This window comes from Lynx canadensis, chromosome B3, assembly GCF_007474595.2.
Source record: "Lynx canadensis isolate LIC74 chromosome B3, mLynCan4.pri.v2, whole genome shotgun sequence".
In the NCBI taxonomy this organism is placed as follows: Eukaryota; Metazoa; Chordata; class Mammalia; order Carnivora; family Felidae; genus Lynx; species Lynx canadensis.
In genome coordinates, this window is record NC_044308.2 from 144,088,024 (window position 1) to 144,333,601 (window position 245,578).

General features: G+C 46.1%; 5 protein-coding genes, 4 long non-coding RNA genes and 4 other non-coding genes across 25 annotated transcripts in view; 9 read left to right on the forward strand and 4 right to left on the reverse strand.

Moving 5' to 3' along the window:
- LOC115516898 overlaps positions 1-114 on the reverse strand; it is a 761-nt gene extending 647 nt beyond the window's left edge. Inside the window, exon 1 of the long non-coding RNA XR_003969700.2 lies at positions 46-114. This is a non-coding gene — a long non-coding RNA (uncharacterized LOC115516898). The remainder of the gene's footprint in view (positions 1-45) is intronic.
- Positions 115-32,989: 32,875 nt separating this feature from the next.
- Positions 32,990-34,044, reverse strand: LOC115516899. Its single transcript, XR_003969701.1, has 2 exons — positions 33,740-34,044; positions 32,990-33,506 (listed from the first exon to the last, which is right to left on the reverse strand). It is a non-coding gene; the product is annotated as an uncharacterized LOC115516899 (long non-coding RNA).
- Positions 34,045-34,333: 289 nt separating this feature from the next.
- On the reverse strand, positions 34,334-51,052 carry LOC115516900. 4 transcript variants are annotated; one of them, XM_030320062.1, is made up of 13 exons: positions 50,730-51,043; positions 48,927-49,240; positions 46,237-46,798; positions 45,635-45,755; positions 43,641-43,733; positions 42,640-42,740; positions 40,820-40,912; positions 40,345-40,477; positions 38,714-38,827; positions 38,295-38,450; positions 37,737-37,861; positions 37,073-37,167; positions 34,334-35,001 (listed from the first exon to the last, which is right to left on the reverse strand). In XM_030320062.1, the coding sequence occupies exons 2-12, from the start codon at positions 49,153-49,155 to the stop codon at positions 37,092-37,094; spliced, it is 1,803 nt and encodes a 600-aa protein (XP_030175922.1). In that variant the 5' UTR covers positions 49,156-49,240; positions 50,730-51,043; the 3' UTR covers positions 34,334-35,001; positions 37,073-37,091. The 4 variants fall into 4 exon arrangements, 3 of the variants coding, with proteins under 3 accessions (XP_030175922.1, XP_030175923.1, XP_030175924.1); XR_003969702.1 differs by lacking the exon at positions 37,737-37,861 and having other exon boundaries at positions 50,730-51,049; XM_030320063.1 differs by lacking the exon at positions 43,641-43,733 and having other exon boundaries at positions 50,730-51,042.
- On the reverse strand, positions 50,069-50,175 carry LOC115517354. The gene has a single exon (XR_003969816.1). It is a non-coding gene; the product is annotated as a U6 spliceosomal RNA (small nuclear RNA).
- Positions 51,053-65,059: 14,007 nt separating the features above from the next.
- LOC115517284 (thioredoxin-like) lies at positions 65,060-65,545 on the forward strand. The gene has a single exon (XM_032593497.1). The coding sequence runs from the start codon at positions 65,089-65,091 to the stop codon at positions 65,389-65,391; it is 303 nt and encodes a 100-aa protein (XP_032449388.1). The 5' UTR covers positions 65,060-65,088; the 3' UTR covers positions 65,392-65,545.
- Positions 65,546-78,358: 12,813 nt separating this feature from the next.
- Positions 78,359-86,475, forward strand: EIF5 (eukaryotic translation initiation factor 5). 2 transcript variants are annotated; one of them, XM_030320065.1, is made up of 12 exons: positions 78,359-78,428; positions 78,563-78,773; positions 79,684-79,963; positions 80,068-80,149; positions 80,422-80,594; positions 80,905-81,016; positions 81,845-81,987; positions 82,239-82,397; positions 82,922-83,083; positions 83,367-83,531; positions 83,800-83,934; positions 84,279-86,475. In XM_030320065.1, the coding sequence occupies exons 3-12, from the start codon at positions 79,892-79,894 to the stop codon at positions 84,366-84,368; spliced, it is 1,293 nt and encodes a 430-aa protein (XP_030175925.1). In that variant the 5' UTR covers positions 78,359-78,428; positions 78,563-78,773; positions 79,684-79,891; the 3' UTR covers positions 84,369-86,475. The 2 variants fall into 2 exon arrangements, with proteins under 2 accessions (XP_030175925.1, XP_030175927.1); XM_030320067.1 differs by lacking the exon at positions 78,359-78,428 and having other exon boundaries at positions 78,547-78,773.
- On the forward strand, positions 81,354-81,477 carry LOC115517512. The gene has a single exon (XR_003969954.1). It is a non-coding gene; the product is annotated as a small nucleolar RNA SNORA28 (small nucleolar RNA).
- A 13,690-nt stretch (positions 86,476-100,165) lies between the features above and the next one.
- On the forward strand, positions 100,166-101,422 carry LOC115517285 (small vasohibin-binding protein-like). Its single transcript, XM_032593498.1, has one exon. The coding sequence runs from the start codon at positions 100,736-100,738 to the stop codon at positions 100,934-100,936; it is 201 nt and encodes a 66-aa protein (XP_032449389.1). The 5' UTR covers positions 100,166-100,735; the 3' UTR covers positions 100,937-101,422.
- Positions 101,423-117,585: 16,163 nt separating this feature from the next.
- TRNAE-CUC lies at positions 117,586-117,658 on the forward strand. Its single transcript has one exon. It is a non-coding gene; the product is annotated as a tRNA-Glu (tRNA).
- A 9,520-nt stretch (positions 117,659-127,178) lies between these two features.
- On the forward strand, positions 127,179-243,276 carry MARK3 (microtubule affinity regulating kinase 3). 9 transcript variants are annotated; one of them, XM_030320068.1, is made up of 18 exons: positions 127,180-127,405; positions 151,452-151,643; positions 168,365-168,418; positions 199,710-199,758; positions 202,685-202,750; positions 207,507-207,577; positions 212,906-212,962; positions 215,213-215,449; positions 215,612-215,731; positions 216,436-216,535; positions 216,852-216,964; positions 217,489-217,642; positions 222,444-222,661; positions 224,317-224,417; positions 233,224-233,481; positions 238,523-238,549; positions 239,841-239,885; positions 242,319-243,276. In XM_030320068.1, the coding sequence occupies exons 1-18, from the start codon at positions 127,355-127,357 to the stop codon at positions 242,662-242,664; spliced, it is 2,259 nt and encodes a 752-aa protein (XP_030175928.1). In that variant the 5' UTR covers positions 127,180-127,354; the 3' UTR covers positions 242,665-243,276. The 9 variants fall into 9 exon arrangements, with proteins under 9 accessions (XP_030175931.1, XP_030175928.1, XP_030175930.1 ...); XM_030320070.1 differs by having other exon boundaries at positions 217,537-217,642; XM_030320071.1 differs by lacking the exon at positions 168,365-168,418 and having other exon boundaries at positions 127,179-127,405.
- On the forward strand, positions 167,796-167,987 carry LOC115517528. Its single transcript, XR_003969969.1, has one exon. It is a non-coding gene; the product is annotated as a U2 spliceosomal RNA (small nuclear RNA).
- LOC115516905 lies at positions 181,444-185,023 on the forward strand. The gene is made up of 2 exons (XR_003969704.1): positions 181,444-182,231; positions 184,873-185,023. It is a non-coding gene; the product is annotated as an uncharacterized LOC115516905 (long non-coding RNA).
- On the forward strand, positions 235,973-237,587 carry LOC115516904. The gene is made up of 2 exons (XR_003969703.1): positions 235,973-236,543; positions 236,762-237,587. It is a non-coding gene; the product is annotated as an uncharacterized LOC115516904 (long non-coding RNA).
- Positions 243,277-245,578: the final 2,302 nt, after the last annotated feature.

The following is a 245,578-nucleotide window of genomic DNA, read 5'->3' on the forward strand; positions in this document are numbered from 1 at the left end:
CCCCCGAATGAGGCATTTTCAAATTGTTAGAATGGAGTCAGCTACCTTTTACGCCCTGGTCTCGTAGGCTGGGAGTCCACCGTTTTGGCCGCCGTCGTGGCTACGGAGCCCCGGCCTCCACTGCCCGCCACGCCCCCTGCCGTCTCTTCGGGGCTGTCCGTTGCCGCTGCTCGCGGGGCTGCTGGAGCCCAGGTGCTGGCACATGTGCAACCTGGAAAAGGGAGGGACTTTGCGGGCAGCCCTGGAACGACGAGGAAAGGGCACCAGCGGGCGCGCGTGCCCCTCGCTACCGCGCACCAGGGGACGATGCCGGGGTAGGACGCACACCGCTCCCTAGGGTACTCGGGCAGCAGTGGCAAGTCAAGGACGCTCTCTGGCATCAGATCTCCCCGCTCCCCCGTTTTCCCCTTCCAGGGTCCCCATTCCTCATCTCCGAGGTCACCTCCAAAAATAAACCATTGGCCCACAAGACCACGTCCCATGTCATAGCTTCTGCTTTTGGAGAGAACCCGAATTAAGAGAAGTGACCGGGGCGCCTGGGTGGCTCAGTCGGTAAAGCGTCCGACTCCGGCTCAGGTCATGATCTCGTGGTTCGTGAGTTCGAGCCCCGCGTCGGGCTCTGTGCTGACAGCTCAGAGCCTGGAGCCTGCTTCGGATTCTCTCTCTCTGTCCCTCCCCACTCATGCTCTGTCTCTGTCTTAAAAATAAGTAAAACATTAAAAAAAATTTTTTTTTTTAAAAGAGAAGTGACCCTAAGAAGCAGACCTTCTGAGTAAGATTCTAAGATAGATCACACACCCTCAGACCCCATTGGAAGGACGGTATGGCTGGTGGTGAGTGAGCTGGTGATGAGCCTTGGCCTGTGGCACAGGGACAGTGACTCAGGGGGGTGGATTAAGGTGTGGTGCAGGGGAGGTGGAGTGTGGTTCTGTGTGGCAGGGGTGGGATTAGCGTGCTTTCCTTAATGGCTTTAAAAGCCTGAACGAACACTAAGGACAGGCTCAAATTAGCCCACTATCGATTCAAGATACCCTCCGAAAATCAGCCGCCCCTGGCAATATCAGGGCCCCTCATCGCCTGCAGGCACAGGGCATTTTAGGATGAAAACCAGGTCCAGGATTCCCCGCAACTCATGATGTCGTTACTTCTCTCTTCAGTCATGTATTTAATCCCCAGTTCGACCAACAAGGGTGTTTTATGTTAATCAAAATAGCAAATTATCATACTGTCCATTTCTATCATATTGTCTGTTGGAGAGTCTCTTTCAAATTACTTGACCATACTTTAATTTTTTTAAATGTTTACTTATTTCTGAGAGAGACAGAGCACGAGCAGGGGAGGGGCAGAGGGCACGGGAGACACAGAATCCCAAGCAGGCTCCAGGCTCCGAGCTGTCAGCACAGAGCCGGACGTGGGGCTCGAACCCACGAACCGTGAGATCATGACCTGAGCCGAAATCAGGCAGTTAACCTACTGAGCCACCCAGGCACCCCCTACTTGACCATACTTCATAGTCTCTTGTTCCTTGCTCAAAATTTTAAGCTTCTTTTTTTTATTTCTTTAAACACATGAAACATAATTATCTCATCTGTCTGATAACACCAATGTCTGCAGTTTTCCAGACGTGGTTTTCTTGTCTGTGTTTCCAACGGCTCTCATTCACGGTGTTTTTTTCCCTGTGTGTTTTGTGACTTTTCAGCAGCAAGTTGTCTACGTTCCCTCAAAAGCTATCTGTGGGAAGCTGTTGAAGCCTGCCTTGAGCTTGCCTCCCTCCAGTGAATATTTGCAGTTATCCTTTTTAAAGATGCATTTTTTACTTTTGTTACTTTGCAGTCAGAGAATGTCTCATAAGCCTTCTCTATTTAGAAAGCGAGTTGTCTGTTGTGTTCCATATATAATTAATATCACAGGTCAAGGGTGCTCTGTGCACCGTTAATAGAAAAGCATGTTCTGTGACCACAAACACCAGTGTGAAAGATGTATCCCGTTGTCACTTAAACGTCATCTCTGAGCCTATGCTGCCGGGAGCAAATTCAAGCTCAGTCAGAACTGGGGCCCTGTCCCCTCCCCCCCACACGGCTACACCAAAATGACCGAGGTCAGTGGCACCCCGACACAGGGAAAGCGTAGCTATCTCCGCTTTCAGCCCAGGCCTCTGGGTCCCCCTCAAGTCCTAAGGCATCTGTTTGTGCCCGAGTACAAGGTGAGTGGAGTTTACTCAGGTGGACGACCCCAGGACTTTCTGCCCAGCCCCCAGGGTCCCCTCTGAATCAAGGAATGACAAGAACGCTGTGCAGGTGTAGAGCAGAAGCCCGAGAGAGACTGGCAGCAGCAGGGTCCGACCTGGAGGACCCTCTAGAACTAGGATGACCGCAAAGCCCTGTTGCCAAGGACCCCGCCGGTCGATGCTTGCGGCCGGGTGGATGGGTGCACACTTTCATTTTCAAAAGTGGCCAGTTTTGACTGGTGAGTTATGTGGTCCCTCTTAGGTCAGGAGAGCATGATGGAAAGCCAGGGAAGGTTTGAGAGAGGGAGTAAAATGTGAGTTACATTTTACAAAGTTCATTTGGGCTTTGGTCAAAGGCAAAGGGGTCTGGAGGGGGCCAGAGTAAAGGCAGGGGCGCGAGGTAATCGGTACTCCCGGCACAGAAGTCGGCGGGGGAGGGAGGAGGGGTGCAGGAGTCACTTGGGACCTTCAGTCTGAAGCTCCTTGGCAAGTTTCCCCTTCCCTGGGGTCCTCCTGGTCTGGGGAGGGGCCCCAGCTGCGCAGCCCAGCCAGGCCTGACCTAGAACGAGGCCAGCCTGGCTTCCGGCCACGGGGCTGGCTCTGAAATGGTGGAGAAATCCTGCATTTCCCGGGTAGACATGGAAGGGATCAGGTTACCTTCTAGTCCCGCGGACAGAAGGGGCTCTTCTGGGAAAGGGGGAGCAGAGGGCAGGGACTGTCGGAGAGGCCCCAGCTCGTCGTCAGGTGGGGAATGGGAGGGAGGCCGAGCAGGGCCTGGCAGCCTGGGGACCCGCCGTGAGCAAGGTCGGAGGGGGGGCGGGGGGAGGGGAAAGAGAGGTTTGGGACGTGGAGCTGGTGGGTAGGGCGGCGCCGGATCACCCCGGGCCGGAGGCGGGCCAGACAGTGGGGTAGGGAGCGGGGCGAGAGGCGCGCGGGGCCCGGACTCCCGGGACCCCCGTCTGGGCTGGGGGAGTTCTCCTCCGCCCGGTCGCAGCCGGCCTCCGCGCGCCCGCCCCCCGGGCCCCTTCCTCGCCTCCGCGTCCCGCCCCGGCCCCCGCCCCGCCCCTCCCCTCCTCCCCTCCCGCCCCTCCTCTCCCCTCCTTCCCTGCCCCCTCTCCCCGCCCCCGCCTCCGCGCGCCATTCCTCGCCGTCCTCCGGCCGTGCGCCCCGCCAGCCGCGTCTCGGCCATGGCAGGCCTGGGGCCGCGACCCGCCAAGGGCTACCGGGTGGTGCTGCTCGGGAGCGTGGCCGTGGGCAAGACGGCGCTGGCCACGCAGTTCGCCTGCGGCAGCTTCCCGGAGCAGTGCGAGCCGTCGGTGGAGGAGCTCTTCAGCAAGGTGATCGAGGTGAACGCGGCGCCCGCCCTGCTGGAGATCGTGGACACCGTGGGCGCCGAGCACCTGGTCACCCTCAAGGACCTGTACATCAAGAACAGCGACGGCTTCGTGGTGCTCTACAGCGTGTGCAGCGAGGCCTCGTTCGAGGCGGTGCGGCCGCTGCGGGAGCGCATGGGCCGGCTGCGGGGGCCCAAGGCCGTGCCGCTCGTGCTCGTGGGCACCAAGGCCGACCTGGACGCCGAGCGCCAGGTGCTGACGGCGCGGGGCCGCGCGCTGGCCCGCGAGTGGCGGTGCCCGTTCCTGGAGGTCACGGCCAAGAGCAAACTGATGGTGGACCAGGTGTTCACGCAGGTGGTGCGCGAGGTGGAGGCCCTGGCCCCGCCCGAGGAGCGGGCCCCGGCGCTCCCCACCCATGCCCAGGACACGTGGCCCTCGGAAAGATTCATTGGCTGACGCGCAAAGGTGACTTTTTAGTGTGTTCGGCGCGTTTCTGATTTCTGAAGCTCAGTCCTCCTTCCCTGCCTTTTTAAAGAAAGTTTTCGGGCCCAAGACAAGTGATGATGGCTTCTGTGTCGGAACTGAAACCAGCGCTTTGGACTGTTGGCCTGAAAACTTGGCCACTTTGTTTATCTCTTACAGGGCTCTAGGAAACCCAAAATCCGTATTGTTTTCCTGGATGGAGAGTCCCAGCCTTTTCTTCACACGGGATTTGTTACAGGATTCTCTTTTTTTTCCCCCTTTTGATAATTAATGCCTTCGAATGCACCAGACCTTTGAAATTGATTGAGGAACATGAACTAAAGACTTTAAGCCTTGGATTCTGTGAGGTTTTCATGTGTTTCCCTCTCATCCGCAGCCTTGCATTGCAGCAGTAATATTTTCCTCTCTGTGTATTTATTTCTAAATATAGTTATGACATACACAGCGTTGGTTTGAAAGGGATATTGTATACCCTGGGAGGGGAACACGTAACTGCTCACACACAGCTCAGCCTGCCTTCAGCTCTGTAATTGACATCTAGTCGATTTTGAATCTGTACACCGAGTGAAAATAAAGTGATTTTAAAAGGTGATAGTTTTAAATATCTGTCTCTCTAATACTGAAAGCGACAGTTTCTACAGTTTGCACGCACGGTCTCTGCTCCTAAGCTGTTTCCCAGGAAGCACGTTAGGAACCAGAGGGAAAATGGCCGCATCTGGTATGTGTTTCTTGTTGCCAGCGTAGGTGTATTTTTGTCTCTGCATGGTTTACAGTGACATGGGGACTCCAGGAGAAGCAAACCGTGTTTGAGTCTTCTTGTATAGTTTTCACATAACGAGGCAAGAAAAGTTTTCTTGCACCCGTTTAAAAACATTATGGTTTTGTAATTTGAAGAATTACATGAGTTGCGTGTGCTTTATTTTCATGTTAACACATTTTTCAAATTTAGGAACCTAGCCTTACCACTTAAACGTCCTTCTAAAAGAAAGTAACAAGAAAAACAAAATTAAATAAACAAGAATGCTCAAAACTATGCCAGGGATCTGAAAAAGTTCATTTTGTTACAGGGAAGTTATCTATACAGTGATGGTTATACAGGCTCTGGGAGCTTTATTTATATTATATGTGTTGGGTGAACAGAAGGATGGATTTTATTTTAACAGAAAAAGTGTAAGTATGTTAGAGCCTGTCAGTGCCTGACAGCCAGTTCACCAGGGGAACGGGCTAGGCTGGGTGACACCTGTCTTTTATCTCTTCCTCTGTCCCTGGGCCGTGGCGGAGGGCGGGGGAGGGAGGTGTTGGGCACTTGTGAAGCCTTGAAGTCCAACCTATTTACTCTCTTCTCTGACCCTCTGTGTTCTGGGGTCATTCCTCCTGGCTGAGTTACCCACATCCCCCTCCAGGACATTTCAAACACAGGGAGGAAGGGAGGGGGTCCTGCAGAGTGGTGAAGGGTGGGGGGATACCTTCCTAGTCTCAGGTGTCTTCGTCCAAAGCTGCCCCTTCCTCTGCCCGAACAGAGGCAAAAACCCAAGACTGTTACTGGAGTGGATGTTGGGCTGTGCAGAGAAAGCACGCGGGGCGTGAACAGTGTCCTGTCCCCAGCCGTGAAAGCAGGGCCCCCGAGGACTGCAAGCTGAGTGACCCTCTGGGTCTGCCTGCCCCTGCTTCCCACCAGCCCTGTCTTTCTGACTCACCACCTGCTTGCACTGAGGCCTCCTGGGAGGTCTTGTGGCCCTGGATCCCTGTGCCTCTGGAAGATACGTTCAATCCAGGAAAAAATTCACAAATAAGCCATTTCTTCGTTTAGATTCCTAGGACCTCCTCAGACCCTTCCACTCAGATCTACATTTTGGCTCAGAGCCCAGGGTGTTCCTTGCTGACCGGTGAACATGACAAATACTCAGGCCCACACGATCGGCTCCTAGGACCTCAGGAATACGTTTGAAGCTGTTCTCTGCGCACACAAGCGCGCACGCAAATACATGTAAAATTCAAGACCTACACACCCGATTTTCTTTCTCTTCCTCCATTTCACGTGTCTAACTTCCATATGTCACACACAGTTGCCTGGAGTCCCTCTGGAGTCAAGTGCAGCCTAACTAGAGTGAACTTGAAGCAGCAGATATGACTGCTTGTCAGGTCCGGGTGCCGTGGTCCATGGAGGCACTGCCTGGTGGGGGCGGGGCGGGGGGGAGTACCCGAAACGGGCAGCCTAACTCACCAGCCTGCAAATGGTGTTACCATCTCAGGTCATTCACAGCTGGGCCCTGGGCTGGGGGCCACGTGCGTGCGTGCTCAGCATAACTGGGGCACGTGAAACTGGTTTCCCAAGTGACTGTGACATTCCCATGCCCTCCGGCATGGCATCCGATGCCCGTAAATGCCCTGCAGCTCAGAGCACCTGCAGCCTCCCTTCTGGCCCGTGTGTTGTGGGTTCGTCTGTTTCGTTCAGATCGCTGGTGATGCTGAGAATTCTCTGGGAGGGTTTCAAATGACATTCGATTTCTTCTCCAGTGAAATGCCTGTTCTTTTCATCAGCTTTTACAATTGTGTAATCTGTCCATTTCTTCTTGGTTCTTGGAGGTTTTACTCTGTCTCTGGGGTGGGCAGCCTCTCAGATGCCTCCAATGACCCCACCTCCTGGTACGCATGCCCTGTGTGACTGCCTCCCCTTGAGGGGGGGCAGGACCTAGTGACTCTCTTCTGGGAATACAACAGGACAACAGTGATGGGAATGTCACTTCTGAGATTAAATTCCAAACCACTGACCTCTGCCCTGCTCGGCCTCCTTCAGAGCCCTTGTTCTGGAAAGGCGAGCTGCCGTGTTGGGACTAGCCTGGTGGAGACAGCCATGTGGCAAGGAACTACTGTCCCAACCGGCGGCTGTTGAGGACCTGAGACCTGCCCACAGCTCCTAAGTGAGCTTGGGAGGGGGGACCCTTTCCCAGATGAGCCCTGAGATGAGAGCAGCCCCCGCCAAGCCCTCCCCACAGCCCGTGAGGGAGTCTGAGCGGAGCCCCAGCTGAGCCGCAGAGGCTCCTGACCCACAGACACTGTGAGATGGTGAGTGTGTATTGTTTTACGCCAGTAAGTTTTAAAGTAATTTGTCATGCAGCTACGGACAACTACTACAGCTGTTTGGTGCCTGGACTAGGGTGCCGACGTATAAATATCTGAACCAGGCCGTGGGCAGAGCCAGGTGGGATTCTGAGGAGTGTTAGGTAAGCACTGAGGCATCCTGGACAGGCCTTTAGTGGAAAGCTGGGCTTTGAGGACGCTGCCAGTGAGGGCGCACAGGAAGTGAGGAACAGGGGTCTTGTGACATAATGGCAGAAGCGTGGCCACCTTGTCATCTGCGGTTGTGTGGGGAGCAGTGTACCCGCTGCAGTGCAGGAGCCAATGGGTAGATTTCCAGGCCGAGTGCAGAAGAAGCCGCCTGGCCTCTTCCTGTGCCTTATGGTTTCATCTGAGCAGAGAGACAGGCTGAAGGCACTTGGGAAACTAAAAGGAAGCGGTACCTGATAGTTGTCAAAATTCGCAGTTTCTCCAAAGGACAAAAGATGCTAAAATTAAGAAATGACTTCCCGGGGAACATCAAATCCAGGAGAACTGGTCTCAGATGAAACCAGGGGCGCCTGGATGGCTCAGTCGGTTAGGCGTCCAACTTCGGTTCAGGTCATGATCTCACGGTTCGTGGGTTCGAGCCCCACGTCGGGCTCTGTGCCGACAGCTTGGAGCCCGGAGCCTGCTTCAGATTCTGTGTCTCCCTCTCTCTCTGCCCCTCCCCCACTCACGCTCTGTCTCTGTCTCTCAAAAATAAACATTAAACAAATGTTTTAAATAAAAATGAAGCCAAAGGTGTGAGTACGTGAAGCCCTTTGTCAAGACCTCAGAAAGATCAAAGGTGACAACTCAGAGTACTGTTCAGTCACATGACGGGCCTGTTAGAAAGATGAAGATGTACCCCACAAATCCTCTCTCCCAAAGACAGGGCCTCTGGGAAACCTCAGCAGTGCCCCTTAGCCATCTCAGGAGGAGCCCAGCGTAGAGCAGGTTCATCTCAAAGAGCTTTGTGGGTGCGCCTTCTCGCTAACGGAGCGAGCCCAGTCCCCAAACAGATTTGTGCGCGTATCTTTTCTATTACAGAGTTAACCCCAAATCACAGGAGATCCACAAAGTTTTTGAGAAAAAGTTTATCAGTCCAAACACGACCTGTTTGGACTAAAAAAGGACAGAGCCATTCAAAATGAAAAGAGACTTTGGACACCCACACCCCCAGGCCGCACAATTTTACTGGAAGGAAGCAGGCTGAGAAAACTGGTTGCAAACATGTGCTTTCTTTAAAAAAGCGGGGGGGGGGGGGGGGTGGATGTTCAGAGGGCAGAATAAAGAGGTCAGAGGACAGAGCTCAAAGCAGTGGAGGATTATTTCTAGGACATAAGACCTAATCTGGGGCACCTGGTGGGGGGGCAGTCGGTTAAGCATTGGACTCTTGGTTTTCAGCTCAGGTCATGATCCTGTGGTTCTCGGGATCGGGCCCTGCATCGGGCTCTGCGCTGACGGCGTGGAGACTTCTTGGGATTCTCTTTCTCTGCCCCTCCCACACTCGGTATGCTCTCTTTTTCAAGATAAATGAATAAACTTAAAAAAAAAAAAGACCTAATCAAAGAATTTCTTGGCTGGGTTTCACAGTTGCTATGACCAGTGATTCCTTCGTGTTCCTCACTGGCCCCTGTCTGAGCAGGAGGGTCGGGAGAAGTTACCCCATGTCAAGTCTACCACTGTATGCTGTGGTGTGTGTGGCAGGGGTGAGCTAGCCAACCTGGATCTACAGACCAAGAGAAACTGTGTTTGAGGAATGGCCCTAGAGGAGCCTCGTCCTCACCTAGACTTGATTTCGATGGCATGACTGTGAAATTTAAGATGATCAAACATAGAAGATTATATTACTCCATTTTATAATATTAAACCAACCTTGCATTCCTGAGATAAACTCCAATTGGCCGTTATTTGATATAAATATTTATACATTTGATGAATTGACTTTGCTAAGATTTTATTCCGTATTTTTGCATCTTTGTTCATGAATGAGACTTGCCTATACATTTTTTTTTATACTGCCCTTGTTTGCTTTGGTAGCAATAGGCTAACACATACATACACACACACGCACGCACACACACAAACACACACACATCTAGTTGGGGAGTAGTCCTTCTTTTTATATTCTCTGGGAGGTTCTGTGTAAGATTGGAATTATCTGTTCTTTTGACATTTGGTAGATATTGCTTGAAAATGTATTATTTTGAAAAAAAAATATACAATGTCTTTAATGGTTATAGGTTTTAAACTTTCTTCTTAATTTAGTTTCTCAGTTTGTATTTCTTTAGGGACCTATATCCTGTCTTTTCAAATGAATCTACAGAAAATATTAATAACAAAGATGCCTGGGTGGCTCAGTCAGTTGAGCATCCGACTCTTCATTTCAGCTCAGGTCATGATCTCACTGTTCGTGGGATGGAGCCCCGCACCAGGCTCTGTGCTGACAGCATGGAGTCTGCTTGGGATTCTCTCTCTCCCTCCCTCCCTCTCTGCCCTTCCCCTGCTTGCACACATTCTCTCTAGAAAGAAATGAACTTTAAAAAACACTTTAAAAAATCGTTCATAACAACCTCTTAGACAGGATTGTTAATAACTGTAGCATCTCAGATTACTTTCTCTGCTTTTTCGTAATATTGGTTTTTTCTGCCCTTTCTCTACCTCTACCTCTGGCTCACTCCACCAGTCACGGAGGAAGAGCTTGATGGAGTCTCAGAAGCAGACTTGAGGAGTTTAGTGTGCAAGATGCTCACTAAAACATGTCTTTGGGAACAAGACCTATGGAAGGCAGGGGAACATGGCAGGAAGGCAGGAGAGGTTGAACGTCAGCGCAGCCCTGGCGAGGGCCTTAGCCAGCCTCCCGGGGATCTCTGGGCCTAGACCTGCCCTTCACCTGCTCTGAGTTGAGTAAAGACAGCCAAGTCTTTACACCCTCCCCTCAGATCAGTCATTGTCCATGGGAAGTCCTCAAGAAAGGGACTGCTCTCTATAGCTGAGACGGTCCCTAAAGGGGCCCACAGCTGAAGTCTTGTCAACTAACAGCCCTCCTGGCAGCTGAGGCAACAACCCTGTTGAAGGGGAATCTGGGCAGTACATCCACAGTCCATCATGGCAGCGGCAGAGTGGGTGAGTCACATCTTTATTTTCCTTGGTCTGCTTTCAGTCTAGCTAACTCATGCCACGTAACTGGCAAGGAAGAAAATATCCACGGCTGTTACGGTCATTGTAACTGGTCCTGAGGCCATAGTTGAGTTTTGAATTGTGATAAAATACACATAACACAAAATTTACCATCTTAGCCATTTTTAAGTGTATAGTTCAGCAGTGTTAGGTATATTCACATTATTGTCCAACCCACCCCCGGAAGTTTTTCATTTGTAAAACTGATACTCTATATGCATTAAACAATCACCTCCCCCAGCCTGGCACCTACCATTCTGCTTTCTGGTGCTCTGAATCTGACTCCTCTAGGGACCTCACAGAATTGGAATCAGACGATGTTCATCTTTTTTGTGACTGGCTTATTTTACTCAGCATAATGTCCTCAAGGTTCACCCATGTTGTGGCATGTGACAGAATTTTCCTTCTTTTCAAAGCTGAATATATTCTCCTGTGTGTATATACCACTGTGAGCTTATTCATTCACCTCTCAACGGACACCTGGACTGCTTTGACCTTCTGGCTACCATGAATAATACTGTTCTGGACATGGGTGTGCAAATATCTCTTTGAGACTCTTTGGATATACACCCAGAAGTGGAGTTGCTGGATCATATGCTAATTCTAGCTTTAATTTTTTGAGAATTACCATACAGTTTTCCACAGTGGCACATTTCCACCAACACCAACAGTGCACAAGTGTTCCAATTTTCCACATCCTCACACCACTTGTGATTTTCTGTTTCTTTTTTCATAATAACCATTCTAGTAGGATCATATCTCATTGTGGTTTTGACTTGTATTTCCCTAATGATGAGTGATGTTGAGCATCTTTTCACGTGCTCATTGGCTATTTGTATCTCTTCTTTGGAGAAATGTCTATTCAAACTCTTTGCCCGTTTTGAAATCAGGTGGGTTATTTTGTTGTTAAGTTTTAGGAGTTCTCTATATATTCTGGATATTAATGTCTAATCATTAATGTCTTATATGATTTGCAAATATTATTTTCCATTCTGTAGGTTGCCTTTTGATATTTATACTTTTTTTTTTTTTTAAAGAAAGAGTGAGAGCGGTAGAGGAAGAGAGAGAGAATCCCAAGCAGGCTCTACACCCAGTGTAAAGCCCAACATGGGGCTCGATTCCATGATTCCATGGAGATCACCACCCAAGCCGAAATCAAGAGTCAGATGTTCAACCAATCGAGCCACCCAGGGGCCCTGATATATATATACATTCGATATACAAATAGTGATATACAAAACATTTTTTGATAATGTCTTTTCATATGCATGCAAAATATTAACGCTTTCATGAAGTCCAGTTGTCCAGTTTTTCTTTCGTTGCCCTTGCCTTTGGCATTGCATCCAAATCATTGCCAAATCCAAAGTTGTAAAGGTTTTGGCCTATGAAAACACAGGTCTGGGTCCATTCTATTCCATGGTCTATGTTTGTCTTTATGCCACTACCACACTATTTTGGCTACCAAAGCCTTGTGATGGTTTTGAAATCAGGAAATGTGTCTTCCAGATCTGTTGTCCTTTTTCAACATTGGTTTGTCTTTTTGGGATCCCTTGAGATTCCATACATATTTTAGGATGGGTTTTTCTCTTTCCGCAGAAAATGCCATTGAGATTTTGATAGAAATTGCCTTCACTTTGTAGATTGCTTTGGGTGGTGTAGACACCTTTATAGCCTTCAATCTTCCAGTTCGTGACCATGGGACCTTCTTCCATTATCTCTGTGTCTTCTTTCAGCAATGTTTTGTAGTCTTCATTGTACAAGTCATCCACCCCCTTGCTGAGGTTTATTCCTAGTATTTTATTCTTTCTGATGCTATTGCAAATTGTGTTCTTAGTTTCCTTTTGGATAGTTGTCCATTGTTAGTGTATAGAAATGCAATCAATTTTTGTGTGTTGATTTTTGTATCCTGTAGCTTTCTGAACATATTATCTCTAACAGTTTTTTTTAATGAAATCTTTAAGGTTTTGTGCACTTAATATATCCATGTATATGTCTGTCATCTGAGAACAAAGATGATTTTATTTCTTCCTTTCCAATTAGTATGCCTTTTTTTTCTTGCCCAATTGCTCTGGCAAGAACTTCCAGTTATGAATAGAAGTGGCGAAAGCATGCATCGTTGCCTTCTTCCTGATCTTAGAGGAAAAACTTTCAGTCTCTCATCACTGAGTATGATGTTCCCTGTGGGCTGTTCCCATATCACTTCTATTGTATTTAGCTTCCTGTATTTCTGGTTGGTTGAGTGCTTTTATCATGGGAGGACATTGAATTTTGTCCAGTAATTATTTTTGCATCAAATGAGATGATCATGCAGGGTTTTTTTTTTTTCCCTTCATTCTGGTAACATGGTGTATTATACTGATGGCCTTTTTATGAGGAACTTCTCTTGCATCCAGGAATAAATCCCACTTGGTCACAGTTTACAAACCCTTTAAAGTGTTGTTGAATTCTGTTTGCTGGTATTTTGTTGAGGGCATAATCGATATTTCCCCCCAGTTTTATTGGGATATAACTGACATGGAACCTGGTGTAAGTGTAAATTGTACAATGTGATGGCTTGACACATGTGTATACTACAAAATGGTCAGGTTAGTTAACACATCCTTCACCTCACCTAATTACCATTTTTGCTGTTGTTGTGATGGGAGCATTTAAGACCTACTCTCTTAGGGACTTTCAGGCATGATTTTTCTAAATTTCTTCTTCCATTACCTATTCCCTGTTTTATTTCCCCTTAGCCGGGACCTTGGCTGGTTGGAGGTTTTCATCTAGTAGTAGGATCCAAACATGCCCAAAGGATCTGAATTCTCAGCAGTTTCCTGCCAGTTTTGGGTTGACATTGCTTTCTGATAACCTTTCACAACTGGAATGGAAGTACCAAGAGGTGCCTCCAAGAAACCACTTAGTTCCTGGGAATAGTAGCTAGAGGAGCCAGTTCCTTGACCACCCTTTGACTCGCAAACTCCCGTATTCTGGCTTTGGGAAAAACAGCACTCCATATAAGTAACCGTACTATGACTATAATTGAGATAACATCACAACCTGTGAGATGGAGTCCCATCTTTTCGGAGTGTGCTAAAAGGAGTCCTCAGGAGGTCATTCAACCTACCAGGTCACTGCTTCCGGATGAGTGCATCAAAGACCAGTGGGTTTCATGTGCCTAGCCCACTGCTTCACATTTTTTTTTTTTTTGCTGTAAAATTACTCTCTACAGCAAAGAAACGATCCGTGGGCTACAATAAAGGTCCACAAGGCATACTGGAAGTCTGTGGGGGGCAGTGCTTCCAGGGCGTTACAGGCAGTGAAAGCAGATCCACCTCCAGAAGAAATGTCTGTTCCAGTGCAAACTGCTGCTCCTTCCACGATGGAAGAGATCTAATGTAATCGATCCTCCACCCCAGTGACTGGCCGTCCCCCCAGGAAATATCAGGGGCTCACCATTAGTCTCTGCTCTTGGGGATTAAATTCTCAACTGGGATGGTGTCCATGTCAGACTCGGTGAGGCGAAGTCCATGGGTTGGACTTTGATGTCGAGCCCACGCCTGGCCCCCATCCCTGCCTCCTTGGCCACTCTGTACGTGGGCTCACTGAACAGGCACGTGGCTGGCTGGCTAAGGAGACTGGCTGCTGGGCACAGAATGGACTGTCCCGTCCAACCGATTCCTGAGAGCCTCGTCTGCGGTAGATGCCTTTTGACGGGTACTCACAACGTGGCAAAGTATCTGCACAGCTCATGCCTCCCCAGAGCGGTCCATCCTCTTATGCCTTTCCCAGACCACCTCATTTCCGGTCTTGCAGTGTGGTTTTCTCAAGGCTCTGGTGATCAAGCCAAGCCATTAATAACTGCCCATGAGTCAATATAGAGCCATACTATTTCTGTTTATCTTTCAGAACAGGCACCGTGCTTGAAGTAATGAGAGGCTTCTCCTTCCTCTCTGTCCTCTCGGGCCACCCCTAAGTGGGACTGTAGGGCTTGAGCCGTCCCTTCTGCGCCATTTGTAAACCAGGATCGAGGTTTTTCCTTCTCAGTCAATTAGTCATAGAGACCTCCCTGTGAGGTCATAGGTTTGGACTGTGGGTGAGGAGACAATGTAGCAGGAGTAGGTGGGAGACGCAGCCCATCAGCACATTTGACAGACTTTTCAGTTTTAGTGTTTTGTTCTTTTTTAATGTTTATTTATATACATTTATTTTGAGAGAGAGCATGCATGTGAGAGTGTGGGAGGGGCAGAGAGAGAGGGAGAGAGAGACTCCCAAGCAGGCTCTGCACTGTCACTGCAGAACCAACCCCATGCAGGACTCCATCCCACAAACCATGAGGTCGTGACTGGAGCGGAAACCACGAGTCGGACACTCAACCGACTGAGCCACCCAGACGCTCCCAGACTCTTAGACACATGGTGCACTGAAAGCAGTTTTACCAAATGTCTTGCTGTAAGAGCTCAGGGCTCCCCAGCCTCCCAGCCTCCATATATGCCTATTTTCTTGTTTTGAGAGAGAAAAGCAGCTCCTGACCCGGGGGGGGGGGGGGGGGGGTGGGGAGGGTGCCGGCCTGACCCTGGTGGCGAGACCACGGCGTTCTCCTGCTGAACACAAATGGTCTCAGAGGAACTGACGTCAGCCAGACAAGACCATTCTGTGACCGTGATGGATCAAAACCAACAAGAACAATCTGCGATCACGGCTGAATCCAGGCGGAAATATGAATGATTTCGAAACCACAAAGTGGCCAAACCCTCTCCGTCTCGTGGTTACTGTGGGTGACGGCTGCTTTTTCACCTGTTACAGCTGACCCTTCAACAGCGTGATGTTTAGTGGCGCTGACACCCCACGGTGCAGTTGAAAATCTGTACATGACTTCTGACTCCCCCAAACCCAGCAACTCAGCTGCTGCTAGCCTGCTGTTTACTGGAAGCCTTACTGATGACGTAAACAAGGCACATTCGGTATGTTGTATGCAGTATTGTATTCTTACAATAACAGAAGCCAGAGGAAAGAAAATGTTATTAAGAAAATCATAAGGAAGAGAAAATACATTGGTAGCGATGGGCTGCAGTTACTACAAATATCCACATATAGGGGCGCCTGAGTGGCTCGGTCGGTTAAGCATCAGACTTCAGCTCAAGGTCATGATCTCGCAGTTGAGGAGTTTGGGCCCCGAAACTGGCTCTGTGCTGACAGCTCAGAACCTGGAACCTGCTTCGGATTCTGTCTAACTCTCTCTCTCTCTCTCTCTCTCTCTCTCTCTGCCCCTCCCCTGCTCACAATTTGTCTCTCTTTCAAAAATACACAAGCATTGGGGCGCCTGGGTGACGCAGTCGGTTAAGCGTCCGACTTCAGCCAGGTCACGATCTCGCGGTCCGTGAGTTCGAGCCCCGCGTCGGGCTCTGGGCTGATGGCTCAGAGCCTGGAGCCCGTTTCCGATTCTGTGTCTCCCTCTCTCTCTGCCCCTCCCCCGTTCATGCTCTGTCTCTCTCTGTCCCAAAAATAAATAAACGTTGAAAAAAAAATTTTTTTTTAAAAATACACAAGCATTAAAAAAAGGAAAATATCCACGTATAAGCGGACCCTTAGAGTTCAAACCTATCTTTTTCAGCCTTCCTTCCTTCTAGATAAGATTTATTATGATATTCAGTCATGCAATGTCCTCCACTTCCCGACAGTGTTCATTCTAAAGCAAAGTCTGCTTTCTTGAACTTTACTAAAATTACCTCCTCCAAGCCTGAATCCAAGGGCTTTCTAGCACCTTCCCACTGAGACACCCCATGGGTCCCCATGGTATGTGCTCCCCTCACTTGCCCAACAACAGGTGCGTTCCTGTGGTCTTGAGCTAGTGGACCCTGACACCACCCATGCCTCGTACGTGACATTAAGGCCGCGTCATTTCCAGCAGCAAATCCTGTGACAGGCAGGGTACGGGTTCTGGGTAATCTAAGCAGGGGTTGGTTTAGCAGACGTAATCAGGTGCTTACAAAACTTCTGCAAGAGTTGGAGGAACGGGCTCTGAGCGGCTTGGGGGCGGGGAAGTGTTGGACCCCTGAACCTGGCCCTGGAGTCAGGAGTTTACAGAACAGCCTGAGTGACCATCCTGGGCTCTGGCCCCCAAAGAGAGCGGCTGCTGCTGCCGCCCCGGCATCTAGGTAGCTGGGAGGAGACACTGGATGGAACCTGCTTGAAAGTCTCCACGTCTTTGTGGCCTTCCCTTTGTGACCTTGTCTGTAGCAAAGAGTGAGCAGTGGGGACACGGCTGCCACCCCTTTCCCCCTTCCAATCTGCAGGGAGGGGGTGCACGGTGGGCAGAACCACACTGCCACCCAGGTCTGAGATGCAGGGGGCAGGGCACAGGCAGTTGTTAGCAGCTCCCTGAAGGTGGCCCTGAGTGGCTGCCTGCCCACTTCTGGAACTTTCTCTTTCCTTCTTTTTCTTCTCCTTCTAACAAAACACATTTTTTAACCTGACTCCACTGGGTCTGAACTTGTGACATGCTCTAGCTTGCTCCTCCCCTTGACCTTGGGAGGGGTGAAACCCTGGCTGCTTCCTTTCCCTTCGGGTTCCTCTCTAACTCTGACTCTTTCCAGCCCTGGGGAGCCTCCCCAGCCAGGGCCCACCAGGAGGTGGCTGTCTTGAGCGAGCCCAGTGGGGTGCAGGCCCCTCTTGGCCTCCCTGGGGGCCCACTGAATAAGTCTGTCCCCTGTCCTCCCCCACAACCCTGTGGGGTCCAAGTCTGAGGCTCCCACCGGGGTGCTAAGGCCCGAGACCAGCCATCAGCTGTGACAGACATTGGCTCCTGGGGCTACTGGAGCCAACCTGTGGGAGTCCGGGGCCCGGGGTGGGGCTGGGGTGAGCACTGTGGGGGCCACTAGTCAGGGGTGGCTTCAGGGGAAATGGGGCCAGATAGTCAGTCTGCAGGGAACAAAGGCCCCTGAGCTGTGTGAGGGCATCTTAAGGTGGGAAGGTATTGGGTGCTGAGGAAGCCCTCACGGTGTCCTCCTTCCAATATCCATCCTGTAGGGTGTGAGCCCCTGGGCCCCTGACCTGGGCCTCCCAGATGGGCTCTGATGCCTTCTCAGAACCTCAACCCAGGATGTCAAGGGCTTCTGGAAGGAGACCCCTGAGCCTGTCACACTAGCCCCTTGTGAAGTTCGTGTCAGCCATGGAGTTAGGCCTAGTCCCATCCGGGGAGGAGGGGGTGGGGAGGTGCAGCCCGCAGGCCAGGCCGGGAGAAATGGCTTCTTTGGAAATGGGATGCATTTTCCTGGATGTCGGTCTGCTGCTTGGAGAGGCCTGGATCTGGAACACAAGGCAGTCACAGACCCCCACGCAGGGCAGGGCCAGAGCCAGGAGGAGCCCAGGACACAGGTCCCCTCCTGCTGTCTGTGCTTTGGCAGGGGTGGGGACAGCTCTGGGACAGACTCACCAGGGAAGCAGGAAGGCAGGGAAGGAGTCTCCTCTACGCTACACCTAATGACAGTGAACTTCACTGCCTCCAGGGTGATTCGGAGGGAGGGTTGTCTCCCCACCCCCTTCTGACAGGGGAGGTCCCCATCAGGGTGTAAGGTGACACCACTGGTGGAGGGGAAGGAGCTGGGGGGGGGGTGGCGCACACAGCATGGGAGGAGGGAGGTGAGTCTTCCGGTTTCCAAGGCTTCCAACCCCTGGGAGGGATGGGACAGCGGCTCCCTGCTTTCAGCTGGGAGCTGAGGTTTTTGGTTTTGTTTTTCTGTTTTAGGAGGTGGAGGGTGACGCCATCAGCTTATTTAAATGCGATATAAAATATTAACAGAGTGGGGCGCCTGGGTGGCGCAGTCGGTTAAGCCTCCGACTTCAGCCAGGTCACGATCTCGCGGTCCGTGAGTTCGAGCCCCGCGTCGGGCTCTGGGCTGATGGCTCGGAGCCTGGAGCCTGTTTCCGATTCTGTGTCTCCCTCTCTCTCTGCCCCTCCCTCGTTCATGCTCTGTCTCTCTCTGTCCCAAAAATAAATAAAAACATTGAAAAAAAAAAATTTAAAAAAAAAAAATAAAAAAATAAAAAATATTAACAGAGTTTCCTTGACAAACTTGTTTAGCTGTTACAGACCAAAACACTGGTGTGGGGTTTGTTTTATTTGCAAGCTCGCACTTTCTACAGCCGGTACAGGAAGGACAAATCAACACAAACCAAAACTTTTTATTTTTTATTATTATTATTTTTTTTTTTTTACGTTTATTTTATTTTTGAGAGAGAGAGAGAGACAGAGCATGAGCCGGGGAGGGGCAGAGAGAGAAGGAGACACAGAATCTGAAGCAGGCTTCGGGCCCTGAGCTGTCAGCACAGAGCCTGATGGGGGGCTCAAACTCACAAACCGTGAGATCATGACCTGAGTCGAAGTCAGACGCTTAACTGACTGAGCGAGTCAGGCAGCCCAAGTGTCTGACTCTTGATTTTAGCTCAGGTCATGATCTCACAGTTTGTGGGTTTGAGTCCTGCATTGGGCTCTGCACGGACAGCGTGGGGCTGGTTGAAATTCTCTCTCTCTGCTCCTCAACTGCTTGCTCCCCCCACCCTCTCAAAATAAATAAATAACCTTAATAAAATAAAATTAAAATGGATGCATATGGGTTGAAGCAAACAATGGCAATTCATTCGCAATGGAAATAGTAACTGCCCTTATCCATGTCGGACAAGGTCGCTAGGACACCGATGTGGAAGGCTGAGAGAGGCAGCTGACACACGGACCTGCAGACAGACAGACAGACTCCCCACTGGGCCTGCGCTGCTCAGGCGTCCCTAGATCCTTCTCTGCTCCTCGGACCGACCCGGGGACCAGGGGAGCCTGTTTGGCTCTGCCACAACGAGCCCTGTTGGGCAGGATTCGCTCATCACCAAGGTCAGGGACAACTAGAACTGACCTGGATTTCGGTCTGTCCTGCTGGTCCACAGCTGCTGGCCACGCAGGGGGTGAGGCCGCTGGAGAAGTTCCCCCCCATGACAAGCTGCCCCACGGACATCAGGCACAGGACCACACCTGGACACTCCCCACACGTGTCCCCCATGGCCATCTCCCTGACTTCTGCCTCTATGACAAGAGGCCCAGAGAAGGGCTGTCCCTCCAGGGAGCCCCCTGGCACCAGGGGTGTTTCCTGTGGCATTTCTTCCTGATGCTGGGCTCTCCGTCCAGGGTCACTGCCTGGGAGCCGGGCATTGGTGACAAGGTCAGGTGGAGAAGCGGTCACCCTTGCTTCCTACTGGGAGCATCTCAAGGGGTCCAACACCCAGCGTCTGACCACGTGTGCGCTTCCGGAACCACGACTGGGGGAGAAGCAAAGAGGCGGCCGGATGGCCCCGGGGCTCGTCTTCTTACACCCGCTGGGCGAAACGTCTCATTCGGTTCGGTTCGTGGCCGCGGTGACCCCTCCGCCAGCTGCTCACCGAGGGGCAGGGGGCCTTCGCCCTGGAGCCCCTGGGCCCTGCTTCGAAAGGGGGGGAGCCTGCGAGGAGCGCCCCCTCGGGGCCAGACCGCCCACGGGGCACTCGGCCCTCCGGTCGCTCCCGGACGTGCAGGCTGGAGTGGGGAGGGGACCAGAGTCGCGGTCCCCTCCCCGCCCCCGGACACCGTGCTCCCCAGGCCGACCCCCCGCCTCCCGGCTCCTCCCGCGCCGCCACGCTTCCCGCGCCCCAGCCGCGCAGGGCCGAGGACCCCGGGACGGATCGGCCTCGCCAGGCCCGGGGACCCAGGGCGGGGCGCAGCCGGGGCGGAGGCGGCCCCGGGTCTCCGGATCGGCGCCCCCGTCGTCCGGCCCGGTGGCGCGTGTCCCCGCCCGGCCCCGGAAGGGTGGCGCCGCCACGTCCCCCGCGGGGCCCGCCCCCGTCCCGGCGCGGAGGCCGGAGGTGGCGCGGCCGGCGGGTCGCTGAGCGCGCCCCTGAGCCCCCGAGGCCCCGTGTCCCCATGTCCCGGGTCCCCCGTGTTCCCGCATCCCCGCTGGGGCGTCCCGGGACCGGCCTCGATGGCCTCGGGGCAGAGCACCGCCAGCCCAGAGGCTTCCTGATCCGGGACCGCGAGCAGGGCGCCGGCCCAGGTCCCCCCTGCGCTGTCGCAGCTGCCCAAGCTCGCCAGGACGGCTGCGCGCAGGACCTTCTCCAGAACCGGATCCTTACCTGTGTCCTGGCTTGTGTCGGTCACGCACGCTCAGCGTCCCCACTGCTCCCAAGGCCTTCACGGAAAGATTTCACGCAGAACACGTGGGGACCTGAAAGGACGGTGCCTGTGAAGCCTATGGAGGGGGTCCCTGGGGCCCCAACCTGACTTGTTACGGGAGGGCGGGGCTGAAGGACCACGATCACGTGTCCCCCACGTTCCCCCAGAAGGGGACACCACTGTTCCCTCACATGCGCGGTGCCATGGGCTTTGTCTGGAGGTTTGGGAATCTCAGATTGTAGGCACTTGGACCCAATAGTTGGGCCGCCGACCCCTTGAGTTGTGCCTGGAGCTCAACCTCCTTTACAGCGTAAATTCCGACCCGGAGACTTGACTTTCTGCGTTTGTACCCAGACGTTTGACCTGAGCCCAGCCCGGGCGAGGGGGTTGCATGGTATTTCCGCACAGGAAAATGGAGGGCAAACGGTTTTCATTTTCTGTTCCGAATATTTGTCCTTGTGGGAATTATTCCAGCGCGTCTCCCGTTTCCTCGAGACGCTGCCCTTGCCTCCTGGCTCTTTCCGGGGAAGCACATTCCCAGGGGACACAGAGTCAGGTGGGGGCAGTTTCTGCAACACGCCCTTTGACGAGGGTTGGCTTTGTCTTCTCCGGGGGAGCATTTCTCTGGAAGGAAACCCTTCGCCGCTGTGATGCCGCCCAGGCGTGGAAACCGAAGGAAACCATTAAAGAGCAGATCGGCCTACTGTCGGGTGGCGGGAGAGAATTTCGGGGAAAAACTTCCAATGCACTGAAAGTCTTGCTGACTTTGGGTTGGGGTTTTCTTGGGCCTGTTTTACCCGCGGAAAGCCCTTCTCCGCAGGTCACTGCTTACAGCGACTCGGGTGGCTGTCGCTCAAGGGCGGTCGTTGGAAAACGCTTCCGGTGCATAACCGAAACAACTCAACAGGGGAGAGTTGAACGTTCATCGCTACATCACTTTGTTAAAGGCACATGCGAGTAACGGTTATCAACGTGTGGCCGGTTCTGTCCTCATAGGACGGTCGCCCCCCTCCTAACGTGGAAACAAACTCGATCCCCACAGGTAAGCACATCAGGAACCTTGTTACTGACGCCCTAGGAGACCTCAGTTCCCAGCACAGGCAGGGGCTGGCCCTGGCCTTCAGGCCCTTCCCTCTCTCTTCACAGGACAGGGGACCAAGAGTCCCTCCCCCCCCCCCCCCCCCCCGATGAGCCCCGAACCTCCCATCTTCAGGGACCTCCCTGGACAGTGTCACCCGCACCCTGAGGCAGATCCCATCCCCCTTACTGGAGAGAAAGAAAGTCTTAATCACCTGTAGGGGCACAGGCTGAGCTGACCATAGGTGTCCTGGTGGGCAGTGGGGCCTCGGTGGGGAATCTCCTTCTGGAAGCCTCGGTCCGCCCCGACAGCAGAGCCCAGCCTGTGTCTGCGGTGGGCAGGGCACAGCACAGGGCTAGGTCCCCGGGCACAGACGACAAACAGTCCTGGCCCCATCCATGCCCGGGCCTCGGCCGAGGACACAGCTGGACTCTGAGCCGCAGGGGGGGCCTCGGGCAGCACCCCTCCATGCCCCAGTGTGCCATTGGGCAGGTAAAACATGGGTCCCTCCCTGCCTGCCGGATGTGGGGCCAGAGCACGGGTACTGGGGAGTCTGCGGTCCTGGGGCCACGGTCAGAAAGGGTCCCTGCCCAGGCACCCCCTCCAGCCTTGACCACCAGGTCCCGGTCCAGAATGGCTCAGGCCTAGGGACGCAGGCCCTGCAGGGTCCTCTGCCCTTCTCTGCAGCCATGGGGACTGGGGCCCCGGACACAGGACCAGGTCTCTCTGTCTCCACCTGCTGGGCTGATACTGCCTCCGCCTTGCCTCCCCGTCAGCCTGGAGATCTTGGGGCAAGTCTCCCGTGAGCCAGCTCTTTGTCCCCAGGTGAGCACAGCCCAGGCAGAGCTGGCTGGTGCTGGGAGAGCCTCCCTCCCTGGCCTCTGCCCAAACCCCACCCCACCCCCACCCAGGGCCCCTCAGGCAGTCCCCGGCTTCCCCCACCTTCCAAGGGAGGCCCTTCTGTCTGTGGCACACAAGTGAGGGGGTGTCTTCGAGACATGTCCCAGGAAATGCAGGGATTCCTTGGCCATTCCCGATCCACTCTGGTGCTGGAACCCGGCCGGCCTTGCTCAGGGTCAGGGCTGCCTGGGCAGTGCACTTGGAGCCTACCCCCACCAGCCTCCTGGGGCCGGGGGGGGGGGGGGGGGGGCCCAAAATTCAAGGGCAGATGAAGCGGGGAGCCTGCCAGGGAGCCTCAGACTGCGTCCCACATCTCTCGTGCCCCCTCCTGTGCCTGGGACCCCTGCACCCCTGCCTCCGCTCCGAACCCCTCCAGACCCCTTTCCTCTTGGGAGGTTTCCACCTGGGAATCATGACATATCACTCCCTTTGTCCTTTGATAAACTTTTGTCACCGGGACCTGAGGGAAGGCCCTTCTGTGTCCAACGCCCCTTCCCCTTTCTGCCCACGGCCCCTGCCAGGCACCACCCTCAGCCGCCCCACTCGGCCCAGCATCTGTCCCAGGAACCAACCCAGCCCCTGACACACCCCCTGGGGCCCTGGCCCCAGCCTCCCACAGGCCTGGGAGGGGCCCACTCTGTGGTCTTCAGGCCCTTGGCTCCTCGGTTTCCCAGACTCGGTTCAAGCCTCACGGAAGCCTCTACCCTCCCCTGCGCCTGAGCCCCTCCCCACGGCTGCTCACAGGGAAGTCAGAGACCAGCTCAAGTCCAGCGAAAAGGACAACGCAGCAGAGTGGGGTGTGAGGGGTGCGGGGAAAGCAGGGCCGAGGGGGTGCTGTGCGGTGAGCGCCTCGTGAAAAAGGGGAACCAGTCCGCCAGCGGACCTGACTTCAGGAGCGAGAAGTACAGCCCGGGTTCAGGGTCAGGAGAAGGGAGGAGGTACACACGGAAGATGGAAAAATAGGGGAAAACCGGGACGTGGAACCTACAGTTGGCTCCTTCAAAGAGCAGCACACTTGACAGACGCTTGACTAGATGCACTCAGAAAAACGGACTCAAATTAGAAAAGGAGGCATGAGAGTGGGGGCATCGGCACCGACCCCACAGAAACAAGGGGCCGTGGGAGGTCCGGGAGGAGCACGCGTAGGCCGACGAGGACGACCCTCGCGGGAAGGACAGAGGGCGCAGCCGGTGCAGGAAGCCGTCCTGAGAGGTTTTCTTAGAGTTTCCACCAGTGGGAGCAGTTACACCACCGATGGGACGCGAAGGAAGAGAGAGGTGACAGGATCCTGGCAACTGGAGCCGGCACTCGGTCCCAGCGAGGTGACGGCCTGGGAGCCGCGCAGGGTGTCTCTGGACCAGACGGAGCACGTGTGTTCCTGACGGCGAGGCTCCCGAGCCACAGCAAGGCTCTCGGAGCAGGCAAGTGTCACGTGGACTCGGGGCCACGTGGAGGACCTCAGCCCCACTCCCCTCCCCCAGATGGCAGGCCCTCAGGGCTGGGGTCTCTGTTCAGGAGGCCCCTGGGGGTCTCGTCTGCCCCACCCCCCTACCCCGGCTTGGCCCAGCCAGCACTGCACAGCGGGCCCCTGGCGTCCATGCAGCCTGGAAGGGTGTACTCCAGGCGGGGTTCGGAAGGTGCTGAGAGCTGGGGGGGGGGTGGGCCTGGTGCTGAGCCCCCGGGCGTCAGCACCACTGCCCACTGGGGTGTGCACTAGGGAAGTCTGGGGCGAAGAGCCCCATCCGCTGCCACACCCCTGCCTGCCCTGATGTGGCTTCTGCAGGGAAGGGTGGGGCCGCCGGGGCCGCAGCCTCAGAGCCCTGCACGCAGGAAGGAGCAGCACCCGACCGGGGAGGGACCCCGAATGGCCCAGCGAGAGGCACACGTGCTGAGCACCAGGAACAGGAGAGGCTGTGGGGGTGCTTGTTCAGGCGTAGAGAGGCCAGTGCGGGTGGGAGGGAGAGGCAAACCGAGGGCTTCCTGGAGGAGGTGGTGTCATCCCAGCCAGGCCCGAGGGGCCGAGGCAGCCAGAGTGGCAGGGACGCGTCCAAGAGGGAAGGAGCCACGGGCAGGTTCCGGGACCCGCAGAGCTGCTTTGCTCTGAAGAGAGGGGCCACGGGCTGGCCAGGACACCAGGCCACGTGGGTGGCAGTCAGGGAGAACCAGGAATGGACAGGCGAGAGGCGAGGCCTGGACTAGGGCAGGGCCCCAGAGGTGGTGGGGGAGAGGGGTTGGGAGGAGGGAGCAAACAGCCCGGAGGTGGTGGTGGCCAGCTGGGACAGTGACCAGCACCCAGGCCTCGGGAGCCACCTTCCCTCTGCAGGCCCAGGTCCCAGAGTCTGGCCAGGAGCCACCCCCACAGTATGTTTAGACCAAACTCCCAGCCCAACGGGGACTCCCCAGCAGGAGAGTGAGAAGGGGGACAGGCCAGGTCACTTCCCGAGTCTCCCAGGCCCAGCCTGCCTGGGTCCAGGCAAGTGGCTTCTGTGCCCCCGGATGCAGGCGGTGGGCCAACAGGGAGGGGGGAGGCCGTCCAGTGTTGGCATAGCAGGTGTTCCCTCTGAGCCCCCCAAACACCCAAGAAAAGCAGGTCCAGGGTGGTTGTGGTGGAGGTGGGGAACTGAGGTGGCAGCAATGTCCTAGGATGGGACGGACAGGACACCAGTGTCCCCATCTGGGCCTCAGTGTCCCCATCTTGGGTCAGGAAGGGCCAGGTGGTCCTTGGGTGGAGCCTGAGTGGACCTGCTGGGCGAGCTCTATCACCAACCCATTCTCCTCCCTATGTGAAGGGAGTCCTCCCCTGGGGTGGTCCACAACCTCCGGGACCCATGTCTGAATGCCTCGTGGGACCCCGTAGCTCATCCGCCATGGTGGCTGGACCCCAGTCCTGCCTCCATGAAAGCACCTGGGCCCTCAGCGGGGCACAGCCCTGGCCTCTCACTCCTCCTCACAGGCCAGGCCTGGGCAAAGGTGTTCAAAGGCTGGACCCCAGGATACTCCCCAGAAGATTCTAGGTGGAACCCTAGGTCTCCAAACTCTGGAGGGGTCACGGGCATCCCCACACCCTCCTGTCCCCAGCACCTGGCAGGAGATGCTAGATCAGGCCCCAAGGTCAGGTCTCAGTTGCCAGAGTCAGGGGTACCCCAGGGACTGAGCAAGTCACTGAGGTAGGGAAACCATACCACCTACCCCCAGGTCACCCCCACTATGCCTCACCACCACCCCACCAGTCAGAACCTACAACCCCTACCTCAGACTCGCCTGGAGGATCCAGAAGCCCTGGAAGGAGGGTCTGGGGCCTCCAGGGAGGCAGGAGAGGCTCAGGTGAGTGCTTGGAGTAGCCATCAGAGGCCAAGTACCCAAAGTTTTGGGAGGAAGGGACAGGCTGGGCCCTACAGGAAGGGAAGGCGAGGCTGGGGCTTCTGCAGGACGCAGGGGTGGGGGGCGGCTCGGCCCCACGCGCCCCTGGGACACAGGACCGAGGAGCGCTGCCTTCAGTGAACTACAGGCCGAGAGCCCTGGATGGTCCTGGCCCGGTGGGTGCTGCTTGTGTTTCTTCCTGGAGCAGTCAGGGTGGAGAGGGCTGGAGACCCTCCTCAGGGAGGGTGGAGGCCTCTTCAAGCTTGAGGGGAGTGTCGCAGAGTAAAACCCTACCCCGCAGAGAGGACATGGGACAGGTCATGGAGCAGGGGTGGGCGAGCCAGGGGCACCAGGGCACAGGCAGGTCAGCAAGGGGAGGCAGAGCCTGGCCCTGGTCTGACCCCACCACGGGGGATCCTGCAGCTACTCCTGGGAGAGGAGAGCCCACCCCGTGACTTCACATGAGGAAACTGAGGCTCAGAGAGGCGCAGGTGGTTGCTGAGGGTCACAGACACGAGGAAGGGGCAGGAGCCACAAAGGCATGGCAAGGAAGGGTGGGGAGACCTCATAGCTCAAAGGAGCCCCCCAAGAACCGCGCTGCCATTGCAGCTTGGAGCCCCCACCCTCAGAGCCCCCTGCCACCTGGGCCCGCCTAGTCACAGCCATCCTGTCCCCAGGACAGAGAGGTGCCCACAGCCAGCAGGGACCAGGTTGGGGGTGGGCGTAGGTGGGCAGGTGCTGGGCTGGGATTGCGGTCCACCAGGTGACTGGATTCACGGGACCCTCTTTAGAGTCCCCGTAGGGTGAGACACCTTACAGGACTGGTCTCTGGAGGGTGCGTCCAGGATAGAAGCATCGAGGGTCCCAGGCACGGAGCACAGAGTCTCAGGGCAGACATCGGGGTGAGGAGTCTTGAGGGGTGCCCCGGAGCAGAGCCCGGGAGGGGCGGGGAGCAGACAGGAGGAGGGTAGGGACAAGTGAGGACAGCAGCGACCACACAGAGGCTGCAGACAAGAGCCCCTGAGACCAGTGGACATCCTTGCCAAAGTGCCAGAGACCGAGAAGCAGGAGGAATCCCCAGATGGGAGGGCACGGCTCCCGCCCAGCCAGTGACCAGCCTGGCCGTGATGACAGGGGCAGGGCCCCCGCAGGCCCAAACCCCCGGCGAATGAACACAGCCCGTGTACAGGAACACACACCGTCCCAGACATTATAGCCGAACCCCAAAACACAGGGGTCAAGCAGGAGACGACCCAGTCCGAATGCCACCCGTTCAGGCTCAGGAAAGTAAGCGGAGAGAACCAGGCAGTTGTGGGTGTGACCCAGAAGGGACCGTTGGCACCTTGGACCCGGGGGAAGGGGAAGAGGAGGAGCACACACCGCCCGGGAACAGCCCCCAGGGGCCCCCCACTGCCCACAGGAGTAAAGCAGGACTCCTGGGCCCGGACCCCCCGAGACCTTCGTTGGAGGACCTGGAGCCCTCAACCACAGAGAGCCCCAATTCGTTGGCTCAGGCCAAAGCAGACAGAAGCTGTTCTTCCAGAGCTGCCCAGGCGATTGTAATGTGTGGCCAGCATGGGGGTCCGGAGGTCCGCGGGGTCCCAGCAGAAGGAAGGGCAAGCAGCGGTGGGGGGCGTGCCCCAGCACCAAGACCGGAAGCGCACCCCAGCAAGGGCACCTGCACGGTGACAGAAAGGACCGGCCCTGGAAAGTCGGCTCGACTCACCTGTTGAGCCGCTTGCAGAACACGGAGACACGAAGTTCACAGTAGGTTCTAGGTCAGACCCACCAGGCCCTCCCCAGCCCCCACAGCAAGTGGGGGGCATCTAAGATGTCAGAGAGCCTGCCCCCAGGCCAGTGGGTACTTTCCCTCCTAGCCAGGGGCACATCCTGCCCTTAGGTCAGCCGCCCAGCGCCAGGCCCTGCCCGGTAGGGAGTCAGCTCCTGAGCTCGCTCAGTACCCTGCTCTGCCCTCCGGCTGGGCCCGGTCCACGCGCCCGGGGTGGGGGGCCCAGGGACGGGAGAGAGCAGGGCCAGGCTCAGGGGACTTCCCACCTGAGCTGCATCGTGGCTTTTCTCCAGGACAAGGACGGAGACCCGTGGGACGCACGGGGAGAGTCAGAAATGGAGCTGGCGGAGGGCATCACACTTGGCGAGGGCTCCCCCAGCTCTCCGGGTGGGGATGCGGCCCCAGACGCCACGCTCTGGAAGCTGAAGCCCAGGCTTCTAGAAATGGAAGTGAAGACACCCCAGGAGGAGACTCCTGGGGCAGGCCAGAGCTGGGCCCACCGGGTCGGGGAGCCCTGAGCCCCCACACTGGGCTCCTTACCTCTCCCCCCCACCCCCGGGCCAGGATTGGGCCCCGACGGGGATGGGGCTCACCACCAGCGAGGGAGTGCAGCTGTGAGGCCCACGGAGGCCGGCCTTGGGGAGGTGGCTGGACTCGGACACCAGGGCCCTCTGTGTCAGGCCCGGTGCAAGGAGCAGGTGGCCCCCACCCACCTTCACAGGTGCCACAGGTACCATCCTGGGACAGGCCGGCAGCAGGTGCCTCCCTCCAGCCCCCTGCCAGCCTGACCAGGACCTCGGTGGCTTCGTGCCAGGGGCCCCGCTGACCAGCTGTCTGCCTGCAGCTGCCTCCCTCCCCTCTCCCAGACTCAGACTGGGTGAGGGGCTCTCTCTGACCTGCCCTCCAGCTCCTGCCCCTTCCTGCCTCTGTGGACCTTAAGGTCCTTCCAGGGAGGGCTCTGTCCTTGCCCTCCAAGTGTTCCGTGCTCTCCAGCGGGACCCATGTGGCGCCTCGTGTACAAGCCCCCGGTGATGCGGGCGCCCATGGCTCTGGGTCACAGCCTGAGCGTCGTTGAGGCTCCACACCCTCAGGGTGAGGCTTGTGACCCAGGCTCTGTCGTGCCAAATCCTTCTCTATCATGCAGTCCAGTAGAGATGTCTCAGATGAACCGCCGGAATCCCTCCTTCCTCTCGAGACAGCAGATCCTTAACCCCAGGCCTCCCTCGCTCCTATTCGTGTCTCTGCGTCCAGGTGTGTTTGAGAAATGAAGCGACATTCGTGAGCGACATGGTGTTCGGCATGGCGGCAGATCGTTCCCCCTCAGAAACCTCTTCCAGCTTTGGGCGTGACTGGAGCTTCGGGGCTTCCGGATTGCCTGGAGACCCTGTCGCCCCACCCACGTGCCCTCCCAGCCAGGGGACCGGCTCCGAGTCGGATGGGGAGTCCCCCTACGTTGTTTAACAAATTCTACATCTAGTGGTTTCCAATGAGTTTTTTGCTTTTTAGCAGTTTGAAATCACCATTTTGTGTCCCCCCGGTCCCCGAGCCTCCTGCTACTAATTACTTCCCTCACCAAGTTCCTGGCTGGAGTCACCCTGCTTTCCGTAGATGGTCACATGGGCCCCAGAAAGGTGGCTCTGATGGGTCCTTCACAGCTGCCCGTTGCCGTAACTCTGACGGGCCGTCCCTGATCTTTGTCTCCTAAATGCTGAGAGGACGCCCCACGTCTCTCTGTTCTTTTGCTCATTGGCTGTCCCAGGAAGAGACAAACCGGTGTCGTGAAAGAGAATTGCTAAGCGACAACTCGCAGTGTAGACCCAGGATGATGGCCACCTTGTTTGCCAGAGCTTTGCTCAGGAAGCCGTGCCGGGTAGGTTGTTAGGTGCTGAGGGGGCAGCTGACCCCAGGGAGGGAAAGCGGGGGCCGGGGGGGCGTTTAGAAAGAGAAGCCGGTGCCAGCCTGGCTTTGCTGTTATTTCCCCCGATGGCAGCCACGAGCACATCTCGTGAGTGCATCTCACCGTCAGGGCCTCACTCCCTCTCAGCTGTGCCATAGGTCACAAGATCAAAGCTGGATGGCGTGGCTGTGGTCTAGGCCCTGACAACATCCGGGGACAGCATCTGGGGATGGGGCAATTTCTACATGGAGCCGTTCCATAAAACTGTGTGAGTCAAATTTTGAAAGTGAAGTGTAACGTGGTTGAAGAAATATGTACGGACTGTAAGTGCACAGAGCGAGCACTTATGTGTCAGCCCCCCGAGAAGCCCACTGGGTAATCCCTCTCGGGTCCTCCCCGTGGGTAAGCTCCGTGATGTCCTCTAACACCAGAATGAGTGTCACCTGTCTCGGCCGTCATCCGCAGGGATGCGCACGTCCCAACACGGATTTTTCGTGTCTGGCATCTCTCAGAGTTCAGCTGGCGGGATTCCACAGGGGGCTGTGCACAGCTGTCGTCCATCCATTCCCTTTGCTGAACCATATGCCCTTGTTTGGGTCTAGCAGACTTCTTGTCCAATCTACTGATGATGGCCGTGAGGTTGAGGGTGCTGCTGGGGACGTCCCTGGCCCCGGCTTTGGTGAACAGGTGCACACATTCTGTTTCCCTGACTCGGCGTAGATGCACAGGGGCGGGGAAAACTCACCCTGGACTAAATGCTGCTTGGGTCCTTAACTTAAACGCAAGTCCCCAACTGATCTCACTGTTTCCAGGTAAGTTAACTGCCTCCCAGAACAACAATCAAGAAAATTTACAGAATATAAAAATAACCAGCACCAAAAAGATAAGCTTCCTGTCATCTGATTTCCCAGTATCAGGCATTCAACAAATAGGAAAAAAGAACCCATAAGGATAAGAGGAAGCAACGAGTTAAAACAGACCAATAATGACACAGATGAAAGAGGCGATAAGGACATGATCACAGAAACACAAATGGTCTAAACTCCCTGGTGAAATGGCAGAAATCGTCAGATTTGGTTAAAAAAACAACAACTCTATGCTATCTATAAGAAGCCCACTTTAAATATGAAGATAATATAGCGAAAGCAATAGGATGGAAAACGATACGCCATGTCAAACCAAAGGAAAGCCATATGGCTCTTAAAACATCAGATAAAATAGATGTCAGAAAAAGGACTATTATCAGAGATAAAAAGAGCAGAGGTCTATTAATCAAGAGAACATAACATAACAGATGAGGTTTATGCATCTGTAAGAGCTTCAACATACTTGAAGGAAAACTGAGCCACAAGGACAAATAGACAAATCCCCTCTCGCTCATTTCTACCTGGCTCTCAGCAGTCCCCACCTCACGCTGCCCTGGTGGTTTCAAGCTGCGTCCGCAGGCCCCTTCTGCAGTCAGCCAGCGGCTTGGCTTTCAACCGGGTGCCTCAACCCTTTGGCAAGGAAGCAGTTCCCAGCCCCCCAGCCCAGAGCAGGGACTGTATTTCCTGCTGGGCTCTATTCAATCCTGTTTATCAGCTGGGACGTAACAAGGCAGGGCCTCAACGGACCTAGAGACCCAGCGACGCCTTGCAAGTTACCAGCCTCAGGTGAAGGCTCCGTAGACTGTCGGGGACAGGGGTGGCCCCCTCGATTCTGCGGCAGGCTCACAGGAATCCGGGGTTGATGATTCTCAGGCCCATCCTTCCAAACATCTCCATCTGTGCCTACAGGTCATTCTGTTCCTGTCAGAGCCCCATCCTTGGTGTAAGAGACCTGTCGCATTTTCAGCTCTGCCACCCCTAAAATCAGATCCTAGGCTGACCTCCAGCATCCGTTCAAAGTATACCGGTGAGTGGGTTCCCACTCATTGGCAATTAGGGCTCATCCCATTGGGAACCCTGGGAAGTACCATGTGGAATGTTCCAGAGAAACTAGGCTGCTCGCCACCGGACTCTCCTTGCCTATTTGTTGAGGGAAGCCTTGGGAGTGACTGTAAAAGCCTGGGCACTTCCAGGGTGCCGTGGCCGTGGAGCAAGCACGTTCCGTGGCACCTGAGAAGGTCCTCAGGTGGTGAAGCAGAGACCGGCCAGCTGAGTCTCAAGCTGCCGCGATGCAGGGGTGATGCCCCCACAGCTCGGGGTGGACTCCGCTGGCCCGAGGGGAACGTCCGCGAAGGGGGTGAACACAGAGATGGCGCTGGAGGTCTTAACATCTTGGTGGCAGCATTACCTTAAACATTTCTTCCCTCTGGCCGCAGCGGACTGGGCGGAGAGCTCCGGGCCGTGTGTTCTGCCACGGAACCACGAGGAAGATGCGTTGTCTTGACGTCCACGTCGGGGCCCACATCGGGGCACCTGGGGTCTGGCACGGGGATGTCTGGGGGGTGGCTCTGAGAACTTGAACCCTGCCACTGGCAGATACGAGCCCCTGCCTCCGGCAGCAGTCTCAGAAGATCACACCCATTCTCTCCAACCCTCATGCCTTCAGACCAACAACCAGGGTCGGGACAAAGCGAGATCGTCGGTCTTGACTCGAGGGGACTAGCTTATCCGAGGAAGGAATTGCAGTGTCTGGCAAACGTGTGCCCGCAAGGACTGGGCAAAGTCAGGTAGGACTGGACCCGCGTGCTGGGACCAAGGGCTGGGGCAGAGCGTAAAGTGGGTATGGGGCCTCCGCTGACATAGGAGCATCCCCTTGTGACCGTGTGACCAGCGTCCTGGCAAGGGCACCTGAGACCGGTCCTAATGCATTTCTGGAGGCTGCATCAGGGTCCTGCTGTACATGAGGCAGACAGCTATGAACTTCCTCTGCAACACGCGGAAGGCTCAGGAAAGGGGAAATGTTAGGACAGGGTTTTCTTGTGACACCGGTGACTCTGCTCCCCAAGAGGTCCCAAAGGAGCCTCCCTAAGGCCACAAGGAATCCCCAGTGAGGGGGAGTCAGCATCTGCCCTATAGATATTTCCAAGCTTGTATTTATTTCTTCCGGCACGATTAGTCTGCGCTCCACAGTCCGTGCCTGATACACGGGGTGGCCGAGAGCCAGGTCTTTGCCAGCCCGCCCGCTGTCCACTGTTCCTGCTGGGTCTCGCTGATTTTTGCATGGAGTTCATTGTCCTCCCAAAACTCCTTGTAGGGGCCCCTGGGGGAGCTCAGTCGGTTAAGGGTTCGACTTGATTTCGGCTCAGGTCATGAACCTCTGGGTCGTGGGTTCTAGCCCCACATCAGGCTCTGCTCTGAGTGTGGAGCCTGCTTAAGATTCTCTCTCTCTCTCTCTCTCTCTCTCTCTCCCCCCCCCCATCTGCCCCTCCCCACCTCTGTCGGAGTACTTTGACACCCAGCCAGAATGAAGACACTGTTCTTAGGAGACGATCAGTGTTTGCTGCTACCCAGCACCGGTCTGGGCCGGTTTCAAATAACACGAATGGCTTCAACTTTTTATTCTGTTTTGTTCTTAGACTGCTTGCTTACGTAATGTGATTGGCACAGTGCCCAGCACCCTCTCCCCGTGGTCCAGCCCTGGGTCCAAAGGGGTGGAAAGTGTGGCTGGTCCGTTGGCTTTCCCCGGGGCTCTGCTTCCTAGACCAAGCATGTCAGGGCTTCCCGATCCTTCCCAGCCATGGTCCTGCCCTGCCCGCTCAGAAACAACCCCAGGGACACAGTCCTGGGCCCGAGTCAGAGAAAAGAGGGCTCTCCGGGTGGAGAGAGGAAGAGGAGGGACCGAGACCCACAGCGGTGGAAGATCAGGAAGGAGGCGGCCTGGCCGTTGTCTTCAGCAGGTGGCAGCGCTGGGCAGGAGGGCCGGAGGACAGAGAGGACCAGGGACGAACAAGCCAGTTCTTTCTTCAGACGCAAGGAACGTGAGGTCCTCCTCCTTTTGGACTCCAGGCCGAAAACTGTGCACAGTTTTGGACTCTGCACAACCACAAAATCCTGCTGGTCTAGAGACCAGGAGACAAAAGAAAGGAAGAAAGACTTCCCACCCCAGCTCATGAAGGGACAGCCCCCTTCCCCAGGCTCACCTTGACCTGCGGGACCTGAGCGGGGGGCTCTGGGAACTCAAAGGACTCGGGATGGGCCAGGGTTGGAAAAAAGGCAGTGGGAGGTGGCTATGTTCCTGATTGTTTGGGCCTCCCCACCAAGCTGAGGGTCCTCCCGGGGCAAGGACACTGACCTGAGCAGCGTCCCAGGGAGGGGCCAGGCTGTGGCCTGTGGACAAGGCCTGCTGGGGTCGAGGACGGGGATGATCAGGGCTACAGGCTGAATAAGTCCCAAGAAATAGAAATCACATAGGCAGCATTCTACGGTATCATGCAACGAAACCAGGTCTTAAAAATGAAAAGACCCTTCCACCGGGAAATTTTAATTGAAAACTCTTCAATATATCTAGAGACAAAAAGGAGATACAGACCCAGGGGCGCCTGGGTGGCTCAGTCGCTTAAGCATCCGACTCTTGGTTTCACCACAGATCACGATCTCAGGGTTCATGGGTTTGAGCCCCACATCGGGCTCCCTGCTGACAGCATGGAGCCTGCTTGGGATTCTCTCTCTCCCTCTCTCTCTCTCTCTCTGCCCCTCCCCTGCTTGTGCATGCTCTCTCTCTCTCAAAATAAATAAATAAAATTTAAAACAAGGAACTACAGACCCAAACTGCACATTTCTTTTACAATATATATAAAAATACTACCTATATGAGCCCAGGGGATCCGCTAAACACAGTGTTTAAATTCCTATGCAAGGTCGAGGTCACAGACCACAAACACAGATGTACAGGAGCTACTCTTTAATTTTCCAGAAAGGAGAATGAGGACAAGGAGGACAAAAAAAAGGAAAAAGAGAAATGACTGCTTCCAACTCTAGAGTTAACCAGAGGCCTGTCGGCTGTGATTTATTCACGTAGCCCGGAGGCAGCGGTACCTGAACGTCCACCCAAGACATTTCCTGCGACTGCTCTTCTGACACCAGGTGTGGGGGTCTCCACACCAGGCAAGTGTCCAGGTGTGCAGACACAAGTTAATTCTGATAATACATCAGACGGCAGCTGGGACTGCAGGAATCTTGAAGCTCTCCTCACTCAAACATCTGGGGTTCACGTCCATAGCCCTGGCTGGGTCCTCAGTAGAGTCGCTGGCTGGGACACCTGCACGTGGCCTCCCACAAGGCCTGGCCTACCTTATAGCTTGGTGGCTGGGTTCCAGGGTAAATGCCCCAGGCATTCCTTCTGATAGAAGAGTCCAGACTTCGGAAGGATTGGCTTCCTCCTGAATATCAGGCTGTCATTTATGAAGTGGCCACTGGGTGGGCACTGGGATCAGGGGCACCCAGATCCTTTGCCTTAGGTAGCTGCTGGAGTCACACAACTTCCACAGCCCGAGGTTCCCTGAAGCTACTGCTCACCTCCACCTCTGTTCAGGGCAGTCAGGGTTCTGCCAGACCCTGGGGGGACAAAGACAAATGTGGTTGGTCCTCTGCCATCAAGCCACTTGCCAATGAACAGACAAGACAGCTCTTGGCCACAGGAAGACTGTGATGTGCATCTTGGGAAAGAAAATGAGCAACAGACTTGGCGGCCTGAAAGAAGAATTTCGACAGATGGGAAGGACACTCCAGGTAGGTGGAACAGAACATACAAAGATGTAGAGACAATCTGACCAAATATCAACAATTCCATGTGAGTCAACCAACAGCAGGCACATGGGCAGGAGAAGAGCCCAGTGCAGCTAGATCAGTGGTTCTCAAAATATATTCAGTGGAATCCCAGGGACCTGAGATCCTTCAGGTGACCTGTGAGGTCAAAACTTTTCATATGCCCCTTTCGCTGAGTGGACATTTACACCAATGGCCCAAAAGCCATGGCGGATAAAGTTGCTAGAACCTTGGCCCACACCAAAGCAGTGGCACCAAATTCCACTAGTGTCCTTCACCACCATGTACCCACAGGAAAAAAAAAAAAATCCAGTTTCTCTTTAAAAAGTGCTGATAAAAGAGTAAAAATACTTACTCTTGTTAAATCTCAATTTGTGATTTACACAAAATTTGTGATGCATAAATTTTTAAGATCCCACATGCAGAAATACACAGTTCATACCTGGCCCTTGTATCGCACAGTGAAAGACAATGGCCGCCCTGAGGAAAAGCACTTGTGCAATTGACATTTGAGTTACAAGCTGAACTAGCTACTTGTTTCATGGAACACCACTTTTACTTGAAAGAATGACCCATGGACAGACTGTTCAGTTGTTGATGGCATGTTCTTGGAAATGAATGATGTGAGCTGGCCACTTCAAGGTAAACAACTGATGGTGTTTGTTGCCAATGATAAAATTTTGAGCTCTCGAGCAAAAATTGGGATTTTGGAAAACTTGTGTCTTCCACTGTGAGCCTGGGATTCCCAACAGCTATAGACTTTCCTGATGAAACTGATAGCTATGTGAACAAAGGTGCTTTATGGACAAGGTCTGATAAAACATGCTGACATCTAGATCCACATCACTGTGTGAACCTGTGTTTGCCAGGTGACAAACACTCTATGCTACAAAATCACATATGGGTAGAAGAGCCATTTCAAAGTGCAAAGTAGACCGAGGGGCTTTACTACAACAGGGCATGCAAATTTCATAAAATTCATCGAGCTGGTTTCAGAATGTACGTCCTAATCTTTAGTAAACGACCACCTGTCCAGGAAAGGTGTGATATCAAAGCAGACTGGCCATAATTTCCTAAAAGAGGCATTAAAATACCCTCTCTTTCCCCAATAGTAACTGGTCTATGAGAGGCTGGACCTTCCTTATACACTGCAGCCAAAACATGTCACAACACAGTGAACACGGCAGCCAATAAATGAGGATCTACCTGTCTCCTGGTAAGCCAGACAAAGATTTTGCAAAAATATAAAACAATGACACCCGTGTTGTTAAGTTTGTTGTTATTATTGCAGAAAATACTTAATTTCTCCATTTAAAAATCGCTATTTGCCATAATGTTAACATGTTACGGGTTTATTTTTTTTAATAAATTCATATACCTAAATTAGTGTTATTCGGTATGAATGTTAATTTATTTTCAAATCTATGTATTCACATATAAATAATATATTGTCATTTACTTTGTTTCTAGTGATTTAATAAGTACTGATTTTCCATTTTGGTGAATTACTATTTTAACCAATATTGTAGATGAATTACTAAATATTTATTGGCTTTAATTTCTAATATGGTAACTCTTAGATTTAACCACGTAAGCTACAGCACTGAAGTTCAGTGACTGTTCAGAGTAAAGGGGTCCTGAGATCAAGACGTTTGAGAACTGTGCTCGAGAGCACAAGGTGCGGGACCCAGGCTGGCCATGCCACATCTGCTACGGCAACTGGACCTTGATCCGGCTGTGCCCTTTGACCTGGTTCCCTCCACATCTCCAGAGCCACGGCCCTGGCCACCCTGCCCAGGGCTGGACCCTGCCCTCTCGCCTCCCCTGGAGGGATGCTCTGGAGACTTGCACCCTCAGTCACCTGGTGCAGAGCTGGGGGATCAGCGGCAGCAGCAGCAGGATCTTCCCTTGACCTCAACCTCCGAGTCCACAGAGCTGCGTGGCTGGTCCCGCACGCTAGGGAGCGAGGAGAGAGCTTCTGTGCACCTGTGGGCCTCTGGGTCTGTGCACCTGTGACCACGGGGTCCGCGTACCCAGGAGTGCCCACCAATGGAGTCTAGAGCGGTATCTTCCAGGGCGACTGGGACACTAGCACATTCCCCAAGTCTCCACCCGCCCTTCCCTCCGGGGACCCCTAGGCGACCTACCGGGGAGCCCTGGGAACTCTAGAACGGGTCAGGATGGGAGCACCCTGAGGGTGGCAGGGAGACCAGCCTCCCTTAAGACCCCAGGTGAGTGATGGTCCGGCACTGCCTGCCGTGTTTTGCTGGGGACTCTGGGCAAGTCCTGGCCCGGACCCTTGCTCTCAGGCCTCAGTTTCCCTCTCTGGGAATAGGGGTCAATGAGCTGTGAGACTCCAGCTTAGGGTTCTCAGTCTCTGGCAGCTACTGACCCTCCATACCCAGGGGCCCACGCTTTGGTGCGGCCTTGCCCCCACTGGGGCCCCTGGCAGCACCCCACCTCCGCAGGCTCACCCGTCCCCCTCTCTACCAACCCCCTCCCCAGCCCCTCATTCTCCTTCGTACCTCAGATAACCTGGGAATCTGTCCCTGAAGGAGGCCAGCCAATCATCCACGGTCTCCCTGCCCTTGTTCTCACTGAGCTGGAAGATCCCCAGGACGGGTCCCTCTGGGATGGCCAAGCCGGGACCCTGCCGGGAGCAGCTGGTACGTGAGCACGGGCCCTGTGTTCCCGGCTTCCGGTCTCTCCGGAGGACCCATTCCCCTTACCCACCTGCAGGCCCAGAGCCCAGGTCTACCCCTCAGGCCCCAGGGTGGGCGCTGCTGGTCAGAGCTGCCTGGTCCCGCCAAAGTTACCTCCTGAGCTCCCCACACCTGTCCTGGGAGGGCTTGCCTCCCCCCAGCTTGCGACATCCCAACCCTATCTCACAGTGTCGCCGTGGAAGCAGCTGGCCCCAGCCTTGTGTGTGGGATTCGAGGCCCAGTGCCAGCAGGTCTGAGTGTGGTTTGGGCGAGGACAGCACACCCGGCCCAGGCAAGGGGCCGGGAGAGACGAGAACCAGAAAGGGAGGACAAAGCGACCCCCTCCCAGCACCTGGCCTACCCGAGGGGTCCACGGCTCACCCCGTGCTTCCTGAAGATGTTGTCCAACTTCCAGATGTCCGTCTCCACCTGAATCCTCAGGCTCCCCCACTTCCTGGGCGCCAGCATCCTGAGGTGGGTGGCCAGGGCCTGGACATACTCCCCAAAGACCACCGTGTGCAAACTTTGCATGATGCTCTGCTCTCCACAAGACAAGATGGAGAGGCCCGAGTGAAAGCTGTCCCAGCACACGGTCTGGCTGGCCTTAGCGGTGCACCCTCGGGGATGGGGGGGGGGGGCGGGGAGGCGGATGCTACTCAAACTCCTCCAGCACGGGTCTGCGGAGGGCCTGTCCCCACCACCAGCCACATCGAACCCCTAACCGCCGGGTTCCAGGGGTGCCTGCTTCAGCTCCTCAGGGTGACCGCCAGCAAGTCAGTCCCCCCGAATCGGCCTCCTACCTCATACACGGGAGTGGAGTGCAGGCTGGGACAGCCCTCCAGGCCCTGCCACAGGGACTGCAGAGCATTGACCAGATCCCTCTCCTTCCTCCCGAAGTGGCCCCTCAGCAGATTCTGAGGACAGGAGGGTCGGATGTCACGGGGGCCCGCGGTGCCCAGGCCGGCCGTGCTCCCTCCCACCCTTGCCGGTCTCCTCCAGCCTCTGGGCCCCCGCCTCGCCCCACTGAGGGCACAGTCCTGGGCCAGAAGCTCACCCACTGTCTGTCCCAAAGCTCTGTCTACCCTCCTCCTGCCGATCTCTGAAAGCACCCCAGATTCAGACTGCAGCCCCTGACCCGAGCTCTTCCCTGGAGCCCTCCTGAGTCCCCCCGCGTCTCTCCCCTTTGTCCCCACAGGACTGGCCTGGCACCAGACCTCGATGATGCTTTCCCTCCAGATCAGACTCCCAAGACACGGGACTGGGGCCTGCTCAGTTCTCAGTGGACGCCACAGAGGATGGGCAGAGGGGCAAAGCCAGCCTCCTCGGTGTTACCAGGGTACCTGAGCAAGTCCCGTCCCCGCTACACCCCAGCCCTCCGGCGCCCCGTCTGCAGACGCAGCCTCATCGGCACCATCTGTAAAAGACGGTGCCAACGTCCAATCCATGAGGTCCGCCTGCCTGGAGCTCTGTGTGGAGAAAGACCCCGGGGCTCCAATCGGGCCAGAGCAGAACGGAATGCTGGGATTGAAGCCATGTCTGCCACAGCCCAGGGAGAGGCAAGGACAGGCTGCTGGTCACCCTGGGAGGACCAGACCTCCCCAGGGCTTGCCAGGTGCTCAACTCTGCAGAAAATCCAATGGCAGTTGTCTCAGGAGCCGGTCCCCAGGGGGAAAATGAACCACTGGCTAGAACTGCAGGAGTGGAGACCGACCACCAGTACCTCCCATCTTCCACCCAGGAGGCCCCCATGAGGACAGGGCCCTGAACCCCTAATCTGACTGGAAAATTCCCTCCTGTGGTTTCCACATCCTAGGAGGCCACCTCGCCCTCTCAGGGCTTCGGCTCCAGGGTCAGCCTCTGGGCATCCTCAGGGACCTCATCCTCTGGTGTGGCAGCCGCAGCTCAGGGGGAGACAAAGCCGGGCAGGCACAGCGGCTCTGGGACACAGTGAAGGGACTTCACCTGCCTGGGAATGCAGCCCGGTCAGAGCCGGGGTGGGGAGAGGGGAGCCAATGTCAGGCCTCAACTGGCCTGGCAGGAGAGCAATCACACAGGTGGAGAAAGGAAGAGGCAGGTCTGGCCAGAGGGGACAGAGGGAGGTACCCTCCATGAGGAGGGGGCCAGGCCTCATAAAGTGGCAGGGAGGCTAAGCTAAGCCCACTCATCGGACAGGACCCCTACCTCAGGTCAGACGGGAAGCTGGCCCTGCCCCTCTGCTGCAGACAGAGAAGGCAAGCTGGGGAAGGCGGGGGGGGGGGGGGTGGCTGGCCAGGAACATCTCTAGCCCATTCTGTCATCGCTGCCATGTCCCTCCCCAGCAAAGGCTCTGCTGGGCTGGGCAGAAGTCCAGGGAGACACGGGCAGGCGCCTTCTGCCTAGGTTTTCTAGGAGAAGAGACCCCACGCCAGTGCTGGGGCGGGGACGGCATCACCTGGCACAGGGCTCTGACTCTAAGCAGGAGGTGGTCCCGGCTGTGGCCCTCAATGGCGTGGATGGCACCCTGTACCGCGGTCACCAGGTCTGCAGGTGGAAAGCATGCCTGACTCAGCTCCTGCCACGTTTTCCTGTTGGGGTAACCAAAGGGGGTCCGTGGGGCCTGGCCCAGAGCCCTGCCACAGCCCCAAAGCTGCAGCACACCGGCCACACCCCTGCGCCTCTGTGCACCCTGGGACAGATGGGAGGCTGACGCTCCCTCATTTCTGCTGCCGTTGCTGTCTATCCCATCCCACTGTTTTTTCTCTCTGTACTTAGAGACTGTTGTATCCACGTGCCTTAAAATGCAAAAGGTACAGTGGAAAACTCCTCTCCCCACTTTTTTCACAAAGGACAGCAAATCCGGATCGTCCACTGCCTAGCCTGCCCGGGCCCACCGGCCCCGCCCACACCCGGGCCACGCCCCCACGCACCTGAGGATGCAGCAGTTTCCCAGCACGTGCACCTCGGGGAAGGCCCCCGCAGTGGCGTTCTGCTGCAGGAAGTGGACAGCCTTGTCCTGGTACCTGCGGGGTGAAGCGGGAGATGCAGCCCCTCCCACCGGCCGCAGGGCCCTCCCACCGGCCGCAGGCCCCGCCCACCGGCCGCAGGCCCCGCCCACCAGCCCCAGCCCCACGAGCCGGGTCCCTTCTCTGCTTTAACCGCCGCCTCCTTCACAGAACCACAAACGTGGGTGGCAGGGACCGAGATGTTGACAAGGCAGCCGGGGTTTACTTGGGCTGGCTCCGTGCCAGACCCGGCAGCCAGATGCTTCCTAAAGACATTTTCACCGAATGCCCTGGAGGACCGCTGGTGGCAGATGCTTGAGAACAGGATGGGGGTGGCTTTTCCCGTGGACTTGGAGCTGCGTCAGTGCTGTATCTGAGAAGCCCTCCCTCCCCGGCGGGTGAAGGGGAAGGCGGGCAGACGAGGCCGTGCCCTCCAAGCCCTGGGAGCGTCGGCTGAGGCCTGGGGGTGCTCTCAAGAAGGGGAGGCCGGCACCCCACGCCCGGGCTGGGCCACTGAAGCTGCTCCAAAGCAGAGAGTAGGGGGAGGCTCCGGGACAGCACACACCCCTGGCTCCCCAACAGCAGGACAGAAGGGGCGCCCTCACGAGTCTGAGTCCCTAGAACACAGATCAAACTGGCGGCCCAGGAACATTTTCTTAAACATTTAAAACCTGGCTGATTTCACCTAACAATCCCTATCCCTGGCCTCTCTTAAGTAACCTGCCTCACAGTCACCCTTTGTGGAGCCTGGCCCAGGTGAACACAGCCACTTCTGAAGTCTCCGGAGAAAGGGGCCTCGTGATGTGGTCTACACCGCGCTGTGCCCAAGGCATGCTTCTTAATCACAGGGGCCCAAGGACCCTGCAACACTGAGCCCAGCCCCAGCCCGTCGGGAAAGAGGCAGAGTCCCCACCCAAATCCTTAGCCTGGGACAGAGCTGGGTGTGTGGCTCGGGACTCTGACAGTGAAAAGCAGAGGAAATGGGGACACGGGCAGTCTTCCAGGTCCCTGGCCAAGGTTAGTAACCAAGATCATTTTTTATTAGTTATTTATTGGGGGGGAGGGGCAGAGAGAGAGAGAGAGAGGGAAGGAGAGAGAGAGAATCCCAAGCAGGCTCCAGGCTCAGTGCGGAGCCCAACGTGGGGCTCGATCCCACGAAATATGAGATCATGACCTGAGCCAAGATCAAGAGTGAGACGCTCAACCGACTGAGCCACCCAGGTGCCCCAAGATAATATTTTGATGAAACATTTTAAGAAATCAAAACCGATCCAAAACATCCAGAATGAGCAAAACATGAAGTTTTAGATAAAGACAGAATTCGACTTTGCATGCTCGTGACCGCCCTGCTGGGCTCCCCCTTCCTCCCAGTCCTGCTGTCCAGTACGGGAGCCCCAGCCCCAGGTGGTGTTTAAAGGTCAATTAACTAAAATTAAGTAAAAGTTAACTGCAGTCCCTCCATGGAACTAGCTTGACAGCCACGGGAGGCGGGAGACACCGTGTCAGAAGGTGCCACCATGGGACGTCTCCGCAGTCACACAGGGGCTGCCTCCAGAGCCAGGCGGGAGGTGGAGCAGGCCAGACTGGGGGCACCCAAAGCCAGTGCCCACCCCTTGCCCTGCTTCGGGAACTGGCCAAGCACCCGGTGGCCCGCGGGCGGAGGCTCGGCTAGCACTCTCACTGGGCTTCTGTGGACCCAGACACCCGTACCTCCTTCTCTAGGCAACGACCACCTTTTCACTTACCTGTTCAGAAACTTTGAAAATATTTCCAGAACCATGGCTTGAACTTGGCTAGTGACCGATGGTCCAATGGGTCTTGCTGCCGTTATAGCTTCTTCCAGCAGCTGCCAGTCAAAGCAAGTGGCCTCTCAGGGGGGAACCCAGGGACCAATGACACAGCCGGCGGACCCTGGGAGACCGTGTCCCCCCCAACTCTGTTATAGGAAGGGCTGACGCGCGGGAGCTGCACCCACACCCCTCCGCCGCTCTCCCGCTGCCGGTGGCACAGAGCAGACGCCTCCCGCCAGGCCCTCACTACCCCTCCCGGCCCCACCTGAGTTGCAGGCCTCTCTCCCTCGAACCCTCCAATCAGCCTGCAATCAGACAGCCTGAACGACCTCCTCATCCCCACGCGTGGCTAGGCTTCTCCTGTCTGGCCCAGAGGCTGCCGCCACCCCCCCCCCACGAAGCTGCCAGCTCCCCACCTGACACTCTGAACGGGGCTTGTTGGCATAAAGGCCTTGAGGATGCATAACATGTTTTCTCCCTCCAACTCTGAGCAGTCAAGAGAAGCAACAGAAACTCCCAGCACAGATCCTCTTTAAAAAAACAAACAAAAAAAAAAAACCCTCCCCCTCCCCACACACGGGGTGGCCTCTCCTCCGAGGCCAAACATCCCACACCCCCATGGCTGCTTGACCCTCTCGTCGAGGCATCCCCAGACACTGGTCTCTCTGCAGATCCTACCTGAGGCCCCGGGCAGTCTCGTGAGCTGAGACATTCCAGGAGGAGGCCTGTCTCCTGAAGATGCGCCCTGCAGCCCAGCACCGGGACCCCATCTGTTGTGCCTGCCGCCCTCAGTCACTGGCACCGTCCTTGCTGCACATGCGCCCGGCCACCCGTCCGTCAGTCATCGCCCCCCAGCACCCCATCCTTCCAGGCACCCCCCCACACACCAGGCGGGGCGCTCAGGAAGGGGCCAGGGACCCACGTGGTGGGCCGGAAAGACTCTGACTGGCGAATACCTGGAAGATTTCAAGGAACGTTGGGTGGGAGAACGGGGCCCACTTTTTCTGATCGCAGATCAGGACATTTTCTAGAGTCTCCTCCAGCCTTTCCTGCCCAGAAAACAGTAAAAGCAACTTTGATCCCCAGGCTTCTCTCCAGGGCTCCGCCCCAACTGAGGACAGGAGAGCGAGTAAGAACCAGAGCCCGCCCAGGAACTCCCCCCTTGACCAGCAGCCTGAAATCCGCCCACCAACGAGGGACCCAGGTCTGAGTAAACCCTCCCCTTCACAGCCCCCGGCCCTCTGTGCATCAGCGTCTAGATACACCCTCCTCCTCGTTCCTGGCCAGGCCATCGCTCCCACCCCCGTCCGCTCATCTGCCTGGGGGTGATGGGCACCTCCCACTCGTGGACAGCAGAACCCATCGGCGGGCGTGGGCTGAGAGCTGAGAGGGCCGCCAGGGTCCAGAGACACGCAGTCTGGGGACACAGGGACCACGGACCACTGGGGACCAGGTTGCACCAGGGAGCCCCAGGGCCCTGGAGACCAGCTCCCGGCCAGAAGAAACCTGAGTGTGACCTCTCAGGCCCGACCCCAGGCAGTGACAGAGGCTGTCCCTAGCAGGTCCCCCCAGGGGAAGCCGTCCTCCTCACCCGGCTGGCCACACGGCCGACACAGTGCGGCCGGGGGAGGGGGGCGTCCTCAGGTCGGCTGCCCAGACTCCCACTTGGGTCTCCTTCCTAGCCCAGGTACCTCCATCTGAAGGCCCCTGGCGGGCCGTGGCCTTCCTGTCTGCGGAAAGGGGCAGCCTGGAAGCTGACTGTCTCCACCAGCTCAGCCCTCGGTACCTTTTCCCTCCCAGCCCTGCCAGAGGCTCATGTCTGGCTGCCTGCCCGACGCCACTGACGGCGGCTGCTAGCCCTCACCCGACACGGGTGCCCGGCATCGCGCCTCTCGCGGGCATCGCCGCGCCACGACCCGGAAGGCGGCACCGTTGCTCGCGCTCTGGCTGCCTGTGTGAATTGCCCGCCGGACACCGCAGCGCAGCCCTTGACGGCCGGAGCGTGGAACAGCGAGGAGTGAGGAGCCCCGTCTTCCCTGACCCGGCCCAAACTGCGACGCCACGGTTTGGGGGAGAGCCGTGAAGGACAAGGGGCCTCAAAACTCAGAGCCCTGAGTTTGCCGGCGAGGAAAGGGCCGGGCACTTGCGCAGCAGCTACTGGAAAATTCCCGTTAGGCCGATACCGATTCTCTGCCTCACGGTCGTAAAGCTTAGTTTCTCGGTCTGTTAGCTGAGATAGGCAGAAAGCTTCCCTGCGTCCCAAAACATCTCTTCCGCCGGTTCCCGTGACACTAGACGTGTCTGTGCCACGGCCAGGGATGCCGTTATGGGAGGTCACGTCTGTTAAAAGCGATCATAGGGGCGCCTGGGCGGCTCAGTTGGTTGCACGTCTGACTTCAGCTCAGGTCATGCTCTCAAGGTTTGTGAGTTCGAGCCCCGCATCAGGCTCTCTGCTGTTAGCACAGAGCCCTCTTAGATCCTCTGTCTCCTTCTTTCTCTGCACCTCCCCCACCTACACTCTCTCTCGCAAATGAATAAACATGAAAACAAAAAAAAAGACCACAGTAGGAAATTGCGACGTCCCCTTAGGTCCTCTCCGTCTGCCAAGGATTAACCGTATGCACCCACCTTGGGGCAGCCGGCTTTCCACCCGAGGCTCGCCGGCCCTGCTCTGTAGCCACCGGCGTGGAAGTGGCCAGACTGCGCTCACTGGTCAGGACAGTGACCTCTGGTCTGGCGCGCTCTCTCTGGGCCCGCGATACACCTCACACCTCAGACCCACGGCACGTGGTTACTTCCCACGTGACAGTGCTCAAGGGCCAGAATCGGCACGGCATCGCCCCTGCAGCCCTACCCGGGGCCCGCCCTGGCCCATCCCCTTCCCTGTTGTCCCCCAGCCAGATGTGGGACAAGGAGACCTCGGGTGGTGGAGACTCCTGGACCCATTTACCTGGATCAGCCCCACCAGCTTCTTCTGCACTTGGGACATCCAGGTCACAAACATCATGGAGTCCAAGAGGTACCCGGCCGTGGGCTTCTGGGAGGTGGAAGGTGCATTCGGAAGCGTCTCCCTGCCGGGTTGGAAGGAACCGCGAGGGGCACAGAGCTGAGCTGGGGTTGGGGGAGGGACTGGGCTGTGGAGGACAGCTCAGCGCTAAGGGCAGGGGACTCCAGGCCGGGCCTCGCCCCCTCCCCAGCCTGTGCTGCCCCCCCCCCTCGCCCCTGCACAAGGCCCGGTGACTAGAGAGGGCAGCTGGGTTGAGAAACCAGAGCCAGAGGCTCTGTTGGCGTAGACCAGTCTCTGGTCACACACAAGTGTGGACCGTGAGCCCCCCCCACACACACACACAAAAACACACCCTAACATGCTAACGCACCGGCACATACACACGACAAGCACACTGACACGCGTGTGTCCCCCAGGCTGGGGCTGCAGCTGCCTTCTCCGGCCACCAGCCCCGCCCAGGTGGCCCCTCGAAAGGCTCTGTGTCGACCGCAGCCCTGGCCTGGGGGCCCTCACCCAGGACCCCAAGCTCCTCCAGGAGGACTCACCCCAGCTGCCCAAACAAGGTCGTCCTGCCCCAGGCATACAGCACGCAGCAGCTGTTCCAGCTGGCGCCGCAGGAGTGCTTGAGCTCCAAGAGGCGGCTGAGGAGGACCTCCTGGAAGCAGGTGCTGTAGATCGTCCAGAGGCGGGCCCCCAGCCGGCTCGCCCTCAGCGACCCCAGGCCCTGTCTCACAGCCTCCTCTAGCTTCTCCAGGAAAGGGCCCAGCTTGTCCCTGGGGTCCCAGGTGGGCACTCGGGCCTCAGCGTCATTTCTCAGCAGCCTCTCCAGCTGACTGCCCCAGGTGGCGACTGTGCCGTCCTCGAGGGTACCGGCCTCCGGGCTCGGGGGCTTGTCCTGTGTGTACTCCACAGTGTCCAGCACCGCCTGGAGCTTCAGCTCCAGCTCCCGGCCGAGCCTGACGCCCTCCAGAGCCTGCTGGACCGCCTGCCACATGCTCTGGGCCAGAGCCTGGTACTGGGGGCCGCGGTCCTGCCCTTCCCATGCTGACGCGGAGACGCTCAGGTAGGCTTCCAGAAACTTCCCCTCCTGCACCAACTGTTGGAAGCCTGGAAGAAAAGAACCCAAAAGGATGGCTCAGCGGAGGGACTCGGAAGAATGGGGGAAACCGGGGAGGGGGAGGGGCGCCCGCCCAGGATTCTTCCCCAGAGTAGGGTGGGTGTGGGCTGAGCTGGTGTCAGGGGAACCACGCACGAAGATGAGGCAGTGGCTTGAAGAGCCTTTGGGGACGGGGCTCCTTGCGGCCAGTCAGGATCAGCAGGGCACGAGTTTGTACGAGGGTCGCAGAAGACTGGTAGGCTTTCCACCGTGTCCCCCTTGCAGCAGGAAAGCTGAACACGAGCGGTTCCTTCCCATGAGCCTCTAAGCGCCCAGGGCGATGCACGGTCTGCGCTTTCATCAGCGGTGCATTGTCAACCCGACATTGAGGCAGCAAAGGCGCTTTCCCGACCAGAGGCACGGACAGGGGGGTCCAACAGAGGTAGTAGGAAATAGTGTCAAAGGAATGCCCGTCAGGACCACGTGGAGGGCTCGCTGAAGCCCAGGTTGGAATGTGCATCTGGGACAGGTTCCCAGGGGGTGCCAACAGTGCTGGTCCTCTGCCAGGAGGGAGGGATGCGAAGGTGAGAATTCCGCCTTGGGTCCCAGAGGAGCGTCAGCAAGACACTGCAGCCTGTAGCTGCAGGAGGCGGGCTCTGATGAGACTCAGATGGGAGAGAGGAATTGGGAGACAGGGCTGTCCAAAGCACTTGAACCCTTGGACACTGATTCTTATGGACCTCAACTTGGAGGGGCAGTTTTGAACTTTAAATTCTCCCTGGAAGCTTCAGAACGAGAAGGCAGGTATATTTCAAGTTGGGGCGCAGAATGCCTTCCTGTCGTCAAGGGCGAACGCGTGCCCCTCCCCCCATTTCCTATTCTTCCTTTCTCCTAGCAAGAATGAACGTGTGATGCCAGGAGCTGGGCAGCCGTCTTGGGCCACGAGACAGGAACCCCATGTGGAGGATGGTGGAGGGGTCCGATGGAGGGGTCTGTGTCCCTGATCGCGGAGGAGCCCTGGACCACCTACCCAAATCTTCCACGAGAGAAGCACGTTTTATCTTGCTTTATCTTAAGCCACTGTTTGTTGGGCGTCTCAGCGAAAGCAGCTGAACTTATAACAATACAAAGAGTTGAGGAGGAGTGGAATGTGGGATGGAAATTATTTTGCCCCAAGCAGCACAGCCTTTGACAGCCTTGAACTATTCTGAAGGTGGAGATTCCCTGTCTACTTCTCATAGATGGCTCCCTGTGGACAGTAATTAATTAGATTGGATGTGGAAATAGGAACCGTGACCCCTGGAATCTCTGTGCTGTCACCAGGTGCAGGGGCTACCTGGACATCATTCCCCTTCCTTCCAGAGCTGTGCCGTCCAGCACGGCAGCCCCGAGCCACCCGTGGTTACTGAGCACTGAAAACGTCAAACCTGAGCTGTGCTGTCAGCGTAAAACACACACCAGATTTCCAAGACTTAGCAGGGGGGAAGAAAAAGAATGTAGCATACCTTAATTTTAACACCGATTGAACGTTGAAACATGTTGAAATAACTACCTTAGCTCTATTGGGCTGAAGAAAAGACATTACTAAAGTTAATTTCACCCGTTTCTTTTTCAATGCTTCCTGTGACTCCTGAGAACTTGAAATCACCGCCCGGCTCACACTCGATCTCCTCAGGCAGCACTAGCCTAGAATATACTTGCCCCTCTCCCTCCAACATGGGATTCCGATTTATCCCACACCAACCTGGCTCTTTTCTGGGCAGGGGGCCACGATCTGCCCCCCCACCCCCCTCCCAAAACAGAAGACCTGCCCTTACAACGTCCTGAGGTCTCGACTGCGTTGCTATTTCTTAGCAAGAATATTGGTGGGGTCGGGCCGAGCCGGTTCGCTCTGTTCTGGGGCTTCTCTCACTCCCCAGCACGCGTCAGAGCCCCCGTGCGCTTAGCAGCCCGGCCCCGTGACGGCTGTCGTGTGGCGGGGGGTGATGGTGAGCAAGCCGGCCCCCCTCCCCTCGTGGGGCCCTCCAACCCTCCGAGTGACACCCAGGAGGGTGGCACGCCGTTCGTATTGAAAGAAAGGCCGAGTGAGCAAGCAAAAGATGGGGAAACAGTACAAAGATGCGAAGACGACGCCCATACCTTGGGAGGTTTCGTCCAGAGGAATGACACTCTGGGGCCCTTTGTTTGTGTGCAGTCCTTTCAGAAACCCGGTAATCCTCCTTAGGTCCAAAGGATGGCCTCTGGGCTGTCGTCTCGGGTGCCCCTGAGGCTCAGCGAGCAGGATTTGTCCACACTCGCTCCCAGCTTCTTCCCCTCCGAGCCTGGATTTCCTCCTGCCCCAGAAGACCTTCCTGTGGACTAGATCCATCCCACTGCTCTTGTGCCTGGCAGCGGCTTGGCCCCACCGACACCTGGCACGGCCTCTGAGTCACGGGGCGTGTTACTCTCTCTCTCTGCCGAACAAAAGAAATAGGAGGAAGTGGGTGACTGCCAGAGAAATTTCCTCTTGTGTTTAAAAATATGGCTGTTTATGCTTTTGAGAAGTCCCCAAATCTCACTGCCCAGGGCAAAGAGGTGGTAGTCTCACTGTTTAGTCCAGGAATGTTTCCCTGACATCTTGAGCCAACCCCAGGTCGGAGCAAAGGCCGGGAAGTCGGGCAGAGCACGTGAAGCCTGTGGTCACAGTGGACCCCCATCACCACCACCACCACACTCCCACCCCACCGTTGCTGTCGAAAAGTGAGAATAAACTCTTGTTTGGATTTTTGAATGTTTATTTATTTATTTTGGAGAGCGCGCGCGAGCAAGTGGGGGAGAGGCAGAGAGAGAGGGAGACAGAGAATCCCCAGCAAGCTCCATGCTGTCGGCACAGAGCCCGACGTGGGGCTCGAACCCACAAACTGTGAGATCGTGACCTGAGCCGAGATCAAGAGTCGGACGCTTAACCGACTGAGCCGCCCAGGCGCCCACTTGTTCAGATTTTTTAAAAGCCTGTCATTTGGGGCGCCTGGATGGCTTAGTCGGTTGAACATTGGACTCTTGGTTTCGGCTCAGGTCATGATTTCACTGTGAGTTCAAGCCCCGCTTCAGGGTCTGTGCTGACAGTGTGAGCCTGCTTGGGATTCTCTCTCTCCCTCTCTCTCTCTCTCTCTGCCCCTCCCCCACTTGTGTTCTCTCTCTCTCTCTCTCTCTCTCTCTCTCTCAAAATAAACAAACTTGAAAAAAAAGTCTGTCATTAACAAAGAAATTACTCATAGCTATTTTTTTTTTAAACAGGCTTTAAAAATACGGAACACTTCCCAAATTTGTGTCATCCCTGCACAGGGGCCCTGCTCATCTTCTCGGTGTCATTCCAATTTTAATGCATGTGCAGCTGAAGTGAGAGCTCTTTTTTTCATTATTATTACAGCAAAGCACAGACAACATAAACTTTACCATTCGAACCATCTGTAAGTGTACAAGTCAGGGGTATTGAGCAACACCCTTCCAGTAAGGTCTGCAAACATCACCACCATCCATCCCCAGGACTTTTTTTGTCATTCCAAACGAAAACTGCCCCCGTTAAATGTGAACTTCTGTTCCCCCGGCCCCGGCTCCCGGCGACCACCCTACCTGCTGTGTCTGTGATTCTGACCACTCTAGGGACCTCACATAGGTGGAACCATGCAGTGTTTATCCCTCTGTGACTAGCCTAATGTCCTCAAGTTTCATCCTTGACGTAGCAGGTGTCAGAATAATGCTCCATCGTATGGATAGACCCGCTTTGTTTGTCCACGTATCTGTCCGTGGACCCTTGGGTGGCTTTTGGCTACTGTGAATGATGGTGTTCTGGACACATGTGTGCACGTGTCTGTTCAAGTCCCTGCTCTCAGTTTGTAGCTCTGGTTTCTTTTTCACCGACAGAGGAAGTATCCCCGCTGTGGTTCCGAAAGCCTCACGTACCTTGGACGTGCTCACTGCCCGAGTAGGTGGGTGGCATCCTCGAGAAGCCACCGCTCGCCTCCCAGGAGGCTTCACGGGGACACTGCCGCCAGCGGCATCGCCCAAACCCTGGAGCGGCTTCTGTCCAGTGTGGTGTGAGGTAGGGATCCGGTGCCGTCTTTCTCCGTGGGGAGAACCTGCTTTCTAGTGGTGGTTACCAAACAGTGTCCCCTCCCCCGTGCCCTGATTTGACAGGCCAGCTCTGTCTCCTGCATCCAACATGGAAACTTGGATCCGCAGCAACCCAGATGGCAGCTTTAACCACTAGCCAGAGAGCTCCGAGGATACATTCAGAGTCCCCTACCTGGACCCCATGTATCCCATGGGAATTTCCTGTTGCTACTGTAACAAATTACCACCAGCTTAGCGACCTAAACCATGCAAGTTGCAAGTTTTCTTTGCTGCTGTTCCAGAGGTCAGAGATCTGGTTGGGCGTCTCTGGGGTGTGTTCCTTCCTCCCGCAGCCCTGGGAGGGAACCTATTTCCTGCTTTACCACCCTCCTGATGCTGCCCGCGCTCTTAGGCTCACAGGCCCTTCCTCCAGTCTGCAGATGCAGCAGTGGCTGGCTCGCATCTGGTCTCAGCTCTGCCTCACTCTCCCCCTGGTAGGGACCCTGGGATGGCATCAGGCCACGAGACAGGCCAGGGTGGGCTCCTCTGTGAGGTCAGCTCATCAGCAACCTTATTTCTGTCGCATCCTCCGCTCCCCCTTTGCGGTGGAAGGGGGAGCCGTCAGGCGGGCATCGCTGGGGGGCGCTATTCTGCCTACAGCACACCCCCTTGGGAACAGCCTCCCCTCTCTCCTCAGCTTCACGGGGTGACTTCCCAAAGCACTCAGCATCTCCACGCTCTAGAGGCCAAGGGCAGGCCGCCAAAATGGCGTGTTGATTATTTTACATTGAAGCTGCTTGGGAAGCTTCCGGTATAAGGTCACTGAGACCCTCCCCTGTCCCCAGAAAGCAGGATGTAAACCTCCCACATGAAACGTGTCCCGTCGGTACTGAGAAGCAAAACAACACCCTTATCACCAGAGACAGAAAAGCTAGAGCCAAGAAGGCCGTAGCGACAACCATGTTATATTCTGCTGATCTCGTACCTCGGTCCAAATTCCACTTAGAATTCTTTACTAGTCAAAGCTCCCAGACACTGAAAGAGGGACCCTTTCACACCACTGGTGAGAACGCAAACTGGGGCAGCCACACTGGAAAACAGAGCGGAGGTTCCTCAAAAAAATTACAAATAGATCTACCCTACGACCCAGCAATTGCACTACTAGGCATTTATCCACGGGATGCGGGTGTGCTGTTTCGAAGGGACACACGCACCCCCATGTTTATAGCAGCCCTGTCGACAATAGCCAAAGTCTGGAAAGAGCCCACATGTCCATCAATAGATGGATAAAGAAGATATGGTATATATACACAATGGAGTATTATTCGGCAATCAAAAAGAATGAAATCTTGCCATTTGTAACTATGTGGATGGAACTAGAGAGTATGATGCTAAGCGAAATTAATCAGAGAAAGACAGATATCATACGAGTTCACTCATATGAGGACTTTAAGACACAGAACAGATGAACATAAGGGAAGGGAAGCAAAAATAATATAAAAACAGGGAGGGGGACAAAACAGAAGAGACTCTTAAATATAGAGAACTGAGGGTTGCTGGAGGGGAGGTAGCTGGGGGCACGGGCTAAATGGACAAGGGGCAATGAGGACACTTGTGGGGTTGAGCACGGGGTGTTATATGTGGGGGTTGGATCACTGGAATCTACTCCTGAAGTCATTGTTAGACTATATGCTAACTAACTTGGATGGATGTAAATTTAAATAAATAAACAAACAAACAAACAAATAAACAAATCTCCCAAACACCTGTTTTCTTTATCCCGCCAATTTCTCGAAATTTAGTGCTTCTCTGTCTAAAAGTACAGAAAGTCTAAAAGAGACCCGTCTGGGTCTCTTCCTTAGGTCTCAGTTTTATATTAGGCCTCCGTGCACACAGACCAAAACCTTGGGTTTTTCGTCCCGTTGACCCATCTCACGTTAGCTTAGTCTTGAGTCCAGCTGGGAGATCCCCGAGGTAGAGAGGAATTCTTTCTTCCCTGCGACGCGATCGCCCTCGCCCCTTCAAATCCCCTCCCCCACCCAGTGGGACGGGTCCCATGTTTCTCTGAACCCGGTTCCACAGCGCACTCCCACGAGCCTTGTCCTCAGGGACTCAATTCAACATTCTAGAACAGTCCTCCATTTCTAGGACAGCGCCTTGGTTTCCGAGGACCATCTGGCTCATTTGCCGTTCCCTGTGTTCCTACTTCCTGCTCACAGAGACGGAAACACACGCATATCCACACTTAACTAAGGGACACAGAGCTCACAGAACACAGCGAGCGTGCAGAGATGTTGGCATTGCCCTAAACACACACCACAATATCCCCCTCCCCACGTGTTGCAAAACAGGGTCCCTGTCCGGTGCCATGAGGCAGGTGCCACTTTATAGATATGCAGTGAGACAAGGAGATGGCCTGAGGTCCTGCAGCTGGAAGGTGCTAGAACGGGGGAGCCAGCCCCACAGGCAACTCCAGAGCTTCTCCTCCTAGAAATGCTGGAGGGGGGGGGGGTGCTCCCAGAGAATCCTTTTTTTTCCTGATGCAAAGATTTTTGGGCTCTGAATATGAAGCATGCTGTATCCACCATCCAGAACCAGAAAGATACTCCCACAGCCTGAAGGGAAGTCCGTACAATGTCCGTAAACTGACCAAAGTCCGTAAACTGACCAACTCCCAGCTTAGGAGCCTCCTGGGGACAGAAGGTGGGTCTGCCAGGCTGGAGAGAAATCTCGAAGAATCCCAAAGTTTCACTTTCTGTTTCGCTTTTCCTGTTTTTCTGGAGTTTCTCAGAAACCATTTGGAAGTTCCCTTTGTCTCCCCCACCCCCTCAAATCACATCCTAGTAGATGAGTTCATGTGAGGCAACAAACGCCCTCTTCATGGGGTTTCCAGCCTCTTACGAGACTACCCAGGGTCCCAGCACAGCTGCCCACCCGAGTGGAATGTCCCCTCCCTCTTCTCTAGTTCAAGGGGCGCCTGGCAGGTTACACAGACCCCTGCTGGACTCCAGCTCACACTGGCACCCCCGGGAGGGAGAGGCAGGCTTTCTCTAAAGGTCCCCTCGCCTCCACACTGCTGGGCACCACCCCGAAGGGGTCCCAGGAAAGCCCCAGCCTGAGCCAGCTGCTCAGAACCCCACCGGCGTGGCCACAGCTCAGGGGAGCGCAGGACAGAGTGCGGCAGCCGCTGCAAAAACTCCAGCTGGGCGCCGTCCCTATGAGCCTGAGGACTTCCCCCTTCCCCCCAACCCTCCAGGGCCTGTTCTCTCCCTTTACCAACTAGCTTCACCAGACAGATCGGAGCGATGCGCCCCTCCTTTTCTAGCACCAGATGGTGGAGCTTAGAACCCCGCCGTCCACGCGTGGTTCCCATGCAGGGGGGCGAGGGGGATGTGCCAGACCCATGAAGGTGTTAAGTGCACGCACCCTCAGCCCTAGCAATTCCACTACGAAAACTTCAATATCCTGACAGATCCAGATGCCCCCCACAATCCGGACCTCAGCGCCTTTATAAAAGCTGAAGCCACGTACAGGCTGGAACGCACCTGGAAGGAACCAGCCTAATAAACTGTCTACAGCAGTCAGACCAGTTGGAACTCCCACAGCCACTGACGGCGATGAGGCTCATCTCGAGACGCACAACTCAAGGAAAAGAGCCAAGGGCAGCGCACACACAGCTTTTAGAGGTCACCTTGGCGGCCTGCTCGCGGCCCACCTTCCTCTGTCTTCAAGGCCGGAAGGATCGCATCCCTAACCTGTCATCACCTCTGTCCCTCCGACCACAGGTGGGGAAGGCTGTCCACCTTGAAGGACTCATGATGCCACTGGACACCCTTAATCACACCTGCACCGTCCCTTTCTCCATGTCGCACATTCACGTCCCAAGAATTAGGGCGAGAATATCTTTACGCCTTGACCGTTACTACTCTGCCAACCAAAACAGTGCATCCTAAAGGCTGCTTGTGGTCATCTACAGGGAGAGTCCCCATTCCTTTTCGTGGGTACATCCTCTTTAGCCCTCCAAGGACGGACCACAGCCTACTCAACCGTTCCCTTCTGTGAGGAAATAAATGGAATTTTCTCTTGAATCCACTTTACAATAAGTCCAGTGGAATCCCAAACACACCCTTGAACATTTACCAGCTACTGATTATACAGCTGAAACAAATATTTTTAGTAAGCAGCAAATTCTACACTGGCTCCCTGACCCACAGAATAAAGGTTTCCGAATAGAAAAGACTTCACTAGTGGATAAAACAAGTGCTGAAGGGAATCCTAGAGATGAGGGTGTCGTCAAGGACAGAAACACACTCCCATCTGACTCTGGACAGAGATACCCTGCCGGCCAGTCCCCAGTGCTGCTAATCACACCCCTTGATACAAAATCCTCCCTCCTGGGGCACCTGGGTGGCTCAGTCGGTTAGGCATCCGACTCTTGATTTCTGCTCAGGTCTTGATCTAATGGTTGATGAGTTCAAGTCCTGCCTCAGGCTCCAAGCTGTCAGTGCAGTCTGCTTGGGATTCTCTCTCTCTCTCTCTCTCTCTCTCTCTCTCTGCCCCTCCCCGGCTCATTCTCTCCCTCCCCCCCCCACCCATCTCTCAAAATAAATAAATACAACTTAAAAAAATCCTCCCTCCCAAAGCGTATGAAATCTGCTTGCTTGCCTCTGTTCCTGCCACTGCCCCATCCAAGCGTCCTAACTGCAGATCCGTGACAGCAGGCAGGCTCTCTCCTGCTCCCTTCCAGGGCTGGTCTTGGTGTTCAAATGCAGATCTGGTCAACTCACCCCTACTCAGCCAGCTTCCTGTCGCCCAAGGACTCAGTCACATTTATTAGAGGACTGAAGTCTTGAAGACCTTTTGGCCCATCCCACCTCCCTGCCTACCTGCCCCCCTCGGCGCTGCAGCCACACAGCTCCTGCCCGCCCCCTTCCCTCACTCTCCCCCTCCTCCTCCAGGAGGCCCCCAAGACAAGAGCGCAAGAGCCAGATGTGTGCCTCGTGGCCCCTGACCTCTACCTCTACCCGTTCAGCGTCCCTCTTCCCAAAGACTCGTCAGCTGTGTGAGATCGGGCCTGGGTTGGCTCCTGAGTCCTGGTGCCCGGCAGGGCCTCGTGCATTCAGAGTTCAGCAGAGACTGGCTGAATGAATGAATGAATGAATGAACATGTGGATCAAAGAGTCTCCGAGGCCCCTCTTAAGGTGTATGCCTTCCCACAGCACCTCTCCTGCTGGAGTGGGGGCCGGGCCAGGGCCCCTCAAGCCCTTCTGCCTCTGGGGCTGGGCGACTCCCCAGGCTTTGCCCCCTCTCTGGAGCAGTGGGCCTGACCAGCGGTGTCCGCCTCTGCCCCGTGAGCAATCATAGTTCCATGAAAAAAACAAGAAAAACAAAAAACGAAGCTTCGTGGTGGGTCGCTCCCACGGGTGTTGCCTAAGCGGGGCTGGGGCCAGGAGAGAAGGGTCTTCCCTCCCTCAGGTGCCCCTCGGAGCCCCACTGTCCGCAGAAGCAGAATGACGCTGGGATAATCTCTCCCACATCCTAAATTCCCAGGAAGCCGGCAAAATCGTGCAACGCGTCCCCTTTGGAAAATCCTCCTATTCATCGAGATGCCCACTTGCCCTTTCAGAACCTGCCCGTGTGTCTGTCCCCGCTCCCTCCCCTCCAGGGGTCTGCTGACTGAGGTGGGCCGGCCACCTGCCACTCGAGGGGGCCACGCGTGAGCAGCTGGCTGAGGGGAGAGGAGGCCATGTGCATGTGGGAACACAGGAAGTAACCCCACAGAGCCCAGGATCAGTCTGTCCAACCTGGAGTAAGAAAGCTCTCCCTCGACTGTTCTGACGGATCCGGCTCAGGCCCTGTGGCCGGAGGCTACGGCAACGCCTGGTCTCTCTCCTAGAACCCTAAAGAAACAGAGCGTGGGGCCCAGAGGATGGGGACAGACGCTGCGTTCCTCACCCACCCTCGCTCCCGGGAGGAAGAGCTCGCTGTCCGTGCCTGTGGAGCCCCCAAGAGGGCCGGTGTGGGCGCAGGCTGTGGCCTCCCCCGGGCGCAGTGTCCACTCCTGGTCCCCAGCAGCCTCGAAGTGCACCCGCACAGACCCACCCCGGAAGCCCCCCACCTCCTCTTCCTCCACTGGGAGACAGTCCAACAGCTTTGACACTCGTCACCAGGGCAGGAGAGAGGACGTGGGGGGTGGGGGGGCGGGGAGGCTGGGACCCCATACTCAGGAGACGAGGAAGGGGCGATGGCCTCTTCCCCGGGGCAAAAAGCACAACGTTACGTCGAGACGGACCCCCTTCGGCAGTGTCGAGGAGTCTACCCATTTGGGGGCCACCAACCGCGTGAAGAGTTTAAGTTCAAAAGTAAGGTCAAGGGAAAGGGGCGGCGGGTGGGGAGGAAGCTGCGAACCCTCGGAGGCGGGTTCGGAACGAGGGCGAGGGCGCAGCGCGGGGAGGCCCTCCGGGCCTGGGCACCGCGGGGCGCCACCTGTCGCGGGCCGCAGCCGCCGGGCTCGGGCTGGCGGGTGCGGCGCCGCTGGCTTCCCCGGGAGCCGCGGCCGCGCGGCCGCACCCGCGGGACTGGCGCCCCCCACCGCGCTTCCCTCCCGGGTTCGGGAACACGTCGGGGCCGCTGCACGGCCGGCTGCAGAGTCCGGATGAGAAAAGGCCTCGGCCCCGGGCCGCCGCGAGTAATACCGGAGACACGAGCGGGAAGCGAAGTCTGCGGACACCCGATCTCCGCCGAGACGGCGGCCGCGTGCCGCCACCTGGTGGCCGGGGCTGGGAGCGTCCGCTGGCGTTTGGCGCTTTGCCCACCTGGTGGCGACTCGACCCAGGTGAGACCCGGAGAGCGGGACTGAGATCTTCCCCTCAGAAGACAGGTGAGAGCCTGATCAACGGGGGACATTTTCTGAGTAATGTTTCCATAAACATTTGAAGGCTCTGAGTTCTTTCAATTAAAATCCTTTCCAAAAAAAAAAAAAAGAGGCAGAGCACAGAATGACGGTGGTCATTATAGCAGCCCAGGTGCCCCCTCTTACACAGCAGGCCCTGCTAAACGCCATTGCGGTTGTCCCGCAGGTAACACGCACAAGTGCCAGGACAGGGCTTTCCCACCTCAGGCTCCAGCTCACAGGAGGAACTACATTCCAATGTGTCCCAATACTTGCCTATATACATGTATATGGCCCCCTTTGGTATTTTCTACTCCATGCTACTTAGGGTTGCCAGATTTAGTAATAAAAAAAATAAAAAAAAAAAAAAAAAAACAGGACTCCTGGGCTGCCTGGGTGGCCTCAGTTGAGCATCCAACTCTTGATTTCAGCTCATGAAATTTACCACTTCATGAGATCGAGCCCCGTGTCCAGCTCTGCACGGACAGCATGTAGCCTGCTTGGGATTCTCTCTCTCTGCCCCTCCCCCCCCCCACTCTCTCTTCCTCTCTCAAAATAAACAGACAAACAAACATTTAAAAATACAGGATCCCGAGGGGCACCTGGATGGCTCAGTCGGTTAAGCATCTGACTTCAGATCAAGTCATGATCTCGTGGTTCACAGATTCCAGCCCCGCATCAGGCTCTTGGCTGACAGCTCAGAGCCTGGAACCTGTCGGATTCTGTGTCTCCCTCTCTCTCTGCCCCTCCCCCGCTCCACTCTGTCTCTCTCAAAAATAAATAAACACTTTTAAAATTTTTAAATAAATAAAAAAGATCTTTGGCCCATTAAAAAAAATACAGGACTTCAGTTATATTTGAATTTCAGATAAATAAATAACTGACTTTTTTTTTTTAGTATGTGTACATCCCACACAATATTTAGGGTATATTTACAGTAAAAAAAAATATTTGTTTTGCAACTGAAATTGAAATTCAACTGGGTGTCCTGTATTTTGCTTGGAAACCTTAATTCTACTCCATTTGTTTAATGCTGGTTACAATACTGCAACCCAATATTACAGCCTGCTAATGAGTCAGAGGCCCCAGTTTGAAGACATTGCCTTAGGTGACAGGGCCAGAAGCATTTCCTTCTGCAGGGAAACCAAAGTCAGTGGAAGAATTTGTACCCAAATTGGACAGCCACCACCCCTCCCCTGCCAAGACCCACCCCCCCTTAGCTGCAGTGAGCCACTTCCCCCACCAATGGCCTGGGCACACCATCGCAAAAGGTTTGGGAGTTTTTAAAGATGACTGTGGTGCGCACACATGACTAGGCACAGTTACTCTGCTTTTTAAACAAATATTCAATGTGCTAAAATACTACATTTTAAAATCTGGTTTTTGAGTATAAACAGTTTAAAAATCTTATTATGCTGTTTATAAATCCAGTCAGTTTTTAGGGGCGCTTGGGTGGCTCAGTTGGTTGAGTGACCGACTTTGGCTCAGGTCATAATCTCACAGTCTGTGAGTTCAAGCCCCACGTCGGGCTCTGTGCTGACCGCTCAGAGCCTGGAGCCTGCTTCGCATTCTGTGTCTCCCCCTCTCTCTGCCCCTCCCCTGCTCATGCTCTGTGTGTCTGTCTCTCTCTCAATAATAAACATTAAAAAAATTAAAATAAATTAAATAAATCCAGTCAATTTTCACAATCACAAGGGGTCTTTGGTATTTAGTCTCATTTACAAGGGAGGTCAAGTAAAAACTCTTAAACCTTTAAAACTATACATTTAATTACTGTAAATACTTCCGTTGCATAATTACAAGCAAAACATTCCCTAGTACATGTAAACTGGTACAGCCACTGGGGAAAACAGTATGGAGGTTCCTCAAAAAATTAAAATAGAAATACCATATGATCCAATAATCCCACAACTGCATATTTACCCAAAGAAAATGAAAACACTAACTCAAAATGCCTATGCACTTCTATATTTATTGCAGCACTATTTACAATAGCCAAGATATGAAAACAACCTAAGAATTCATCAATAGATGAATGGATAAGGAAGATGTGTGGTGTGCGTGCATGTACACACACACACACACAAACACACTATTATTCAGCCATAAAAAGGGATGACATCATGCCATTTGAAACAACATGGAATGATCTATCAGGTATAATGCTAAGTGAAGTAAGTCATGCTGAGAAAGACAAATACCATATGATTTCACTCACATGTGGAATCTAAAAACAAATGAATAAACAAACAAAAAGCAGAATCAGACCTGCAAATACTGAGAACAAACTGATGGTGGCCAGGAAGAGGAGGGTGGGAGATGGACTAAATGGGTGAAAGGGAGAGGGAGACATAGGCTCCCAGTTACAAAGTGAGTAAGTCATGGGAATAAAAGGCACAGCATAGGGAATGTAGTCAGTGGTGTTGTAATAGCACTGCACGGTGACAGGTGGCCACACTTGTGGCCAAGCATAGCATAATGTATAGTTGTCCAGTCACGACATGCACACCTGAAATTAATGTAACATTGTGTCAACTACACTCAAATTAAAAAATTAATTTAGGGACGCCTGGGTGGCGCAGTCGGTTGAGCGTCCGACTTCAGCTCAGGTCATGATCTCACGGTTCGTGGGTTCAGGCCCCGGGTCGGGCTCTGTGCTGACAGCTCGGAGCCTGGAGCCTGCTTCGGATTCTGTGTCTCCTTCTCTCTCTGCCCCTCCCCCACTTATGCTCTGTCTTTATCAAAAATAAAATATTTTTTTAAAAATTAATTTAAAAAAACCCTAATAGGGGTGCCTGGGTGGCTCAGTTGGTTGGGCGTCTGACTTAGGCTCAGGTCATGATCTCACAGTTTGTGGGTTCGAGGCCCGTGTCAGGCTCTGTGCTGACAGCTCAGAGCCCGGAGCCTGCTTCAGATCCTGTGTCTCCCTCTCTCTCTCTGCCCCTCCCCCATTCACACTCTGTGTGTGTGTGTGTGTGTGTGTGTGTGTGTGTGTGTGTCTTAAAAAATAAATAAAAATTTTTTAAAAACCCCCAGTAATATGGTAACTCTTCAGTCCTGGCACACAGAAGAAGTGCTTTCTTTCCAAGCACTAGCAGACGGTGAGGACACCTGTCATGGAGAGTGAGGACAGCATTATTTCACGCATGCACATCCGCTCTCCCCCCCACCCCCCACAACGTGGACCAGAACTTCTACTGGAGGGAGATGTGGAAAGCAAGGATTCAGGTCGACCTCTTTCCCTTGGCCAGGAAGAAAGAAACCTGGGGAGAAGCTTCTGCCTAGGAGGGGGTCCCCGTGGACGTGAGCTCTGCTGTGAATGTCAAGTTTGACGTTAGACGAGTGACTTCTCCCCAGGGCCTCCTCTACAGAGTGACACCCAGCATTCAGCAGTTTTACTCAAGATCACTTCTACCTTCGCTCATTCCACGGATGCTCATTAAGTTACCCAAGACACGGGGGCTACATTCGTTTCCCAGGGCTGACCTAAGGCACCACGGACCAGGCAGCTTACACAACAGGAGTTCGTATGCTAGTGGTTCTGGACGCCAAAAATCCACTCGGGGCCTCAGCAGGGTGGCTTGCTCCTGACACCTCTCTCCCTGGCACGTTGATGGCCATCTTCTCCCCATGTCCTCACATAAACAGACCATGTGAGGTGTCCTGATCTCTGCGTCCTGATCTCTGCTTCTTATAAGGACACGGGTCCTGGGGCACCTGGGTGGCTCAGTGGGTTAAGCGTCTGACTTTGGCTCAGGTCATGATCTTGTGGTTAATGAGTCTGAGCCCTGCATCAGGCTGTGTGCTGACAGTTCAGGGCCTGGAGCCTGCTTCAGATTCTGTCTCCTCTCTCTGCCCCTCCCCTGCTCGTGCTCTCTCTCTCTCAAAAATAAGCACTAAAAAAAATAAACAAATAAGGACACCGGCCCTATCGGATCAGGACTCACCCTAATGACCCCTTCTTAACTTGACCACACCTGTGTGGACCCCATCTCCAAATACAGTCACGTTCTGCGGTGCTGGGGGTTAGGATTTCAACCTGTGCATCTGGGGAGGGAGGTAGTTCAGCCCATAACATAGATGCTGGTGCTTAAAAAACAGAAAGAAGACAACCTGTTAAAGATGCAGAAGGTCCTTCCTTTCCTTTGTTTCCTTTGTTACCACGTTTTGGGACGTGAGGTGTCCCAAAGCCTGGTAGATGTGAACACAGCCCAGCCCACAGCAGAGCCCAAACCCGGGCCGAGCCGTGGCCGTGGCCCGGAGCAGGGCCTCCCAGAGCCGCTGCGGAGAACCCAGGCCCAGCTCAGACAAATCGTCCCTGTGCGTTTCTGTGTGTTTTGGGTGGGGCAGAGGTTGGCCACAAGTGCTGCAGGTGACAGCTAAGTCACCCATGCGATGGGTTCCATGGGTGCCCGTGCTGCCCTGTCCACGGGGAAGCCTTTCCGGGAGCAGAGCTGGGCTGCCCTTCTGTGCGGTGCGCGGAGGCTTCCACAGCGCCAGAGAGCAAAAATTACGGCACGGCACAGAGCAGGTTGTCGAAAGTATGAGCTCGTGGCCAGATCCCTTCCCTCCCACCCCCTCCTGCCCTCCAAGAAGTCACTCCCTGTCTGCCCTGCTGGCTTCACTCAGCAAATACTGTTCTTATAAACAGCTGGCCCAGATTCCCAGCTTGAGTTAGGACGCTCCCCAGGCAGTCAAGGGTGTTCGGTGATGAATTTCAACTCAGCTTAAAAGCATGAAAACTTGCAAGCAACCTTGGGCTGCTCCCTCCAGTGGGGACAACGCTGCCGGCACCCGCCGGAGGCCCTGGCCCCACGCGAGACCCCATCAGCCTTCAGGTGCCTGTGGCACTTCCCCCAGACTCGATGCTGACTCACGGAGCCACTGCAGAAACGTCTCTGCTTTAAACTTTAATTGACCTACATTCTTTCCTAGATCTCATGACCTGATTTTCCATTTTCTCTCTGCTGGGACCTACACGGCAGCAAAAGAACCACCTTCTCTTTAGCCCCAACACCCGTCAAACAGGGGCTTGACCTCCAAAGCAGAGGACACAGGCACAGAAGCAGGCGGGGGCTTGTGACAAACGCGTCGGTCAGGGGCACTGTTCTCCTTCATCTTTGCATCTGTAATCACAGAGGTGGGGCGAGGGGACAGGTCCAGGCCGGTCATGCCCAGAAGAATGTGGTGGCTGTAAGGACGCAGACCCTGAAATCCAGGGAAGGTGACTGGTCCAGGGCACAGCTGCCGAGCTCTGAGATCCAAGCTTCCCATGGCTGCCACCAGCTGTGACCGAGCGCAGCAAGGATGTGCGGGCAGGCCCACTCCTAGGACACGAGGCCTCCTCTGATGGCCGCGCCAGACCTTGCTGAGGCAACAGGCCCTCCAAGTCACCAGCCTTCCCTCCCTACCCCGGAGTCCAGTGTGCATGGCTGTCCCCGCTCTTCCCGCCCTCGGCACCTGCACCCCTGTTTTCTCCCCCACGGACATCTCCCTCGTGCAAACCTTTAGTCCCCGCTGCTTCTCAGAGGAGCCCCAACATCACCCCTCCATAGTGACAGGGGAAACAAAGGCCAGAAGGAAACGGCAGGTAAAATTAAATTTCCTCATAACCTGCAGCCCATTGACAGATACTTCAGACCAAGACAGAGTAGAACATTTCTCCAGGCACCTGCGAACATCCTGATGCTAACGCCTTACTAGAGGGAAAACCACCTTAGCTGGACAACAGCAAGGCCTCGGGCATCTTAGGAGTCTTCCTTAGCACATCACAGATCCTGTCCCCACGTTTTAATAAAATCACCTTTTTTGCACCAAAGATGTCTTCAAGAATTCTCTCTACGTCGTCAGCTCCGGACCCCCCACCATCACCCCAAAACCTCATCAACACTCATCACTCAACAAAGCGCCAACGTGGGCAGGAAACGGAGCTGGGTGCCGCAGCATTGGGTCACAAAGAGCCAACAGTCTGGCTGCAGGGCACGCAAGCAGGGCAGAGCAACCTGTTAAAGATGCAGAAGGTCCTTCCTTTCCTTTGTTACCCTATTTGCCCCTGGGAGGACAAAGCACGACAAATAGGCTTTTTTTGTTTTCAAAGGTATGCGTCTCTCTCGAAGCAGTAAATTCTAGTGTTCAGGCTGGGAGGGTAATCAGCAATTGTGTTTCCCAAAGGAACAGCAGGAAACCACCAGGCAGGTGTGAGGCTCCCCAAAGACAGTCCATAAACAGGCACAAAAAGAAGGCTCATTGGAGGGGAGGGGATGGGGTGTAGGCATTTTCCAGGAGGGACATGGCCAGAGCAGGAAGGGACAGCAGGCCAGGTCATCGGAAGAATGCACGGCATCCAGGCCGGACCAGGGGGCAGCAGAGATCCTGTATTCAGGAGGGCGGCAGCCCCATCCAAGGCAACCAAGCTCAACCAGCCAAAATGATGTCACCTGGTCACTTTGTGTTCGGTGGGTTTAAAAGAAAAAGTGGCTGGGGCACCTGGATGGCTCAGTTGGTTGAGTGTCCGACTTCAACTTAGGTCTGTCTCATGGTTTGTGAGTTCAAGCCCTGCATCTGGCTCTCTCTCAAAATAAATAAACTTAAAAAAAAAAAACAACAACAACAAAAAAAAAAACAGAGAGAGAGAGAAAGTGGCCAAGGGCAGAGCCTGACTCCTGAAGGCATCCTGACGCTGTGCTGGGACCACCTTGGGCAATTTCCACTGGGCAAGAGAGAGAAAGAGCCAAGTGTCCCTTAGCAGGAGTCCCAGGGCCTCCCGCCATATTCCTGACTCTCCATTCAATCTCGGATTTCCTTACAACCCCACAAAGCCCTTGGGTTCTCTCCAAACTGACACGCAACGTGTCCCTTCAACACCCAAGCAGAGTCTCGTGACCACTCGTCACCCCAGGCCAATTAGGGAAGCGCTCTCCGTGACAGCCAGTACGTGCACACATGCAGCTCACAGAACGGGACTGTGGTCACTCTGCTCCTTCTGCTGCATCTCACTTTTTAAAAATGCTCTTCTGTGTAGGATGTGCCCCAAGAGTGAACTTCAGAGCGAACTACGGCCTACGTGGGTAATGACCACACGTCGATGTGGCCTCATCAATTGTAACAAATGTCCCACCTGGTGGGATGTCCACACTGGGAGAGGCGTGCCTGTGTGTGGACAGCGGGCATGATGGAAATCTCTAATTTCCGCTCAGTTTCACTGTGAGTCTAAAGCTGCTCCCAAAAGGTAAAACGTGGGGCGCCTGGAGCTCTGGCCGCGTTTAGGATCCACTTCCATAGGTCCTTACGGTCGTTTGTCAGACCCCAGCCGCCAAAATGGTGAAGCAGATCAAGAGCAAATATGCTTTTCAGGAAGCCTTGAACAGTGAGGGGAACACTTCAGTAGTTGACTTCTCTGCCACAGGGTGTGGGCCTTGCACAATGGTCAAGTCCATCTCTCATCCCCTCTCTGAGAAGGATCCCAACGTGGTGTGCCTTGAAGTAGACGTGGGTGACTGTCAGAGGTTGCTTCAGAGTGTGAAGTCAACCCTCCCGTTTTTAAAAAAGGAACAGAAGGTGGGTGAATTTTCTGGAGCTGATAAGGAGAAACTTGAAGCTACCATTAATGAATTAATCTAATTATGTTTTCTGAAAACATAACCAGTCATTGGATGTTGACAACTTGTGATATTTTTTTATTTACAAAAAGGAAAGATCAAGTATGAAGACTATATACCCAACTGCCATCTGATTATAAGTGACAATAAAATATTAATTCTAAAAAAAAAAAAAATGGGGCACCTGGCTGGCTCAGTCTGCTAAGCATCCAACCCTTGATTTCTGCTCAGGTCATGATCCCACGGTTCGTGGATCGAGCCCCGCGTCAGGCTCTGCGCTCACAGCACTGAGCCTGCTTGGGATTCTCTCTCTCCCTCTCTCTCTCTGCCCCTCCCTCATGTGTGTGCTCTCTCGCTCTCTAAATAAACATTTTTTAATCTTAAAAAAAGAGAGAGATAAAAAGTAAAATTTAAGCAAATGCTCTCTGGTTGCTGCCTGGAGGGTGGACAGCACTTCCCAGAACTTGATCTCAATAGTCCTTTTGGCCCATATTTTTCCCCATCCCACTTTATATTATACCAAGTAATTTAGGTAAAACGTGTGCCCCTCCCCAGGGTGACAAACTGTTCCAGTTTGCCTGCGACTGAGAGGTTTCCCAGGATAAGGGATTTTCACTGCTAAAACCAGGGAGGTTCTGAGCAAACTGGGCCGAGGGGGTCACCCGAACTCCCCCTCAGAGCCAGCGCTTGTTAGTAACATGGCCTCTGACCTCCTACCCGTGAGAACTTTGCTCAGAACCTGCTGCCTGGCAGATGCTGAACAAATAGACTATGGTGTCCTTATCATCACTTTCAGTGATGACCCCTGCAGGGCCAGTGGGGGTGTCTCCACGTATGCTTACTGGGCTGGACTGGTATGGTTGTGAATTCCATTTCTAGATGTATGGGGGTCTCGTCTGCCATTCACCAGGGCTCACCCCTTCCACAAGGACATGGCTTCCCAATGTTCTGGGCTGAAGGGCCACAAGACACTCCTGCACGTGGCCAGATGCAGGGCAGCTAAACAGGCCTATCCCCTGTCCAAAGGGAAGAGTCTGCTGACCGCACACGTGGCTAACCCGGCAAGGTCAGGCAACACTTTTTTTTATTTATTTTTATTTTTTTAATGTTTATTTATTTTTGAGAGAGAGAGAGAGAGAGAGAGAATGAGAGGGGGAGAGGCAGAGAGAGAGAGAGAGAGAGGGAGGGAGACACAGAATCCGAAGCAGGCTCCAGGCTCTGAGCTGTCAACACAGAGCCCGACGCAGAGCTTGAACCCACGAACTGTGAGATCATGACCTGAGCCGAAGTCGGACACTTAACCAACTCAGTCACTCAGGTGCCCCATACACTCAACTTCTGAACACGTGTCCCGGAGAACCTCATTTTGATAGCACTGCACTGTGATCTCCCTCAAATAAGATGGACTGCTACCTCACATGTCTTCAATGGCCAGGAAGGGGCTGTATGTTCCTCAAAGAGGAAGATGTCATTACTTGGGGGAGCTTCCAGAGCACATGATGACCTAAAGCCATTTCATCCCCCTCCTCCCAAAACAATGATGATCAAAGCATAACACATCTACAGGGGCCGTATTCATCCTAGGTCTGCGAGTTCATGGCCCTGGTGTAGAGCTCTCCTAACGTAATCCAAATTCTCACAACGGATGTTAACAAGAGAGCCAAAGAAAAATCTACCTTCTCAAAACTTGTTATATATCTTAGAAGGTCAGCAGTATCAGATATATGAAAACGTCCACTGATAACTTCCTTTGGCATTTTTATCCAAAGGCCCACACGCAAATAACTGCAATTTTGAAAAGGCTGGGAGACACATAGTATGCATATCAAAATTTCTGCTGGCCATTAAGTGCTGGAGTTTGTTGGAAAGTGGCAGCTATCACTCAAACAGAAAAATACTAGGCACTCAACTTCATTTGTGCAGTAAGATGAAATTAAATCAATTTATCTATGTTTAAGGAAAAGATTCTAATTCAAACTTGGAATGATATACTATCTGGGGGGAAAAATGGGGTGCCTGGGTGGCTCAGTCAGTTAGGCATCTGACTCTTGATTTCAGCTCAGGTCATGATTTCACTGTTCATGTGTTTGAGCCCCCATTGGGCTCTGTGCTGACAGTGCAGAGCCTGCTTGGGATTGTCTCTCTTTCTCTTTCTCTGTTCTTCTCTGACTCACATGCACATCCTCTCTCTCTCTCTCTCTCTCCCTCAAAAATAAAAATTTGAAATAAAGAAATGAGAAAAAAAAATTTCTAGCCAGCATTGAGGAAGAAGAGAGCCCTAAAATTGTTGTCTAAGATGTAGCTAATTCTAAGCCAGGTCTTTTTTTTTTTTTTTTTTTTTTTGGGGGGGGACACAGAGAGACAAAGCATGAACGGGGGAGGGGCAGAGAGAGAGGGAGACACAGAATTGGAAACAGGCTCCAGGTTCTGAGCCATCAGCCCAGAGCCCGATGCGGGGCTCGAACTCACAGACCGCGAGATCGCGACCTGGCTGAAGTTGGACGCTTAACCGACTGCGCCACCCAGGCGCCCCTAGGCCAGGTCTTTCTAAAGCAATGCATAACTTCATCATGGTTTCTTCTTTGGAAAAGCAGGGATGAGGACAAAAAGTCCTCCAGTGTCCCTCCCAGATCCAAGAGTCTCTCACTCTGAAGCAGAAATTGCAAACTGGTGGCCCACAGGCCAGACACAATCCCTTTGAGTTTTGTTTGGCCTGCAAGGAGTTTGGTTTTGTTTTGTTTCCTTAGTTGAATGTGGATGCCTTTATATTTCTATTCCCGGAGTCCCTGTGGTTCCTCAGTGCCTCTCACAGCTCTGAAGCCCTGCTGTGATCACCTGAGGGGGGGAGGGGGGTGGCTGGAGGGCCCTGGGAGGATGTGGGTGTAGGATTCTTGCCCTGGGAGGATTTGGGTTGACAACTCTTGCCCTGGGAGGCTGAGGAGTTGACGGTGTTGCACTTGATTCTGTTACCACTTGAATCTTACTGAGGGGTGACTTCCATCTACTTTGGTTTCTACTGTTCCGCAGAGTAAATTTCTTGTCTTTAACCCCCCCCCCCCCCACCTGTTTTACAGGAGAATAGCAGTTCAAAATGCTAAGACGGGCTCAGTGTCACAGAGTTAGCTAAAATTTATATCTTCTGGGGAACTTTTTAAATTGAAAAATAAAGAAAAGCACAAAACAGAAAAGAAACTTCATATAAATATGCATGATTGTCAGTATTTATGATTCGCATCATATTTAATCGCAGGCATGTGAGGTTTCTATCAATTGTATCACTTGTATCCATTTACATAGAGTTGCTTAGGTTATTATAGGATTTTTTTTGTTTTGTAAAATATACACAACATAAAATTTACCGTTTTAGCCATTTTTCAACGTTTATTTATTTTTGGGACAGAGAGAGACAGAGCATGAACGGGGGAGGGGCAGAGAGAGAGGGAGACACAGAATCGGAAACAGGCTCCAGGCTCCGAGCCATCAGCCCAGAGCCTGACGCGGGGCTCGAACTCACGGACCGCGAGATCGTGACCTGGCTGAAGTCGGACGCTTAACCGACTGCGCCACCCAGGCGCCCCCCGTTTTAGCCATTTTTATGTATACGGTTCAGTGGCACTGAGTATAGTCACATTGTTAGAAAACCACCATCCATCTCCAGAATGTTTCCATCTTCCCGACCTGAAACTCTTTCCCTGGGAAACGCTAACTCCCTATTTCCCCCTCCCCCAGCCCCTGGCATCCACCTTGTTACTTTCTCCTTCCATGAATCTGCCTACCCTAGGAACCTCATCTAAGTGGACTTATGCAGCATTTGTCCTTTTGTGACTGGCTTCTTTCACTTAGCACAATGGGTGAACCTTGCAGACATCATGCCAAGTGAGAGAAGCCAGTCATGGCTTTAAATGCTGCCTGTGGTTTTAAGGCAGCAGAGGTGTGTGTTAAAAATAGCCGTGAACTTTGTAAATACCTAACCGAGAATGACCTAGCCCGAAAGACTTCTTTCTGCACGAAATACCCAAACATGTGAGCAGCCTTTATGAGCGCAACTAAAAAGGGAACTCTGAGCACAGGCTCCTGGCACATAAACCTCAGAATAGCTAAGCTTTACTTACCAAGTATAACAGTACAAAATGTCACGCTGGGAATGTTGAACGTGGGGGTTGATAGCCCAAGAAAAAAACTGCTCACCTAATTTAAGGAAACTCAAAACGAATCCTTTCTTGCCTTCAGAACTCTAGATTGCAAAAGTCCCATCTGGTACTAACTATATTTACTCAGATGGATCAGTACCACAAAATAAACGTTATTTAGAGCATATTGTTATGGGTTCTGGATGGCTCTTCCATCTGCCAGTAGATGCAGGAAACTGACCCTAAATATGGACCAAATCTTGTGCAAGTGGGAGTTTAGGGATCACGAAAGTAATCAGACCTTTTCTACATCATGCCCAAAGCCCCCTGCAATCGCCCTGGGAAGTCACAGAGCAGCACACGCCCCAGGGGGATGATGGAGGAGGTAAGCACTGGGTTTTGTGATGGCAGCTGAGACAAAGGTTAGCCTCACCTGTCCCTATCACAAGGGCCAAGGGTCTGAAGAGAACGGGAAACAACCTGCCGGCACTCGCTGTCGTTCACACACACACACACACACACACACACACACACACACACCCAGCTCTGCTCCCCAGGGACTTTGGCAAAGCTGTATGACCTCTCTGCACCTCAGTTACCTCATCGGCAAAGTCCACCGGCCAACAGAATCTCCCTAGGAGGGCTGTGTTAGGGATTAAGTGGTCGGTGTGCATGAAGCACTGAGGCCACGGGACTCTCTCACTGTTCGTGCTCCAGGAAGGCAGACAGCCACCGGGTCCTTGCTGACACTTCGGGAGTCTTGTCTCCCAAACATGAGTGATGAGCCAGGGCCAGGTTTTACATTTGGAGTTGTTTGGGGTCCTTCTTTAAATGTCAGCCGCAAGTTCAACTCTATCTCCCCAAAGGATACATGGAAGTCCGGATCCTGAATGAGGTGAATGAGTCCTTATCTGGAAACAGGGTCTCTGCGAATGAAATCAAGTTAAGAGGAGGTCATACTGGGCCAGGGTGTAGGGCGGGCCCTACGTCCAACATGTCTGGCATCCTTCTGAGAAGACGCACAGAGACAGGCACACGCAGAGAGACCGCCCTGCGACAACGCAGAGGGAAGAGGGTCGCCTTCCAGAGACAGCGCTTGCGTCCAACCAACAGCAAGTGGAAGAGCATATCCAGGACGGCTGGCCATCGCCAGGCACAGAGAGAGGGCACAGCCCTGCCAGAACCTTGATTTCAGACTTCTGGCCTCCAGAACCAGGGGAGAAGAAACCTGTTGTCTCACACCGGGTCTGTGCTACTTGGTTCCAGCGGCCCTAGAACACTAGGGCAAGGTCTCAAACGTCTAACTTCCCTCGAGCTGGCACACAGATGGCGTTTGATGCACGTTCGCTGGAGGAAGAAAGAAACGAGCAGAGGCGCGAACGCCAGCGCGGAGGTGAGGCAGGCAACGGGAGTGAACGGGACAGGTATGGGCCACGTGCACGCCTGCACAGAGACACGGTGGCTGCCGTCTGCGAGCACTCATGCCCCACCTTCGGCTCTGAACGACAGAGGCGTGGCCACATACGGGTATATCCCAGCATTGCCAGGGCTTCCTATTTCCTGCAGAATCAGAAATCTAGACTTTCAGGTGACATCTCCCCAGCGCCCACAAACAACCATACGCGTACAAGTGGGTACAGCACCTGCAGGGGCCCCCTGCGTCTCTAATGTCCTGCTCGGCCGCAGGCACGATACACAGTGGTTGCTTGAAGTTGAAGCAGGTCAGCGTCCTGAGGAGATACACCCTCAGCCCTTGGGTCCCGCCTCCTCTCATGTGTCTAAAAAGGAGCATTGGAGCAATTAAAATCCAGCCAAAGGAAGGGGAGCAAACTCTAGAACTGGGATATGCCAAACAGGATAATGAGGTCCTAGATAGTGGGAAAAACCCTACAGCTGGACATCAGCACCCCAGCCCCAGCCTTGAGACAAATCCTCCCTCTAAGCCTTGGTTTCCCCAACCGTAAGAGGAGGGGACAGCATGAGGTGTTGGCACGCCAGTGAGAGAACATGGGTGGCCGCATTGTGACAGCGGCACAGTGTCACTGGGACAACCACTGTGAGGCCCCTGGCCGTGGTGCATACAACACAAAGTCTCCGACAGCCGGCCCCGAAACTTCTCCAAGCGGCCTGGGCACCACAACGGCAACACAGTCACTGAGACACCGATTTTGTTCTTCTTGACTTTGATTCCCAGACAAACTGTCTGAATGAGGGCTCGAGGGATTACTCAAAAGAAAGCTGCTGAATCCATGGTGAAGGAAAAGAGGTACCTGAGCTCCAAAGTCATGTGGTCCCCTGGCCTTAGGGCTGTGTGTGGTCCGGGGACCAGCAGCACCTGCGGAACCAGGGGATCTGGTTCCAAATCTAAATTCTGGGCCCCACCCAGACCTACTCTCTCACACTCTGGGGAGGGCCCAGCAATCTGTGTTTCAATAAGCCCTCCAGAGATTCTGATGCTTACCTCTATTTGAGAACCACGGGCTTCGGGAAACCAAGTCCTGCATAGATAAGCAAGAGAGGCATCCTTTAAGAAATACAGAGTCCAGGGGGCACCTGGGTGGCTCAATGGGTTAAGTGTCCGACTTTGGCTCAGGTCATGATCTCGCGGTTTGTGAGTTCGAGCCCCACATCGGGCTCTGTGCTGTCCATCCAGGGCCTGGAGCCTGCTTTGGATTCTGTGTTTCCCTCTCTCTCTGCCCCTCCCCCACTCACACTCTGTCTCTCAAAAAATGAATAAACATTAAAAAAAATTTTAATAAAAAAATACAGAGTCTGGAACGTAGGATAGATCATTTGTACTCAAAAATTAGGTCTAGGGGCGCCTGCCTGGTTCAGTCGGTTAAGTGTCCAACTCGATCTCGGCTCAGGTCCTGATGTCAGGGTTGTGAGTTCAAGGCCCACATTGGGCTCCATGCTAGGTGTAAAGCCTACTTTAAAAAAAGGAGGTCTTGGGGCGCCTGGGTGGCGCAGTCGGTTAAGCGTCCAACTTCAGCCAGGTCACGATCTCGCGGTCCGGGAGTTCGAGCCCCGCGTCGGGCTCTGGGCTGATGGCTCAGAGCCTGGAGCCTGTTTCCGATTCTGTGTCTCCCTCTCTCTCTGCCCCTCCCCCGTTCATGCTCTGTCTCTCTCTGTCCCAAAAATAAATAAACGTTGAAAAAAAAAATTAAAAAAAAAAAAAAAAGGAGGTCTAGAAGGCAACTCCACCCAACGTGCCAGCTGATTCTGCTAAGCGCATAACAAGCCGTGCTTCCTGGTGGTGTGGGTCTAGCGCTCCACTTCGAGGCCACAACCCACAGGTCAGCGGCAAGCTAACTGGCTGGCATGTGGATGCTTCACCTGGGTGGATAAGATGTGTCAGATTCGGGGCGCCTGGGTGGCTCAGTGGGTTTAGCGTCCGACTTCGGCTCAGGTCATGATCTCGCGGTTTGTGAGCTCGAGCCCCACATCGGGCTCTGTGCTAACAGCTCAGAGCCTGGAGCCTGCTTCGGATTCTGTCTCCCTCCCTCTCTGCCCCTCCCATGCTCATGCTCTGTCTCTCTCTGTCTCAAAAATAAATAAACGTTTTTAAAAATTAAAGAAAAAAAGATGTGCCAGATTCACAACTAAAGAGGACAGTGTGTGGCAGAGGTGGGAACATGCAAAGATGCCCCCTCACAAAGGCTTGCAAACGGCTGTCAGGAGTCAGCGGGAATCGCAGGGTCTCCGGTGGGACAACTGGCCGCAGGACGCCCCTCGGCCTCCCCCAGGCCTTTTATTGTGGTGCCCTCCCACAGCAGGGCCCGAAGTCTGAGCAAAGGCCTTTCCTGCAGCCACCAGACTTGAGCAGGTGAGGGTGCAGCTAGGTAGCCAAACACTTTGTTTCCCCGAAGACAGGACCTGAGGCAAGCCAGACGAGACCAGCATAGCTGCCGCCCTGTACTGTGTGTGGCTTCCCGGCGACCAAGACTCAAGCAACCCAAGAGCAGAGCCTGTTCTCCAAGTCATCCACATTTCTCCGCCATCTACTGAATCAATACAATCGTGTACTTTTTTCTCTCTTTCCAGGAACGACAGAAGATAGGCTCCGCTTGGAGTCAGATGTTCGGGAGCAAGACGACATCATGTCCGTCTCCAGTGACACCTCACTTCATCTCTTCCTCGTAGACACCTCTGCCTCCTGCCTCTGTCCCCTTTGTAGCTGACTCCGTACGCTCCTCAAGGACAGGTCCCCTGACCACAAGCTGTTCAGCCTAATGAGGGAGGCAGACCAGTAAACAGGCAGATGCAACAAAGTGCCATCTGAAAGCCAGAGGTGCGGTGGAAGTATTGGGTGGGAGGGGCCTGTCACAAAGGCAGGGAGACCTCCTGCCCAGAGGGTCAGAGATTTCAGGAGTGGGGACGAGCTTCAGTGGGAGTCAGAGAGCTGCTATTTGTTTACAGAAGGCCCCTGGGCAGGGCCTGTGATGTGGGCGGGGCCTGTATCCCAGCAACTCAGAAATGTTTATTAACCTGGGCGCCTTAGATTACCCTGGTTTGGGACACTAGCTTTCAACATAGCCAACGCCTTTACCACCTCTGTACTCATGATAACCTTCAGTTCCCTCCCAGCAGCTTTGAATGTCTGCTCTATGCACACCCCTGTGACAGGCTATTGCCAGAAGAAAAACAACGCATAATCCCCTATAGCTCCTACTCCAGCAGGGGAGACAGGAACTTGCCTAACTAAGCTCTGCTCCAACGGTGCGATGGAGGCTAGAGATAGCTGAGAGTAGGATGTCATAGAGGCCCGCTGTCCAACCAGATGGCTCATCACAGAGGGCAATGTCCTGGGCCCCTCCGTGGCCCACAGCTCAGAAACACCAAGGTTCTTGGTCCGTGCAGACTTGATCTTGCTCGAGGGGCAAATTCATGCTAAACAAAACAGACACCCATATCTGAACCAGAAGGCCAGTTTACCAATTTACCTTCTCAGCAGCTATTCATGTCTGCCCTTCAAGGCAAGTGCTGAAAGGCATCATTCAGGCACTCATTTGACAAAGATTTCATAGGCACCGGCTGCCCATTACTTAGCAAACTGCGAGCACCTGGTTGGGGTAAATACAGCCAGATGAGGCGGAGAGCCAGAAGTAGGAAGCAGAATTGTGCAATGAGCTTGGCGTCAAGCTAGAGTTCAAACGCTGTCCACCATTTATTAGGCAGGTGACTTGGAGAAAATTAACCTTCCTGACTCTGTTTCCTCATCTGTAAAATGGGAATAACAACACTACTTCACATGATTGTCAAAGGATTAAATGGGACTTCACATGTAAATTGCCTAGTTTTGTGTATGTTTGTATTTACCTGGGAAGGCTGTGTCATGTAATGGTTAAGGGAACAGACTCTGGGGTCAGACAGATCTCAGTTTAATTTCCAGCTCTGCCACTTACTAGTATATGATCTTGGGCAAATTTTTTCCTCTAAGCCTCAGTTTGCTCTGCACTGAATGGGAGGAACCTGCTTCAGATTCTCTCCCCCCACCCCCTGCCCGTCCTTCCCCTGTGTGCATGTGCACTCTTGCTCCCTCTCAAAATAAATAAACTTAAAAAAAATTTTAGGAAAGGTATCTTGTATCGAGTACAAAACCAAAAACTCTCTAAAAAAGGACAAAAAATCTTCATAGGGACTAAGAAGTAAATAAGATAGTGTATCCAAAGCACTTAGCAAATTCTTAGGCTCTAAGAAGCATTCAAAGGTATGGTTAAGAATAATTTTGGGGCGCCTGGGTGGCTCAGTCGGTTAAGCGTCCGACTTCAGCTCAGGTCACGATCTCACGGTCCGTGAGTTCGAGCCCCGCGTCGGGCTCTGGGCTGATGATGGCCCAGAGCCTGGAGACTGCTTCCGATTCTGTGTCTCCCTCTCTCTCTGACCCTCCCCTGTTCATGCTCTGCCTCTGTCTCAAAAATAAATAAACGTTAAAAAAAATTTAAAAAAAAAGAATAATTTTATAATTTTTTTTCAACGTTTATTTTTTTTTTTTTTTTTTTTTGGGACAGAGAGAGACAGAGCATGAACGGGGGAGGGGCAGAGAGAGAGGGAGACACAGAATCGGAAACAGGCTCCAGGCTCTGAGCCATTAGCCCAGAGCCCGACGCCGGGCTCGAACTCCCGGACCGCGAGATCGTGACCTGGCTGAAGTCGGACGCTTAACCGACTGCGCCACCCAGGCGCCCCATATAATTGTTTTTTTTTTAAAGAGAGCTAGTGAGTGGGGGAGGGGCAGAGGGAGGGAGAGAGAGAGAGAGAGAGAGAGAGAGAGAGTGAGAGAATCTCAAGCAGGCTCCACGCTGAGCTTGGAGTTCGATCATGCAACCCTGGAATCATGACCTGAGCCTAAATCAAGAGTTGGACACTCAACCAAGCTACTCAGGCACCCCAAGAATAATTTTACAAAGTTATCCCCAGTTCAAGCCCCATGTTGGGCATGTAGCCTACTTTTAAAAAAGTAAATTTAAAAAATAAACTAAAATTCTGGGGTGCCCAGTTGGCTTGGTCAGTAGAGCACGTGACTCTTGATCTTTGGGTCATAAGTTCAAGCCCCACATTGGGTGTGGAGCCTGAGAAAATAAAAATACAGGAGGCACCTGGGTGGCTCAGTTGTTTAAGTGTCCGACTTCAGCTCAGGTTATGACCTCACAGTTCATGAGTTCGAGCCCCGCCATTGGGCTCTCTGCTGTCAGCACAGAACCTGCTTTGGATCCTCTTTCTCCCTCTCTGCCCCTTCCCCACTTGTTCTCTCTCAAAAAAATAAAAATAGAGCTGTCCCTGATTAGATACAAATGAGTGGTACACCTGCTAAAAATTAAAGTTAAAATTAGTACAAACTTTTTTCAATGAAATTAAATATGAAACCATCAAACATGGCAAAAAAGAAAATCACTTCGTATTTAGCTTTATTAAAAAATACTTCTGAGGGTCAGCTAAGGTCATAATCTCACCGAGTTGGAGCCTCACATCCGGGCTCCCTGCTGTCAGCACGGAGCCCACTTGATCCTCTGTCCCCTCCCCCGCTCATGTCACACTCTCTCTTTCAAAACTAAATATAAAAAAATAAAAACTTAAAAAAAATACTTCTGAGAAGGCAGGCCTCTTAACTCAGACTAGTTTCACGCCCATCTTTTCCAACAGTTTCTAAAATAAGGTCATTCGCGTGCAGCTATGCAAAAACCCTGATGTTTCAATGCTGCTAAGGCATATTTCATGTTGAACCAGAAGCAGCTTGTTTGGGATCTACCTTTTCCATTTACCTGATGGGAAACCTGGTACCCATAAAGCATCATGCATCTCTTTTAACAATCATACCCCCATGTATATACACTGGGTGGTTATAACAGAAGCTCTGGCACCAAGGACACAGATCACTTCTCTCAACTCTGGATCTTCCCTTTATTAACCTCCTCACCCACATTGTCAATTTTAAAGCCTCAGTCAGTTAAGCGTCTGCCTTCGGCTCAGGTCACGATCTCACAGTTGGTGAGTTCCATCCCCACACTGGGCTCTCTACTGTCAGTGCAGAGCCCGCTTTGGATCCTCTCTCTCCCTCTCTCAAAATTAAATACATGTTAAAAAAATTTTGTAATGGTTTATGAAGCTTGTAAATCATGATTTACTTTAATAAAAATCAACATATCTTTCAGTGCCAACCTTCTTGCATATTTGACAGATCTGTAACAAAGGGCAGACTCTTATCCACCTCACCATGTCAACAACATAGCTACTTTATTCAGATGGGGGAGACCACAGAAAGCAGATTAGAGCCCGTGGCTCCATTATTTGCTCTTGGCTAACAACAACTATGTTTGCAAATTTCAGGATGGACTCGATCGCTTTTACAGTAGCAACTGAAACTTTTAAGCACAATTTAAGTTTTTGAAAGAATGGGAGAGTTTCTGTAATCACTTCAAAAGGAGGAAAACATGAGAAGCTCTAAATAGCCATTCCAGAGGGACCGCTCTGGAACCTCATTAGGAACACCTGCTTTGGGCTATGCTTTGCCTAGCAAGGAAGTCACAATTTATAAACTGTGGATTCCAGGAGTGGTAACCCAATGTGATACTCGTTTTGAGCAAAGTTACAGTGGAGCACGAGAACACGGAGACCTCTCCGAGACGCACTTTCCGGAGGGTCTCGGAGTCACGAACTAATTTGGTGTTTCCCTCTTTAGAAAACGGGTGTGCGGGTGTGCCTAGCCCCAGCAGGCTTGGTGCCGGGGAGGGGAGCCGTGGAGTGAGCGAGAAAGGCGGGCTACGGGCCGCACGACCCTGTAATGGTGTCTTGGCGAGTCACCGTCGCCGCGGGTACATGGACCCCGGCATCGGACCTTAAAAGACAGCACTTGGGATGAAAGAGCCAGGCCCCCCAATCATCACCATCTGCCCTGGCCTAAAGGAGCAGGGAGGAGGAACAACTTCCGCCTCGAGGACCGACGACGGGCGTCCCCAGGGGACCGAAAGGGCAGCTAGGAACCCACTGGGGAGGCCGCGCGCCCGCCGCGAGGGGAGCTCGGTGGGAACACCGCGAAGCCAGGGCGGCGGGGGAAGGGAGCCAACCGCCATCTTCCCCCTCCCCGTCGCTCAAACCGACAAAGCGCGGCCCCGCGGCCAGCCCCCAGCCGCGGCCAGCCTGCTCTCGCGAGACCGCGAAGACCTCTGGGAAAGGCGGGGGGAGGGGAGGACAGAGGAAGGAACGCCGGACCCGGGAGATGGGGGCGGGCTGAGGCGGCGAGCGGAGCCTCAGGAAGCAGGAGGGGCGGAGAAAGACGCGATTGACGCGGCACGTGGACCAATGACGAGCGAGCTCGGGCGCACCTCGGGCCAATGAGCCGTGCGGCCTGGCGCGGGGGGCGGGAGCAGGGGCCGAGGGTAGCTTGAGCGCGGCGGCGGCGTTGTTCAGTCAGAGCGAGAACATTCCAGAGGTGAGTCCGGTGGAGGGGCGGTGGCCCCGCGCCCCCTCCCCAGTCCTCCCCGCCCCTTCGACCCCCGCGGGCCGCTGGCTGGCGGGGAAGGCGCCCCGACGCCCGCGGCTCACGGCGCCGTCTCTCCGCGCCAGGTCGCCAGGCCCCGGGCGCTGAAGGGTGTGGACCCCGGACGTCGCTGGGACAGCCCCTCCCCGCTGCTCGGCGGCGCCTGGCCCGGCCGCTGCTCGCTGCGCTGCTCCGCCGCCTCCGCCGCCCCTCCTCGGACTCGGGTTCACGCGCGCCTCACTTCATCCCAGTCCCGGGCGAGCAGCGTTGGGTTTATGTCTTTATTTGACGAAAACGGTGAGTCCGCCGGCGGGCCGGCGGGGAGATGGCGGCCGCACAAGATGGCGGCGCGCCGCGTGACCCGCGCGCGTGTGGCGCAGTTCGGGCGGGCCCCCGCGGCCCCCGCGCCCCCGCGCCCTGCCCTCCGCCCCGGCCCCCGCCCCCCCTTCCTCCCTCGCTTCCCTCCCCCCTTCTTCTCTCCCGCCCCCCACTCCGCCCCGCGGGAGCGCGCCGCGCGGGCTGAGTCAGGCCTAATTGCTGCATTCATGAGTCATCGCTCGCTCGGGGGCGGGGGCGGCCCGGGCCGGCGCCCCTCGGCCGGTTTCGTTTCCCCCGCCGCGCCGAGGCCGGGCGGCGCACATGGCAGGCCGGCGGCGCGGCCGGCCTCCTGCCGCCCCAGGCGGCGCGGCCGGCGGGGCCCGGAGCGGAGCCGGGGAGGAGAGGTCGAGGTCGCGCTCGGTCACCGCCTCGCAGTCCGCGCGCACGGCCGCGAGCGCGCGCTTCCCGGTGGGGGTGGAGCGAGCGCCCGGTGCCGGAGGACGAGTCCGTAGTTTTCCGTCTCGGCGTGGGGGGTGGGGGAGGGAACCTGAGAAGTTTATTCGCGAGACGGGCTAGGTTTGCAGAGCGCAGGCCTCGGTTCGGTCTCCCGGCAGTTGAAATATGGCCGCTGCACGGAAGCGGACCTCCGATGGGCCGTGTGTTCGGCGTGGTGCGAGCCCGCGGCCGCTGGAGCAGCGCGGCGTCTCCCACCCTAGTCCAGGTGGAGGCCTGCTATGCCGCCACAGGTGTTCTGTGTTAGATGGGGTGCTGGCCGCTTCCCACGTGAGCTGGGTGCGCTCATGTAGCAGAATTAGGCGAAGGGAGGTGTCCTCGCGCGGGAATCCCGTTAAACGTCGGGGGGGGGTTGTGTGTTCTCTTTCTCTTTCAGAGCTGTTGCGCAGCCATTGGTACCTGTATTGGGGAAACATAGCATACAAACAAGAAGCTTACAGCCTCAGTGGCGAAAATTTTTTCATGTCAGAGACCGAGAACTCTTGCAGTCGTTTATGTCATCCCTTCTTCTCCAGACAGAAGATACCAAAAAGTTGCAATCAAAGATCTCTTCATCTTATTGATAAAGCCACTAATAAGCCAAAATGTCTGTCAATGTCAACCGCAGTGTGTCAGACCAGTTCTATCGCTACAAGATGCCCCGTCTGATTGCCAAGGTAATCCCGATCTTCGTAATGAGGCCTGAGCTCTTTTTGTAGATTTTAAAAGATTGCAGCTTCTGGGGCAGATAATGCAAAATTAAAGTTCTTTTTTTCTTTAGGTTGAGGGCAAAGGAAATGGTATCAAGACAGTTATAGTCAACATGGTTGACGTTGCAAAGGCGCTTAATCGGCCTCCAACGTGTAAGTAATGCCTCTTAGGAGGAGTCTGAAAAAAACATCAATATGGAAATGACGAACTTTGTGGGTGTCTTGTTTCAGTTGTATGTTAATTAGTTTCGGGGTTAAGTGGAATCCTGGGGGTGAAAAACAACTGATTTACTAGTTGCTGTTAGGAGATAAAATTACCCAAGCAACACATTTTAATTCCACATAAAAGTGTAAAGAGTGACATTTGTATAAGGAGGAATGAGTAGCCAAAGATTTAGTTAACAGAACTTTTTCTCCCCCCATAGATCCCACCAAATATTTTGGTTGTGAGCTGGGAGCACAGACCCAGTTTGATGTTAAGAATGACCGTTACATTGTCAATGGATCTCATGAGGCGAATAAGCTGCAAGACATGTTGGATGGATTCATTAAAAAATTTGTTCTCTGTCCTGAGTGTGAGAATCCTGAAACAGATCTGGTGAGTGTTCTTGAGGGTTTTGTCAATAAGAGAAAAAGTCACCTATCTGCTTTTCTGATCAGTTCTGTGATTCCACCAAGTTCTGTTCCTGAGAAGGCAAAACAACTTCATTGGAAGTAAAAACCAGAAGCAACACATTTTTTTAAAATACTTTCATACTCTTCTACGTAGATTACTTTCGTAAAAGATACTGTTTTTATGTTAAGCTGGAGTTACCATCAGATACTTCAACACCTTGCTACTTGAAGAATTTCTGCTTTTTTATCATAGATGACATACTTGTTTTTAATCTTTGTTTCTTTTCTGGCAGCATGTCAATCCAAAGAAGCAAACAATAGGTAATTCTTGTAAAGCCTGTGGCTATCGAGGCATGCTTGACACACATCATAAACTCTGCACGTTCATTCTCAAAAACCCACCTGGTAAGTGTTCATGATGAACTTCTAAGATTTTAGCTTAAAAGCAACTGATGTTGGAAACAAAACTGAAGCTTTCTTGGTGTTACAAAATTAAAATATAAGGGATTTCTAATCTTTGTACCGTGTTACGTGGAATCTATGAGTTTGAAAGACTGCCAGTTAAACTCTTTGTTCGGTTTGTTGTTGTTGTTGTCGGTTTTTAAGATCTGTTCTTTTGGAACGGGAGAATTAGATACTATAAAAGAAACTGTTGGGAACCCAGCAAAAGATCTACTTCTGGAATACTGTTTTGTGAACTGGGGTCTTCGCTTTTTAAGCTTGAGTGGCTTTAGAACATTGCAAGCAACACTCTGTGTCAGATGATCGAAGTTGTCTGATACAATTTGAGCTTGCTATAGCAAGAAAGTCTAACCTATTCCAGTGGTCTCTTCCATGAGACCGACTGTTATATAGACTTAAACAGCGTTCTAACCGTTAACTAAAGTGCGGTTGAGATAAGCCTTTGTTCAGGTTCATGGGGGGAGAGAGGGTCAGGAGTGCCAACTTTCACTTAATTACCTGTTCTTTCTGAGGCACTACATCTTAATCTTTTCTAGTATTTGGGGGACATTCTCTTCTTACCCTGAGTGTTTTCACATAGGAAATAATGGTAGATGAACTTGGTTTATGAGTCCTTTTAGAATTATTAAGTAGCATTGTGTTTGTGTATGGTTTTCTGAGGGGAACGTTCCAAAGCAAAAGGGGGCAAGGTTTTAAATGTTCATGAGACACCATGAAGTGTTGTACACACCGTAGTATTAATTTTTCACTTCTTTTTTGGTTTTCCTGTAGAGAATAGTGACAGTGGTACAGGAAAGAAAGAAAAGGAAAAGAAAAACAGGAAGGGCAAAGACAAGGAAAATGGTTCCATGTCCAGCAGTGAGACCCCACCACCACCACCACCAAATGAGATCAGTCCTCCTCCACATGCTGTGGTGAGTGCACAGTTGATGGTATGGTAGGCGCTAAAGTTGTGTAAAATACAATGCTTGGGTGACATGGGCAAAGAGAATGAAACTGGTCATAGTTACAACATTGCGACAGTATGTTAGGTTCCTGATCCTGTGGTTAAAAAAGCCTGATGTGTGTTTGTGGAAAATGAACCTGATGCCATTAACATGACTAGAAATCTGGCATTTTTTTTGTATTTTTAAGGTATTTGACCAACCATACTTGTTTTTAACAGGAAGAAGAGGAGGATGATGATTGGGGGGAGGATACAACTGAGGAAGCTCAAAGACGCAGAATGGATGAAATCAGTGACCATGCGAAAGTTCTGACACTCAGTGATGATTTGGAAAGGACTGTTGAAGAGCGGGTCAATATCCTGTTTGATTTTGTTAAGGTAAAGCAAGTTGCTTCAAGAGCAGTTAAACAATTACACGATCAAGAAATCAATTTTTTCCAGCCTTGGGTTTTAAGGTATCTATGACTAAGCTGGTTACTTGGCGAGTAATTTTTTCTCAAGCTGTCTTTCGAATACTCCAGTGCCAGGTTTATTTTTTCCATGTTTTGCTCAAAAACTTCTTGAAAGTGGTTCCAGGTACTATCTTTGGCGTGCACATAATCATTGAAAAGTACTGAAACTGGGGTGCCTGGGTGGCTCAGTTCAGCGTTCCACTTCAGCTCAAGTCCTGATCTTTTCATGAGTTCAAGTGCAGAGCCTGTTTGAGATATTCTGTCTCTGTCTCTCTCCCCCTATCCCCGCTTGCACTTTCTCAAAGTAGATACATTTTTAAAATGTGAATAAGTAAGTCCTGCAACTATAATAAATTAGGAAAAAGGTCCTTGAAAGTTGGAACTACTAACTAGCATCTCTGGAGCAAGATATGTCTCCAGTGCACTGAACTGCTTCCTTTTTGTTTGCAGAAAAAGAAAGAAGAAGGTATTATTGACTCATCAGACAAAGAAATTGTTGCTGAAGCAGAAAGATTGGATGTAAAAGCCATGGGCCCTCTTGTTTTGACTGAAGTTCTTTTTAATGAGAAGATTAGAGAACAAATTAAGAAATACAGGCGCCATTTCCTACGAGTAAGCAAATTATTTTAGGTTCATAAATAAGATGAGAGCTGGGTGACCCTGGGAACGTTGTTCTCTGTCATACTAAAAATGGAAATGATTGACCTACCTCACAAGCACGGGAGTATCTGGAAAATGCTGTACCTAGCCCCTTATAGATAAAATAACACACAGATCTTTAAGGGTTGACTGAATCACTGTTGAAGGCCAGAGCTTTAAGGAATGATACTGGGACGATTAATGTACTTTTAGTGCTTCTTTGAAAAATTGTTAATGCCAACGTGTTTATTTCCAGTTTTGTCACAACAACAAAAAAGCCCAACGGTACCTTCTTCACGGTTTGGAGTGTGTGGTAGCAATGCATCAAGCTCAGCTCATTTCCAAGATTCCCCATATCTTGAAGGAGATGTATGATGCAGATCTGTTGGAAGAAGAAGTCATCATCAGCTGGTCAGAAAAGGTGGGGAGTGTAGATACATAAACAGTCTCTTCAAGATGAGAAGTGTCGACCGCTGTTGGGGGGCTCTTTTGGAAGAAGTAACTTCTAATACTTCTACACTGAAATACTGTCCCTGGGATAACCCGTAGGTGATTCCCACCTGGCGTTGAGTCCAGATTAGGATGTGACCCAGTCCCTTCAAAGAGCTGAATGTGGGCAATTCTATAAGTGACTCAAAAATTATTTTTTAGATTCCTCAACTAAGGAAATTGTATTGAACGTTTTTTAGGCGTCTAAGAAATATGTTTCAAAAGATCTTGCCAAAGAGATTCGTGTCAAAGCGGAACCGTTTATAAAATGGTTGAAGGAAGCAGAGGAGGAATCTTCTGGTGGTGAAGAAGATGATGAAGATGAGAATATTGAGGTAAATAGTGTTAGAGGTGAGAGTTTGGGAAGTTTAGAATGGCAGTCTTGGGTAACTGAAAATCTTTGGTAAGTGAAATCTCTCGATTTGATTGGCAATAATCTATGAAGGCTCAAAGGTAACAGCAGGTTGAGTATAGAGGGGCTAATTGTGTATGAAAATTAAAATGTTAGGCCATAGAGAGAGAGAACTTGGTTTTCACATGACAAAAACTTAGAAAAAATAAAGGCTGTGTTTGGGTAGTTTTTTTTTTTCTTATTGACCATCGATTTGTACTACTATTATTACTTTTATAAATAGGTTTATTGGGATAAAAATTTACAGTGAAAAATTTGTTTTATCAGGTGGTGTATTCGAAGACTGCCAGTGTACCTAAAGTTGAAGCTGTGAAGTCTGACAACAAGGATGATGACATTGATATTGATGCCATTTAAAGGGGTGGGTGCAGCCCAGCTTAACAGTGTAATGCTGCAAATCTTTCTGCATCATCAGCCAGAAGTGCAACATGTATGTGCAAAAGCTAAAATGGCTTAACATCATGCTACACTTTCTACTAAAAATGTATTGCTGTGAGTGGTCTGTAATTAAGCCCAACAAGACATCTAGGGAGTCCATACACATATCAGTGAGCAGATATAGTTTGCTTATTTATAGCATGTTTCTTTTTGAAAAATTAGTGGTGGACACATTTGGATCACATTTATACAGTTAAAAAATAAAGATTTGATTTTGGTCATTCTTAAGATTTTGGCTCTGAATGACTTACGCTGAAATGGCTCCTTAAAATACTGCACCATCATTAACCTGATAGGACTCTTGGAGCCTGTTAGATATTGTTAGATGCTGAGACTGTAAAGGTGTCTTCAGCAGAATGTAAACATAAGCTTACTTATAATTCTCTGCAGCCATTGAGAAATAAGTACTTTCTGAGTGTTCAGTCCCTCAAATTGGCATCTAGTAATGTACATTCTTCTCATGCCAAGGTGGACTGATAATCAAATGGCAACGTGACATCTTTATCTTACTGAGAAGTAAAAATGACCTGAGTGTCCTATAAATAATTTTAAGAGCAGGTTTTGAAACTTGAATTGTGTTTTTTCAGTTCGTGTATACTTACCCCAAATTGTAGTCTTTGGAGTCATGTGCATTGCACGTTGGATGAGCCAGGGGAATTATTACATTAACAAATAAGCATTTTAAGTGTATGTAGCTGTTGCTTTATACTGAGAAAATTTTGAAACTAAGGTGTGGTTATATAGTAAGCTATGACTTTATTTGGGGGAAGCAGGAAAAGGTGCACTTAATCTCTAGCAAAATGAGCATAATTTTTCAACTCTTATTCTTAGGGTTTAATTATAATTTCAAATGCTTTAGGCATACTGTATCTTTTGTTCATTGTGGATTTCCTCCTGATAATATGGTTTGTTTAATGCCTTTTACATGTGGATACTTAGTAGCTTAATGCTTTTTAGGTTTTGGTTGCTATCTTGCCAAAATACGTGTTCCTGTGTCTCAAACTTGATTCCCCCCCCCCCCAAAAATGTTTTATTTAAAAAAAAGCTAAGATCATACTTCCAGTTAAAGCCTATATTTTGGTGTAAGACTTAAAGTGTTTTTTATTTCATGTTGAATATAGCCAGACACCCAAGAAGTCTGATGATGGTCACTGAATGCAGGTTACTGGGGCCTGACCCAGCCCATCCTGAGATTTAGATTTGGAAATAACTTGCTGGTGAATTCTTGGCTCAATTAGCTGGTCTAAACTCATTTGACGTGGGTTATGGCTATATCAGAAATTCTCTTCAGGGGAGAAACTTGTTCCATTTATTCCTTTCCACAAAGTACACGAGGAATCACAAATCCAAAGGGTTAATTTTGTTGGGAGCACTGTCTTACATCGCTTTTTTCTGTGATCCATCTTCACAGATTATAATGAGACCTTAATAAATGTATCTAAGAATTTTTCACATTGGAAATTATATAAACATTTGGTATAATAAAATCTTGTTAGCTTGATGTTTTAAGGAAGTAAAATCAAGTAATCTATCTGCAAATTGGTCTCTCTCTGCCTTTCAGTCAATATTGAGTGAAGAAGCACCTACCAGGAGGGAATGTGCTCTGTCACACCAAAGAGATGAGATTTTTGCAAACTTGTATCTTACATAGGTTACAATTCTTTGCCATAGGCGATTTTGCTTTCATTATCTGAAATTCTGTAGGAGTTGGTGGTGACTTAGGCCAAGTTGCATTCAACATACCCAATGTCAAGCTAATAGGGTTTTGTTATGGAGCTTTCTTCTTCTCCCCTACCCTCCTTCTTTTAATCTGAAAGAAAACCCATTCGGGCTTCTAAACACTATTTTGGCTGAGACCAGTATTCAGTCTGGTGCCAAACTTAGAATGGAATTCAAATCCACATAATAAAAATTTTACCCATAGAAGCTATCTTAGTAAGTTAATCCTTGCTTTAATCTATTCAATGGTTTTAAAATTTCCTGTTTTAAACAGCTACATTACTTGATTAAAACAATGTTGAAATTATATTTTGTCTTTGCTTTAATACTAAAATTAGTCTAGGTTTTTATTTTATATGATTGGAGCATTGAACTCTGCCCTGTTTTGTAGTTGCTGGTTTGGATTTGTGTTGGGATGTTTTACTTCCATGGTTGCAAGTCCCACTCACAAAACACACACTGCCTCATTACTGTGGGTCAGTGACTTTCCCTAGGTCTTGTATTCCTGTCTTGTAACCCAAAGTAATTACAAACTGAAAAGTTCTGCCTTAATCTGAGTTCTTGAAATTTCTTCAATTACTTTGGGGAATTGAGGTGTTAAGTGTATAGTCCTGTAACTGGATACAGTTTTTATCTCTCGTTAAGAAAGGGAAACGGGTGCTTGGGGGGCTCAGTTGGTTAAGCGGCCAACTTTGGCTCAGGTCATGATCTCAGGGCTCGTGAGTTCTAGCCCTGAGTCGGGCTCTGTGCTAACAGCTCAGAGTCTGGAACCTGCTTCGGATTCTGTGTCCCATATTACCCCCCCCCCCCCCCCCCGCACTCTGTCTCTCTCTCTCAAAAATGAATAAACATTAAAGAATTTAAGAAAGGGACATAGAGGAGATTTTTCTCTAAACAAGTCCTTTCTGGAATTGATGAACCTCTGGTTTGAGAAGGGAAAGAGATATTCTTTTAATACAGTGCTTTCCATCTCGGGCTATGCTGCAGTCCCCACCCACCCCACCCCACCCCTTTTACTCCAGGGCAGTAAGCACTGAGTAAAAGCCTTTGATCTGAAGAGAACTTTGAAATAAAAGCTGGTCTTCTTAAAAGTGGAAAATCTAGAAGGGTACTGGTCAAAAAAAGACTTCTTGCTGCATTTTGTGTCTCTTAAAGATGTTTTTGGTTTTGGTTTTTTTTTTATGTTTGTTTTTGAGAGAGCGTGGGGAGGGGGGCGGGGAGAAGGGGGAGACACAGAATCTGAAGCAGGATCCAGGCTCTGAGCTGTCAGCACAGAGCCTGACGCGGGGCTTGAACTCACAAACCGCAAGATCATGATCTGAGCCAGAGTCGGATGCTAAACTGAGCCACCCAGGCGTCCCCTTTGACCTTTAATTGGCAGACTATAGGGGCACCTGGGTGGCTTGTGTCCAATTTCTGCTCAGGTGTGATCTTACAATTCATGGGTTGGAGCCTGCTTCGGATCCTGTGTCTTTTCTCTTTGGCTCCTCCCCTGTTCACTGCCTGTCTCTCACTCGCTCTCAAAATCTCTTTTTTGAAAACATGACAAGATAAAGCAGAGTGATAACGGGCAAATAACTTGGTAAAGGTCTCGAGGCTGGCTTATGCAGTCTCTGTGGTTGACCCTGTGAGCCTTTGCTCTTAGAAGGCTGGGGGCTCAGGTTTTATGTCCACCTGCAGTAGGACTCTGTACTCCAGCCCTAATACCTAGTGGTTTACAGCCAGAAAACTGAATCATTCTGTGTACTAGAATATGGGGAGAATAGCTACCTGCAGAGACGTTTTCCTCAGAACCTAGACTGGGGGAATAGTGTTAGGATCTCAAAACAGACACGGGAAGGGTCCGAGTTGCTCCAGTGCCTGCTATTGGGATACTGTTCATTCAGTGAGGCTTTTTTTATACTTATTTGCATATTTATTTTCGAGGGTACGAGTGAGCACAGGGCAGAGAGAGAAGTGGGGCTTAAGCTTATCCAGTGTGAGACTCAAACTCATGAACCATGAGATCATGACCCGAGCTGAAGTCAGATGCTTAACAACTGAGCCACCCAGGCACCCCAGTGAGCTCTTTTTAAGGGGCATATTCACGTGGGCTTTGGAATCAGACCTGGATTCCAGCCTGGGCCTCTCTGGGAGACTTCTCCGTAGTAGAGATGGTAACTCCACCATGCAGCACTTGAAATTCTGATGGAAGCCTAATAATGTCAGCGGAGGGATTCTTGCTGGGCTGGGGCAGATAGGGAAAACTGGTCTTGTCTGGAAGAAGGGGATAGAAGGGTAGTGTGTGTGCTGGGATCTCCAGACATCTGAAGCAGGGATCAGAGTAGACTGAGGAGAGCAGTGGGTAGCTAGAAGTTATTTTTAAGCTACTGAACAAGTTGAAGGGAAGCCCTGTGGTTAAGCAGCCATCAGTGTGCCATAGGTGATTACTACGAGCAACATTTATTCTGCAGTGGTACTCCGACCAAGCCAAGTCTATGGCTGAGGACAGTTCCTGGACCTACTGGGATCCTGTAACAGCTGCAGACAGCACCCTGAACCAGTAGCTAGCTCAGCCTGTCACCTCTCCCAACAGAGTGAGTGGAGCACCTCCCATCAGCACTGTCATGGGGTAGCACTAAGCTGGTGCCGGCAACATTTAAGCCCCCAGCCCAAGATGAACAGGACTGAGGAGTTCAGGGCCAGTGGGTGAAGCTGGGCCACATGTAGTACTAGCAGTCTTTTAACTGGAGGAAGAAGCGTCATTCCAAAGTATCCAGTGGAGTTGGTAGCGCAGGTATTAACATGCACCTCATAGGAAGAAATAAGCCCGGAGAGTAGAGAACTGTCCTGAGGTCCTGTGGCATACCCACACAAGCCGGACCCCAACATTTCTGCCTAAGTGAACTGTGCCCTATCCAGCTTCCAGGTCTTTGTTGCACTGTGAGGGACTTAATGCAGAGATAAGGAGGAACTTTGTTCCTTAAGATGGTTTGTGCAGGGAAGACAAGATGGCAGATTGCTTGACGTTGATCGAAATTTACACTGAATGGACTAGAGCCATCAGAAGCAGTCTCCCAAAGGAAGGGCACCATTCCCTCAGGTACCCCAGCAGATCCTTTGGCCCCTGACCTGCGTCAGACCTTGGGCAAGCTTGCATTGTTCCCGACCCTGGAGGAGTTCCCAGACCAAAGCACACACGGGAGAGGGGTAGAACTTGAGAGAGAAAATGACTGGGGACTTGACTGTCCGAAATTAAAAGCAGCATCACTGAGGACGAGCATGAGTAGAAATGTGGAAGGGAAGGCCCTTCCCTGAAGTGGACTGCAGCAGATGAGGCTGGAAGCAGTGGGACATCTGCAAAGTCAAGCCCTTGAAGCTTTATAAGGCTGCAGGAACAATTCTATTTGCATTCTCCTGTAGGGGCGGCTAAGCCACTGGGAGTCCAGGAGGGAGTGGAGGGCAGTCCCATTGCTGACACCCAGCAGTGGAAGACTGGTCAGACAAGGATGCACTTTTATTTATCCTGGGAAGTTTGGGGTCTCCAAACAGCCTTGCCTGTTGAGTCCCAGTGCCCCAGATTGGAGAGAGCAGGCCCAGACCCCTTTCCCAGAGGGAGCAGAATCCGAGCACCCATGAATGATAGAATTTCACCCTCCTTAGACCAGGTTTCCCATTCGGAGTTTGGATAAAGGCCCACACCCAGCAGGAGGTCCCTGGAGCGTCAGGGCCTGAGTGGACACAGAGTTTTTATACTGTGGCTGCTAGGTCAAGGATTGTTCTCTAGTGGCAGCGTTGGGGACCTCCAACACTGAAGAAAATTTTTTAGACGTAACTACAAGCTGTTTGGATTAAAAACTTGACCCAGACATGGAGGATGGTTTTCCAAGGAGTCACATGATAATGGTATTGGGAATCTCACACAAGTCTCGACTTCTGAGGACCCAGAGATTGCTGCAGTTTGGCGTTGTGGACATATTGTAGCAGTCAGGGCTCCAGGCAGCTGTGCAAGACAGCATCCCTCCAGGGTGCTGCCCACCTGTGTCCCTGGGTTTCTCTTTTTCCACTGCCCGTAAGTTTCCTGGTCCCCTAGAACTGTACTCCTCGTGACTTGGCTTTCTCATGGTGCCCCGCGCCCGTGAAGCTTCTATTCCTTCAGTTCTTAAACCTGATGTGAGTTCCTGACAGGCTGTGTCTGATACACTCCACAGCTTCTCAACATTTCTATCAGGTTGGTTTGTTCACTCGCAGCTGTTGTAGGCTCTGTTGGCAGCTCCAGTTTACTGTGGCTAAGGGAGGACAGAGTGTCACAAAGGGTTTGAAACGTGGCTCCCGGAGGTTGCTTTACAATAGGGGATGGTGATTGGGGTCCTCAGGGACCTCTGTGATACATTGCCTTTCACTGGAATCCATTTCCTCCATTACTAGCAGGTTCCGAGGATGTCTACTGAGGACATTAGCTGTTGCTGCCTCATTTAAGCAGTTAACCAAATAGCAAGTGGACGCTGCCCTTGTGTGAACGTACCCTGAGAAGAGGCTACAGGCCCTGCCACAGAGATCTCACATCTGATAGGGGAGCCAGGGTGGGCCAAAAGGACCCTGTCCTCCAAGTAGCAGGGATCTGTTCTAGGATTGCAGCTTCTGGTCAGAGTGCAAAGAGAGGCCATTGTTGCACCTCCCCCCATTGTTGCAAGCCCCTCCTCTTCAGGCTAACGTGACTTAACGGGGGATGTAAAGAGAGAGTACCCCCGCCACCTTCAATTTTCTCATCTTTGCCCTTTTTTTGCCAGATAACAAAGACTGATGTATGAAAGCAACTGAATTTACAAGGGAAAAATAGAAAGTGTACATGCTCAGGGAAAAGCTTGGTCTGAAAAGAGCTGAGGTTTATACGTTAGGGGCACCTGGGTGGCTCAGTTGGTTAGGTATCTGACTCTTGATTTCGGCTCAGGTCATGATCTTGTGGTTCGTGTGATCAAGCCCCGCACTTCGGGCTCCCAGCTAACAGCACAGAGCCTGCTGGGGATCCTCTGCTCCTGCCCCTGCTTGTGCTCAAACACACACTTTCTCTCAAAAAAGTTTATACCTCAGGATGACCCTTGGCACAGAGACCATCTATAACTGAACATAACATGTAATTTGAAATGGTAACAACCCAGCAAGCCCTGGGGATGGAAAAGAATCTGATTTCCAGAGTTAACATTTGGTTAGATTCAAGTATCCACCGTACAACAAAAACCTTACAAGGTATACAAAGAAATAGGAAACAGGAAAGTATGTCCCATTCACAAGGTTAAAGAAAGCAATCTCTGAAAAAGACCTAATAGCAGGTCTTCTGAACAAAGTATTTAACCATCTTAAAGATACTCAAAAAACTAAAGGAAAATATGGAGAAAGTCAAGACAGTTTCTAAAAATAGAAATATCATTAAAGATAAGAAACCTAAAAAAATGTTGGAGCCAAAAAGTACAAATGAAAAATTCACTACAGGGATTCAAAGGCATGCAGAAAAATTCAGCAAGCTTAAAATACTGAAGAAATTATTGAATCAAAACAACCAACAGATCTAAGAAAATTGAACACAGCCTAAGTGACCTGTGGAACACCAGTAAGAGGACCAACCTATGCATTGTGGAAGTCTCAGAAGGAAAAGAGAAAGGGACAATATTTGAAGAAATGCTGGCTGAAGTTTTCCCAAGGTAAACCAGACATGACGTTCAAACATCCAAGAAGCTCAGCAGAGTCCCAAGTAAGAGACTCAGACCCACACTGAGACACGTTATAATCAAACTTCAAAAAACAAGAGAATCTCGAAAGCAAGAGAACAGGGACTCCTAGATACAGGGATCATTTCCACCACCACCTCCACAAGATGTCTCATCAGAAACAATGTAGGCCAGAAGGTTGACATATTCGAAGTACTAAAAGAGAAAGTAAATTGTAGTTACGAAGTGAGGGCAGAAATCCAACATTCCCAGAAAACCAAAAGCTGAGGTTTGTTCACCACCAAACTTGCCCTGTAAGAAATGCTCAAGGGATGCCTGTAGGGTGAAGTTGAAAGAATACCAGACATAAAAATCTTTTTTTAAAACAAGGTAAATGGGAATTACAAAAACTATTGGACTCGTAACTCCTACTTTATTTTCTACATGGTTTAAGAGAATAGATTGAAAAAATATTAATTGCGCACCTGAGTGGCTCGGTTGAACTTCTGACTTCAGTTGAGCATCCAGCTTCTGGTCAGGTCATGATCTGGTTGGTGAGTTCAAGCCCCAAGTCTGGCATGCTGCTGTCAGGGTCAGGGCCCGCTTCAGGTCTTCTGTCCCTCCCTCTCTGCCCTTCCCCCACTTGCACTCTCAAAAAAGTAAACAACTAGTATTACTGTAACTTTGTTTTCTAACTCCAATTTTTATTAAGTTCATTTATTTTGAAAGAGAGAATCCCAAGCAGGCTCTGTGCTATCAGTACGGATCCCTGGATCCCGACATGGGGCTTGAACCCAGGAATCCATGAGATCGTGTCCTGAGCCAAGATCAAGAGTCAGTCATTTGACCGACCAAGCCAGTCAGCTGCCCCTGTTTTCTACATGATTTAAGAAACTAATGAATTTTAAAGAATTATTACTTTGTTTTGGGACACTACTTTGCATAAAGATGTAGTTTTGTGACAGTTGTTAATTGACGGGGTAGGGAGAGAAACAGTCTTTGTAAATTAGTGAATTTAAGCTGGTATTAATTCAAATTAGAATGTTACAACTTTAGGACGTTAAATGTAATCTCTGTGGTAACCTCAAAAATATAGAATATGTACAACAGAAAATGAGAAAATAATTTAAACATTTAACTACAAATATCACCTAAACACAAAAGATTACAGTAATGCAGGAAATGAGGGACAGTAGAGCTTTAAGGTATACAGAAAACGGCACAATGACAAAATTGTCCTTGCCGGTATTAATTTAAACTCTAATCAAAAGAGGGATTGGCAGAATAAATAAAAACACATGATGGCAACTACATGCTATAAAGAGACTCAAGATCCAAGCCCAAATAGATTGAAAGTGAAAGAATGGCAAAAGATACTCCATGCAGATAGTAACCCATAGAGAGAGGGGATGATTATGCTAATATCAGACAAAATAGATTTTAAAACAAAGGTTATAAAAGAAAAAAGGACATTATATATTAATAAAAGTGTCAATACAGCAAAAAGAACAATTATAAACATTGGCACAACTAATAACAGACCAGGAAAATTTATGAAGGAAGGGGTGTGCAGGTGGCTCGTTTGGTTAAGTGTCTGACTCTTGATTTCAGCTCAGATTGGTTGTGATCTCCTGTTCCACCGTCATGAGATTGAGCCCCATCTGGGGCTCTGCACTGACAAATGTGGAGCCTGCTTGGGATTCTCTCTCCCTTTCTGCCCTTCCCCAGCTCGCTCACTCTCAAAATAAATAAAAATCTATGTGAAGGGAAAACAAAGAATTGAAGGTAGAGTTCTACGGTAGTAGATGGAGACTTTAACACCCCACTCTCAATAATAGAATGAACAGCCAAAGTAAGGAAATAAAGGATTTAACACAGCACATAAACCAACTAGATCTAACTGAAATTTACAGACCGTTCCACCCAACAACAGCAGCGCACACTTTTCAAGTGCATGTGGGACATTTTCTAGAATAGGCTATCCGTTAGGATATAAAATAAGTCTCAGTATAGGTAAAAGATCAGAGGAGTGCCTGGGTAGCTCAGTTGGTTAAGCGACTGAGTTGCTTTCAACTTAGGTCATGATCTGGTTCATGAACTCAAGCCCCACATCCAGCTATCTGCTGTCAGTGCAGAGCCCACTTGGAATCCTCTGTCCCCCCCACACACACCACACACACATGCTCATGCACTGTCTCTCAAACTTTTTTTTAAAAAGTAAAACTAAGGGGTACCTGGGTGGCTCAGTGGGTTGAGAATCCAACTCTTGATTTCAGCTCAGGTCGTGATCTCACAGTTTGTGAGTTCGAGCCACATGTAGGGCTCTGCACTAACTGCAGAGCCTGCTTGGGATTCTCTCCCTTTCTCTCTGGCCCTCCCTGCTCATGCTTTCTCAAAATAAGTAAATCTACATATTTTTTAAAGCAGTAGAACTAGAGGGGTGCCTAGGTGGCTCAGTAGGTTGGGCATCCAACTTCGGTTCAGGTTATGATCTCACAGTTCATGAGTTCGAGCCCTGCATCAGGCTCTGTGCTGACAGCTCAGAGCCTGGAGCCTGTTTTGGATTCTGTGTCTCCTCCTCTCTTTCTCTGCCCTCCCCAGCTTGTGCTCTGTCTCAAAAATAAACACTAAAAAAAATTTTTTTTTACAGGAGTAGAACTAGGAAAAAAAAGTGGAAATTAAAATGCTATTAAACAATGAATGAATCAAAGAAGAAACCAAAGGGAAATTAGAAAATATTTTGAGATGAATAGGAACAAAAACAAAAGAGACCAAGCAAAAACAGTGCTAAGCTATACATGCTTAGCATTAAAAATCAAAGATTTCAAATCAACAACCTAACTTTACAACTTAAGGAACTAGAGCAAGAAGAATAAACCCAAATCTAGCAGAAGGAAGGAAAAAATAGACTAGAGATAAATGAAATAGAGAGTAGAAAAATAATAGAGAAAAGTCAATGAACCAAAAGATGTTCTAAGCAAATGGAAACCAGATGAAAGCAGCAGTAACTATACTTGTATCAAACAAAATAGAGCTTAAAACAAAGACTAAAAAGACAACAGTGTTGCATAATGATAAAGGGGTATTTATGCAGTCATCAGAGGAGCACTAAAATACATGAAATGAATATTAAAAGACCTAAAGAAAGAAATAGCAATACACTAATAATAAGGGATTTTATTGTCCCATTATACCAATGGATAGAACATCCAGACAAAATCAGTAAGGAAACATTAGCCATAAATGACATATTAGGCCAGATGGACTTAGATGTTTACAGAGCATTCCATCCAAAGACAACAGCATACACGTCCTTCACAGATGTACATGGAGCATTTTCCAGTGTAGGTCATATATTAGACCACAAAGCAAGTCTTCATAAATTTAAGAGGATTGAAATAATACCAAGCATCTTTTCCAAACACAATGGTATGAAACTAGAAATTAATTTTATGAAGAAGGAGTGCCTGAGTGGCTCAGTCAGCTCAGGTCATGATCTTGCAGTTGATGAGTTCAAGCCCCGAGTCGGGCTCTATGCTAACAGCTTGGAGCCTGGAGCCTGCTTCGGATTCTGTGTCTCCCACCCTCTCTGCCCCTCCCTTGCTTACGCTCTCTCTCTCTCAAAAATAAACAAACATATATATATAATTTTATGAAGAAAACTGGAAAATTCACACGTATGTGGAGATTAAAACAGCTACTGAACAACCAATGGGTCAAAGAGGAAATAAATTTAAAAACACCTTGAGACAAATGAAAACAAGTATACCAAAATTCATGGGATGCAACAAAAGCAATTGTAAGACAGAAATTCATAGTGATAAATGCTGGCTTCAAGAAACAAGAAATGTGTCATAACAACTGAGATCTACACCTCAATAGAACAAATGAAGCCCAAAGTTAAGAGAGGGAAAGCTATAACAAAGATAAATAAATGGAGTCTAAAAATACAACGAAGAAGATCAATGAAAGTAAGCTGGTTCACTGAAAAAGATAAAACTACATTGACAAGCTTTTAGCTAGACTCACCAAGAAAAAAGGACTCAAATAAAATTAGAAATGAAAGAGATATTAGAACTAATACCACAGATGGGGCTCCTGGGTGGCTCAGCCAGTTAAGCGTGAGACTCTTGATTTCTGCTCACGTCATGATATCATCGTGAGATTGAGCTCCACATTGGGCTCTGCACTGACAGTGTGGAATCTGCTTGGGTTCTCTATCTCTCCCTCTAGGCCCCTCCCCTGCTCATTCTCTCCATCAAAATAAATGAACTTAGGAAAATAAATGAACTTAAAAAAAAAACAAAAAAAAACTTGGGGCACCTGGGTGGCTCAGTCGATTGAGCGTCCGACTTCGGCTCAGGTCGTGATCTCGCGGTCTGTGAGTTCGAGCCCCACGTCGGGCTTTGTGCTGACAGCTCAGAGCCTGGAACCTGCTTTGGATTCTGTGTCTCCCTCTCTCTAGCCCTCCTCCACTCATGCTCTGTCTCTCTCTGTCTCAGAAATAAATAAACGTTTAAAAAAATTACAAATAAATAAAAACTGATACCATAGAAATACAAAGGGTCATAAGAGACTATTGTGAACAATCATATGCCAACAAATTAGACAACCTAGAAGAAATGGATACGTTTCTAGAAACATGCAACCTACCAATTGTAGGTTTCTAGAAACACGCAACCTACCAATTGTAATGAAACAAAATCTGAACAGACTGATTACTAGTAAGGAGATTGAATCAGTAATCAAAAACCTCCAAACAAAAGTCCAGGACTAGGTGGTCTCACTGGTGAATTCTATCAAACATTCAAAGAAGAATTAATCTCAATCATTCTCAAAATCTTCTAAAAAATAGAAGAGGGAACTCTTCAAAACACTTTATGAAGCCAGCATTACCCTGATACCAAAACCAGACAAGGATGCCACAAGAAAAAATTACAGGCCAATATCTCTTAACAAATACAGATGCAAAAATTATCAACAAAATATTAGCAGACTGAATTGAAAAATACATTAAAATGATCATACACCATGATCAAGTGGGATTTATTCCAGGGATTCAAGGACCCAGGGTTCAACATCCACTAATTGGTCAATTGGTACACCACCTCAACAGAAGAAATAATCATATAATCATCTCAATGCAGAAAAAAACATTTGACAAAATTCAATATCCACTTATGATAAAACTCAAAAAAGTAAGTATAGAGGGAATATATCTTGACATAATAAAGGCCATATATGACAAACCTACAGCTAACATCATACTCCATGCACCAAACATGGTAAGATTAGGAACAAGACAAGGATGCCCACTCTTGCCACTTTGATTCACTATAGTATTGGAATTCCTAGCTAGAGCAATTAGGTAAGAAAAGGCATCCATATTGGAAAGGAAAAACTAAAATTGCCACTATTTGTAGATGACATGATAGTATATATAGAAAACCCTAAAATTTTTATCAAAAAACTATTAGAGCTAATAAATTCAGTAAAGTTGGATACAAAATCATTATACAAAAATTGTTTGCATTTCTGTATGCTAGTAACAAACTATCAAAAAAATTAAGAAAACAAACCCATTTACAATTGCATCAAAGAGAATAAAATACTTAGGAATAAATGTAACTAAGGAAGTGAAAGACCTGTATATTAAAAACTACAAGGAGCGCCTGGGTGGCTTGGTTGAGCATCTGACTCGATTTTGGCTCAGGTCAGGATCCCAGGGTTGAGGGGTTGAGCCCTGTATTGGGCTCTGTCCTGAGTGTGGAGCCTGCCTAAGATATTCTCTCTCTCTCTCTCTCTCTCTCTCTCTCTCTCTCTCTCTCTCTCTCCCTCCCCCCTTCCCCCCCCGCCTCCGCCCCTCTCCCCCACTCTCTCTCTAAAGTTAAAAAAAAGAAAAACTACAAGACATTAACAAAAGAAATTGGAGAAAATACAAGTAAATGGAAAGATATCCTATTCTTATGGAATGGAAGAATATTGTTATGTTTATACCACCAAAAGCAATATATAGATGAATGCAATCTCTATCAAAATTTCAATGGTGTTTTTCAAAGAGAACAAACCTAAAACTTGTATAGAACACAAAAAATCTCAAATAGCCAAGGCAATATTGAGAAAGAACAACAAAGCTGGAGGCATCACACTCCCTGACTTCAAACTAATATTACAAAGCTATAGTAATTAGATGGCAGAGTAGGGGGACTCTAAGTTTGCCCCATTCCACAGATACAAGTAGATAACACTCATATTGGTATAAATAGTCCAAAAAATGATCTGGAGACTGGCAGAACAAACTCCACAACTAAAGGTAGAGGAGAGGGCACATGGAGAAAAGTAGGAAGAGTGAAGACACAGTCTGAGAGTGAATGGACTGTACTGGTCCATGGTGGGGAGGGAGCTGGTGGTAGAAAAGGGTGAAAAACAGTTTCACATCAGGAAACCCAGAAATGGGGAGGATGAATCCCCATAACATTTGTCTTTGAGAGAGGGGCCAAATTTCATTGAGTTCTTACAACCATTGGGACTTAAACCCTGGAATTTTAAAAATTGGCGAACTCAGCTCTGGGAGAACTCAGAGGGTGTTAGGAAGTGGAGTCCCTACCCTTAAAGAGACAGCATAACAAACAGCCTGTGCAGATACAGTGTACAACCAGCAGTTTGAAAAATGCCAGGGGCAGACAGGAGAGACAGTAATTTGCTCAACCTGGAGTGTAGCCCTAAGAGACAGGGATCATAGAGAGACCGCTTCAGAAACAAAGGAGCTGGCAGGTGCCACTTCCCTTCCCCCACCCCTCACCATAAACAACAGCCATCTGTGGGAACTAGTGCAGCATCAAAACGTGTTACCTAACTTGCTTACACCAAGTCCCATGTACCCCCTGAGCTTCAGCGGATCTGCCCTTCCCAGTCACGCTCCCCTTAGTTCCAGCACTGCAGGCCCCCTTCCCCAGAGGACAGTCACAAACTCTGCCAACACCACATCTCCTGACCTGCACATTTTGTGGACCTCAGTTCTGGTGGTTGTGGGAGTAGACCACATTTTGCGAGCAGACCACTGCACACCTTGTTAAAGCATACCCCACCCCTATTGGGGACCAAACACTACACACAATAGGCAAAGAGAGCCTCTGCAGACAATTGGACAGAAGAAAAAAGAGGCCAAGATTCAATAGCAGAGCATACACAACACATAGGAGACACTCCTTGAAGCACCAGGCCCGGGGGAACAGGGAGACACTGCAATGCAAGGCACTACAAGAACTTTTCTTCATAAAGCTATTATCAAGAGCAAGAGAAGTAGCCGACTCTCCTAACACAAAAACAGACACGGAGTTAGACAAAATGAGGCGACAGAGAAATATGTCTCAAATGAAATAACAGGGCCAAACCGCAGCAAGAGACCTAAATGGATATAAGAGATACACTTGATAGAAAATTTAAAGTAATGATCATAAAGATACTCACTGGACTTGAGAAGATAGTAGAGGACATCAGTGAGATCCTTAACACAGAGATAAAAAAAAACAATCAGAGATCAAGAACACAATAAATGAAATTAAAAATACATTTGATGGAATAAATAGCAGTCTAGATGAAGGAGAGGAATGAATTAACGACCTTGAAGACAACAGACTAGAAAGTAACCAAGCTGAAAAAAGGAGAGGAAAGAAAATTACACAAATTGAGAATAGTCTTAGGGAACTTAGTGACTCCATCAGGTATAATAACATTTGTATTATAGGGATCTCAGAAGAAGAACAGAGAGAAAATGGGGTAGAAAATTTATCTGAAGAAATAATAGCTGAAAAGTCCCCTAATCTGGGAAAGGAAATGGAGATCCAGATCCAGGAGGCACAGAGATCCCCCAGAATTCAACCCAAGGAGGTCCACAACAAGACATACAGTAATTAAAATGACAAAAAAAAAAAAAAAAAAAAAAGCAGTGATAAAAAATTTTAAAGCACCAAGTGAGAAAAAGACAATTACATACAAAGGAAACTCCATAAGGCTATCAGTGGATTTTTCAGCAGAAACATTACGGGCTAGAAAGGAGTGGCATGATATATTCAAAGAGGTGAAAGGGAAAAAATTTCAGCCAAGAATACTTTCTCCATCAAGGCTACTATTCAGAATAGAAGGAGAGATAGAATTTCTCAAACAAAAACCAAAGGAGTTCATGACCACTAAACCAGCCCTACAGGAAATATTAAAGGGGACTCTTTGAGTGGAAAGGAAAGACCATAAGTGAGAGTATGAAAAGTAAAAAAACAAAGGCAGTAAAAATAAGTATTTCTGTAAAAATCAGTCAAGAGATTCATAAAATAAAAGGATATAAAATATGACAACATATACCTAAAAGGTGGTGGGGAGAGGAGTAAAGAATGAGCTCAAGCTAACACAACCATCAAACTGATATAGACAGAGGATGCTATACACAACCCTAATGGTAACCATAAATCCAAAATCAGTAATAGATACGCAAAGAATAAAAAGAAAAGAATCCCAAGTATATCACTAAAAAAAGCTGACTAATCATAAGAGAAGAGAGCCAGGGAAGAAAGGAAAAAAGAACTACAAAAACAACCATGAAGCAAGTAACAAAATGCCAATAAATACATATCTATCAATAATTACTTTGAATGTAAATGCGCTAAATGCTTCATTCAAAAGACACAGGACAACAGAGTGGATTAAAAAAATAATAACAAGACCCCCCAAAAAGACCCATCTATATGCTGTGTACAAGAGACTCATTTCAGACTGAAAGACATCTGCAGATTGAAAGTGAAGGGATGGAGCCCCACCCAATCAGAGGCACAGCAGGCTCATGACTCCAGGCTTGGACGTCAGAGCTAAGAAGTGTTCAGAACCCAAGTCATGGATCCACTTATGCGTAAAGAAAATTCCAAAGTTAAACAACCTGTCAGCAAAGTTGAGAAGGCCAAGCAGAAATCAGCCCAGCAGGAGCTGAAGCAAAGACAAAAAGCAGAGATCTATGACCTCAACAGAGTCATGACAGAACCTGAGCAGCAAGAGTTCAATGAGTTCTGTAAACAGATGCAGGCGTCTGGAGAGTGAGCCACTCCTTGTTCAAACTAGATGGGATCCCAGAGGCTTTGTCTGTCAGCTTGTTACTAGTTTTAGGCTGAGATGGTTCATTTGGAACCGTACAAAACTAGACAGGAAGACATTTGTGTTATCCCTAAAACTGGATAAATCTGAACTTACTGCATGTAACGTTGGCTTCACTGATTCCTCCAGTCTGAATTATCCCAGTACTTACTGAAGAGACTTGTTTTATTCTTCTTAGACAATAGATTTTTTATGTTTCCATTGTTTGAGAAAAATCAGTGTTTCTTGTGAAACTGTAGATCTTCTCCAAAAGTATAAATAAAATACTAATAAAAAAAAAAGTGAGGGCATGGAGAAACATTCATTATGCAAATGGATGCCAGAAGAAAGCTAGGATAGCAAGTCTTATATTGGAACAAATAGATTGTAAAACAATGAATGTAACAAGAGACAAAAAAGGACACTATTTATTAATAAAGGGGACAATCTAACAAGAGGGTATAATAATTGTAAATATTTATTCACCCAACATGGAAATACCCAAATACATAAAACAGTTAATACCAAACATAAAGGAATTAATTTATAGTAATAAAATAATAGTAGGGGACATTAACACTCCACTTACATCATCCAAACATAAAATCAACAAGAAAACAGTGGCTTTGAATGACACACTGGACAGATGGATGTAACAGACATATTCAGAGCATTCCATCATAAAACAGCAGAATACACATTCTTTTCAAGTACACATGGAACATTCTCCAGAACAGATCACATATTAGGCCACAAAACAAGTCTCAACAAATTCAAAAAAAAAAAATCTAAGTTATACCATGCATCTTTTCTGACCACAACGCTATGAAACTAGAAAAAGAAAAAAATCTGAAAAGACCACAAATACATGAAGTTTAAATAACATGCTACTAAACAGTGAATGGGTCAACCAATAAGTCAAAATAAATAAGTAAATTACATGGAAACAGATGAAAATGAAAACACAACATCCTAAATCTTCGGGATGCAGCAAAAGTGGTTCTAAGAGGGAAGTTCGTAGCATCATGGGCCCAACCTCAGGAAGCAAGAAAAACCACCAACAACCTAATCTTACACCCAAAGGAGCTAAAGAAAAAAACAAACAAAACCCAAACCCAGCAAAAGGAAGGAAATAATATAAGATTAGAGCAGAAATAAATGATATAAAAACTATAAATAAATAAATAAATAAAACCAGGAGAGAGAGAGAGAGAGACAATGCAGTTAAAATCACCAGTGAAAGGGGTGCCTGGGTGGCTCAGTCGGTTAAGTGTCTGACTTCCACTCAGGTCATGATCTTACCACTCATGAGTTTGAGCCCCACGTCGGGCTCTGTGCTGACAGCTCAGAGCCTGGAGCCTGCTTTAGATTCTGTGTCTCCCTCTCTCTCTGTCCCTCCCCCACTGGTGCTCTGTCTGTCTCTCAGAAATAAATAAATGTTAAATTTTTTTTTTAAAAAATCACCAGTGCAAGAGGAGAAATAACAACACCACAGAAACACAAAATAATTGTAACAATATTATGAAAATAAAACGTATATGCCAATAAATGGGATAACTTAGAAGAAATGGATAAATTCCTAGAAACATACCCTCTAAGACAAAAGCAAGAAAAAATAGAAAATTTGAACAGACCAATTACCAGCAATGAAATTGAATCAGTAATCAAAAATTCCCAAAAAACAAAAAGTCCAGTACCAGACAGCTTCACAGACAAATTCTACCAGAAGTTTAAAGAAGAGTTAATACTTCTTCTTCTCAAACTATTCCAAAAAATAGAAGAGAAAGGGAAACTTCCAAATTCATTCTATGAGGCCAGTATCACCCTGATAGCAAACCCAGATAAAGACACCACCAAAAGGAAAAAAAAAAAAAAAAGGATTACAGGCCAATATCTCTCATGAATATAGATGCAAAAATTCCTAACAAAATAAGCAAGCCAAATTCAACAATACATTAAAAAAAAAATCCTACACCACGATTAAGTGTGCATCCCTAGGATGCAAATGTCATTCAATATTTGCAAAAAATCAATGGTATGTCACATGAAGAAGGGAAAGAATATGATCATTTCAATAGATGCAGTAAAAGCATTTGACAAAATACAACATCCATTCGTGACAAAACCCTCAATAAAGTAGGTTTAGAGGGAACATATCTCAACATAATAAAGGCCTTATATGAAAAACCCACAGCTAACATCATACTCAATGTTGAAAAGCTGAGAGCTTTTCCCCTAAGGTCAGAAAGAAGACAAGGATGTCCCCTCTCACCACTTTTATTCAACGTAATACTGGAAGTCCTGGCCACAACAATTAAGCAGCATAAAGAAAAGGCATCCAAATTGGTAAGGAAGAAGTAAAACTCTTGCTATTTTCAGAAAACCCTAAAGACTCCACCAAAAAAAACCAACCAAACAAACAAACAAACAAAAACCAACCACACACACACACACACACACACACACACACACACGCACTTGAACTGAGAAGTGAATTCAGTAAAGTTGCAGGATACATGGTCAATGTACAGAAATCTGTTGCATTTGCATACATTAATGATGAAGCAGCAGAAAGTGAAATTAAAACAATCCTATTTACAGTTGCACCAAAAACAGTAAAATATTTAGGAATAAACTTCACAAGAGAGGTGAAAGATTTGTACTCTGAAGAAATTCAAGACAATGCAAAGAAATGGAAAGACATTCCATGTTCATGGATTAGAAGAGAAATGTTGTTAAAATGCCTATACTACCCATCTACAGATTTAATGCACTCCTTGTCAAAATAGCAACATCATTTTTCACAGAACTAGAACAAACAATCCTAAAAATTGTACCGAACCACAAAATACCTCAAATAGCCAGAACAATCTTGAAAAAGAAAAACAAGACTGGAGGTTTCACAATTCCAGACTTCGAGTTATATTATGAAGTGGTAGTAATTAAAATAGTATGGTACTGGCATAAAAACAGACATACAGATCAATGCAACAGGACAGAAAGCTGAGAAATAAACCCACACATATATGGTCAATTAATTTACAACAAAAGACCAATAATATACAATGGAGGGAGGATGGTCTCTTCAATAAATGGTATTGGGAAAATTGGACAGCCACATGGAAAAGAATGAAACTGGGCCACTATCTCACACCATACACAAGAATTAACTCAAAATAGATTAAATACTTGAACATAAGACCTGAAGCCATAAACCTCCTGGAAGAAAAGTTACCTCTTTTACATGGATTTTGATGATATATTTTTAAATCATTTTTTAATCTGACATGAAAAGCAAAATCAACAAAAGCAAAATTAACAAGTGGAACTGCATCAAACTAAAAGCTTCCTCACAGCAAAGGAAACTGTCAACAAAATGAAAAGAAAAACCTACTGGGGCACCGGGGTGGCTCAGTCGGTTAAGTGTCCGACTTTGGCTCAGGTCCTGATCTTAGAGTTTGTGAGTTTGAGCCTCACATCGGGCTCTGTGCTGACAGCTCAGAGTCTGGACCCTGCTTCCAGTTCTGTGTCTCCTCTCTCTCTGCCCCTCCCCTGCTCTCTCTGTCTCTCTCTGTCTCTCTCTCAAAAACAAATAATAAAACATTTTTAAAAATTCTTTAAGACAACATACTGAATGGAAGAAAATATTTCCAAATCATGTATCTTATAAATGACTAATATGCAAAATATATAAAGAACTCATACAATTTTATAACAAAAATAACCCACAAATAATTCTATTAAAGATTGACTAGACATTTTCTATAAAGCAGACATACAGATGGCTAACAGGTGCATAAAAAGATGCTCAATATGACAAATCATCAGGGAAATGCAAATCAAAACCACAATGAGGTATCACTTCACACCTGTTAGAATGGTGATTATCAAAAAGGTAAGAAATAAAAAGTGTTGGTGAGGATGTGGAGAAAAGGGAACCCTTATACACTGTCAAGGGGAATGTAAATTGGTGGAGCCACTACAGAAAACAGTATGGAGGTTCCTCAAAGAGTAAAATCAGAACTACCATACAATTCAGCAATTCCACTTCTAGGTATTTATCTGAAGAAAACAAGAACACTAACTTGAAAAGACATATGCACTCCCATGTTTATTGCAGCATTATTTACAATAGCCAAGACATGGAAACAATGTTAAGTATACATCAATGGATGAATGAATAAAGAAATTATGGTATAGATATATGCAATGGACAATTTAGCTATAAAAAAGAAAATCTTGCTATTTATTTTTTAATTTTTTTAATGTTTATTGTTGAGAGAGAGAAAGACAGAGTGTGAGCAGGGGATGGGCAGAGAGAGGGAGACACAGAATCCGAAGCAGGCTCCAGGCTCTGAGCTGTCAGCATAGAGTCGGATGCAGGGCTTAAACTCATGAACCGTGAGATCATGACCTGAGATCAAGTTGGATGCTTAACTGACTGAGCCACCCAGGCGCCCAAAAATCTTGCCATTTATGACAACATGGGTGGATCACAAGGGCATTATGTGAAGTGGAATAAGTCAGAGGAAGACAAATACCATATGATCTCTCTTATATATATAATCTTTAAAAAATCTAATAGATACAGATAATAGTAGTTGCTAGAGATGGGGTGGGGAAAAATGGGTGAACTTTTTTTTAGATTAAATAAAATGGAAAAAATTAATTTAGTGAAAAAAATCTCAACAATATAGTTTCTATACATTAACAATGAAGAATGTGAAAAGGAAATAAAGAACACAATTCCATTTACAATAGCATCCAAAAGAATAAAATGCTTAGGAGTTAACCAAGGAGATGAAAGACGTGTACAACGAAAACTACAAAATATTGCTGACAGAAATTAAAGACAAAAATAAATGGAAACACATTCCATGTTTATGGATTAGAAGAATTAATATTGTTAAGATGTCAATATTATCCAAAGCAAGTAGTTATTTAGGATTATATTCCAGGGGCGCCTGAGTGGCTCAGTCGGTTAAGCGTCTGACTTCAGCTCAGGTCATGATCTCACGGTTCATGGGTTCAAGCCCCATGTCGGGCTCTGTGCTGACAGCTCAGAGCCTGGAGCCTGCTTTGGATTCTGTGTCTCCCTCTCTCTCTGCCCCTCCCCTGTTCATGCTCTGTCTCTCTGTCTCAAAAATAAATAAGCATTAAAAAATATTTTTAAAGATTATATTCCAAAATTATAACACTATAATTCAAATTTTACAGTCTTAACTTCAATAACAGACTCTGCTCCTATCCAGCATCATTACTACCTCTTTCATTCACTGCTGTCTTTTTAGTCTTTTAAATCATATAGGAAATTAAAAGTGGGGTTACAAACCAAAATTCCAACAATACTTGCTTTTATAATTACCCATGTATTTACCCTTACTGGAGATCTTTATTCCTTCAAGAGCTTCAAGTTACTGCCTAGAGTCCTTTCATTACAGTCTGGAGGAGTCTTTTCAGCATTTCTTTTTTAATTTTTAAAAAATGTGGGGCACCTGGGTGGCTCAGTCGGTTAAGCGGCCGACTTCAGCTCAGGTCATGATCTCGGGGTCTGCGAGTTCAAGCCCCGCATCGGGCTCTGTGCTGACAGCTCAGAGCCTGGAACCTGTTTCAGATTCTGTCTCCCTCTCTCTGACCCTCCCCCATTCATGCTCTGTCTCTCTCTGTCTCAAAAAAAAATAAACGTTAAAAAAAATTAAATTTTAAAAAATGTTTATTTTATGTTTCAGAGAGAGAGAGCGCACAAGCAGGGGGAAGGGGCAGAGAGAGAAGGAGACATAGATTCCAAAACAGCTCCAGGCTATGAGCTGTCAGCACAGAGCCTGACATGGGGCTCACACTCATGAACCATGAGATCATGACCTGAGCTGAACTTGCGTGCTTAACCAACTGCGCCACCCAGGTGCCCCTCCCTTCACCATTTCTTGTAGAGCTGGTCTCATGGTAATAAACTTCCTCAGGTTTTTTTGTTTTTGTTTTTGTTTTTTAAATCAAGGAGTATTTTAATTTCTCCTTCATTTTTGGAGGACAGTTTTCCCAGATGTAGGATTCTTGCTTCACAGTTTTGTTTTTTTTTTCCTTTAGCACTTTAAATATATCAACTCATTGCCCTCTGGCTTCCAAGGGTTGTTTGTTTGTCTGTTTTTGTTTGTTTTTGGAGGCAGAGAGAAAAAGAAGGGAAGGAGCAGAGAGAGAGAGAGAGAGATGGAGAGAGAGAATCTTAAGCAAGCTCCACACTCAGTACAGAGCCCAACACAGGGCTCCATGATGGTGAGATCATGACCTGAGCCAAAATCAAGAGTCGGATGCTCAACTGACTGAGCCACCCAGGTGCCCCTGGCCTCCAAGATTTTTGGTAATTTTGCCAATAATCTTGTTGGGAATCCCTGCGTATGACGACTTGCTTCTCTCTTGTTGCTTTCAAGATTCTCCTTGCCCTTGTGTTTTGAAATTTTTACTACAATGCATCTTGGTGAGAGTGTTTTGAGTGTTTCCATTCATGTCTGCCATCAAAGTTGAGAAGTTGTCACCATGATTTCTTCAATTAATCTCTTTGCCCACCCCCTCTCTCTTGTCCTTCTGAGAGCCTACAGTGCATATGTTGGTCCTTTAGGTTCTGCTCACTTTTCTTCAAATTTTTTCTTTCTGCTTCTCAGACTGAGTAATTTCCATTATCCTATCTTCATGTTTGTTGATTCTTTCTTCTGCTTGCTCAAATTCACTTTTGAATCCCTCTACTAAATTCTTTTTTTTTTAAGTTATTATACTTTTCAGATCCAGAATTTCCTTTTGATTCTTTTCATGTTTTCCATCAATTCATGGATATTTCCAATTTGTTAATATATCGTTCCTTGACTCTGTCCATGTACTCCTTTGAATTATCTTTTTAAAAATGTTTATTAATTTTTAAGAGAGAGAGAGGGGAAACACAGAATCTGAAGCAGGCTACAGGCTCTGAGCTGTCAGCACAGAGACCACCTTGGGGCTCAAACCCACAAACTGTGAGAGAATGACCTGAACCAAAGTTGGGCGCTTAACCAACTGAGCCACCCAGCCGCCCCAAATTATCTTTTTTTTTTTTTTAGTTTATTTTTATTTATTTTGAGAGAGAGAGAGAGCAAGTGCATGTGAGTGGAGGAGGGGCAGAAAGAGAGAGAGAGAGGAGAGAGAATCCCAAGCAGGCTCTGTGCTGCCACCGCAGAGCCAGACGCAGCATTCAACCCTACGAGCCCCGAGACCAGGACCTGAGCCAAAATCAAAAGTCGGACGCTCAACTGACTGAGCCACCCAGGCGCCCTGCTCTTTGAATTATCTTTAAGACAGTTGTTTTCAAGTCTTTCTAGCAAGTCCACCATGGGCTCTTCCTTAGATGACTAGGCTTCTGTCTTTGAGTAGGCCAGACTTCCCTGTATTTTTACATCTGTTGTGATTCATTGTTGTTGTCGTTGAAAACTGAATGCTTGAATTTTACAGTGTGGTAACTCTGGAAATCAGATTATCTTCCTTCCCAGCATTTTAAAAATAATTATTGTAGGGTATTTTTGTGGTGAGGATCAGCCTGAGGTGTAAACTTAAGGTCTTCTCAGGTTTTTTCTTGGGCATATGCAGTGGCTTTTCCAAATTCCCCTGTATATGTGGTTGCTTTTGAATGTCTGATTCTTAATTGTCTGGCTCCCAAAAGCGGAAAAGGAGGAAATGAAGGCTAAAAATCAAAACCAAAAAAATTAAAACAGAATCTGTATCTTTAAATTCCCTGGAAGTCACTTTAGCTGGTGGGTCTAGCCCTGAGAGCCACCTCTGTGTCTGCACTCCTGTGGTCACAAGCAGTGATCCATGATCAGGACACAGATTCCTGATATTTGGAGAAGAGTGTCCTTATTGCCCACCTGGGCTCCCACAAGCCAGTATAAGGACATGGGCATGGCTCCCTGCTATCGGGCAAAGGGACACTTGGGGGATGGGTAGCTATTATCATCCTAAGAGATCAAATCATCCAAAAGTAATCAGGGCTCACCACCCAAGACTTCCCCCGGAAAATGGGTCTTCCAATAGACCCCAGAGCTTCAAAGTAGTTACAACAGATGACTCTGACAGTACAATTGTTGTCTAGGTGGGGACACAGATTCCTGGCTTTTCCTACTCCGTCTTCCCTGATGTTACTGCTATAGAAAGAACTCTTACAATTCAATAATAAAAAGAGAAATAGCTAAATTAAAAATTGGGCAGGGGCCCCTGGGTGGCTCAATGGGCTAAGCAGTGGACTTCGGCTCAGGTCGTGATCTCGCGGTCCATGAGTTCGAGCCCCGCGTCGGGCTCTGTGCTGACAGATCAGAGCCTGGAGCCTGCTTCGGATTCTGTGTCTCCCTCTCTCTCTGCCCCTTCCCCGCTCACACTCTGTCTCTCTCTCCTTCAAAAATAAATAAACATAAATAAGTAAATAAATAAATAAACAAACAAACAAACAAACAAACATTACAAAAAAATTTTTAGGGGCACCTGGGTGGCTCAGTCACTTGTGCGTCTGACTTCGGCCCAGGTTGTGATCTCATGGTTCACGAGTTCAAGCCCATGTCAGGGTCTGTGCTGACAGCTCAGAAGCCTGGAGCCTGCTTTGGATTCAGTGTCTCCCTCTCTCTCTCTGCCCCTCCCCAGCTCATGGTCTGTCTCTCTCTATCTCTCTCTATCTCTCACTGAAAAATACATTTAAAAATATCATTCAAAAAATTAAAAAAAAATTTTTTTTTGGTTGGGCAAAGGATCTGTATGGACATTGCTCCAGAGAAAATATCCAAGTGGCTAAGAAGCACATGAAAAGATGCTCAGCACCACTAGCCGTCAGAAAAATCCAAACCAAAACCACATTGAGATACAACTCCATACCCACTAGGAAGATGTGTGAGGCCAAAAAAATGACACCCCAAAAGATAGCCACATCAGATCGCTGCGACCTGTGAATGTTACTATATGGCAACAAATATGAGGAAGACAGGACCTTAAGAGGGGGAGCTCATCCTGCATTCTCTGAGCGGACCCTAAATGCAGCCACATGTGTTCTACAGGAAAGGGGAGGTGGGGGTGGGGTTGAGAGAAACACCAAGAGGTGAAGGACATGGGAAGACAGAAGCAGAGATTGGAGTGATGTAGCCAAAAGCTGAGGATGCTACAGAATCTCTACTGGAGCCTTCAGAGGAGGCACAGCCATCCTGACACCTTGATTTCGGACTTCTGGCCTCCAGAACTGGGAAATAAATTTCTGTTTCTTTAACCTCCCGGGTTTGTGGTACTCTGTTACCGTAGCCCCAGGATACTAGTACAAGTGGCCATAATAAAAAGAGACTTAGGGGCGCCTGGGTGGCGCAGTCGGTTAAGCGTCCGACTTCAGCCAGGTCACGATCTCGCGGTCCGGGAGTTCGAGCCCCGCGTCAGGCTCTGGGCTGATGGCTCAGAGCCTGGAGCCTGCTTCCGATTCTGTGTCTCCCTCTCTCTCTCTGCCCCTCCCCCGTTATGCTCTGTCTCTCTCTGTCCCAAAAATAAATAAATGTTGAAAAAAAATAATAAAATAAAAAGAGACTTATAATAACAAACGTTGGTGAGGATGTGGACATAATGGAGACTTCACATACACACGCTGCTGGAGGGAATATAAAATAGTACAGCAATTGTGGAAAACAGGCTTGCAGTTCCTCAAAAGAGTAGAGTTACCATATGACCCAGCAATTCCACTCCTTAGTAATAAAGAGAAATTAAAACACGTGTCCACGTAAAAACTTGCCCATGAATGCCATAGCAGTATTGTTTTTAACAGTCGAAAGTGGAAACAACCCACATGTCCACCAACTGATGAATGGATCAATAAAACCGTATCCACATACAATGGATTGCTATTTTGCGTCGTGTTGTTTGCTATTTCTTAATGCCTTACAAGAATTCCTTATATATTCCAGACAACACTAGTCATTTGTTAATTATGTGCATGAAATTATCTTCTTTGAGTTTGTACATGTCTTTTACCTTTCTTTATGATGCCTTTAATATAAAATGGATTTAATTTGCATTTTCCTGGTTCCTGACAAATTAAATGTCGCTTACATATGTTTACTGGCCATTTGCCAGTCTTTTTGTGAAGTGCCTTTTCAAGTCTCTAATTTTCGTTTGGCTTTTTCTTAAATATTGTACAAGTTCTTTAAATATTCTTAATATGACCCTTTGTCAGTTATATGTGTTACAAATATCTTTCCTTGGATATTTGCTTGTTCTTGTTTCTTTGTTTACTCTTTGAATGATGTCTTATGGTGAACAGAAGTTCTTAATTTTCCTGTAACTAAATTTATCAGGTTTTTTTTTTCCTTCAGGCTTATTTTTATGCCTACTTAACAAATTTTTGCTACCCTAAATTCCTGAAGATATTATATTCCTTATGTTCTACAAGCTTTATATTTTTATTTCATAATTAATTTTTGTATATGGTTCAAAGTAAGGATCAAGTGGTTTTCCCTTTTCTTTCCTATGGGAATATCTCATTGTTCCAGAACCATTTATTTAAAAGACTGTTCTTTCCCCCACTGCTCTGCAAGAGCTCCTTTGTTGAAAACCAGGTATCTACATACGTGTTGGTCTCCTTCTGGAGTTTTGTTATTCCACTGGGTTATCTTTGCATTCATACGCTACCAGCACAGTGCCTTAATTACCATCCTTTATAGTAAGGCTTGATATCCAGTGAAGTCATTGTCTTATCTTGTTCCTCTGCTTTAAAAAGATTTTTGGGCTGCCTGGGTGACTCAGTCGGTGGAGCAAATGACTCTTGATTTTGGCTCAGGTCATGATCTCGTGGTTCGTGAGATCAAGCTCTCCATCATCAGGCTGTGCGCTGACAGCTTGGAGCCTGCTTGGGATGCGCACTCTCTCTCTCTCTCTCTCTGCCCCTCCTCTGGCTCGCATGTGCTCTCTCTCTCTCAAAAATAAACATTTAAACATTAATTAGTTATTAATTAATTAAATACATAAAAAGATTTTGGAGGGGTGCCTGGGTGGCTCGTTCGGTTGAGTGTCTGTCTCTTGATTTGGCTCATATCATGATCCCAGAGTCATGGCATCAGGCCCCATGTGGGGCTCCATGCTGAGGGTGGGTCTGCTTAAGATTCTCTCTCTTTCTCACTCTCTCTCCCTCTGCCTCTCTCCCCAGTTAGTGCTCTCTCTCTCTCTCTAAAATAAAAATTTTTTAAGTTAAATAAGGGGCACCTGTGCGATTCAGTGGGTTAAGCATCTGACTCTTGATTTTGGCTCAGGTCATGATCTCGCAGTACATGAGATCAAGCCCTGCATCAGGCTTTGCGTTGACAGCCTGGAGCCTGCTTGGGATTCTCTCCCTCTCCCTCTCTCTCTGCCCCTCCCCTGCTCTCTCTCTCTCACTCTCTTTCAAAATAAAAATAAACAGTAAAAAAATAAATAAATAAAAGCTGGCTTTATAATAAAAAAAAAAAAGACTTTGGATATCCTTGGTCCTTCACGTTTTCATAGAAATTTAGAATCAGCTTGTCAAGTTACACAGAATTGTAACATATATACACACAACCCTTTGGGCATGTTTTTTGTGAGATTGCATTGAACATACAGACCAATTTTATAGAAGAATGAATATGTTATAATAATGACTCTTCTGAGACAAAAACACAGTATATTCCACCTTTTATTTATTCTTTCATTTCTTTTTTTTTTTAAGATTTTATTTTTTAAGTAATGTCTACACCCAATGTGGGGTTTGAACCCACAACCCTGAGGTCAAAAGTCACATGCTCCACCAACTGAGACAGCCAGATGCCCCTATTCTTTGATTTCTTATAATTTTCTTTAGTTTTTATGTAGCTGCCTTGTATATCCTATATATAAACAGTATCTTTTACAAAAATTCATTCTGTAGCTCCTGTGTCTACTTTACAGAAATACAATTCTTTTTTGTACTTTGATCTTATGCCCAACAACCTTACTAAAGTCATTCTTTTTTTTTTTTAAGTTTTTTTTTTTTTTTTAAGAGAGAGAGAGAAAGAGAGCAAGTGCATGAGTGAGCAGGGAGGGACAGAGAAAGAGGGAGAGAGAGAATCCCAAGCAGGCTCCATGCTGTCAACACAGATCCCCACGCGGGGCTTGATCCCACCAACTGTGAGATTATGACCTGAGCCAAAACCAAGAGTCGGATTGGTAACTGACTGAGCCACCCAGGTGCTCCCTAAACTCATTTATTAATTCTAATCATTATCCATATATTTATTTTAGATTTTCTATGTGCATATCATCTGCAAATAATAACAGTTTTATGTATCCCTTCCCAATCCTATCTTTTTTTTTAATGTTTATTTGTTTTTGAGAGAGAGAGACAGAGTGCAAACGGGCAGAGAGAGAGGAAGACACAGAATCCGAAGCAGGCTTCAGTCTCTGAGCTGTCAGCACAGAGCCTGACGCAGGGCTCGAACTCACAAACCTCGAGATCATGACCTAAGCCGAAGTTGGACACTCAACTGACTGAGCCACCCAGAACCCCCTCAATCCTTCTATCTTTTATTTCTCTTTTCTTCCTGCACTTACCAGGAGCTCCAGTGCAATCTTGAGTTAAAGCAGCAAAAGTGGGTGCCCTTGTGTTTTCCTGATGGCAAAGAGAAAGCTGGAAACATTGTAAAGTTAGGGATGACAATGTTTGCTGCAGATTTGTTTAGATATTCTTAACAGATCAAGGAGAATCCAATCTATTCCTAGTTTGCTAGGAATATTGAATCAGTTGTTTTTCTGCAGGTATTGGGGTGTTTGTACGATTATTATCTCCTGTATTCTGCTACTTTGGTGAATTACATTGATTGATTTTTGAATATTAAACCAAGTTTGCATTTCTAGATAAACTCAACTTGGTTGTGATGTTTTATCTTTCAATCATCACTGGATTTGACTTACTAATATTTTCTTTAGAATTATTTTTATCTATGTTCCTGAGCAATATAATATTGGCATGTAATTTTCTTTTCTCATAATGTCCTCGTCAGACTTGGGAAAAAGGCTACATACAGTGTCCAACTAAAACAAACATGTGTCTCCTCTTTTTCTTTTCTATAGAAGAGTTTGTGTGAAATTAGTGTTATTTCTTTTTAAATGCTGGGAGAACACCTAGTGAAATCCTCAGGGTCTCGTTTTTCTTTCGGGAGGGTTTTGAATTGCAGGTTCAATGTCATTGTTAAGGTACTATCTAGACTTTCTACTTATTCTCATGCCAATTTGGTAAGGTATTTTTCTAGAAATTTGTCCATATCATCTAAAAGTTTTAATGTGTTCTTATGAAGTTGTTCGTGATACTCTCTTACTGCTGTTTAATGTCTGAAGGATCTCTGGTAACGTCTTTTTCTCACTCTTGACCGTGTTTCCTGTGCTTCTCTTACCACGATCAGTTTCACCAGCACTGAGACTTGTAGCTTTGTTGATTCTTTCTATTATATTCCCTTTCTTACACTTTCTTTGGATTTGGTTTACTGTTTTCAAGCTTTTTGAGATGTTTACTTAGGTCTTGGATTTTCAGCCTTTCTTCTTGTATGAAAGAATTTGTGTGAAACTGAAATAATGTGTTCTTTGACAGTTCAGTAGAACTTGCCTGTAAAGCTATTTGCGCTTGCTTCAATTTTTAAAAAAAATTTTTTTCTTAATGTTTTTATTTATTTTTGAGACAGAGAGAGACAGAGCATGAGCAGGGAAGGGGCAGAGAGAGAGGGAGACACAGAATCGGAAGCAGGCTCCAGGCCCTGAGCCATCAGCACAGAGCCCGACGCGGGGCTTGAACTCACAGACTGTGAGATCATGACCTGAGCCTAAGTCAGACGCTCAACCGACTGAGCCACCCAGGCGCCCCTCAATTTTTTTTTAAATATTTATTTATTTTGAGAGAGAGAGCGAGCCAGGAAAGGGCAGAGACAGAGAGGGAGAGAGAGATCCCAAGCAGGCTCCGCACTTTCAGCACTGAGCTGGACGTGGGGCTCAATCTCATAAACAGTGAGATCATGACCTGAGCTGAAATCAAGAATCGGATGCTTAACTGACTGAGCCATCCAGATGCCCCCCCAAATTCTTTACTAGTTATGGAGCTATTCATTTTCTATTTATTCTTGGGTATTCATGATGTTATGGTTTCTAGGAATTGATTTGTTTTGTATAAGCTTTCAAAATTATTGACACAAATTTGTTGATGGTATTTCCTTACTTTTTAAACCTCTGTAACATTTGTGGTCGTTTCCTACCTTGTATTTTCTAATACTTCACTCCCCATTTCTTTCCTTTATTCTTAATTAGGCAGGCTAGAGTTTTGCCTTTTTTTTTTAACTAGGCTTTTCAAAGAACTATTTCTTTTTTTTTTTTTCCAACGTTTATTTATTTTTGGGACAGAGAGAGACAGAGCATGAACGGGGGAGGGGCAGAGAGAGAGAGGGAGACACAGAATCGGAAACAGGCTCCAGGCTCAGAGAGAATCGGAAACAGGCTCCAGGCTCGGAGCCATCAGCCCAGAGCCTGACGCGGGGCTCGAACTCATGGACCGCGAGATCGTGACCTGGCTGAAGTCAGACGCCCAACCGACTGCGCCACCCAGGCGCCCCTATTTCTTTTTTTTTTAATATGAAATTTATTGTCAAGTTGGTTTCCATACAACAACACCCAGTGCTCATCCCAACAGGTCAGGTGCCCTCTACAATGCCCATCACCCACCCTCCCCTCTCTCCCAACAAAGAACTATTTCTTGGCTTTACTGATCTCATTTTATCTTTTTTTTTTTTAACTTTTAAATGTTTATTTATTTTTGAAAGAGAGAGAGAGCATGAGTGGGGAAGGGGCAGAGCAAGAGAGGGACACAGAATCTGAAGCAGGCTCCAGGCTCTGAGCTGTCAGCACAGAGCCTGACGTGGGGCTCGAGCCCATGAACTGCGAGATCATGACCTGAGCCAAAGTCGGATGCCCACCCAACTGAGCCACCCAGGCTCCCATCTCATTTTGTCTTTATTAATTTCTGCTTTCCATTTGTCCTTTTTACTTTCTTTGGGTATAATGTATTCTTTTTCTGACTACATAATATTAATGCATAACTCATAATTAAGTAAGCCCTATGCCCAATATGCAGCTTGAACTCACAGAACCCAGAATCACATATTCTACCAACTGAACCACCTAGGCGCCCCCATAGCTCATTAATTTCTAGCCCTTCTTCTTTTCTCATTTAAGCATATAAGGCTGTGATTTTCTCTCTAAATACCATTTTGTTGTATCCCCAAAGTTTTGATGAGTAAAAGTTTTACATTATTCAATTCTACTTTTTTCTTCTTGATTCATTTGGTCTATAAATTACCTGTGCGTTTGCTTGCCTGCTGTGGGTCTAGATTCAAATGCTTTAACAGAATCTCTTTTAGGGTTCCCAGGCTACAGAAGCCAGTTCTTTCTTATTAATATTCAAGCACATTAGTTACCCTCCGGCTTGGATGTGCCACGCACATCGAGTCATCTGTTTCCTGCTCTCTTCGTGAAAAGAGCCTTTGAGTCCAGCAGCCCCAGGGGAGCGCATGTAGGTGGGACTCAGGCTGACTCAGAAGGCCGGCCCTGGACAGCTCACGTCTGAGGTTACACCCGCCGGAACAGAATCTTGTTCTAACAACTCAACGGGTTCCGTGTGTGAGGTCAGGGATTTATTAATCAGGAAAAGTTAGACCTTTGAGGGTTTTACTCTTTCAATTCTGCCCTTGTCTTTGACCTGGAATCAAACTCACTGGTAACAAATATTTTCCAAATGCAACCATGACAGCCACTTTCCTGGTTGATGTGTGCTAGGGGACAGGATGAAGCATCAGAATCATGGTCGTGAAAAGGGAAGTGCAGGGAGGGCAGGAAGGGTCTTAGGCAGGGTGAACCTCCTCTCTTGATGACCACTCCCTTTCAGGTTCCTACAAGGCTCCTACATATTGAGCAACAGAAAGGTAGTCAGTCACTGTTAATTGTGCCTAGTGCATTGACCTCAAGATAAAATTAAATCCATTACCAGCAAGTGGTAAAAAACTGCAAAAATAGCCAATATAAATGTCCTGAATATATTAGCCACACTTTCTTGATCATTTTCTCACTTAAGTTGGTGACTGTGGGCAAGTTAGTTAGTCTAAGGGTACTAGGCTACACAGTGGCCCCCAGGATATCAGGTTCTGATCCCTGCAGTCTGTGGATGTTACCTTATATGGCAAAGATCTTGCCAATGTTGTTAAATTAAGGATCTTTTTTTTTTTAATTTTTTTTTTAATGTTTATTTATTTTTGAGAGAGAGAGAGACAGAGCATGAACGGGGGAGGGTCAGAGAGAGGGAGATACAGAATCTGAAACAGGCTCCAGGCTCTGAGCTGTCAGCACAGAGCCCGACGCGGGGCTCGAACTCACGGACCGTGAGATCATGACCTGAGCCGAAGTCGGCCGCTTAACCGACTGAGCCACCCAGGCGCCCCGAGGATCTTGAGATGGAGAGATCATCCCGGATTATCGGAGCGGGCCCCAAATGTAATCACAAGTGTGATGAGAACCAGCCAGAAGGGAGCAAGACACAAAGACACAAAGACACAACTGCCTGGCTGGCACAGTTGGTAGAGCATGTGACTCTCAATCTCAGGGTCATGAGTTCAAGCCTCAAGTTGGGCATGGAGCCTGCTGAAATGTGTTTATATGACACAAAGACAGAGGAGGAGATGGCAGTGTGACCAGACATTGGAACCATGTGCCCACAAATCAAGGAATACCAGCAGCCACCAACGCGGGAAGAAGCAAAGGACAGATTGTCCCCTAAAGCCCCCAGAGAAAGTGTGGCCCACCTACACCTTGATTTCAGTCCTCCACCTCCAGAAGTTGAGAGAATAAACTTATGTTGCTTCCAGCCACATGGCCTGTGGTCATTTGTTACAGTGGCCGGAGGAAACAGACGCTGAGCCCAGGAGGAGTGTACCTGGTCCCCGTGGGAAACCTGCAGCAGCTGCTCTGCCCTGTGGGCTCTTGGGATTTGCCTCTGGCCAGATCCAGCTGATGCTCCCTCCCCTGTCAGAGCGAGCTTTCTAAGAAGCCCAGGCCTGGCAGGCAGCCTCTCCAGAACCTCTGCCCCCAACAATGCCCGGCCTCAGCCTCTCCTGATCAGCTGGGGGGAGTGACAAAATAAATACTGAGTGGCAAAACTCCGAGGCTCCTTCCAGTTCTGACCGATACGTCAATCACTCATCATTCATTTTCGTTTTGTCACCACCCAACATTCAGGGGCACCAGGTCCTTAAGTCTGTGCGAGCCCACTGGTGCCTGGGCAGGCTGGTGCTTGGGCGTGTGACCTGGGCCAGGAGCCCTACTTTGCTGGTGAGCTCAGATACTCTCCAGACCCTGAGAAGTCTGCGGGGCACAGAACATGGAGTCAACGGCCTGCAGCAGAGGCCTGGTGTCACCATTTACCAGTTGAGGGAGCTCAGTAAACCTCCTCACCTTTAGGAGTATCAGTTTTCTCATCTGGAAAATGGGAACTCATACATTACAGAGAGATAAGAAGGAAGACAGGCAGGCCCATGGCTTCTAAGATACCAAACAGTTGAGGGAGGATGAAGCTGGAAATGCTATAGGAGAGGGCGACTCAGGAGTTGTTGGGGGGACGGGGCATAGTGTCACAGATCACAAGTCTGACCTCAGCAGAGAGTGGAAGAGAAGAAGAAAGTGGGGGTGAGGACGTGGAGTTGAGGGTCCCCTAGAATACAGACAGAGGCAACTGTTTGTGGCTGGTGGAAGGGTCTATACATAAAGAGAAGGTGCCAAGGAAGGAGGGACTGAGGGCCCAGGGAGGGTCTGGGGGTGCCTGGAAGAACATGGGTCCAGACTCCCCACAGGAGCACTTCCTTTGGGATATTCAGGGATGTAGAAGGAAAGGGTGACCCTCCATGGGGCACAAGGGTGTCTGTGGGCGTTGGACAGGGTGTGTTGAGTGGGCTCTGGGTAAGTTGTCGCTGCTTTTCTGACTCTCAGGGTCCTCTGCCCACCCAGTGTGTGCCTCTCCCCACCAGGGGCTCCAGCCCAGAAAGGGGCACCCCCTTCCTCCACCAGGGGCCCAACTGCAGCAGGGGATCGGGAAGTCCCAGTCTTACACTGAGTTTGATCTGGCAGCTTTAAACTGGGCAGGACTTTCAGTAACTGTGAATGTCCAGAAAGTTAGAGAACAACCCGAAGTGGATTCAACAGAACACCATTGAAAACAGGGGGCCAAAAAATAGATTTATATTCACATCACCTACTGAGTTTATATTCCACAACAAATGTAGTTACAATAATATAGTAGGATTGCAAGAGGTATTATTGTTCTTCTTCCCACCACCCAATTTTTATTATATGGAAATTAAGACACAAAATAGGTCCCGAGTTACTGCATGTGACGTCTGATAGGCATCTCAGATACAACATGCTCACAACTGAACTGGATTTTTTATTTCTTCCGCTGTTACCCCCAGTCCCCTCCCCCAACCCTGTCTCTCCCATCTCAGTAAATAGTACAAGGAGCTAGCCTCAGTTCCTACTTTTTTCTCTTCCCAAGTGTCCGGTCAATCAGCAAGCCCTGCAGTCCCAACTGGGACACGCTGTCCCAAATCTGAACCAGCGTGAACCCTAGCTCCAGCCCTCCTTCTCTCCTGGACACACGACAGCTTCCTCCCAACACCTCCACATCTAGCTGGAGGGCCCTCTTATCTTATATTTGACCGATGTTTGTTAGCTATTTTAATTTTTTTTTCAACGTTTATTTATTTTTGGGACAGAGAGAGACAGAGCATGAACGGGGGAGGGGCAGAGAGAGAGGGAGACACAGAATCGGAAACAGGCTCCAGGCTCCGAGCCATCAGCCCAGAGCCTGACGCGGGGCTCGAACTCCCGGACCGCGAGATCGTGACCTGGCTGAAGTCGGACGCTTAACCGACTGCGCCACCCAGGCGCCCCAATTTTTTTTTTTTAATAAAAATTGGGTGGACCTGAAATGTCCCTCCTCGACACTTACCCAGAAAAATTGAAAGCAGTTACCCACATAGATGCATGCATTCCCTTGGTGCCGCACGCAGAACCGCTCCTGGAGCTAAACGTCGCCGAGCAGATGAATGGATGAACACAGCTGGTACATCCACACGATGGCCTGTCATCCCGCCAGGAAGGCGAACGCAGTACTGCCACATTCTACAATGTCGGTGAGCCTTCAAAACATTGTGTTAAGTGAAAGGGGCAAGACACAGAAGGCCAGATACTGTCTGATTCCATTTATATGAAATATCTAGAATAGGTAAATCCATAGAGACAGGACACAGTTAGGTGGCTTCCGGGAGCTAGGAGAGAAGAGGACAAGGGAAATTGCTTACTGCGTGGGTAGGGGTGTTACTTTGGGAATGTTTTAGAACTAGATAGAACTGGTAGTTGCACAATATTTCAAATGTACTAAACGCCCCTGAATTATTCAATTGAAATGCTTAATATCATGTTAGGGGAATTTTCTTCAATGAGTGTTTTTAAAAACATGTCAAGTATTTGTCAGGGATCGTGACATACCAATGCTCCCACACCTGCTGCTTGTTTCCACCCTTGTCTCCCCAAACCACTGAACCTCTACCCTGATTTTTGTGTTTATTATCTGCTTTGGTTTTTCTGAATTATTTTATCCCATACGTTTGCATACTTAGACAATATGTTGTTGGTTTTGCATTTTTTTGCTTCTGAGCTTTGCATAAATGGAATATTGCTTTTTTTAATTTAAAGTTTGTTTTTTTTTTAATTTTGAGAGAGAGAGAGAGGGCGAGAGAGGGCATGTGCGAGTGGAGGAGGGGCAGAGAGAGGAGAGAGAGAATCCCAAGCAGGCTCCGTACAGCACGGAGCCTGATGTGGGGCTTGAACTCATGAACTGTGAGATCACGACCTGAGCCAAAACCAAGAGTTGGACACTTAACTGACTGAGCCACACAGGCAACCCAGGGAGAGTTTTCCTTTAACTGTGTATCCCTCTGCACCTGGTAAATTGTGCACCATGTGCATCTATTACCAAAAAAAAAAAAAAAAAAAAAAAAAAAAAAAAAAATTGAATACAATTTGAATTAAAACCAAAGAGCTTAGTCTCTGTCACTCTACCCTCATTAATTTTTTATAAGTTATCGTGCCCTAAATTATATCACTCATGAATTATTTGACGTGTGTCCTGTGACACTTGGCTGAGAACTTTGTTCAGAGCTATATCCCTAGTGCTTGAAACACTGCTTCACACAAAGTGGGTGCATGATACACACTCGTTAGGGGAAGAACAAAGGGCAGAAAGGAGACAGGGAGGGAGGGCTGCCATTAGAGGCAAATATGGCTTTTCATGGGGGTCCGCTGGTTCCAAGGATGGCACAGGAACTGAAGTAACAGAGGAAATATTTTTTCCTCAAAAAGAGCTTAGAATTGTTTCTGAAAAAGTTATTATTTGTATCGGGAGATGTGCTTACTTGCGTAGGTCAGCCATAAGGGAGGCGGCACGTGTCAGTCTCGGGAGAGGTCGTGAATCTTCGTCACCCGCTCTTCCCTGCTCTCCCCTAGTCTATTATCGCCCACTTGTCTTTGCAGCAGCATGATGTCAGAACCTCCAGCCTGGGATCTAGGGCACTACTTTCTGCGTGGGGAGCTTGAGCAAGCCTCTCACTCTTCAGGAGTCTCCATGTTCCTGAATGCGAATAGAGGCATTGCTATGGACACGAACAGCTTCCCTTGTGTTGCCAGACCTCTTACCAAGGGCATTTGCATCCGTTGCCTCCAATAATGAGGTGCCCGGTGAGGTGGGTAAGATTGGATGAGGAAGCCTGGTAGGAGGAGTGAGTGTTGACCTCTCAGCCATGTGTAGCCTAAGAAGACTTGACCCTGACCTCCAGCGCTCATCCCGGGGAGAACTGAGAAGTGCAGCTGCCCGGGAAAGGTGAACTCTGCACACCTGTGCTGGCTGCTCCCTGCGCATGACCTCTGTGGGTCCCCACAGCAACAGCGAGTGACAGGCACTATGATTCCCATTCGACTAATTAAGAAGTTGGCCTTGAGAGACATGAAGTGATTTGCCCAAGGTCACCCAGCATTCAGGGTCATAAGTCAAGGCTCAAACTCCAGAGTCCGCACTTCTCTTCCACAACTATTGCGTCCACAGACCTTTGCACGCATTCCAAACAGTGGGCTTTCCTAGCTTAGAGCAGAGTGGCCAAGAGAGAAGGCCTGCTACAGAGACCCACACCATCAGGATCTAGAAGGTCACCCAACAGAATGTCGTATACATATGCATCCGGATCTGGATCCGGACCTCCAATCTCCAACACATCAGAGAATAGAACTTTTTTTTTTAAGGCTATTCATTTTGAGAGAGAGAAAGAGACAGTGTGTGCACAAGGGCAGGGCAGAGAGAAAAGGAGAGAGAGAATCCCAAACGGGCTCCACACTGACAGTGTGGAGCCCGACATGGGGCTCGACACCATGAACTATGAGGTCGTGACCTGAGCCAAAAGCAAGAGTCCAATGCTTAACTGAGCTACCCAGGTGCCCCGAGAATAGAACAGTTCAATAGCTTGGGGCCATTAAGTGCAGGGGCAGATGGTCCTTTCTATCTCCGTATTCCCCAAAGCCATCCCAATATTGCAGTGCATTATGGGAACTGATAAAAGGGTAGCTGTAAGTCATTGATCAAAGTTGAATTTTTGTGTGCTCAGGAAGGAAGGCTGGTATGTCCGTGACCCATCTTAGAAGCAGTCCATCCACAATTATCCTGAAAGGATACAGTACTTGGAAGAGAGAAGGGTGGTCACCATCAGATCTGTGCTGAGTTTCTAACTGGACATTGCTGAGCTAAGCACAAGGGGCTAGAAGGCCCCCCACTTACCCGGAATAAAAGGGATCCATCACTGTTAGACACTTGGAGGGAAAAACATGGTTTGGAGTTTGACCCTGGCTCTCCTCTTGGGGATGACAATGTAGGACAAGTTACAGTTCCTCTCTCTCAACGCTGGTCCCCTCCCCTTGCCACCAACAACATGCGTGTTGACTCCCTCACATGGTGTTGGAGAGTTAGCAGTCTTAAGTGTAGGTGCCTGGTGCCAGGTACACAGCTGGAGCTCCATATATGTAGTATGACCTCAGGCAGTAAAAATCAAGGATGCTGAGAGTGGGGGAGAGCTCACTGGAGGCCAATCTTGGAAGGCTCCATGGAAGAGGTGAGATGATAAGGTTGTATAATGACAGGGAGGATCCAGGGGGACCAGGAAGATGTTCCAGGCAGGAGAACAGCGGGAACACAGTCTCAGACATGAGAATTCCTAAGCTGCCTGCTGGTCCCTCCCTGAGGGCAATCATGGCCCCACTGGGGTGAAGAAGGGGACCAGAGTAGTGAATTAAAGGGATAGCAGCGGGCCTGCTCTGACTTCCAATATGTTGGAGAGCAGCCTGGAGAGTGGATCTGAAATGGGCTTCATATTTCCCAGTGTCCCCAAGCATCTGTGGCCTACTTGGCCTACACTTGGCCCGGCACCCCCCCCACCCTGCCTCTCAGGTGTCATATGATTATTACACACTTCCTCTCTCTGTGGCTTACTCTCAGCGCTCAGCTCTGTCAGCTCTCTACCCGTCTCTCTCTCACACATGCACACACACTGAGAACAGCTCCTGGCCCCCATCACCCTCCACATTCTGGCAGAAGGATGGTGGCTGAGTGCTGTGTGGTGGCCAGGCCAAAGCAGGCCTTTCTGGCCCTCCAGACTAGACGTGGTGCAGAGAGCACTAGGCTTGGGCGGCAGGAGATCTGACCACTGCACAGGACAGAACTGGTTAGGAATGCACTAGTCTGCAAGTAACAGACAAGCCACACTGTCATGGCTTAAACAAATGGGTGCTTATGTTTCTTGCACAAGGCCATTCATCATTGCCCTCAGGGAGGGGCCAGGAGGCAGCTTAGGAATTCTCATGTCTGAGACTGTGTTCCTTCCATTCTCCTGGCTGGAACATCTTCCTGGTCCCTCTGTATCCTCTGTCATTATACAGTTGAGGAGAGCTGTCGCTGGGAGTAAGAACAGGAGTCTGGGGCTTGAGAGAGCTGGGCCCCATTCTGGTTCTCCTGCCAACTAGATGTGCAGCTGCAGACAAGTCACTTCACCTCTTCGAGGCTCCGTTCTTTTTCCACCCTCCAGCAGCAAGGGTAGAACTAGATTCTTTTTAGCTTCTGACATCTCAGGATGAGCTTCCTTGCTAACATGAAAGTAAGCACCGCCTCTGCACATACACAGCTTGGTATGTTGATTTATGTCTTTTCAGTCTAAGGAGACCAAGACAGAACCTACTTTAATATGGAGATAGGGAACAAGGACCGAAGAAGGCATTCCGAGAATGACTTCCAGATCCAGATCTCAGATCTCCCTCTTCCATTCCTTCCAGATCATAGATCCATTCCATGTATAACAATGCTTTGCTTTTTCTTTTCTTCTTTTCCACTTCTTCCTCTTTTTTTTTTTTTTTATGTCCACATGCATACCTTGCCTCCCATCTCCCCATTTCCAGGTCTTTATAGTACCATGATGTCATTTGACATAAGTGCAATGAAAAGCTCAAAGTGTTTCTTTAATTCCAGCTCTCATATAAACCAGAGGAATCTTGAGTTAAACAGTGTCAACTTTGCTTCCTGTCTTTTGGCATTCACTAATTTATTATTTAATGTGTGCTGTGGTGAGGTGAGAAAGACATTTAATTGGAAACCTCATCCCCCAGCTACTTCTTTGGCCAATATAGAATGTTCTGAATTGTCCAAACCCTGTCTCTCTGCTCCTACCCGAGGCTGAAACACTTTTGTGGGTCCTCTGTTTTCATGGCTGATCTAGTTGACATTCAAGATGCTGAATTGAATGTCACGCTACGTCCAAGCTTGGCCTGACTCCTGCCTCCCCTTCCAACCTAAACTCTCGCCTCCCCTTCTCTTGACATTTACCCAATCCCACTATGTTTTTTCCCACCTCTGTGCCCCTGTGCAGGCTGCCCTTCTGCTTGGAATGCCTTTCTACTCATCCTCACCAGCTGACTCTACTCATGGTTTCAGACTTAGTGTAAATAAATGATCTCTTTCCCAGGAAGCTTCCCTTACCCAACCCCCCAAATTGGGCTAAATGCCCTACTGGGGCTCCACAATCTTGTGCTCACCCACATTTCAGTTGCAGTGTATGAAGCACACATTTAACTAATGGGAATTCAATCATGTGTGCTTGTCCAAACAGGGAGAGACAGAATAACATTTTAAACAAGGCTGCCATTGGCCCCAGTGAACACTTGCCTGAGAGGGTAAGATTGAAGCCCCGAATGCATCTTAGTCCTCATGTGTTTTTGTGATGGGAGCGTCTGTCCTCTCTGGGTATGACGCTGGTGTTTAAAGACATGTATTTCTCACAGAGCAGGAAATGCCCCAGACATAGCAAGATGGTTCACATGCTGGGGAAGGAAGAAAGGAAGACAGGCAGGCAGGCAGGCAGGAAAGAAGGGAGGAAGGAAATAAGAGGGAGGAAAGTAAGAAAAACAAGGCATACCCACTACAAGAACTTATCTGTTAGGGAAGTTTTAGGACATGGGTTCAAATCCCAGCTCTGCAGCTAACCCATTTGGATACTTTGGTCAAAGCACTGTAATCTGTTTAGGCTTTGGATGGCAAGATGTGTCTGCCTGTCTTTATAGGGTTACCCTGAGGGGCACCTAGCTGGCTCAGTCGGTGGAGCACGAGACTCTTGATCTCCGGGTCATGAGTTCAATCCTCACATTGCGCATAGGGCTTACTTAAAAAAATTATATATATACGCATATATGAATATAATATATATATATACATATATATGTATATATATATGTATATATATTACCCTGAGGCTTAAATGAGGCAACAAATCCACAAGGTCCCTGAACCAATAAACGCCATCCACCGCAGTGCCAGGGTCTGCGCGGGACCACGGGGCACATGCAGAGGCAAGGGGGCAAGAAAGGCTCCCAGTAGCATTTCCAACGTTCCAGCCTGCAAGCGATGCTGAGCTCGGCCCAAGGCTGGCACCCAGAGATGCTTCCAGCCCTTCGGCACTTACATGCTGGTGTAGAAGAGCCCGGTTATAAAACCCCTACGGGCATTTAGGAACTGGTCCCGGGGGGGGGGGGGGGCTCCAAGCCCAACCGTAGGCACTCTCGTCTTCCGAATGGCATTTAGGTGGGTCCAAGTCCATCCTCCTCCAGACAGCGAGCTCCTCCGGGTGCCGAGCCTAGCCCCCTGCTACCCAGAGCTGGAGGCAGGAAAGGTGGCTGCATCTTCGATCCCGGGGTCGCGGTTGATCATACAGAAGCCCGGCTCCTCCCCGCAGCCCCGGCCCCGTAACTGCTGCCGCGGCTCGATTCTGTGCAGCGCGGTCCCGCGGGCGCGACCTCAACCTCGGCACACAGTAGGCGCTCTATCAACACTGTAAATGCCAACCCAGCAGTCCTGCTCAAGCCACCGCCCAGGACCATGTGCCGTCTCTTTTCGGGGGCGCCTGCTGCGCCCGCCGCGACCCACCACCCCTTCCCGTCCCAGAGCGCCGCCTCTTCCACCCCAGACCTGACTGAGTCGCCCCTAGCAACAGCGGCCGGGCCAGCTTCCTCGGGCCGCGCTGATTGGCCGAGTTCCGGGAGGCGGCGGTTCCGTCACTTCCGGCATCCGGAGGCAGCAGAGGAAGCCGAGGGGCGGCCATCTTGGGTCCGTGAGGCTCTGAGGTACCGGGAGCGGCGGCGGCCGCCGAGTGGAGGCTGAGGCGGCAAGCGAGCCGGAGGGAGCAGAGCAGCCGGGCGCAGGCGCCGCCTCCGCAGCCCCCTCCATGGTCGGCGCCCGCAGCCCGCGGCGGCCTGTCTTGCGGTCCACCTTGTCCACATCCTCCTCCTCCTCCTCTTCGGGGGCAGCCGGCGGCGCTGTGTGGAGGCCCCGGCGTTGAGATCCGCGGTGCGACGGGCGAGGGCGGAGGAGGAGGCGAGGGGGTCCGGGCCCGCGGGGCGCCCTGAGGCGCGGGGACGCCGGCGGGCCGACCGCAGCCCGCCGCCGGCCCGGCCCCGCCACCGCCGCCCGCCGGGCTCCTCGGCGCGGCCGCCGGGGCCGGGGGAGCATGAGCCCCGGGACCCGCCGAGGGACGGCCCGGGCCCGGCCCGGGATCTAGACGGCCGTGGGGGAGGGGAGCCGCCCTCCGCGGCGCCGTTCCGGAACCGCAGGGCGCTCGAGGACGAGGTCGCCGGCCCCCCGAGGCCGTGTGCTGTTTTGTTTCACCCTCGCATTGTGCAGAAGTGGAGTGGAGTAAAATGTCCACTAGGACCCCGTTGCCAACGGTGAATGAAAGAGACACTGAGAACGTAAGTGCCCTGGGCCTCCTCGGGGTTTGCCCGGGCCGGGTCTCCCCCGCTGCCTCCCGGAGCGCGACGGCAGCCCGTGCCGTCGGGGGTCCCCGGCCCGGAGCGCGCCGGACGCGGTGGGCCGGCCGGAGGCCGCGGGGGGCGGCGGGGCGCGACCGTTTCCTGGAGGCGGCGGCCCGGGTCGTGCCTCCGTGTTCTCGCCGAGTCCCGCTCGCCGGCCGGGGTGTTGGGGGGGGGGGGACCCCGGCCGCCGCGCCCGGTGCGTGTTGTCCGCCCTCGGCCGCGCTTGGTGCTGACTTGGGGCAGGCTCTCCTTGCAGATGGGGCGGGCAAGCTCTCGAGGGGCTGGCGGGCTGGAAGCGTGTTCGTGGTGCCGGTGAGAAGCCATTGATCGGGTCGAGTGGGCTGTCCTTTTTGCCTGGTTTTGCCCAACTGTCTGGAACTAAGCTTAGTGACCGGCTCGACACCTGAGTGGCCGCGGGGGAGCGTTCGAGGGCCCCTTGGCAGGGTCAGGAGAGAAGTTTTGGGAGAGAGTACCGGCTTCATTGAGGAGTCGCTGCCCTTCCGGGCGCATCTGTCTGGAAGGCCGATGAAGCGGTTTTGAAAGGAGGGTGGCTGGTAACGCCGCCCCGGCCGGGGGACGCCCGCTCCGGGCTTGGCTCCTCGCCTGCCGACCGCCAGCGGGCTTCGACGGCGCCGAGCCCCCGCTCCAGCGCTCACGGCCTGGGATTCTGTACGCGGACCCTTTGGTTGTGTCCGTGGAAACCTTTCGAAGGGCCGGGGGCGGCGACGTGCAGCGGAAAGGCCTTCGGAGAAACGCTGACTCCGTCCAAGGGCTCTCTGAGCCCGTGTCTCGCGCTCGGTTCAGGGCAGTTCGGGTCCGGGAGGTGCCTTCTGCAAGACGTGGAGCAGGTAGCTTGGGAAGAAACTCCGCGGGCCTTTCGTTAGACGTGTTCCGGGGTGATTCCTGGCAGGAAGACGCCGTCACTGAGGAACAGCCTTCTCGCTCTGCCCGTTTCCCTGCTTTCAGCCGTGGCCTGAGACACTGTGGCCTGGCTAGGTATCGGTGCCTTCGTCTGAGTCTTGCAAGTGCCGCTTGTTTGCTGGGTGGCGCTCAGGTGACTTAATCTGCTCACGCAGGGTTTGCTCTAAAGCATTCCCGTGGTGGATTCAGCGCCCAGTATGTAGTGCTCTTTCCCCTGGTGAGTGGGTGGTTCCGCGGCGCGTGTTCCTTCACCTGAGACGGGTTAGAAAGTTCCGTGAAGGGTCAGTGATAAGAAATCATAGAGCAGGTGAGTCCGTGAACTCATTCTCTTACGGCTCTTTTGAAGAACGTGTTCCTGACTTGATCATTTTCCTGTTCCTTGACCACACTGCAGAGCGGAGTAAGCAAAATAGGGAGTTGGCTAGCTCCGGTCCTTGACTTGCACTCAAAGCGGCAAAATCTTACGTTGACCCAGAGCAGGAGCTCCATACTTTCTAAATGAACCGAAGCCAAAAACAGTCAGGTGTGTGGTAATGAAGGACTTACCCTAAGTGAGTCTTTACTTTGTTCTCTGGTGAATTTGTTGAATCGTGTTCTAATCTTTCTGTGTGTTGTTAGAAACTACTAACTTTATTCTTTGAAAACAATGTAAGGTACGGAGCGTGCCTTTATTCTTGTAGAATGTGTTTAAATTTGAATTTTTGACAATGTTAAAATCAGAGGTTGGTAGCGTATCATGGCATGAATTCACCGTGCCCTGTTCCATTTTTTAACTTGTGTTAGAATCTTCTGGAAGTAGTTGTGTGTCTTTGACAGTGTGGTGCCCTTGTGTCGAGTGTTACGTGTCTGGCATATGTCATGTTATTTGCCTGCCATTCCTGAACTGCCAGTTGAGTGGTGAGGGTACAGGAATGAATGAGAGCTCTCAGTTTCTTGAGCAGCTGTTTTGTTAAAGTCAGGTTTATTGAGATAGAACATTTACTCTTCCTAAGTGTCTTGTTTGATGACTTGTGACAAATGCATAGTCATGTAACCCTCACCACAGTCAAGATACAGAACGTCTTCATTGCCCAGGAAAGGTGCTTGCTTACATTGTGGCCCTTGACAGTCAGTCGCCTCTCTCTTTCTACAGCCTTTGGCAGCCACTGATCTGTTATCTGTCCCTATAGTTTTACGTTTTCTAGAATGTCATATAAATGGAATCTTTATTAATGTTTGTGTGTGTATCAGTAGTTCATTTCTTTTTATCGCTGAGTGGTGGGTAATTCATTGTTTGGATGTACAAAAGTTTCTTTGTTTTTTTTTTAAGTTATTATATTAATTCCAGTATAGTTAACATACAGTGTTATGTTAGTTTCAGGTGTGTAGTATAGGGATTCAACACTTCCATACATCACCCAGTTAATGTACAACAATTTCTAATCCATTCACCGTTGATGGGCATTTTGGCTACTAGGACTAGAACAACTTTGTCTTTTTTGTGAAAAGACTTTCCATTTTGCTTATCTTGGGAATCAATTTTAAATAATTGTATATGGCTGTGATGGGAATGTTGCTTATAGATAGAGGAATAATAAAAGGCAGATTATTTGCAACAAGAATATTGTCTTCATTCTAGTCCACTACTCTGTTTTTGTTTGTTTGATTTCTAAATGTGAGTACCCACCTTTAGCTGATGGGTATATAAAAGATAGTACTGTTTTCAAATAATTTTAAAACTCATAAGGACTAATCAAATAATCTGACCTAATGAGGATGCTCAGAGAGGTGACAGGAGCTGCTGTGACAACACTATTTAGTAGCAGAGCCACCACTAGGCTCCACATCTCCAGTTCAGTTCCCTCTGCTTTTTTGGGTACCAAGCTGTTCCTCAAAAGCTTATGTACTAATTACTCAACCAGAGAGATATAGATGTACCATTACACAGAGTATAATTAAAATAAGACTTAAATGTATTGTTACGGAAGATTTCAAACAAACAAGTAGGGAGAATTTAGTTTGTATTAGTGGTTCTCAACCAGGAACAGTTTTGCTGCCCTGTGGACATTTGATGATGTCTGGAGACATTTTTTGGTTGTCACAACAGAAGAGAGTTTACTGACCAGGAATGCTGCTAAACATTTTACAATATACAGGGCAGCACCCCTTCCTCCCCCCAACAACAACAAAACATCTGGCAAAAAATGGCAATAGGCTAAGGGTTGAGAAACCCTTGTATATGGTTAGCCCCCCACATACTCAGTGGCCGTCTTATTTCATTTGGGGTCTCCCCAAGAAGCAAATTCAGTACCTCATATCATTTCATCTCTAAAGCTTTTAGGAGAGATAAAGCTTTAGTCTTATAAAGATTGTAGTCCTAGTCCCTTTATCATAATTTCTTAACATCAGATATCCAGTCAGCCTTCAATTTTCCTCAGTTGTCTCCTTTTTTAACACTTTGTTCAAATTGGACTCCATCCAGGGTCCATATATTACAGTGAGCTAATATGTGAAATAAGATGCATTTTGAAGGCAACAAAAAAAAAATTAGGTTTTGGTTTTTGTTCTGCAGTGTCATGACTTATATGGAGCCATGGGCAAATCCTGTTTGGACACTGGTAAAATCAGAAATGTATTTTTTCACTTAAATTTTAAAGCATATGACACGTTGTAAGCCTGAGCCGTTTGTCAAAGTACCAGAGGCCCCAGGGCTCTGTCAGTTAACAGCTCCTGGTGTGTGTGCAGCCTGTATTTACTTATTATTAGTTAATGGAGACAAGCCATTAGAATTTCTGATCTCTGTGAAATAGATAAACTGATGGTGTTCTTGTCTAGCCAGGTATAGGTTATAGGAGACTGTCATTAACCTGTTCAAGTTTAAGTGCCTACTTTGTGTAGGACACTGCTAGGTTCCATAGAAGTTATATCTAGGAACCATGTTGTACCTGTACCTGCTCTTTAGGACTTCCCAGTCCCTGCAGAACAAAGCATCCTGAGCTCTGTGAGCTAGTCTAATAAACTCTCAAACTAGAGTAAACGCCAGTATCACCTGGAGGGCTTGTTAGAGCTCTGATTGCTGGGCCCCTCCCCAGACCTTGATTCTAGTTTGCATTTCTAACAAGTTCCCAGAACTTGTGGTCCAGAAACCACACTTTAATTACTGCATTAGTATTCATTGAAAGCTTGTCAACTAAACTATGTCCCTTTAGGTTGTATTGTGACTATAGAAGAGAGATTTCCAGTGGATTAAATAAAATTTTCAAGCTCCGTGAGTTTTTAAAGTTGGTTCTTTGTAAGAAAGTATGGTTATGGAGTATAAAAATAGTTACTATTTGTTGATCACTTACTGTACTTTATTTTTTTTTTTTTTTAAATTTTTTTTTTCAACGTTTATTTATTTTTGGGACAGAGAGAGACAGAGCATGAACGGGGGAGGGGCAGAGAGAGAGGGAGACACAGAATCGGAAACAGGCTCCAGGCTCTGAGCCATCAGCCCAGAGCCCGACGCGGGGCTCGAACTCACGGACTGCGAGATCGTGACCTGGCTGAAGTCGGACGCTTAACCGACTGCGCCACCCAGGCGCCCCTCACTTACTGTACTTTAAATGACATTTCTTTTAAAGTATATACTGTGCCTTTATTTAATCTGCCTTTTAACTTTCAAGCACAACTATCTGTTGAATAAAGCCTGTTTGGGCCTTTAAACAAAAGTTACTCTGGGAAGAATTAATATTTTTTTATGGTGTCAAAGTGTTTTGAGAAAAAAATCTTACAGACTTCAATTTGAAGGTCATTTTTGTTTCTTCTATGTGTAAGTTAGGTGAACTTGGAAATTTGCAATGAGTAGAGTACAGGTTACTTTATGTAGTGCATGGTTATTTACATTGTAATTACCCGTGAGAGACTTATACACAACTCAGTGTAAATTTGTGGTACCTGTTGTCTTTTTTTTTTTTTTTTTAACATTTATTTATTTTTGAGACAGAGAGAGACAGAGCATGAACGGGGGAGGGTCAGAGAGAGAGGGAGACACAGAATCTGAAACAGGCTCCAGGCTCTGAGCTGTCAGCACAGAGCCCGATGCGGGGCTTGAACTCATGGACCATGAGATCATGACCTGAGCTGAAGTCGGCCGCTTAACCGACTGAGCCACCCAGGTGCCCCTGGTACCTGTTGTCTTAAAAAAAATTTTTTTTTGGTTTATTTAGTTTTGAGAGAGAGAGAGAGGGAGGGAGGGAGGGAGGGAGGGAGAGAGAGAGAGAGAGAGAGAGAGAGAGAGAGAGAGAATCCCAAGAAGGCACTGCACTGTCAGCATTAAGCCCAAAGCAGGGCTTGATCCCACAAACCATGAGATCATGACCTGAGCTGAAATTGAGAGTTCGACGCTTAATTGACTGAGCTACCCAGGCGCCTTGGTGTCTGTTACCTTTAGTTTTGGAGGATTGTTCTGGATTCTAAGATCCAAGATCTAAGACAAATTATGTCCCTGGAATTTTTTCCCAACCAGGAAGTGAGAGTCAGGGAATGCAGCCCTTTCTGATCACCACTAGGAGGAGTAAAGTGGAAAACCCTTGTCTCACCTCCATCTTATTTTATTTTTATATATTTTTAAGTATTTTAGTACTTTTTTTTTTTTAAGTAAACTCATCCCCAGCATAGGACTCGAACTCATGACCCTGGGATCAAGAGTCACGTGCTCTACCGACTGAACCAGCCAGGTACCCCATCTCACCTCCATTTTAAACTTTCAAATTAAATCTGAAGGAGAGAACAGATGTCTTCCCTGGAAATCTCCCAGCCTTAATGTTGTCTTACAAAAGAATTTAAAGAATGTGCTTGGAATTTGTCTGCAAGTAGTAATAAGGAGTTTATGCTGACCCATATGCACCTGCCTGCACAGTAATTGGGAGGGCGGAAGTTGGCACTGGAAGAAAGCATTTTTTTCATCAAGGAACAGTTCTTTAGCACTGCATTCTAGCCACCTGAGCTGCTCATCTGTGGCTAGTCTTATATAATCTTATGTAGACTAGATAAGGCATTGTTTAAGTGGGTTACAAAGGGGTCTTGGTGTTAAACAGCACGAGGTGTTTTGTTTGTTGCTAATAGGCAGTTGCATTTGAGTGGATGTTCAATATCGGGGGGGTTTGTAGTATAGACATTTTACATGAAGATGTGTATTTGGGTAGAATTTAATATAAAATTTGAATAAACTGAGCCCAAAGGTTTTTATTTCTGAATTTTATATATAACTTCATTCCTTATGCAGCAAGCACCTTTATGACTTCATTGACTACAAGAGCAGATTCTAGCAGGGAATCCTAGAGAGGAGTCGACCCAGAACCATTCCCTAACTCAACTTTCTGCTCTGAGAATTGCCATTCTTTATCCAGTAGAATAATCTAAAACAGGGCAGTCACCTTTTGTTGTCGAAGGCATTTGAGGTGTTTTTGATGGCATTCTGTTCACATACTGTCTCCACCTCTTTCCTTGTCTTCTCTCAATTGCTAGCCTTTACCTATTCCTAGGCCCTCCTTGGTATCCATAGGCATGTATTAGCTCTATTAGTGGAATGGAATAAAAGAGCTTGTTTTCTTCTCTTAAAAGAACGTTGCCATCTAGACGTTAAAGATGTTTAATGATAAAGAACCTTCTATGTACCATGGTAGTGTATTCCAGTTTTTGTTTTGGGGTTCTTTTTTTTTTTTTTTTTTCATTTCTGTTACTTAGTTCAGGTTGTTAACATTTGTTTCCTGCTTATTGTATAGTGGTTCTTCACATTATTGCTGTGGAACAAATCACTCCATAACTTAGTAATGTAGAACAGCAGCCATTTTATTATGCTCACAGATTGTGTTTGAGGAATTCAGACAGGGATGACTTATCTCTGTTCCTCTATATCTGGGACTTCAGTTTGGAGGATCTCGAAAGGCTAGTGGGATTTGAACAGCTGGGCTGGAAGATCCACATCCTAGATAGTTTCTTCACTTATGTATCTGGCACCTTGGCAGATGTGGTTAGAGGGCTAGGCTCAGCTGGGACTCTTGGCCAGAGGGTCTACAAAGGGCTTTTCCAGTGTGGAGGCCTCAGTGCGAACAGACTTCCGAGGTTGCTCCGTGTTTCAGAAGAGATAGAAGCTCCCTGCCTTTTATGACCTAGCCTCAGAAGTCACACTGTGTCATTTGCTCTTGGTTAAATCTATCACAACACAAGGGACACGGACCTTACTTTGTAATGGGAAGTGTGTCAACAATGTCAATGTCATGTTTTCAAGACAACTTAATAGTAACTCTTTGGGTTTATAATCTGGTCTAGCATTTTATTGTGTGACCTTGGACAAGTTATTTAACTTTTTTGTGCCCCAGTTACCTCATCTGTAAAATGGCATTGGTAATAGTGACGACCTCATAGGGCTGTTACAACGATAAGGCCTTCCATGTGCCGGCTTTCCTTTCTTCTTGGTCCTCACCTTCTGCCTCTCCTCACCCACTCTGCCCGTAGACCTGAGTCTTCTTGCTGTTCTGTGAACACACAAGCGACACTCCAACCTCAGGGCCTTAACGTTGCATTTCTCTTTGAACACCTTTCTTCCAGATATTCTTATGGCTAACTTTCTCACCTCCTCTTTTCAAATATCACCTCAGTGGCTTAATCACCTGTGACTCTCCCAGTCTCCCTAACCCTGGTCTAGTTTTTCTTTTCTCCATTGCAGTTATTACCTTCTTACGTATCATATTTACACATTGCTTATGTTTATTGTGTTTTGTCAGTTTCTTCTGGTATACTGAAAGCTCCACAAGAACAGAAATAATTTGTTTTGCTTACTGATACAACAAATACCTAGAACATGCTTGTCATCTGTTATAGGGGTTCAATAAAATATTGGTTGAATTAGTGGTTAAATGAGACAATATGGGTAAAGCATTTAAAACAGTGCCTGTTACTTACAGTAAGTAGCAGATAAATGTTAGCTGTCGTTAATGTTGGTGGTCTTTTTACTGGTCTTCTCATCTCTATCCCTGTATCCTTAGCTTCTCCCCTCTGTAGTTATTCCAGCAAGATCATCTCCTTTCTCCTTTTTTTAAAACCTCAGACTGCTTTCTTAAAGGGAGAACTGATGGATAGTGTCTGGGCTTGGAAGGGAGAGAGAAAGATGGGAGCCTAAGACCAGTTGAAGGAGTGCATCTGAAGACACGTCTGAGGTAGAGTGGACAAGATGCGGAGCAAAAAAGAAGGAACAACAACAACAAAACATACAAGAAGTTGGGATTTGGAGTTATGTTAATTACATACTTGTAATTAAAACTCTCTTTCAGAGGCGCCTGGGTGGCTCAGTCAGTTGAACGTCCGACTTCAGCTCAGGTCATGATCTCACGGTTTGTGGGTTCGAGCCCCATGTTAGGCTCTGTGCTGACAGCTCAGAGCCTGGAGTTGCTTTGGATTGTGTGTCTCCCTCTCTCTGCCCCTCCCCTGCTCGCTTGCTCACTTGCTCTCTCTCTCTCAAAAATAAACATTAAAAAAAAATGTAAAACTAGCTTTCAAATACAAGTAACTTAATCATGACCAATTCACTGATCTGTGCCTCATCTTTTAAAAATTTAATTTATTTCACTGTTTTTTTAAGTTTTAGATGTAATTGACATAACCTCCATATTGGTTTATTAGTTTCAGATGTGCTACATGATTCACTATTTGTATTGATTGTGTAAAGATCACCACAATAAGTATAATAATTAATATTCATTACCATACATACTTCGTTTTTTTTTTTCTTGTGATGAGAATTTTATGATGGGTTTGTGGGTTTGAGCCCCGCGTTGGGCTCTGTGCTGATGGCTCGGAGCCTGGAGCCTGCTTCAGATTCTGTGTCTCCCTCTCTCTCTGCCCCTAACCCAATCGCATTCTGTCTCTGTCTCTCTCAAAAATAAACAAACATTAAAAAAAAAATTTTTTTTTTTTAACTTTTGGAGGTTTATTCTTGATCTACCTTTCTAGCTTTGTTGTTTCCAACTGCTCATCTGTATAACCTTAATACTCTAGCCAGACAGTTCTGCTTAGCTATTTGTTTACCCTGTGATTTCACACCTGCTAGTTGCCAGGTTCTGTATTCTGAGGATACAGAGATGAGACTATTCTTGCCCACAAGGAACTCATAGTCAAGTACTTTGGTGTAGGCATTAATTAAGCCTACACCCCAACCAAAAAGGGTTGGGGATGGAGAGCAGAGCAAGGCAGAAAGGACAGCCTAGTCAGGAGCATAAGGATAAATTGTCAGCCATCATGATGTCAAGGAAATGAAGCGTTCCCCCCCCCTCCCCCAGTGTTAGTGTCCCATGAAATGAGAGAGTTGTGAGAGATGAAAGTGGTTTGACATGCAGGTTGGGGTGCGGGGGTGGGGGGCAGGGGAGGGGATCATTTCCCCACCCCCCACGTTTTCCTAGGTTTCCTTGTACTAGTGCCTGGCTTGAAATAACCTTTGTCTTTCATTAGAACTCTACTACTTATCCTTTAAAGATTATCCCTTCATAAGATACCTTTTTTCTTTCATCTCACTCAAATGTGATCACCTCCTCTGAGTGCTTAGTACTACATTATCCCACACAGTAGCTACTAGCCACGTGTGGCTGCTGACCACTTGAAATGTGGCTCTGTAAGGATGAAATATATACAGATTTTAAAGACAGTGTGAAAAAAAGAATATGTAGTCTTAATCTTTTTATATTATGTGTTGAAATATTTGAGAATATATTGGGTTAAATAAAATATTAAAATTAGTTTAACCTGTTGATACGTTTTTTAGTGTTTCTACTAGAAAATTGAAAAATAACATAGACGGATGGCATTTAGAGTACCTACTCTCTGATTTTCTCAGTGGGGCAGGGATTGCCTTCTGTTTTAGTTATTATTCCGCATGTTAGCTCTTCAGGTAGGTTAGGAGTACCTTGAAGGTTTGGCACCATACTTTATTTCATCACTCTGTAGTGCCTGGCACTTAATAGTTGCTTAGCTTATAGTTAACTGGTCAAAAGCTACTGAGTGAAATTTTTCTTTAGCCACAATTTATTTGTGCCCGTAGTCCTTTTGGGGATTAGACGAGTAAATGATTTTTCAGTCTATTATGATTAGTTTATCTGTTACAGCAATAATATTTTATTAAAAATGAAACCAGTTTCACTGAATTTGTGGATATGAACAGTAATAGTTTCCCATTTCTGTTGTTCATATTCTTAGAAGCCTTTTTTGTAAACTCAGCTGCAAAAAGTCACATTATCTTTTTTTTTTAATGTTTATTTATTTATTTATTTTTCAGCGTTTATTTATTTTTTTTTGGGACAGAGAGAGACAGAGCATGAACGGGGGAGGGGCAGAGAGAGAGGGAGACACAGAGTCGGAAACAGGCCCCAGGCTCCGAGCCATCAGCCCAGAGCCCGACACGGGGCTCGAACTCACGGACCGCGAGATCGTGACCTGGCTGAAGTCGGACGCTTAACCGACTGCGCCACCCAGGCGCCCCTTTAATGTTTATTTTTAAGAGAGACAGAAAGTGAGCGGGGGAGGGGCAAAGAGAGAGGAAGACACAGAATTCCAAGCAGGCTCAGGCTCTGAGCTGTCAGCACAGAGCCTGCCTCAGGGCTTGAACTCCTGCACCACAAGATCATGACCTGAGCCGAAGTCAGACGCTTAACCAACTGAGCCACCCAGGTGCCACCATGTTATCTTTATAGGTCAGTGTGAAGCCCTTGTCTTATTTATTCTTGTTAATCCCCATAGTTCCTTCCACATAGTTTGTTTAATATGCTGTAATGTGTGTACATGTATGTGCTCTTACAAAGTATACATTTGGCACCTCGTGTAAATACTGTATGTATCTCATCTATAAGTCTAATCTGTTTTCTGACCACTGCTTAGCAGTCTGTGGGATGGTGATCTATCTACCATACTCAACCTGTCTGCTCCTCAGGGTTAGACATTCCACTTCCTGCAGCCACAAAATACTACCATGAATATCTTTATCCATGTCCCTTATGGAGCCGTGTAAGACTTTCTTGGGGTAGCTAGGAGTGGACTTGCTCTGTCACAGGAAATACAGATAGGGCCAGAACTTGTCCTTCTGGGTGGCTAAATCAATCCACACTCCTGCCAGTCGTGCATAGTATCCCTGGTTCCTGTCAACATTTAGCATTATCCAGCTTTAATTTTTTACCAGCCTGTTGGGTGTAATGTGATATCTCATTGTAAACTTGTATTTCTCTTTGATTTTTATTAGGTCTATATATACTTTGGCTTTTGGGGTGTTCTGTAATTGCTGTTTTTCCTTTGTCCATTTTTCTTTTGTGTTGTCTTTTCCTTGTTAATTCTTAGGTATTCTCGGTTTTCTAGATGTTAATCTGATGTAGGTTGTGGACATTGCACATATCTTCTGTCATCTTTCTATAATGCCTTTCATTGAACAAATTGTTGATTTTGGTGTAACCAACATAAATTTTGCCTTGTGTTTGTGCTTTTGAAGTTTTACTTAAATACCTGGATCACAAGGATATTCTCTTATATTTATTTGTTAACCTTGTATCATTTTACCTTTCACATGTAGGTTTTTAATCTCTGGAGACATAGCCTTTCTCTGGTAGGGATCTAGTTTTGTTACCCCCCCCCCCCCCCCCCAGCTGATAAGGTGAACCGGTTTTCCCACTGCTGTTTACTCTGCAATCTATCCTTTCCCCTCTGGTTTATAGGGCCCCTTTCATTGTATCTTTTTTTTTTTTTCTTTTTCAACGTTTTTATTTATTTTTGGGACAGAGAGAGACAGAGCATGAACGGGGGAGGGGCAGAGAGAGAGGGAGACACAGAATCGGAAACAGGCTCCAGGCTCTGAGCCATCAGCCCAGAGCCTGACGCGGGGCTCGAACTCCCGGACCGCGAGATCGTGACCTGGCTGAAGTCGGACGCCCAACCGACTGCGCCACCCAGGCGCCCCTCTTTCATTGTATCTTAAGGTTCCCATGTACTCATGTCATTTAGTTTTATATTCTGGTGCATAGGTCTGTCTGTTTTTCCGTTGTGCCCATACCCCTTAGGTTTTTCTGTTCTCTTTAATTACTATGGCTTCACAGTCAATGTTAATCTTCTTAATCTGTGTATCTATGTGTACATCTTATCTATTGAACTTTTTATTTGGAAATAATTTAAGACTTAAATAAAAATTGCCAAAGTGGTACAGAGTTCATGTATGCCTTTCACTCACATTCCCCTAATGTTAACACCTTTATAACCATAGCTCAGTTATGAAAGCCAGAAAATTGATATTGGTCTGATACTGTTGATGATGATGATGACGACGACGATGACGACGACGACAGAACTTGAATTTTCACCAGTTTTTCTCCAGGGTTCTTTTTTTCTTCTAGGATCTAATCAAAGATCCCACATTGCGTTTAGTTATTGTGTCTCAGTCTTCTCCAATTTGTAATGGTTCCTCTGTCTTTGTCTTTTATGCCCTTGACAGTTTTGATGAGTACTGGTCAGTTATTTTGTGGAATATATCTCAGTTTAAGTTTGTCAGATGTTTTTTCACAATTAATTAAGGTTATATATTTTTGGTAAGAATACCACACAAAAGATGTGTCTCTCTTAGTGTATGCTATTAAAAGGGTACATGGGGGCGCCTGGGTGGCGCAGTCGGTTAAGCGTCCGACTTCAGCCAGGTCACGATCTCGCGGTCCGGGAGTTCGAGCCCCGCGTCGGGCTCTGGGCTGATGGCTCAGAGCCTGGAGCCTGTTTCCGATTCTGTGTCTCCCTCTCTCTCTGCCCCTCCCCCGTTCATGCTCTGTCTCTCTCTGTCCCAAAAATAAATAAAAAACATTGAAAAAAAAAAATTTAAAAGGGTACATGAAGGGCGCCTGGGTGGCTCAGTCGGTTGAGCGTCCGACTTCGGCTAAGGTCATGATCTCACGGTCCGTGAGTTCGAGCCCCGTGTCGGGCTCTGTGCTGACAGCTCAGAGCCTGGAGCCTGTTTCAGATTCTGTGTCTCCCTCTCTCTCTGACCCTCCCCTGTTCATGCTCTGTCTCTCCCTGTCTCAAAAATAAATAAACATTAAAAAAAAAATTAAAAAAAAAAGAGGGTACATTATATAGATATGTTTTGTTATGCTTGTGTTAACTAACTTAGATCACTTTTTTGTTTCTGAGCCTTTTTCTTTTTTTTTTAACTCTTTTTTTGAGGCTGACCTGGCAATTATTCATCCATGTAAACGTCAGAGTAAGATTAAAATTACTACAAAATTAAAAAAATTTTTTTACTTGGGGCACCTGGGTGGCTCAGTCGGTTGAGCGACTGTCCGACTTTGGCTTAGGTCATGATCTCGTGGTTTGTGGTTTCGAGCCCCGAGTCCAGCTTTGTGCTGACAGCAGAGCCTGCTTTGGATTCTCTGTCTCCCTCTCTCTCTGCCCCTCCTCTGCTTATCCTCTCTTTCTCTCTCTCTCAAAATAAATAAACATTTTAAAAAATGCTCAAGAACTACTGACTGGAAATTTTAATTGAAATTGCCTTGAACTTGTAGGTTAATTTGGGTAGAATTTATAGTATCTATCCATGAACATGGAATTTCCATTTATTTGAGTATCTTTTAGGTCTTTCATTAAAAATTTAAAGCTTTCTCCAAAGAGCTTCTATATATTCTTTTTGATTAAGTTAGTTTCTACCTGCTTTATAGTTTTTATTGATATGGTTATTTTTTTGTTAAATTTTGTGGCAGGTTACTGCCAGTGTAGAGAAATGTGATAGGTTGATCTTATATCTTGCCAAACTCTCATGAGTTCCAGTGGTATTTCTGATTCTGTTGGTTTGTAGTTAGATCATATCATCTACAAACAGTTACAGTTTTATCTCTTTCCTTCTGATTCTCATATCTTACTTTTTTCTTTCCTTCAAGTATTGGCCATAACCTTTAGTATTATGTTAAATAATGGTAGTGATAATAGACAACTTTGTCTTGTTTCTGATTTTTCAAGAAATGATTCTGAAGTTTCTCCATTAGTGTAATATTTGCTGAAGGTTTTGGTCCATGATTTTTATCAAAGTAAAGAAGTTCTGTTCTGTTTCTTGTTTGCTAAGAGTTTTTTAAATCACGAATTGTTCAATCTTATGAAATATTTTTTTTGCAGTGAATGGAATAATCGCCCTGCTGCTTTCAAAAGTGAAATTTGATTTTATGAATATCTCTAAAAGTACAAAATACGTGGGGGACAGCCCTTTATTGTCACAATTTAGCTTTGTAGATTTTTTTACATTTGAAAAACCTGCCCTGGGGCGCCTGGGTGGCGCAGTCGGTTAAGCGTCCGACTTCAGCCAGGTCACAATCTTGCGGTGCGTGAGTTCGAGCCCCGCGTCGGGCTCTGGGCTGATGGCTCAGAGCCTGGAGCCTGTTTCCGATTCTGTGTCTCCCTCTCTCTCTGCCCCTCCCCCATTCATGCTCTGTCTCTCTCTGTCCCAAAAATAAATAAAAACGTTGAAAAAAAAAATTTAAAAAAAAAAAAAAAAAAAGAAAAACCTGCCCTTGTGTTAAGGAGATGGTTTGTTATTTTAAGGATTAGAAAGGATGCGTGGGCACGTCTTGTGTTTTACAAAAGGGACCGAGGTTTATTTAGGAAGAGTTGAAACATGATGTAAAGTTGTTTTTTTTTTAACTTTTAAACCTGATCCCGTCCCCCCCGCCCCACCCCAGCTGTATTGAGAAGTAATTGACATATATCACTGTATAAGTTTAAGGTATTGGTTTATGTCCATTGAGAAATGAGTACCACGATATGTTCAGCTAACATCCATCTTCTCGTATAGATAACAATAAGAAGAAAAGAAAGAAGAAATTAATAAAGGAAAAAAATTTCTCATTGTGGTAAGAATTCTTAGGATTTACACTTTTTTTTTTTTTTACGACTTTCCTATATATTATATAGCAGTGTTAGCAGTAATAACCATGATTTACGTTACATCCCTAGTACTTATTTACCTTATAACTGCAAGGTTGTCCCTTTTGACCATCTTCCCCCAGATCCCCCTTCCCTACTCATTTCTTCTGGTAACCATAAATCTGATCTCTTTTTCTATGAGCTTGGGTTTGTTTTCTTGTTTTTGTTTTGCTTTTGGATTCCACATGTAAGTGAGATCGTACAGGATTTGTCTTTCTCTGATTTATTTCACTTAGTATAATGCCTTCAAGATCTGTCCATGTTGTTACAAATGGTAGGATTTCCTTGTGTTTTTGTTTTTGTTTTTTTTTTTATGGCTGAATGATACTTTATTGTGTATACATACCACAATTCTTTATCCATTCGTCCATTGATGGACACTTAGGTTGTTTCCATGTCTTGGCTACTGTACATAAATGCTGCTGTGAACATGGAGTGCAGATAGTGTTTTTGTTATCTTTAGATATATACTCAGAAGTGGAATTGCAGCATCATATGGTAGTTCTGGTTTTAATTTTTTGAGGGTTGTCCATACTGTTTTCCACAGTGGCTATACCAATTTACAGTCCCACCAACAGTACACAAGGGTTTCCTTTTCTCTACATCCATACTATTACTTGTCTTTTTGATTATGGCTACGGCCACTATGACAGGAGTGAACTGATATCTCATTGTGGTTCTTATTTGCATTTCCCTAATGAGTAGTCATGTTCAGCATCTTTTCATGTACCTGTTGGCTTTTTGTATATCTTCTTTGGAGAAATCTCTATTCAAGTCTTTTGCCCATTTTTAATTAGGTTATTTGTTTTTTGCTATTGAGTTATATGAGTTCTTCATATGTTTTGGATATGAACTCCTTATCAAATATATAGTTTGCAAATATTTTACCATCCCATAGGTTATTTTTCACTTTATTTATGTTTTGTTTTGCTGTGCAGAAGCTTTTTAGTTTGATGTAGTCTCACTTGTTCATTTTTTATTTTGTTGCTTGTGCCTTAGGTGTCATCCAAAAAATCATTACTGAGACCTGTATCAAGGAGCTCTGTTCCTATGTTTTCTTCTAGGAGTTTCATGGTTTCAGGTCTTACATTTAAGTGCTTTTTAATGACTTTAATTTTTATTTGAGAGAGAGAGAGAGAGAGAGAGCGCCCACGTGTATGCCTGTGTGTGTGCAAACGGGAGGGGCAGAGGGAGAGGAGAGGGAGAGAGAATCTCAAGCAGGCTCCACGCCCAGCACTGAGCCCAATACAGGGCTCAATCCCAAGACTGTGAGATCATGACCCGAGCCGAAATCAACAAAGACACTTAACTGACTGAGCCACCCAAGTGCCCCTTTACATTTAAGTTTTTAATCCATTTCAAAATTAGTTTTTGTGAGTGGTATAACATATGGATCCAGTTTCATTCTTTTACATATGAGTACCCAGTTATACTAGTATCTTTTATTGAAGAGATGGTCTTTTCTCCATTCAGTATTCTTGGCTCCCTTGTCAAATATTAGTTGACCTTATATGTTTGGGCTTATTTCTGGGCTCTCAATTATATTCTGGTCTATTTGTTTTTGTGCCATTATCATACTGTTCATTATCATAGTATAGCTTTATAATATAGCTTGAAATCAGGAGGTGTGATACCTCCTGATTTGCTCTTTCTCAATATTTCTTTGTTTGAGGTCTTTGTGGTTCCATATAAATTTTTTAGGAGCATTTTTCCTACTTCTGTAAAAAAGGCTATTGGAATCTTGATAGAGATTGCATTGAGTCTGTAGATGGCTATTAGTAGTTTTGACATTTTAACAATATTAATTCCAGCCCGTGAACACAGGATACCTTTCCATTTATTTGTATTGTCTTCCATTTCTTTCATCAGTGTCTTTATAATTTTCAGCATAGAGATCTTTCACCTTAATTTATTCCTAAGTATTTCATTCTTCTCAATGCTGTTGTAAATAGGATCAATTTCTTTTTCAGAAATCTCATTAGTGTATAGAAACACTACTGATTTTTTAAAATGTGTTTTTAAAGCTTATTTATTTTGAGAGAGACAGAGCCAGCATGAATGGGGGAGGGACAGAGAGAGAGAGAGAGAGGGAGAGAGAGAATCCCAAGCAGGCTCTGCACTGTCAGCACAGAGCCTTATGTAGGTATCAAACTCATGAAAACATGAGATCATGACATGAGCCAAAACCAAGAGTTGGATGCTTAACCAACTGAGCCACCTAGGTGCCCAGCACTACTGATCTTTTAATTTATTTTTTTTTATCTTGCAACTTCATTGAATTCATTGGTTAGATCTAACAGTTTTTCAGTTGAGTCTTTAGGGTTTTCTATATATAAAATCATGTTTTTTTTTTTAAATGATTTTATTTTTTAAGTAATATCTCCTCCCAGCGTGGGGTTTGAACTTAAACTTACTCCCGATACCAAGAATCACATGCTCTGGGGCACCTGAGTGTGTCAGTGGGTTGAGCTTGACTCTTGATTTTGGCTTACGTCATGATCCCAGGGATATGGGTTTGAGCCCGGCGTCTAGCTCTGTGCTGAGTGTGGAACCTGCTTGGGATTATCTCTCTCCCTCTGTGCCTCACACGTCAATTGTGTGTGTGTGTACTCTCTCTGTTGCTCTCAAAAAAAAGAAAAATTAATAAAAATAAAAGAGTCACACATTCTACTGACTGAGCTAGCCAGGCACCTCTATAAAATCATGTCTTTTGCAAACAGGGACAATTTTACTTCTTTTCCAGTTCTGATACCTTTATTTTTTTTTTCTTGCTTGATTGCTCCCACTAGGACTTCCAGTGTTATGTTCAATAGAAGTGGTAAGAATGGGCAACCATGTCTTTTTCCTGAACGTAATGGAAAAGCTTTTATCCTTTCACCATTGAGTATGATGTTAGCTGCGAGCTGCTCATATGTGGACTTTTTATGTCAAGATATGTTCTTTCAGTGCCCAGTTTGTTAACAGTTTTCATCATGAATGGATGTTGACTTTTGTCAGAAGTTGGATGCTTTTTCTGTGTGTATCAAGATGATTACATGATTATTTTCTTTTATTCCGTTAATGTGATATGTTACATTGATTGATGTGGTGAACTATCCCACATCCTTACATCCCAGAGATAGATCCCACTTGATCATGGTAAATGATCCTACGTGTGTGTGTGTGTGTGTGTGTGTGTGTGTGTGTGTATTTTTTAAATTAAATTTGTTTTTTTTGAAAGAGAGACAGAAAACATGAGCAGGTGAGGGGCAAAGAGGTTGGGGGGGAGAGAATCTTAAGCAGGCTCCATGCTCAGTGCTTGATCCCACCACAGTGATATCATGACCTGAGCCAAAATTAGGAGTTGGACACTTAACCAGTTGAGCCACCCAGGTGCCCTGGTAAATGATCCTTTTAACGTGCTGCTGAATTCAGTTTGCTAGTATTGAGAATTGAGAATTTTTGCATCCATATTCATCAGGGATATTGGCCTATAGTTTTCTTTTCTAATGGTGTTCTTTTCTGCTTACACCTGATTTCTTAAGTAGGCTTCTCAAATTTAAGATTAGTGCTTTACCAGATAGATACAATGGTAAGCCCAGAGCCATATTTATCATGCTAAAAAAATTAAAATTAAAAAACTTTTTGGTGGGGGTGCCTGGGTGGCTCAGTTGGATAAGCATCTGACTTCCACTCAGGTCATGATCTCACAGTCTGTGAGTTCGAGCCCCGTGTCAGGTTCTGTGCTGACAGCTCAGAGCCTGGAGCCTGCTTCAGATTCTGTCTTTCTCCTCCCTCTCCCCTCTCCCCTCTCCCCTCTCCCCGCCTCTCCCCCACTCATGTTCTGTCTCTGTCTCTTAAAAATGAATAAATGTTAAAAAAAAATAATTAAAAAAAACCTTTTTGATGCGTGTCTAAGGTATATTCTCATTTGTATCTTCTGGTTATATGATTTATATTCTATGGCTCTTAAATATGGATACATTTTTAAAGAACATAACAAAATGGAATGCATTCTCCATTCATTTTTCTTTTTCTTTCTTTTTTTTCCCTCCTTTTTCTTCCTTTTCCTTTTCCTTTTCCTTTTCCTATTCCTATTCCTTTTCCTATTCCTATTCCTATTCCTATTCCTATTCCTGTTCCTGTTCCTGTTCCCTTTTCCTATTCCCTTTTCCCTTTCCTTTTCCTTTTCCGAGAGAATCCCAAGCAGGCTCCGTGCTCAGTGCTGAGCTGACATATGGCTCAGTCCCAAGAAACTGGGATCCTGACCCAAGTCGAAATAATCAGAGACTTAACTGACTGAGCCACCCAGTCACTCCTCCATTCATTTTTCTTATTGCTTCTTACATTAGTGTTGATACAGCTCTGTGACAGTAGTGCTTTGACTGAAAGTAATAAACTCTAACATAATGGCTTAACCAAATAGGGGTTTGCTTTTCTCACAAAAGAAACATACATAGTTTCTAGCTTTGGTTCAGCAGTATAATATTGAAGTTGGTGGTTTTCATTTATTTTTTTTAAAAATATATATTTTAATACCTTTTTTTAATATTTATTTATTGGGGGGGGGAGGGACGGGGGCCGGGGGGAGAATCCCAAGCAGGCTCTGCACTGTCCGTGCAAAGCCCAGCACGGGGCTTGTAATCCTAAAGACCGTAAGATCATGACCTGAGCTGAAATCAAGAGTCTGAGCCACCCAGGCGCCCCAGATTTTATTTATTTTTGGGAGAGATTGAGAGAGCAGGGAGGGGCAGATAGGGGGACAGAGGATCCCAAGCGGGCTATACTCTGACAGCAGCAAGCTGATGGAACGCTCAAACTTCCCAACCTCTAGATCATGACCTGAGCCAAAGTTGGATGCTCAACTGACTGAGCCACCTAAGCACCCCAGAGCTGGTGGTTTTTAAAAATACTATTTTCTTGGGGTGCCTGGGTGGCTCAGGCGGTAAGCTTCCAACTCTTATTCTCAGGATGGTGAGTTCAAGCCTCACGCTGGGCTCTGTGCTGCGTGTGAAGCCTACTTAAAATAAAAACAAAAAATTTTCTTTCGTGTTTGAGACCTTTTGGCTGCAAGATAACTTACACATCTGCAGTTATGGTTGCATTGAAGGAAAGAGAACGAAGGGACTGTACTAGTGTATCTGTGCCCCTTTGTGAGAAACAAAAAGTTTTCCCAGAACTGCCCCTGTCCTGCCCCCCACCGGTATGTTTTCATTAATGAGCACCGGCCAGAACCGAGATGCTCAACCGAATGAGCCACCCAGGTGCCCCTAGCTACAGACACGTTTGAGAAAACAATTATTTAGTTGGTCTTGTTGCCTCATCAAATACCCAGTCAGCTTCTCTTGGTAATGAAGAAGGGAGAAATGGATATTGAGTATATAACTATAATGTTTGCCCCATTCTCTAATATATTACCTGGAAATTTAAATTTTCTGCAGTAAAGGTTTTAGTTTGCGAATGGATGCTTTATAAATTTGTTAATAATCTCCTGTCTTTGGTTTGCTTCTGGTTATTTTCAGTAGCAGTGTACATATTCTAATTTTCTGGTGGATGAAGTGGTATCAGCTCAACTCCATGGGAGAGAGAAGGTTCAGGGCTCCTTTAATCTTTAAGACTTGAATTTAACAGCTTAGAGTACCTGTTAACATGCTTAGTGCTGCCACAAAATGTAATGTGAATACTGAAGAATTCTATAGCATTTTTCCTTTTTTACCCTTGGGTTGTTTACTGGCTCCATAGGGAGAAAAAAAAAAACCCTTATGCATGAAATAATTGGCTAATAGTAAAGAATTCAGAATTATTTGGTTAATTGTTTAGTACAGCACATTGAGTGGTATAAGATTAGAAACTTTTTTCTTTTTTTCTTAATTTTTTTTTTTTAGTTTATTTATTTATTGAGAGAGAGAGAGAGAGAGAGAGAGAGTAGGAGAGGGACAGAGAGAGAAGGAGAGAGAGAGAATCCCAAGCAGGCTCCATGGTGTCGGCACAAAGCCTGACGCAGGGCCTGAACTCATTAACTGAGCTCATGACCTGAGCTGAAACCAAGAATCGGATGCTTAACTGACTGAGCCACCCAGGCTCCCCTAGAAACAATTTTTCTTTAGGGCCATTGATAGAAGCATGGGATGAATAAAATGAAAGCCAAGTAGAAACTCTAGTAACTGTTACAGGGCTGTATCAACACTAACATAAGAAGCAGTAAGAAAAATAAATGGGGAATGCATTCTATTTTATGTTATACATACTAGCTCTTGAAAATGTGTCCATATGTAAGAACCATATAATTTAAGTTATTATATGACCAAGACACAAATTAGAACATATCTTAGACAAACATACACCCCCCCCCCCCAAAAGTAATCTTTAATTTTTTTAACATAGTTAAATATGGTTCCAGGTTTGCTTTTCTATCTTTCTGGTAAAGCACAAACCTGAAATTTGAGATGCCTACTTAAGAAATCAGGTTTAACTAGAAAAAGACACTACTGGAAAACTATATGCCAGTATATCCCTGATAAATAATTTGTGTCTGTTTTGAGAGAATTTTTTTTAAGTTAAATACATTAGATCCCCCCCCCCCAAATTTTTATTTAAATTCTAGCTAGTTAACATATAGTATAATGCTGGTTTCAGGAGTAGAATTTAGTGATTCATCATTTACATATAACACCCAGTGCTCATCACAAGTGCCCTCCTTAATACCCATCACCCATTTAGCCCATCCACTACCCACCTTCCTCCATCAGCCCTCAGTTTGTTTGCTCTATTGTTAAAAGTCTCTTATGGCTTGCTTTTCTCCCTTTTTTTCCCCCTTCCTATATATTCATCTGTTTTGTTTCCTAAATCCCACGAGTGAAATCACGTGAGCCCAATGTGGGGCTCGTGAGTTCATGACCTGAGCAGAAGTTGGAGGCTCAACCGACTGAGCCACCCAGGCGCCTCAGGATTTCATTCTTTTTGATGGCCGAGTTAGATTTATTTATTTATTTATTTTAATTTTTTTTAACGTTTATTTATTTTTGAGAGAGAGAGAGACAGAGCACGTGCATGGGAGGGGCAGAGAGAGAAGGAGACAGAATCTGAAGCAGGCTCCAGGCTCTGAGCTGTCAGCACAGAGCCCGATGGAGGGCTCAAACTCATAAACTGTGAGGTCATGACCTGAGCCGAAGTCGGAGGCTTAACTGACTGAGCCACCCAGGCACCCCAGATTTATTTTTTAAAGATTTTATTTTTAAGTAATCTCTACACAATTTGGGGCTCAAACTCACAACCTTGAGATCAAGAGTAGTGTGCTCTTCCCGCTGAGCTAGCCGGGCACCCCCCCCCCCCGCCCCAGATTTTTTAATTTAAGGACTTTATGTAAGGAAACACCAAACTAACTATACTTAGTTTAACCCTATTGTAGTTTAACAAATTACAATTTAACAGATATTACAAATTTAACAGATATTTAAATCTGTTGTATGAGTTTATAATCTAACAGGGAAATGCAGGTTTCTTTTGGCTTTGTATTATGATTGTTTATTTGCATAAGTGTATTAGTTCAGGTTGCGTTATGCTGTAGTAACATACACAATCAAAATCTTAGTGGTTTAACACAGTAAAAACCCTTGTTTAAACAGTTTGCCTGAGGGCTTGTTGGCTCTATGAAGATTGATCTCCCTGTCCAGGATAATTTGGCCCTGAGGGCTTCTGTCTTTGGGCAATGCTTAGGATTCAGGAGAGCAAAAGATGGCTGAAGCCAAGCACTGACAAATAATGCTTTTGCATGGGAATGACATGTCATTTTCATTTGTATGTCATTGGCTAAACTTAGGGACATGGCTGGGCCAACTCAAATGAGGGAAGAGGGTCTGAGTTCCTCTGTGAAATCAGTGGGATCCTCCACAAACTCAGAAGCAAAAGAGCTAATATGGTGGCTAATAGTATTGTCCACAACAAAGTAGCATAATATAGATAGATACAAAGTACCCCTGGAACCCAAAGGAGAAGAGAAAGAAACTGATTAGATGCAAGAAAAGTCACAGGAGGCTTCAAAAAGATGGTGACAAATGATCCAAACATGAGGGGATGAGTAGGAATCTTAGGTTTGAAGAGAAGAAAGGGCATTCAAATTGAGGGACTAGGACCATCCTAGAGAAGAGTGGATGATATAGCCAGAAAGGAGGAATGGATTAGATCACACAAGGCCTTGAATTCATTTAGCATTCATTCAGCAACAATGTATTGCACAGCTACTCTGTGTCAGTCACTGCTCCCAAGTTCTAGGAATATCTGATAATGAACAAAACAGACAAAAATCCTTGTCCTCCTGAAGGTTACATCTGGTTGATGCTAAGAAATTACTCTTTAATTATAAGTAGATTGGGGAGTAAGAGTAACATAAGCAAAGGTACAAACTTTGGATGCCTATGAATCTTAAGATTCTTTTAATATTCCTATTTTATGTGTAATAGAAGACAGTTGACTTGGATGTAAGTTAATGTTTTCTCCATTTAACTGTGTCTCACGCTAGAAAACTTAATGTATGAAAAGCTGAATTTACAAAACAAGTAAATTAGAAAATACATTTACATTACACAAGCTTTTTTTAAACCAAATTGTGGCTAGTACAATTTTAGTGACTGTATTTTTGTTGTGTAAATAGTAAAACCACTTGATACATACCTCGCTCGCTCGGCGGGACAGGACTTTGTTTTATATACTGCCGTGTTCCAGTTCCTAAATTATATTCTCTTTGGATTTCTCACTAAGTAGTGATATGGCAGTGAATAAATCACAAAAGTATCCTCATCTGGTGAAGGATCATATGTGCTGGTGCATTTAATAGCTATGGAAAAGTTACATTCTTTATGATTATAAGGCAGCCTTGTTACTCCTATTTTATGTTACAACCACATACAAAAAATATCTCATTTGCTTTTGAACACCCACTTCAACCCTTGATGATATTTTTCTTCTTGGCATTTGCTTGTTTTCCTCATAAATTTATATCGTGGGCAAATTCCTTTAAAGTGCTAGATACGTTAGGATTAAAATTAAAGCAGTGGTGTTTTGTTTCTTCAACTAGGGGCTCTTAAAACTTGGCAGGTACCATGTGTTCTCTCATTTCCTTATTTTTATGTATGTTATATTGTAGCACACGTCACATGGAGATGGGCGGCAAGAAGTTACCTCTCGCACTGGGCGCTCTGGAGCTCGGTGTAGAAACTCTATAGCTTCCTGTGCAGATGAACAACCTCACATCGGAAACTACAGACTGTTGAAAACAATCGGCAAGGGGAATTTTGCAAAAGTGAAATTGGCAAGACACATCCTTACAGGAAGAGAGGTAAATATTAAGTTTAATTTCTGTTATGATACTTGCTTTGTTCAGTTCCATGTGAGAGAGGAAGAGAATGTATATATTACTTGAGCTAATTTCTGAGCTAATTAAATACTGTTTTTAAGAACAAGAAACTTACATACTAATTTTCTGGGAGTTCCTTTGCTTTCTCATGTCTTTAAATGTAGTATTACATTGAGTGTTCGAATTGGCTTTTGCCAAAGTGGGTAGTGTTTTGTTCTAAGAACTGCCACCAGGGGCGCCTGGGTGGCGCAGTCGGTTAAGCGTCCGACTTCAGCCAGGTCACGATCTCGCGGTCCGTGAGTTCGAGCCCCGCGTCAGGCTCTGGGCTGATGGCTCAGAGCCTGGAGCCTGTTTCCGATTCTGTGTCTCCCTCTCTCTCTGCCCCTCCCCCGTTCATGCTCTGTCTCTCTCTGTCCCAAAAATAAATAAACGTTGAAAAAAAAAAAAAATTAAAAAAAAAAAAAAAAGAACTGCCACCAGATTAATATTCTTTCTGCCACCAGAATAAAAATTGTTTGGAACTTAATGTATAAGCTCACAGTACTTGGAAATCATGAGTGTTGTCTGTTTTTATAGATTTTATGACCAAGAAGTTTCTTCATTTCACCAAAGAAACTTTTCTCATAGCCTAGGTTTGATTGGCTGTTGTACAGGAAGGCATGTGCTTTCCTAACTTTTGTGATGATTGGCTTTCTGCTCAACTGCATTCTGTATTTATCAAAAATACACCTGTTAAAACTCCTGAATTGACTCCCTCCACATGTTCCACATGTGCAATACAGAACCTGTTTTGCTTCTTTGACTTCTTGCATTTAGGTCTCTATGTCTGCTATTTCCTCTGCCTGAAATGCACTTCACACTTTTGTGTAGCAACCACTTCTTCTGGGAAGGAGTCGTTGATGGACTCCCTTTTCCCAGGTATGGGACTCAGGTTAAAATTCCTGATACTTCCCCTCAGCACAGTTTACATTTATGGGAACTGCTTATTCACCCATCTTCCCTCTCTGGTCTGTAGGGCAGATAGCCGTACTTAACAGCGTTTGGCACATAGTAGGTGCTTAGTAAATATATGTTGAATGATTGTAATGATACTTCATTATTTCATTTTATTTATTTTTTTAATGTTTGTTTATTTTTGAGAGAGAGACAGAACGTGAGTGGGGGAGGGGCAGAGAGAGAGGGAGACACAGAATCCGAAGAAGCGGGCTTCAGGCTCTGAGCTGTCAGCAGAGAGCCCGATGTGGGGCTGGAACTCGTGAACCATGAGATAATGACCTGAGCTGAAGTTGGACGCTTAACCGACTGAGCCACCCAGGTGCCCCTGTAATGATACTTTTGAAGGAAGCTTTTTAAAGAAATGCTTTCCCTGTACCAGAGCCTCCTGATAGATATGCCATGACAGCATTACCGACGTGTCATGGCATTGATGCCCACAGCCCACCATGCCCGGGGCTGCTGGAGCAGGGCCAGGGGCCAGTCATTCGTCTGGAAGCAGCCTCTGCTGCAGTGTGCCCTCCAGATATTCCCGTTTTCCATGAGTGCTGGGAGCTGAAGAAGGCTGGAAGCCCAGGTCCACACTAACTGGAATATTAAGTACAGACTTGAACCAAAAGTTTGCCTGTTCACGTTCCATCTCAACTTGGTGACAAATCCATGGTCAGTACTCCTTGTTATGAAGATCCCTGGGCTGCTTTTCGAGTCCATGAACAGCATGAGCGGAGGAGGGTCTTGCCTTGCTGTCCCTGAGCAGAGCTTTCTGAAACTCAAGACTTCTTGAGTTTAGTCCCCACAACTCTAGGTGGTTGCTTGGCCAGTTTCCTCACATGGGCAGATGGTGGGTTGGAAGAGGAATGGGCCAGACAGACCCTCTCACTTTTTCCTTAGCTGTAGTTTGGCCTACTGTATTTACATCTGGTAGGTTCTCTTGCCAAAAAAGCTTGAATCTGACTAGCAGAGTGACTTAATTTAAAGTTTTTCTTCTTTTTTTTTTTTAACTTTGAATTAAACTATTTTAGGGGCGCCTGGGTGGCTCAGTTGGTTGAGCGACCGACTTCGGCTCAGGTCATGATCTCACGGTTTGTGAGTTCAAGCCCCGCGTCGGGCTCTGTGCTGACAGCTCAGAGCCTGGAGCCCGCTTTGGATTCTGTGTCTCCCTCTCTCTCTGCCCCTCCCCTCTCATGCTCTATCTCTCTGTGTCTCGGAAATAAATAAACGTTAAAAAAATTAAAATAAATAAAATAAAATAAACTATTTTACTTGATCCCCACCCCCTTACTGTAGGTATCACCCAGAATCCTAGAAAATGTAATATTTATATTTCTATAGTCTGGAAATTCATTATGTAGGAAGTACAAGTTCCTTGAAATTTCTCTTCTCAAAGAGGATCACTTGTTTGGTGTAGATTCTCACAGTATTTTATATAGATACTAACTTTTTGTTTATTTTAACAAAAAGAGACTCATGGATATAATGGTAACTTTTTTTTTTTTTTTATAATGGTAACTTTCTTAGCAACATATCTGATTGTGTCTGGATCTTAGTGCTCATAGATCTGACACATTCTATCTTACACATGTGTGCTGTTGCTGTGGTTTATCCCTGTTAGTGGGCCTTGAGTGGTTTCTGATTTTTTGCTACTGTAAATATCTGCAGTGAAAGTTTCTTAACTCTCTACTCTGCTTAAGTGTTTCTGTGGGATAAATTCCTACAAGTGGATATCCAGGTCAAAAAGGGTGAATATTTGATATTGTAATAGGTACTGGTGAATTGCTTTTGAGAAAATTTTACAGCATTTTATTATCCTATCAAAGTGAATGAAAGTATCCATTTTTCTGCACCCTTACTAATACTACATAGATCATTTTTATCTGATGGACAAAAAAAAAAATGTATTTTTTTGCAAGTTTCTTTTTGGTAACAGATTGATATTTTCATGTATTTTTGTCATTCATATTTTCTTTTTAAAATAAGTTTCCTATTTGTGTCCTTTATCCATTTTTCTTTTCCCGTTTAAATCTTAATGATTTAAACCCGTTATGTGTTTCATATATCAGTCTGATCTGTCTGGGTTTCATGTCTCATCTGAGTTTCATGACTTGGTAAGAAAGGTTTAGTTACTTTGCCCCGAGATTTAAAAAATGGCTCTGTATCTTCTTCACATAGTCCTGTGGATCCCATTTGAATGTTTAATTCATTTGGTATATATTTTGGGGGATTGGTATGAAGTGTAGGGCTTTAATTTTTCTTCCCCCATGTGGTGTATCGCTTGTCCTGGGATCATCTGTTCTTTCCCCCAGTTGAAGATACCTGCTTTATCACTTACCAAATTCCCGTATATGTCTTCTGGTTAACGTCTGCTCTATTTATTTAGTCTTGTACCCGTACTACGGTAATTTTATTATGGCAGCTTTGAATTGTACGTTTTGATGTTTTAGAGTAGGTTAAGTGCTCTGAGGATTATTCTTTTTTTTTTATTTTTTATTTTTTTTAATTTATATCCAAATTAGGTAGCATATAGTACAACAGTGATTTCAGGATTAGATTCCTTAGTGCCCCTGACTCATTTGGCCCATCCCCCCTCTCACCACCCCTCCCATAACCCTCAGTTTGTTCTCCATATTTATGAGTCTCTTCTGTTTTGTTCCCCTCCCTGTTTTTTTATTATTTTTGTTTCCCTCCCCTTATGTTCATCTGTTTTGTCTCTTGAAGTCCTCATACGAGTGAAGTCATATGATTTTTGTCTTTCTTTGACTGACTAATTTCACTTAGCATAATACCCTCTGGTTCCATCCACCTAGTTGCAAATGGCAAGATTTCATTCTTTTTGATTGTCAAGTAATACTCCATTGTATATATATACCACATCTTCTTTATCCATTCATCCATTGGTGGACATTTAGGCCCTTTCCATACTTTGGCTATTATTGATAGTGCTGCTGTAAACATGGGGGTGCCTGTGTCCCTTCGAAACAGCACATCCCACACTGTATCCCGTGGATAAATGCCTAGTAGTGCAATTGTTGGGTTGTAGGGTAGTTCTATTTTTAGTTTTTTGAGGAACCTCCATACTGTTTTCCAGAGTGGCTGCACCATCTTGCATTCCCACGGATTATTATTTTTTAAAAACTTCATATCTCTTATTGCCATTTGCTGTGTTAAATGAACTTTAGAATCAAGATGCCATGTTCCAAAAATAGTCTTAGTGGAAATTCGGTAAGATCAATTTTGATAGGAATTAACTGAATTTGTAAGCTGATCTGGGGGAGATTTGCTATTTTATGATACCAAACCTTTCTATACAGGAATATGAAATGTGTCTCAATTTTGTTTTCAGAGTTTGTAATTTTTTTCCTCTAAGTTTTTGCATAATTCTTTTTCAAGGGGGTTAGAAATAAATTTTATTGAGTAGGTGAATAGTTTTACATAATTCTTAAGTTCATTCCAGGGTATTTAAAAATTTTTTTGCTGTTGTGAATGGAATTTTTTCCTTAGTTGTTAAGGAAATGCTGTAACATTTGTATAACATCTTGTATCTGGGCACCTTTTGAACTCTCATTTTGGACATCAAAATTAAGCAAGTTTTTGCTATTTTTTAAATTATACATCTTTTTCCTTTGACGTACAGTCTTCTGAATTGTAACAGTTGTATAGATTTATGTTGCCACCATGTAATGAAGATACAGAAGGGTAGCTACAGGGAGCTGTCAGGCCAAACTGTTTTTTAAAGGATGGGCAAAATACCAACATGTTTATCAATTAATGGGGATAATCTGACAGAAAGGGAAGATGGTGCTATCAGAGAGATATTTGAGTGAATGAGAGGAGATGGTGGAGGCGTTGGCCTTGATGTGGACAGTTGTTCCATAGAAACAGGAGAAAGATAGAGGATACTCGTATAGGTACAGGTGAGGGGCTCTATATGGTGGTATGGGAGCCTGTGGAAGTTTTCTTCTCATCACAGCTATTTTTTCAGTAAAATGGAAAGCAAAATCATCAGCTAACAGTGTGATTATCAAGGAGACAGGAGGTGTTAGACATGTGAGAGGTTATAGTAATTACCAGGCAAGCAGGAGAGTGAACGGACTAGAAGAATTGCCAGGCAGCCTTAAGGCTTCCCTGAAGTTAGCGATCATGGATTCAAAGTGGGAATAGGCACTGTGGCTGGAAGTTACTCTCCAGCAACATCCAGGTACCCCAGACACAAGCCTGGCATTTGTAGATGGTTGGGGTTTTTGTCACACTAAGTGTAGTGAAATGGGAACAGAACAAGGGCATTGATTTGGAATATCTAAGGGAATGATTACAATGAAGGACTACAGATTTGAATAGGAAATAACTTGAGTGGGAAGACAATCCATAAGAAGATGGTGGATCCTGGTGAGTTCAAATAGTTACTGGAGTTCTAATTTTTTTTAAGTTTATTTATTTTGAGAGAGACAGACAGTGCAAATGGGGGAGGGGCAGAGAGAGAGCTAATCCCAAGCAGGCTCTGCACTACTAGTGCAAAGTCAGATGTGGGGTGTGAACCCATGAAGCCGTGAGATCATGACCTGAGCTGAAACCAGGAGTCGGACACTTAACCCACAGAGCCACCCAGGGGTCTCAGTTATTGGTTGGAGTTCTAGATTGAGTGGGTGGGAACCATAGAGGAGGTGATTAGAAAGTGGGAAACTCAAAGTTAAGGTCATAAAGAGATTTCATATCTTGGTAGTTGCAGAGGTTAGAGTATAACAATGTAAGTGGCTTAAGTATGTGACTTTTTCTTCCCCTCTCTAGAAGCTTTTTAGACTCTTCACATTTATCCTTGCTGTTCAGAAATTTCACAGTGAGGTACCAAGGAGTTGGTCTTCATTCATTGTTCTTGGCTGCTTATTAGACCCTTTCAATTTGGAGATTCTTGTCTTTCAGTTCTGGAGAATTGTCTCATTTTATTTATTATTTAAAAGTCTTTATTCTGTAATTCTTATTAATCAGAGATTAGTAAGATCTCTTGGAAAAGAACCTTGATTTTTTTCTGGGGAAAAAAAATTCTCTGTGTTTCTATTTTATTTTCTGGGGGATGTCTTTAATTTCATTTTCCCAGCTTTCTGTTAAATTTGTGTGTATGTGTGTCCCTATGTATGCCCTCTTCCTCCTCCCAGCTTTCTTGTGCACTGATTATTTGTCTGTATAGCATCCATTTCTGGGGTCATGAATGCTATTTCTTCTGTCAACTCCCTGTGAGGATAGTAAAGACTTTCCTCTTTTTTTTTTTTTTTTTTTTTTTTTTAAAATAGAATTTGCTCCCTGCACTGTATCTCTTTTCTCTGGGATTCTTTCTTGGTAACTGTCTTTCATACAGAGACTTTCTTTGGAATCTGGTAATCTTTGGTTATCTGTTTGTATTTAAGTTGGAGCCTTCAGAAGCTGAGTTTGCATGCATAGGATATGTTTGACCACAGAGCTTTCCTTTTGGAAGTTGTCTGGTGCTTTTATTGGAGGACCCCAGTCTTTAGATCTCTTCTCGTGGGGCCATTTCGTTTCTTTAAATGAGAATCCTCTCTTCTGCCTGGGAGGAGCTGGTGGTCCAACCCCTCTGTGGCAGTCTGACCCTTCATTTTCCATTTCATGTCCATGCCTCATTCCTGTCCTCTGCTGGGCCCATTCACCTTGAGTCCAGAACCTCATCATCTTCTCCACAGAATAAATCTGCAGCCTCTAAAGAACCAGTGGTTAAAAAAAAAAAAGTAAAAGGAACCAGTGGTTATTGGCTGGGTTGGGGAGCAGTAGACATTGTGTATACAGACTTTTGACCTTGTAATTAGCCCTACTAGTAGCTCCAATGTTGCTTGTGGTTCTCAGAACCTCCTAAGTTTGAAGCCCATCTGGAGCCCTTTGGGCAAATCATGTTGTTTCTGGTTACAGTTTTCTCTGTTCTCTTTCAGAAAATTATTGAACTATCTTTTCCACTATTGTCTTCTCAACCTGTTACTGTGCACTTGTGCCTTTGTGCCTTGACTGTCGTTAACCTCCTCACATCTGTGTCCTGCCTCCTGCACTGAAGGAGCCAGAAGGGGAAAATTGGATCTGGAGCCTCGTTTATCATTTGTCATTGATTGTAAGAATGATAAAACCATAGTACTTCATCCTGGGATGTGTTCCACTTCTTGCGACTTTGGATTAATGGTCATATATTTTAGTCACAACTTTTTGTGTGGGTGAAGATGGCCTTCGGAGAGTTGGAAGAGGAAAAACCACAATGACCATATTCTGAATACCATTTTTATTTTTGTATATTCTCCATATTTATATGCATGTTTTTTCAATATATTTTTGGTCATAATTTTGTATCCTGGGTCTTGTCCCTCAGAATTTCCTCCAAAGCAGTTTTCCAGGCCTCCACATGGTCCTCCGAGTAGGCTTAGTGGCTGTGCACAGCTGCCCTGGGGAGAACAGTCCTTCTGCTCCTTGTGCCTCAGGTTGCCTTTAGACCTCTCAATGCGAGGACTCCCCAGAAGTGTTTGTTTACGTGGGTTATATATATTGATATTTACTGTACTAGAAGTTAACACTAAAAAAGTTCAAGTATTTATTAATTCACTTAAAGTAATGACAGACCTATTATATTTAATATAAATAACATTTTTATGAAAAGAGACTCTATTGTTCAAAGCTAGTTATTGAGAAGAGTGACATTGTTTTAATTTTTGCAAATCTCTTTAGTATCTGGCTTAATATAAGGTAGCTGGATTTTTCATACATTCTTCTGCATTCAAATTGCGTCCGTATACTGTTTCAGTTGAAGTTTATGAAGAAAATCTAACCTCATACAGAAACGGTAGCTAGAAGAGAGGAGTATCTTAATTCTTCTTTGGGATGATTGCAAATATTGTTCTCTGATACTATGCTAAAACTCAACAAGTAGGAATTTGGTGGCAGGAGGGGGCATGATTAATTGAACATGTATTCAAAACAACTATAGTGACTGCCAAAAAGTGTTAATACCCAGAACAATTTGCTTCAGTTGGAAATGAATAGTAGTAGATCTAGAAGCGAGCAAGCAAGCAGAAGGGCAAAAGAGCCTCATATTCCAATAACAGGTATAACTGAAAAGTATAAAGATGATCATCTGGCTTTTAGTATAATCTGAAGGTGGAGTATTTACAGTTAGTGTTCAGAAAAAGAGAAAAGCCTCGCCTAACCCAATTTGTACAAATTAAGAATCACTTAATCACACAGTTGTTACACTCTTTTATTATAAAATGTATATAACAAAACTACAGTCTTAACCATTTTAAGTGTACAGTTCAGTGGCATTAAGTACAATTGCATTGTTGTGCAACCGTCACCACCACCCATCTCTAGGACAGATATGGTTGATCTTATTTGTAAATTCACCTACTCACTACAGTTTGTTTGTAATTCCAGAATCAATACTTGTGGTGCTTTTGCAGTATTTGTGGACATGCACAAAGCATCAAAAAGTTTGAATTGCCCAATGTGTGCATCCCCAGTTGAGCTCCAACAAGGTGATGATGTTCTCTGCCTTGTTTCAGCTTTCGTACTATAAACAAATACTCTTTTTTGTGGTCTGTGTAGTCCGTGTTTTTTGCATTTTTGTGCTTTTTGTTGTCAACTTTGCTGTTTAAAATGGCCCCCAAGAGTTGGCCTGAAGTACTAGCCAGTGTTTTGTGGGTTTTTTATTTTATTTTATTTTTTGAGAGACAGAGCATGAGTGGGGGAGGGGCAGAGAGAGAGGGAGACAGAATCCGAAGCAGGCTCCAGGCTCCAAGCTGTCAGCATAGAGCCCGACACAGGGCTCGAACCCAGGAACTGTGAGATCATGTCCCAAGCTGAAGTTTGATGCTTAACCGACTGAGCTACCCAGGTGCCCCCTGGCCAGTGTTTCTAAGTGCAAGGCTGTGTTGTGCCTGATAAAGAAAACACATATGTTAGATAAGCCTCATTCAGATGTGAATTAAATTCTGCTGTTGGCTGAGAATTCTATGTTAACGAATCAATGATATGTAGTAAATAAGGTGTCCTTAAAGAGAAACACGCATAAAACAAGGTTATATTGATCAGTTGGTGAAAATTTTTATGATCCGGGGCCCAAAGGAGCCTAACCCTGTATTTCTTCTAGGAACAGTGCTTCCAGTATTTGCTGATTCAGTGTTCACAGTGGCTTTATAGAACATAATTACCATACCCGACAATAATCAACTGTCTCTGTTTTTGAAAGAGAAGACTCAGTTATCTGGTGTTTTCCCTGAACAGATACATGGAGAAGGGTATTAGGGAAAGTTATAGGCTTTCCTTGTATATCTGATGGTTTTTGATTCACTGTTAATGTTTTCAAGAGGGGAGCACTAGGAAGCAAACTGAGAGCCCTCTACATAGGATGGGGTTTATGGAAGCTGCTGGTCAAGTGCCCAGCTTAGCTTCCAGGTAGCCAGTAGGAAAGTTGCTCTTATATAGCTTGGGACCTTCCACATACACAGCACAAAGTGATTTCCTCAGTTAAGTTTTTCATGGATTGTAGCCTTCTTTGAGTACACCCTAGGTTTGTATGCACCCTGCCACATGTGCTTCAGATTTTTATTTTCCAGAAATTGTTTAAAGTCGCTTGTACACTGATGGTACCTCTCTCATTCTCTTTGCCATTATTTGTCATTCTTTATTTTTTAGCTGGGCCATCAGGTGGGAGAAGAGAGAAATGTATATGATGCTATCTTTAACCAAATGTCTCATTATGGTTATGAAAAATCATTTAGTTATTTATTTTGAGGGGGGCAGGGGCGGGGGGGGAGGGAGAAAGAGAATCCCAAGCAGGCTCCGTGCTGTCAGCACAGAGCCCACTGCAGGACTTGAACTCATGCACCATGAGATCATGACCTGAGGAAAAATCAAGAGTCAGATGCTTAACTGACTGAGCCACCCAGGTGCCCCACATCTGCTTACTTATTCAAGTTATATATTACACAGTTTATTTATTTATTTATTTTTTTAATTTTTTTTTCAACGTTTATTTATTTTGGGGACAGAGAGAGACAGAGTATGAACGGGGGAGGGGCAGAGAGAGAGGGAGACACAGAATCGGAAACAGGCTCCAGGCTCTGAGCCATCAGCCCAGAGCCTGACGCGGGGCTCGAACTCCCGGACCGCAAGATCGTGACCTGGCTGGTCGGACGCTTAACCGACTGCGCCACCCAGGCGCCCCAATATATTACACAGTTTAAAGAGTACAGGCTTGTTTAAAAAAAAGTGTCCCTTGATCCCCCACCTCCATTCCCTACTCTTCCAAGATAGTCACTTTTCAGTCTTCTAAACGGATTCCTTTTTTTTTTTTTAAGTTTTACTTTTAATTCCAGTTAGTTAACATTCAGTGTTATAGTAGTTTTCGGTGTACAATATAAACTGATTCTTTAGGTTTTACTACTATATCTTTAACATGCTTTTATTCTTTAAAAATTGTTTTTATTGAAGTATAGTTGACACATAGCATGCTCTTATTTTTCAGTTTTAAACGTTACCTACTGTTTTTTTCATTATGGTTATTTAGAGTCGTGATTGACTTTTTAAAAAATAAACTCTTTATTGAAATACAACACACATCCAGAAAAAGTGCCCACATTGTAAGTGTACACCTTGATGAATTAGCACAAAGTAAACACATTTGCATAACCACGACCCAGGGCAAAACTATACTATGACTTGAACTCCGGAAGCTTCCCTTCTATCGTCTAATCACCTGTCTGCCCTTCTTTCCCAAGGTGACCACTATCCTGACTTCTAGCACCGTAGATATTTTTTTTTTCTTAACATTGTATTAATGGAATCATGGTATATATTTTGTGTGTGCCTCTTTCACTGCACTTTATGTTTGTGACATTCTTCCATGTGTTGTGCCTTATGTTTTAATTTGGAGTTTTATTTTGTAGTCAAGTACTGTAGTTGTTTGGCTTGGTGTTCATTGCTATGGACTGAATTGTGTCTTTCAATATCATATATTAAATCCTAACCCCCTGTGTATTTGGAGATAGGGCTTTTGTGGAAGTAGTTAGGTTAAATTAGGTCACAAAGGTAGGGTCCTGATCCAGTAGGTTAAGTGTCCTTATAGGAAGAGACACCAGAGAGCTTGGCTCCTCTCTACCATGTAAGGACACTGTGAGAAGGGAGCCATCTGCAAGCCCAGAGGAGAAACCTCACCAGGAACTGACTGTGTTGGTCAGACTCTGATCTTAGACTTCAGCCTCCTAATCTGTGAGAAAAGAAATTTCTGTTGTTTAAGCCATTCAGCCTATGCCATTTTTGCTATGGCAGCCTGAGCTGACTAATAATTCATCCTTCTGGGCTACTGCATTCTCTTAAAGGACTTGGGATTCTTTTTTTGCCTGCTCTTTTAGTGTTTGTGGATGCTTTAACGCATGTCGGGAGCAGGATATTGGGGCCTTTTGACCAGTAGAAAATTGACAGGAAGTGGAAGATAAGGATATTTATTTCTCTGGTCGGTGTTTGCTATAGATTTGTGGGGCCAGCTAGGGTGACATATGCTTGGGGAAGTCCTTCTCATGTATGAGCTGTCTTTATCCCTATTTTGTAATTTTCCACTTTGTTTCTGGCATCAGGGTGAAAAATGGAATTTCCCAGAACTTTACACAACAAGTGGCAGGGACACTCCTCTTTCCTCGCCTAGTGAACTCCCTTGGCTTTTGCTGTGCATGCCCTCCCCCACCCCAACCCCCCCAAAAAAACCTCCAGAAAACTCCATGTCCTTGGGGGTGTGTGTGTGTGTGTGTGTGTGTGTGTGTGTGTGTGTGTGGTCTTCTCTACAGTCTCTATCTTTCTCAGGCACCTGGTGATGTCCCCACAATTGCCTTTTTTATTGACCTCAAGGTCAGAACTCTCCTGCAGGCTCCAGCTCTGGGCCAAGGTTATTTTGGTAGTTGAGTCATCCCAGCAAGGAGCTGGAAAGGAAGAGGGGATTAGGAACTTCCCCCTCAGGCTTCATTGCCACACATACACCATCATGTTAAATGACAGTGTTCCACTCTAGGACACTTACTTTTAATAAAATGACTCTCTTCTACAGTTTGATTTAGCTGAATGAGACATATTTTTGCTCCTGTTTTTGCTTTAAATACTATTTGAATAGCAGTATTTGAAAAAGAAAATGCTTAACAGAATCTTTAGAGTAAAAGACAGATACTGAACAGAGCCAAAAGTGGCTAGTGATCAAGAGTCTGGTCGTGAGAATAGAAACCAGGTCTCAGAAGATCAGAGGGAAGAAGAACCAGAAAGGCAGCGTATGTGCTAGATCTGGCCATGAGAAGGGGGAGGAAAACAGAATGGTGGCCAGAAAAGAATAGTATGATTTCTTTGGAAATTGGGAGATCTATAGATGCCACACAAAATTACTTATGAAAGTAAAATTCGAATAAAATTAATTCATTAAACTTTAAAATAATGTAATTTTTATGGGGCGCCTGGGTGACTCAGTCAGTTGTGTCTGACTTCGGCTCAGGTCTTGATCTCATGGTTTGTGTGTTCAAGCCCTGCGTCAGGCTCTGTGCTGACAGCTGGGAGCCTGGAGCCTGCTTCGGATTCTGTGTCTCCCTCTCTCTCTGCCCCTCTCCCTCCTGTGCTCTGCCTCACTCTTCTTTCTCTCTCAAAAATAAATATTAACCAAAAAAAAAAAAAATAATGTAATTTTAAAAATCACACTGATATCTGTTAAAACACCAGAAATCCTATTTCTTCACTCCTCTGTCTCTATCTCTAATGTGTGTGCTCACTGATTATGGAGGTTCAGGGCCTCACATCAATGCAGGAGGCATTTATTAAATGCTATTTATGTCCCTGGTAGTGTGCTAGGGTTATAATAGTAAGGCAGTCACCAAGTGAGATAGGAACAGGGTGGTCATTGTTTGTATATTCCAGCCACCAGTATTTCCTTTCGCTTTATTTACTGTAGTTTCCATCAAGACCTCGATTTTCCGAATACAGAATTAGAATTCTGTCTTTGCTTTTTTCAAGCACATAACATGCTAACTCTCTGCTTCTCCAATTCTGATTTTTTTTTTTTTTTTTTAACCTCCCCAGGTGAGGATGGGATGAGGTGGTGGGTCCTTCCACTCCAGGGTCAGACATGCCTTGTTAGCAGTGTTTCTCTAGCCCCTCTGGAGATTAATGGGTTCATTAGGTAGTGATCAAATAACTTAGGCGATGGAGACTTTAGACCAAGTGAAGCAGGGTAGTTTGTTTTTTTTGAGTTTTTGTTTTTGTTTTTAAGTGTTAATATGAAGAGATTTCTGGAGATTTCTCCGAGAACATTTTAGGGGGTCTGCAAAGTCTACGCTATTTTTGTAATACTATTAAGACATTACTTTTTCCACTCTTTCTCATGAATGTAAAGTAAAATTTTTCAGAGGCTCTATGATGTGTGGTATCACAACAGATTGAATACAGAAGGATATATGAAAATTTCAAACTGATGTTATTTATATTAACATATAATGGGGTTTTTTTCCCAGTTTTTTTTATTGTGATAAAATACACATAACATAATATTTACCATTTTAACTGGTTTTAAGTGTATGTTTCAGTAGTTTTGAATACATTTATAATGTGCCGCCATCACCTTCATGTATCTCCAGACCTTTTTTCATCTTGTAAAGCTGAAACTTTATACCCATTAAACACTAACTCCCCATTCTTTCCTTTCCTCATCTCCTGGCATTCCCCATTCTATTTTATGTGTCTATGAATGTGAACTTTCTAGGAACCTCATAAAGTGGAATCATATAGTATTTGTCCTTTTGTGTCTGGCTTACTTCATTTAGCATAGTGTCCTCAAGGTTCATTCATGCTGTAGCATGTTTCAAAATTTCTTCCCTTTTTAAGACTGAATAATACTCTACTGTATGAGACACCACATTAGACTTACCCATTCATCACTTAGTGGATGCTAGGGTGTCTTCCATGTCTTAGCTATTGTGAATAATGCTGCTATGAACACGGCTGTACAAGAATCTATTTAAGTCCCTGCTTTCTGGGTACATACCCAGAAATGGAATTGCTCTATTATATGGTAATTCTATTTTTAATGTTTTTGAGGCACTCTATGCTGTTTTCCACAGCTGTACCATTTTACATTCCTACTAACAGTGCATAGGGTTCCAATTTCCCAACATCCTTACAACTTGTTGTTTTCTTACAGGTTTGTTTGTTTGTTTGTTTGTTTTTATAGTAGCCATCTTGATGGGTGTGAAGTAGCATCTCGTAGTTGTGATTTGCATTTTCCTAATGATCAGTGATGTTAAGTATCTTTTTTATGTGCTTACTGGCCATTTGTACAGTTGACCCTTGAACCACACGGCTTGAACTGTGCAGGTCTACTTATACATAGATTTTTTCTCAATAAATGCAGTAGTACAGTACTATGAATATATTTTATCTTCCGTATCATTTTCTTAATGAGATTTTCTTTTCTCTAGCTTAGTTTAAGAATACACATAACGTACAAAATATGTATTAATCGACTGTTATTGGTAAGGTTTCAGCTCAACAGTAGGCTTTTAGTACTTAAGTTTTGGGGGAGTCAAAAGCTATCATCGATATTTGTGCTGGAGAGGGGTGGTACCCTGAAACCTTGCATTGTTTGAGATATCCACTGTATATCTTCTTTGAATAAATGTCTCTTTAAGTCTTTCACCCATTTTTAAATTGGGTTTTTGTTGTTGAGCTTTAGGAGTTCTCTATATGTTCTGGATATTAATCCCATATCACATCTTTGATTTGCACATATTTTCTAGCATTCTCTGTGTTGCCTTTTTATACTCTGTTGATACTGTCTTTTGATGCACAAAATTTAAAAATTTTATAGTCTTGATTTGGCTGGGTTTTTTTCTTTTGTTGCCTGTGCCTTTTGTGTCATCCAAGAAACCATTGCTCAGTCAGGTGTTGTGAAGCTTTTGTTGTATGTTTTCTTCTAAGAGTTTGATAGTTTTTTGCTGTTGTTCGAGCATGGAGCTCGAACTCACAACCCTGAGGTCAAGAGTTGCATGCTCTACTACTGTCCGAGCTGACTGGGTGTCCCAAGAGTTTGATAGTTCTAAATCTTACATTTAGATATTTGATCCACTTTGCAGTAATTTTTGTAGATGATGTTAGGTAAGAGTCCAACTTCTTGGATATCCAGTTTTCCCAGCACCATTTGTTGAATCTTATTAGTTGAAATGAATGTTATTATGTTCAATACTTATTTTTACATTTCTCAGTTTTCATTTGTAATAAGGTAAATATTGATAGATATAATCCACATTTGGGATCATCAATAATCTTTAAGGGTGTAAAGGGCGACAAAAAGTTGGAGCACCATTGACATAGAGAATCTTCAAGCGCTTTCCCCAGACTTTGACTATAGTCCCTTTCTTCATTGGTGCTTCTTACTGGATCTGTGTCCTGAAGGATGCACAGTAGGAACAGCATCATCAGTGTGGGGTGAGGTCATTGTTTTTCTGGACCTCAGATGCAAAGCTGAGTTAATTATGTTCCTCAGTTCATGGCAAAGTTTCTCTCTTCACTTATATTCCCTTCCATCCCCTACTGTCACCCTCTCCCCTCATTCTGGATATGTGTAGTTCCTAGAAATCCTTTTATTCTGGTAATGACAGCCTACCAGATAAGGATGCTGCTGTAGGTCCATTTAGTAAATATTAGTAAAACTGATTTTTTTTAATTGATAAACACATATAACTAGAAACTATAGTTCTTTCTTCCTGTATCTTAGTGGCTTGTTTTTAGACTGCTTGGGGTTTACTCACCCCTTTCTGAACAAAGGCTCCTGGGTGACCCATTTTTTGCCGCTGTACATGTTTCACTTGGTTAGCCTACAGATTGTTCTGGAACTAGTCCCTTTTCCTTCTTTAACTACCTAAAGGGCTTTTCTTTCTTTCTTTTTTTTCTTTTAATGTTTTTGAAGTTTTCAGATTGAATCCAACCTGTTGGTTCGTATATTTACTCAATTATCAAGCTCTTACTGTGTGTAAGACACTCTGAGCAAGGCATTCTGGGCTGTATAAATCTGTAAAAGCTGTACTTCCTGCCCTTGGATCAGATCAATTTTGTCAGAGTCAGATGAAATTAAAATACTGGGTTGCTTCTCAGCCTTTTGGCTAAGATCAAGTGTAGTATCTGTTTCTTATCAGTTTAATATCTGATATGTCCTCTATTGGAGGACAATATATTAAATGGGTTTTTGGAACTAGGAGGTGAAATAGGAGCTTGCTCCATCCACTCCACACATCCCCCTGGTATTGCAGTACCTCCAGGAACGGTGCAACCACCCCCACCCCCACCCCGGGGAATTAAAAAAAAAATTAAGTATTGGTAAATAGGGAATGGGAGAGTTGCTTCATTGTCCTCTATTTTTAGAAGTGTTTTCATTGTATAATCTCTCTTTCTTTCTCTGTCTCTACCTTGTGGGAGATGTTTCTCCCCATGTCTATAAGTAACTTAAATATAAATGTTCTAACAATACTCGTATTTGCATGAAGCCCCTCTTTTCAATTAAAAAATATTTATAAAGTATAAAATATTATAACTAGTTGAGTTTTAGTTTTTTAGGTAAATGCCCACATGTTTGGGCATTTATAAAACTATTACCAGTTAGTTTATAATTACCAAATTCTTAAAACCTGTAATATTTATTTATTTTTTTCTAGGTTGCAATAAAAATAATTGACAAAACTCAGTTGAATCCAACAAGTCTACAAAAGGTAAGATTGGTTCAGTATCCAGTGTTTTTAAAATGATTTTCGGTACAAATTGCCATCAAATTTGTCCCTTCAGTACACCTGTTATTTTTAATTATTATGTTTAGTACAGTAAAGATTCTGATTCCAACATGAATGCAACTTAGATGTAGTATTGTACAAAAAGTTGTTGGATTTTTTTTTCCTTCAGATGAATATAATGATTTTTAAGTGTTCTTAATAGCACAAACTGAAGGCTGTACATTTTAACTGAATACTCCTAAGTATCAACTAGAACAGATTTTTTTTTAAACATTTTTGTGTGATTACTCTTAATGTAGAGTTATACACCTTTCTTATAGCTAATACTGAGGTCTTTAAGGTCAGCACTTTGGGTTTTATTAAATTCTGTCACTATGTCTAATTAAGAACTGATGATTAATTCATAGGAAAATGTAAAAATAAAAATAATTGAAAAACGTGTTTGTAATGCACTGTTGCCATTTGTATCATCTAATGGAGATCTGAAATTTTCAACCCTGGTGCATGTTAGAATTCTGTGGACCTCTTTTGAAAGTCTTGATGACTGGCCTAGAGAGATTTAATTGCTCGGATTAGGGGCTTGGCATAGGTATTTCACTGGTGCATTAGCAAATGATTAATGATCTTCATAATAAAATCCTTCTTGTTCTTTTTAGTCTTGCATAGCCTTTTTACATACTTTGTTTGATTTCTAAATTTGGCCAATCCTAGTTGGGGTTTTAGAGACCCTGAACTAGGAACAGGTAGTCCTAATTTAAGTCCTGGCTTTGCCACTTAGTGAAATGTCTAACTTGACCTCAAGCTAACTGTCTCAAGCTAACTTTCTTAACCTTGGCTTTCTCATCTTTAAAATAGAGATAATTTCGGGGCGCCTGGGTGGTTCAGTCGGTGGAGCGTCTGACTTCAGCTCAGGTCGTGATCTCGCGGTTTGTGAGTTCGGGCCTGGCATCAGGCTCTGTGCTGCCAGCTCGGAGCCTGCAGCCTGCTTCGAATTCTGTGTCTCCCTCTCTCTCTGCCCCTCCATTACTCATACTCTGCCTCTCTCTGTCTCTCAAAAATAAATAAATGTTAAAAAAAATTTTTTTTAAATAGAGATAATTTCATCTGCTCATGATGGATGAATTAATAAAATAATGCACTTAAAAGAGTATAAACTGCAAAGCATTTCTCATGTAAGATACTGTAAGCATATTGCCCTGTATAAATTCCTAATGTTTTCCTAATGATTGTTTTCCATTTATATCATTGTAATTTTGAAGTCGTGTGTGTGTGTGTGTGTGTGTGTGTGTGTGTGTGTGTGAGAGAGAGAGAGAGAGAGAGAGAGAGAGAGAGAGAGAGAGAGAGAGAGAGAGAGGTAGGAGGGAGGGAGTTTATCTTGCACTAAAAATGGTAAACAAGTTGGTTCTGCAGGCCAAAGTGAGTCTTAATGGCACTGAAGGTGGTTTTTGGAATGGATTCAAAAGTTGCAGTTCTTTGTTCTGAAGATAAAATTGTATCCATTACTTTAAATGTTAATTTCTTCATATATCTAAGGACTTGGCTTTAATAAGTAAGTTAAGGGTTAATAAATTTGGTATTCAGAACTAAAATTAGTATATGAGAAGTTTATTGAGGATTCTACTTTAATATCCTGTATTTTGGATATTGACCCCTTATTGGGTATATGGTTTGTAAATATCCTCTTTCATTTAGTAGGTTGCTTTATTGTTTTGTTGATGGTTTCCTTTGCTGCATAAAAGCTTTTTATTTTGGTGTAGTCTCAATAGTGTAATTTCACGTTTGTTTCAATTGTCTGAGGAGACATCTAGAAGAATGTTTCTATGGCCAATGTCAAAGAAATTACTGCCTTGGTTTCTTCTGGGAGTTTTATGGTTTCAGGTCTGACATTTAGGCCTTTAATCCCTTTTGACTTTATTTTTGAGTGTGGTGTGAGAAAGTGGTCTATTCTCATCTTTTTTTTTTTTTTTTTTTTTTTTTTGAGGGACCTTCATCCTGTTTTCCAGACGGTTTCATCTTTTGCATGTAGCTGTCTAGTTTTCCCAGCACCATTTATTGAAGTATAGGGCACTGTTTTAAATCATGTGTATTGGTTCATATTCTTTTCTTATAAATTAAAAGCATTCTCTCTATATTTCTTTATAATTCTTTTTCACTGAATTGCTTTCCCATGGAAAAGTTGCTATAGGGTAGAGTGTACATGGCATCTTTGCCTTTGGGATAGTGCTTCACACAGCCTTTTTTCTTCCTCAGCACTGTGCACAATTGTATCACATCTGTATCAGGAACAGCTCTCTTTATATAATGTGATTTTAATCCTTGAAACTTAGGGCACTGCCTTAGAAGCTAACATTCACTTCAAGGAACATTGTGCCATCAACAAAATGTAATCTTTTTGTACTGCCACTTATCAAAAAATGTGGACTGGCTCATTCAAGAGTGTTTTTAACATGCGTGATACAATAGTGTCCGTTTCAAAATATTCACATTATTCAGGCTTGCACATTGAATCATGCACATTTAATAAATTCATATAAGTAAACCTGAATTGATTGCACATTTGTAAACTGATGTTATTTTCATAGACAGATCTCTTCATTTTTCTTTTTATTTTTCCAGCCATTGCATTAGTAAATGTTAGATTCTGTTAAGAGATATTTTTCTCCATTGTTTTTGTACTTTTCAACTTTGAACTACTATTCCTAAGATGTTTTCTCTTTGTAAATGTTTTTGGTCATCCTTTTTTTGTTGTTTTTTTTTTTTTTAAGGTCAGTCTTTTTATTGTTGTGTACCTATAATGGTTTTGAAAGCAGCAGGTATAAGAACTACGTTAGTCTTTTTGGTTTTACACATTTTAATTTTTATTTATTTTTTTAAATTTTTAATGTTTATTTTTGGAGAGAGAGAGACAAAGCGTGAGCAGGGGAAGGGGCAGAGAGAGAGGGAGACACAGAATCTGAAGCAAGTTCCAGGCTCTGAGCTGTCAGCACAGAGCCTGATGCAGGGCTCAAACCTACAAGTTGTGGGATCATGACGTAAGCCGAAGTAGGATGCTTAATCGACTGAGCCCACCCAGGCGCCCCTGGTTTTACACATTTTTTAATTTGATTTCATTATATGCAAGTAATCTTGCTGGGTCTTATTTTAGTCTGTCATTAAGAAGCAAGTTATGGCTCAGTTTTAAAAAGGTATTTACCTATTAAAGACGTTCAGGTATACTCAGTGTAATCCATCTAGTTACTACTGTTCTTTGTCAGTGTTGGAGTAGACTGTTAACATACAGAGCGAGTATAGAGTGATGGTTGGGAACATTATGAAGCCAGGCTACATGGATTCAGAACCAGGCTTAACCCAGCTTAGCTGTGTGACAAGTCACTTAACCTCCCCAGGTCTTAGTTTCCTCACTTTTAAAATGGGAACAGTAGGGGCGCCTGGGTGGCGCAGTCGGTTAAGCGTCCGACTTCAGCCAGGTCACGATCTCGCGGTCCGTGAGTTCGAGCCCCGCGTCAGGCTCTGGGCTGATGGCTCGGAGCCTGGAGCCTGTTTCCGATTCTGTGTCTTCCTCTCTCTCTGCCCCTCCCCCGTTCATGCTCTGTCTCTCTCTGTCCCAAAAATAAATAAACGTTGAAAAAAAAAATTTTTAAATGGGAACAGTAGCAGTAGGTAATAGGGCTGTAGTAAGAATTAAATAAGTTAATATTTTATTAAAACAATTTGTTTTGAAAGAGTGCAAGCAGGGTGAGTGGGGGTGGGGTGGGGAGAGAGAATCTTAAACAGGCTCCATGCTCAGTGCAGAGCCCAGCACAGGGCCCAGTTCCAATGACCCTGGGATCATGACCTCAGTGGAAATCAAGAGTTGGACGCTTTAGCCGACTGACCCACCCAGGCACCCCTTTTTAAGTTTCTCTTTGTGTTCCAGTTAACATAAAGTGTAATATTAGTTTCAGGTGTTCAACATAGTGATCCAGCATTTCCACACAACACCCGGTGCTTGTCACAGTAGGTGCACTCCTTAATCCCTATCACCTGTTTCATCCTTGCCCCCTCCACTTCCCTCTGGTGACCGTCAGAGTGTTCTCTCTAAAGTTAAGAGTCTGTTTCTTGGTTTGCCTCTCTCTCTTTTTTGCCCCTTTGTTTGGTTTTAAATTTCATGTATGAAAAAAAAAAATTACACAGGAGTGAAATCAGATGGTCTTTGTCTTTCTCTGACTTATTTTGCTCAGCATTCTATTCTCTAGTTCGATCCACATCTTTGCGAATGGCAAGATTTCATTCTTTTTTATAGCTGAGTAATATTCCATTGTATGTATGTATGTGTGTACATGTGTATATACACATACATACTACACTTTATTCATTTATCAATCGATGGACACTTGGGCTGTTACCATAATTTGGCTATTGTAGATAATGCTGTTGTAAACATAGGGATGCCTGTATCCTTTGAATTCGTATTTTTGTATCCTTTGGGTAAATACCCAGTAGTGTGATTGCTGGGTTGTAGGGTAATTCTGTTTTTAACCAAGGATCCTCCATACTGTTTTCCAGAATGGCTACATAGTTTGCATTCCCACCAAGAGTGCAAGAGGGTTCCCCTTTTCCCACATCCTAGCTAACACCTATTGTTTCCTGTGTTGTTGGTTTTAGCCTTCTGATAGGCATGAGGTAATACCTCATTGTAGTTTTGATTTGTATTTCCCTAATGATAAGTGATGATGAATTTCTTTTCTGTGTCGGCCATCTGGGTGTGTTCTTTGGAAAAATGACTGTTCACGTCTTCTGCCCATTTTTAAATAGGATTATTTCGTTTTTCCGTATTGAGTTTTGTAAGTTCTTTATATAGTTTGGATACTAGCACTTTATTGAATATGTCATTTGCAAATATCTTCTCCCGTTCAGTAGGTTGCCTTTTAGTTTTGTTGATTGTTTCCTTTGTTGTGCATAAGTTTTTTATTTTGGTGTAGTCCCAATATTTTATTTTTGTTTTTGTTTCTTTTGCCTCAGGAGACCTATCTAGAAAGAAGTTATTGCATAAACAAGTTAACATTTAAAAGCCCTTATAAATTAAAAAAAAATTTTTTTTTTTTTAATTTTTTTTTTTTCAACGTTTATTTATTTTTGGGACAGAGAGAGACAGAGCATGAACGGGGGAGGGGCAGAGAGAGAAGGAGACACAGAATCGGAAACAGGCTCCAGGCTCTGAGCCATCAGCCCAGAGCCTGACGCGGGGCTCGAACTCACAGACCGCGAGATCGTGACCTGGCTGAAGTCGGACGCTTAACCGACTGCGCCACCCAGGCGCCCCTAAAAAAAAAATTTTTTTTTTAAAGGGGCACCTGGGTGGCGCAGTCGGTTAAGCATCCAACTTCGGCTCAGGTCATGATCTCACAGCTCGTGAGTTTGAGCCCCACGTTGGGCTCTGTGCTGACAGCTCAGAACCTGGAGCCTGCTTAGGATTCTGTGTCTCCCTCTGTCTCTACCCCTCCTCTGCTCATGCTGTGTCTCTCACTGTCTCAAAAATAAATTAAAAAAAATAAATTAAAAAAAAAAAGCCCTTAGAAGGGCAGAAAATAGTACCTGACACACGATAAGGACTGAATGAATTCTTGCTGTTTTTGTGTGTTCTGCTGAATAGTAGTTTTTGTTTGCTTGGTTTTGAGGGGTGAAGGGTGTTTTTTGTTTGAGTAAAATTTTCCCCTCACAGGAAATAAGCAAAGCTTAAGAATTCAGTATTGGGTTCTAGCTCAGTCTCTCTCTCTCTCTCCCTCTTTTTTATTTTTCATTTTTTATTTTATTTTTAATGTTGATTTATTTTTTTTTTTAATTTTTTTTTCAACATTTTTTATTTATTTTTGGGACAGAGAGAGACAGAGCATGAACAGGGGAGGGGCAGAGAGAGAGGGAGACACAGAATCGGAAACAGGCTCCAGGCTCTGAGCCATCAGCCCAGAGCCCGACGCGGGGCTCGAACTCACAGACCGCGAGATCGTGACCTGGCTGAAGTCGGACGCTTAACCGACTGCGCCACCCAGGCGCCCCAATGTTGATTTATTTTTGACAGCATGAGCGGGGGAGGGGCAGAGAGAGAGGGAGACACAGAATCCAAAGCAGGCTCCTGACTCCGAGCTGTCAGCACAGAGCCTGATGTGGGGCTCGAGCCCACAGACTGTGAGATCATGACCTGAGCCAAAGTCGGCCGCTCAACCCACTGAGCCATCCAGGCACCCCGGTCTTTTTTTTTTTTTTTTTAAGTTTGTTTATTTATTTATTTATTGAAAGAGAGAGATAGAGAGTGGGGGGGGGGAGGGGCAGAGAGAGAGGGAGAGAGGGAATCCCAAGCAGGTTCTGCACTGTCAGTGTAGAGCCCGATGCGGGGCTCAGACTCACCAACTGTGAGATCATGACCTGAGCCGAAACCAAGAGTCAGAAGCCTAACTGACTGCGCCACCCAGGTGCCCCTGGCTCAGTCTCTTTTGTAGAACTTAATTGCTGTGGACTATTTCTGGTAATGGCTAATGTTTGAGCATTTGGTGAATGCTGAGCATTTTTCTAAGTGTATTACCTGTATGAACTCATTGTATTAGTTTGCTCAAGCTGCTACAACAAAATGCCATAGGTGGGGTGGCATAAACAACAGACCTTTATTTCACACAATTTGAGAGGCTGGGAAGCCCAAGACCAGGGCGCTAGCTTGGTTGGGTCCTGGTGAGAGCTGTCTTTCTGGCTTGCAGAGGGCTGCTGTCTCACTGTGTTTTCACATTGCAGAGAAAGAGACATGTCTACTTAGAAGGGCACTAATCCATCATGAGGACCTACCCTAAGACCTCATTTAAACCTACTTAATTCCTAAATGCCCAGCTCTAAATACCATCACATTGTGGGTTAGGGCTTCAACATACAAATCTTGGGGAACACATTTCAGTCTGTAGCATTCATTTCACTCTTTGCGACTTCATAAGGTAAGTTCTGTTATTCAGGAAAGAGAGGCCAGAATGATTAAGAAACCTGCCCAAAGTCCCTTAAGTAATAATTGATGGGTACTTGGGCAGTCCTTCCATGGCAGATGTGGTTAGCTTTAAGTCACACATTAGTGAACACTGAATGAAAATGTGTTTGCCACTGTTAAGATAATAGAACATTTTGGTAAGCAGTGTCCTATGGTCACCTTTGAGTGTTAGTTTTGTGGGGATTCATTGTCATTAGGCAATAGAGCCTGTGCCTCCCGTGTTCTTATACATAGAAGTGTTGAACTTTTTCACATTAGCTAGTCTGATAGGTATGTTTTCATTTTCATACTCTGTTGATTTTCCAGTGAGGGATACTGACTCTAGGAAGTGGAGATAGTTCAGTTCTCCAGCTAGTAAGTGGTGGGTAAAGATGGAAATCCTGGTCTGGCTTCCAAATAGAGGCTCTTTCTGCTCCATTGTGCCCCCTTACTGTAATTAGTAAATTTCCCTAATTCAGGATTTGTGAAAATTTGGACTGGAACTAACCTGAGACTTTCCTTTGTAGTAGCAATAGAGAAGTTAATAGTTTAAAGTTTGGAGGAATATTTCAAGTACTTAAAAGAAGTAGGCCAAGGGACACCTGGGTGGCTCAGTCGGTTAAGCCGTAAGCTCAGGTCATGATCTCATGGTTCGTGAGTTCAAGCCCCATGTCAGGCTCTGTGTTGACAGCTCGGAGCCTGGAGCTTGCTTCAGATTCTGTCTTCCTCTTTCTTTGCCCCTCCCTCAGTTGCACTCTGCCTCTCTCTCTCTCTCTCTCTCTCTCTCTCTCTCTCTCTCCCAAGAATAAATAAATGTTAAAAAAAAAAAAAAAGTAGGCCTTTACTCCACTTCTCCTTCCAAACATTGCATAAGCCAGGTTTTTATGCAGGTTTGTTCATTTATTCACTCATTCATTCAACAAACATTATTAAATACCTACTGTATGCCAAACACTGTTGTAAGCAGTGTGGATACAACGGTGAACCAAGTGAAGTTTCCGCTTCAGTGGAGTTGACATCCTAGTAGGGGAGCAGCAGCAAATAAATACTAACGTCATGTCAGTGTTTTGAAGAAAATAAAGTGAGGTGGATTAACTATATTTTCTTATTTTCTGTTTTCTTCCCCCCCCTTTTTAAAGTTGTTTGTTTGTTTGTTTGTTTGTTTACTGATAGAATGGGGAAGGGGCAGAGAGAAAGAGGGAGAGAGAGAGAGAATCCCAAACAGACTTGGCCCTGTCAGCGCAGAGACCGATGCAGGCCGGAGCCCAGGAACCATGAGATCTTGACCTGAGCCGTAATCAGGAGTTGGATGCTTAACCCACTGAGCCCCCCAGATGCTTATTTTCTGTTTTCTTGATGCTCCTGCACTTGGGGCTATGTTGACCTGTCATAGACTGTCCCTCCCAGGGCAGCTGATTCCTAGAAATAGACTGCTCCCTTGTGAGTGTACTGTTCATATGCAAACGAATTAATCCAGAGCTCAGTACTCAGAACCATCACCTTTATCTGGCTCCTAAACTCCAGGAGTTCCTCTGCCCTAATCATCCTAGGGCTAGGTGCCAGATAATTAGAAACTGTATTTGTACCCGAGAGCCTCCTGAAATGGTTCAGACAAGCCAGTCCCCAGTCTGTTACCCTGCCTGGGCATTCCTTTCCTGTGGAAACCAAGATGAAGACTCTTTCCCATGATTCCCTCTTGCTCCTTCTACATCCTGACTGACCCTGGTGCTTCCCCATGTGGCCCTGCATGGCCTCCTTTCAGTGCTTGTCCTGATGTCTTGGCTCACCATATCTGAGTAACCTACATTTTAAAACACAGGCTGAGGAGATAGTATTTCAAGAACCTGTAGATTTCAAATGAAAAATAGGGGTGGCCTTTTACTAATTCACTTAAGAAACATCGTATCCAGGGCCCCTGTGTGGCTCAGTCGTTAAGCATGTGACTTCAGTTAAGGTCATGATCTCGCAGTTCTTGGGTTTGAGCCCCACATCGGGCTCTCTGCTGTCAGCACCGAGCCCGCTTCAGATCCTTTTTCCCTCTCTTTCTGCCCCTCTCCTGCATGTGCTCACTCTCTCTCTCAAAAATTAATAAACATTAAAAAAGAAAGAAAGAAAGAGAGAGAGAAAGGGAGGAAAGGAAGGAAGAAAGAAAGATACATCGTGACCTCCTGAACCAAGCTCTGTGATGTCTCTGATGGGTCAGATAAGTGCAGTGGACTCTGGGTGAACCCGTGTGATTTGCAGTAAAATTTTACCTAGGTTCGAAGGATCTAAGTATTTTTTTGCCAAGTAAAAAAGATGGAAAGACCTTCGCAGTCCCATCGTGTTCTGGGGACCCTCACTCATTGTTGGCAAGACTGCGTGCACAGCCCAGGACGCGGTGCACTATCAGGCTGCGGAGAGCTGTGTGTGTGCAGGGTGGTGCAGGGCCCTGAGCTGAGTGCAGGAAGATGCACCGGAGCTCACATTGGGCCCCGCCGGAGCCCTTGGTGCCTGGCTCTTGTAAGGAACAGTCATCTGTGTGCAGTAAACTTTTGAGTGACTCTTGGGGCGCCTGGGTGGCTCAGTCGGTTGGGCGGCCGACTTCGGCTCAGGTCATGATCTCGCGGTCCGTGAGTTCGAGCCCCACGTCGGGTTCTGTGCTGACAGCTCAGAGCCTGGAGCCTGTTTTGGATTCTGTGTCTCCCACTTTCTGACCCTCCCCCATTCATGCTCTGTCTCTCTCTATCTCAAAAATAAATAAACGTTAAAAAAAAAATTAAAAAAAAAAAACTTTTCAGTGACTCTCCATCCTTCCCTTGGGTTCTTCTAATATTTTGTTATGTTAGAAATATTCTTCTCGGTGGCAGAAACTTAGTTGTCACCATACTCTGCCATAATCGATTGAAGTAATTCCTTTTTCTTAAACTGGAACCACTTAATTAAAAGTAAGAGATTTATAACATGCAATGAAAGAATTGTTTAAAATATGTATTTATGGTATCTGGTTAGTTAGCCAGTTTTAACACATCTAGGGACAGAGGCACACTTCCCTATACTGTCTCGTTCATGCTGGATGGCTCTAGTTAATTTTTCCCCTTAGTTGGCACTAGCATCTGTCTTCTAGAAACGTCTACAACACTGTTCTCTCTTTTGCCATATGGAGCTGTGGAGGGTCATTCTACCACTGCAAACATAGCCAGCTGTTTTGAGTGAGTCTTCTTGGTCCCTTCACCAAAGTCGATACTCAGCCTCTTGGGCCAGCTGCAGTAATTGCCCTCAACATAGGCCTAGTTTATCTGATTCCTACAACTGGTTTTTTTTTTTTAATGTTTATTTATTCATTTTGAGAAAGAGCACTTATACACAGGCGAAGGAGGGGCACAGAGGAGAGACAGAATCCCAAGCAGGCTCCACACCATTAGAGCAGAGCCTGATGTGGACTCAAGATCAAGAGTCAGAAGCTTAACCCACTGCGCCACCCAAGCACCCCTGATTTTTTTTTTCCTTACCTGAATTTGATTCCTGCTAAAGTTCATTTATTGGTTTTCTGCCACAATTCCAGTCTGTTGAGGTATTTTTGAATAGTGAGTCCTCTGTATTAGCTGTCACTTCTAGTTTCGTGCTGCATAAACTGGGTAAGGATGTCTTCATCCAGGTAAAATATATGACAGGCCTTCAGTGGGGCATCCATCCCTTAGTTGATCCTGCTGACTCAGGAACAAAGCATTTTTTGAGTAAGATTCAAGTACCATTCTTCAATCCAGACTTTTAGTAGGAGAGAAAGGGAAATCCCTGTGCTTTAAAAAAAAAAAAAAAAAAAAAAAAAATTGGTAAAAAATAATGAAGGAAAAAAAGGCATTAAGTTCAAGTATATGCAAAATATACAGTAGGTTGCCTAAGGTTTATTAAAATATTATTGGCTATAGATTCCTTTTATGAGGGTGTTTGTGGGGAAATCCTACTTAACACCCACTCAGCCTATTTTCTTTTCTTTTTTAACATTTATTTATTTTTGAGAGAGCGAGAGAGAGAGAGAAAGAGAGAGTGTGAGCAAGGGAGAGACAGAGAGAGGGGGAGACACAGAATCCGAAGCAGGTTCCAAGCTCCACACTGTCAGCACAGAGGCTGACATGGGGCTTGAACTCACAAACCATGAGATCAGAACCTGAGCTGAAGCCAGACACTTAACCGACTGAGCCACCCAGGCTCCTCAGCCTGTTTTCTTTTTAAAGCTGCTGTTTGTTTTGGAGTCACTGCTAATGCTCAGAGCTCTGTGACAGTAGTGGCCTTTTTGGCATCCCAGAGAATGTTAGTTGTGGGACAAATCAGAGAACTGTATACTTTGAAGGCGGAGAGAGAACCAGCTCATGCTTTTCATGTGGGGTGCGGTGCAATTACTTTTACTGTTACCACCACTGGGTTGTTTGGGTCACTTTTGCTTCAGCCTCCTTAAACCAGTAATTTCCACCGCTTGCTGTGCACTAGAATCATCTGTGGAGTTAAAAAAGAAAAAAGCCCATGTTTCCTTCAGAACAGCCCTCCCCCCACCAATTCTGATTTGATAGGCCTGGGGCAAAGAGGAGGATCCCAGAGTGCACAGCCCAGGTGAGAATGGCCTCTGGACGTCATTTGGTTCCCCTCTAAGTTCTTAATTTCTCCTATCTTCCACAAGGTCACCTGTTTTAAAGATGACCTCTCCCTCAGTGTTCTAAGTCTTAGACACTGCTGTACTGCCAGTGCCAGTATTTCCTCCTTCTCTCCACCTCTTTTCCTGGGAATGCGTCCATATCCAATCTCTGGACTTCCTTCCTTCCCCTTTTCCATCAGGTGAAGCACAAGTCTTTTTGGGAATCTTTTTCATTGAACAGCTCTGTTATCCTTTCCTTTCTTAATACCGCTTCTTTCCAGATTGACTTGTAGCAAACTCGCAGTTCAAGCCGTTAACAAAAGTAGTTACAAAAGTCTTGTTACTTACAGTACAGTGTCTGCATCCAGATCAGTATAATGAGTCTGGTTAAACTAAAGCAAACCAGAGTATGGTAAATGAAATCTACAACCCTTCTTGATTATATATATTCAAAATATGAGACTGGGTGGCTCAGTCGATTAGGTGTTGGACTCTTGATTTCGGCTCAGGTCATGATCCCAAGGTCCTGGGATCAAGTCACACATTGGTCTCCGTGTTGGACATGGAGCCTGCTTGAGATTCCTCTCTCTCTCTCTCTCTCCCTCTCTCTCTCTCCCTCTCTCTCGCTATCCGCTCCCCTCTCTGCCCCCTCTCAGCCCCCTCTCCATCCCCCCTCTCTCCCCTTCACCCCCCTCTCTCCCCCCTCTCCCCCCCTCCCTCCCCTCTCCCTCCCTCCAGAGCCCCCACTTCCTCTCTCCCTGCTCCTTCCCTCCCCCCTCCTTCCCTCCCCTGCACATGTACACACGCTCTCTCTCTAAAATGAAAAAAAAATTTTTATGTATGTGTTTTCATTTCAAAAGCTGTAGTAGAAATGCAAGAAAAGGGGCGCCTGGGTGGCTCAGTCAGTTAAGCATCCTGCTCTTCGTTTTTGGCTCAGGTCATGATCTCACAGTTTATGAGTTTGAGCCCCACATTGGGCTCTCCTTGGAGCCTGCTTGGCATTGTATCTCCCTGCCCCTCTCCCGCTTGCTCGTGCGTTCTCTCTCTCTGTCTCTGTCTCTTGCTTGCAAAAGAGATAAACTTTAAAAAAAATGTAGGAAAATACAGCTTCCATGTTGTCACTCCTTGAGGGGGATCTTTTTTTTTTTAATTTACCGAGTTAGTTAGCATATAGTGCAACAATGATTTCAGGAGTAGATTCCTTAGTGCCCCTTACCCATTTAGCCCATCCCCCCTCCCACAACCCCTCCAGTAACCCTCTGTTTGCTCTCCATATTTAAGAGTCTCTTATGTTTGTTCCCCTCTCTGTTTTTATATTATTTTTGCTTCCCTTTTCTTATGTTCATCTGTTTTGTATCTTAAAGTTCTCATATAAGTGAACTCATATTTGTCTTTCTCTGACGAATTTCACTTAGCATAATACCCTCTAGTTCCATCCATGAAGTTGCAAGGGAGGAACTTTTTAATTTATTGCCAGCCTTATTTATGCTTTGGCAGGAAATAATGCAGCTTGATATTTAAAGTAGATTGTGAATTAAGAATATATGATTTATTTTTATAAATTATACCAATTATAATTATACAAATGTACCCATGATTCATTATGTTATTTTAGAAAAGTCACTCAAGAGCAAAATATTTTAAATAGGTTAAACTTAGAGCATAACATGGACCCATTTATAGAAAATTGAAAATTGGGCACAAATTAGGCCTTTGGGAAAGAATCATAACAGTAACAGTAGCAGCCAGAGTCACAACCCCATACTGTTTGTCATGTGCCAGGTACTATTCCAAGCCTCCCACATATCCAGCTCCTTTAACTGGGTGGGTACCAGAGTCCCAGGAAGGTCACGTCACCTAGACCTGGTCATTGCTAGAGCCAGGCTAGGGCCAGGTATCATGCTCCAGAGATCAGATTTTTAATGACTGTGCACACCACCTACATCACACATTGCCTGTTTCTCACGTCAGACCCGTGACATAGCTATTTTTATCTATATTTTGCAGATGAGCAGGCTGAAGTTTTCTAACATTCTGTAGCTTATTCAGTCATCCAATGAGGAAGCAACTGCACTGGTGTTAGAACCTAAAGCTCTAACTTCAGATAGTCTTTTTCCACCACGTCCCTTTGGAAGGAATCAGGCCCAGCACCTTCCATATGGGAAGGACAGCAAAGGAGCATACTGAAGTTCAGCTTGCATACGGTAGATGCCCAGTGAAATCTGTTCTTTATTAATTACCAAATTTATTTTAAACTGAGTTAATATTTTCTCATAGTACCCTGATTCCAGGAATCTTGACCACCAGAACCTGGGGTTTTGGGAGTAGGAGAATCTTTGTCTTAGAAATATATAATCCTAAAAATCCACATTGCTGCTGCTCTTACTTTAAATTTTTAAAAACTGCTTAATTTTATTAACCAGCTAAATCTAAGCAATTATTTAAAATTCAGTTAATTTTCATTCAATGCTTTACACAAGGAAATGTTAGATGTTGGGCACCTGGGTGGCTCAGTTGGTTAACTGCCAACTTGAGCCCAGGTCATGATCTCATGGTTTGTGAGTTTGAGCCCCACTTTTGAAGCTCTCTGCTGTCAACACGGAGGTTGAGTTGGATCCTCTGTCTCCTCCTCTCTCTGCCTCTCTCTCTCAAAAATAAACATTAAAAAAAGAAGAAAAGGGGCGCCTGGGTGGCTTAGTCAGTTAAGCATCCTTAAGCATCCAACTTCGGCTCGGTGAGTTTGAGCCCTGTGTCCGGCTCTGTGCTGACAGCTCAGAGCCTGAACCCTGCTTGGGAGCCTGTGTCTCCTTCTCTCCCTGCCTCTCCCCGCCTCATGCTCTGTCTGTCTGTCTGTCTGTCTGTCTCTCTCTCTCTCAAAAATTAATGAACATTAAATTTTTTTTAAAGAAGAAAATAATGTTAGATGTTTACAGCGTAAACATTATAGGAAATGAACACCCTTTTACCTCAAGAAACAGATCATCGTCAGTACCTATAAATCATTCCCACTGTGGCCCTCTCAAACTTACTCCTCTTTATCTTTTCCCACCTACCAGGTAACCACTGACAAGAATTTTTGTGTTGTTTTCTTGGTTGTCTTTATAATTTTGCCATATGTGGATTCCCTCATCAAAATAGTTGTAAAGGTTTTATTTTTTTATCTTTTCCAAAGTGTTGTAAAGTTTTAAAATACTATATAAATGTAATCACATTTTATGTATCTTTCTGTTTGCTTTCTTTTGTCCAAATTGTGTTCCATGTTGAAATATTTAACTCACAATCATTTTCTCTACTGTGCTTATTTTCATGATTATATAGAATTATTTTACATGCATACACCATGAATTATATATCCATTCTCTGGTTCAGAGACATTTGAGTTGCTCTTAGCTATTTGTAATAACAAATACTGTTGCTATGAGTTGTCCTGGTATACTTGTGCGACAGTTTCTTAATGATAAATATATCTCCAGTGGTAGAATTATTGGTTCACAGGGTCTGTTTATTGGAGCTGGCCAAATGGTTTCCAGAGCAGTTGTTTAATTGGCATTCCCACCAGTAACATATAGGAGACAGTACAAGTAATATCACATCCTCATCAAAATCTGAATTTGTCTGATTTTTAAATTCTTGCCAATCTGGTGGATATAAAAATAACATTTCTGAGGAAGTCATATCTTTTCATATTGTTACTAGTTTTTGTTGCTTCTGTGAAGTGCCTGTTTGCATCTTTCATTCAGTTTCAAGTGGAATTTTTTCTTAATCATTTTAGGAGATTATTCTGGATACTAACATACATGGCAGATGTCTTCCTCCAGTTATCTTTCTATTGTCTTGATGTTGTCTTTTGATGAAAAGCAGAGGTTCTTAATTTTAATGCACCTGAACTGATCACTCTTAAAAGGTTTGTGGGTTTTGTGTCTTTTTTAAGAAATTCTTTCAGGGGCTCCTGGGTGGCTCAGTTGGTTGAGCATCCAACTCCTGGTTTTGGCTCAGGTCATGATCTGTGTGCTGACAGTGTGGAGCCTGCTTGGGATTCTGTCTCCCTCTCTGCCCACCCCCCCTCACGTGCACATTCTCTCTCTCTCTCTCTCTCAAAAATAAATTAAAAAAGAAATTCTTCCATACCTATGACCATAAAGGTATTTCTCTATTGTCTTAAAGTTTTTATAATCTCTAATCCATCTGGAAGTTGTGTGTATTGTGGCGTAGGGATCCAATTTCATGTTTTCTGGTATGTGCTTCAACTTACCCCCTAGTGCCTCCTCTCCCTACTGATGTGCAGTGCAGTTTCCATGCCTGCACACACCTGGTACACACACTCTTTGTTCTTCTGAAGTGGTTACTCTGAGTCACTTAGCAATTGTTGTTGTAAAGGCAGTTGTTTTAAATTTATTTTCATATTTTTAATATTATTAGTTTAGTGGCACATAATAAATAGAACCCCAAAGTAGCTGAGAGGTAAAATCCGAGCTATAAATTAACAGGAACACATGAGTGACAAAGGAGACTTATGTCTCTCAGGCCATGCATAACACATTAAGTATGAGAAAAAAGATACAGATCTCAGTATATTAGCCTATATTATAACTTTGTGGAGTTTTTTTTTAACGCACCCATTTCTTAGGATATGTTATAACTGTGTGCCAGGAAATTATTGTAATAGCTGTCAAAATCTATGATGACTACAAGGTAAGTGATTTCTTCAGAGTTGCGCGATACATAACTTGCACAACTGTAAGCAGTGCTTCTGTTAATATGATTAATAAGCCTAATAGATCTTTTCAGCCTACATTTTCTCTCTCTCTCTCTCTCTCTCTCTCTCTTTTTTTAAATTTTAAATAGGCTCCATGCCCAACGTGGGGCTTGAACTCATGACCCAGAGATCAGGAGTCACGTGTTCTACCAACTGAGCCAGCCAGGCGACCCTGCAGACTACATTTTCTGAATGAAGAGCAGTAAAAATAGAAACCAATAAAAATAGAAATAAACAAAAGTACAAACATGTGGAACTTAAAACACAGAATTCATAGGTCATTTATTAAAATGCAAACCAGGGGCGCCTGGGTGGCTCAGTCGGTTGGGCGGCTGACTTCGGCTCAGGTCATGATCTCGCGGTCTGTGAGTTCGAGCCCCGCGTCGGGCTCTGTGCTGACAGCTCGGAGCCTGAAGCCTGTTTCAGATTCTGTGTCTCCCTCTCTCTCTGACCCTCCCCCATTCATGCTCTGTCTCTCTCTGTCTCAAAAATAAACGTTAAAAAAATTTAAAAAAAAAAATAAAATAAAATAAAATGCAAACCAAAATTGGAATATATCTAGACGTATTAACACTAATAAACTACATATCAGAACCTAAAGAATACTGTTTTTGATGCTCAAGAAAATTTGTAGCTTTATTTTTTTATTTTTATTTAAAAAAATTTTTTTTTTTAATTTATTTATTTTTGAGACAGAGAGCATGAACAGGGGAGGGTCAGAGAAAGAGGGAGACACAGAATCTGAAACAGGCTCCAGGCTCTGAGCTGTTAGCACAGAGCCCAACGCGGGGCTCGAACCCACGGACCGCGAGATCATGACCTGAGCCGAAGTTGGACGCTTAACCGACTGAGCCACCCAGGCGCCCCGAAAATTTGTAGCTTTAAACACTTTATTAAACAAGAAAGAATGACTATGAATACATTAAATATTAAACTAAGAAGAGGGAACAAAATCTTGGGAAGTATTAATAATAATGTAAGGAACTAATAAAGGCAGGAATTCACGAATTTGAGAAACAGAAGAAAAGAGAAATCTAAAGCTTTGGTTTTTGTTGTTATTTTTGAGGGGGGGATGAAAAGGGAGGCAATAAAAAGATAAACCACCTCATTACCTTAGGGAACTTAGTGGGGGAAAGGGAGAGAAAATACCAAGTATGGAATGAAGGGCATGGAAAAGACTAGATAGAGAAGAATTAAAATTATTACAAGGGAACCTTTTGTGTAAATAAATTAGAACCAACCTAAGAAATGGATAGTGTTTTAGGAAAACATAAGTTACCAAAATTAACTCTAGGAAAGAATCTATCTGCACCAGTAACTATAGAAGTAATTGAGAAAGTGGTAAAAAGGCCAGATGCACGCCTCAAATTGCCAAACCCAGGATTTCATGTTTGACTTCTTTCAAACCTTCAGTGAATAGATAGTACCATTTCTCTCCAGCTATTTCAGAACTTAAGAAAGAAGGGGAACTTCCTAACTTTTTTTTTTTTTAAACTTTTGAGAGAGAGCACAAGTGATCATGGGGCAAAGAGGGCGAAAGAGAGAATCCCATGAGGGGCAGAGACAGGGGAAGGGAGAGAGAAAGAAGGAGAGAGAGATCCCGCCAGGGGCAGAGAGAGTGTGGAGCCTGAAGTGGGGCTCAAGCTCACCCAATGCAGGGCTCAAACTCACAAACTGTGAGATCATGACCTGAACCGAAATCAGATGCTTAACTGACTGTGCCACCCAGGGGCCCTGGAAATTACTAATTCTTTTCTCAAATTTAGAAACACTATCAAAATGCATTGGAAAAAGGGAAGAAAACTACAGTTCAATATCACATCTATTAAAAAACCAGAAATTAAAAGTATTAGCATATAGGACTTAGAATTAAACATTAGTATATTTATCTTTGCTCCCTCCCCCCATTTACTAAATAGTGGTGAAGGAATTAAAAAAAGAAGTGACAGAATAGAAGACTAGCTGACAAAGAATTGAACCTAGTTTTGCCAGGTGGCATGCGCCCATGTGTGTGTTGTGTGTGTGTGATGTTTAATAGATTCAGCAACCCTGACTGAGCTGAAACCAAGCCCCTACCAGCAGGAGTTAAGGGTGGAGGTAGATAGAGACTGGTAGCAAAAAGCATCATGCTGAGTCATGCCACAGGATTCAGAACGCTGAGAAATAAGTTCTGACTCCTTTTGTGGGTGGAGTTACAAGTAGAACTGGAAACGGAAAGACTGGCCGAAAATTTGTGCCAGGGCCCTATGCCACCTTCTGCAGCCCGCCCAGTTAGGCATCTTCCCCTTCTCTGCCCTTGTAGATATTGGGCAGTTTTCTGAAGAGGGTGAATCTAAGAGCTTCTAGACTGGGGACCCCATACCTCAAACAGGGGCCCACCCTCTTTGCTCACTTCCCAGAACTTTGTTAGCCCCTTGTATATTGCCTGAAAAGGAAATAGGAGATTTCTTTTCTGGAAAAATTGACTTCAAGAAAATATAGATACGGGGCACCTGGACGGCTCATTCTGTTAAGCATCCGAGTCTTGATTTTGGCTCAGGTCATGATCTCAAGGCTTGTGGTTTAGAGCCCTACATTGGGCTCTGTGCTGATAGTGCCAAGCCTGCTTAGGATTGTCTCTCTCTGTGTCTCTCTGCCCCTACCCCCCTTAAAAAAAAGAAAAAGAAAAAGAAAGAAAAGAAAATACAGATACAGACATTTGAGTATTTTCTACTGAAGCTCTTTAATCTCTGCCCAGTCATCTTGTGGTCCAGCCCTCATATACGTAACACTTATTCCAGAGTTTTGGGGCTCTCTCTCTCTCTCTCTCTTTTTTTTTTTTAATGTTTATTTATTTTTGAGAGAGAGAGAGAGCACGGAGAAGGGGCAGAAAGAGAGAGGGTGACAGAATCCAAATCAGGCTCCAAGCTGTCAGCACAGCACTCAAATTTGCGAACTGTGAGATCACAACCTGAGCCTACGTCGGATGCTTAACCGACTGAGCCACCCAGGCACTCGCCCCTCTTTTTAATGTTTATTTATTTATCTTTGAGAGAATTTTTGAGAGGTGCCTCTCTTAAATATGGAAATATAGAAGGACAACCAGAAATCTCCAGATACTTGAGAATAACCAGAGACTAAAACAAACAGGAATGAAAAAGAAAAACTGGAAGAGTAAACTAGACTACTTAAAAGAAATGAAAAACTATAATTTGTGTTTTCAAAGATTTAAAAGAGAAAGAGAGTACAATAACAATCATTATATTTGTGAAAGAACATGATGCATTGAAAAAGGACCATTGAGGAAGGGTAATTTATGGTATTGGGAAGGAAGTCAATAAAAGGGTTGGAAAATAAAGTCAAAGAAATTTCTCAAAAAGTAACATAAAAATTCAAAGACTTTGAGAATGAAGGAAGATATGGTATAAAATTGAAGTATCTGGGGGTGCCTGGGGGGCTCAGTCGGTTGAGTGTCCAACTTCGGCTCAGGTCACGATCTCACAGCTCGTAGGTTCAAGCCCCGTGTCGGGCTCTATGCTGACAGCTCAGAGCCTGGAGGCTGCTTCTGCTTCTGTGTCTCCCTCTTTCTCTGCCCCAACCCACTTGCATTCTGTCTTTGTCTCTCTCAAAAAAATAAACATTAAAAAAATTTTTTTTTTAATTGAAGTATCTATCCAGGAGGTGTAGTTTGTGATTAAGAGGAGTGATAAAAAGAACTGACGATAGGAGAGGAAGTTATCAAGGAACGGCAAAAGGTAGTTTCCCAGAACCGTGTAATCTGAACTTCCAGACTGAGAGGCTTGGTGCCCAGTGCAAAATGACTAAAGGCCCACAGTATATCTAATGAATGCTAATGCAGCACAGATATTAAATCTCTGGTACCATTAAGATTTAAATACATCAAGGTTAAGGAGAATGAAGAGGAAAAATTAGGTCACAAACAGAATTGTACCAAATGGCATCACACTATTCTGCATTGTTGTGAGCTGGAAGATAATGGAGTGAGGCCTTTAAAATTCTGAGCGAACTGGATATTCACAGGCAAAGACTGAAATTGAACCCCTATCTTACACCACTGACAAAAATTAATTCAAAATGGATGAAGAACTTAAACGGAAGACCTGAACCATAAAGCTCCTAGAAGAAAACATAGGGAAAAGCTCTTGGACGTCAGCTTTGGCAATGATTTTTTGGGCATGACACCAAAAGCACAAGCAACAAAAGCAAAAATCAACTAGTGGAGAAGTTCAGGAAAAGAAACAGTCAACAAAATGAAAAGGGAACCCACAGAATAGGAGAAAATATTTGCAAGCCATATATCTGGTAAAGAATTAATATCTAAAATAGATAAGGAACTTCTGCAATTCAATAGTAAAAACAAAAAACCCGAATGATCTGATTAAAATGGGCAAAACCCTACCTTTTTTCAGTGAAGACATTGGAATAGACAGTAAGTCCATGAAAAGGTGCTCAACCTCACTCATCATCAGGAAAATGCAAATCAAAACCACAATGAGCTCTTTCTCACCTTGTATCTGTTAGAATGGCTGTCGCCAGAAAGGGATAAATGCTGGCCGGGTTGTGGAGAAGCGACGACCCTCGGGCACTCTTCATTGGTGGGAATGCAAACTGTTGCAGCTGCTGTGGAAAACAGTATGAAGAGTCTTCAAACAATTAACAGGACAGCCGCCTTACGATCTGGCAGTCTCCCTTCTGGGTGCACATCCATAGGAAATGAAGTCACCGTCTCAAAGAGATATCTCACCTTCACTAGCCAAGACATTAACATACAAAACAGATGGATAAAGAAGATGTGAGATCACACACACACACACACGCACACACACACTCATGCAGGAATATCATTCAGCCACGAAAAAGGAAATCTTGCTGTTTGAGGCAACGTGGATGGATCTCAAGGGCATTATGTTAAGTTAAACAAGCGAGATGGAAAAAGACAAATATTGTATGTTCTCACTTCTATGTAGAATCTTAAAAAACTGAACTCCTAGAAGCAGAGGGTAGGCAGTGGGGGGTGGGGGAAATGGGGAGAGGTGGATACAAAGGATACAACTTCCCGTTATGGGGCGCCTGGATGGCTCAGTCAGTGAAGCATCCGACTCTCGGTTTCAGCTCAGGTGGTGATCTCTCCGTTTTGTGAGTTCAAGCCCCGAGTTGGACTCTGCACGGACGGTGTGGATCCTGCTTGGGATATTCTCTCTCTCTCTCTCTCTCTCTCTCTCTCTCTGTCTCTCTCTCTCTGCCCCACCCCCACTTGCACTGTCTCTGTCTCTCTCAAAATAAATAAATAAACTAAAAAAAAAAAAAACTTCCCCGGTTCTAAAGATGGTTAGTGTCCAGGGATCTCACGTATAGCATGGTGTTTGGCGTTAACAATACCGTGTTGTATATTCGACGCTGCTGTGGACGTAGCACCACCATGACAACAATGAAATGGTAATTACGTGAGGCGAAGGGTGTGTTAACTGACTTCATTTTGGTAAAGATTTCACAAAATATAGGTGTTTCAGATCATTACATTTTATACCTTAAACTTTCACTGTGTCACATGTTAATTATATGTCATTGAAGCTGAGGGAGCATCTAGTGGCTCAGTCTGTTAAGGGTCCGATTCTTGATCTCTGCTCAGGTCATGATCTCCCAGTTCGTGAAATCAATCCCCAAGTCAGGCTCCACACTGAGCATGGAGTCTGCTTGGGATTCTCTCTCTCCCTCTCTCTCTGCCCCTCCCCTGCCCAAGCTCTGTCTCTGTCTCTCAAAATAAATAAACATCTTTTCAAAAAACACCTTTTAAAGTTGAGGGGAAACTTTTCTGGGAGAAAAATCTAATCTATTGGGTTTTTTTAATGTTTTTTTTGAGAGGGAGAGAGAGAGACAGTGTGAGCAGGGGAGGGGCAGAGAGAGAGGGAGACACAGACTCCCAACCAGGCTCCAGGCTCTGAGCTCCAAACTGTCAGCACAGAGCCTGACACGGGGCTCGAACTCATGAACTAGGAGATCATGACCTGAGCTGAAGTTGGATGCTTAATGGACTGAGCCACCCAGGAGCCCCAAGAAAAATCTAATATATAATTCTTTACCCAGCCAAACTGTCAATCACATGTGAAGACAGAATCAAATATTCTGGGGCATGCAAGGTCTTTTTTTTTTTTTTTTTTTTTTTTTATTTTTTTTTTTCAACGTTTATTTATTTTTGGGACAGAGAGAGACAGAGCATGAACGGGGGAGGGGCAGAGAGAGAGGGAGACACAGAATCGGAAACAGGCTCCAGGCTCTGAGCCATCAGCCCAGAGCCCGACACGGGGCTTGAACTCACAGACTGCGAGATCGTGACCTGGCTGAAGTCGGACGCTTAACCAACTGCGCCACCCAGGCGCCCCTGGGGCATGCAAGGTCTTAAAATTAACCATTTACTTACCCTCACTTGGGAACTATTGGTGGGATATACTTACCCTCACTTAGGAACCACAACAAGAGAGAATACCAAGAAAGAGACAAGTGTAGGATCCAGAACAGGAAATCCAACAGAGTGGGCCTTGAGAACAGGGCAGAGGCCTTCAAAATATGAATATCTATAAGGAAAAAAAATTACTTAACTGTGAAAGTATTTTGAAAGATTTACACCTCTGTCACAGAGTTTAAGGGTGAATTAGTAAAGTGAGGGATACATAGAAAACTTAAGTAAACAGGGACACCTGGATGGCTTGGTTGGTTCAGCATCTGACCTGATTCGGCTCAGGTCATGATCTCATGGTTCATGGGATTGAGTTCTGCATTGGACTTCGTGCTGATGGCATGGAGCCTGCTTGGGATTTTCTCTCTCCCTCTCTTTCTCTCAAAATTATTTATTTAATAAACTTAAACAAAAAAACTTAGGTGAACAAAATTACCAAGGAAGTTATTGGTTCCAAGAAAACCAAAAATAAATAAAAAAGATGGAAATGCATTCCATCCATGTAAATATTTATATAATGTAAACTGAATGATTTAGCCAAATGCTATCATAACTGATTAGGAAGAAGGAGGGAAGGGACATACCGTGGCGGGAGGACATAAGAGAGTGAAGTCTTCACTGCCCATATTAAGAAATCAGTAAAGGGGCACCTAGCTGGCTCAAACAGTTGAGCATCTAACTCTTGACCTCAGATCAGGTCTTGATCTCAAGGTCATGAGTTCAGGCCCCACATTGAGTTTCACACTGAGTATGTAGCCTATTTAAATTCAGTAGATAATGGGGTTGGGGAGGGGCTAAACAAATCCGTGAACAGCAGTGCAAGCAGGCTATTTAGAAGTAAGGCAGCAAATGGCCAGAGTTGAAAATGCTCGCTATAGTAGGTAGCTACAAGAAAACGTCTGAAATGGAAAATTAAGGAAGCATTACATTCTGGCTTTTTAGAAATAAGTAGGTAAACAGTAGGTGAAATAGCTAAAAAAGTTGGAAGGATTGCTTCTGGGAACTTCACAGAGAAGAGAGGCAAACAGAAGAGGGCAGGGATGAGTTTGGATAAGTCACCAACAGTGCCTGCCTTGGCAGACACAGGTCTTACTTCCTTAACTCCATAAAAGGTCATGCAAATCAGTGAACAGGAGTATATAATCTGTGGAAAATAATCGAAAGATATACTTAAGTAATTAATAGGACAGATGGTCAGTATTCAAGTAAAAATGTTCAACATCCTGTAGATACCATTTTCTCATCACTCAGATCTGCAAAAAAAACTAGTGATGCATAGTGTTGACAAGAGTGTAGAGAAATAGGAAACCGCATATTGTTGCCAATAGTGTAATGTATTTCAATCTAGTAATATAGCACTAACAAAGCTTTAAAGGTATGCATGCCCTTTGGGGGTGTCTGGCTGGTAGAACATGTGACTCTTGATCTTGAGGTTTTGAGTTTGAGCCCCACGCTGGGTTGTAGAGATTACTTTAAAAAATAAAATCTTAAAAAAAAAAAAAAGTGTGTATGCCCTTTGGCCCCCATTCGCTTTCTAAGACTCTACCTTGCCAGTACATTTGCATAAGTGTACAAGAATGTATATACAATAGTCCCCTCCTATCCAAGAGGGGCACGTTCCAAGACTCCCTATCTGAAACTATGGATAGTACCAAACTTGCATATACTACGTTTTTCCTATACACACACACACACCTATGATAAAGTTGAATTTACAAATTAGGCATAGTAAGAGTAGCAATAATGACTAATAAAGTAGAATAATAACAATGTACTGTAGTAAAGTTCTATGAATGTGGTCTCTCTCAAAACATCTTACTGTACTGTACTTCCCCTTCTTCTCTTGTGATGATGTGAGATAATAAAATGCCTAGTGATGAGGTGAAGTGAGGTGAGTGATGTAGGCATATGACAGCGTTCAGCTACTCCCGACCTTTTAACTATACATCAGAAGGAGCATCATCTGCTTTTGGACTGAGGTTGATCATAGGGAACTGAAACTGCAGATAAGGCCGGGGGGCGGGGCACTACTGCACAAGGATGTTCAGTTTAATGTTATAATAGCATAAATTTATTAGTAACCTACGTGACGTCAGTAAAATCCTAGTTAAATGCATTGTAATACACCCAGACGTGTCATATCCCCCCATCTTTAGACATCTCTTCCTGGGTAGGAGAGGTCATTGCTTTTGGCTAGTGTTGTTAGATGGTCTTTAATAATGCTGCTAATTACCTTATTTCCCTATCATCTGTTAACTTTCCTATTCTGTTCTTTATTTCAAGACATTTAATGTCAGGGTGGTTCTCAGAGCAACTGGAATCTCTGCCTGTCTTAAATTTTGCCTTATGGCACTGGCTGTCACATTTACTTGACTTCAGAGACTCTCCCTAGAAGACTCGCTTGCCTTTCACCCACCAGCAGCCTCCCACCCACATGGTGAGAAGGAATAGGATTTGCTCTTCTTGTTACCAGAGATCAAAACACAGCAATTTCCAGCTACCTTGTCTTTTTTAAGAATTCCCCTTTTAGCCAAAACAAAAAAACAAAAAGCTTTGTTCATTCTCAACCTTTTTTCTTAAAAATCAGATTAATTGGGGGAAGGGAGATTAAATACAGTTATGTGATTCAAAGTTCAAAGGACAGAAAAAAGTATAGAAGGAATGGTCTTCATTCAGCCCTTGACTTCCAGTCACCCTGATCCTGCTCCTGGGACAACCAGTAGCATCAGTTTCTGTTTGTCCTTCCAGAGATATTCCGTGTACAGAAAAGCGAAGACCTGTATTTTTCCTTTTTCACACCAATGCATTTTCTTCACAATTTCTTCATTAAACTCTGTGGGTTTTTGCCAGCCTCTCTCCCTTGGTTTTATCTGAGAGAGGCTTTGATTTATCCTTTCGTTGAGCAAAGCTGCAGGGAGCAGCGTAGTAAAACAGAGGAACAGAGATTCCTGCACAGTGAAGAGGAAGAGCAGGTATATCACCTTTCCGTCTTCCCTTCCTAAAGCACCCTTGAGATGCCCCAGGACCTGGTATGCTGTTGGTCAATAGATTCCCGGCCCCGCGTGTAGGTCTGTGGTAGGCATTAGACCCCGGTGTCCGGATCTCATGGTCTCTGGCTGCCTTGTCTGAGTCTCTGTTGTGGACCCCAGCTCTTTGAAATGTTTGCTTTTCGGTGTCTCTGTCTTTTCATTCTGCACAATTAGGCAGTGTTGCGTCATTCCAAGGATGTCATCTCTATGCTGGTAATTCTACAGAGTTTATCTCTAGCCCAGAATTTTTTCTTGAGGTCCGGACACACATACTATGCTGTGTTTGCACTGGCCTCCAGCACCCCTCGCACTGCTTGTCCGAAACCAGCTCAGTCTGCCCTGCTGTGCTGTGGCTCAGACCATCACATCTTCTCTGTCTCAGAGTGGCACCCGAGGTGTCAGCGTCCCCTTGGCCTCTGACTCCTTTACCCTCTGGATGTTTCTTGACTGTGTCTCCTTCTCTTTATCCGAGACTGCTAATAATTACTCGTGAATCTTAGATTTACAATACGGCTGTTTTCTATTAAAGAAGAAGGTGGTCATTATGTTTGCTTCATGATTTCTACCACCTAAGTTGTCGTTCAGCCTGTCACTCAGCTGCCATGAAAAGCACAGGCCGTCCACGTTACAGCCTGTTCCTCCTGTCTCGTACCTGTGTATCTGGAGAGGCGAGCCTTGACCCCAGTTTTATATGACCCCTTCCTCCCCACCCTTCAAGCTCTTTTTTTATGTTCTCACTTCATTTTACATTACTTGGTAAATTGTCTTTTTCCAAAGATCATTTCCGGACGTCCCAGGTCCTGGCTGTTGGGACATTTCTTTACTCTCTGGTGCTGTATATTTGGTGTCCTTGGTATTCTGATCACCAGGATCCTGAATCTTTGCCTTCGAACATGTTTGTTCTCCTGGGTGACCAGTTCCTAGAGGACATGGAGATGTTAGGAGGATGCAGATTAGTCACTTTATCCATTTCAGTGGTTTTTTCATTTTGTTTTTTTTACAACTAGCCTCTGCATAAGATTGAAAAGGAACATAGAGAAATACAGTAAATTAATATGGTAGAAATAGGTGATTTCTCTTCAAGTGTCCTTTTATAATAAAACTTTTTTTCTTTCTATAATCTATTTATTTTTTATAATTTACATCCAAGTTAGTTAGCACATGGTGCAATAATGATTTCAGGAGTAGATTTCAGTGATTCATCCCCTATGTATAACTCCCAGTGCTCATCCCAACGAGTGTCTTCCTCAATGCCCTTTACCCATTTAGCCCATCCCCCCACCCTTCCAGCAACCCTCTGTTTGTTCTCTGTGTTTAGGAGTCTCTTCTGTTTTGTCCCCCTCCTTGTTTTTTTTTTGTTTTTTTTTTTAATTTTTTTTTTTTAACGTTTGTTTATTTTTGAGACAGAGAGAGAGACAGAGCATGAACGGGGGAGGAGCAGAGAGAGAGGGAGACACAGAATCGGAAGCAGGCTCCAGGCTCTGAGCCGTCAGCCCAGAGCCCGACGCGGGGCTCGAACTCACGGACCGCGAGATCGCGAGATCGTGACCTGAGCTGAAGTCGGAGGCTTAACCGACTGAGCCACCCAGGCACCCCCCCCTCCTTGTTTTTATATTATTTTTGCTTCCCTTCCCTTATGTTCATCTGTTTTGTATCTTAAAGTCTTCATATGAGTGAAGTCATATGATATTTGTCTTTTTCTAATTTCGCTTAGCATAATGCCCTCTAGTTCCATCCACGTAGTTGCAAATGGCAAGATTTCAGTATAATAACAAAACTTTTAAAAGAATGCTGTACTACCCATCCCTCTGTCAGGCCCCATTCACCTTTCCTCTGGGTTTCACAGCGCTTCCCTCGGCATACCCTCTGCTGTAAGTCATGGGTTGTCTGTAGTAGATTAGTCGCCTACTGCTCTCCAACAAATCACTCCAACACTTAGCAACTTAAATGAAGCCATTTGTTATCTCACAGTTTCTGCGAGTCTTGTGTTAGGGAGTGACTTAAGGGGGTAGTTCTGTCCCAGGGGCTCCTGGGGAGTTTTGGTAGGAGCCACAGCTACAGGCATCTGCAGACTTGACTGGGGCTCTCAGCTCTGCTTCCAGAGGAGCCCTCTCACCTGGGCTTTGTCTAGGGGCTGCATTTCCCCACAGGCCATGGGCATGAGGCCTCAGCACCTTGCCATCTGGGTCTGTCCATCGGAGGGTTGAACATCCTCGTGACACACAAGCAAGTGATCTGTGAGACCTGGAGGGTGCCATGTGCCTTTCAGGACCTGGTCAATCTCTGAATGCCCCCCACCATCACTTCTGCCTTACTCAGTTCATTCAAAGCAGGTCACTAAGTATACCCCTCACTCAAAGGCAAGGATATTAATGTTCTATCTTTTGCAGGGAGGATTATCAAAGAATTTGTGGACACCACAAATTTTAGAATTAAAAAATATATCTTTAAAAAAAGAATTTTAAAACCACCATGCCTGGGATGCTTATTGAAAGAAAGATTCTCAGGGGCCTGGGTAGCTCAGTCGGTTGAGCATCCAACTCTTGGTTTCAGCTCAGGCCATGATCCCAGGATCCTGGGATTGAGCCCCACATCAGACTCCATGCCCACTCAAGATTCATTCATTCTCTCTCTCTCTCTCTCTCTCTCTCTCTCTCTCTCTCTCTCTCTCTCAAAGAGGGTGGGGGGCACCTGGGTGGCTCAGGGTTGAGTGTCCAACTCTTGGTTTTGGCTCAGATCATGATCCCAGTGAGTTTGAGGCTCTGAGCCTGCTTGGTTGGGATTCACTCTCTTCCTCTCTCTCTGTCCCTCCCCTGCTCACTCACACTTTCTCTGTCTCAAAAATAACGTAAAAAAAACGTTTGTTTGTTTAAGTACGATTCTCAGTCCCATTTCTGATCTAGCGAGAGGTAGGGCCCAGGGACCTGCAGTTTGCATATCCTTATGATTCTGATGCAGGTGACCTGAAAACCATGCTCGGAAATGCACTGTTCTGCCAGATGGATCCCTTGGTCTTCCTTAAATAGTCTTTTTTTTTTTTTTTTTTAATTTTTTTTTCAAGTTTTATTTATTTTTGAGAGAGAGCATGAGTTGGGGAGAGGCAGAGAGAGAGGGAGACACAGAATCCAAAGCAGGCTCCAGGCTCCGAGCTGTCAGCACAGAGCCCGATACGGGGCTCAAACTCACAGACCATCAGATCATGACCCGAGCTGAAGTCAGACGCTCAACCCACTGAGCCACCCAGGCACCCCCTTAAATAGTCTTAATTGGTCACGCCATATCTTTCCTCATGTGTCCACAGCACACTGAGCTCATTTTCTGCTGTAGACCTCTTGTTAAGTCCTGCACAAGTCTGGTTACTAAAGTGAGCTCTTGCCTTGGGCTCCTGGAATACTGCATCATCTTTTCCTGCTCCTTGGCCCTGAGTACTTTGTTTCAGTGCTGCACTGCCAGTAGGGATTTAAAACTGATCACCTTCATTTGACCTGCCCTCCTGCCAGCAGAACTATGAAACCACACTGCTTGGTGGTCAGTACGTGTGCCAGAGGAGTACTGTGTGCCAGGCTTGGTCTCAAGTACAGTAGTGAAAGGACACTGATGTGCCCCCTCCCCACAGGTCCACCAAAAGTGTGTCCTTACACTTGAAAGACATTGTAATGAGGAAGCAAACAGACCGCTATGATGTAAAACAAAGATCTTCTCAGGTGAGGTTTACAGAGGATCTGCCTGAGACTTCAAGGACAGAAAGAAGAGACTCTAAGGAAGGAAGGAGCTTTGTATGCTCTCCTACCTGAGAGGAGTCACAGGAGTTGGGGTGGCTGGAGCTGAGGTGGGAGGAGCAAGCCTGGGTTTCATTCGAAATGCAGTGTCCTAACTTGTTTTGGCTTTGTATCTAACTTGGAGCTCTTCTAATTTAGCAGTTGTGGAAATAACTGGGAGTTTCAGATTATATGCTACAAATTCAACTATAATGGATTGGAAAACAGGATTTCTATGTTGGCTTGACAGAGGGAAACTACAAACTCAAGCCTGAGTGGTAGTCAGGGTAGTTACTTCTCATCTCAGAACATAAAATGTGAGAATGACCACAGCAGCAACAGGAGAGATTTGTGTTGGAGAGAAAAGTGCCTTTAGAGATGACCCAGCCTTCAGGAAAGGAATCTTACTCTTCTGACCCCGTGTTTTTAGGCTCTGAGCTCGGTTTATAGGTCAGATACATCCATGCCCATCTCCATGCTCCTAGCTGTTAGGTGCCGATTCAATTCTAGATTAGATGTGGTGGGCAGGGCAAGTGCGGTAAGACCCCTGTGATTTCTCCCCAGATTCCTTTCCACATAGTCAGCTGCTCCTCCTTCCCAAGTTCTGCTCAGCCCATGCCTCTCATAGGTTATGGATACTGGGTGTTGGGAGACCTGGTTCTAGTAGCCCAGTTCCCTACAGAAAGAGAGCAGGACCTTCGGAGATCTTTTCCTCCCCTTTCCTGGTTTCCACCTGTTTGCAAGAGGGTGGAATAAGATGGTCTCTAGAATTGTTACTTTCTGAGATCTTCTGACACTAGCCAAGGCCGTACACTGTGCCCCTCTTCTGAATTTACAGCACATGTGTATACGACAGGTTAATATTTCTCCTTATTCTTCGTGATGGCTGGACAGCTCTCGGCTTGCCTGGGTAGTTTTTGTTATGTCATCTGCTGGGTTCACTTGTATGGCAGCATTCGGTTGACAAGTTGATGGGGCTGTCCTCTGTTGGAGCAGTGGCTCTTTTCCTACATACAGCCTTTCATCCTTAAAGAGGCTGGACTGGCCTCTTCATTTCATGCCAACATCATTCCAAGAGAGCAAGCCCTGATATTCAACCACTTATCCAGCCTTTTCTTCAAATTTGGTACTGTCCCACAGGCCAGAGCCAGAGCAGGTCACACAGCCCATACAAAAGCGTGAACATGCGAGACAGGGCTCAGTAGGATCACTAGGGTCACAGTCTGCCACAACTTCCATGCTAAATTACCTGCCTTCTCCAACAAGGATTTCCCAAAGTGGGTTTGTTCACAGTCTTCTTGTAGAATTACTTGGAATTATCAGTCGAATACACTTGTGATGTAGGTCTTTAGGACTGTACATGTATGGATTTGCAATATCTGCCCCTGGGTAGATACTGAATCAGACTAAGTTTCATCACAGACTGTTCTTGCCTAAATCGTCTCATGTGTTCAGGATAGCAAAATATAATGCAGATTGTTATATCATCCTCCTCTGGGACTTCTGCTTTTTCAGGAGATAAAACTGAAGCATTTATAGCTACCCTGGACTCTCATACTAGTGTTAGATGTGGACTGTTGAACGTTAGCAATGGATCAGTTATCTAAGAGATTTAAATTTGTATTACAACAGTGGAATAGAATGTTTAATAACCTGTGTTGGGGGATTATGTGTTTGTTTTTTAGCTCTTCAGAGAAGTAAGAATAATGAAGATTTTAAATCATCCAAACATAGGTACTTTCTGCTTTCTTAAATACTTTTGGGTCTAAATGCATTCCATTTTGTGTCTAAACATACATCCCAGGAGTGGTAGGAGATTCCTTCCTTCCTCCCAGCCCAGGTACACTTTTCGTAAAATCTGTGTTTATACAAATTTTTGATCATTTGTATTAAGTTTTTGAAATTGCTGAAGACAGTCAAAAGCTTAGGTATTAAACACTTGAATTTAAAACTTAATTGCAGTAGAAACATCTGTAATCAGATTATAATTTTCTAATTTTTAATGCATATTAGAACATAACGTAATTTTATTTCATAGAGAAGGGAATTATAAGTCAGAGTTAAGGTTTCAAAGGTATAACAGTTTTTGCCATGGCATTGTTCTTAAGAAATTATTTGTATATTGAGTTGTATTTTTAAAAATACAGGATACCTGCTATTTAATGGAATTTTGATAGGAATTGTTCTGTTCAGTACAAATTTGTGTTATGTGCCCTTTGTGTGCATAGCTTTGTGCTAGGTGGGATGAGGTGGGAGTGAAAAAGGTAGAGGGGCACCTGGCTGGTTCAGTCAGTAGAGCACACAGCTCTTGATCTTGGAGTCATGGGCTCAGGCCCCATGTTGGGTGTAGAGCTTACTTAAAAATAAGTGAGTGAGTAAGGATGAGGAAGGGCTGTGGTCCTGCTCTCATCATAATTGTTGGAACAAGGCAAACGTATGCAAATTACTTAGTATTTTGTATATACATCTCAATGAAAGCTTGATCCCACATATAACATAATAGAGCTCTTTTAAAATAATACTTTTTTTTGCACAATGCTATCTCCTACAATCTAAAAATATTATTTCAAGAGTGAAATAGCTGTTAAGACAGCCACTTGACAGCCAACTTAATATCAAAATCAGTTCTAGGAAGGAGAAGGGATGATATTTGATGCTAAGGATACCCTTTCAAGAATTCTTTTTTTTTTTTTTTTAATTTACATCCAAGTTAGTTAGCATATAGTGCAATAATGATTTTAGAAGTAGAATACAGCGATTCATCCCCTACGTATAACACCCAGTGCTCATCGCAACAAATGTCCTCCTTTAATGCCCCTTGCCCATCTAGCCTGTCCCCCCACCCAGGACCCCTCCAGCAACCCTCAGTTTGTTCTTTATATTTAAGAGTCTCTTATGTATCGTCCCCCTCCCTGTTTTCACATTACTTTTGCTTCCCTTCCCTTCTGTTCATCTGTTTTGTATCTTAAATTCCACATATGAGTGGGAGTGATATTTGTCTTTAATTTCACTTAGTATAATACCCTCTGGTTCTGCCCATGTTGTTGCGACCCTATCAAGAATTCTTAAGGCATAAGAATAGAAAATAAAATGGAGCCACAGGAGGGAAAAGCTTACACCCTGTTTCATCAGGTCTAAGCCACATTATTTAAAAGGCATTATTAGTTTCACATACTGCTAAGGAAAAAAAATGCTACCAAGTCATCATCTTATTATTAGTGATATTAGTTAAAATGTGAAAATCTTAGAATCAATAAATATATGTTAGGAGAAGTAGAACAAGGAATATAATAGTGGGAAGAAAACATTTCCTTACTTTTCATTTCAGCCCTTTGTGGTTAGCTAACTCTCGATTTCAGATTCCAGCTTTGCACCAAATAACCAATCACAGCAGCCTAGAACTTGCTAACTTAAACATATTTTGTGTTTTATTTAGTTAAATTGTGCCCTGATTAGACTTCTCTCTACTTACTCCTAAATAACATATCTTTGATAATAGGTATGAATTTCTAAAATTTTAAATTTGTATTGGATTCAGAGAGCTTTTGCAGAAGAGCCAGTATTTGCATTGATAATGTTGATGGTTTACCAGCATATATGCCTTAAATTTCTTTAAATTCTTTTTCCTGACAACCTGAATATAACATTTTAGAAATGATACAACTCCTAAAGCCAAGACTACACTATATGTTAACTAACTTGAAAATAAATTAAAAAAAAAAAAGAAATGATATAATAGTTTTATTCATCAGCTCAACAAACATTGCATACTATGTTAGGCACTTTATTTGGTCTGATGCTCTATATTAAAGTATCAGAAAATAGTCTGCAGTAAAAGAGACTAGCACACCCTCCCCCTTTTTTTGGTAAGTTGAACTTTCAAGTATGCATTACCAAAATAAAGTAGATATGGAAAAAGTGATTCAGTAGTTTTAGGCATGTACTTCAGTTTGATTTTTAAATGTGTATATTTCTGATTGATTTGATTTGGTTTGGTAAATTAGCAGTAATAGAAGTATTATTTTTATCTGTAACAAGAGACTGCTATAGCGCAGTCACATTGACCCATTGTAAATAATTCTTTAAAAAGTTCTTTTCAATTAATGATAGCATAATCCCTTCTAATATTTTCCATCTCTGGCTGCAGAATAGTAACAAAAGAACCTTCTTCTCTGAGAACAAGTGAACAGAAATCTCACGTGGAATTGTTCTGTATACCCTTAAAGCCATAATGACAAGTGAACAGACTTAAACTTGGAGGAGTAGAGTAGATCTAAGCAGCTCCTGCAGGTTAGATGTGAAATAAGAACTCTTCCTGAGGGGAAAGGCGGAGCTGCTGGGAAGGCAGGCAGCTAGCCAGTGTAGACACAGCACAGGATGAGGATGGAGGAGATATGCACAGGTGCACTGCCTAGGCTGCTGAGTGCATGCCAGAGTCACATCACTTGAGCACCCAGAAATTGTTCTTATGGAATTCCATGCTTTTAAAAGTCAGTTGTTGTGTGTGATAAAATTCCCAAAGAATATTCTCTGAAGAAGGCCAGTTATAAAAATCTTTAACCGGGAAAAAGTTACCGTTCATAGTTACAGTTTATATGTACATTGTATATGCATAAAGACATTTGTTTCTTTTTTTCCTGTATTCTTTCCCCTCCCCCAGTGAAGTTGTTCGAAGTCATTGAAACTGACAAAACACTGTACCTAATCATGGAGTATGCAAGCGGAGGTAAGAATTTTAAAAGGTTTTTCTTCCTTTCTCCCTTTTAGAAGAATGCGCAACCACACTGCCCATATGGATGATTGTTCGGGTTTCGTTTACCGTCCAGAGTTGTAATACAGCAGCAGGGGATCAGGAAGGAAAGCTGTCTTGGCTCTTCTGTGGGTTGCTATTAAGTACTTCACTATTAGCATTAATAAGTGATGATATCCAAAACTTGGATTTTTTTATTGTTGCAAGATGTACATAACATAAAATTCAGCATTTTAAGTGTACAGTTCTGTGGCATTCAGTACATTGACATTGTTGTGCAACCGTGACCACCATCCATCCCCAGAACTTTTCATTTTCCCAAACTGAAACTCTGTCCCCATTAAACACTAACCTCCCTCTCCTCCTCCCCAGCCCCTGGCACCCCCCATTCTTCTCTCTGTCTCTATGAATTTGACTCCTCTTAGGGACCTCATAGGAGTGGAATCATACAATACTTCTGTGATTCGTCTGTTCCACTCAGCACAATGTCCTCAAGGTTTATCCATGTTGTAGCATGTGTCAGAATTTCCTTCCTTTTTAAGGTTGAATAATATTCCATTATGTATATACATACATACACCACATTTTGTTTATTTTAAGAACTTGAATTTTTAAATATATCAGTGCCTTAGCCTGTTTGAAATAAATGTGTACTGTATATTGGATGGTTTTCTTTATCAGATAATAATGTCATTGGTGTTCCTCTTTCCCAAGGCCAGAAATGGTGGTTGCAGTGCATACATTTAGATTTTCCTTAAAGATTAAGGATTAGTCATTTTTTGCCTACAGGGTTGTATACATATAGCCATTTTTCTGAAATGCATGTATATAACTATTGTCTTTTACAAAGATTGTCATTTTGGGGTTGAGGTTGGGTTAGGCTTGTAGTTTTTGGACCACATGTGAGTCTCCTTGTCTTTCGACGGCAGAAGCTTTCTTACTGGTCCTTGCATGCTCCTACCTCTACATAGTGCCCGGCACATAGCAGATACTCAGCAAATAAGAACTGAGCTGCATTTATGAAATTACAAATTACTGGGGACATATTCTGCTTAACTCTGCAGTATAGCTTTGACTGTTTTGATTACAGTAGAGTTTTATTTTATTGTTAGCACTTTGATCAGTCAGAAAATTGAGTCACAGCCTCTTTGCAATGAAAAGATTGTCAACCTGTTGTGGGCAAGAATGAGTTTACAATAGGCAAACCTTTGACACTACTTTTTTGTACCCCTAATTCAGTATTAGTTGTCTGATTTAGAGTTTAAATGTTTGATTTGAGAATTATTTGGGATTTTCCACAATTAAGGAGTAGTAGGAAGAACTGAAACTTAATTGCAGAACCAAAAATCTATATGGAATTCTAATGCTTTCTACTTGTGTTACAGAATTATGTTCATAACCTTTTCATTGGTGTAGCTTCTGCAGCGCACAAGTGCTTTCTCTTACCTGATCTCCTTTGACCTTCACAATGACTCCTTGATGTGGCCAGGCAGTGAAGGATGGGCTTTTTACCCTTGAAGAAATGGAGGCTGGGAAGTCATTGTGGTCACGCTGTCAGGCCTGGAGCCCGAGCCTTCTGACAGTCGATAGCCTCTCCTGAGTGGTCAGTTGGTCGTGGCTTTCTGTTCCCATGTATTTTAGGGGTCATAGAGATTGCTCTTCTGTAGGGGCAAGGCAAAAACATCTTAGAAACATCCACTTTTAGTAGAAAGAGGGTGGGCTTTTAAAAACACAGACGTGGGGTCAGTCCAGCCAGTGCCTCTCATTGACAGTGTGACCTGATAAATTAACATGTCTCTGAGCCTCTTAGTGGACATGCTAACACAGCCCTCCTTTGAGGGCTCAGTGCGGGGCTCAGCGCTGTAACGGGCACTGTTCATTGGTGATGTGGTTTTCTGGCTTGGGCTGTTTTAATCAGCTCAACAAAGCACTGTCTCCAGGACATCTGTTTTATTGTTGATACATTTGCCATTTGGAACAACCCAGAGTTTCATAAATTGACTACCTACTCCTCCCTAGCCTGGTATTTTTCAGTTTGGTAGAATCATAGAATTTTAGAATTGGAAGGAATCTTAGAAGTCATCCAAGGTAACTGCTTAATTTTTAAAGTAAATTAATTTACTTAATTTAAAGTAATTTTGGGGGGGCGCCTGGGTGGCTCAGTCAGTTAAGCGTCCGACTTCAGTTCAGGTCGTGATCTCACAATCTGTGGGTTTGAGCCCCACATTTTTTTTTTAATGTTTATTCATTTTGAGAGAGAGAGAGACAGAGCATGGGGCGGGGGGAGGAGCAGAGAGAGACACAGAATCCAAAGCAGGCTCCGGGCTCCGAGCTGTCAGCACAGAGCCTGACGAGGGGCTCAAACTCACGAACTGTGAGATCATGACCTGAGCCGAAGTTGGACGCTTAACTGACTGAGCCACCCAGGCGCTCCCACAAAAAAATTTTAAGTAATTTTTAAAGTAAATCTCTGATAGGTTGTTCTATGCCAGCAGCGCCACTGCTAGGTGGTGGCAGGACCTGAGCTAGGACGAAGGGCTTCCTGTCAAACTGCATGGTCCCTCCCTGACCTGGGTGGGGAGAGCCACTATTTGCTCTCTTTTTCCTAATAAATTGCCTTTTGAGCTTTTCAGTTTAGCTACTTAATCTGAGTGCTAATACGCTTTTAATGAGGAAAATAAAGAGATCTGGGTTGAATTCCTGATTTATAAGTTGAATTCCTGATTTGTAACTTAGTAATTGTGAATGTGACTTCATGGTTCCAAATCTCTTAAGAGGTTTATAATTTATAAATTTTGAATTTATTTTTTTTTTTAATTTTTTTTTCAACGTTTATTTATTTTTGGGACAGAGAGAGACAGAGCATGAACGGGGGAGGGGCAGAGAGAGAGAGGGAGACACAGAATCAGAAACAGGCTCCGAGCCATCAGCCCAGAGCCTGACGCGGGGCTCGAACTCACAGACCGCGAGATCGTGACCTGGCTGAAGTCAGACGCTTAACCGACTGCGCCACCCAGGCGCCCCGATATAAATTTTGAATTTATAAAAATACTATTTTAAAACTATATTGACAGACCTTTCTCCATGTTACTCTACAACAACTAGTGGGTTTAATTAATCCATTAATTTTTTTAAGTCAAAACCGTTTTTCATAGGATATGCACATATCTTTAGTGGTTTTCACTTTTTAACCACTTGTTTTGACATTGTATACTGTTCTGCAAATAGAAAGGTCATTCGCTTAGAAAATGCTGACATTTTACTTAGCTGACATTTAACTTCATAATTCATCATAGTTAACACGAATCGTGTAGTGTAAATTAACATTATGTAATGCCTTTGAAAAGATCATTATGCAGTCAAATGAGAACTTGAAAATACAGTATTTATGCCCATCCATTATTTAAAAATGTTTCAGTCAGGGCTAGAAGCTTAGAAGTTGGAGATATTAATGTGCAATTCAGAGCACTTTTTCCCCAGAAGTATTTGTTATGTTCTGAAACTAAGCATTTTTTAAGTATAAAAATCTTTTAGTTGAAAGTTGTCACTAAGCTGATGGAAATATTCTTTATTTGTATGAAGTAGATGGGATGCTTTCCCAAACACATTTTATGTCTAATTTGCTAAATTAATACCCTTTTCTGTTGATTTGAGGTATTGTTTCTTTATTCCAAATTGATAAGCAATTGGCAATTCTGATACATTTTCTGTAGTGTCACCTTTTTGCTGAGGAACCAATACTGTGTAAACTACCAGCCAGACGTCCACCAGCACATTCTGTTGGCTCGAACTTCCTGCCGCATCCTGACTACCACCACTTCCCACTGAGGCCCAGCCTCCCTCATTCTTGCCCTGATTACTGCGCTACGCCCACTTGTCCTTCCCTTCTTTCCCCAACCTTCCCCAACCCTCCCCCCAGCCACAGTGACCCTTTTAAGGGGTCAGTCATTTCACACTCTCCCCTGCTTCTCCTCTTACTCAGAGCAAAGCCTGCGGGACTCTTACGACCTCACCCCTTCTTCCCATCTCTGTGCCCTTCCCCTTGTTCATGGTTCTTCGGCCACATGGCTTCCTTGTTCTTTGCCCGGACTCTTTCTCCCAGACAAGGACGTTGTCCACCCCGACAGTAGTCAGCAAAGCACTTGCACATGCACACACACTTTCTGCGTACTTCCCCGCGTCTGCTCCACCGTCCTCGTCAGCCAAGATGCTCTTCGCCTGTTTACTGATTGTCTCTCCCTGCTAGACTGTAAATTCTCCACGAGGAAAGGGACTTCGCTCTGTTCACTGCCGTCTTTCCCCAGAGCCTAGAGCAGTGCCTGGCAACTAGTAGGCGCTCAGTAAATACTTCTGGAAAGAAGGAAGAAAGGAACTGCTTTTATCATAATCCTACAATGAAGGTGTCATCCTCTTTTAACACAAATCACTTTCCCATGTTAGTTTTCAGTTTTTGTGAAAGCACATTGAAAGCATAATGCTTAAAACAAAAGTTGTATAAACATAAGAGATTTTAATTGTAAGCGTTTTCTCTAGCTTAAAGATTTTATCAATGAACCTTTTGCCTATAGTTAAACTTAAGGATAACTTAGTTCAAAATCCACGTTTCTGTTTATCTTCAAACCTGGATTTAAAAATAAAAATTAGAGCATTCCTAAAAGTGAAATATCAATTTATAGGAAAATTAGTGCTCCAAAGTAGGACTTCTGCTTACTTTCATTTTTCTCAATTTTAGGTGAAGTGTTTGACTATTTGGTTGCACATGGAAGAATGAAGGAAAAAGAAGCAAGAGCTAAATTTAGACAGGTATGAATTGATGCACCTCCAGTTTATTAATTTAATAAAGTTATCTTGCTTAAACCCTGAAGCAAAGAGTGTTTGCCTCAATAAATGCTTATAAGTCCCATTGGATGGAGCAGGGGGTTGGCCATTCGGGTCAACAAAAATTCATTAAGTGCCTTTCATGCCTAAGGCACTGTGCTAGAAATGACTGTGGGTTCTATTTCTAGCTTTATCAGAATTTTAGTCTCACGCTTAACCTTACTTTTGACAGTTGAGCCTCAAAAATCTAGTCTTTCAAAACACCTATGATTGCATTAATTAAAACCATCTCCCGGTTTTTAGCAAGAGGAGTATCACAGTCCCACAGTTCATTATTAGTTTTGTCTTCACCCTGCTCTTCAAAGACACATTCATTTTATTTTTTTAAGTTTATTTATTTATTTTGAGAGAGGGAGAGGGAGAGAACGAGCTGGGAAGGGGCAAAGAGAGAGAGGGACAGAGGAGCCGAAGCAGGCTCTAGGCTCTAGGCTCTGTGTTGGCAGCACAGAGCCCGACGCGGGGCTCGAACCCACGGACCGTGAGATCAGGACCTGAGCCGAAGTCGGATGCTTAACTGACTGAGCCACCCAGGTGCCCCAAAGACACGCTCATTTTAATAAGCAGGTTTTAAATAAAAAGGTGACCTAACTTCCCTGTTTTTATTAATCATAATCACTACTTACTGATGGATCATTACCTACCGGATATTGGGATAAGTGCTTTATCTACATTAATGTGAATCTTGCTGCAGCCTTTGTGAATTAAGGGGTCTTGTGCTCATTTGCTAAAGATAAGGAAACTGAGGCACAGGAAGATTAAATAATTTGCCCAAAATATGACGTCTGGAACCAAAACCAAGCAAGGGGCGCCTGGGTGGCGCAGTCGGTTAAGCGTCCGACTTCAGCCAGGTCACGATCTCGCGGTCCGTGAGTTCGAGCCCCGCGTCGGGCTCTGGGCTGATGGCTCAGAGCCTGGAGCCTGTTTCCGATTCTGTGTCTCCCTCTCTCTCTGCCCCTCCCCCGTTCATGCTCTGTCTCTCTCTGTCCCCAAAATAAATAAACGTTGGGAAAAAAAAAAAAAAAAAAAAAAAAACAAAACCAAAATATGACGTCTGGCAAGTAGCAGACCTGCCAGTGATTCAGACCCAGGTCCTCTGACTCAAAAACTCAAATTCTTAATCGTTATATTCTCCTATTTTTTTAGATTACAAATCAGGCAACTCTGTAAAGCGCCAGAGAGTAAATATTTCAGGCTTTGTGGGCCACACAGCCTGTGTCACAGCCATTTAACTTGACTGTTGTAGCACAAAAACAGCTGTAGGCAGTTTGTAAAAGAATATGCTCCAACGAATGTGTTCCAACAAAACTTTATTTACAAGTGGTGGATCAGATTTAGCCTGAAGGCCATGATTTGCCCATCCTTGATATAGACACAGAAAAGGAGCAGGATACTTTACCGCATTTATTCCTCCCTCCCTCCCTCCCTCCCTCCCTTCCTTCCTTCCTTCATTTAATTAAATGTTTCTTATTTTTGAGAGAGAGAGAGGGAGACGCAGAAACAGAAGCAGGCTCCAGGTTCTGAGCTGTTAGCACAGAGCTCGACGTGGGGCTTGAATCCACAAACTGTGAGATCATGACCTGAGCTGAAGTTGGACGTTTAACTGACTGCGCCACCCAGGCACCCCCTTTACTGCTTTTAAACTAACTCTGTACTGGGGCACGTGGGGAGCTCAGGCAGTTAAGCGTCTGACTCTTGATTTTGGCTCAGGTCATGATCTGACTGTTCCTAGGATCGAGCGCATGAGGCTCTATCCTGCTTGGGGTTCTCTCTCTCTGTCTCTCTCTCTCTCTCTCCCCCTCTCTCCCTCCCTCCCTCCTGCTCTCTCTGCCCCTCCCCCACTCACATGTACGTGCACTCTCTCTGTCAAAACAAATAAAAACATTAAATTAACTCTGTACTTCACTAGACATCAATCAGTTCTGTATTTAGACGGCAGTATGGCCTCGTTTCAGAACCTTTAATTTTTTTGTTTTATTTATCTATAAGGTTGCCACAGTAGAGGTATAGACAGTAGTCTTTAAAGATTTCATAATATTTGGAAAGACAATTTTAGTTGATTTTCCGGATTTCTTTTAACAGTTGCCTCTTTTGCTTAGTCTGGTATTTACAGTTAAGAACTTGCTACTCAGATTAACTTCTGTTCCTTAAATTTAATTTAAAAGCTTAAATACTGGGGTGCCTGGGTGGCGCAGTCGGTTAAGCGTCCGACTTCAGCCAGGTCACGATCTCGCGGTCCGTGAGTTTGAGCCCCGCATCAGGCTCTGGGCTGATGGCTCAGAGCCTGGAGCCTGTTTCCGATTCTGTGTCTCCGTCTCTCTCTGCCCCTCCCCCGTTCATGCTCTGTCTCTCTCTGTCCCAAAAATAAATAAACGTTGAAAAATAAAAAAAAAATAAATAAAAGCTTAAATACTAATGATACTTTGAATTAAAACCTATTAAATATAAAAATTTGAAACTAACTTTTGGCTATTATTTAACTTCTCATATCGTCAGTGTTTCTAGCTCAAAAATTGGAATTTGTACTTGATGATAAACTTTGAAGTACTTTCCAGTTCTCCTATCATTTTATTCTGTGGTCTGTGGAGGGAAGCTCAAGGTTCTCTTTATTACAAGACAAGCCTGTTTGGCCCTTCCCATAACTGTACTCTTAATTTTTGTAAATTGGCCCCTTAAAAGCCAAGATTTTTTTTTTCTTTCCTCCTAAAACTTCAGTTCCTTCCCACTCAGATGAATCTGTCTAACTTGCACACATTTATGTGAATGTGGTCTGTTGACTGTGAGGAGCGGGCTGCTTAGCGCCAGCCAGCAACAACAGGTTTGAGCCTGACCTTCTCCAAGGAAGCAGCTCGGTGCTTAACCCTGTAACCGCCCCTCACTTCTTACGTCTCTACCCAGCCCCCTGGCGGGGTCTCACTTGTCAGAGGGGCTTGGACATCAACTACCCCAAATCTTGAGGCACTTGCTCAGTTATTTTAAATTTTCTGCAGAAATTCTGAGTTCTTTATTTGAGGAACCTATTAGTTTGTCCAGGAAAGATAGCGTATGTGCCTTTCCTACGAATGACTTGATTTACACTGCTTACAATTTAATGTAATTCTTTCTTCTTGCCTTAGTATTTCCTTAAGACCCCTCACTTAAGCCTGGAAGGATCAAGTGAGATAGTGGTGTTTCCTCCTTGCTCTGATTCGAATAGCCATGCTTTCCAAAAGGTTATAAGCCATCCTTACTTGAATACGTTTTCCTGTTTGTGGCAAAGAAGAAGGTATGCCGTACAAAAAGTACACTCGGTAGGATCATGTTTTGTGTCAGAAATAGGCCTTTCTTTTCACATCCGTTAGCAGGTGATGTCTCCTTCGCCATTCTCCTCCTAGTGACTGCTTGTGTGGTTTTAAGCTTTTGAACAAGAGCTCTGTTGTTTTCAGAGAGAAAGACTAGATTCCCGGCTCCGTCTTCCTTCCTCACCTTCTTCTTAAGGGGTTGGTAACGTTGCTGCCTCTGTTGTCTCCTGTCTGGCTAGAGGCAAATTAGGCTTGTGTTCATATTTCAATCTGGAAAACACACAGATCCTCAGTTTCTGTTTTTGTTTTTTTTTAAAGAAAGAATTGTTTCTAGCTTAAAAGAATGCAAAAAATACCGCAGTGATTTAAAGTTGACCATTTTCAGGCTATTGTGGCTTTAGGGTCACTTGTTCTAAGGTAGGAGAAGTTCTGTGATCTCTTTGAGGAAGGATGGGAGATGGTCAAATCTGGTTCAAAAACAGAGTTTGGAAATAACCTGTAGGGGAATCGCAGTATGGCGGGAGAGGGAAAATCAGATCAGGCAGAAGGAAGGTAAACTCTACCTGTGTTTCAGGCAATAAACGTGTTTGTCTTGGGAAAACAAAGCGATGTCATTTTCTCAGTTTTCATGCAGACAGACTAGAACAAGTGTAAATGCTAATCCAAGGTAACAAGTGTTCTAAACCGTATTTTACCATTAGAAATTTTCTATTCTTTGTTGGTTATAAGTGGATCTGATCTGATCTTGTGACTATTCACTTTATGAAGTATGAAGCTGCTTAGTGAAGCCCTGATTTTGGCATCACCTCACCCTAACCCCAGTCCAGCTTCTCCTTGATGCTTGTTTTGAACCAAAATGCAAATTGATAAAACAGCCTGGGGTGCCTGGCCGGCTCAATCAGTAGAGCATGCGACTCTTCAGTGAGCTCATACCACACACTGGGTGCGGAGCCTCCTTAAAAAACAGCCTCTCTGAATGTTTATGTCCAGTGTAGGTGGGTGTGTGGGGCTTACAACTAAAAGCTGATGATGATCTGGAGAAAGCTTTAGAACCCCAGTTTTGTGTATATGTGGTCATACATAGTTACACAGGCATAATACCAACGAAAAGACTAGAAGCAGATACAGTAAAACAACAAGAGATGTTATCAGTCATGTACTTGTATATACCTTTCTGTATTTCCTAAAATTTCTATAATGAGCATCTAAAACTTTCATATTTAGAAAAGGAGACTTCTTAAAAAGGCGGAAGTGTGAAATTTCAGCAAAATAGTTGTTTAATCAGCAGTACTAATCACAGGAATAATCCAAAGTGGAATAAATGAAAGCATACCATTTGCTGAGTGTGGAAGGGACCCTGACCGATGGAGCACACAACCATTCCATGGTTTGTAGTTCACACGTTACAACATTTGCTCTTCCACTTTGAGGAAGAGGAAACTGATCCTCAGAGAGGTGAAGTAAGTTTTGCTGTCTTTGTACCCGCATCAGCTAAAAGGAAGAGAGTGTTATAAGGAGCAGTCTGACTCGGAAGAGAAGTGATTAACAGAGGAGACCCGACCTGGATGGACGCCTGACCATTGATAGTCTGTAGCTGCCAGTTTGGTTTTGGTTAATTACATGAGTATGGGAAGCTTGCACCCGAGCCATCCGATCCTGGGTCTGGGGACAAAGAGGGTCCTCAAGATCCTGGTGATTTGTTGGACCCTGGCACCATTCCCAAAGAACCGGAATGTCAAGGGGTAGGTCCCAAAGGAGACTTTACAGTTAAAACTAGAGAGCAGCAAAAACATCCTCACCCTTCTCTTCTCACCCTCACCCCTGAATTTCTCCGAATTGGAAAGCTCAAAGCACAAGAAAATTATTTTCAGAGATCCACACATTCAGGTGATCACTAAGTATTTGGCATGTGTGAACATCAACGGAGTCTTTTCTTCTTCATGATGATTAATAACCTTGTGTCTCTCCTGTGCAGATAGTGTCTGCAGTCCAGTACTGCCACCAAAAGCGGATTGTTCACAGAGACCTCAAGGTGAGTTGCGGGGCCCTTAGTCTGTGAGCGTGTACTCTGTCTGCATGCACTCAGTTTTCCTAGCGGTCACAGATTAGACTGTGTTATTAAATAAGAAAAAAATAAATCCTATAATAATTGATCCTTTTAATCAGGTTTTGGTATTAAAAAGAAAGAAGTGGGAAGTTTATTAAAAATATTTTACATTTCAATTAACGTAGCTCATAGCTGGTCTCTGGAGAAAAACCATCATGCTGCCAGACAGCTGGGGGCCTCCGAGACGTGTGCTGTCACGTGGACAGTGCCCTCCGCGCCACCTGGCCCCCTCTGTTTCTCTGGTCAGCATTGTCTTCTGTTAACAGCAGTGCCGTTGGAGACCTGCTGCACCATCCTTCCTTCACCTCTGCCCTCGCTCTTGGCATAGGATAAGGTTTTCTAGTTTCCACCAGGCAGGAACTCCTTTGGTTTCCCAGAGTAAGCTGTACCACATGCTCCCTTCCTGTTGTTACGGTCAGTAGGTTGGCCCTGCAGGCCCTGCCTCTGGGTCCTGGGTCCTGACTCCTGTTTCTTCATCCGCCCTCTCTACCTGCTGGCTCCTCACCAGCAGCCTTTACAAAAACATGCTCAAGTCTGTACCACCTTCCACCAAAACACCTCTTCACCCCACGTCCCCTTCCAGATACCCTCCGTTTTCTCTCTCCGCCTTTGCCACACATCTCCCCAAACGTTGTCCACATTCCTCCCTGTTTCCCCTACCCACCCGTGCTGCTTTCGCACCTGCGCTGGTAGCTGCAGTGGCCACCTGCGTGCTGGCGAGTCCTGGATCCATGCCTGCAGCCAGAGCTGTCTTCTGCAGTCTGGTGCCCAGCTGTCTGACCACACCACCTGCGCCCCTGCTCAGGTCCACAGCCTGCCTTCTTCATTGCTGCCCCAGAATGTTCACCTCTCGTTCTGGTGCTTGTGTCCCTCGGTGCCTCAGTCTCCTTTGCTCTGCTGCCCTCTCGGCCCCCAGGCCCTTTTGCTAAACCTGTCTTGAGCACACTCTTCTCTGTCCCTGTTACCGCTGTTCTCATCTAGACCACCAGCATCTTGTACACTAGCTTCTTGCTTGGTCTTCCCTGCTTCCAATCTTGCTTCTCCCTGTCCTGTCTGTTTTACACATTACAGCCACAGTGGTCTTTTAAGAACACAAATAACACTGTCGCTTTCCTGTTTGAGTGACTCTTTAATGGCTTTCCATTACCATTAGGTTGAAAACTCAAACTTCCTACCAGTCACTCAACTGGCCCTTTGTGATTCAGCCATCGCCATATCCCCTGCACCTCTTTTCCATATACTGTCTTTCAGTTTCTTGAGTAAAACATGGTCTATCTCTCCTCCTGGGTTTTCAGACTGTATTCTGCGGGCCAACACGCCCACTACTATTGACCAAGCCTCCAGGCAGTGGCTTTGATTTCGCCCCTCTAGGAGACCTTTCTGCTCCTTCAGTGCTAGGCCCACAACTCCCCACACCTCCTGTCTTGGCACTCAGGTCAGAGTGTGGCTACTTGACTTTCTGCCTTTCCCCCTCCAACCTATGAGCTCTTTGAGGGCAAGACCCCATCTATCTTATTCATCATTGTACATCCAGACACCATGTCTGTTCCTGGTATGTGATTGGCACGTGGTAAATGTTTGTTGAAATAAATGAAAGTGGCTGGCTCTGTATCTTCTATGAGGCCTAGGTTCTCCCTCCCCAATAATAGCCATTGCACAGCTCTTTGGCAGTTTTTATGAAACATGGTTGTCCACTTAAAACAAGTTTTCATTTTTTAAAAGCTGTTTATCATTATTAATTGAAAAGCTATTTCAAGGGTTGTTTTTTTTTTTTTTTTTTTTTTTATCATGGGCATTGGTTGTTTAAATTATTGCCAGTTAATCTATACCTCATATCTGTTACTGGTTGTTAATGTTCAAAAAAATTAGAAATTCTGGGGCACCTGGCTGGCTTAATCAGTAGAGCATCTGACTCTTGGTCCCAGGGTTGTGAGTTTGAGCCCACATTGGGCGTGGCAATTACTTAAAAAAAAAAAAAAAAAGAATTAGAAATTCTAATTATCTTCAGGGTTGTTTTTTTTTTTTTTTCTCTAGAAAGAATGTTTTCTCATTTTATTCATTAGGATATATTAACTTGATATCATTACAGAAAGCTTTTATGAAATGCCTAATTCTATCGCAGTTCTAATTCTATTTTGGTTAAATTTCATTTTTGTCTTGATGTTTTCCCTCTAGGCCGAAAATCTATTGTTAGATGCTGATATGAACATTAAAATAGCTGACTTTGGTTTTAGCAATGAATTTACTGTTGGCAGTAAACTGGATACGTTTTGTGGCAGTCCTCCATATGCAGCCCCAGAGCTCTTCCAGGGCAAGAAATACGATGGGCCGGAAGTGGACGTGTGGAGCCTGGGTGTCATCCTCTACACTCTTGTCAGCGGGTCGCTCCCCTTTGATGGACAGAACCTAAAGGTATTAGAACCAGTTGCATCCACGTTCTTCAGAATGCAAAAGATTTTATAAAATGATGAGGGCTAATATTATAAGAATCTGTCAGTATCATGGGGTCTTACTGGTTCTTTTTTAACCTAAAAGTTGACTCACTAGTTTTCTTTCCTCCCTCCATCCCCAAAGGAACTGAGAGAAAGAGTATTAAGAGGGAAATACAGAATCCCTTTCTACATGTCCACAGACTGTGAAAACCTTCTCAAACGTTTCCTGGTGCTAAATCCAATAAAACGAGGCACTCTAGAGGTAATTGCATAAGTGCAAAGTAAGTAGCAACTTTGGAGGGTCTTTAAGGTATTTGTAGAACTTTGCTTGGTTTGTATGAGAATACTGCCCTGGGCTTTTAAAGCAGGAATTGAGGCATTAAAACTTTTTTTTTTTTTTTTTTTTTTAGCTTTTTTTAACGTTTATTTATTTTTGAGAGAAAGAGACAGAGTGGGAGAGGGGCAGAGAGAGAGGGAGACACAGAATCTGAAGCAGGCTCCAGGCTCTGAGCTGTCAGCACAGAGCCCCAACATGGGGCTCGAACTCACAAACAGTGGAATCAGATCTGAGCTGAAGTTGGATGCCCAACTGGACTGAGTCACCCAGGTTCCCCAAAACATTTTTTTTAATGTTTATTTATTTATTTTGAGAGTGAGAGAGTGACCACACACACGTGAGCATGCAGGGGATGGGGGGGGGGGGGTGGGCAGAGAATCCCAAGCAGGCTCCATGCTGTCAGCACAGAGCCGGTTGTGAGCCTTGATCTCACAAGACTGTGATATCATGAACTGAGCTGAAAACAAGAGTCGGACGTTCACTGGCTGAGCCACTCAGGCACCCAGAAACATTTTTTTAAAGTTACCTTTTGAGCTGTAATCCATGAAATGTTGAAAATAATTTTTTCTAAATATTGTGGTTATTAGCATGTTTTATTTTATGCTGCTAATGAACAGTTCACCTTTCAGCAAATCATGAAGGACAGGTGGATCAACGCAGGGCACGAAGAAGATGAACTGAAACCATTTGTTGAACCAGAACTGGACATCTCAGACCAGAAGAGAATAGGTAATTACTCTGTGCCTCCATGCTTGTGTGTGTGCAAGTGACATATTTCTGTTTTGACTCGTATGGATACACCTCAGATGTGAACGGTGGGAAGCGAAACATAAGTTATATGAGTCAGCTTATCTGTTTTGTCATATTAGGAACTCACCTGTAGTTTCCTGTGTTATCCCTTAGTTACTCAGAAGTAAACCAACTGCCCATTTAAATTAGAAAATCTATGATGTTTAGAGTCGAGTAAAGGAAATTATTTTAATATCTAACACAGTGATTTCGTATCCAGACAAAACACATCAACTGTATTATGCCCTTCTTTTAGATATTATGGTGGGAATGGGATATTCACAAGAAGAAATTCAAGAATCTCTTAGTAAAATGAAATATGATGAAATCACAGCTACATATTTGTTGTTGGGAAGAAAATCTTCAGAGGTAAGAGTAATTGGAAAAAGCTAATACAACTTTTATGTAAATGATCAGTTTCAAAAGCTCTTTTCTTAGTGTTTATTTTGTTAACATGTATAACATTGGGTATGTAATTTTGAAATTGGCCTGCAAAGGATGAACCTAACTGCTATCACCTTTAGGAGCTCCTGTTTCAACTTTGAGATGGTAACTGTAACATTGGATGTTGTCACAGACATGAACATCATAAGTTAGCCTGTGGTCATTAATGGTGTGGAAGTGATATAAAGTATCAGGTGAAGTAAATAGAGAGTGTTTTACGTTATTTGAAAAAGCCTAAAAAGGTCATAAATACCCGTCCTTTCATGAGCTTTTCAGCAGTCAGAAAAATACGTCTGCCCAAATGTAAGGTTGTCGTTTTTGTACATGGTGCTTCTTCATCTGTGAATGAACTGTTTGTGAGAGGTTTATGTGTTACGAGAAGTTTAGTTTCCTAACGTACCATTTGGGTCCGTGTTGTGGTTTGCTCTGTTCTTCTCATTTTCTCTCAGCTGGATGCTAGTGACTCCAGTTCTAGCAGCAATCTCTCACTTGCTAAGGTTAGGCCAAGCAGTGACCTCAACAACAGCACTGGCCAGTCTCCTCACCACAAGGTGCAGAGAAGTGTTTCTTCCAGCCAGAAGCAGAGGCGATACAGTGACCATGGTAAGTTTGAGACTGTTCCACTGTGTTTTCCTTGAGTCTCCCCTTACACAAGAGGCCTCCTAACATTGGGAAGCATCCTTTTGCTTAAGGCCTGTCAGGGTGGGAAAGTGACTTGATTTCCCTTCAGGACTTTTATTTCCTACCAGTCCTGCCAGTGTTGGCCTGATCATCTCCAGGCTCTGATCTCCTTGGTACATTCAGTCCTCTGGGACTCTCGCTTCAGTCTCTGGTTCTCTGTTCACTCCCCTCCCCATCTCTGCATCAGACTTACTTTCCCGAGCATCATTGTCCAGCACTTTCTGCTGTGATGAAAATGTTCTGGATCGATGGTGTCCAACAGAGTAGCCAGTAGCTACACTTGGCTGTTGGGCACTTGAACCAGGGAAATGGTTTTCAGTTTTGTTTAAGTTAAATTTATGTAGCTACACGTGGCCAGCCATAGAGAATGCATAGTACCCCAATTTTGCCTTACTTGGTTTAAATTTTTGACCTGGGTCATTGTCAGGTGCACTGTGGCCATTGGTGTGTCTGAACACCCTCACTCTTAACATATTCACCATGGAAGTGAATTTTTCATGAGACTCGGGACCCTGAGAGATGTTGGGTACCAAATTTAACAGTTATTCTACCTTCAAGGCAACCCTGTGTTGGAATCCAGACACTCTAGCATGGATGTGTGTTTATTCGCCTGTAACCTGTGAATGTTAATGTTGCAGGTATTTCTTTAATTCCAGCATTTTAAGATCCAGGAACCTAGACCAGTTGGCCTGATCCTAACTTTTAAAAAATACATCCTCGGGGCGCCTGGGTGGCTCAGTCGGTTAAGTGGCCGACTTCGGCTCAGGTCACGATCTCGCGGTCCGTGAGTTCTAGCCCCGTGTTGGGCTCTGTGCTGACAGCTCAGAGCCTGGAGCCTGCTTCAGATTCTGTGTCTCCCTCTCTCTCACCCTCCCCTGTTCATGCTGTGTCTCTCCCTGTGTCAAAAATAAATAAACGTTAAAAAAATTTTTTTTTTTTTTTAAATATAATTAAAAAAAAATTAAAAAAAAATACATCCTCTCGGGACGCCTGAGTGGCTCAGTTGGTTAAGTGACTGACTTCGCCTCAGGTCATAATCTCACAGTTTGTGAGTTCGAGCCCCACGTTGGGCTTTGTGCTGACAGCTCAGAACCCAGAGCCTGTTTCGAATTCTGTGTCTCCTCCTCTCTCTACCCCTCCCCTGCTCACGCTCTGTGTCTGTCTGTCTCTCAATAATAAATAAATGTTAAAAAAAAAAATTATTAAAAAAAAAATTATAAAAATACATCCTCTCATGGACCACCCATTTATTTTTTGTTCAGTTCATTTCCCTTCTCTGGACTTTGTCCGCTTTCATTCTTTCACCTTGAGTTTTGGCTCTTGACGGTGGCACAGAACATTCCCGTGTGGATAGCTTTGGCTTTGTACCAGGAGCGGTGACACTTTGCTCAGTGTCCGTTTCTCTTCCTGTTGATGTGCCGCCTGTCTGTGTGGTCTGGGCTGGTGAAGCACCATGTACTGAAGCTGCCGGTAAACTGTGAGCGTGTCTGCTATTCTAGGACGTAACTGAGAGCTGAGGACCCATTCTGACACTAGGTATTGTGCACATCGCATTCGTAAACCAAGTGTTGATCTGGGTCTCTGTTTCTGTCCATGTTCAGATTAGTTGTTAAGGAGGGATTTTCAGCGCCTCTAGACAACAGGGCATTTAGCAAAATGCCTCCAGATTGCTCTGGACCATCCAGTTTAAAGGGAATTATTCCTAAAGTCTTGGAGGGGAAAAACCTGGTAATAGAGTTTTCTCCTGTCTCTAGTGACGATCTTCATAAGTTAATTCTTCTGTAAGCATATATATTCCATTTGGATTGGTAATGCCTTTCTCGCCCACTTCAGAAAATTTTAGAGCTAAGAAGAGCATTAGACATAGTGTCAGACACTCACCAAACCTCCAATTTTATCAAGAGGGCCCACCACATCTCCCAGGGTTACAAGGATGTGGGAGTACCTGTGGCAGCATGCCCGGACTTCAGGGGCCAGGTCCCGTGGCTCTGCCCACTGACCCACTGATTGCCTCAGGGAGTGCTCTTTGTGTGATGATAACGATCCTTCCTTCTTGGAGCCTCTAATAGCAAAAAGTTCATGAAAGCCACCTCGCTGGCTCCATTAGTGGAGCACGCAGCTCTTAATCTCAGAATTGTGAGTTCGAGCCCCATGTTGGGCACGGAGCCTACTTAAAAAAAAAAAAAAGAAAGAAAAAATAGTACCAAAAAATTTTCATAAAAAGAATATTTCCAGAAATCCAAGTATATATAGAAAGTCACCCAATTCTGTGTTGTTGTTTTTTATTCTTTATGGGGATGAAGATGGCGGTCAGCAAAGGAAAGATTTTGTTATACCTCTGGCTGTGTAGTTTTAAGGGCTAAGAATGAGGTAGATTCCAAATGCAATGTCTAGTAAAGCACACTCACTTGGTACTGAGTAAAGGCAGACAAGCCTACAGCTAACCCCGCTTTCAGCTTGTCCTTCCTCTTCCTTCTCCCCTTGTTTCCTCCTTCCAGATGCCAGCTGTTTATATAGGCCTGGTTCTATGAAAGTATAACTTAACTTTTATCTGTGGTTCTTAATTTGGGTCCCAGGTGTGAACGCCTGGGATGTGTGCACATATTTTTCTAGGAAAGGTGATATTCGTTCGATTTTCAAAGCGTTCTTTGTCTTAGGGGGAAAAAAAAAAAAGTAAAGAATCACTGGCTTATTACTCTGGGGCACTAGGGCAGTTTGGTAGTGATCAGAAAAAAATAAATCCGTATCCATTTCTCACATCTTACACAAGGGTGGGTTCCACTTGGAATGAAGATGGAAATGTGAAAAACATGGAAATAGTCAAAGAAAACACGAGATAATTTGCTTTTCGCGTTGTAACTTGGACTAGTGACGGTCGTTCTGACCGAAACCCCAACGCTAATAGTTATGAAAGAAAAGACATGTTTACCAAGTTTGACTACATAAAAATCACATTTCTCTGTGAGACAGCCCCATCACGGAACACTACTCAGCAATAAAAAGGAACAAAGTATTGATAGGTGCAACCATTTGCATAGATCTCAAAGGAACTACACGGAATGGAAAAAAATCTCAAAAGGTGTTATGAAATTGATTCCATTCATGTAACATTCTGGAAAGGAGAGAATGAGGGATGGAGACCAGACCAGTGATTACCAGGGTTTAGGGAGCTGGAGGCCACGGTGGAGGAGGTGGCTGTGCTGGCAAAGGCAGTCCACACAGTCCTCGGGACAGGACTGCTCTGGCGTGACTGGTGTTGGCCCGGATTTACCAACCAGGTGGTAAATGTGCGTTGGAGCTCAACTTGCCCCGGACGCAAGTGGCTCTGGTGAGACCATGCGGTCTGAGCCAAGTTTCAGAGCAGATCAGCAGTAACCCTGAAAGTGCAGGATGTCCTTAGCTGCCTCATGATTTTGCAAAGAAAGATAAGTGTTAAGGGTAGTATCACGCGTGCTTGGTTAATTCTTTGTCTTATGTGGTAAATTTCCCAAACTGGAAGCTTAGTTTTTTTCCTCCCATAAATAAAAACAAACTTTTGTTTACTTTTAATTCAGTTCCAAATAGATTTACCATTTAGATTTTGTCCAAAAAGTAGTTTTCTTCTACCCCACCCCAACCCCTTTTTAGTACACCTAACATATAAAGTCTCTTCTACTATAAATGATGAGCATTTGGTGCCGTTCTTGAAGATGACCACTGGACAGTATACATAATGAATATATGAGTTATATATGAGTTTGTTCATTTCCAAAATGCTTTGAACTCCAAATTTCCTGTGCTGCCATCAGACTCTCCTGATGCTGTTTTGTAGGATATCGGTTAATTGCCCATCCAGGATGTACCTAGGCACACTCCTCCTGGGGTGGGGTGTGATTGGGAACCTCTGCCGCCTTTCCTCCCTGTCGCTTGCATGAGAAACATGCTTTCCTCTGCCTGTGTCACCTTTCCCTGTCTACTCAAATTCCTGTTTATCTAGAAGATTCCGAATGCTTTACAAAAGATCCAGGATAACACTTCAGAAGTAATGACCCATAAGTCTGTACTGTTCTGTTCCAAAAGGTGAACGCATCTCGTGTACAAAAAAGGATAACTAAGGTTCCCTCAGATGTACCAGGTGAAGTAGTTCACGCTGCCATGATACACATGCACCCGCTTAGTTTGTTTGTTATTTGTACAGTAACACTGTAGAGATTGTTTCAGTGGACAACTCTCCCTGAAGGTATTTCTGAAGCACAAATACTATACAAACTTACTAATAATTTTTTTTTTAATTTTTCAATAGAAAGGGACAAAAGTGAAATTTCAAAGTTGAATTCATTGTATAAGGAAGGACATTATACATGGTGGGAAATCTCTTACAGGATTTTACTGTCTTGTATTTTCTTAGATGATAGCAGTCTTGGGTCATCTTATTAAATACGTTGGTTTTCACAGACTAAAATATAAAACTATATTCTGGCTTTTAAAAAGTAAACTGTTGGGGCGCCTGGGTGGCGCAGTCGGTTAAGCGTCCGACTTCAGCCAGGTCACGATCTCGCGGTCCGTGAGTTCGAGCCCCGCGTCGGGCTCTGGGCTGATGGCTCAGAGCCTGGAGCCTGTTTCCGATTCTGTGTCTCCGTCTCTCTCTGCCCCTCCCCCGTTCATGCTCTGTCTCTCTCTGTCCCAAAAATAAATAAACGTTGAAAAAAAAAAAAAATTTAAAAAGTAAACTGTTTTATTTTAGCTGGACCAGCTATTCCTTCAGTTGTGGCGTATCCAAAAAGGAGTCAGACCAGCACTGCAGATAGTGACCTCAAAGAAGACGGAATTCCTTCCCGGAAAACAAGCGGCAGTGCTGTCGGAGGAAAGGGAACTGCTCCAGCCAGCCCCATGCTTGGGAATGCAAGTAATCCCAATAAGGCTGACATTCCTGAACGCAAGAAAAGCTCTACTGTCCCTAGTGTAAGTATTGTTAAACTGCAGAGCGTTCCTAAGATTGTAGGGTTAGGGTGGTCTAGACATTTTACTCCTGTGTTCTCAACTACCTGCAGTGCTGTCCCCACCGGGCCACCATGCCCAGTCTCCCACCTGTAGAGATCACTTTCAATACCTGTGTTGAAGGGGTTTCTTGCTGCACCCCATCCCACTAGATTGGTGACCCGATCTTTTGTGTCAAGGGCTGTTTCTGGTTATTCCACAAACATCTGAGCTTTAGGTTGTATCAGGTCCTGAGAAATAGAAATGCCTCATAGTCTGAGGAAATAAAACCAAATGATGACAGTGCAGACAAGAAACCGCAGACAGAAGATGCCTAACGGGTCCTGTGCAGGACTCTGGGAGATCTGATTGCCTGAGGGCCAGGGATGTGGGGGCCAAGGATGTGGTGTGCATCTTCAAAGGGCTCTGACAATAAAGAACATTTGACCAAGTCCTTACCTTGTGCCAAGGACTGTGCCAAATGCTTTTGCGTGTGCTAGCTAAATTTTAAGGTAGAAAAAAATGAAGAAAAGTTAGTATTTGCCTAAAATTATATTGCTGATCTGAGTCCATCTCTTAATCCCTATCCTTAACAAATCTCCCCTTTAAATAGGTAGTATTTGTTAAAGTCTGTTCAGTTTCAGGAACTTTTCTGTGAATTGAAATGTGTTCTATCTGACCTAATATAGTAATTCTTATTCTTAGCACTCCTGAAGTAATTCTAGAAAGAATTTGCAGAGAATATACAGTCTGAGGGATATTCTGTGACCACATTTTTTTTTCCTGCAAAGTTAACAGTGACACAGCCCTCCCTCTACCTCAAAAAAAAAAAAAAAAACCCCAGAGTGAGGGACCCACATGGAAGCTCTGCTGCTGCTTTTAGGAGGCTTTTGTATGTGCCGTTCTGGGGATAGGAGCTCATGACAGAGGTCAAAGGGTTTTGTCTGCTCCATCCTCTGACCTTGCGTTCTATCAGAGTAAACCCTGTGTGAAAGGGTTTTTTGTTTTTGTTTTTGTTTGTTTTTTAATAACGTTTATTTTGAGAGAGAGCAAGAGAGCACGCGCGAGCCTGTGAGCAGGGGAGGGGCAGAGAGAGGGAGAAAGAGAATCTCAAACAGACTCCACAATCACTGTCCGTGCGGAACCCACTGTGGGGCCAGAACTCATGAACTGTGAGATCATGACCTGAGCCGAAATCCAGAGTCGGTTCCTTAACTGAGCTGCCCAGGCATCCTGTAAAAGGTTTTTTATTGGCTTTCTAATTCCATAAAATTGGTTTGTCATGTCATAGCCCTACAATTTAAATTCAGTCTCCAGTGGCACCTAGGTGGCTCTGTCAGTTAAGTGTCCAAACTTCGGCTCAGGTCATGATCTCATGGTCCCTGGGTTCAAGCCCCGTGTCAGGCTCTGTGCTGACAGCTCGGAGCCTGGAGCCTGCTCCGGATTCTGTGTCTCCCTCTCTCCCTGCCCCTCCCCCATTCATGTGCACACACGTGCTCTTTCTCAAAAATAAATAAACATTACAAATAAATTTAAAAATAAGGATTAAGTTGTGTGTATTTAGGTAAGAATTTTTTTCTCATTGTACTATACCTATTTCTAAATGGTTTAAAACAAAAATGGGCCCCCCTTTTTTATAGAGTAATACAGCAGCTGGTGGAATGACACGGCGCAATACTTACGTCTGCAGTGAAAGAACTACAGCCGACAGACATTCAATAATTCAGAATGGGAAAGAAAGGTACGAAATTTTACCTGTTTGCAAGAAAATTTGTTTTTCGCAAAAGAAATGGAAGTTACTTCTTAGTTTTTAGAATCAAAATTCAGATGATAATCGTGAAGTGTTCTTCACGGTAAGTTAAATTTAAGTGCAGATTTTTTAGTGAGATACTAGACTTCCAAATTCCTCTTACTGTCCAGAGCCTGTCCTCCTGGCAGTCTGCGTGTGATGGTTGAAAGGGTTGGGTTAAACCAGAGAGCTTTCCCACAGGACACAGATCTGAAGCGGTGGTGTCATTCCAGAATAGCAAATAGGGAAATGTGTATTATGCTGTGTACAGTAATAACTTGAACAAAGGGTAGAGCGGGGAGGGATAAGGACCTGAGGTGCAGGGGGCCGTGCCTCTAGAGGACAGTGGGAGGTAGGGTGAGTGAGCCTCAGTAACAGGCCAGCAGAGGAGCCAAGGGGACAAGCAGTAACACAGTCTCCACCTTGGACACACTTGAGAACCCCAGGAAGATGTAGAGAGTAGTCTTCTGGATGATTTTCATTTTAATCTGGCAGGGAAGCAGGCACACATACGGTAAGTACAGTTTAAAATACAAATAAAGTAATATGTCAATAAGGAGAGAATTATATCATGCAAACAACTTTGTTAGGGGTACCAAATAAGAAATAAGGTGGGGGGGTGGGGGCACCTGGCTGGCCATTTAGTGGAGCATGTGACTCTTGATCTCAAGGTTGTAAATTCAAGCCCCATGTTGGGCATAGAGATTACCTAAAAATAATAAAAAAGTCTTGGGGCACCTGGGTGACTCAGTCAGTTAAGCGTCTGGCTCTTGATTCTGGCTCAGGTCATGATCTCACTGTTTATGAGCTCTACGCTGACAATGTGGAGCCTGCTTGGAATTCTCTCTCCCTCCCTTTCTGCCCCTCTCCCGCATGCAGGCGTGCACGCTCTCTCTTACTCTCTCTCTCAAAATAAATATATATGTGTAAAAAAAAAAATGTTTACTAAAAAAATAATAAAAATTTTAAAAAGAAAAAAGCTGAGTGGGATTAAGTAGGTCCAAAGACCATAGTTTGTGGGGAGAGAAAAAAGAGAAGTTGAGATTGGTGGAGTAAATGTATTCTGTATGGACAAATTTCTCAGGCAGGCATGGATTTTCCTTCTTCCTTTTGGTAAGAATAGTGTATAAATTAAATTCAAAGGGTGAGATAAAGCTACAGCAACCAGTTAAAGTTCTGTGGTAGAAATCCATAAAGTAATTCCTGCCATCTTTAATTGTCCCTTGACCCCCTAACTTGAACATTGTCTGGTCTCGTCACTTGTCCCATGTGTGGCATCAAAATGGTTTCTTTTTTTCTGACATTTACTCTCTGATACTGCATTGTATGGTTTCTGTTCGTTTAGATCTCACTAGTCAAATGTTTGATCACTAACTTCTGTGACAGCCTGAACAAAAATTCTTCTTTCCTTTTTCATCCTTAAAACCAGACTGTTTATAACTTCTCTCTTCCATACACCACTGAACTCTGAATTTGACATGAAGGTAAAAGCTTATTGTGGAAGATTATGTTGATTTTTCAGAGCATTTTTAGAAATATTTACATTCTAGTGCTCTCTTGTCTGATTCCTATTTGTGTGCTTGTTTTAACACCTTTTCTTTATGATTAAAATCTATTAATAACTTGAGTATATTATAGTAGCTGTGCTAGATAGCTTACAAATATGATTGGTATATTTATTTTCTAATAGTATAGTTTATTCTCTAGTAAAGTTTCTTTTATTAGTTACATTCTAGTTCAAGAGGATATCAGTAGGAGACTTAATTAGGAGTTTCTAATATAAATGTTGCTTCATGATTCTTCTTTCTTTTGGAAATTCTTCTAAGTTGTTCAGCTCTTCTGTCAGATGCCTTTTGAACTTTGAAAGTACAATTCTCAGGGCGCCTGGGTGGCTCAGTTGGTTTAGGGTCTGACTTTGGCTCAGGTCATGATCTCACAGCTCATGGGTTCGAGCCCCGCGTTGGGCTCTGTGCTGACAGCTCAGAGCCTGGAGCCTGCTCCGGATTCTGTGTCTCCCTCCGTCTCTGTCCCCCACCTCCTGCTCACACTTCCTCTCTCTCTGTCTCTCAAAAATGAATAAAGGTTAAAAAAAATTTTTGTTTTGAAAGTACAATTCTCTGAAGTTCAGGGTCAGACTTTTTTTTTTTTTTAATGTTTATTTTTGAGAGAGAGAAAGAGAGACAGAGTGCAAACAAGGAAGGGACAGAGAGAGAGGGAGACACAGAGTCCTAAGCAGCCTCCAGGCTCCGAGCTGTCAGCACAGAGCCTGACATGGGGCTCGAACCCACAAACCGTGAGATCATGACCTGAGCTGAAGTCTGTCGCTTAACTGACTGAGCCCCCAGGTGCCCCTCAGGGTCAAACTTTTTTTTTTTTTTTTTTCCAACGTTTATTTATTTTTGGGACAGAGAGAGACAGAGCATGAACGGGGGAGGGGCAGAGAGAGAGGGAGACACAGAATCGGAAGCAGGCTCCAGGCTCTGAGCCGTCAGCCCAGAGCCTGACGCGGGGCTCGAACTCACAGACCGCGAGATCGTGACCTGGCTGAAGTCGGACGCTTAACCGACTGCGCCACCCAGGCGCCCCGTGGGTCAAACTTTTTAAAAAGGCCGTTAAGGATGAAGATCTACTCTCTGCTACCCGGCTTGTGTTTGTGTGTGTGCACATGCTCTTCTAACCCTTCCTTCCTGCAGTTATCCAATTCACTCTTTGGAAAGAGTTTGAAGAATTCTCTGATTTTTTTGGAGTCATTACCCTTGTGTCCTCCCTGCCCACACCTTCCCTATTGAGCTGACTCCTCCTTATCCCAACCTAGGCCTCACCGCTTTCATTAGCTTCAGTCACTTAAACGCTTTGCTTTTGAAAATGTTGTTTCTGTCTTTAGCCAAACAGAGCCTCAGTGCCAAACCACACAAGATTGGGCCCTTAATTTTTATAATCTCTAGATTTTCTTTTTCTATCATACAAGTTAATGGAAGAACTGTGGAAAATTATTGGAGGGCGTGAATGCCAAGTAGTCATATTTTTTACTCTCAGAGCACGAAATGTGACTTTTTTCACCTGTGAAATAGATGCTGAAAGATAAATTCGATGCACTGGACCTTCTCCGTGCACAGATGACTTCTTAGGGAAATTACTGCTTTCTTCTCTCTCATATGGATCTCTTACTTTTTAAATACTGGTAAGCTGCAGATGCCGGGGTCCATGTTAACTTGTGAAAGGACATTCGTTTAATGTTTAACCGTAAATATATGGGATTTTTTTTTCGTTTGTGTGTGTATGTGTGTGTGTATGTTTTACAGAATTCCAGTATGAGCATGATCATGCTAGTGAAAACTATGCATGTTTACAACCAAAGGCTGTACGTGCCCCAAACAAGCTGGTTTTCAGCTGTCTTCAGAATCCTGCTGTGAGCAGTGAGCACGAGATGAGGTTTTCAAGCCTCGCCACCGGCCATGTGATCATTTTTTTCATTTTAAAATTAATTTTATGCGTTGATTCTTACTAGTGCTGTTTATCAGCCTCACTGTATGAAAAATAATGCTAATCAGTGTTGTTTAAGGGACAGAAGTTACAAGTTTTGGCAAACTGTTGCTTTGGCTTGAGCACATGTGAGTAGTTTTCTAAGGAAGACTGTTGTTTTGACACCAGGCATGCTGAAGTCCAGCTTATTTTCTGCTACATGTTCTGGTATAATTATTCTACCTTCTTTTGATGGCACACTCTGAAGATGGCCCAATTTCAAATTGACTAACAGTCAGTATAAAGTAGGCATGAGAAAGTGTAATTACATCTTCAGTTGTAAGATTCTGTCAGAATCACGTAGGTTTTTATAATGAGTCTTAAACCACTGAGCACAGGCACTGACACATAATGCTTAACAAAAAACCAGCTTATCGAAGTGCTGGTAATAAACCATTCTGATGGGAATGTAAAAATTTTCCGAGTTTACACTGACTTTTTGACTTAATAATTTTGCTAACTGACACAAATAACATGGACTCTGCCCTGCTTTTTCATATGCTTCTAGATAGTTACAGAAGACTGTTTAAAAAAAAGACTGTTGCAAATGTATTCATTTGAATACCCCCGAAGAAGGAGTGTGATATGGTTATAATAAAGCACAACAGAACAGAATCTTTTTTTAAGTTTATTTATTTTTAGAGAGCATGCAAGTTGGGGAGGGGCAGAGAGAAAGAGAGAATCCCAAGCAGACTCCACCCTACTAGCACAGCACAGAACCCGACGTTGGGGCTCAAACTCATAAACCATGAGATCATGACCTGGGCTGAAATCAGACACTCAACTGACTGAGCTACCCAGGCGCCCCAACAGAATCTTTTCAAATAAATTTTAGGCATTTGATATTCTAGATAAGATTTTATAAGTGTAAAATGGCTCTATTATTTTATCCATTTGTCATGCATCAAGGCACAGGGATTGAGCAGAGAAAGTGTGATCACAGTTCACACATGTATCTTTACTTTTAATTTTGCTTTTTCCCAGTCACTGAGTATAGTTTGAATCAGCACCCCGGAACATTTCATGTCAGAACGTTCTGCTGTGGGAGAGATGTCCCGTCAAATTGAAAATACCTGTCCTTGCGGAGCCTGGGTGGCTCAGTTGGTTAAGCATCCAGCTCTTGGTCTCGGCTCAAGTCATGATCTCAAAATTCGTGGGGTCGAGCCCCATGTTGGGCTCCACGCTGACAGCACAGAGCCTGCTTGGGATTCTCTCTCTCTTGTCTTTCCCCTGCTTGTATGTGTGTGTTTTCCCTCTCTCTCAAAATAAATAAACATTTGAAAAAGTAGAAAATACCTGTCCTTTAGTCACCGTAAGTGGATTAGAATTTTAGAAAAAAGATAGTCAGACATAAGTACAAAGCAGTTAGGATTAAGTTTCTAAAATAATTCATTTAATTGCATTTAGGATTATTGTGTCAAAAAACTTAATAATTTATAATGAAAATATCAATTTACACTTCCTTTTTAGGAAGGTCTCTGAGAAGGGTCAGTTTCTTTGCTGTCAAGTGTGTGTCCGGTCTTGCTATGCTTCTGTGCCCTGTGGATCTTGCCTGTGCTGGGCAGCCTACAAGCAGCGTGTCTCAGGAGGAGTAGATCAAGCGTCTTCTGCTCTATATGCTGACGAAAAGCCCTTGCCTTCTTCTGAGTCTGTGGGATCTTTTGTATTCTCCAGGGAAGGAAACAGATAACCCTGTCTTCCCTTCTTCCCTTGCTTTTAATGCACCCGTTGATCCCAGCTTCTAATGTGGGCAAGAGAATGTCAGCAGCTGGTCAGAGGCATCAAGCATATTGACCCTTGACCTGCCCTAAGCAGGTAATAGAGCACAAAAGACAGTCATATTAGCTGTGATGTAACTTCTTAAAAAATTATGTATTTGCATATATGTATGTATGTCTATGTATAAGAAACTAGCAAGCCTTTCTTCAGATAGTTGAATCATTCCTTGTTCTACTCTTTCTCCTTACTTCTCACTACTGCACTTGACTAGTCTTTAAACAGAGTTGAAGGGACAGCTGGGTGGCTCAGTCGGTTGAGCGACTTCAGCTCAGATCATGGTCTCGCAGTTTGTGAGTTCAAGCCCCACATGGGGCTCGTTGCTGTCAGCCCATCAGTGCAGAGCCCGCTTCATATTCTTCTGTCTCCTTTCTGCCCCCTCCCCCACTTGTACTCTCCAAAAAATAAATATTAAAAAAAAAAAAAAAAGAGTTGAATCATTTAGGACTCTGTGCTGCATCACAGGAACCCAGTCCAAACAAGCTTAAATTCAAAAGGGCATATTTGATTTCCTAGAACTAAAAATGTCTAGGAATAGAGTCAGGGTCCATCTCCTACTTCTGCTTCCTCTGTAGTGGTTCCCCTGTTGGGCTCACAGCATCAGACTTGGCATCTTCCCATACTCAGCTCTGCTCAGACAGAAGCCCTGCAGCTGTCTCTGGGTCTGTGTTGGTCTGGCTTTGGCCATGTGCCTGTCTCTAAGTCTGTCACTGACCAGGGTGGCTGGGAAACCCTGGGGTGGAGTCATTGACATCCAGAGCCTAGGAACTTGCTTCCCTAATAGCAGAATTCAAGTGTCGTTGCCACAGGATAAAAAGTAGGTGCTGAGTGGCAAAAACACAAAACTGAATCTCTTTTTATCTTTATAAGGTACTCATTTTCAGTTCTTGGACTATATTAGAGCCATTCTCCCAAGTCAGAAGACAGAATTCTCAAACAGAAATGCAGGGACACACAAATCTTGAGCAATTTATTATAAAGTGCCCATCCTCCCCCCAGTGTCAGGACTGTGAGAACTCCAGTTCGTTAACTTCTCGGGAGAGCATTCATTGAGCACCATGCTTCCAGGACACTCTATCAGGGAAAGGTCACTGGGGTAGCACAGGGTGCCAGGGGCACATACTCAGTACAAAATGGGAATGATAAACTCCTGATGGGAGAGGATGACTTCATGGAGAGGGTGACCTCTGGGTTGAATTTTGATGAAAATAGGTGCCTGCACTCCAGGCACAGAGAATAGTTCCTGTGAAAGTTATTTGACCTGATGCATGACCAAGGGATTGCACATCATTAGGAGCTCCAGAAAGTCAAGTCCCAGAGGTGACAGTAGAAGGTAGAACCTGGAGATACAGCTTGGCGCCGCTGGGCTGTGGGTACCTGAGGGTGTGACCGGGATGCCAGGGTGAGGAATTTGAAGTCTGTCCTGAAGATGCAGCATGCTTTTGAAAGGCTGTAAGTTGATGAGTGACAAGGTCAGGTTTGCATCTTGGGACGTTCATGGCTATATGTTGGACAGGTTGGGAAGTGTGTAGCCAAGACAGGCACTGAGGTATAGGTCCGTGTGGGAGAGAAGGGGAGAGGTGCAGAGACCCTGGGGTAGAGGTGGGGGCGTATATGCAGACTGACACACGGGGTCTGAGTCCTGAGTCCCCGGCTCTCCTCCAAGGAGAGAAACTGCCTCTTCGGAGCTCCAAGGGCAAGATGACTTGAGCTGGAATTAAAGCAGAGTGGCCAGGGCGCGGCTCGTCTCTCCGTGCCGGGGAGAAGCTGCAGGCATCCAGCCATGTCCATCATTCTTTTTCTCTGTCTGCAAACAGTTAATTTACTCTTAATAGTTTTCCTGCCTTGAAAAAAGGGGTTCTGTTGACCCCTTAAGAATTTTGACTGTTGTTTATAAAGAAGGGGATGTCCTTTGCGTAGGAAGATTCTCATCTATCTTGAAACAGCATAGGACACTTTGATAAATAGCAACTAATTACTATATGTGTCATTTTACTAGTCCATTTAAAATATGTCTGTGTGTTTGGAGAACAGGCCGAAAGCAAGGTGTGCTCATATTATAGATTCACTCAACCAGTTCAGTTTGAATGGAGACATCTCTTTTAGGAAAGGCTTTATTTTGTACACAGCTCAGAAAATGTTGCCCCCTCACCTAAATATTCAAACAAGTAAGATGTCATCCCCCCCCCCCCCCCGCCCTTAAAGCTAATATAGCTTGGGGCGCATGTGTGGCTCAGTCAGTTAAGTGTCAGACTTCAGCTCAGGTCATGATCTCACAATTTGTGAGTTTGAGCCCCACATCGGGCTGTGTGCTGATAGCTCAGAGCCTGGAACCTGCTTCGGATTCTGTGTCTCCTCTCTGCCTCTCTCTCTCTCTCTCTCTCTCTCTCTCTCTCTCTCTCTCTCTCAAAAATAAACAAACACTTTTTTAAAAGGCTAATAAATCTTTTACTTTATTTGCGGGGGTGTGGGGTGGGGTGGGGAAAGGCAGCTACAGGTCAGTAATTGCTACAGAATCCCCAAAACAAGGTTAAGAGGAAGGTGTGTGCTTTAAATAGCAGATAACTTTTTCTGTCACTGTGCCATCATATTGTTGTTTCTGCCTCTGCCTGATCCCAACCCCCCTCCCAGCCTGACAGAAGTGTTCGCTTCTGCAGCTAGCCCTGCCTCAGTGGGTGAGACATCAGGTCGATGTCCATGCCAGCCTATGGGCACCCCTCCGATGATGGTACCTCCAATAGACAGTGAAGGAGGGAAATGTGAGGCTGTGTAAGAAAAGTGCACATTCCTTGTGAAACTGATGTGTACCCACCGCTGCTTCATTCTGTGCTATGGATTTTATAGTCCGCGATGTGTTACTATCTATCGTCCACAGGTGTTCTTCCTGTGTGTGGTTTTAGTTAAGCACATCCTGTCTCACGGTGTCCTTGGTCGTCTGTGCCTTTGCATACTACAGAAGGCGTAAGAAATCCCCCTCCTCTTCACAGTGCTCTTAGCATGTGGAATTTCACAGGAAACATGCCATTTGTATGTCTCTAAAACTTTTTAGTTGCCTGTTCATTTCATGTTTCTTTCTTTCACAGGGGCAGGGTTCTTGCACATAAGCACTTTGAGGAGGGAAGCAAAGGGAAAGAGCTTGAGTTAGCCATTCTGTGTCCTAGAATTTCCCTGCATTAATCTTGTCCTTGAAAATATGTACGACCTATTCCCTTAAACCCCACGAGGCTCTGTCTCATTATATACCATCTATTTGATACCCTTTCCTATTTAACTTGCCTTTTGGTCCTGAGTTCTATAAAATACTGCCTTGGGTCTAGATTTATCAGAACTGATTTTGTCCACTGAGGACAAAAGGTGTCTTTTGGGATCGTGGATTGTCGTGCGCCATGTTTGCCACACAGCTGGGCTTTTGCCAACCACGTGACAGTGAGAGTGAGTCTGTTCTGTTCTGCCCTACTAGCACTATTCCTGATCCGAGGACTCCCGTTGCTTCAACGCACAGTGTCAGCAGCGCAGCCACCCCAGACCGGCTCCGCTTCCCGCGGGGCACCGCCAGCCGCAGCACTTTCCACGGGCAGCCCCGGGAGCGGCGGACTGCCACGTATAACGGCCCACCTGCCTCGCCCAGCCTGTCCCACGAAGCCACACCACTGTCGCAGACTCGAAGCCGAGGCTCCACTAATCTTTTTAGTAAATTAACTTCAAAACTCACAAGGAGGTAAGTGCCAGGTGGTGCTGGTTGTTTGCAGCCAATGTAAGAGCAAAAGGAGAAACGTCGTCTCTGTCGTGTGACGCGGCTGCCCAGATACTTTCCACTTTGTCTTTAGCTCGTGTTTTTCTGGTTTATATATAGAACTTTATACTTTAAAACCTTTTAGAATAGGAATTACAGAGCTCAGAGTCTTCCCGACATCAGAAGTCCCTCTAGCACTTGGGAGGTTGTCGTTCTCTTTAATTACTGTTCTTTTGATCACACATCTGCCCACATGCATGGTTACTGCAGCTTAGTGCAAGCTGGCACTTCGGAAGCCGTCCCCGAGGAAGACAGTGTGCGGTGCGGCCAGCCTGGACGCAGAGGAGAGAGACCTCTCTTCTCTCATGTCGTGCCAGCATCTCTGAGGAGCACTAAGTTTCTTAGGGTCTAAATCTTAAAAACTGTTCTCTCTTGGTCTCAGTAAGTTATAGTAAGAACAAAGTAACTTGTTTAAACGGTACAGTTTGGCGGATAAAATTCCTGATTTATTCTCACCAAGATATAGTAAATCTGTTTGTGTATAAAATCCTTCATGTGATACTTTTTCCCTTGAGGTATTTTGAACTTTATTTCCATAACCTCATCTGGAGGCTGCAAAGGCCTAGAATCACTAATGGCTATGAGAGGAGGAAGTGCCCCTTTGCACCATAAACACATAGGCCGAGGCACCGCCAGCTGGGCCCACACTCAGGAGACTGAGGGCCCCTGCACTTTCAGGACTCCCAGGAGAGATTTCTTCGACACTGAGCTTCACCGAGGATTAGTACGTCCAAGGCATCCTGCCGCTTTGCCCGCTGCAGACCCTCTTTTCATCTGTATTTTACTCAGAACAACAGTGGGGTCTTCTCCAAGCCTGAACTAGCTGGCGCCCCCTGTGGCTCACCAGCTGCCTGCTGTGTTTCCTTCCATTTTTGGAATTTAACCTGTAAGCCAAATACCGCATTTTCAGTCTCCTTAATTCGTCCAGTATTTTTATGTTCTTTTAGTATTTTTAGTCTTTCTCCAGGTACTCTGCTTATTGTCAGGACATGGCTACCAAGTTAGGAGGACTTCTGCTGTCTCTTATCATTGGCTGGAGGCCAGATAGGTGCCAGAAGTTACAGCGGCCTCTTGTTCTCTTCTCGGCTCCTTTGCTGAGACCCCCTTTTCCAAACTGGGCAGAGTGGTCTAAAGGACTTTGCCAAGTTTGGGGCACCCACTCGTGACCAGTAAAAGAAGCAGGGAGCTCAATCCAGGAAGAGTCTGCTGACCCCAGAATAATTCATTCCTTGTTTTTAGGATCATCCCATGGCCTGTCCCAGGCCTCCCTGTCCCCTAGTTGCTTCATTATGGACTAGGCTGAAATGGAATCTGTTTCCAAAACTTGGGTGGTAGGAGACGGAGCCTGGTGTCATTCACCTGGCTGTTTGCCTTCCCGACTGAGCTTCATGTCGACAGGTATTTTGCCCTGTAAGAGCCCTGAGTGCAGAGGGGATATGCATCAGTCAGGTCTGTCTGAGATCTAGTTACAGGTCAGCTAGTTCTGTGTCTTTACACTTTGGTCTATGATGGGCTCTTTAGGTAAAACGTCATATGTCAGGGGCTCCTGGCTGGCTCAGTCAGTAGAGCACGAGACTGTAATTTTTTTTTTAACGTTTATTTATTTTTGAGACAGAGACAGAGCATGAACAGGGGAGGAGTAGAGAGAGAGGGAGACACAGAATCTGAAGCAGGCTCCAGGCTCTGAGCCGTCAGCCCAGAGCCCGACACGGGGCTCGAATTCACAGACTCTGAGATCGTGACCTGAGTTGAAGTCGGACACTTAACCGACTGAGCCACCCAGGCACTCCAGTGGAGCATGAGACTCTTGATCTTGGGGATGTGAGTTCAAGCCCCACGTTAGGTGAAGGAATTACTTAGAAATAAAATCTGGGGGATGGCGGGGCACCTGGGTGGCTCAGTCAGTTAAGCATCCAACTCTTGATCTCACCTCAGGTCATGATCTCATGGTTTGTGAGTTCGAGCCCCGCATCAGTCTCTGTGCTGACAGCATGGAGCCTGCTTGGTATTCTCTGTCCCCCTTTCTCTCGGCCCCTCCCCTCTCATGCTCGCTCTCTCTCTTTCTCTCTCTCTCTCTCAAAATAAATACATAAATAAACTTAAAAAAAATATCTTGGGGCACCTGAGTGGCTCAGTCAGTTAAGTGTCTGACTTTGGCTCAGGTCATGATCTCACAGTTCACGGGTTCAAGCCCCACATCAGTGTCTGTACTGACAGCTCGGAGCCTGGAGCCTGCTTCGGATTTTGTGTCTCCCTCTCTCTCTCTGCCCCTCCCTGCTGACACTGTCTGTCTGTCTGTATCTCTCTCTCTCTCTCTCTCTCTCTCTCTCTCTCAATCTCTCTCTCTCTCCTTCAAAAATAAACATTAAAAAAAAACAGATTTTATTTTTAAGTAATCTCTACCGCCAATGTGGGGCTCAAACTCAACAACCCCAAGATCAGCAGTCACGTGCTCTTCCTACTGAGCCAGCTGGGCACCCCTGATTGCTGCCTCTGTGCTGTATTTTTCCTGTGTGCTAAGTTAAGGTAGATAAGCGTCCTTAGATGTATAGAGCTATACTTGTTTCTCATTGATAAACATGCACGTGTCACATACGTACAAACACATTCTCACATACTCACGTAATCTCCACTGTCCACCTTGTGTAGTAGATACTCTTACTGTTGTGTAGAACAAGCTGGAAATGAGATTCAGAGAGTTTAAGGCACATGTTGAAGATTCTACAGCCAAAAAATGCTGAGCCAGAAAGGTGCCTCCAGAAGAGGCCCTCCAGGACACACTGTGTGTGCTGCCCTGCAGAGCAGAACGGTCAAGGATAGTGTAGGCTGGAATCCTTGTCCCTCATTCTCTAATTTAGTGTATTTCATGCATGTCAATTAAAATTGGAGACAGATTTCTTGGTTTAATTAAAAAAAAAAAAAAAGTCTCAGGGGTCATCTTACTTTACATTTTCAGGCAATTTCCACCCCTAAAGATTTACAGAAAGGTAGTCTTCTGGGGGCGCCTGGGTGGCGCAGTCGGTTAAGCGTCCGACTTCAGCCAGGTCACGATCTCGCGGTCTGTGAGTTCGAGCCCCGCGTCGGGCTCTGGGCTGATGGCTCAGAGCCTGGAGCCTGTTTCCGATGCTGTGTCTCCCTCTCTCTCTGCCCCTTCCCCGTTCATGCTCTGTCTCTCTCTGTCCCAAAAATAAATAAACGTTGAAAGGTAGTCTTCTGTTTGTTAAAGTTTGCAAACTGAGGTCTGTAGTCTTCCCTGGTTACTGTACTTTAGCGGTGGTCCGTTTCTTCTTGCTGCTGCTGTCAGCGTCGGCTGCTTATCCTGCCCTGACAATAAATGGCTAAGATCAGAGTCCTGGTGCCCAAAAGAGGCTCAGGTGTTCTCACTCAGGTGCTGCGTCGGAGACCTGCTCAGATCTGGTGGGAGGAGATCCTCCGCCAGGAAGCCTGTGTTCTCTTGGCTCTGACTCTGCCCTGGGTACGTGTGGCTTTGGAGAGCTGTGTGCTCTCCAACCTCGGAAGCCATTTGTAGTCAGAAGGAGCAAGGCTTCTCTCTCCTGGGGCCAGGCCTGGCCTGCTTAGGGTTCTCAGGGTCACTCCTACCCTATAGGCAGAACAGCCCAGGCATGATGTAGGTGCCTCTGTGTGCCTTGCGCTGGTCCGCGGGGCCTGGCAGGAGTAGAGAGCCTCAGTCCCGCTGCTCCTCCTCTTTATACCTCAGGGATTCGTGGCTGAAAAAGCGAGGAAAAGCAGTTGGGTGCTTGACCAATAACCCTGACCTTTCTCAGGCAGAAAATTGGGAAGTGAAAATACCGAAAGGCCTTTTAATCAATTTTCAACTAAAATAATCTTTTGAATAATCCTGCCTTATTAGGTAGTGCTTAATTATTTACAAAATCCTGTCACATGCATGATCTTCTCTGCTGCATATGACCCCTCTGTGGACCACTTCTGATCTGATTATGAAGTGGTTGGCTGTTACCTACAGTCGTTAGCTGTTTTTTAATTGGGCAGCATCTGAAGCAATGTCAAAGTTACCAGAATTAGAAAAACCGACCCACGGAATTCGTTACTTCATTCACTCAGACTGAATTCTGTGTTCAGTCACAGAACTGGGAAGTTTCAGAAATGGTTTGACAAGGCCAGCCTGCGCTCGCCCAGGAATGCTGACCACATGATCGTACAAGCCTGATGGGTAGTTTGGAATTTCTTTTGTCAGATTCTGTTCAGTACAACCTCAGCATCTCCTTAAGTGTTAATGAGCAAAGTTACTTCTAAATACAGTTACTCCATTTTATTACACAGAACATAAACATGAAACCCCCGTTGTTACCATTTTGTTTCCATTCATTTTGCTGTCTAAAACTCTGAAAAGTCCACTTCATTTTAAACCGCAGTAACTTACTGTTTTATTAAGAAGTGATTTATGTGATACCACTGTAACAGACATTCTGTTAATGTTTAAATCGTCTTCCTGAAATAAGTAATGGTTCTCTTAATGGTTGAACATTTTAAAATGAACTTTTTAATGTTGTATAGAAGGTGAGATTTTTGTTCATAGAATATTCTGAAGAGAATCAAGAAATGTTACTTTATTACTATAGTTACTTTATTACTATCATATTGCACATGACTTAAGTCATTTCTTTAACATGGAATGTTGGATTTTATTAGCTTAAAGTCTATCCATCTGAAGAACCTTTAAATTTAATTACAGCTAATGTCAATATTTACTGCTAAATTTTTTCTTACAAGGACAGATTTTTTTATATTTCTAGAAAATTAAAAGATCATGTACTCGATTACCTGTAATTTTACTTTTTCAACAAATGTCACTGTTTCATCGTTCATTGGACAGAAGAGGAGCCCTGTTTTGTTGTTTTTCTTTCTCTCTATAATTGACTAGATTTTCTATTTAATTTGTGCAAGTCATTTTTGTTAATTTTGTTTTTGGCTTAATTTCTTTTAGAAACATGTCATTCAGGTTTATCAAAAGGTAGGATTTATATATACACATTATTTTTCAATCCTTACCCCAAAATGGCTCCTGCAATTAACATCAGGTTTGGCTTTCTAGCCTTGTTTTTGTTTTGTTTTGTTTTGTTTTGTTTCTTAAAAACTAAACTTTCTGCTGAGAACTACATACTTACTTCTTTGTAAGGAGCCTCGGAAAGAAGTAGATTGACTCTGTCAGGCGCCCACATAACAACAGGCCTGTGCATGCTCTGTGCATTGTCTTTCTTTGGTAGAATTATTTAGCATCCAAATAATTCTGTCTTCATACTAATAACACTTAGCATGCTTCTGTTTGAAGAATGCAATGTTCAGTAATATTAATGTACAATTAATGGTTGGCCTCAGGCATGCAGAAGGTAAGTGGTAACTGTTGCCATTTTTTATTTCATGAAGGATTGAATCTGCAGAAGGCTTTAAAATGACCGGGAAATTAGCTAATATTTTTATGGGGGAAACAAGCATAAAATTCAGACCTACAGCCTCATTTAGTTTGAGGTTTTTAGAAACTAAGATGTGGGCAGCTGTAGAGCAGAAATGCTTTAATATTTTCAGAGAGTTGAAGAGTAGTATTCTAAAAGCCACTTTCCACCAACCCCTGAAGAAAGTGTGTCTCATTACTTTTACTTAAAGCACTGTAAGAAATCATATTCCTACCAGGTGAATATGTTTTGATGATAACGAGTCAGGAGACTAACAACACACACATAATGAGGTAGAAAATCTGCCATTTGGCCTCCATGTGTCCAGAAAGCCAGGCTATGGATTTTTTTCTATGTTGATGAAATCAGTGGGTCACTGAAAGGCTGTGTGAACGTGAGCTCTTTATCAAAAACTGGGAAGAGTGCTTTCCTCCTATGGGAAATTCCACTCCGTGATGATTTTAATCTTCCCAGCAAATTTTTCCTCGGGCAGAAAATTTTGTAGTTGAATGTAGGATTTAACTGATAGAATTCATTTCCTTTTAGTTAAAAACCATTACACTTTGGGGGAGGTATTAAAAAGTCAGCAGACCTCCAATTCCAGAGCCAGGCAGAGATGCCCGGTGCGCGGTCGGCCTCCCAGCCTGCCTGCCAGCTCGCACAGAGAACAGCGGCCTGGGCCGGTCACCCCTGGGAGACTACGAGCTGAACAAGAGTTGGCTGGTGACCCCAAGTGCTTTGGATTTGTTCATATTATGACGTCTGTGTTTGTATGTGGGTGGTCGTGTATCGGTCTGTAAGATTTCTTTTCTCTTTCCCATTTCTCTGTGCTTCTGCATTCTGTTCGTTGAGGCTTCCAACTGAATATGAGAGGAACGGGAGATATGAGGGCTCAAGGTGAGGGGAATGATTTTTACTTAAAATATTTTATAGGTATTTACCTCGTGTCTGTGGCAGAGACGATGCTCTTTCCTGACTATCCCGCATCAGATCCCTGCTCTCAATGTAGGGATTGCTTGGCAGAGTCCCGTTGTGTGGTTTGTGAAGCAGGAGCCTGTCGCTGCTGCCACCTCTTAGTGGCCACTTGAGGGCGCCAGAGCGCCATGGCTGCCCACTGGTGAAAGCCTTCCAGGTCCAGCCTTTCCACTGGGCTTCCACTGGGCATTTGGGTGCTAAAATATGCCGCCCTCCTGCCTGGGGGCTGATGGCCTGAAGTGAGCTCTGGGAGTCAGTAGGAGCACTCTTGCTGTGTCCATGACTCCTGCACCATCCTGCTCTCAAGGAATGAAAGCAGAATATGGAGTTGAATTTTCATATTTTAAATTAGATGGTTTTTTTGAAGAAAAATTATGCAGTCAGATGTTTTGCTTTTACATTTTGTAGATCATTTTGTATTTCATTACACAAGTCCGGGGGTGGGGGAGTTCGCCAGATAGGCCCAGGTAGGCTGCCATGGTTCTGGGTCTTTTCTACTCAGGCTCATTCCATACCAGTCGCCACCATGCTGTTTTGGGTCCCCGTTAACCCATTTGCTCTCTTTCTGCTCTTTCTGAAGCCCAGCTCTGATCATGTGACTTTTCTGAATGAAAAGTTGCAGGGGCCCCATTACCTGACCCACCCTGGGTGGCCTCAGCAGCCCTGGCGTCCCCCACCCTCCCCACCGCGGTTGAGGCAGAGTGCCCGCCCGGATGACGGCCTGGCAGCACTCCCACCCCAGGCCTGCCCATCCCAGCCTCAAGCAGGCTCCAGCTGTCCTATTTGCTTCCCGCAAGTACTCAGCGGCTGTTGTGGGGGTGATGCTGTGCCCCCAGTTCCAGTCCATCTGCACACTTGATTATACCCTAAACACATTCTGTGCTTTCCACACCTCCTTGCCTTTGCTTAATGATACTCCCTCTGCTCAGCACACGATCTCTCCTTCCCCACCCCCGTTGTATTGGAATTCTGTGGGCTCTTGGTAGCTCTTCCCAGATGCCCCTCCCTCCTGGAACCCATTTCCTCATTTCCCCGCCCTCCTCCCTTTAGAGGGCCCTACCTGTCTTTTCTGCCCCCGCCCCCTCATGGTGTGCTCATACCTTTCCTGTGCTAGTGCTATTTCCTTAAGTTGCAGTCTTCCCTCCCTCAACCCCAACGCAGCCTGAGAGCTTTTGCTCATTTTTGTAACCTATTTAGTACCTAAAACAGCATTTTATACACAGGAAGCTCCTGATCAACTTTAGTGGGTGTGAACCAAATTGATTATTTTACCAGCAGCCTGGCAGCTCTATCTAAAGTAAAACCTATAGCCCCAAACCCTCAGCTTTGGCGAATTTGCCGATTTTGCCATTGGATTAAGTGTATTTATCATGCACCTGCAGGGTGTTTTTAATACACAAGAGTGTTAGGTGTTCACCTTCCTAATTGAAACATTCAGATGTACACGTGAGAGTGTAAATAACGGGTTTGTGGCAATGATTAAATGCTGGGGAATGGCAGGATAGTAGACACCTGGTCTTGGGGTTCCCAAGAGAATTGTGCCTGGGACCCTGCTATGACATCACCTCTTAGATGTTGGGACCACAGCTTACACTCTGTGCATCGATACAGCTTGCATTCACACCGGTGGTTTCAGTGCTCAGCAGCAGATAAGCTTTAACGTTTCATTTTCCTGTTTCAGTAGTAAGATAATGTCATCTAAGAATTATTTTTAACTGTGACATCAGAATTTTAACAAAATGGAAAAATATTCAGGTGGGCGGAGGGAACTGAGAACAGCCCACCCCGCACCCAGCTGTGTACTCAGCATGGGGGGGGGGGGCCATTTGCAAGGAAAGTGATTTTGAACCATGTGGAGTCACTGGCTATCCTGAGTACCATCTCCAGCGAAAGGTCATGATGAGCTGAATTAAAAGAAAAGTGGTACTACTGGCCTGCCGACCCATCCTCCCTGAGCTGGGCCTCTGGGGGGCCCTTTCGGCTCCTTGCCGCCTGCAGTCAGCCTAGAGGGGAGAGCTGGGCTTTTGGAGAGGCGCTCCGCCATGTAATTTGCTGATCTCCAAGGATTCTGTTTCACAAATTATCTTCTTAATTTTATTAAATATAGATGGCTGATGAAGATTTTCCAGCCAGGTAGAATTTTGCCTGTATGGGTTATGATTTGGAAGGGAGTCCGGGGGTGGGTGGTAGATGAATACTTCTCCGTAAAGGAACAGATAATCAGATGTGAGCCTGTGCAAGAAAAATGTGGAGGTCAGTCATGCTACATCGAAGATGTTGATTATGAGCTAGCTGTAACAGAAAAGGTTGGTTTCTCTGTGCAATTAAAAATAAACCTGCTACTGTGCATTTCAGTCGCAACGTATCTGCTGAGCAAAAGGAGGAAAACAAAGAAGCAAAACCTCGCTCCCTGCGCTTTACCTGGAGCATGAAAACCACTAGTTCCATGGACCCCAGTGACATGATGCGGGAGATCCGCAAAGTGCTGGATGCCAATAACTGCGACTATGAGCAGAGAGAACGCTTCCTACTCTTCTGTGTCCACGGTGATGGGCACGCGGAGAACCTCGTGCAGTGGGAGATGGAGGTGTGCAAGCTGCCAAGACTGTCTCTGAACGGGGTCCGGTTTAAGCGGATATCAGGGACATCCATAGCTTTCAAAAATATTGCTTCCAAAATTGCCAACGAGCTAAAGCTGTAACCCAGTAATTACGGTGTAAATTAAGTAGCAATTTAAAGTGTTTTCCTGAACACTGATGGAAATGTATAGAGTAATATTTAGGTAATAACGTCTGCATCTTCTAAATCATGATATTAAAATACAAGGACGAGAGCACGCCTGGGAGCGGAAGCTGGCCTTTTTTCTACGAATGCACTACATTAAAGATGTGTGACACGCGTGCCCTCTGTCTTATTTCCATTGCCCTGAAAGTCAGCGTGTGACATCATCGCCACGGGCCTCCTGTCTGTGTGGTGTGAGCGTGGACTGTGCGTGTGAAGTAGTGCATACGGAAGCATCTCCTTACACTGGCAGCCAGAGTTGTTACGAGTACCTCTGTGGGAGATCATTTGGTGCTAAAACATTAAAATTGCCAAGGAGGAAAATACTGAATTACTACTAAGAATTAACCTTAACCTTAAGACTAGTTGATAATTAATACAGGTTTACAGTTCATGCCTGTGGTTTTGTGTTTGTTGTTTTGTGTTTTTTTTTTTTTTAGTGCAAAAGGTTTAAATTTATAGTTGTGAACATTGCTTGTGTTTTTCTAAGTAGATTCACAAGATAATTAAAAATTCACTTTTTCTCAGTAAAGTCTTCCATTGTCTCCTAATGCTGTATTTAAGACTCAAATTAAGGCAGTGACTAAATGTTTTTGCCTCCGCCACCAACTTGAACAAAAGCAAATGGAAAGTGTATGAAGGCCTGGGGCCACTTTGTCCTTAGCGTGGATCCCAGCATTTTGTGATTACTAGCATCTTTTTTCTCCAAAGGAAATAAAGGGAGAAGTCGGCCCTCCTGGTGACCTGAGGAGGAAGGGAATCAGGAGCCTCGCGAGCCCATGTGGAGAGACGCCAGGTCTTGACGGTTCTGGGTTGGTTCTCCACGACGTATGTAATTCTCCTCTCTTATTTTTTGATTCGGTACATGAATCAATCCTACAGCTTTTTCCCAGCACCCTGCATGGTTATACAGAGGGAGTAATGAATTCATCAGTTAGTGTGACGCTTGAATCTCATGGGGAAACTGCCACATCGATTGGTGTGCTGTTTTGGGTTCTGGGTTTTTTTCTTGTTGGTCAAAGTATGAAAGTCACTCGGTCACAGATATTTACTACCACAGGCAGAGCACTGTTTTAGGTGTTTGTGACACATCAGGAAAGAAAACAAAGATCCCTAGAGCCTCTTGAAGCATATGTCCTAATAGGACGGCAGTCAATAAGCATTAGTAAGTAAAGTAGGAACAAAGTGGTCAATGCCAGGAAAAAAATTGCAGGGCGGGTTGAGGCATTGCTAGGGACCTGAGGTTTGGTTGGTGCCACGTTACATGGGGTGATGGTTGGGGGGTGTGGCTTGGCCTCTCTGGGAGCAAGAAGAAGCCAGGAAAGCTGTTCAGAGGCTGTCGGCAATGATTAGGCAAGAGGTAACTGGCCTAGGGAGACGGTGGTCAGTTCTGGATTATGTCCTGAAAACGGAGTCAACCCATCTGCTCTTGATTGGATGTGGATGAGTTCTGGCCTGAACAGGAAGGATGGGTCTGCTGTCCATTGGAATTAACCATTCTGTGGTTAATCACCACTGCTGTGGCCGGGAGGGAGAACAGGAGAGCAGCTTTGAATGCCCGGAGTTTGAGGTGCCTTCAAGACACCGTATGGGCACCCGGGACAGACCCCGGGAGAGGCCCTGGGAGCCCTCAGCCTGTGGGTGGGTGGGTGGATCCTATTCTGAGCTGGCAGAGAAGCTCCCAGACAAGGGCGAGGCCTGGGAGAAGAGGCGGAGCCGGCAGGGAAGCAGTGAGTTGCGAGGGACCCCGGCAGCCAGGGTGGCGGTTGACCTGACCTGACCGTGGAGCTCACGCTTACCTTACTAGAACTTTCGAGCCTCCTTATTCAACCCAGCAAGTCCCCTCTCCCTCCTCTTATCCCCTGAGGCATTTTTGTTCCTTCTCTGGAACCAGCTCTCTTCTGCATCGGGTGCGAGGTCTCCTCTGCGCGGCCACCCTGTGGAAGCTGGCAGAGGTGAAGCAGCGCTCTGCCAAGCCAAGGTGTGGCTGCGGCGTGGTTCCTTCTGACCTTTACGCCTAGGAGACGTTCTAATAGTTTTCCATAGTTTTGTTCTCAAGGACAAATTGAATACTGGAAGTTGGGCTCCTTTGAGAGCAGGTAGCTTCCCCCACGTCTGATGAAATGGCCACTCTATATGCAGACACAGGTAGATGCTCATATTGTTTTCAGTTGTTGATTTGTCGTAAGTGGTGTCTGCATTAGTACGTTACTGGTCCGAGGAGAGACGGGTGTTCACCCGCAGAATTCACCTGAGCTGTTCATATTGAAAAGCCGCTATCACTGATTGACATCAGTTTGATTTTAATGGCAACATAGGTGGTGTTACCTTTACTGCAGTTGGAACATGAATTCAAGTCGATTATTAAGGGACCCATGCCCTTCCTTTAGAGGGTACTTTTTTTATAATATGATGTTTTTATTCTGCATACAGTGAATTTTGAAAAGGAATATTCTAGAGTACTTCATAATCACTTCAGACGCAATGACAAGGCCACATTTTTTCCTCATCCGCTCCTCTGGAGTCCTTCAGAGGTGAGGTAAGGTACCTTGTGGGGGCGGTGCTGTTCCTATTTACCTGACGACCAGAGTGCTGTCCTCCCCTAGTACTCCAGTATCACCAGCTCTCGTCCAGATCAGGCAAATCCGAGGGACCAGGACAGCATTCCTTAATGACATGCCTGGCTCTTGGGCCATCCGTCCATCTCTGAGAGTGAAGAAAGCTGGCAGGAAACATGACTAACTTTGAGAAGCACAACCGTGATCGTTTTCACAGCATGTGTTTCTCCAAAAGCCCAGAGAAGGATGATATTTAAAAGAAAGATCTCCCTGTGT

Excerpts from the sequence above, each read along its gene's own strand:
- LOC115516900 (XM_030320062.1), bottom strand. The coding sequence starts at position 49,155 with ATGGATCTAGTCCACAGGAAGGTCTTCTGGGGCAGGAGGAAATCCAGG. Across the intron at positions 43,734-45,634 it reads AGCTGGTGGGGCTGATCCAG|GAAAGGCTGGAGGAGACTCT; the intron begins GTAAATGGGTCC and ends TTTTCTGGGCAG. Across the intron at positions 37,862-38,294 it reads ACATCTTCAGGAAGCACGGG|GGTCCCGGCTTGGCCATCCC; the intron begins GTGAGCCGTGGA and ends TGCTCCCGGCAG.
- LOC115517284 (XM_032593497.1), top strand. The coding sequence starts at position 65,089 with ATGGTGAAGCAGATCAAGAGCAAATATGCTTTTCAGGAAGCCTTGAAC.
- EIF5 (XM_030320065.1), top strand. The coding sequence starts at position 79,892 with ATGTCTGTCAATGTCAACCGCAGTGTGTCAGACCAGTTCTATCGCTAC. Across the intron at positions 80,150-80,421 it reads GCTTAATCGGCCTCCAACGT|ATCCCACCAAATATTTTGGT; the intron begins GTAAGTAATGCC and ends CTCCCCCCATAG. Across the intron at positions 83,935-84,278 it reads ATGAAGATGAGAATATTGAG|GTGGTGTATTCGAAGACTGC; the intron begins GTAAATAGTGTT and ends TTGTTTTATCAG.
- LOC115517285 (XM_032593498.1), top strand. The coding sequence starts at position 100,736 with ATGGATCCACTTATGCGTAAAGAAAATTCCAAAGTTAAACAACCTGTC.
- MARK3 (XM_030320068.1), top strand. The coding sequence starts at position 127,355 with ATGTCCACTAGGACCCCGTTGCCAACGGTGAATGAAAGAGACACTGAG. Across the intron at positions 151,644-168,364 it reads ACATCCTTACAGGAAGAGAG|GTTGCAATAAAAATAATTGA; the intron begins GTAAATATTAAG and ends ATTTTTTTCTAG. Across the intron at positions 215,732-216,435 it reads TAAAACGAGGCACTCTAGAG|CAAATCATGAAGGACAGGTG; the intron begins GTAATTGCATAA and ends TTCACCTTTCAG.